This window comes from Dermochelys coriacea, chromosome 20, assembly GCF_009764565.3.
Source record: "Dermochelys coriacea isolate rDerCor1 chromosome 20, rDerCor1.pri.v4, whole genome shotgun sequence".
Lineage (NCBI taxonomy): Eukaryota > Metazoa > Chordata > Testudines > Dermochelyidae > Dermochelys > Dermochelys coriacea.
The window spans coordinates 18,469,042-18,732,930 of record NC_050087.2 but is presented as its reverse complement, the minus strand read 5'-3'; the positions used below and the strand labels follow the sequence as shown (position 1 = coordinate 18,732,930).

Sequence of the window (263,889 nt, the reverse complement as noted above, 5' to 3'; positions counted from 1 at the left end):
TCGCAGCAAGTCCATTCACAGTGGCACTCACTCCACAAGTGCAGAAGCCTGGCTCCAGTCACTTTATCTCACTGCCTAATAGCTCTTTGAATTCAAATAGCACTTACACTAAGTTGACTTGGTTGGACTAATCTCTTGTATGTGATAGTTGATGCTTGTTCTCTCCTTGCACCGACTAGATGTCTCTAATACTCTGTCACTACCTGGGAGATTTATTCTGGAGAAAGAGGAGACGTTCTAGAGCAGGGGTGGGCAAACTTTTTGACCCGAGGGCCACATCTGGTTATGGAAATTGTGTGGTGGGCCGCGAATGCTCACAAAATTGGGGGTTGGTGTGCAGGAGGGAGTGATAGCTCCAGCTGGGGGTGCAGGCTCTGGGGTGGGGCCAGAAATGAGGAGTTCAGGGTGTGGGAGGGGGCTCTGGGCTGGGGCAGGGGATTGGGGTATGGATGGGGGAGTGAGGGCTCCAGCTGGGGGTGCGAGCTCTGGGGTGCAGGAGGGTGGGACCGAGAGATTCGGAGGGCAGTGGGTTGGGGTGCAGGAGGGGGTCAGGGATGCAGGCTCCAGGCAGCACTTACCTCAAGCAGCTCCCAGAAGCAGCAGCATGTCCACCCCACCAGCTCCTTCGTGGAGGCGTGGCCAGGCGGCTTTGCGCACTGCCCTGTCCGCTGGCACGGGCCCTGCAGCTCCCAGTGGCTGCGGTTGCCGGCCAATGGGAGCTGTGGGGGCGGCACTTGGGGCAGGGGCAGCTTGAGGAGCCCCCTGGCTGCCCCTCTGCGTAGGAGCCGGAGGAGGGACATGCTGCTGCTTCTGGGAGCCGTGCAGAGCCACAGCACGTGTGGAGCGGGGCAAGCCCCAGACCCCGCTCCCCGGCAGGAGCTCAAGGACTGGATTAAAATGTCTGGAGGGCCAGATGCGGCCCCCAGCCCATAGTTTTCCCACCCGTTCTAGAGACATGGTACAAAAAGCCCTTTTATTGGGGGTCTCACATGCCCACCCATGCACCCAGCAACCCCCTTCCCAGAATCAGTTATTATTCTTACTTGTGTTATGGCAGCACCTCAGAGGTTCCCCATGAGATGGGAGCCCCGCGATGCTAGGTGCCACACTGACACACCACGGCAAGGGTTGGAGCCCCATTGTGCTATGTGCATGTGGGAGGCAGAGCTGTGTGGGATGGCTGAGCATGACTCCTAGTTTGTAAAACCTCCTGGAAAAGGGACGGTCTCTGTGACACACGTTTGTACAGAGCTGAGCTCAGTGGGGCCCTGGCCTCTAGGCGCTACCGCCATGCAAATAATCAATAATAATAAGCATCTTCCCACTTGTTCACTGCAGGACCATTTTGTGGATAGCGGCCCCTGCCCAGGGACTGCCTATTGCTTCCAGTAGTTCTGCAAACACAGCCTTAATTGGATCATCAACTGGATCTAATTTACAGAGCGTGTGTCTCCCTCCATGCCTCATTATGGTTTGGGCAACTGTGCACCAGGCATGGCACCACCAGCTGTGAAAAAGCGGCTGGCTGCTTTGGAGGACGGACTTTGGCGCATTTAGCTCTGCCATAATGAACTTTGCCGCTAATTGTTTGTGTGCACTGACTGGTTTAATCGGAGCCATCTCACGCTGTAAATCAGTCTGGCTGGGAGGTGTCAGGGAGCTGCGTTCTGTGCTGGGGTTCTTGGTGAGGGGCGGGTGGGTGGGTCCTAGACCTCCTGCTGCGGCCTGTCCAGGGGTACGAGGTTGGATGAGGCCTAGGGACTGATGCTGGACCCTGGATGAAATGGCCCCTTAGTGCCCAATCCTGGCCCATTTGGATCAGAAAGAGGGTTTTTGAGGGTGGGGAGACGATGCACAAAAGGACCCATTAACAAGGCTCATGCCTCATTCCTCTCAGCCTGGTTTCTCTGCCATGTAGGGGAACCCCACATCCAGACATGCTGAGCAGGGGGGGTGCTTCTGCTCCTGTGGTGGTGGTGGGAGGAAATGGGAAACTCAGCCTTGCTCTGCAGGGACAGAAATGCAAGAAAATCCCAGAATTATTCCCGGGCTGCCTCGTGCTCTCTTTGCCTTAGACCGAGGTTTCTGTAGCACCCAGTCACTGGCGTATGGAAATCCTGGAGGCTGAGTTTTTCATAGAGGGCTGCAAGGAAGGGGGGATAAAACTAATGGGAACTGGATTCCTTTGCTGGTTTTGCAGGTCCCAGCTGGGGAATCTACAGCCCTGCCTGCTCTGCAGAGGTACAACTGAATCAGTGCAAACTTCTTGCGTCGACACCGTTAGCAACTGGGGTAAACCACACTGGTACAATTCACTTTTTATCCCAGTGCAGCATGTCTAGACGAGTGGCTTGATTCTCCTTGAACACCGCAAGATGTAGCCTTGTAGTCCTCTTGCAGTTGTTGCACCACAGCAAAGAGGGTGAAAGTCAGAACAGCGGCATTTACACCCACTCAGCACTGACATAAACAACTGTGCATGGCGCCTGGAGATGGAGAATCAGGCCTTCAGCATCGACAAACCCTAAGTCAAGGTCACCGTCTCCTTTTCAGCCTCAATTCCTGTGGCAAACAAACTCCCAACAGGCTGCTCCAATCTGGGCTCCTTTTCACTCAGTATGAAGAATGAAGGAGAGTGGCAGCTCCCAGTGTCTGTCCTATCGATTCTGGCAGTGGCCCTGTCCGGCAACCAGTAATGGGGATAAATGAGCTTCTAATGTGCTGTGTCTGAGAGTGTTTGCTTTCAGGCTACTCTAGACACAGAGTTTATTTTTTGTACAAGGCAGCGCGTCATCTCTGGCACCATTTCCCCTCTCCAGGGCTGAGTCTGGGAGGCATCAGCTCCATCACTGTCCCCATGCGCTTTGCTCTTACTGCTCTTCAAGACAGCATGGTCCAGTGGGTAGGGCAGTGGACTGGGACTCAGAAGACTGGGGGGCTATTCCCAGTTCTGCCTGTGTCCTGCTGCAGTGTCATTTCCCTTATAGTTATGATGTACACACACAGAAAAGTTAGGTAAAAACATAAATACTCTGGCTGGAAGGTTGCAACCTAACACTGTAGTTTAGAATGCAGAACAATGACACACAAATCAAAAAAACAGAGAGAGATAAAGCAGGCTGCTCCCTAAAACAGAGGCATAATTCACCGTCCTTAGTTTAGGTGGGCTGCCTGCAAACTCACTGCTGCTAGGCCCAGCTCGAATGCTTCTCTGCAGAGCCCATTAGTCTGTAAGCAGGAAACCCCTGAAATTTAAAGTGACAACTTACAATTTGAATACAGTTTTAACACACCACAACTTCCTCTCTCTGTGCCTCTGTTTCCCCTCCCACTCTTTGTCCTATCTAATTTGGGGCATGGACAGTCTCTTACCATGTGTCTGTGCAGCACCATCACAATGGGGCCCTGATCTCGACTGTGACATTCATAATAATAATTAAGACAATGTCTGGAGATGGCCAGGTTTGGAACAAGAACCAGGAACACAAATTACCCTTCCATTAATACCACAGGACTGTGCTCTCTGTTCGGATGTTGCAATGGTTGTGGCCACAGAATTACCTGGGGAAATGCAAACATCTATTATTCTAAAAGGACTAAACCTCAGAGGAAGCTCCTAACCAGCAATATTCACTGGCTGATCCAGGGCAGGTAACGTCACGTGGGAGAGAATGTGATCTGCTCAATTACGGAACAATTACCTGTAATCATTATCATTGTCCTTTTGCAGACCCTTGTGTCTGAGTGTCTCAGACTCACCCAGCCTTACAGCCATCCCTTCCCCCAAGGAACAGGCAACATTTATTATTCTCATTTTACAGCTGGAGAAGCAAAGATACAGAATGTTGAAGTGACTCACCCAAGGTTGCATGGGGCAAAGCAGTGTCAGAGCCAGGAGATGGCTCAGGAGTCATTGCCCCTCGAGCCTGCCCCACCCTAAGCGACACCCCCTCTTCTTCTCGTCCTGACAGCTTCCCCCATGTATACAAACAGCAGCCTGAGATTCCCTGTTGCCCCTGTAAAACATGCCCATGGGGCTGCCCCGTGCCCCAAGGATGCCCAGATAGGTGCCCAGTGTCCCGTTGTCTTTCCCTGAGACATTGCTGGGGCTCTGGCAGTGCAGCAAGTGTGTTGGAAGCCTGGTACCAAGGGAGTTAAGCTTTTCCGCCAGTTGATATAAAGGTGGAGAGGCAGGTATCAGTGTCACAGTAAATTCTAAGTGATTGTGACTTCCCCAGGCTCCCGCATGGGCTGCCCTCCTTCTGCAGTCTCTAGCCACATGGCTGCAGTAGCAAAGTATGAGTGCACAGGTAAGTTGGGGGGAACTGCGGAGCGGGCTTTCACATGTCAGGATGCCTGAGCAGGGAAATAAACTTGGTCTTAAAAATGCTGCTAAAGGATCGTTCCCACAGACGTCCCCTGGCTCCAAACCCAGCCAGTGGTCCAGAATGGGCTGTGTGTCAGCGCTAGGGGAGACCACCTGAGCAGGGAAGGCTCAGCCATCCGTGCCTGCTGGTTCCTCCATAATAGAAGGGTGAACATGCTTTATGCATGTTGCTGGGGCAGGCTGGTATTTAGGTCACCATTGCTGTGAAAGGTCTCAAGCTTGGAGAATGTTTAAACGCGAGGCAGCGCCAGGGATTCTTCTGGGTTTCTCTCCGCCCGAGTAAGGGCCCTCTCCTCTCCACTGGGGTCTCTATCCCCTTGTTGCTATCCAGAGATGGGCGGGAGGGCAGGCAGAGCAGGTTGTCAGGCCTCATAAAGAGCTCTGAATGCAGCCTCTGGGGCCCGTTGTATTAGGAAGATGAGATCATTGGACCTGCCAATTTAGCTTTTAGATGGATTTTGAGCACCTGCTTTTCGCTCCCTGACACAAGGGTTTGAGTCTAAGCCACTTGCACCTCGTGTATTTCTGCTTCCAGGCATGAGGATTTGTCTTGTGGCTGCTTCCCCATCCATGCACTGGGGATGCAGGCAAGGAAACAGAATAGCTGGATACTCACATCTTTAATGCTCTTGCTGTCTCCGATGCCTGGCCTACTGGCCAGGTGTCTCCAGGCCAAGAAAAGTGAGAGGGTGGAAGGTGATAGAGTTGGCATTTAACTGCAGTTCTATTCCATTTAATTTCCTTAACACAGTAAGGAGCTCGCTGATTTATGTGTGTCACCACTGCCCTCTGCTGGATGGGATAGGAACTTCTCTGCTGTGTGACATAGGCTCTGTAGTGCTGATAGCCAGTGGAGATTCTGCTTTAGTGCATGTGGTAGGGATAGTATTATTGGAGCAGAAGTATCTGAGCTCTGGCCCATCTGTTGCTGTGAAGGTCTGAATAGCCCCTGTATGCAGCAAAGAGATAGCCAAAAAGTGCTCGGTAGGATCCAGGTTTGTTACAGAGCCTTCCCTGTGTAACTTGCAGAAGAGGAGATTTTAGGGGCTGGAGCTTTGCCCCGTGTGGGTTAGAAAGAAGGGAGCTGGCAGGCTGCATTAGTCCAGCCCAGTATCCTACCTGATGCTGCAGAGGAAAGCCAAAAAACCATAATGCACCTGGCCAGTTGGGCAATTCCCTCCTGCCCCTGAAGCTGAAGCTGTGATCCCCACCAGTGATTGGCCAGATGCAGATACTCTTGCCATGACGTTGTCCAAAGCGTGTTTACAAATCCAGTCCCACATCCAAACTGCATTCCGTGGAGAAGGGTTTCTCCGGGCTCTCTGTAACCAAACATGCCCAAGCTCAGCAGCATGGAGCAGGGCAGGCGCTGAGAAGGGCTGAGGTCTGGAATATAGCTTGTGTTGGCTAATTATAGAAAATTTACTTTAGATTAGTGCTGCTTGGCTGCCGCGCCAGTTCCGTAAGTGGCGGAGATCCAGGCCAGGCTTCAGGAGCGACATTCTTTTCATGACAGAATGAAGCATTGGATTAGAAACTGATATTAAAACCATCGCCTTGCTGTTAAAACATGACATGCTCCTTGCAAGGAGGGATGTCTTGTGCTTAAGACACCGGCCTAAGAGTCAGGCTTCCTGGGCTCTCCTCCTGGCTCTGCTGCTGACTGGCTCAGACCCTGTGGTGTAATGCCTGGGACTCCCAAGCTTTGGTCTATGCAGGTTACCCAGCAACAGCCGATTCATAACGGCAGCCAGGCAGAGCACGGTTTGAATTCCCTCCCTCCTCACATGTCAGGAGGCGGAGAACGAGACGTGCCTTGTTCATTACAGATAAATAAGTCATAAAGTTTTCCAGCTTCCAGCAGATTTGCCTGGCCAGCTGTTTTTTATTTATTTATCATTTCCAAAGTACTGACTGTGGTGATTAATCATCACTCACCCTGTATATTATACCTGCCTGTCAGCCCCTGTAAATTGATAAGAGTGATGGGTGATGCGGAACCTCCATCCTCAGAACTCTGGCTGTTTTACCTTTCACTCAGCCAATTAGTGCCTGTTTTTATGCTTTTCCATTGGCCCATTAAACCTGCTGCCTTCAAACAAATAATTCAGAGTCTGTGGCGATGAAAACGTACTGGGAAGGCTTGTTCCCTTCAGAGCGGATTGCAGCTTTGCTTGCCTGTCAGAGACGTGGTGAATCTGTGCTCTCTACCGCTGTCGCTGCATCCTCATGGAGAGCTTGCAGAACTCAAGAATGGGAGAAGCACACTGGGCTGGTATGAGAGGCTTGCCTGCCTTGTAGCTAATGAAGAGCTATGCTGGGTAATGAATGTAAAGGGAGGGAAACACGGGATTTTAGACACAGATCTGTACTGGCAGTTGTGCATAAACTCCATGCATGGTCATTCTCATCTGAGATCTTTGAATCTGGCACAGGCAGAAGGAGAGCTAATAGCTGGAGACAGAAGGGAGACAAACAGGAAATAAGAGGCAGGGTTTTTTACCCAGTGAGGCTGTTAATCATTGGAACAATTTACCAAAGAATTTGGTGGATTCCAAATCACGTCCTGTCTCTTTCTAAAAGATGTGCTCCAGCTCAGTGTTTCCCCACCTTTTCGGATCAGGACCCCCTTAGACTGGCTATAAAAGTCAGAGTAAGAAATGTGGTAATGAGAGTAACAATAAGCCAATATAATTTATTTGTGTGTGTGTGTTGTGAGTGGCTAACTGAGGGTACTTGAAGGGGAAGGTGTGCGGAGGGCAAGGGATCTTTGCTTTAGATTGTAATACATGTTCAATGTCTTGCAGCCCCTGTGTTGGGCGTTCACTCCACACCGACCCTGAAGGGGTAAAGGTGGCCAGATGGGCCAATTAGCCCTCGAGGCTGCACCTGGAGGAGGAGCAATGAGGACTAATTAAAAGATGAAACTCACCTGGACAGGAACAGGTGGGGCTTGTAGAGAGCCAGGTGGCTGAGGGCAGAAAGGCACTTCAGGGAGGAGGCTGTAGTCACTCTCCCTGAGGCTAGAGAGAGAAGGCAGCTTGGCCTGCAGGGCATACCATACCATACCATACCATACCTGGAGGAGGGTGGAGAAGGAGCCTGTCAGAGGCAGTTAGGAAGCAGACCAGGGAAACCAGCAGCAAGACATAGGACCGTGCAGATCTTAGCTGCTAGTTGTAAGGTCCCTGGACTGGAACCTGGAGAAGAGGGTGAGCCTGGGTTCCCCTACCAGCCCCTGGGGAAGTGGCACCATTGAGGGGTAGGGAATTGGAAGACACAGCCCCTTACCCCCATCCCAGAAGGGGAAAACTACAGTTACCTGGCCAGAGGGCCAAGCCACAAAGAGGGAGCTGTTGAGTCCCAAGAGAGTGATGGAGTAAGTACCTGCAGGAAAGGGCATCAGATTGGCAGAACTAACCCTGGGGGGCCCCAAGGAGCTGCTCCAGTGATGTGTACAGCACCCCATGACACACCTGTTTGCCTTTCATGACCACCGTGGGAAGCACTGTTCTAGAAGACAAAGGCAGAACAAGATTCTATGGTTAGAAGCTGAATCTAGACTGTAAATAAGGGGCAGTTTTGTTACAGAAGGGTTACTACCCAGGGGCGCAGCTTACCAAGGGTAGTGGTGGATTCTCCATCACTTGGTGCCTGTTGATAGAGAGCAGTTGTCTCTTTCTGAGAGGGACGCTCTAACTCAGCCAGAATATTGGGGCCTGATGCAGGAATCATTGGGTGAAACGCTTTGGTCTCTGTGATGCAGGAGGTTGGACTACAATGGTCTCTTCTGGCCTTAAAGTCTGTGGTTCTGCGAGACATCCATGGTTCTGTGCATAAGCAGGCCATTCGTCTGGTCTGTTTTTTCAAGGTTCATCCCCTGTCCAGTGCAGATATAAAACAGGATGTGGTATGTCCGGTATCACGCCACCTGGGATGGAGGATGCCATTTTGAAGAGCATGCCATTCTGTCCTTGCCAGCATGACCGGGTGAGTGAGTCATGCAGGTGGGGCAGGCCTACGCTATTCTCGTCCAGGGTTCTGGGGATGTCAGTGGCTACCCTATGTGTGCATGAGACAAAGAGCAGGAAGTTTCTGTGAGATGCTTTATAGAAATGAGAGGCCCCAGAAAACAATGTGATGTTGCTTTCTCTCAGGTCAACAATGCCTGAAGGATAAATAAGCCTGCTTCTGTACAAGGCTCTCTGCTCACTTGGCCTCCTGATACATGCCTCTGGTTTGGTCATTTTCTGCTTCTTCCCTCAATGGAAATTTGTCACTTCCTCAGTCCCCTTTAAAAAGAAAGCGAGCTTGGAGTCATTGTGGAGAGTTCTCTGAAATCATCCCCTCCATGTACAGCAGCAGTCAAAAAAGGCAACAGGATGTTAGGAACCATTAGCAAAGGGAGAGATAATAAGACATAAAATATCATATTGCCTCTATATAGATCCATGGGATGCCCACATCTTGAATACTGCATGCAGATATCTCAAAAAAGATATATTAGAATTGCAAAAGGTACAGAGAAGGACAACAAAAAATGATTAGGGTCTGGAACAGCTTCCGTACAAGGAGAGATTAAAAAGACGGGGACTTTTCAGCTTGAAAAAGAGACGACTAAGAGGGGATAGGATAGAAGTCTATAAAAGCTTGACTGTTGTGGAAAAAGTGAAGAAGGAAGTCTTACTTACTCCTTCTCATAACACAAGCACTAGGGGTCACCCAATGAAGTTAATAGGCAGCAGGTTGAAAACAAACAAAAGGAAGCATTTCTTCACACAACACACAGCCAGCCTGTGGAACTTGTTGCCAGAGGATGTTGTGAAGGCCAAGCCTAAGAACTAGATCAGTTCCTGGAGGACAGGTCCATCAATGGCTATTAGCCAGGATGGGCAGGGATGCAAACTCATGCTCTGAGTGTCCCCAGCCTCCATTTGCCAGAAGCTGGGAATGGGTGACGAAATGGATCACTTGATAATTGCCCTGTTCGGTTCATTCCCTCTGAAGCCCCTGGCATTGGGCACTGTTGGAAGACAGGATGCTGGGCTAGATGGACCATTGGTCTGCTCCAGTATGGCCATTCTTAGATTCTTGAAAAAAAGTCAAAGTGAATTTTAGTGCTTGTGAAAGTGTGGAGCTGAGTTAGCAACACCAGGTTGAGCCTGGTCTACAGAAGGCAGGTACTGGATACGTTTTACACACACCCTGTCACTCAATACGTCTTACTGGTCCAGCCTTGGTGTCCCCTCCCTGCTGATCTTCCTCAGTCTGGACTCACAGGCCTGGGCTCTGGCAGAGTTGGCGGGGGGGAGAATGGCTCAACCTGCAACAACTTTCTGCCTTAGTCTCTCCTCATAGATTAACCATCGAAACACTGCATTCCCCTGCTGAGTCATTAAAGGGTTTTATACCTATCATACCTCTCCATATATTCCCTCTCCTCCCCAAACACCCCAGGACAGGTGCCCTGCCCACAGCTGACCTGCTGGGAAGTGAACCTGGTCTGGTACCATCAGCAGTTTCCTATGCTGGCATCTCAGCACAGTCACCCAGGGATACAGGCAGCTATTAATACACTAAATGCAAACCCCGTGGAATCGGGCAATGAGCATTTCAGCCTAGGAAACAAACAAGAAATAAATAAACCCAGCAGGTGGGGAAAGTGCCATCCCAGCCTGAGCACAAGGCAGAGGCCACACAGATGGTGAGTGCCTTCGAACCATCTGATCAGCAGGAAAGGGACCCAGCTCTCCCCTCCTGGCAGCTTGCGTGTGGGTCAGGGCAGCAGAGAGCTGGGGGCTAGCACTGGGGTTGGCGTACGCATGTGCGAAACTGAATTGACTGGGTTACGCACCAGTGCAAACTGCCATGGAGAGCCACATAAACCAGTTCCAACCACACTCTGACTATGCCCACACAGCTGCTGGGAGCGGCTTCCCCCACGGGGTGGGTAGATGGACACGCACTAGCTCTGCTTGAGTTAGTGTGTGAGAAAAAGCCTTGTGGCCCCCAGCAGCATGGCAGCCACTCGGGCTGGCCATGCAGGGACGCACCCAGGAGGCCGGGCAGGTTAGTACTTGGATAGCGACCTCAAGCTGCTGGCCATGCCGCTGTGGTCACACTGCTGTTCTTAACACGCTAGCTGGAGCAGAGCTAATGCATGTCTTTCTACCTGTGCCAGGAGACACCCTCCCAGCTGCTGCATAGACACATGCTCAGACTGATTTAACTCAGCCCGGCCCAAGGCGCCGTCCTTCTCCAAAATCCTGACAGGCCCAGTGGTTTCCTTAGCAACTTCCATGGTGTCAATGGCCCTGACTCCTTCCCACTATATTCCCATTAGGATGCACGCGCCCTCTCCGGTTCACACTGGCTGTTCCAGCCTAATTGGAGACGATAGATGATCCGGAACGACCAGCCAGAGGAAATAGCAGGCAATTAGCTCAGAGAGAGAGTCTGCAACAAGGAGGCTGTGTCCTTTGTCACAAAGCTGTGAGGGAATGAGGACTTGGCAGCAAAAACTTTGAAGCAGCCACCTGGCTTCCGGTGCAGAGTCTGAGCCTCCTTCCTGCTGAGCGGCACTCAAAGGCAAATGACGACCATTATCCCAATCTGAGCTGCAAATGATATGATGCATTTCCAGCCCACCAACTGCAGCCATAATTAATCAGAGTCTATTTATGGCAGGCTATTCATCAAAAGGGAAGAAATCATCCACATTGTAATGGGAGCCTTTAATGTCCACACATTCAGAGGCAAATCTCAGCAAGCTGCTTCCCATCTGCATGAGCATCTCGCTGCCATGGAGCAGGAATACATTTCCATAGTAATGACTGGTGGGGCTATTATCATTGCCAGAGAGTGGACTGCCCATGCAGAATAAGAGTTCTAGATAAAGGCAGGATGTGGGCTCTGTATTCCAGGCTCTGCAGGCCAAAGCAGCATCCCTGTGAACTCGGGATTGTGTTTTCTTTTGTTACTCCGCTTGGCCTCTCTCATGGCTCAAAGGGAAAGGCTGCGATTTTGTGCCTTTTACACAAAGTCACGGACAAATTTTCAGCCTTGGGAATGGGATTATTGAACAATCTGATTGTATCAGCAAACACAGAGGCACAGACACTTTGCATGTGCAAAAAGTCATAACTATCTGGTCACAGCTTCAGGGTAAATGCACCTGTATCCACCACCCCTGCGTGGTCCCCTCCAGAGATCCCAATCAGGCCTCCAGCTGTCACCTGTCTTTGGGCAGGGTCCCTTGTCCCACTCTCTTCTCCTGGGGCTGGGGGGTGGGGGTTAAAATCTATACAGCTCCCTGCCTTAAACTATGATATCCCCAGCAAGCCAGTCTGCCTGATGGCCAGTGCTTTGCAGTCTCTCTGAGGTCTATGAACAGAGCATTGTCAGCAGTTACCAGTAACCACCCTGCTCCTTCTAAACAAGCACCTTTATTCTTCAGGCAAAAGCATCACAGAGGAAACATATAAAAACAATAAACAGATTCAAACACACCAGCAGTCGCCCATCCGTCTTATGGGGCCCTGGTAGACCAAAGCCTTTTCAACCCTTCTGCAAGTATTCTGCCTCTTGGACAGAGCGGCCTGTCTGCTTGCTGGATCAGAAAGAAGGCCCTGCATCAATTCCAGCTCATCCTTTTACACCAAAGGCCTTTTCTTTGTCCCTGGAAAACCCACTTAAACCAGTTTATGCAAACCACTCCAGGCACTGGTATGTCCAGAGCTGTGCAGTCTCAGTGATTCACCTTAATCGCCCCTTACATTTTTAGGTCTTATATGGGCTGCGATAACCTCCCTCCAAGGAGTAGAACATAATCATACATAAACCATTCGTAAATTGACTACAATGGCCCCCAAAGGTACTGCATGGGATAGCAATATTTGTCACACAGCTGTCTACAAAATCCAGTACAAATTCTACAGTACTGTCACTGTCTATCTACTGACTCCATGTGCATTCATCATCTAATTAATCAATTTATCTACCTGCTGAATTGAGCCTGCCTGGTGCTATTCTATTGTGTATAGATTCTTACATTATCCTAATCACTGTAATGAATCCAAGTGCCTTCCAGTCATGCATTAAGCATCGTAACATCTGTCACATGAAGTTTGTTTGGTCTCTCATCCTCCCCCAAAGATGTTCAGTGGAGTCTTTGTTTTGGAAGGGTTTTGTATTGGGGGATTTTTTTTTTAAATAAGTCCACACTGTTCTGTGTTTATGTTGGAGAAGGCAAGTGTGAAGAAGTGTGCCTGGCACTTGGAGCAGGACGTGGGGTGGTTTGTGACTGTCTAGCTACCATTTATATTGCATGTAAGTATCACCCCAGTAGTTCAGCACCATATTTGTGGTAAGACAAACTCACCGACACGCTCTGTTTTACCCTCCACTCGCCATAGTCCAGGTGGGTTTTTCTTACCTATATATTTGAATGGCAGGAAGCCTGGCTTACGAAAGGGTGGGTTCACATTTTGATGTGAAAAGTTTCTGAGCTTCGTGGCCAGTCTTGTTTCTCCTGGGAGTGAGTTCCAGCTGGTCACAGCACAAGTGCTGAGCAAAGGAGTCTCGCTCTGGTGGCTGATAGTTCTGTTGCCCTGGTGGGACATAGCTGCTGATTGTGGAGGGTAAGCCAGTTCCTCTGGCTGCTGGGGAGAAGTGCATGGGAAGCTGTGAGGGTGAGGAGCTAGACTGTGCATTCAGAGAGCCAAGTGCTGGGGCAGTGTGCTCTTGGCAGCTGCTTCTGCGCCTACCGCACACCACTGAGTACTCAGGCACGTGACAGCCTTTTGGATGTACAGTATAGCAGGTGTGCAAATACACCTGCTGAATATCTCACCTTCAGAGGCCATCATGCCATTAGCAGAGGAAGTATAGAGAATAGACCCACGCTCTAGCCCAGCCTCTGCTGCAGGTGACCTTGCACAATTCCCCTCCCTAAGTGTCAGCTCTTTGGGGCAGGGGCTGTTGTTTTGTTCTGTGTTTGTACAGCACCTAGGCCAGCGAGTTCCTGGTCCATGAACTTAGCTCCCAGTTGCTACCGTAACACACCTCATTAAAGAATAGAGCTCCCTTTCTCCCACCCTGTGTCTCTCTAGATTGTGAACTCTTTGAGCAGGGACAGGTCTGAGCAGCGCTCAGTGCAGCGGGAGCCTCTCTCTCGGTTTGGTGCCACTGTAACAATCAGAACAACGGGACACTGCCTGTTCGTTTTGCACCATTCCAGTGTATTGCAAGCATCCATCCAGAGTGAAGGGGTAAAATATGTCAGTCAATAAATAAGCAAGCTCCCAGCCAAAAGAAAGAGCCATCAGCAAAAGGACCCTCAGTGCATGGAGAACAAAATTAGCCAAACAACAAGGATTCCTAGCGGGAGGACTTGGCATAAAAGAAGCATTTTTATCCATCAGCAGCAGCTGTAAATCAGCAAAACTAGAGCCACATTGTGCTCCTTATGGGAAACCTTAATTTGAAGAAAACTGCTCTGGTATTTGGTGGGGGGGCGGAGGGGAATTTATGAATTATCTGAACTCTAGGGCCAGGCAATGTTCACCTCCTCCATGGAACACATGGTTAAAAATTAAACGGGGTAATGACAATGTAGCTGAGCAGGAGATCAGGTTTGCTCTAATTTAGCTCTGTAGAATGAATGAGTTTCCTTTTATTCCTCCCGTCCCCAGCTCTTGAGCATCTTCCTGGCACTGAAAGGTGTTTTCTGGGATTCCTGCTGCCTGCTCTCATTCCCTTTCATGCTTACAACACCATCTGGTCTCATTTTCAAGCCCTCTTGCAAACCTTGCAAGAGACCAGGGATCTCTTTCAGCAAAATACAGCAGATACGTGTTTCTCCCTTTCTCCCACCCCCATGTTGACATCAGGGCCTGACTGAGGAAAAGGCTATTGAAGTGGGAGGAGAGGCTCCCAGTAATTCAGGATGGGTTTTAATACTGGTGAAAGGTCCCATGCTGGCAGCACTGGAAAACACGGGCCTGGAGTTAGTCTCAACATAGAGAGCGGCAGACACGCACAGCATCCCCACCGCACTGGGATCCCGTCTTGGAGTGACAGGGGAGTCAGTCTGGACTGGCCAGGCAGCCCTGGGCCTCTCTGCCATGGCTGCCTAGCAGGGGCTGGTTAGTGCTGGGATGCCCATTCCCTTGGAATGGAACTGGGACCAATTAACTCTTTAACAGGCATCACTGAACAAATGTGCCAGCCTGCGCTAGCTATGCAGTGGAATTGAGAGGAAGGGTAGCCTTGTGGCTAAAGCAGGGGGATAGGACTCTGCATTCAGTTCCTGACTCCAATTTCCTGTGTAGCCTTGGGGGAGTCACTTCCTTTCACAGGCCTTCATTTCCCCATCTGTAAAACAGGGGTAATGATCCTTCCATTGGCTATTTTGACTCTCAGCTCTTTGGGGCAGGGACACTCTCCCTGTCTGTGCAGCACCGAGAGGCCTTTCTCTCAGCTGGGGGCTGGATGTGCTACTGTAATATCGGCAAAGACTCCTGTGGCACCTTATAGACTAACAGACATATTGGAGCATAAGCTTTTCTGGGTGAATACCAACTTCATTGGGGGTATTCACCCACAAAAGCTTATGCTCCAATACTTCTGTTAGTCTATAAGGTGCCACAGGACTCTTTGCCGCTTTTACAGATCCAAACTAACACGGCTACCCCTCTGATACTACTGTAATATATTATTCCCGAGGACACTATTGCACCATCACCATCCTTACAGAGCCATGCGCACAATACGTTTAGCTCAATCTGTGTCTAACACTAGTCATGGCATTGCTGAGTTTAAAGAAAGACGAGAGTTTGTTCCAAAGTCACTCGGTGTTGGCAAAGCCCGAACATGATGCATTTTCACTGAATGCTGAAATTCAAAGGTGATTAAAATGCAAGGGGGGCCGTCTGTAGAGTCATCGCAGTGCATGGGCAAACAGCAGATTTAGAGACAGAGGCAAATCCAGCTGTGAGCAAGCCCCACAGGGATTCTCACAAGCTTTGGCTAGTTATCACTCTGTTTTACAGTTTTCCGAACAGATCTGAAAGGAGAGTCCTGGTCTATATTACTCCAGACCCCCGCATCATCTGGGTTTGATCAGCCAGCATGTGAAATCTCACTCTCTGGCACCACATCCTCACTATCACACACTCCTGCCCTCCCACGCATTTATTCTTCACCCAAACAACTCTGCCATCTCATCTCTCATGCAGTATACATGGCGCCGTCTGTGCCATTCATTCTTTATACAGCTGTCTCAAGGAGTCCGTACAACACTTTCCCCCCCAAATTATTTTCCAGCATCTGGAGGCTGCAAGGTCTGTTTTGGATGTTTTCCCTTTGGAATACAGCAAGTGGTTTACTTTGCCAGGCACGGAGGGAGTTGTGGGGGATTGATAAGGTCTCTACTTGCTTTGCTCTCTGTACGGATGTGTCTATGCTAATGTCATATAACAGAGTCATCTGATCTAGAAACTAACAGCTAATTTCCAGTTTCTCACTTCTTCAAATGATCCAATTTGGCCTCTGCAAAAATCCTTGTCAGCTCCAGAGCCTGCTTCAAAATCTTAATCCAGGCCTGGGGGTCACTTCAATGCAGTCTCCTTCCTTTTGTGTCCTTTTCAGAACATTCTTTTACCCTCAGTTGTGGCTGGAAGGAGCACAATGGCCTCCAATTTATATCCTTTTAGGGAACTGAGAGATAAGAGCTGCACTTGCTCGCTCTCTCTCTCTCCTAGCAGGCTGAAGTGCTGAAACCAGCCCCATTACACTGGTCTCTGTCTGATTTTTCTTCCCTGCTGCATCCTGGCCTGGCTGGACGCTAGTCTCCATTCCTAGCATTATCATCTGCCTCACAGTAGTCCCCAGAGGCACCAAGCCCGGCCCTGCCTTGGCCCAGGCACTGCACAGATCCTGACTGAGATCAGGACCCAACTGGACTGGGCACTGCAGGGACAGAGAATAGGAGAGACCCTGCTTACAGTATAAATCAACAAGACAGACACAGGAAGGATTATTATCCCCAATTCACCAATGGAGAACTGAGTGGCAGAGAGCAGAAGGGAGGCTGTGGCGGAGCAGGGAACTGTGCCCTCTCTCAGCGGGTGAAACTCACCTGTGCAGTGAGGCAGCCACCGAAGTCCCAGAGAAACGTCCAGGGCTGGGAGGAGTGAAGGGCACGGTTTGTAAGGGATATCGCCATAGATATCTCAGCTACTGTGGCACGGATGGACAGGCAGACTTGCATCTCACAGTGCCTCTTTCTCTGGGCTCTAGCTCAGCTTCTTCCTTCCAAGTTTCATAGGTTTTGCAGAGTTTAAGGCCATGATAAAGTCTTGCCTGACCTCCCGCATATCACAGGCCTTTACACAGGCCCTAGTTTAAGCCCACTGACTGGAATTAAACCAAAATATTTCAGTCCTCAGGAGACTAAACTCTTGTGAGCCACAAGCAGAGAACAGGAGGGACCAAGGTGAGCCCAGTGCCTGAGCCCCGTCCACCGGCAGGGAATTGATTAGAGCAGGTGAGAAATGCCCAGATGATATCATTAGTTCACCCAAACACCATGCTGCAGAGGAAGGCACCCCCCCACCCCCATAAAGGCTCCTGCCAGTCTGACCAGGGGCAGAATTCCTTACAGACCCCAAATCTGGAGACCCCAAGCAAGACTCACCAGCCAGACATATTTTTCCAATTCCTCCTCCTACCTTTAATACATTTTCTTTCTTCCTTCCCTCTCTAGGTTTTATTACCATCTTTTGTCTGCTAATCCCCAGTGACCCACTGTAGTCCCTAGTCATTCATATCTAGCTCTTACTGGTCTGAGCAGTCCCATCTGCCCTTCTCCAAGGTAATTATTCTTGACAATTGTTGATTCCAGTCCATTTTCTGCGGCTTGCTTCTTATCCCTTCTGAGCTGGCCTTCGTCACGTTTGCTCTGCGCCTCTGTCTTTGGATGTGGATCCCTTTGGTGTATCCCAGATTTGATGATATTATGATGACTTGATCTTTGGCGTTCTCTGACTCCTCATTCATCCTCCCTGGTTCATTGCCTAGGACTCAGGATTGAAATAGCGTGTTATTCTTTACTGTTGTTGCTTCTAAACAAGTCGTAACAGAAATTGTAAGTTCTGCTCTGATTTGAGCAGCCAATTTGGAGAAGCAAAAGTCCTCCCCCCCCCAACAAACAAAAGAGAAAAAAAAACCCAAAACCACCTCCACTGTGAATGTTCAAGCAACCCTCCCCAACATAAATATTTTGGGTCAGATTTCCATAGGCCCCAGAGTGACCCCAGGCCATAGAATAAACCAAGCAATGGGCGAGCCCTGCAAACTGCAACACCCGGCATTGGTGTATGAACATTAGTGTTAAGTGTGTTAGCATTTCACTACTGTGAACAAGGCCAGCATTGTCTCCATTTTACAGACAGGAAAACTAGAGCACAGAAATTTACCAAAGGTCACACAATGAATCACTAGTAGTGCTGGAAACAGAATCCAGGCATCCTGACTCTTAGCCCCCTCCTGCTCTAACCACTAGACTCCACTCTCCTTCCAGAGCTGGGAATAAAAACTAGAAGTGCTGCTTCCCATTAACCTCTCCCCCTTCCCAGAGCTAGGGCTAGAACCCAGGAAGCCTGACTCCCAGCCCTCCCTGCTGTAACCCACCAGACCCCAGTACCCTCCACTAGTCATCTGTACATGTGGTGGTAAAAGAAAACTTCTGTGCCCCAAGTATCCTGGCCACGGTTCAGGTTGTAAGATGAGGCTGTACATGTTTGTAGATTGCAGTCCCTGTTGCAATCAATCATCACTCATCTGGGATTTCTGTCAGCCGCACATTAATGAGCTGGCACATACGTCTCTGAGCTCTAATACTTGCCTCCCTCCTGATGTGAAGGGTGGGCATGGGATCCATCTCTCCCAAGGCGAAGGCAATAATGTGGAGATAATTGGTTCTGAGATGAGTCCCTCCCATGAGGCGTGGGCCCTGCCAGGGCCAGTGCTAATCATTTAATCTTAAATATTTAAGGCTGTTATGTCTGTGGTGAGCAAGTCACCTGTTTGGTGAGTACAGGTGTGTTGGACAGTGGGTTTCCCGCATGTGGGAATTGCATCTAAGCTCCCAGGGTCTCCTGGAGGCATAAGCTGCAAAAGCCGGCTGCTAACACCTGAAAACCTGCAAAAATAGAATTAGCAGCATCATTAGCAGAGGGGCTGGGAAAGCTCCTCTTGGGCTGGAGTGTGGGAGAGAGAGAGAACTCATCTGATGTACAGGTCTTATCTGCTTTGAGCCTTCCAGCCCTGTCTGTCTTTCTTTCTTTTCTTTCCCTAGTGAATTTTTCCCATGCCTATCATCTTATTTCTCAGACAATACTTATAGTAGCAGCAAAATACAATGAATAAAATACCTCTCTCTCTCGTGTCCAAAGCCTTTATTTTGAAAGACAACCTGTCATTAATCATTAATAAAGCATTCAGAGATGATCTCGCATTCCGAGAAGGCTTCTGTTAACAATGAGCATCTATTAGAATAGTTCACCATGTTATCTTTGATGAAAGAATAACACATTGCACAGACAGTTCTTGGACTCCCTTCAGACAAGGGGCTCAGGTATTGCTGGAAAGGCAGGTCTAGGCCTGCTGTAGTCACTGTCATTTGGACACCAGCAGAGCCTCCTGCAGGAACAAAGAGGTGAGAAAAATCCTAGGCTGGGCAGGTGGGAAACAGAAGTGAAGCGAACTGACTCACACAAGAGGATTGTGGACTATTGCTCAGGGCCATCTCCACTGGACTGGACCCTGCTGCCTCCAATGAAACAGAGACATCCAGTCGGACTTCAATGTTGCCTTGATCTTGTGCGGGCCCCTTCCCAGGAGTCAGGGGAGGGTTGCCAGGCATCCAATTTTCGACCAGAACATCTGGTCGAAAAGGGACCCTGGCGGCTCTGGTCGGCACTGCCGACCGGGCCATTAATAGTCTGGTCAGCGGCTCCCTGCTTCCCTAGCTCCATGTGGCTTCTGGAAGCAGCTGCCGGGTGCCTGCAGCTCCTGCGCACATGTGCGGCCAGGAAGGCTCCCTGTGCTGCCCGTGCCCCAAGTGCGGCTTCGCAGCGCCCGTTGGCCGGGAACCACAACCAATGGAAGCTGCAGGAGGGTGGGGAGGCCGCTTGCACCCCTCCTGCACCGCCGGGACCCCGCACCCCGCCCTGCACCCCAACCCCCTGCCCCAGCCCAGAGTCCCCTCCCACACTCAAACTCCCTCCCAGAGTCTGCACCCTGCAAGCCCCCACCCCACCCCTCTGCCCCAGCCCTCAGCCCCTCCTGCACCCCAAGCCCCTCATCCCCGCCCCCACCCCAGAGCCCACACCCTCAGCCTGAGCCAACACTCTGAACCCCTCAGCCTCGGCCCCACCCCAGAGCCTGTACCCCAGCTGGAACCCTCACCCCCCTCCTGCACCCCGACCCCCTGCCCCAGCTGGGCGAAAGTGAGTGAGGGTGGGGGAGAGCAAGCAATGGAGGAAGGGGGGATGGAGCGAGTGAGGGGCATGGCCTCTGAGAAGGGGTGGGGCAGGGGCGGGGCCTTGGAGAAAGGGCAGGGGCGGGGCCTCAGGACAAGGGTAGGGCAGGGGTGTTCGGTTTTGTGCAATTAGAAAGTTGGCCACCCTAGGTGAGGGTAGGAGGTCCCCTAGGCTTCATGCAGGGCCTCGCCTAGGAGTGAGGGGCCAGGTTGTGGGCAACTAGGCCTTTTGCTGGACCCTGCCCAGGGTGAGAAACTCTCTTCCTATTTGCTCCTTGCACTGGTCATGCCATATGCAAGCCCTTTGGGGACAGGGCCTTGTCTTTCTCTTTATTCCACCCAGGGGTGCGCCACACACATGCCCTGGGGTGCTGTTAGATAAATGAATAAAACAAGGAAAGACACAGGCCCACCTGTCCTGTCCATTTCCGGCTGTCAGCCTCCTGGTCCTTTCTTGCCTGCTGGTGTAAGGAAGGCTGGGAGTGTAGCTAAGGCACTTCGGGCGCCTGGTGTCCCTTTCTGGCTCAGCGGTAGGCTCCCTTTTTGAAGGTTCTGGTCTCTGTGCTGTTAGATGAAGCCTTCCCTACCTGGCAGTAGAACCCAGGAGCCCGCCCCTACTAGACCCCACTCCACTCCCAGAGCCAGGGATAGAACCCAGGAGTCCTGACTCCCAGCCCCCGTGCTCTCACCACTCGACCCCACTCCCCCAGAATTCCTCCAGTCATCCTCCCATATGACTTTTAAGAAAACTTCTGTGCTGTGGGTCTGCTGACCAGGGTGTTGCCAGGATAAATACGTGGCTGTTTCCCAGGTGCTCAGACAGGAGTGCATGGTGAGCAGTGAAGTCGCAGACACACAGGGAAAGGAAGCTCCGTGCTGACAGGCAGTGTGCACCTCTACAGTCTCGCTGCCTGCATCTGTCCATCGGCTCCTCCTGTTCCCCCCTCCATCATTTAATTAAACCCCATTTTAATCAATCCTCTGGGACTTGGGGGTTTAGGAGTTTAAGGTGACAGTATGGAGCATTCTTCATTTGCATCTTACCTCTGCTGCTCCTGAGAGAGTGACAACCCCAGTAGCTCATTATCTGCAGATCCAGCATTAATTGCCTGATGGGAAGGAAGATGAGTCATTCCAGGCTGTTTATTACTCATTCGACCAGGGAGACGGGTTCCGAGCAAGGATGAGATGTCTTTGCTTTCAGGGATCAGGATGGATTTGGGGGGGACAGGCCCAGGAGATAAGGAGGAATTAGTGTATTGGCTGTCAAGGAGGTAAATGACTGCATGGTGTGTGTGTGCATGCATGTGCGAGTGCACATTCGTGTTCCCACACCGAATTCTCTCTATTCTGGGGGAGCCAGGCAGCAGCCTCCTCTCTCTATCTCTCTCTCTTGCTCACACACACTAGGAGACTAAGGGAGTGAGGCACTCAACACCCGCTGGATTTTAATGGGATTTCAGAAGCCCAGCTGGAATGTCTTTCTTCCCTGATGCTCTCTCCAGGGACTGAGCAAGAGCCATCATTTGCTCCAGCAGGACACTTGCCCCTGGCGTTCCGGTCTGAACTGTGTGTGTTGTTATGTTGGAGATGTGTGGCAGCCCAGGGAGTCGGGGTGGGGGTGCAGACTCTGTGGCTGCTTCAGACATCTCTGCCACAGGCTCCATGGCCATTCATGGCAAAGGTGAGGACACAGCTCAGACCTACCTGCTCCAAAAGTTCAGGCCCTGACCCCCTGAGCCAGAGGAGAATTTCCGTTAGCAGTCAGAAGTGCAGGGCATATGACACACAGCTGAGCAAGTCTGATTCCACCCAGTAGAGGGCATCGGTGTGTACGTTTACACACACATGCACACACGCTAATGGAGAAGTTGGCTCAAGGTCTGGATCTGGTCTGGCAATTCTTCTGTTCTCATTAATTATGGTAATTAATTGAACCTCGCAGAGTTTGGTTAATTAATAAAACTGTTTCTTAGGTGAGGAACACAAGGATTGCTAGACTGGGTCAGACCCAAGATATATTTTAGCTCTGTCTCCAGAGGTGGCTGGCACCCGGTTTTTCAGAGTTAGGTGTAGAACCCTGTAGGAGCAAATGTAGGATAATCTGCTCCCCACATAGGTTGCATCCTGGTCTCTAATAGCTAGCGATTGGTTTGAGCTCTGAAATATGAGTGCTAATATTCTTTCCAATCCTGTTTGTTGTCATTGGCTATTCTAGCTCTGGCTATTCTGGATAGCCATGCAAATGCCCAGACCTTTTAGAACAGGGGTGGGCAAACTTTTTGGACTGAGCACCATATCAGGTTTTGGAAATTGTATGGAGGGCTGGTTAGAGGAGGCTGTGCCTCCCCAAACAGCCAGGTGTGGCCCAGCCCCTGCCCCCACCCTGCTTCTCACCCCCTGATGGCCCTCCCGGGACTCCTGCCCCATCCAAACCCCTGTTCCCTGACAGCCTCCCTGGGACCCCTGCCCCATCCACCCCCCCGCTCCCTGACCGCCCCCTGCCACCCCATCCAACACCTCCTCTCATTCCTGCCTGCCCCCTGGGACCCCTGACCGATCCAATCACCCCTTCTCCCTGTCCCCTGACTGCCCCTAGAACCCCTGCCCCTGACTGCCCCCAGCCGCCCCATCCAACTGCCCCGTGGCGGTGCCCTCCCTAAGGCTTTATGAAAATATGCTTATGAATGTATATATGTCATAACTAGAATATGTTTTATGCTACATATGCCATGTAACATATCTCTGTAAAGGTTATGATCTACTGAATCTATTAATCCTATTTCTATGTATGTATCATTTTTGTATTTGAAGTTATGAATATTGGGTGTGTACTAGCCTGATTTTTAAGTAGCTTTTGTAAAGCATTTGGTCAGCTTCTTGAGAAAGGAATGTGCATATTAAATGCCCAGTCAAGAAACACTTAAGGGACAATGGATATTGGAATGCTCCAATCCACATAAGAAGTCTACTTGAGGACCTTCAAGGTAGCATGTGACCCATGGCTGCTACCTGTAAGTTCTGAGTCGTGCATTGACATGTGACTGGCCCATGTGATTCCAAAACTCCATTTTGTAGCTGGATTCTACACGGGGCAGGGGGAGGGAGGGAGAGGTGTCCACCCACAAGAGAAAGTCTGTTTAACCCCCTGGGAAACTCCTCCATTTTGTCTTCAGCTTGCTCAAGAGAGAGCCTCTGCACCCCCAAGGATACCTGAAAGAAACTGGAACAAAGGACAGTAACTACAGGGGGTGTGAGTGATTGCTGGACCCTGACTAGAAGGAGACTAGTCTGTAAAAGGAAGCTTACTGGGTGAGGTTTTTAATCTATATTCAGTTTTCTTAGACATAGACTTGCTTGTTCTGTTTTATTTTGCTTGGTAATTCACTTTGTTTTATCTGTTACTACTTGAAACCACTTAAATTCTACTTTCTGTATTTAATAAAATCATTTTTTACTTATTAATTAACCCAGAGTATGTATTAATACCTGGGGGGGCAAACAGCTGTGCATATCTCTCTATCAGTGTTATAGAGGGCAAACAATTTATGAGTTTACCCTGTATAAGCTTTATACAGGGTAACATGGATTTATTTGGGGTTTGGACCCCATCGGGAGTTGGGTATCTGAATGTTAAAGGCAGGAACACTTCTTAAGTTGCTTTTGGTTAAGTCTGCAGCTTTGGGGCACGTGGTTCAGACCCTGAGTCTGTGTTGGAGCAGACTGGCATGTCTGGCTCAGCAAGACAGGTTGCTGGAGTTCCAAGCTGGCAGGGAAAGCAGGGGCAGAAGTAGTCTTGGCACATCAGTTGGCAGCCCCTGGGGGTTTCTGTGATCCAACCCATCACACCCCCCTCCTTCCTGACTGCCCTCCCAGGACCCCTTCCCCCATTCAACCCCCCTGTTCCCTGCCCTCTGACCGCCCCGACCTCTATCCACACCCGCGCCCCCTGACCACCCCCTCCGAACTCCCCTACCCTCTATCCAACCCCCCCTGCTCCCTGCCCCCTTACCATGCTACCCGGCTGGAGCCAGCCACACACTGCACAGCACAGAGACCGGTCAGGCCGGGCTCTGCAGCTGCTCTGCCCCAGGAGTTTAGAGCCGTCCTGCCCCGAGCATCACGCTGGCAGCAGAGCAAGCTGAGGCTGTGGGGGAGGGAGGGCAGTGGGGAAGGGGCCGGGGGGCGAGCCTCCTGAGTCAGGGGCCCAGGGGCCGGGCAGAAGGGTCCTGCGGGCCGAATGTGGTCCGCGGGCCATAGTTTGCCCACCCCGATTTAGAACGTTGTTAAGTTCTTGGCCTCAGTAACTTCCTGTGGCTGTAAGTTCCATAGTCCAATCATGGGTTGTAGGAAGCATTTCCTTTTATCAGTTTTGAATTTCCCAATTTTTCACTGAATGAACTTCTGCCGTAGTTAACTAAACTGAGACGTCCGGCTCCTGGGTTCCCCGGGAGGCCCCCACCACGCCAGTTTTGCACGCAACTCACCTCAGATTGGAGCCCATCCCTGCTGTGGCAGCTGGGGATGCTCCCTGTTGACACCAGCCAGGATATCTCTTCAGATCTGCTCTGGAATGGCTCCAGCACACGCTCCGGATCTGTCAGCCAGAGCCAGCCGCTCCGCTAATTACTGTCACTTCGGGGGAGGGGGAGGGATGGCTAGATGCAGTATAACAGACTCCGAGCCCTGCCAAGGCACCTGCTGTTCCATAAAATGGGGTTATAAATAGTTTGAGAAGTGAGCATAGAGCAGCGAGAAGAGGAGAAATGGAAACCAGGAGCTAGCGCTGCTGGATCCACTGGGTTTCAGCTCTGAAATGAAATAGCCTTGGGGAATTCAAGTCTGAAAAGAAGTGAACAGGGGCTCCACAGACCAAGGTACAGGTCAGCTGTGGGCTCAGCACCATAACGCCAATCCAGGTTGGTCTGTCTGTCTATCAGTAAGACCAAGGCCCTTGAGCAGGTCGCAGCTGAGAGCCCTGCCTCTGAACTCACTTTGAAAACAAGGTGGACATTGACCTAAGAGGCAGGTAGCGGGAGCACCGAGCACACTGGCGTGATGGAAACGAGGGGGCCCCAAAGGGCCAGCAAAGGGGTTGCAGCAAGTTACACGCACATGCCTCCTGCGCAGTGAGAGACGGGCAGATGGGGGAGGAAAGACACGAGCCAAGGTGTGGGGATAAGGAGCGTGTGCATTGACCATGAAAACCTCGTTGGGGGGGGAAGGGTTTGATAACGAATAGAGGGAACAGAAGTGTAAGTGAAGAAGAGAAGTGGGCAAGACTGTTGTGTTTCTAGCTGCTGGGGTAGCTTCACTGGTGCAAGTCGTGCTCTCTGTACTGAGTGCAGCACCTCTCAGGAGAGGTTTAAGCTGGTGCGCAAGGGGGTTGCGCCGGAGCTGTGTGTCTGCGCCAGGGGGTTGCGCTGGTCTGGTGTGTCTGCGCTAGGGGGTTGCGCCGGAGCTGTGTGTCTGCGCCAGGGGGTTGCGCCGGAGCTGTGTGTCTGCGCCGGGGGTTGCGCTGGTCTGGTGTGTCTGCGTTAGGGGGTTGCGCCGGAGTTGTGTGTCTGCGCCAGGGGATTGTGCTGGTCTGGTGTGTCTGCGCCAGGGGGTTGCGCCGGAGACGTGTGTCTGCGCCAGGGGATTGCGCTGGTCTGGTGTGTCTGCGCTAGGGGGTTGCGCTGGTCTGGTGCGTCTGCGCTAGAGGTTTGCTCCGGAGCCGCACGTCTGCGTCAGGGGGTTGCGCTGATCCGATGTGTCTGAGGCAGGGGGTTGCGCTGGAGCCACGCATCTGCGTCAGGGGGTTGCGCTGGTCTGGTGTGTCTGCGCTAGGGGGTTGTGCCGGAGCCATGCGTCTGCGCCATGGAGTTGTGCTTGTCTGATGTGTCTGCACCAGGGGGTTGCGCTGGTCTGGTGTGTCTGCACCAGGGGTTGCGCTGGAGCCACACGTCTGCACCAGGGGATTGTGCTGGAGCCACGTGTCTGTGCCAGGGGGTTGCGCTGAAGCCGTGTGTCTGCACCAGGGGGTTGCGCTTGTCTGGCGTGTCTGCGCCAGGGGGTTGTGCCAGAGCCATGTGTCTGCGCCAGGGGGTTGCGCCAGAGCCACGCGTCTGCGGCAGGGGGTTGCGCTGGTCTGGTGTGTCTGCGCCAGGGTGTTGCGCTGGACCATGTGTCTGTGCTAGGGGGTTGCGCTGGTCTGGTGTGTCTGCGCCGGGGGTTGCGCTGGTCTGGTGTGTCTGCGCCAGGGGGTTGCGCCGGAGCCGTGTGTCTGCGGCAGGGGGTTGCGCTGGTCTGGTGCATCTGTGCCACGGGGTTGCGCTGGTCTGGTGTGTCTGCGCCAGGGGGTTGCACTGGAGCCGTGTGTCTGCGGCAGGGAGTTGCGCTGGAGCTGTGTTTCTGCGGCAGGGGGTTGCACCAGAGCCATGTATCTGCGCCAGGGGGTTGTGCCGGAGCCACACGTCTGCGCCAGGGGGTTGTGCCGGAGCCATGTGTCTGCGCCAGGGGGTTGTGCCGGAGCCATGTGTCTGCGCCAGGGGGTTGCGCCAGAGCCACACGTCTGTGCCAGGGGGTTGTGCCGGAGTCATGTGTCTGTGCCAGGGGGTTGCGCCGGAGCAGCGCGTTTGCGCTTGGGGGTTGCGCCGGAGCCATGTGTCTGCGCCAGGGGGTTGCGCTGGTCTGGTGTGTTTGTGCCAGGGGGTTGTGCCGGAGCCGCACGTCTGCGCCGGGGGTTGGGCCCATCTGACTTGTCTGCTCGACTGGGTTGCACCGGTGCATCCTCTTCAGGGCAGCAGTTCCTATGGGTATTAGGTGCAGTGGAGATGGATCAAAGTTACGGAGGGATAAACAGAGAGGTGAAACTGCAGCTGGGCCTGAACTCCAGACACCAGTGTATTCGAAAGCTGGGTGAGTTTGGAGCCAGGCCTCAGACTCGTCACAGGGCAATGGTCTAAACCTCCCCAGCTTTACAACGGCAGCATGGCCCTCTGCCAGCCATTGTCCCGGCCTCAGGGGGCCGGAGTTCTGAGCCCACTGAGCAGCCGCGTGACCTCAGGCAAGTCACTTCCTCACTCTGTGCCCTTGTCTCTTTGGAGTGGAAGCTCTGCATGTAGCACCCGGTGCAATGGGGTGCCACTGAACAATATCAACAATGAAGGATGCATCCGATGCAGAGAGCTGTAGCTGTAGCTCAAGAAAGCTTATGCTCAAATAAATGTGTTATTCTCTAAGGTGCCACAAGTACTCCTTTTCTTTTTGCGAATACAGACTAACACGGCTGCTACTCTGAAGGAAGCTCTGTCGTCTGGCCAGCACCTTTCCAGAAGGGTGGTAAATAGCTGCCTTGAATTGGCCCCTTGGGAGCCCTTGGGTACCTTAGAGGGAACCATCCTAGCGCCATGATAAGAACAAGGTGCAGAAAAATAGACAACTTTGCAGAGGAAGGTTTAAAGGGAAACTGTCAGTTTAAGACCATGCAGGACCTGAGGCAGTGGAACAGACAGTGGAAACTGTTTAGCTACCTGCTTAATCACATAAGATTCAAGTGATAATTACGAAGTCTCCAGGTGCAGCATTCTTGTGGCAGGAGCAAAAGGAAATGAAATGAAAGATGGACACTTCCCATGACAAGCCCCAGGCTATTCAATAGGGGGAAAGCAGCGGTGTGGGGGGGGATTAAGTGGAGGGTTTAATCACCTCAATCTGGAGAAGGATTCATTATTGTGGTTCTCATGGAAAACAGCTATTCAAGAGCTAGACAAAAGGAACTGAATAGAATCAGGAGCCAATGTGTTGAGCAGTGTTCAGACACAAACAGCCTCTTCCAAGATGAAAGAACAATTTACAAAACACAGATACATCCATTCTTCCATCTGATAAGAGCCCAAACAATAGCTATTTACCCTCTAATGAAGACACAAAACAGCTGCGAAGTGCATCAGGGTGAGGAGCAAAAGGTAAAATCCAGCCCACCAGCTCTTGTGTGCTAAACACAGCCGGCAATGCCCACTGAAGGAAGCTGACACCTTTGTACCTCTGTTCACAATCCAGGACGGACCCATTTGTGCTTTTCCAAAGCTGAAAAATATCTAGTGTAGCGTTCACAGCTGGAGCGGGAAGCAGCACAAATGTCAGGGCTGGGGGGTATGGCAGAACTGTGGGGTCAAAATCACCTTGCTCAATAACTGTGGGAAAGGGTCACATGCACACACTGGGTGTGGGCTGCTGGCAGCGGGAAGTCAGAAACAGAAAGCTAGACCAAAACAACTCAGGGTTATACAGTTTTTAAAAAACTCATGATTTTTCGGAGGTCTGAGTCAGGAGTTTTGAACATTGGGGGTTGGCAGTTTTGAGACATGTACTGTTTCTGGCTTAACCATAGGCAACACCGAGCCCGCATGCAGTGACTGAAACAGTGCAGGTGTTTGCTCAATTCTGGGGCCCTACCTGGGACTGGGAGGAAGATGGGGGCAATGGGGAAGCAGGGACAGGTCCAGGGAAGCAGGGTGTGACTTCCCCCAGAGCCTATGTCCCATCCCTGCTTCCCTCTGCCCATACCTGGTTCCTGCTCCCAGCTAGGGGCTCTGCTGCCCGGGTGGCCTTGCTGCTTAGCTCTGGGTCTGCCCTAGGCTCCCAGCAGCTCTGGCTCCGGCACTCCCCTGCCCAGGCCCAGCACCGACACCTGCCAGGTCGGAGGATGCTCTGCAGAGGAGGGAAAAGGGCCCCTTGACAAGGGAACACAGGAGCTGGAGTTGCCAGCAAGGGCCTTCCACTTGCCAACTGGCATCAGCTGTTCCTTCCTGCTCCATACTGGGGGCACTGCTGTACAGGAGCCTCGCTACCTGGGTCCAGCTGGCCTCAGGCTCCCGGCAGCTCCAGCCCTTGCAGTCGCCTGCTGCCCCTTTCCCTCCTGGCTGCAGAGCATCCTCCGAGCTGGTGGGGGCACTCAGAGGCGTGTCCGTGTAGGAAAGCGGCAGCGGGGACCGGGCAGGGGAGTGGAGGTGCCAGAGCTGGAGCAGGGTAACAGGGTGCTCACACCCTATGTGCTGGGGGCCACAGAAGTGAGGCGGCCAACGAGTATCTGTGGGGGGAGCAAGGAGAGCTCTGTAATCCAGCTGGCAAGGGCAGCCTGAGATCCAGGGGCCGGCAGCTGGCGTGAGACAAGTTCAGGCTGGAAATAAGGCGCAGGAAGAGTCATTAACTGGAGGGTCAGATCAAGGCCAGGGCCTCCCTTGTGAGCAGGGCGCTTACACAGACACAGACCCGACTCCGGCCTCAGCAGTTTTCAGTCTAAGCAGAGAAGCACAGAATTTAGCCTCCTTTCACAGAGGTTGTGTCCCAGCCCAGATGCTAGCCGCCAGGCTAGCCTCCCTCTCCTTTCCTGCTCTTCTCAGAGTCCCAGCCTGCCTCAGACAGAGTCCCTCTCCCAGCACTGGCATTCCAAAGTCCGCGGCTCAGACCTAGAAGCGATCCTGCTTTACAGCTCTGCATTCCTGCCACATGCAGCCGAGTTTCCTTGGCAAAGAGCCTGAGCGGTGCTAAATCTCATCTTCCCCTTCACTTTGCAGTCTGTGGTCGCCCTTTGATTTCCCAGCCTTGCTGCCTGTGCTGTGTCTCTGCCTACCAGCTGCCCTGGATCAATCGCAGATTCCTTCTCCCCTTCCCAGCAAGGGAAAAGCAGGCTTGCCACTGAGCCAACAGTAACTGGGTGGGAAAAGATACAGCAAAATGTCAGCATCAGCATTACAAAGGACAAGGTTTGCATCTCCCCAGAGACCAGGGTCTTGCCTGGGCCGAGAAGGGGCACTTGTGCTAACTCTTCGGGGACCTGTGCTGCGCTGGGATAAAAAAATCAACTTCTGGTTGAGTTTTTTGTTGAAAACAATAGAAAATGTAGAAACATGTGGGGTTATTTTTTAATTTCACACACACACACACACACACACACACACACACACGCACACACACCTTTTCTCCCAGCCCTCTATGTTACAAATTCTTATATGCCATGAGCCCTTCCCCGGGTGGGCTGGAAGAGACAGCGTGAGACCTTGACCCCACTTAAGACCAGAATGCCCGAGACTTGTGCTGTCTCCTTTGCACCAGGCTGGTGGTGAGCCCATGTTTCATTTCACGTAGCTTTAGGAAATAAAGTAATAAAGTAATAGGACAATATTGTGCGACACATTAAAATAATGGGATACAATAGTGCTCGGAATTAGAGTTGGCACTAATGAAAAATATTGTGGGCTCCCACTGAACAAATGAGTTGCCTTATAATTAACTCAGAATTATACTGGCAATAAATTTGTAATTATATTTGCACTAATACAGGTGGCTCGCATCTACAAATGCCATTTAGCAAAATAAATGAAGCAGCAAAAAGCCCATAAACAGGCCCGTTTCCTGTCCACTGACATTTTTTATTAATTTACCATATTAAATAAAACATGTGGATACATTCTTCAAGCCTCCTTGCTGCTGCACCTGGGGAGATTGTGACTGGGCCGTGCAGAGGTTTTCAGTGCATTGTATGTTTCCAGCACATGGCAAGGTACCGTCTAAATCCAAAAGGGACACACTGGTGCACCAGGTCGACGTTCACAGTAGGATTGTTCCGGGGTTCAAGTAACAACTAAGAATTAATTCACAAAACCAATTCTTGCGGTTCATTATGGTTAGTATTAAGGCAGTGTCTGCCACCTGTCTCTCACTATGTGGGTGTTACAACTCCCAGCACAACAGTGCCTCGAAGAGCTTACAACCTAAATCAGGGCAGAATTGCTATTCCCATTTTACAGACACGTGAGCTGAGGCCCAGGAAGAGGCAGTGACTTACGTAAGGTCACAGAGGGAGTCTGTGGCATAGTCAGGAACTGAACTGAGATTTTTTCCCAATGCAGGGCCTCGCCCACAAGCCCAGCCTGCCTCTGAGGCTGGCAGCTCCTGCTACAGGAGCATTATTATGCGTTATTTTTATGAGTGTATTTCTTTGTCCCACAACCAAAGGTCAGCTTTAGAGCCAGCACTGAGAAGGATGAGGCCCAGCCCTTGTCAGTGTGCAATGTAAGACCCCAGTTGTGTAAACACTTGCAGGAACAATCCCACCTAGCTGCCTTTCTGTGTCTCTGTGTGTTAGAGAACGAGATCATGGAGCATGTCAGGGAATCTGCATCAACCCATCTCAATTCACTTGGAAAAATATTTTTGACCGGTAGAGGTCACCCAAACCAGGGAAAACACACTCCAAGTGTTGTCTGCAGAAGAATTCAGTTTCCACAGCATCTCTCTTTGTGGCTCGCAGAGAGTCCTGGCCAGGTTCTCCAGTCTACATCACCTGACACCTCTTGCAGCCACTTGCATCAATGGAAAGTGTGTATCAAATGCTCCTAAACGAGACTGGGTGCACGCACAGGCATCAAGGACAACACCAGGTGCAGGGCAGCAGAAAATCCATCAATCAGCCTCTTTCTTCTCCTCTGCAAACATGCTGCATAAGAATCTCAGCACGTCCAGTGATTAAGGACCAAATCAGACCCTCCCCCTGGAAAACTTTGCTTTCTGGGAGGGAGAATCTCCCCAGCCATCTTCCCACAGGGATTTGTATTTTTAATCAGTGCCGGTGTTTGTTTTTCATATTCCCTAAGCTTGTTCTATCCTTCCTTGGGATCTTGCATATATCTGCAAGATAAACAATAACTTTTCCTTAATCCTGCTTTGATGATGCTGTGAGAAGTAACTCCTGAAAAGGTGCTGATACTTTGTGAACTTCCTCTCCTATTTAGATTGAGAGGAAAGTTGGAACAGTTTTGCTTTTTAAGAGATATTTTATAAAGAGTGAAAATACCAGGCAGGTGAGGTGGGATGGTCCAATGGCTAAGGCAGCAGGCCGGGACTCAACAGACATAGGCTCAATTGCTGGCTCTGCCACTGGTTGGCAATAGGCAAGTCATTTAGAGGAGAATTTTCTGAGATGGGAATTGGGCACATGAGTGTCCATTGTGCCTTTGCAAGTGTCCCCCTTGATTCCTCTGGGCCTCAGGTCCCTGGCTGTAAAATGGGAATAAGCAGCCTTCCTGTCTTTCTCTCGCCCGTTTAGACAGCGAGGTCTTTGGGGTGTTTCTGTGTGTGCAGCACCTGGCACAGTGGGGCCCTGATCTCAGTTGGGGTCTAGGCAGCGCCTTCGACAACGCAGCCCTGATCTCGGTTTGGAGGAGCCATTAATATAATTAATAATGATGCATGTCCACTTTCATAACATCCTCTTATGTCCCTGAACTTCATCTGGGAGCATTAATGACCTTGATTTGACCAAGGTCTGATCTGTCTTTCTAATCACGCAGAGCTGTGATCTATGGCTCCCCTGCTTCCTCCTCCCCTGCGAGCTTCTCCACCTCCTCTCGGTGCTTCTGATGGCTTGACTGTACCGGATGGGCCTGGCGTCAGCCTCTGAGGTACTGGAACAGTGATACAATGGGAGCCAGAGAGGATGCCTCCCCATCCCAGGCCTGATTCCAGGCAGAGCTGTCTGGATAGGGAGAGGGAACTGAGTAACTGGATAAGCAGAGATAAGAAGGACAAAGTGGCTAGTGCTCTGGGGAGGTTTGGCTCAGTATCTGCACGGCTGCTTGGGTCCATGTATCATCTGGAAATGCGTGTGCATCTCTAATGCACCCTCCTTCCGAAAGGGGTGATGTGCCAGTGGGGACCCTTTAAATCCAGCTTCCTGGATGTTCTCAGTTCCATCAGCATCCTCTGTCCCTCTCGACAGGAGTGCAGGAGCCCCGGACAATGTTAGCTGCCTACAGCAAGCTGCCTCCTGCCCTGTGTTTCACGCTGAGCGTCCTCCTGCCCTGTGTTTCAGCTGTGGCGCAGAAAGAGTGAGGCAGGCAGGGGGACTGTCCTCTCTCCTCACGTGAACCAGGCACCCCCTTCCCGCCCGAGCAGGGAGCTGCACTGAATTGCATGAGGCCACTGGAGACTGTGCAGAAAATTAAACCATCAGCAAGTTTATAACAGAAATGTCAGCAGAGGTCGGGGTCAGGAATACGAATGGAATAACGAATCTGGAGGCCTCACAGGCTGGATCCTGGGGCCACAGGAGAATGAAGATGGGGCTGGTGGAAGGCACGGAGTCTCGGATTAGTCTAGGGGAGGGAGCTGTGATTTCAGGCAGTTTCTGTTGTTAAAGTGCCCTTTAATTTAAAGATGAAACGTCTCTCCCATCTGGTTCCATCCAAACTGTCCATCTGTTTCCAGACCCAAGGACAGAAGGGCTAATGGGGCCATAAACTCCTTTTAATGAGCTTCTCATTGCAGGCTAAGCACGTCCATGCTGCTCCCATCCAGTCCCATCCCTCCCTCCTGAATCAAAACTGGGAGACTGGGCTGCGTTGTGGCAGGCGGAGAGCACCCAGCCTGGAACGTGTCAGGATGATGGTGCTGTGAGACCTGTAATCCACACTGAAAAGTCATGTGTGGGGCCAGATCCCCAGATGGTCTAACTCAATGTAGGTGCATTGGAGTCAGTGGGGCCAGATCCCTACCTGGTGTGAATCCATCATAGCTCTATTGGACTCAGTGGGCCAGATCCCCAGCTGGTGTCAACTGGTCAGAATGACACTGGAGTCAATGGAGCCAAGTGCTGTGAACTGTTGCTGCTCCATTGACTTCAGTGCTCATTCACACCAGCTGGGAATCTGTCCCCATTGACTCTGACGGAGCGACGCCCATCGACACCAGCTGGGGATCTGGCCCCATGACACCGATGGAGTGAAGCCCATTGACACCAGCCGGGGATATGGCCCCATGACTCTGATGGGGTGACGCTCATCGACACCAGCTGGGGATCTGTTCCCATTGACTCTGATGGAGCGACGCCCATTGAAACCAGCTGGGGATCTGGCCCCATGACTCTGGTGGGGTGATGCTCATTGACACCAGCTGGGGATCTGTCCCCATTGACTCTGACGGAGCGACGCCCATTGACACTAGCCGGGGATCTGTCCCCATTAACTCTGATGGAGCGACGCCCATTGACACTAGCCGGGGATCTGTCCCCATTAACTCTGATGGAGCGACGCCCATTGACACCAGCCGGGGATCTGCCCCCATGACACCAATGGAGCGATGCCCATTGACACCAGCTGGGGATCTGTCCCCATTGACTCTGACGGAGCAACTCCCATTGACAGTAGCTGGGGATCTGGCCCCATGACTCTGATGGAGCGATGCCCATTGACACCAGCCAGGGATCTGTCCCTATTGACTCTGATGGAGTGATGGCTAAGGCTGTTTTAGTCATGAGTATTTTTAGTAAGTCATGGATAGATCACAGGCCATAAACAAAAATTCACGTGCCTGTGAGCTGTCCATGACTTTTACTAAAAATACCTGCTGTGACTAAAACTTGGGCCGGGGGCCGTAGGTGCTCTGGGGAGGGGGCGGGGTGGTCTGAGAGTGTCATTTTTCCTGTGGGGGCGTATAAAACCCCCACAATAAATTATGTTTTCACAAACAGCTGCATTTGATGACAGGACATTTCCAGGAGCCTGGTGCTTCCCCTAATGAAGTGGGGACACTTACACATTTACTCAGTCACTCTCCTGTCATGCAGCCTGTGTACCGGCACTTTAATTCATTACTCCCCTTCTGGAAGGGCTGCATGGCTCTAAACAATCATGAGCTTCAAACTAAACTCTGCAGGCCTGTTCTGGCTGCCTGTATAATCAGTATCTGAGGGCACTCGGCTCCTTTCCCCACTGAGGCATCAAATGTTCCAAAGGCCACTGCACCACCTGCCCTGGGTAGGAATCCCAGCAGAATTAGCAAGAGGCCTGCAATGGTGTTAGGTGCTTAACTAATGACACTCACTAGAAGCTCTTTGCAGCTTGTCACTCAGCACAACAGGCCCCTGATCCAATGGGAGCCAAATATAATTATATTATTATAATATAATAATAATAATAATAATAATACTTCAAAACACTTAATATTCTGTCATCAATTAAACATAACATGAGTGGGTAAACTGAGGTGCCGAGAAATGATGCGGCTTGCCCAAGGTCACACAAAAAGTAAATGACAGAACTTGGAGCAGAACCCAGGAGTCCTGGCTCCCAGTCCCCCCTGCTCTAACCACTCAATCCCTCTCCCCTCCCAGAGCTGGGGAGAGAACCCCGGAATCCTAGCTCCCAGCACTCCCTGCTCTAACCCACTAGCCCGCCCTGCCTTCCCAGAACTGTTTCTTGTCTATCTCCTTCTAACCACACTGACTCTTCTACGGGGACTGACAATCTTTTGGAATGATGACAGGAAGTGTCTGGTACTGATGGCCTCAGGTGCTCCCTGGGGAGAGTACTGCACTTTGCAAGAAGGAAATGAAATCCAGCCAACACAAGTCCCTGGACACATTCCCAGGAAGGACTGACCTGACAGCACCTTGTGTAAATTGGTGGTTTGCCATAAGTAAGAGGATACAGACGCTACTCCACTTCCTGGCTGAGCGCAGCAAATACGGACAGAGGCAATTATGGAGAGCAGAGGGGGGTGTATGGGAGTGCGGAGTGGAGCGAGCTGATGGTGGACGATGGCCCTTGTCATGTGCTGTCTGCCAGGCAGTGTGCTGGGGAGCTGCCTTGGGCTGCCACAGAACCAGTCCAGGTGAGTTCCTGAGCCTAGACGTGACATTCCTGTGGCTACAACATGCGAACCAGGCACTAAATGACCCTGCATGGTGGCTTACCTAAGGCTGGTGACTCCAGCACTTCCAGCTTCTCAGGCAACTCTGCAGCCTCCCAGCAACATTTAGAAATGGCAGCACCTGCTGGGACAGAAAAGGGACCCTAGGGCACGAGCACCAAGACACATCACAAGCCAAGGCCATCTCTGAACCTGCAGCTCAAGAGACCTGATTCCCTCTGCTCTTCCACCCTGCAGCCATTTACACCAGTGCAAAGTGCATAGGTTCCCGCTTGGAAACGTGTTTCCTGCACTTTCTGTGGGTGCAAATGGCTGCAGGGTGATGGGGAATTGTGCTCCGTAGCTCCTGGCTGTGCGAAGCTGCCAGTAGGTGACTGCCTGCATTTACAGCTCTTTGGTGTTTAGTGGGCGGCTGGCAGATCCTGCCCTGACCCAGGGAGCTGGAATATTTTACCACGCTCTGCTGCATCCGTCCCTGCCAGGCTGTGCTGGGAAAGCCTGGCATGACACAAGTCTGCAGGTGTGGCTGGCTGGCAGCTCAGCCTTGGCCTCCGGTAACAGTTCAGCTTTCAGGCAACACCCTGCCGAAGCCTCTAGCTCCAAGCCAGAGCACCAGACAGGACCCTGCCTTGTGGGATCCCTGCTGGGGAGTAACCTCAATTCCTACCGATTACAACCACATGTTCCTTAGATTGCAGAGCCCCCAAAATGCTCTGGGTGTTTTCCAAGTAGAGAGGGAGTCCTGTGCCCTCTCTGTGATTAGCCAGGGCCAAAGCCTCGGCAGAGCAATCACACAAGGGGAAGGAGTTCACTGTGACGTCTTAATGCTGCACCGGGCACACTGGGCCACCTGTGTTGCTTTCAGGGGACCCCCACACCTCCCCTTTTGGCAAGGATGCAAACTCGGCTGTTGCTGTGATGTGGAGAGGTGGGGACTGGGGGAAGCAAAGATAAGTCCAACCACAGCCAATACGGTCCAGGAGGTAGGATAGTAAGTTAGGAGTCAAGAAGCCGGGATTCTCTCCTTTTTCTGCTGCTGAGCTACTGGGGGACTTGGGGAAGGTGCTTCCTTCTTCAGCTGGCTTGTCTGTCGTAGGCTCTCTACGGTACTCAGCACAATGGGGCCTGCTCTCTGCTGGGGCCCTTATGGCTGTGATACTCTGGAGGAGAACGCAGTCAGGGGCTCACACTCTGGCTCAGCCACAAGCTGTCTTTTTGGAGGACATACAGTCCTGCGGTAAAGACGTAAAGATGCCAACTGGTGGAGAATCCACCCTGCCCCTCAGGCAGCTGTTCCAGTGGTGAATGAGCCGGGCCATTAAAAAGTTGCATCTTGCTTCTAACACGAGTTTTTCTAACTTCCTGCTCCCAACCCCAGGATCTTGTCATGCCATTGTCTGCCATTGTCAGGCCAGTGTCTTTTCCTGGCTAGCTGAATGAAGGAGCCTGAGGAGAACAGGGACAAAGACACAGCATTACATTTTCTCTCAGCCTCTGCCTTTGCAGGGCATCTGGGGAATAGCATGACAGGGTCTGCAGGGGTCTTGGTCTTTTGCACTCTCACGTCGTACTGAACTGCAGCAGGAGCAGAGTGTTGCCACTCACTCCTGAGGGAGGCGGGAACACGGCATGACCAGACTGGAGCAGAGCTGCCCGAGGCACATCCCGCCCAGCATTCTGTCTATAGCAGTGGCCAGCACCAGATACTGCAGAAGAAGGAGGAAAGAGCCCTGCAGTGGGCAGGTGTGAGATGTTTTGTCCCCAGGAAGGTCTCAGCTTTGTTTGTTCAGTGCTTAAATGATGGGGGGAGGAAGTGTGTGTATGTGTGCGTGTGTGGGGGGGTGCTTAATGAAAGCAGATAAGTATTTAAGAAAAAGGAAAAGCCTTATCCCCCTCGCTCCCCTGGCACTGTGAATACGACAGAAGTGAGGTAGCCTCTAAAAGTGGTAAGGGGACCCGGCCCTTTCAAACTGCCCCTGTAATTTGAACACTGGGTTTGATGCCTTCCCACTGGCTGAACGACAGCTGTGGACAGAAATCTGGGGTGCCTCAAGCCAGACCTGGTCTGCTTTAATGTCCACCCATATGCCTAGCAAGGACAGATAGGTTCCCCCACAATCCACTGAGAAAAAAAATCATGGAGTGGCTCGGCTTTGCTGCAGCACTAAGAACCATGGAGGGAGGGAGGGTCCAGAACTCTCAGCACCTCTCCTGAGTGAGTCTAACACCCACGGGGACGCAGGGCATTGCAGCTACTTGTGTGTTATTTTGCAGGATGGCCGCATGCACTAACTCGACACAAGTTGCTCTAGTGCAGATAACTTCAGCTAACTCTGCAGGGAAGATGCACTTTTCAGTAGACAGAAATCAGCCTGAAGCATGATGGGGGAGCATCTCAATGTTTTTTTTTTTTTCCTTTGGACTTCTTGATGTACAGGCACAAGTGAATTGCAAATAGCAAGGAGTGGGTAGGGATGGAAGGAGACAAGCATGAGCAGCAGGTGCTGGAGGAAGGATTTGAAACATGTGGAGAACAAATGAACCACTCTGGAAATTCATAAAGGCAAATTTGAGATGAGGGGCTGACTTGAACAGGCACCCCCACTAGCCCCCGTTGCCTCCTAGATGATTTCCCACTGCAAATTCATTGAGGATCCAACTTGCTTGGAATGGATGAATAGCCACTTCTTGAGGCAACCAAACAGCATTATTCAACCTCTGATTGAGACTTCTTGCAGGCACCGGAAGGAACCCCATCCTTCTTCCATGGATGGGTGTGGGATGCACAAAGGAAAGGCTAGGATCCGCAGGTGAGCAGCGCTTAAGGAGAAAGCAGAAGCTGGACTCCTCCTCGCTTTTGACAGCTTCCTTGAGACATAGAAGCTTTATGGTAAATGTGTTTTGCTGGCCCTGTGAATGGCTCATGAAGAATATGCTTTCATCTATTAAATGCCAGCTCCATTTATCCTCCCCCTCCTCAGCTGTATGAGTGGGGAGAGGGAGTAGATCGATGGATTGCAATTTCCCCGCTGCCTGCAGTGCTCGGCCCTTTCATTCATGGCCAGGCGCCCTCAGAACGCTTCCCAGGTTCACCCTGGGAAGAATAAATCACAGTGTGTGAGAATGGTCGGGTTTGTGGGTGAATGGAGAGAGCAGTGCAAAGGCCCACGGGGGTGGGCCAGTGGGTGAAGCAAAGACCTTGATTAATTGTATGTACCCAGGAAGTCCAGAAAGGAGCAGCCCGCCAACTGGAACTCAGCTAAGCTGCAGAAAAGCAGGGTTCAGTTCCTGATTCTGCTGCAGATGCCCTGAGTGACTCCAGGCAAGTCACTTAGACCTGGACCCTGTACGGGCTGTGTAGATGGAGGGGTTTGACGTGCAGAGTTGGAGCCCTTGTCTCAGCAGACCAGCAGCGCCTGTGCGATGGTGTGACCTCCTGCATTGGTGCTGGTCAGATTATCCCACACCTTGACTTCTGCGTGGAGCCCAGGCACTTGCAGCTGGACACGAAGAGAGATCCCATTTCCATGTAAAGACTGCAAGTGAGCGAGGACCCACATTGTCTCTGGGGAAGCTGCCCTAGTCCTTACGGCTCAAAGTCAGTGCCTTATTCCCAGCTTGAGTTCTTCTGGCTTCAGCTCCCCAGCTCTTGGTCTTGTTATGCCTTTGCCTGCTAGAGTAAGGAAACCTAACACCAGGGAGCCTGTTCGGGGGCTCATGGTAGCAATAGGGCTTCTTCCATACTGCCGCTACACGCTGCCTAGGGGACACAAATCTGCTGTGATACCTCCTTCTGCACAGCTATTTTTCCCTCCTGCCACTAGCTCAGTGACTGTACTGAGAAACACTCCACCTCACAGGCCAGTGACTTTTCTCCTTGAGCAGGAAAGCCCCATTTAACTTTCCCCTGCATTTTACACTGGAGACAGAACCTCCCTGTGCCTGCTTTAACAGCTTACACTACAGGCTAATTTGCTAGAGTAATATTTATGAATGTTTTTAACATTGAAGGACATGGAATATTTATCCAATGGAAAAATTAAAGAGTTGAGACATGTCATGGTACCACAGTCAGCTCAGGAAACATTTATATCCGACTCAACACAGCTCTAAAATTTAGTGTAGCCAGTCTGTGCTGCAAGTTTAGTTACATGCACTCAGTGTAGCCTGGCAGGGGCAGGACACACATCATCTTCTGCCTTAGCTCTGGTGAGTTTCTCTTCCAGTAGAGGTTCAGGGAAATACTCCAGTTCCCTGCCTCCCTTTGACACTGTTTCACCTTTTTAGACTAGGCACCAACTCCCCCTCCCTCTGCAAAGATGGGCACCAGCTGTGTCTCCTCTCACACAGCCTAGAGGGCACTGCCATTGTCCTGCCCCCCTGCAATCAGAGACTAGGGCAGAGTGGGCACTGGCTGCTGCTCTAATCTGTTAAGGGTTTTATGCCCACTTTCACAGAGAACCTAGTACATGCTGCACACGGAGGCAACAGTTACACGGTGGGTAGGAGTACTTGTGGCACCTTGGAGACTAACTCACTTCATCGGAGTGAGCTGTAGCTCACGAAAGCTTATGCTCAAATAGAGACTAACAAATTTATTTGAGCATAAGCTTTCGTGAGCTACAGCTCACTCTGATGAAGTGAGTTAGTCTCTAAGGTGCTACAAGTCCTCCTTTTCTTTTTTGCGAATACAGACTAACACGGCTGCTACTCTGAAAACTGTGGGTAGGCAGCAGAGTCCAGCTGGTAGACCTCAGGACTCTATGCCCAGCTCTGTCACTGACCTGTGTGTGGCTTTGGGCAAGTCCCTTCCCTTCTTTGGGGGTCACCAGGCAAAGGAGGGGGAGGGGAAACAAGTACACTTAGCCCAGATTGCAGTTTGATTAGGCACATTACAGCCCCTAGCATAGTGGGACCATAATGGGCTACTAGGTTATCAACCCAGCCCTGCTGCCCCCCTGCCCCGATCTTTGGGAAGAGTCCCATTAAGTGATCAGAGTAAATTACATTTTGATTGCTTTATTCAAAGGACTCAAACTTAAAAAATAGGAGAAGTTACAGATAATTGAGGTGAAGCTTAAAAATCCCATCTGCAGAACCTTGGTACACCAATCCCTGTTACAGGAGCAGATTTGCTAAAAACCTAACTTAAGTTTCCAGTGCCGCTAACCAGAACAAAGTCCAGCAGTGAAGTCCATTAAAAAAGAAGAATAGGCCTGTTGAGAATAACCTTGCAGCAGATCAGAGTAAGATTCAATAAGATGTGGTTCTGGCATTAAAAACACCACCACTTTAGTCACAAGTTCTTCTACTAACAGGCATCTGTTCAGAGAGACTCAAGTCCCCTGCGCTGTTGCAGGAGAGTGATCCTGCTAGTAGCTCCTGGACTTTCATGCTTTCCTCCTCTATCCCCACACAGCAGTTTAATTAAAAATTCAGGTTAAAAAAAGAGGTTTTCAGCCCCTGCAGTTGTTTGCATCACAAGATAAACCAATGACAGAGACCAGCTGGCAACAGGCAGGTTCATGACTGAGTCACTGCAGGGCCACCTGAGCAGCCGCCGCACATCTCCTGGGAAGCATAGGTTATAGGTTACGTAGAGGAAGCCGTCCCTATTCTTGTAGTCACGGTACAACTCCCCCATGGTCAGGCTCATGCTGGGCAGACCTTTGTTGTTTACTAGCAGGTAGGCGGCCTGGGTCACAGTCAGGGACATGCGAGTTCTGGGGGTTTAAGGAGATTTTCAGAAACCGTTAGATAAGGAGACTCACAATGGCTCCGAGGAATGTGAATTGCAGCATTTGGCATCTGGAGGTATTGATGTCAGTGATTGGCACCAGTTGCTGTACAGACAGGATGGACTCTGCCAGAGAGACCTTGGCATCTGAGAACAAGATGGAACAGGTGGATGCAGCAGCTAAAGTTCTCAATCACTGTGTGAGGTCTCTGGCTCTCCCCACAGTCACCAAGCCTCAACATTGAATGCATGTGAGGGAGAAGAATCTCCGTGAGACAGGGAGCTGAGGTCCTGAGAGGCTAAGTCTGTGGCAGAGCAGGGAGTTGACCCTCCAGCTCTCCCAAGTCCCAGGCTAGCACCCATAACCCCTGCTCTGCCATTTCGCTGCATGTTCTTAGAGTTGTCACAGAGCATGGAGCATTGTTCAAAGAGGTATTCATCACTCCCTTGCACACATTCTGTGCTGTTATTGTAGGGTTGGCTTGCATGCATGCTGTTTGTGTTGGTTAATCCTACTGGAGCGTTTGTGATTAACAAGGTACTTGTGACACACAAGCCCAGTGGTGGTTCACTAGTCTGCATCCACAGCTCTTCCCAGAAGGTGTGTTGGACCTGATGCCAGAGCGTTAGGTGCAGCATCACATACTAAACAGGTAACACCCCACCCAATTACTTTTGGAACCATCATACATACAGAGTTATAAATAGGTGCTAGAATTGCTCTCAAAGTCTTTCTGGCAAGACATGCCTCATCCCAGTCTGCCTATACAATGGAATGTGTATTTGCTTGTTGGACCTGCTGGGTCACCAGGCAGAGGCAAGGAAGGCATGTTTATATCCCAGGTAAACAAAAGCATCAACCTAGCAAATGGGGTAGATGGGCCTCAGAGAAGCATCATGGTGGTGGAAACTGCAGAAATTAGTGTGGTGTCAGTCCTTGGTGGGAACAGCAAGCTGGGACTTCCAGGAGGGCTTCCTGTCTCTTGAAGCAGGGTCAGTGACCTTTGGGAAGTGAGGAAAGGTCATTTGGCCTCCTTCACTGGAGCAGACCAAAGGAACCAAGCACTTGCCACTTGGTTTTTATCCTTTATACTTAGCCTCACTTAATCCCCTGTCCTTTTTGTTTAAGGGACTTGTTTTACTTTTGCTATAATCCAATTCAGTGCTTTGATGAGAGCAGCGTGTTTGTTAACCCCAGCTAAGTTAATGAACTGCTGGATACTGTCTCTTCAGGGAAGTCACAAACTTAGTGACTCCTTTAAGAGTTCAGCCAGGGGGCTGGTGGACACTACAGGGCAGGTGGTTTTTGGGGAAACACCAGGAGAATGTTGGGACCACCCTGCCCAGAGCAACTGGGCAGTCAAAGCCAGGATGCTGCTTGTGTGCGAGCGGTTTGCCACAGCATTTAAGGCAGCATCACAGCACGACACAGCCATGTTGTCCTGGGCGCAGGCCAGGGAAACATTCTGCCTCCGACAGCCTCAGTGGTGCTGCTTTGAGCGGGAAAGCGGAAATGCCAGCCCCAAACACATGGAGTAGCACAGTGAGCTGCTGCCCCTAGCCTGTGCATGTTGCGGTGGGGGGGGGGAAATGTGCTGCCATTTTCCATTAGCCCCCCCCCCCCCCCCACCTTTTGTTATTCTAGTTATCCATCCCTTCTCACTGAGGCATCTGTAATAAGCCAGCTTGGGGAAAAAAGTTATATTTGTCATCTCAGATGAGTCTGCAGGGCCAGGATCCAGGAGGACTGTCTGTTTTATTAAGCCTTGCAAGTTCGGCATTTCTGGTCTCTAGATAAAGGGGGTTTCTTTGATCAGGTGTAATGCTGCTGATTAGTACTCTGAGCCTCTCTCAGACATCACTAACCACTGTTGGCACCAGCTACAGCTTGTTTGCATCACTGCTAATTGCTTGCCTCTAATCAGCTATTCACCTGTGCCTGTTTGCAACTTCAAATAGATCATTCAAATAATACAGCGGACAAGCCAAGTAGCAAGTGTGCCACTGCAGGCCTTAGCAATAAGGCCATTCTCCACCTCCCATCCCAGCAAACAGCAGGGAATGCTTTACAGCAGCAGCCCCTCCCAGTCAGGGGAAGAGGTGCCTGGTCTTTGTTACCCCAGTTGCCCTGGTGGAATTGTAAAGCTTGTCTGGTTTCACCTGTGAAACCCTTAACACAGATGCACTTGAGTTTAAGCCTCACTCACCTATGGTTGCCAATTGACTGAAGCGATTCCAGGAGACCCCACCCCCATGACAAGGTAATTTCCTTAAAATATCTATTAAAATCTCCTTGCTTTCAATAGTCACCAGGAGATCGATGCTGATTCTGGGAGACTCCAGGCCAATCCTGGAGGGTTGGCAACCCCAAAGTCACCCTGGTTCCCAAATTAAGCCAGACAGGTTTAAGGTGCAACTATACTTAAGCCTATTTAGTTAGATTGATGAAGCTTTTCTAGTGTGAACAAGCCCCTTTATATTTTAAAAAGCATGTGAGGGGGGGGAAAAAAAAAAAAAAAAAAAAAAAAAGAGATGGGACTTGCCCTTTCCCAGATTCGGATCACATGAAAGATCAAGCCCTCCCCTCTCCCCCTTGGTACTCATTCCTTACCACAGGGTGATCACAAACTGAGACATGGACGAGTCCTGGGAAACCAGAAACTTGGTCCTGTCAAACTGGGGCAGCTGCTTCTCCTTCTGGTAACATTCCACCACCACCTGGAGCCAGAGACAGGTCAGAGCAGGACCTAGGGAGTTTGCAGACCAGCTTTCCCTGTCCTGGAGAGAGGCACTAGACTCAGGAGAAGCAGAGAGCCCACAGGGCCCAACCTGAGGTTAGAAATGCCTTTTCTGAGGGTCTCATTTGCACCATTACGCAGCCCTACCATCCAAATCAGGCCCCAGACAGCCATGGTATTTATAAAGTAAGGTTGACATGGTTTTTGTTTGCTAGATGGTTTGAGCCTTTAAAGGTCTCATTTTCAGGCTCCCCCAAGCCACCAGGCTTAGAAGATTGAACAAACACAGCTTCCCCATGAGCCCAGGAAAAAAGCTATCACACAACCCACAACTCACTCATGGGAGTCAGCCACGCTGCCTTCGCCGTGCAGAATTTGTCCTGCATGCTCACCTGCAGGTCTCACAGGATGTCAGTCACTTCATCCACTCAATTTCCCTGCTCATGTCTCCTGTGCTGGCCTGAGGCTACCATGTCTGGTGTGCAGATACCAGGGTATGTTTGTTTAGTGGCAGGAAATGGGAGTGGGGCAGGAGGGGAGAACCACCCATAGCTGGGGGGCTTTAAGTTCTGTTAGTGAAGCTCAAGAAAAGTTAAACTCCCACAGGGCAGACAGAGTGAGAGGAACTTTACCGGGATCTTGGTGGGGGTACTTTGCCCAGATTTCCGCTGCTTCCCACATCCTACTGGCTGCGACAAGAGAAACAGACACCCATGTACAGGGGCCATGTCTGGGTCTCCGCACCGGCTCTCCTCCCCCCTTCACATTTCTCCCCAGGAATTTACCCAGTCCTCTTCCTCTGCTTGAAAGAGCAACTGTAGCTATTGCTTTGCTGGCACCACATCTTCTGGAGGAAGAAGGTTCCCACTGCCCTCAGGACTCATCCTACAGATCCATGTAGCTGGTCATGAGAGTAGAGGCCACCTGGGCCCCTGATATAGCCCTGCCCCGCCCATGTGCTCAGGTGTGGGCGGAGCCAGCCCTGAGGCCACTGGCTGTCCTGTTAGTCTCCCTCCAGGGTGTCGGAGCTGGCGCTAGGCAGAAGCAGACTAAGCAATTGCTTAGGGCCCCACCCAGCTCAGGGGGGGCCATTTGATTTTTATGACGTGTTGTGGGGGCGGCCCATGGGCCAGCACAGCCTCTGGCTGTGCCATGCCGGTGCAGGATGAGGGTGAGACACTCACTGCAAGCCCCACTGTACACCCATGCCGTGTCTGCATTAGGGGTAGCTGCTCCATCCGGGTTGTCACACCAATGCACATTTCCCTTGTCCAGCTGGGGCCAGATGGAGAAGGCCAGGGATGGTTTTGGGGCTCTGCAGCTGGTCTTCTGGCCGTGGGCATCGCTGGGCTTCCCAACAAAGCTGCCCCTGCTCCAGCATCCCAGCCCCACAGGCTGCCACTCCACAAAATACCATGAGGAGCTTGCAGATGGAAACCATCCAAGGGCAGGTTTCAGGAAGCCTCAGCCCAGCTGCAGCAGTGCTCACCCCCACTCCAGACAGAGCAAAGCGTGACCCTCTGCGAGATGCGCTGGGGCAAAGCCAGGCTGCCCCAGTGCAAACAGTGGCTCTGCTTGTCAGTGCTTAGGGTCTGGCGCAGAATGAGGATGCCAGTGGCTGAATTCAAGGTCAATTCCCGGAGAGGCTTCAGAGCTAGATGTATGTCAGCTGCCAGACAGAGCCCAGCTCAGCGCTGACACAAGGAAGGGTGGCTGTGGGGTTCAGGTCCCCTGCTGCAGTGAATGTGAGGTCAATTCCTGGCTCTGCCACAGACACCTTGTTCGACCTTGGGCCAGTCACTAGATGCCCTGGGATAACAGTCCTTCTGGTGCGTGTTCAGGCTCTTCGCAGCAGGGGCTCCCCCTCATTGTGTGTCTGGGCAGCACCTGGCACCGGGAGGCTTGCTGGCTGCTACTGGCATGAAACCCAAAGCTGCAGCGGTTTTGGGAGGGTCTGGCCAGCCCATGTGAGGCCCTGTCCCCTGAGACCTCTGGAACTTGATTCTTTTCAAGGTAATGACACAGGGGCCGTTGTGCTTGGAAGTGTAGTGGGCAGCCAGGCACTCGTCACTGACTCCCCATGGAGTCACAGCAGCCCAGCAAGGTTATTTCCCAGCGTCCCCACTCGAGGGCGGGCTGCCGTGTTCAAAGCCCCAGCTCCTCTTGCTGGAGCGCGACTGGCCTCATCCTTCTCCCTTGTTTGCATCTTTTATTCTTTGCATTTCACGAGTCCCGTCCTCCATGGCCTCTGCACGCTGTCATTGCCACCATCAAACCAACACGTGCATCCACCAGCGCCGCGGGTGCCCGGCTACGCCAGAGCATGGCCCATGGCTTGGCTTTCAACACCTCTGAGTGGTGCATGGGCAGCGGGGACACAGAGAAATGCCCCGATGCAGCGAGAGGCAGCATCGGGTCTGGGTGGGAACAAGGGGCTGAGGCGGAGGGATGGGTGAACTGTGAATGTGGTTTGTCTTTTCTGGCATAAGAAACACAATGGGAGCTTTGATTGGGCTTTGGCTGTGTGATTAAAGAGACCCCCCAGGGCCAGCAACGTTCCAGCAGAGCCGTGCAAGGAGTGGCTGTGGATAGCAAGGGCTTAGGCAGGGTCACATCTCACAGGAGCAGTGGGGAGCAGCAACAGATGCTGTAGCAGGGGACCTCCGCCAGAGCAGGAGTTCCCCACCCGTGACTGTCTATGAGGCGCTGCGGGGCCGTGCCCACCCTGCAGGGCACTATGTGCAGACATTTGCATGTGTACAAAGTGGGGGCATTCGTTACAGGCCCGATTCTTCGCTCCGTCACCAGGGCTTTACCCTGCCAACCATGTGGCAGCTCTGGGTTTATGCTGACATGAGCACACACACCGCTCTGCCCTGACTGGCAACAGCCTGCACCATTAATGTGGACCTATACTCTCCCTGAAATTCTAGTCCTGAGCTTGAGGGGCACCAGCAGAGCTGTGGGGGAGGGAGGAGCTCGGGGCTGGGATAACAGGGGGCTGCGGGTCAGGAGTGAGGGGCACTAGCTGGGCTGAGCAGGAGAGAAAGTCCAGGGCTGGGAGAGCAGAGAGCTCAGGGAGGGGTTGGACTAACTGTGTCTAACATCCAATGTTACTTCACTGTGTGTTGGCATCTGTCCAGCGTGATGCCGACCATATCGCTTATTGACCGAGAGAGAATGCGAACGTGAGGGTCTCCCGGGGATCGTGCATTCAATAATTTAAAGCATTCTATAAAACAATTTGTCCCCAAATCGATCAAAAGAGAGAGAGAGAGTTCGGACAATGACATCCCTCCAACAACACACATTCATTAAAAGAGAGGATAAAAAATTGATAGAAAATACAAAGTGAAAAGTCAGCCCCAGAGAAAGCAGAGGAGAGGAGGATCCATCTGACACAATCTCCAGCAGAGATTCCCTCCCTGGGAACTTTATGCTTTGTGCAGGCGTGTGGACGGACAAAGTGCAGGCCCCCTGCCAAAGATGCCCTCCAGGGGCCCCTGGGCAGAGACGCCCTCTGGGGGGGCCCTGCATGACATGCTGCAGGTTAATGCCCAGTCTTAAGAGATGTGCAAAGTTGTTATTGTGGGGGTGTCTGGAGTCCCATTGCCTGGGCACTGCATGGAAACAGCCCAAGGGCTCAGGTTCACTGCAGAGTTAATTTGAGCGTTGGCCCTAACTGGAGTCCTGTCCATACGCAAACACCCGGGACTTGAGTGTGGTGGTGCTTTTACTGCAAGTTGGCTGGCTGGCCCCTGGCGGGCTGTAGGCTACGGCTCATCAGCTGTGTACACACCCACGCTGTTCAGGTCTGGTTTTATTTCATAGTGTGACTGCTCTCATCCAAGCTTGCCTTCTCCTCAGGCATGAGACAGCCTGTGAGACAGTGCCTGCCCCAAAGACTTTACAGCCTAAACAGGCAAAGGGGCAGGGGAGGTACTTGGTCAACATCACCCCCGGGGTTAGTAGCAGAGATGGGAATAGAACCCAGGTCTGCAAGCTGGATTAACACCCCCCACCCCCAGGCCTCACTCTTGCTTCCATCCTCCAGAAAGCAGTTTTAGGGGCACCCCAGAGCATTCGTGCTGAGGGTGGTGGTGTTTCCAATCCCCATTCCGAGCTCCTGGCCACATCATGAAACGCTAATGCTGCCTTTGTCCCAAACACATTAACACCTCCCCAGCCCCATCTAATCTGCTTGTGCACCAGAGTTATTGCTTTTGAAGCTGTTACATTCCCCGTTTAATTTGAAGGACTTTTGCCCCATGCAGAACCCATGAGAGCAGCACAAATGACATTGGTAATGAAACCGCACAGCAGATTAGATAATAATTGATGGTTAGAGGCAGTTATTACAGCCGGCATGCCGCATGGCAATCACTCTCCGTGGGAGTCGCCGCTTGGCAGGTGGGGTGAGATCACTGATTGAGTTCATGTGTGCAGAGGAAGCTGGAGTTTGGTGACTTTCCCTTCCTTTGCTGGGGTTTCACATTTACCTGCCTGGAATTTCCTCTGGCCAACGCAGCCCCCTCCTTCTTGGCCTTGGGGAGATGGCCGCAGAGACGGGTGATGAGACGTTATTTCTGCAGTGCCCAGAGATCTGTGAGGCACCTCCTGGAAAGCAGTTGTCACGGAGTCCCCGGGCGATGCTCTGGAACTGCTCCCTACGAAGCCAGTCAGGACTCTGGGGAAGTCTCCTCTCTGGGAGCAGCCTGTCTGCAGGGCAAGAAGCTCACATGGCTTCCACCTTCCTGGATCTGACCTTGGAGCATTCAGCATCCTCTGCCCCTCCGGGCACTTCCCACAGCGAGTCCGCCCAGGAGGCATCCTGGGGAAGCCAGAGGGTCCTGCCCCCCAACTCCGCAGACAGACGCGACTCTCAGCCAGCCAGTAAAACAGAAGGTTTATTAGACGACAGGAACATGGTCTAACACAGAGCTTGTAGGTGCAGAGAACAGGACCCCTCAACCGGGTCCATTTTGGGGGGCAATGAGCCAGACAACCCCGTCTGCATCTCGCTCCATGCCCCCAGCCAGCCCCAAATTGAAACTCTCTCTCGCCCCCCCTCCTCTGGGCTTTGTCCCTTTCCCGGGCCAGAAGGTCACCGGATTCCTTTGTTCTCCAATCCTTTAGCTCTCACCTTGCAGGGGGGAAGGGCCAGGCCATCAGTGGCCAGGAAACAGGGAGTTGGCCATTCTCTGTGTCCTGACCCCTGCACACACCTGCCCTCTGGGGCTCTGCAACAATCATACACCCTTATCCCACCACCTAGAGACTTAAGAACTGCCTAGGGGAAACTGAGGCACCCCCACACTATTCAGAGAAAACATTAAGAACAGTCCCGCTTCATCACAGCAGTTAAGCGACAAGGGCCCAATTATGGGGCCCGGCCGCTTGTGCCGTTGTTAAAACCAGAGCCAAGCGGCCGGAGACGCTCCCGGCTCAGAACAGGAGCATTGTGCGCTCACAGGGTACAGGTGAGGGCAGCAGACAGGGAGTCAGTCCCGAGCTCCCTATTCCTCCGTCACTGGCCATCTGAGGCCCTGATCCTGCAGTCGGATCTATGCAGATTCCAAATCACTTATTGTCTAGGGCCTGTACCCTGCTATTGGACTGTCTTCCAATCTTGCTGAAAGCTATTGGTCTGTGCAGTCCCAGGACGAGTATCTAATTCTGGACACGATGCAACAAGAAGGCAAGAAGTCATACAGGGGCGATGGGTGGCAGGGCATGAGAGAAAAGTCTCTCCGGGACAAGAACCCTTGGAGCTTGGTGACTGAGCTTGGGCAAATGAATCACTCACCTGCACAGCCCAGCTTCCAAGCAGGGGGCACCTGCCGTAGCCGCCTAGCTCTGCTTGGCAGGCTTGTCGCTAGCAACGGAGGCCAGTGGTGTTACAGTTGCCTCCCTGGTGAGATGGCAGGTCAATGGGTAGTGTGAGTGCTATTAGTTATAGACATTTGGGTAGTGCCTAGAAACCGCCGTTGGGGGCTGGGGTCCCATTGGGCCAGGTGCTGTCTGCAAAGGTGGCCCCCAGCCCACAGAGCTCACAGACTTAAATAGCGGCTCAGGTAAAGAGTGACCCAGGAGATTCCTCACTAACTAAACGAGGAAGGGAATGGAGACAGGGGGCTGCACTGGGCTTGCAGGGAGGTAGGGTCTTGTCTCACCTCTGCCTCCAAGCCCGAGCCAGTCCCCTGCCTCCCCCCACCCCTTGTTTGGTTAGTCTGTGAGCCCTTTAGGGCAGTGGCTGTCTCCCGCTGGGCATCTGTGCAGCGTCCTGCACTATGGGACCTGGGTCTCTGCGTGTCTTAGTAGCCAAGGCAGGGTGGGGGAGGTGCTCTCTCTTGTATGTTGCAGATTATTATGGGGCACACAAGCATCCTCTGACTGCTCCCCCTCTTGTAGGAGAGGAAGCAAAACTGATGTTTCCGTGGGTTTGGTGAATAATTCTGGCAGCTGGGGCTCACAGCTCTGGACTGATGCCTGCCTTTGCCAAGGTGGGGGCGGAGGGACACCATCCTGGTGGCGCGGGGATATGGGCTGGGTCCACACACCAGAATGCTCTAGCTCCTGCTGACTGGCAAAAACCAATAAACGTGCATTATCTTGACACTTTAATTCTTTCACTATCTTTGGTTTGATTTAAAGAGAGGCCTTTGTTGAGCTGGATCCATAAACTTGCTGAGGGAGCCTCCTCATTCACATGCTGCAGGTATATTTCACGCCATGCCAATTCCCTGAGTCAGGAGAGAAGAGGCTTTTGAAAACAAATTAAACCCCATTACGCAAATTAGATCCCCATTTGTCTCTTTTTTCTCTCTCCTGGAGTCACTTGTGCGCGGTTTGAACAGTACCCCCCCCCACTTGTCCCCCCTTCAAAACAGGGAGGAAACAGCAGCAGCCTGCGTAATTTAGGCACTCCAGAGATTCAGCCTCATTTAAATAAACTCTTTGGAGTAACAGGCAGTTTCGGGTGGCAGCTGTGGAGCGTCGAGAGGGCTTTGCCGGGCAGCTGCTGCCGCTAGGGGCTGTTTGCTGTAGTGAGGGGCAAGAGTGGCAGACAAGAGCAGGAAAGGGACGGAGAAGATAGATCCCTGCCAACGGGCACTGGAGCGCAGGGCCCTGGGTTGCTGCTAGATGGTGCGGCTGGGAGGTGTTTCCCCTGCCCCATTCTGCATGCTGAAGGATGCTTTCCAGAAAGGCAAATTAATTCCCTCTCCCTCCTGCACAGTCTGTGTGGCTCTCTCCGGGCCCCTCTCCTCCCTGCTCCCCTGAGGCACGTGGGGCTGGCAGGGCTGGGGCCTTTTCAACCAGCCATGGGCAATCCCCGAACTTGGGCGACTCACAGACATTAGAAACAGAAGCCTGGATTCTGCTTCCAATTGTGCCAGCTTTAGACCAGAGTAATCCTGTTGACTGAAGTGGAATCACTCCTGATTTGCACCAGTGTAACCCCATTTTCCTCAGTGGAGTCACACCTGAACAGAACCCAGGAGTCCTGGCTCCCACCCCCCTGCTCTAAGCCCTAGAGAGAATCCTGGATCCTTGGCAAATATTAATGCAAATCAGGAAAAAGAAGAGGAAAGAATCCAATCTTTGAGGGGAGAGGAGCATTGGGGTGCAGGGGAGCGGTTATAGGGGGCCACCTGGGAACAGATAGTTAAGGGGAGGTTTCCTTGGCTTCCTCGTCTATTTGCTATGGGGAGCTGTTAAAAATTTAGGCTCGTTCACATTATTTCTGAGCCATTTCACTCGTCCTCTTACACTACTCAGCATATCAACTCAGAAATGGGATTTGTAAAAGAAAAAAAAATTTGAACCCCCTTTGGGCCCTCCCCCCCGATTCCTACTGTCACTTTGTTATTAATATTCTGAGCTGTTTGCATTACAGTGGTAACTAGAGGCTTCGACTGAGACCTGGCCCAATTGTTCTGGGTGATACACAGACCCCAACCGAGATCAGGGCCCCGTTGTGCCGGGCACTGCCCAGACCCTGACTGAGATCAGGGCCCCGTCGTGCCAGGCGCTGCCCAGACCCTGACTGAGATCAGGGCCCCATCGTGCCAGGTGATGCCCAGACCCTGACTGAGATCAGGGCCCCTATCGTGCCAGGTAATGCCCAGACCCTGACTGAGATCAGGGCCCCGTTGTGCCAGGCGCTGCCCAGACCCTGACTGAGATCAGGGCCCCCATCGTGCCTGGCACTGCACAGACCCCGACCGAGATCAGGGCCCCTGTCATGCCGGGCGCTGCCCAGACCCCGACCGAGATCAGGGCCCCGTCGTGCCAGGCGCTGCACAGACCCTGACCGAGATCAGGGTCCCGTCATGCCAGGTGATGCCCAGACCCTGACTGAGATCAGGGCCCCCATCGTGCTGGGCGCTGCACAGACCCCAACCGAGATCAGGGCTCCATCATGCCAGGTGCCAGAGCTGTGCCTGGAACAAGTGGTTTGACTCTACAGACTTCTGACTGGCCTGGAAAGGAAAGCGCGAGCTCTCAGACCTGTCTGCTTCTCCCAGCTAGTGCTTGTACTTGGAGGTCATGCGAATGGCGTCCTTGCAGGAAATGGGGCCTATGACTAGGTGACAGCGTGTGAGTGTGAATGTGCATGCATCAGACTGAACCACAGCGATGCGCTGCTCACAGGCGTCTGAACTAAGTAACTTTCTCTTTGATGGATTGGAATATTCCCCTACTGCCACCTCTACCCCAGTGCTGCAGGATATACTGGAGCAAAGGACAATCTGTCATCCTATTTTCTGATGTGTTTCATATACATATTTAATATATTTTGCTGTTCTGCAATATATTAGACTGAATTACTTTGCCATAAAAAATTCCTCAGACGTGCTCATCACTGGTTTGGAAAATTACATTAGCAATATATATTCCATCTGTGTAGCAAGTTAGGCTATTATAAATTTATCCCCCTAATAAATTTAATTCTTGAAACTTTGAGTGGGATTCAAAGTGGAGGTTTCACACGGGAAAGGGTCATTTTAATTCCAGCTGAACTCTGAACAATAAGCTGATAAATTTTAAAAGGCCTCTCAATTTGCTAATAAAGGGAATCGATTACTATTCACTGGCTTAATTCTATATCCAAGTGGAAACTAATTGCTTTCCTCAGAGCAAAAAAAAGTTTTGAAGGATTTTTATCTCCATTTTAAATTTGTTCATTAAAAGCCAACATTTATTATTTATTGGTTTAATTTCCAAATATTGCTGTGATATCAGGCTGGACAAAGGAATCCCAGGTCCGCGTGGAAATGTGATGATTTTATTAACCCAAAGTAATTAATTAAAAATGAAGAGAACTTGTTTTTCCTGATTGGAGGATGGCTTTTTAAGGCAGCATCAGTAAAAGTCTTTATGACTCAGCGGAGTCACTTCTCCAGCATTCCCTGTGAAAGGCTGGACCTTCTCCCTATTTCGAAGCCTCTGTTGAGCTCTGGAGCCTGATGTGAGATGCCTTGGATGTGATTTTCAGACGTGCTGACGTAGCGAAGTCTCAAGTTTCCCGCTAGGGCCAGCTCATCTAGAGGGGAATCTCTCCGGGGCAGGGGTGTCTTTGTCGCTGCAGCCAAAGCAGCTGCCTGCTCGCCGGGGCCCTGACCCTTGGCTGGGGACCCCTGCTATTACCATCCTGACACTAATAATGAGAGTGCTAATGAGGGGGTAGCACGGCCCTAGCCTAAGAGTCTGGACAGCTGGCTTCTGTCCCCAGCTCTGCCTGTGTCCTTATGGGAAATAGGGTTAGCCTGGGATCGCGGCATGTGGAGAGGGAAGATCTATGTGTCTCTCTTACTACTGCACCCAGCGGAGAGCCCGGAGCTGTGCTAACAAGAGAGCCCGCGATGGACCAGGCTGCTGCACTTCACCTGAGTGGGTTGCGGGCTGGTATCCTGATCATGCGCAGCCTACGGCCCAGCCAGCTCGCGCTTGTCTAGAAGTTGGGCCCTGCCAGATTCACAGTCCATTTTGGTCAAGTTCACAGTCCTAGGATTTTAAAAATGGCAAATTTATTGATTTCAGCCATTTAAATCTGAAGTTTCACGGTGTTGTAATTGATGGGGTCCTGACCCAAAAAGGAGTTGTGGGGGATGCGGGGGGGGGTCTCAAGAACATAAGAGCAGCCAGGCTGGGTCAGACCAAAGGTCCATCCAGCCCAGTATCCTGTCCACCAACAGTGGCCAATGGCAGGTGAGGTTATTGTAGTGGGGTTGTGGTACTGCTACAACTTCCGTCTGTGCTGCTGCTGGTGGCGACGCTGCCTTCAGAGTGGGCGGCAGGAGAGTGGCGGCTGCTGGCCGGGAGCCCAGCTCTGAAGGCACAGCCGCTACCAGCACCAATGCAGAAGGAAGGAAGGCAAGGTCTGGTATCGCCATCCTTACTTCTGGGCTGCGACCTGCAGAGCTGGGCCCTCAGTCAGCAGCTGCCGACACTCTCCGAAGGCAACAGGGGTGCTGAGCTCTGGACAGAAGGGGTTTGGCAGGGTTTGTGGGGCTCTCCCACATGCGCTTTAGAAGCCAGGTGCCGGTGCAGGCAGCCCGGTCTCCAGAGGCTTTCCTCAGGCAGCCGGCATTCCCGGGGATGTAGATATTATAACCCAGCTCCTTCCCTTCTCCCCAAAGGATCGAATGGTGGGTTGCTGAGATGCAGGCTTTATTATCAGCAGCTTCCCTGCCTGTGATTGATGGGGTGGTGACGGCTCCCAGGCTGGGCCTGCTCTTCAAGGAGGCTGCGCTTTTGTTGACGCAGCTCATTGCAAAGGAGACGCAGGAGCCACCTGGCGGGATAGAGGCCTGAGCTTGCCCTGTCCCCACCTGGCCTTTCCCTGTGTCAACCAGCCGAGAGGCGCCTTTGGAACAGGGTGCTGAGAGCAGCTGATTGGGAGTGACAAACCGCTCAGTGCCCAGATGGAAATGGGAGGGACTGAGGATGAGGAAATTGGAAAAAAAGGGGGGGGATTATCCGCACTGCTCCCACCGCCATTCTCCCTGCAGCTCCGAGGCCGCACCTCTCTGCTGGGAGGTGTCAGCTGAACTGCCCCCCGAGAGCTCACACAGGGCTCTGGAATAGAGCGTGGACTTGCACCCCCATTTCCTGAATCCCAGGGCCTCAATCACAAACCCACTTTTGTTAGACCTTCCTGGGGCTCTGAAAACTTTGTCATTGGATCAGGACAGAATTAAGGGCGGCATCAAATGGACTCTCAGAGAAACTGTTACAAGGCCTGTTGTTTCCACAGCTCTGCTCCAGAGATTCGTGGATTTGTAGGACTGAGCCGGGTCTGGGAGCTCCAGGACATGACGCCTGGTGCGACAGCATCAGCTGTGGTCCCTCTGGCTGGCGCAATAGCCCTCAGCAGACTGCGCGTCTCATAAGGATGGTAACATCCCCAGTCAGCAACACACATGGACACACATGTAACTTTCTGCACACGAAACCCTAGCAATGTCGGGCTGGAAGAGACCTGGAGAGGCCAGATCATCTAGGCTTTCCCACTTGCTGAGGCAGAACCAAGTAAACCTGGATCATCCCTGACAGGTGTTTATCCAGCCTGTTCCTAAAATCCTTCAGTGACAGGGCACCACAACCCCCTAGATAACCAATTCTGGTGCTTAGTTAGCCTTAGAATTTGAATGTTTCTCCTAGTATCTACCCTAAATCTTGCTCACTGCCAACTAAGTCAAGTTTGTCTTCTCCTAGCCTTGCTGGATGTGAAGAGCGATCGATCACCATCCTGTTTATAACAATCTTGTCCACCTTTGAAGACTGATGTGATGTCCCCCTTTCAGCCTCCTCTTTTCTAGACTAAAAATGACCTAGCCTTTTAATATTTCCTCATAGGTCAGGTTTTCTAAACCGCTGATCAGTTTTGTTTCTCTCCTCTGACTCTCCAATTATCCCCGTCTATCTTACAGCACAGTGCCCAGAAGTGGACACAGGTCTCCAGTGCCAAGCAGAGTGGGACAATTACTTCCCATGTCTTAGATATAACGTTCCTGCCCCTATTGCAGCACTTGGGTCCTGCTGGTTTCAGTGGGACACACGGTCCCGAATGCTTTGCTGAACCGGGGCCTCAGAGATCCAACCCACATCTGTGTGGGATTCCACCTCAGGTGCGTAATACCAGGCAGCTACGGTGTGTCAGGACAGCTAGTGGAGGTCTCTTTCTCTGCCAATGTACTCGGCGTGTTTTATGAGTCCAGTGCGCTGCGGGGAGCTCCTTGCGAGGCTGGAGGGAGACTGGCAGAGAAATCTCTTGGGAAGTAGCCCATGTCTCATACGCCGTCCCCTCCATTGTATATTTACTGACTAGCCCCTCAGGAACCGGAAGTTCTCACATGGACCAGGACAGTCTGAGAGAAGCCCCAGAGGCTCCAGGAATGTTAATTTCCTTGGAGAGCAAACATCCCAGGCATTATTCAAATAAACTAAAATAAAAAATGCAGACCCCAGAGCCAGGCCTGGTGCAAGGGAGTGAGTTATAATTTATATCCCCAGCTCTGCCAGCACCATGCCGGGGTAGACTTGGAATAAGTGACTCATCTGTATTCTGGGCTGTGCCCTGCTGGGCCCTCACGGAGCAAATTCCAGCTGAAACTCATGAATAAACCCTCTTTGGCACAAGGTAAAGTTTTATTCATAGCTCACTTCATGAGCCACCGAAATGAAAAAAAAACAACCCTAGATTTATTGTTAATCTCAACTGTTAAAGATGAGAGGCTGTGGGTGAATTTCAGCCATAGTTAAGCTCCCAAGACGGGGGGGATGGGGGAGCACCCAAAGTGCATCTCTTTAGCTTCATGCTCCCCACCGAGGGCTGAGATTTCGCCCAGGACCTGCCCCTCTCTGCAGTCGCTGGCTGAAGGCAGGTGAAGGAGGGTGAAGGGGCCCCCAGGACCCAAGGCGCCCAGATGCATTTCAACCTGACTTTACAGGCACAGTCAGGCCCCGTGTCACAGACCAGGAAGTCCAAGGGGGGCAAGAAGCGGTCTCTAGTCTCAGGTGGGGAGGGAGAAGGTGCTTCCTGAATTGTTTTCTTGTGGGTGAGGCCCTGAATTGTGACCCAGGATAGCTGGATTCTATTCCTGCCTCTACTGCCGATGGCCTGTGTCTCTTTGGGCCTCCGGTCTGTGCTGTGGAGTGGGGGTGATGATCCTTCTGGCAGGGTTTTCTGCTCTCGCGCTGCGTCTTTGTGCCCCTGCTTCTCTGATCCATTCGCAGATACCTGGCCTGCAAACCCAGCCAGGTTCATTCATTCACTTCTGTTGCCGTGAGCATTGTCTGGTGCACAACACAGGGAGTGACTTTCGTGCGAAAGGCAGCAGAGGGCCCGCCTGGGGCCTGCCTTCTGGTTCTTTTCCCACGTGCAAAGAGGGAGCAAAGTGAACATGCTTTGTTCAGCAATGAGGACGTCCCTTTTCTGCAGCCTGAAATGTTCCTGGGCTGTAATGGGACCCCTTTTCCTCAGGGCAAGGAGCCAAGGTGCTGCAGCGTGGCAGCCTGACATCCTTCGGCTTGTCAGGAACAACAGCCTGAGCTGCAAATCTTCCCCTGTGCTTTACAAAGGATGCAATTTCCTTCCTTCTCTGCAGGGCACTGAAGTTCATACTCGCCAGGCGCATGTTACAAGCAATGGCCAAAGTGGTCAAGGGACGAGTGACTGTGGGGGCCTGATTTAGGACACCTTAATGGGGCTTGAGTTCCGTAAAACACTGTAGCTAGCGAAAGCTTATGCTCAAATAAATTTGTTAGTCTCTAAGGTGCCACAAGTACTCCTTTTCTTTTTGCGGATATAGACTAATATGGCTGCTACTCTGAAATAAAACACTGAGTGCCCGTCCTTTGGAAATCAGCCTCCTTCAAGGTGTCTGAGAGCTGGCTTCTGTTCCCAACTCTCCTCCTGACTCAACGCTTTATCCTTGGGGCTGCCTCCGGGACTCTGGCAGGGATTCCTCACTTCACCTGTTGCCAGCCCTCCGGTGTCACCACAAGAGGAGATCTGGGAAGAGCAGAAGATTCTGACATGAGCCAGGAACAAGCTTTGTTTGCGTGTGTCCATTTCCCCCCCACTTCACTTTGACAGGGCTCTATCTATGTATAAAGCCTGACCCGTTAGTTCTCCTTTGAGTTGCTTGCAGCCCACGTTTGTGTGCCCTGCATTTAAAGGGATCAGTAGAGGTCTGGTTATGCTAATCTGCCCAGCAGCACTCTGGATCCTAAACACTGCACCCGGATAGAAATGTCACACTTAGCATTCTGCATCCCCCCTGTCAAAAATATAAAGGGAAGGGTAACCACCTTTCTGTATTCAGAGCTGTAAAATCCCTCCCGGCCAGAGGCAAAACCCTTTCACCTGTAAAGGGTTAAGAAGTTAAGATAACCTCGCTGGCACCTGACCCAAATGACCAATGAAAGGACAAGATACTTTCAAATCTGGAGGAGGGGGAGGAACAAAGGGTTTATCTGACTGTGTGATGCTTTTACCAGGAACAGATCAGGAATGCAGCCTTACAACTCCTGTTAGTTAGTAACAGGTTTCAGAGTAGCAGCCGTGTTAGTCTGTATTCGCAAAAAGAAAAGGAGTACTTGTGGCACCTTAGAGACTAACAAATTTATTAGAGCATAAGCTTTCGTGAGCTACAGCTCACTTCATCGGATCCGATGAAGTGAGCTGTAGCTCACGAAAGCTTATGCTCTAATAAATTTGTTAGTCTCTAAGGTGCCACAAGTACTCCTTTTCTTTTTGTTAGTTAGTAAGTAATCTAGCTAGAAATGCCTTAATTTCCTTTAGGTTAATGGCTGGTAAAATAGCTGTGCTGGATGGAATGTATATTCCTGTTTTTGTGTCTTTTTGTAATGTAAGGTTTTGCCCAGAGGGATTCTCTATGTTTTGAATCTGATTACTCTACAAGGTATTTACCATCCTGATTTTACAGAGGTGATTCTTTTACATTTTCTTTAATTAAAATTCTTCTTTTAAGAACCTGATTGATTTTTCATTGTTCTTAAGTCCAAGGGTTTGGGTCTTTGTTCACCTGTACAAATTGGTGAGGATTCTTATCAAGCCTTCCCCAGGAAAGGGGGTGTAGGGCTTGGGGGGATATTTTGGGGGAAGATGTTTCCAAGTGGGATCTTTCCCTGGTCTTGTGTAAGACGCAGCATAAGGTTCAAGGACAAGGCAAAGTTAGTACCTTGGGAAGTTTTAACCTAAGCTGGTAAGAATAAGCTTAGGGGGTCTTTCACGCTGGTCCCCACATCTGTCAAGGAACCTTGACACCCCCCCAGCCACACACACACTCTCACTCTCACTCTCACTCTCTGAGGCTATAGGTAACCTTGCAAACTCTGCACTTTGTTCTGGTTTCCAGGACTCCCCAGATGAAAACCAACAGCTGTTAACAGTCAGGGAAGCAGCAGGTTCTTCTCACTGCAGATGCAGGTGTCACGGAGTCCCGGGGCGATGCTCTGGAGCTGCTGCCTATGAAGCCAGGCAGGACTCTGGGGGAGTCTCCTCTCTGGGAGCAGCCTGTCTGCGGGACACACAGCTCATCCGGCTTCCCCCTTCCTGGGTCTGACCTCGGAGCATCCTCTGCCCCCCCTGTGCTTCCCACAGCAAGTCCACCCAAGCGGGGTCCTGGGGAAGCCAGAGGGTCCTGCCCCCCAACTCCGCAATCAGACGTGACTCTCAGCCAAACAGTAAAACAGAAGGTTTATTAGACGACAGGAACATGGTCTAACACAGAGCTTGTAGGTGCAGAGAACAGGACCCCTCAGTTGGGTCCATTTTGGGGGGGGGGCAGTGAGCCAGACAACCCCGTCTGCACTTCACTCCATGTCCCCAGCCAGCCCCAAACTGAAACTCTCTCCCGCTTCCCCCCACCCCCGGGCTTTGTCCCTTTCCCGGGCCAGGAGGTCACCGGATTCCTTTGTTCTCCAACCTTTTAGCTTTCACCTTGCAGGGGGAAGGTCCAGGCCACCAGTTGCCAGGAAACAGGGTGTCGGCCTTTCTCTGTGTCCAGACCCCTGCACACACCTGCCCTCTAGGGCTCTGCAACAATCATACACCCTTATCCCACCACCTAGATACTTAAGAATGCCATGGGGAAACTGAGGCACCCCCACAATATTCAGAGGAAACATTAAGAACAGTCCCGCTTCGTCACAGCAGGCATGACTGGAGTGGCTCATCCTTTCCGAAGGAAACCTGATCCGTCAGTCTTTTCAGGAAAGAGAAGCCACTTGGATGTTGCTAAGGTGGAGTGGCTGGTTCCCTTCCCCTCCCCCTGCCTTGGTTAAATCTCATAGACACAGACAGACAATTATAAAGTTAGCAAAACAGTGATTTGTAGCTCAGTGGCCCTTGCAGAGGGTTTTGTATCTGAATTCACCAGGAACAGCAGGTCCTCTGGGGCCGCTCCTTTAATCTTCATTTTCTGCACAATTAAGTCTAAGTGCAGACAACATTACAGCCTTCTCAATGGCCTGTCGTGCCTGCTTCACAGAGAGATTCCCCCCACACACACGAAGTCACACGTTATCTTGGAACTAAAAGAAAAGGAGGACTTGTGGCACCTTAGGGACTAACAAATTTATTAGTCTCTAAGGTGCCACAAGTCCTCCTTTTCCTTTTGCGGATACAGATTCACAGGGCTGCTACTCTGTATCCTGGAACTGTGTGTCTGGTTTCTCACCAAGGAGGTGGAAGATGGTTGGAGAAGAGCCAGCCAGGGAAGTGGGTGGCAGGACAGCAATGCCACATTCCACCATTTTTATGGCAGCACCTAGGGAACCTAATGGAGATCTGGGCCCCTGTGGCCGGGTACTGCATAACCGCAATCAGAGATGCTGCTTTCCCCAAAAAGCTTCCGGTCTAAATATCAATCCAAAGGGAGGGGAAAAGAGCTGTGAATGATCCTCAATTATTCCCCTGTTACAAATGGAGAACTGAGGCCCTAGACTAAGGTCTAGGTTTGCCGAAAAGCTGTGGAGTCCGAGCATGTGAACAACCTGGACCTAAGTGACTTGCCTCAGGTCACACAGCAAGTCTGTGGCAGAGTCGGGCGTTGCAGCCTACTCTCCTAAGTCCCAGCCCAGGCCCTTCCCCACAAGCCAGGCCTCCATCGCTGCTTGACCAGCCGTTAACCCAGGAGAGTAACATTCTGCGGAGCTCAGGCACGCTTTCAGGCACGTATCTGTGATGCAAGCGCCTCTGTCCCATTTTCCAAGGGGACCAAGGTGCTGAGCTGCCCTGCATTACACTGAAAGGCAGGGGGAGTTGAGTTGCCGAGGGGCAGATTTTCTAAAATATTTAGGCACCTAACGCTGCAGTGAGGTGCCAGGGGGGTTGTGAGACCGGCCCGAGCACTTAAATTTATGGGAGTCAGCCACCCCCATCGGCTTCAGTGATTTGAAAACCAAAAGGCGTGGGTGTATCTCTTTAAGCACCTAAAAGCTATTGAAAGTCTGACCCTTTGGCACCTAAACCTCCCTGACTTTCAACGAGACTGAGGCTCCTAAATCACATCTCAGCTCCTAAATCCCATAGGCATTTTGGGAAACATTCCCTGCCCCTGAACAGCCTGGCTGGGCTGTTGGGATAATGATGCACATTCTGGTTCTGCTCTTTGCAAACCTAACAACAATTATGCCATTCGGGGCAAAGAGCACCAGCTCTGTCTTCTGGTGCCCTGGCCCCAGATCAGCCACCAGCCTACTTTGAGAATGAAGCTAACCCCTTCCTTTGCCTGGTGTGGCTACATTACCCCCTCCTCTGGTGCTGTCCCGGGGCACCCTGGGAAGGCAGGAGAACATGATTGCCTTCCCCAGCATGTAGATTGAAAAGCATTCAATTTTTTAGTCTTCCCCTAACCAATCTCCCAGCCCAGACAGCTGGCTACAGAGCCTGCATCCTGAGCAGCTCCTCACACCTACAAACCATCAGGGGAGAGGCTGGCAATAAAGTGGCTGCAGATCTGTTTGCTTAGCTATTCCAGTAGCATCCTGGGGGGGTGTAGGGGGAGAAGCTCGGGAATTGTCTCTGAAAGCCAGGGGCCGACCACCCTGACTCTGCTCACATGTCCTTGTGTCTCCAGCGGGGCTCTGTGCACACCAGACTGGGTCACAACACTCCAGCTCTCTGCAGCCTCACAGACTAGAAGCAGAAGGGGGAGAGAAGAGAAGGGTCTGGGTGTGCAAAGGAGCTGAAATGTCCGACTCTCACTGAATTTCCATGGCACTGGCTTGCCAGGCCTGTTGGGAAAGCCTCACCTGAGTCAGGCACGGGGTGAGCCCGGGGTGGTGTGCTGGTGTTGGGATATCTATCTATCTGTCTGTCAATGCACAGTGCGATTCATGTGTCCATGTAATATGTTATCAGGCACTGAGGCCTGGTATGACTGACGCATGCTTGGCATGAATGTGTGCGTTGCAAGTTAGCAACCGAAGCAAGGACTTAAGGTCAAGGACTATTAGAACTCTGTGCAAAAACAATCTTATGTTCAGAGAAAAATACAGAAAATCATCAGAAAAGGAAATAACACCAGCTGGACTGATATAAAATTCCTGTTAGACCCGCAATAGCGGTCTCCCTGTGGGATGGGGAGCAAGCAGATACCAGACACAGTGTTGGTATATAATAATCTAAATGCTCTTTATTGATTACTCACTCCACATTCGCACCCCAAACATACTATACCAGAGTCCAAATGTCAGAATGGTCCCAATGGCCAGTCGAGGTTCCTTCCGTGAGGATAAGATCATAAGATACGGGGAGCCGGTGAAAACCACATCTATATCCACATGGGACTCTGGATCAATAAACGACTCCAATTTACAGAAATCGTAGGCACCCATTTATAGTCCATTCCTTTGCGTCATCAGTTCTTTGCCTTTGTTCAATAGGCTTTCACCTGCACAATTCCAAAGAGACAATCCTGGGTGGGCTGCCATGATCCCAGGCGTGACATTTCCTGAAATTCTTATACGATTTTATATCCCACCCTCTACCTCTTTGTGCTTTGTCCTCTGCCAGGGCCTCTTCCTCTCTCATGGTGTATCCTGATCTGTCAGCAGCTCCCATCTGAATATGTTATTGCTTCAACAAAAGGTACTTTGGGTTTCAATCCTTCCACCTGGATTCCCCATATCTTCGTTCGTTGGCCCATTCTCCAGTGCTCCAGTGCATCCATAGCCGTTAACCCCCCGTCCTGGTCTGCTTGGTTACCAGATTAGTAGACATCGCGAATAAATTTCTGTCCAATCCTTCAAACACATTGTCACAGAGTGTGGGGGAGTCACGGCCCTGCACCACCCACTTCCTGCGATTCACCCTGACTCTCAGCCAGTAACACAGAAGGTTTATTAGACGACAGGAACACAGTCTAAAACAGAGCTTGTAGGTACAGAGAACAGGATCCCTCAGTCAGGTCCCTCTTGGGGGGCAGGGAGCCCAGACCCAGGTTCTGGGCCTCCCCCCGTCTCCCCAGCCAGCTCCAAACTGCAACTCCCTCCAGCCGTCTCACCCAGCCACACACCCCCGCTCCTCCTCCAACCTTTGTCCAGCTTCCGGGCAGAAGGTGTCACCTGGCCCCAGCCCCCTCCTGGTCTCAGGTTATGTGCTGGCCATCAAGTATCATCCCTCAGTGAAGTCACACCCTGATATCCAGTGGTGAGCTGGAGCCGGTTCGCGCAAACCAGTTGTTAAATTTTGAAGCAGTTTTAGAACTGGTTGTTAACAATTGTTAGGGCTCCCTGAGCTCCCGGCTGGGGAGGCTCCCCCGGCCCCTCCTCCACCTTCCCCCCTCTCAGTGTGCCGTGTGCCTCAGTGTGCCATGCTGCCAGAGCCAGGGGACGGGGAATGGGTGGGGGGGTTTGGGTAGGCATGGGAGTTCCGGGGGTCTGTTGGGGTGGTGGTGGATGGGGTCGGGGCAGTCAGGGGACAGGAAGCGGGGCAAGTTGGGTAGGGGATAGTCGGGGGGGTGGGGACAGGCTGTTTGGGGGGGCACAGCCTTCCCTACTTGGCCCCCGATACAATTTTGCAACCCGGATGTGGCCCTCGGGCCAAAAAGTTTGCCCACCTCTGGTCTAGTTTATTATTTTATTAACAGGGGTCGCACTTGCCTCATTCATTATGTTGATATGCGTTTAATAAAGCAATACTTTGTTTCTATTGTAATAAACATGTAAAAATGTTTTTTATTTTTTTTATTGTTATGTATGACTCCCAATGACTCAATGCATTGCCACTTCTTATGGGGAAATCTACAAAAAATACGTACTGTGGCACATCCCTTAAATCAGGACTTTTTATAGGGAACCGGTGGTTAAGATTTTGGCAGCTCATCACTGCTGATATCCCACCACCATCTAGTAGCTATGCAGACAGTAAACTAGTAAAACTCCCATGCAACATCACCAGGTTAAAACTCCCTGCTCCGTCACATCCATCATTCCAATTCCCCCTGATTCAAACCACCTGCCATCAAAGAATCAGATGTGACATGTCTAACGACCTCCACCCTGGGATTAGTCACTAGTTGTTTTTCTCCAGCCAATAATCCCAATGTTACTCTCTTTAACAGGTAATCCCTGGATGAATCTCCAGGCTTCATGTAATCTGCACTGGATAACACCTTCATGGGTCTTTGACCTCTCTCTTTTCCTAACAGCATAATAAATCGTGGTATCAGCTGGTGTGCTTCTGGCTGCCTGTCCAAAGTATTTTTCACTCGATCTACTGCCTGTCTAATCTCTCCAGTGGTAGCTGCCCTGATTAACTGATAAGATTCACTCATATTTAAATTCTCTGTTCCTCCTAATTCTGCCCACTGTACTAGACAAGTAGCTAAATTTTTCATATTCACTGGGCCTAATGACTTTACCATCAACTGTAAATCTGATGAACTCGCAAGAATTATTAGTGTTTGCTCTGACTGTATCTCCCCCATTGCATCCTTAATGGTTGATTTCCGTTCTATCACTGCTGCAGACTTTTCTGGTTTAGGTTCTCCTGGCCAGTTTCTTATTTCTTCCATCAACTTAGTATAAAGCCCCTCTCAAGGTTGCCCAAATTTCCTTTTCTCTTGACCCCCTCGCAGATCCTCTCCATACCAAACATCACTGGAATCCAAATCCAAATCTCTCTCTTTTTGACACGTAGCCGTAAGTCGCAGGTCCTGTATTTTCACTTGCTTTTTCAATGCTGCTACAGTTTTCTAGCACCATGTGTGAGCATCGCTTGTGATTTCCTCTTCCTTTTCCTTAATCAAATCTCGAATTAACTGTTTCATTCCTATCACTTGATGGTCTAATTTATCTTTGTCTGCTTTAATCTTTTCCTAGTCCATCATTCTTTTCTCCAATTCCCTATTTTGTTTCCCCATTTGTTCTAACTGAGTTTGCATTATCTGTGCCTGCCTCACTTCCCGTTCCAAATTTTCCTGGCAAGTTTTAAAATTCTCTTGTAATGTTTTGTGATACAGCATGGCCAGAGGGCAGCAGGAGAGTGTTAGAAGGGAGCCTTATTCCCTGTAGAAGGAATAAAGTTTGCTATAGATTAATTAAAGCACCTGAAGCCAATTAGAGCACCTAAAACCAGTCACCTGATAAAAACCGCCTGCTTCAATCAGACAAGAGAAGGAGTTGAAGCAGAGTGGTTTGGTGTTGGAGCAAAGAGCGGTTTGGAGGAGTTGAAACAGAGTGGATTGATGTTGGAATAGAGAGCAGTTTGGAGGAGTTGAAGCAGAGTGGATTGATGTTGGAGCAGAGAGCAGTTTGGAAGAGTTGAAGCAGAGTGGATTGGTGTTGGAGCAGAGAGCAGTTTGGAGGGAAGCAGAGGAGACTTTGGAGAAGTGCTGCGGTGGGCTAAGAAGACCAGGACCCTAGGTAAAGGGACACCTGGTTTGTGCAGAGGGAGGGCAGGAAGTCCCACAAGTTGAAGGGCAGGAGAGGGAAGCAGCTCAGGGGAAGGAACAGCTAGTTCAAGTGGTTTACCGCTATCCCTAGGGCCCCTGGGCTGGAACCTGGAGTACAGGGCAGCCCCGGATCCCTCCCTCTCCACTCCCCTCCTCTAGGACACTAGTGGGACAGTTAATACCCCAGTTCAGAGGAAAGAAATAGTGCCCTGAACCCCTCCAAGAAGAGAAAGCGCAAGACCCCTCATACTAGTGTGGGCAATTTGCCACCATTTGTAACTCTCAGAACATACGATTGTTTTTGCACAAAGCGTTCTAATAGTCCTTGACCTTAAGTCCTTGCTTTGGTTGCTAACTTGCTACGAACACATTCATGTCAAGTGCACGTCATTCATAGCAGGCCTCAGTGACCTATAACATATTAAAAGGATACATGAATCACAATGTATATTGAGATATATATCCCAACACTGGAGGTGGGGTAACACACTTGTTCTGGGGCAGCAGAAAGAGTTCCTTCTCTTATCAATCAAAATAAACAAAAATGAACCAACATGCAGGGCAGCTGCTAGTGCAAAGGGATGTGAAACGCTGCCATTCCTGCTAGGTAGCATTTTACACTCACTTTGCAGGAGACAGAGGGCAACCTAGAGAGCAGGTGTACAAGCCCCAAAGAGCTTACAGAGTTAGTAGCTTGTTCACACTGTGCAACGTGCGGCGCATAAATCCCTGCCCTGGGATCAGAAACGTCCTGTCACGGGGTGGATTCCACTGGACTTTTTTTGGGGCAATCAAGCTCTGCTCGGACACAGCCCCCCCTCCCCCCCAATCGCTTGTTATGGGGATTTGTTCACATAGACCACGCTTTACTGCAGCTGTCGTGTCCTGAGAATGTCCCTGCGACAGAGAGTCTCAATGACTCCACTCAGTTTGCATATGTCCCGCAGCGGGGCAGCCACCCTAGCCAGTGCTGACATGCAAACAAAGGCTTTTCAATGGCCGAAGGAGCCCAACGTGAGATCAGCTGCATCAGTGAAGAATGTCTCAGTTAATACGCTGAACCATAGGCAGGTGTGTGACTCTGTGTTTGTGTGTGCTTTTGGGCATAGGTGCATGCACGTGTATGTGTGTGTGCAACACACGACTGCCATCTGAAAAATGAGTTGTTGCCATAGAAGTGAGTTGCAGTGGAGAGTGCTGAAGACAGGAGCAATAGTGATGACACAGAAACTCTGTGTGTGTGTGTGTGTGCGCGCGTGCGTGCAAGTGAGCAACACATGGCTGCAAACAAAAATAAGTGCTGGCTCTCCGTACAGCAGTGAAGGCGGCGGTAGTGCTGGTGACATATAAACGTTCGGGTGGCCGTGATCATTCATTTAGCCAGCGCAAAAACCCGCAGCTGGAGAGAGAACCGCTGCTCAGCCTGACGTACGGGGGCAGAATGAGCAAGGAGGGTCTGGAAGCAGCCAGGCCCCAGCCCTCCCAGCATGGAACTAATTGCTAGGTTTCTCTAACTGCGGCCATTCAGCCTAGGTGGGGATCCATAGCTATCAATTACCTCCGACGTGCGCAACCCCCAGGGCTGCTCAGTCCTTTCGGCTGAACATTCCCTGCTTCTGATGGATGATAAAGGCCTCACAGCGGATGGGACTGATGGTGGCCTTGGAAACACAAGGGGGGTCCCTAAAGGGGCAAACAGATACTGGAAGGCAGCATGAAAAGCGATTTACAGTCCAGCCGAGGACAATTGCTTGAGGTTCAGTGCTTTCCTTTACGGGGACTTTTTTAAAGGTGACAGTTATAAGCGCCTGCTGCGAACCGCTTCCCTTCCATAAATAAGCCTCAGTTATCGTGCTCACGCTGCATTTTGTTAGGGGAAGGTCCCTGGCGGGCTGTGAAGGGAGCAGCAGCTGCAAACACAACAATAAGTCTCTGCTGTAAACATGATTAGTGTGTATCCCCGTGCAGGCAGGAGTGGCGGCAGATCTCTAGCTGCTTAATGATGAAGCAGGTTATTAATGGGGAACTCAGTGTTCCATGAGCTGCTTTCCCTTCTGGCTGGGATTCCAGCCAGTCTCGGAGCAGGCATCACACAAGAGTTGTTTGGAGTTTGCAAAGTTAACATCCAGGGTCTCCCAGGCGTCTGAGCCACAGCAGAGCATGTGGGGAAAACGGTGCTTGCAGTTGTGAGCCTAAGAGATCTGGCTTCAGGTCCTGGATCTGCCATGGACGCCCTTGGGCAACCCACTGCATCTCTCTGTACCTCAGCTGTGCCTAGTGATCCTTCCTTTCTTCTGTCCCGTTGTCCAGTTAGACTACGAGCTGCTTGGGCCAGGGACTCTCTCACGCTGAGTCCGTGCTGCACTGGGCACAATGGGGGCTGCTGAGCTAACAGGCCTCCAGGCATGGCTAGACTATAATAATGGGCTGAAATAACGTCGCACCGCTGTCTTTTGTGAGGGGTTTCCAAAGGAATCGAGGTCACCTAACGGCACAACACTGAGGGCAATGGGCTGATGAATCCAGAGGGGTGTTTGTGTGTGGACACGCACACGTGCACATGCACAAGCCCTGACACGTTTGGTGGTAACAAGAAGGAGCAGGGCTCTTTGCAGCGTCTGCCGATTCTTCCCAGGGCATGGGAGTTGTCAGCTGTCCAGGCAGCTGCGTGGATTCTTCACTCAGCCGCAGGCATTTTGGAAATCCCTTCGTCTCACTTGGGCTCTTCAATCAAGAAGCCCGAGTTTCCGAACTGCTCCGTCGCAGCTCAGCCAGGAAAATTCCGTGGCTCCTGCAGCACGTTTCCATACTGAGCTCGCTAGCTTCCCCTGCCCTGTCCCCAGCTGTCATTTTACATGAATGACCAGCTCGGCTCCTGTTAGGTCTGATCCTTTGCAAGTCTGACAACAAGTTGCAAAGCCCTGTGCGCAGAACAAGTGACTGAGGGACGAGGCCAGGGAGGGAGGCTGTTTCTAGAAGAATTTCTACATGTGCAAGGCTATTACAGCCTTGTCTTTCTGGTCAGTAAGGCCCAGTCTAATAAATAACAGGACAAAAAAGGAGGAGGTTTCCATCTTAACAGAAATCTCAGCTGTAGGGAGGAGTTGAGCACCGGAGCAGCCGCTGGACTGTACCATTCCCGGTGAGTGGGTCACTAAATCGTAGCCACGTTGACTGGTGGTAGTAGTCATAGCACCATCAGTGGAGACTGGGGACCCCGTCGGGCCAGGTGCTGTGCAGACACAGAGTGAGAGACCATCGCTGCCCTAGAGTGCACTGTAGACCAACACAAGAAGGATCAATAGCCCCACTTTACAGATGGGGAAACTGAGAAGCAGAGAGGCGAAGGCTGGGGCTGGGAACTAGGGGCTCCATTCCATGGATTTGACCCCTGCAGGGTCCTTTAGGAACCACTGGCCAGCTCACAGAGGCACTGTGGGACCTTACAAGAGTGGAGGAAGCCCAGGACGTAGCCTGGATCCTGGAGACTGTGAAATGGAGCAGGTTGTGGGGATAAACCCACTGGGGATGGGGCTGTGCACGTACCTAAGAGAGCTGCTGCCCATTGGCGAATACTGTAACAGTGTGAACAGCAGGAGGGGAAGGGATTCTTAAAGATTTACCTCCTGCGGGGAACTTCTCTCTCTTCTTGGGCCTGCAGCTGTGGTAGTGGCGAAGTGCTGAAGTGCTGAAGACACAATTCCACCAGTAAAGCAATTCTGGCCAAGTGCGTTCCCCCGGGGCACTGTGCCAATGCAGTGTCTGTCTGGCTATTTTGGCAAAAGGCCTGTTGCATTGTGGGTAGGCATCCCAGCATCTTCTGCACCACCATAGGACTTGGCACGGAGTACCCAGGGCAGCTGCTGTGCATTGTGGGATGCCTGCACGTCTCACAGGGAATTGTGGGAGCTTGGGGGTCACCCCCCCCAACGTTCCTCCTTGTCCCACGCTCACTGGCTCTTGCCTGCGCCTTTGCAACTAGCCATGGCAGCCAGGGAACGTGGCGCCTGGCTCCACTGTAGGGTCCCCATCACTTCCTATCAGCGAGTGGCAGGTTCCCAGGTGGCGGCTCCATGCTTGCTGGGCTTGGGCATCTGGGAGGCATTTCCCAGCAAACACAATTTCATTGACTCATCCTGGGGCTTTGAGCCTTGGGCTGTTATGTGCAGCCACAGCCAGGCAGATTACTTCTGTTCTGATCGGGTAACGCTTCACACACACTCCTTGCACTGGTGTGATGTGACCGACGGCTTAGTGTGCTGGGCCACCAAGAGTCAGGCCCCTGAACTGTAAAGCCAGAAAGGAGCATAGGGACCCTCCATCGCCTTGCCCAGGGACTCCTGTATCAGGCAATAGCTTGTGGATATGCCGGACTGGTTAGACAGAAGCATCAAAGAGCTTTTCCAGGGATGTTCCAGTTAGAGTCTTGCTGACTCCAACTTCCAGTCACTGGATTTAGTTATGGGAGAACCCAGGAGTCCTGGCTCCCAGCCCCGACTCGTGCAGGGGAAAGGTTTGTGTTCTGTGCTGCGCGCATTTCCCTCTGACTGCTTTAAAAATCCCACCAGCCATTTCCAGAGCCGCCCCATCCCCCTGAGTGGACTCCTGCATCCTGCTGGTTGTGAATTTGGCCCAGTGCCAATTTCTCCGGGTGCCCTGTGTCGCCTTTCTCCTTGGCATGCCCCCTCCAGTTCACGCCTCTGAAACCAGGGCTATTCCCCACGTGGCAGCAGCTACGCTTGAGAGAGCTGGGCTCACTGCATTGACTGGCTCCCTCTGACGCCGCCTGTGTTGTTATTAATCAGAAATACAGTAGCTGCAATGGACATCAGGGTCCCCCTTGTGCCGGGCGCTACCCAGACCCCGGCCGAGATCAGGGCCCCATCGCACCGGGCACTGCCCAGACCCCGACCGAGATCAGGGCCCCGTCGCGCCGGGCGCTGCCCAGACCCCAATGGAGATCAGGGCCCCGTCGCGCCGGGCGCTGCCCAGACCCCAACCGAGATCAGGGCCCACATTGTGCTGGGCGCTGTACAGATGCCATCTGAGATCGGAGCCACATTGTTCCAAAGACTGCCCAGAGGCAGAGTGAGAGGCAGGTGCTGCCCCAAAGCCATCCCAGGCTGTACAGACAAAGGATGGGAGAACAGAAGGATCGTGAGTCCTGTTTACAGGCTGCAGGAGAAGAGGCCCAGGGAAACCTGGGGACTTGCCTGGGTCACACAGGGTGTCTGCGGCAAAGCCAGGAAGTGAATTCTGGTTCCCAAGTTCCGTTTTAGGGTCTGAACAACAGGACCAGCATGTCCAAAGGAACCCTGCTCCCACCCCGGAGCCGGCAGCTACCCCGCCCCGCCTGGCTGAGAGGAGGTTCAGCAGGGCAGCTGGAGTCTGAACCGGCAGGCGTGGGAGCTGACCGTTACTCCCAGGCATCTGTGCCTGGATAATTTATTGTGGCTCGTAAGATGCCATGGAGGGAATTACGACATACAGGGGCATTACGCAGGAACCAGCGGAGTGTGTTACAGCCAGAGCTGGAATAGAGACATCGCTGTCACATCCTCTGGCTCCTTTCCCTGCCCCACCACTCGTCCCTGATTTAACACGTGTGGTGAGTCTTTGGGCGTGGTGAAGTGCCTGGCCCCATTGCTATGGATCCAGCCTCACCAGCCCATGTGGTTAGCAAGATGGGGAAATATTCCGTCTGGCTGCACCAGGCTCTGCAGGGTGGGAGGGCGATTTGTCTTCATGCAAACAGTGGGACAGCCCAACCCCTGCCTGGGCTGCTTTTAAAGTCATTACAGGGTTAGAAAAATTTAGGGGTTCCCCCTTTTCCCCCACACAGCTCGGGGCTGGTCTAATGTTGTATATTATGGTAGCAACTAGGAGTCCAGTCATAGACCAGGTGCTAGGTGCTGTACATTGTTTATTAGGTGTATTACAGTAGTGCTTAGGTGCTCCAGCCACAGACCAGGACCCTGCTGTGCTAGGCTCTGTACATTGTTTATTAGGTGTATTACGGTAGGGCCTGGGAGCCCCAGCCACGACCCAGGACCCTGCTGTGCTAGGGGCTGTACATTGTTTATTAGGTGTATTACAGTGATGCCTCGGCGCCCCAGCCACGGCCCAGGCCCCTGCTGCGATAGGTGCTGTACATTGTTTGTTAGGTGTATTACAGTAGGATCTGGGAGCCACAGCCCAGGCCCCTGCTGTGCTAGGTGCTGTACAAATGCAAAGCAAAGGCCCTGCCCTGATCTAAGTCTAGGACAAGAGACAACAGGTGCAGCCAGAGAACGGGGCGCACAATGAGACAACAGCCGCTACTAGGCAGTGTTACGGGGCGCAGGCTCCACCCACAAGCTGACCCTGGATCACAAACTCCGTTTTCAGTCTCACCGTGTGTTCTTGGGGGTGGCTGCGCCTGCCCACTCAGCTGGTCTAATCACAGTGATTTGACTTCAGTAGCGGCTGATGCAACAGTAAATGGAAAGACCCCGCGCGTGCCCGGCCGCGGCTGTGCCAGGCCTGTAATACTTGTGGGGAGGAGGCACTGAGCTCGGCAAGCCGGGCAGACTCCAGGGTTTCCATCCCCCACAATGGGCAGGGGCGGGGGGGCAGTGGCCAGAACAGAGGCCGTGTTCGCTCCAGATGCTAATTCCCTTCCCTCCGGCGACAGCACAAATTATTCCCCAGCATCAGGCCGTGAAGGTGCCATAAATCACCGGGCGCTACCGCTGCAGAGCTGAGCGGTTAAAGGCGCTTGTGCGATCCAAGCCCCACGGAAGCCATCGCGCAGCGAGCATCGGGGGCAGACAGGCTGTGGGAGGGAGGGCACGTCACAGGGAGATGCTGGAGGGAACGGTGTGGGCCAGGCGGCAGAAGACTGAGGGGCATCGGCAGAGCTAGGCATGGGGGGAGCCCAGGGCTGGGATAGCAGGGGTTTTGTGCGTCAGGATTGAGGGGCAGCAGCAGAGCTGTGTGCATGTTGTGGGGAGAACTCCCCAGCTTTGCCAGTGCCCCTCAGTCCCAACCCGCAGCCCCCTGCTGTCCCAGCCCTGGGTTCCTTCAGTCTTCCCCGCCTAGACCTCCACCATGGCTTCAGCCTCTTCCTGCCAGTTCTTCCCTCACAGGAAACACGTCATTAGGATTCACGGACCTTTACAGGCCCCTGGGAATTCGTCTCCCATTTCTTACAGTGCTTTGTATTCCCAGCTCCCTGGGTGAGAGCAGGTGGCCTGTGCCCCTCTGCAGAGCGGGGACAAAAGACCTGGGACACATCCCAGCAAGTCTGTATTAAACCCTATGGGTGGACGGGGGTGTGACGTTCTCCGGGCTCTCCGCCTAGGAGAAGCTGGGCCACACCCTGCCTGCTAATGCACACGTGTCTGGGGGGGCTGGCACGTCGTTCCACACAGGGCAGCCACTCTCTGAGCACAGCTGGAGCCTGGCGGACCGATGGCCTCCACCGACCCCCTATGAAACACCCTGCGCATGACCCGAGTAAGGCCCCGGCTGCTGCTGGGGTGGGAGGTGGCCATGAGGTCTCCCTGTCTGGCTCTGCCCTGTGTCCCGTGGCGAGGGCTGTGGCTGGCAGAGCTGGGGGGCTGGAATTTTCACAAGAGGAGGGGCGAAAGGGCTGCAGCTGGGGGAAGCCGCTCCTCTTGCACGCAGCTCCCAGCAGAGGAGAAGGACTGCGAGGGTGGGCGTGTTATGGCTTGTATGGCGGGGACCACAGGCTGTGGCCCAGGGTCCTGTCTCTGTCCCTCACTCTCCATCGGAGCCTCTAGGTGCATCTGTGATCCAGACATGAGCCCCTAGCCATGGTATGGCTCATGCCTGGTGCAGATTCAGCTGCAGCTCTGCAGCTTTGCTCAGCCCCATCCTGCTAATGTGATATATTTAGACCCTGATCCCGGCTCCCCAAACGTTCCCTGCATGATGAACCCCATTGGCCCCATGTGGTACCTGCTCACTCTCAGCATCCCCCTTCCTCTCACCGCCAGCTGCTGCGAATCACAGACTCCTCCGGCAGCCCATAACGCCGGCGCGGCCAGGAGAGATCCGGCAGCGGGGGTGGATGGCGTGATCGTGGATGCTCTGCCACAGATGGCTGGCTAAACGCTGTCCATTAGCGCCAGGGAGGGGGAGACGTGCTCAGAGACAACAGTTCTGCTCCACGGAGCAGGCAGCAGCAAATACAGAGAGCGATGGGCTGGCTGCATTCAAAGCCACTTAAATGTGGGAAAACCCTCTGTGTCCCCAGCTTATGCACACGCTGCAGCAGCTCCTCAGCATCGAGCCTCTCCGAGGGGTGAGGGACCCTGCCCTGACCCACGCCAGAAGCCCAGCGTAGGAGCTGCGATGACATAGACTCGCTTGGGCAATAAGGTTCTATTGCAGCCCAGGTGTCCTGGGAAAGACACCTCCTTCCCCATGCTGCTTCCTGGCAGTGGGCAGAGGATGCCAGGACTAGGTACGTGTTGACAAGGAGGCCCAGAGGTCAGAGTTCCTGTGTAACAAGGCCCACGGTGGGTATCGAACCCAGGACCACTGGCTCCTGTTTGCGCGAAGCACGCAGCTCAGCCGCAGCAGCCGCGAGTGGGCAACACTGAGTCCCTGCGCCGGCCAGGGGGATGGGTGCACTCTGCCGTGGGGAAAGCAGGGCGTCAGGAGATGACCTAGTCCACAGGGGCCCTGGTTTCCAAAGTGCTCAGCTCCCTGCATGCTCCTGCCAGGACACGCTTTGGAAATCCAGCCTGCTGTGGGTGCTGAGACAGGCTGGGACTCCAGCCTGAGCTTGGTGTTCCAGGCCAAACCAGTGAGCTGCCCACACCACAACACTCGCAGGTTACAGAGCTGTGCCTGGCTGGGGGGGCTGCCACCCCTTTGCTAGCACAGCCCCAGGGGTGGAAATCCAGAAACACACTTTGTCCCAGGTGCAGTGAGATGAGGCGTGTGCAGTACGCGGCTTGCACTGGGCCTTGGCTGTGGTAAATCTCCTGGCTGAGGAGTCCTCTGCGTCTCTGTCCTTCACGTTCGCCCAGCGCTGCGCTCTCTCCACCCTGCCTGCCCTGCACAACACAGACGAACCAACAGAGCTAACGAACCCCTCGCTCGCCCCCCCCTTCCCGGCAGAGCCTTTCCAAAGTCTCAGCCCAATCAATCCTCATTACATAGGCTCAGGATCTCGGCACGGCCAGAAAAAGCGTGGCAGAGGGCTCCGTCCTTGTGCTGAAGGTCAGCCAAAGGAAGCCGGCAGCGGGAAAGGCAGAGCGGCACCGGCAGGCAGACTCGGGCTGGGTGCTCGGGCGATGGGCAGACAGCAGAGTCCTGAGCGAGGCTGGGGGTGACTTTGATCGGCAGGGTGTGTGGGCTGCTACCCTGCAGTGCAGGGGCTAGCTGGCAGCACAGGGACCTTTTCTGTCCACTCAGCAGCTGCTAGAGGCCAAGCCAGAAGGGCCCATTAGCTCCAGGCCACGATGCGGCTCCCAGGGACTCCTGCACTGTGTGAGAGACACGCTCAGCCCCCATCACCTGTGGTCAAGGACTTGCTGCTGACTGTTCGTGTGACCTTGAGTTGGGGCCCCACGCACGGGCCTATGGGGTATCTGGATTAAGGGGGGGAGCCTTTCTAGGTACCTAGAGAGACAGAAGCAGAAACACCCCCCCACACACACACACTCACTGTCTGTAGCGCTGCACTTTCCCAGCTATCCTCTGTCAGGACCCCCATTGTTGCACTAGCCGAGCCTCACACTCTGTCGTGCATTCGTCCCCCGGAGGCCCGGGAAGCGTCCCCTGCATGTTTCAGCTGGGCTCGGAGACTGGGCAGACACAGTGACTCCCCCAAGGTCACACGAACAGTCAGCAGCAGCGTATTGAACCCAGGTGTCCTGGTCCCCAGGATTGATGTTGCTCCCCCTTCAGCAAGGACTGGTTAATAAAATTGGTGGAGCCAGGCCACCCTAATCCACGGGCTGCCTTCCCTGCCCCTTTTCCCACCCCCAAGGGCAGAGGGAGGAGGCCAGGGCAGTGTTTCCTCGGTACCCTGCCAAACGCTGCCTGGAGCATGTTCTCCAAATCGATACCTACGAAGAGCAGCTTTAGCCCTTCTCATGTCGCTGTTGCTATAGTGACGCGAAGATCCCTCCGCGCAGACGGGCCTGTGCTGACATCTCCAGCCGCAAGACGGAGAACAAACTTTATAGTAAACATGGAGCCTGGGAGAGCCCCCCCAGTCCCCCAGTGACTGAGCAGGGACATGACCCCTGGGCTCCCTCGGCAGGGGGTGCTCCGGGCTCTCCAGCACTCAGCACCTTGCACCAGCACCTGCAAACTAGGTGCGAAATGCTGCTGAGCCAGCATCACTGGTGTCAAGGGCTGCACGACCGACCGTCTGTCTGGGTCTCTTGCAAAGCCCCAGCCCCCTGCACCCAGCCCACATTCGCAACTCAGCTTGAGAGTGAAAAACAAACTGGGGGCTGCAGAGGAAAGTGCGGGAACGTGGCCCCGGCAGGCTCAGGAAGCGGACAGTGAGTGGGAGGAACCCACCACTGCTGATCTGTTTTATGATTTCATGATGTGGGGGCCTGGCTCCTGCCTGTTGAATGCCCGGGGCTGGTGATGAGGGCACCAGGCACAGAGCAATACAGAACCAGGCCCTGCCTGCAATCTTACCCCAGAGCTCCCAGTCCTTTATCTTCCCCCGGCCCTCCCACCCTCTCTGCTAATCTGGGAACACCGGCCTCCGGCATGACCCCGCCACACTGTGAGGAGCTCACTGGCTCTGCAGCGCTTGGTGCTAAAGCAAATGACGGCTGGAAAGCCGGGGTCATTCAGCGCCATGGCCAGCACCTGTGTGTAGCCAGCCAGAGTTTGTGTCTTTCGCCAGCAGCACCGAGCCAGCTTGGGAACCCCTGGACTCATGGAGCCCAATTCCCGCCTACCCAGTACCACCCACAGCCATTGCACTAGGACAGGGTGGTCTCGAAGTGCCACTGGTCGAACCCAGGGTCATGCCCTGCCCCCTTTGGCTGGGTCCAGGGCAGCAGTCAGCCCGTTACACGCACTTGGCATCTCTGTGAAACACAGGTGGCTGTAGCAGAGCCCAGCCCAGGCAGCAAACGCGGGGCCGGGGGCTTGGAGAACCAGCCCGCGCTGACTCCACCAGAGCAGGCTGTAGCCACCAACTTTCTGCAGAGATGCTACGCCCAGGAGCCCTGCCCCTTGGGCCCATGGCAAAGTGTGAGCGTGTGCATACGTAAAGGTGTGAGCGTGTGCATATTGTGTTAGTGACTGCACACAGGGGTGCGCGGGGGCTGTGCATTGTATCCTGGGGAGGAGAGGCCTGGCATTTCTAACTACCCCAGGCTGATGCGAGGCGTGCTGGTGAGGGGTTTGTCGGCGTTGTGCCTGCACTGTCCCTCATTCCCTCCGGGGAGATTCCTGCGAGTTTAACGCGCTCGTTTGTCACGGGGAAACATAACCAGGCAGCCACGCTTTGCCAGGCCCCCGGGAACTGCAGAGGGGGAGCACCCGAAGGCAGGAGCCATTCAAAAGCCGAGCCTGAAGGGGGCTACCATAAGCCAGGCTCCCCGGAGACGCCAGGCTATGGCACAGCAGCAGCCGGGGGGATTCACCCCTGTGCAAAGGCCCCAGTGCAGTCCCCATGCAGCCCTGGCCCATTTTGCACAGGGAAGGGAGCGGCAGGGCTGAGACGCCAGCAGCTGGGGCATTGTGCATGCTGAGTGCGTCCGGGCTTGCAGGTCGGGTGTCGATCGATAGCGCTGCCAGCGTCCTCATTTGGAAAACAAGGGCCTTGCAGCAGGAGCGTGCAGGGAAATTGATTGGCAGGGGCTGCAATGATAGGGTGGCCTGTCAGGGTAGCGTGGGAGTGTCACCCCCATTGACCGGCACCGGCTGGAAGGAGCCACAGGGCCCAAACCCCTGCAGCCGTCTGGCACCGCTCGGCTGCCTTGCCAGAGAGGAGGTGGCCCTACCAGCTGCTCCAGAAGGCTGGGCTCTGAGCTCCCATGGGCGCCTGGGGCCGTCGTGCAGGGCTGGGCTCTAGGACACACAGGCAGAGAAATGCAGCCGCACCTCCCCATGCTCAGACCCTGCCCTGGGTCCCAACTCAGTTCCAAACAGCCACCCTGGGCAGCCTCGGCTGCCCCTGCTGCATGGGCCCGCTCCAGCCCCCTCCCAACCACATCCCTGGCATCCAGGTCTGGAGCGTCCTTGTTAGCACCTGCCCAAAGCAAGCATGAAGCCCTACTCTGCTGGGCTTTGGTGCAGCGTCCCCAGCGGTGCTGGGAGAACCGATGCCCTCAGCCCCTGGCCAATGCTGCTCGCCCTGCAATGCCACCACTGATAGGGCACAGCCTGCCCCTGCCCCTTCATCATCCTGCCCCCGCCTCTCTCCAGTGCCTTCGGGGTGCGAGGGGAATCTGTGAACTAGCCCCCAGGCACTCAGGCTGGGGGCATTGCTACAAGCGTTCCTAGCAGAGCCGGCTGCACAGAGCTCAGCAGGTGGCAACTGGGAACTACCATCTGTCTGGGCCCCATGCATGAGGTGTGGGGAAGGGGTGTTAGAGCCCCTGAGGCCCAGATGGGACGCTCCACAGCACCCCCAGCTAATGGGCCGGTTTGCTTGGCCTAGCACTGCTTTGCCCCTTGGAGGAGAAGTTCATGAACTCAACTTACCTGCAAACGCTCCCTGGCTCATTCCCTCCCCACCCAGCCCCCCACTAATAATGCTGGGCACACTCACATGCATGAGTTCACGCACTGTGCACACCCGCCCCCCCCACATGTGCACACACAGACCACAGCACCCCCCCACACAGGGGGGCACACACACACACACACACTGGGGACACATACCCACACACGCATTGTGTGTGCACACAGGACACACTGTGCACACACAGGGCATGCACACACACACACACACACACTGTACACACAGGACACAAGGGGCATGCACACACACACACACACACACACACACACACACACACGACATACACTTTGCACACAAGGACACACACAGGCACACACACACACATTCCAGCATGGTGCTTTGCAATCACCATTTAATCTCTCCTAGCAACCAATAGATAACAAATAAAAGTTCTTTGTAGGGCGGTGGCTCCCTGGAACTCAAGAGCAGCAGCTGCTGCTGCTCCAGCCCAGAGCCAGATTAATATTCATGCCCACAGCTTGTTTAGTTCCCGCAATTACCGAGCCAGGGAGTTTCGGCTGGGCCCTAATTGCTAAACAACTGTCTGGGGGCGTCTTGTTTACTGTGCGCTGCCCGGGAGCAAGAGCGGATTGCCACGCCGCTGATTACATTTTGAATTTGCCCTTTTACAAGAATGCTGTCCCGGCTCACAGGGAGCGAGGGGGAGCTGGGAACGGTGCTGTACAGCTCAGAGCGGGGATTGCCCTGCATATGCCACAATCTGTCAATGTTTGGAGACCCTTCCCTTGCAGGAACAGGAGTCATTATAGGAAAGCAGCCTTCGTGGCTACAGGGCACTTGCCCCGCTGCTCTGAACTTCCTGGTGAGTGCCCCATTCCCTGGTTTCTTGCCTCCCCCTGGTGTTCCTCCCTCAGGTGCTCAGCCCATCCCCTGGATCCTCTGTCCATAGAGAGCCACTTCTGCTCCCTTATGTCCTGGCTGGATAACCAGCCACCTGCCCCAGCGAGTCAGCAGAGCCCACGTGCCCCTCTCCCAGCAGGAGTGGTGCCAGCTGACAGGCACTGAGGGGCCTTGGGGAAATGCAGCCAGCTTGGTACCGCACACAGCAGGGACACTGACAATTGCCCAGACGGTCTAGTACTGGCATGACTGTGACGCCCAGACACCCTGCTGTGCTGGGTACTGCCTCAAAGAGCTCCCAGCTGCGCCAGACCCATTTCACACATGGGGACGGAGGCCTGGAGAGATCCAGGGTGGAGTTTCAGAGGCACTTGGGCCATTCTCTGACCCTCAGTGACCTCTCCAAGGTCACCGCCAGAGTCTGTGGCACCGTCAGGAATCAAACCCAGAAGACCCGAGAATCCATCCAGTCTCATAGCCCCACGACTGTTCTTCCCCAAGGCCGTCAAGTAGCCAGCCCGGGCCATTTTCCAACTGTAGAGTTCTCTGCAGGAGGCTGAGTGGGGCTGGGCAGGTGTTTCATGGCCTGTCCCCATCCTGGTGAGATTCCAGGCAAGGCGGGCGATTCAACTGACCCCGGGCCAAGATTTCATGGGATTCAGAGGGCAAAGCAGCAGCAGAAAGGCCAGTGACCTGCAGCGTCCCATGACTGCAGCTGACCCTGGGGGCAGCCCGGCTAGGCAGAGTTTGCTCCGGTCTTTCCTGACTGGGTGGGAAGCTTCACAGGCAAAAAGAGCAATAAAGAAGCGACAGACACACTGGCTGGCTCTGGGCAAAGTGCTCCCCGCCTCCGCCCGGCTGTGTTTAATAACGGTTTCCCCAAGACGTGAGGAGTTGGCTGGTGTTTCTCTCGCTCACTGTCTCCAGCAGCCCACGCATTCCTGGCAGCAAATTAAACTCCCTGCCTGCCCAGGGAGCCCCAGCCCCAGTGGGAACTGGAGCCAGCAGGGAGCCCAGCTTCCCTGCTAACAGGTGGGGGGCAGGCAGAGAGCCGCAGGGGCTGGGCTGAGCTGCAGAGTGGGAAAGGCATTGCTCCAGCGGCAGAGTGAGTAGGGTGACCAGATGTCCCAATTTTATAGGGACAGTCCCAATTTTGGGGTCTTTTTCTTATATAGGTTCCTATTACCCCCCACCCCCGTCCCGATTTTTCACACTTGCTGTCTGGTCACCCTAAGAGTGAGGTCATCCTGCAGGGCAAAGTCAGGAAGGGCCCCAGCTCTACTGGGCTCAGCTCACTGCTGTGTCCTGTGCACAGGGGGCAACTTCCACCCTCTGGGACCAAGCGCCAGCAGTGGGGGACGCGCAGCCGGTTTGCACTCTGCTCCCACTGCAGCTGCCAGGCGGGAGCCAGCCCCTGGAAATGGAGTCGATTGGACAGGCCCAGGGTGGCTGGGGAGGGAGGGGGGAAGCCAGGTGCCTGGGGAATTTTCAGGTCCCCACGGGCTCCCGGCCCCCTGCCCAGAGGGGAAGGGTAACGTGGGGGACACAGGCTCTGGTGGGACTGAGCTGAGAGTCTGGGATTCCCTTCCAGCAAGTGCACTTTAACCCTATCCTGTCCTGGCTGCATGACTCAGCATCACCGGTGCTCACGGCCCACGGAAACCTGCCTTTCCAGGTCTTCCCAAGTGCTCAGTGCCTGCCGGGGAGGGCGGGTGCTGGAGGGAGCAGCAGTTTTAAGAGCCCACACGATTCTGCAGGGCGCTCCCTGTCCTGCAGCTGTGGTGTCAGCATACGCCTTGGCCCAGCTCTCTGCACAGGGACCAAGGCCACCGTCCTGCTGGAATTAGGCAGGCTTCATGGGTCAGATCCTGAGTTGCTGGACATCAGCACTGCTGACTTCCGAGAAGGGCTGGATGGTGGCTGGTGGACGCCCCCATGCGTGGCACCTGGGCAGGAATTCTGTGCTGAAAGCCCCACTCCAGGCTGGTGCCTAGCAGCTGCCAACAGGGATACATGCAAAGTAATGCACTTTGGAAAACATCATCCCAACTATACATATAAAATGATGGGGTCTAAATTGGCTGTTACCACTCACAAGAAAGATCTTGGCGTCATTGTGGATATTTCTCTGAAAACATCCACTCAATGTGCAGCCACAGTCAAAAAAGCGAACAGAATGTTGGGGATCATTAGCAAAGGGAGAGATAATAAGAGAAAATATCATATTACCTCTATATAAATCCACGGTATGCCCGCATCTTGAATACCGTGTGCAGATGTGGTTGCCCCATCTCACAAAAGATATATTGGAATTGGAAAAGGTTCAGAAAAGGGCAACAAAAATTATTAGAGGTATGGAACAGCTGCCGTATGAGGAGAGATTAATAAGACTGTGACTTTTCACCTTGGAAAAGAGATGACTAAGCGGGGATATGATAAAGGTCTATAAAATCATGACTGGTGTGGAGAAAGTATATAAGGAAGTGTTATTTACTCCGTGTCATAACACAAGAACTAGAGGGTCACCAAATGAAATTAATAGGCAGCAGGTTTAAAACAAACAAAAGGAAGTATTTCTTCACACAACACACAGTCAACCTGTGTAACTCCTTGCCAGCGGATGTTGCGAAGACCAAGACTATAACAGGGCTCAAAAAAAACTCGATAAATTCATGGGCGATAGATCCATCAATGGCTATTAGCCAGGATGGACAGAGATGGTGTCCCTAGCCTCTGTTTGCCAGAAGCTGGGAATGGGCGATAGGGGGTGGATGACTGGATGATTCCCAGTTCTGTGGCCTGCGTTGTGCAGGAGGTCAGACTAGATGATCATAATGGTCCCTTCTGACCTTAATGTGTATGAGTCTATGTTCATTCTCTCTGGGGCGCCTGGCATTGGCCACTGTCAGAGGACAGGATACAAGGCTAGATGGGAATGTTCTCATGGGAATTCTGCAGTGCTCTGTGCTCCAGAACTGCCCCCATTCTGTGAGGTGGTCACATCCCCCCCCTACCCAGGGCCTCCTCAGTGGGTCTGGAGGAGGTGGCAAACAAGCTGTGAGAAAGGAAGATTTGAAAGGTCCTGCAGGACTGGCATTGCCGCGAGGCCCAGCCAGATATTGGAGTTGCAGAGAGACTCCTGGGAGAGAAGGCTGTTCCTCTGAGTGCCAATCAATAGCAGTCGAGCTCCTTGCTACTTTACCTGTCACCAGCGGAAAAGGAAATAACAAAGAGGCTGGCGAGGGCACGAGCGCGCCCTAGGGAGGCGCAGACCTAGCAGCTGTCCGCCAGGTGACTGCAATGGTGCTGGACTGCAAGGCTGATTCAGGCTCAGGCCACCTCATCTCCCCCTCTGGCGGTGTAATGGAACCAGAAGGGAGTTATGCCCCATTAAAAGGTGTTCTTGTCCCTGTGCGATTCAGCCACTGCAGTGTAGGGACCACCACTGCATGGATGCTGCTGCGACATATCATTGCCATAGTTAGCACGGCTAGCCAGTAAAAGTGCAGTGATTTATAGTCACACTTGGAAGCAATTTACACTCCTCTCCTGGCACGTTAGACCGGTGGGAAGCAGAGGGCTCGTTAAAAGGAAATTGATTAATCCCCTAGCCTGCAGTGTCTTTGCTCCAGAGAGCAGCCGCGCAGGTGACACCAAGCTCACAGGGGTCACTTCTACTTTATGTCTTATATTTCAGCAGCATCTACCTAGCACCCCCCATTCAAGACCAGGCTGAACCATGCGGGGAGCTTGCCCAGCCAGAGGATGGAATGGGCCCTGCCCTGAAGAGGCTGCAGTCTAAGCAGCCAGAGGAAGGATTAGCCCCGGAGAACCGAGCCCCAGAGAGTCATTAGAGAAGCCTAGAACTGAACCCAGCTCTCTGGAATCTCAGCCCAGTTCCTGAGCTGCCAGCAGGCCAGTCTTCCTCTCTTTGCAGCCACAGCTCAGCCTCCCCTTTCATGCGCTGTGCAGTGGGGCACACAGGCCAGCGAGGTACTGAAGCTCTTCCACCACGTTAAATGCAAACTTTGCAAACAGTCTCTCTCTGGCTGCAGTTATACTCAGTCAGGGCTCAGCACAATTATTTCCTTCCCTTGTGCATGAAGCTGGAAGATTAATAACCAGAGACGAAGCGTGGCCCTGGTGTCACGCTGGGCGATAATGATTAGTGGGACCACCTGGGGAGCCCGTGATTAAAACCCAGAGTGGCTGTGGAGGTGTGCGAGAATCATGGGCTGAGCTGTGGCCGGGCTCCAAACATCAGGAGAACCTCGGTATCACGAGGGGAATTTCAGCAGTAGCAGGGGTCTGAAAGCAGCCACCTCACTGCCCAGGGAAAGGACAGTGCCCACCGAGAGCCACCAAACCAAACTGTAAGACCTGGAGACGATAGAAACCACTGCAGCCAAGGGGTGCAGCCACCCCCCCGTCCCAGCACCGAGGCACTGGACAGGATCGGCTGTGAGGGGGCAGAAGTCTCTGGCCAGACTAGACGGACAGCAGGGACAGCAGCATTGAGCTGGTAGGCACCCACAGCTGGGGCTTTGCTGCAGCGACAGACCCTCCCTGGCATGGGGTTAATGGCTTTCCACAGTCACAGTCCTGTTGGGCGGAGAGAACATCACCCCCACCCCCCCAGGCACTACAACCAGAAACTGGCTCCGACAGCTGCCCCCCGAAAGGAGAACCAGGCCAATTCTGGGTACAGCCTTGTGCCCCGAGTGCTGCTTGCTACGGCTGGGACTCACGCTGGCATGAGGCCAAGTCACCCCCCTTGAGCGCTGATACTTCCTCCCTGGGCACCTCCAGCATGGCCTGGTCGTCTGCAATAAGTGGCAGGAAGGGACAGGAGTGGCCCCTGGGGGGTTCTCCCCCTCCAGTCTGGAACTATGGGGAACTTGGGTGCTTTGCTGTTCTCAGCCTGGAAGTTGGGGTGATTAATTCTGCCCCCCCTGCCCTCCAGCCTGCACCTCGGCCCTGCACTAACTACGCTAGCTGCGCCCTGCCGGCTTCTGTGGAGGAAGGCAGGAGTCCCAGCCCGCTGGCCCCTCTCCCCCGTTCCTCTGTGCCCGGCATTGATGGCCATTATCCCACCTGCTATAACAATGCAGAATCACACGCGCCCCCGACTGATTCCTGCCCTCCTGTCTGCACTTCGATGCCATCTCCAGTACAATCCCCAGGGCTGCTCTTCTGGGCTTGCACGGGTGGGATTCCTAAGAGAGGCAGACACCCAGTTCAGGGACCATGCTTGGTGTGTGTGCGTTTGCACTTCTTGCTCACACACCTTGAGTGCAGCCGCACCCTCTTTATTGCACATGCATGCATACCTCCCTCTGCACTTCTCCCCACGCTGGCCCTCGCTGCTCACACTACAGCGGAATTAGCAGCCGGCTGGAGCCACGCTCCCGATCGAAATGCCTCCTCCAGTTTGGGAGTGAGTCCCAATGCCCAGCTGGGCTCTGTGTGCAAACGGCCACTGGGGCAAGCCCAAATCTCGGTCCCTACAACCATCAGGCTGTTGGAAAGTGGCAGCCTAGTGCCAAGGCATGTGCCCACCATCAGAGTTGCCATCCTGGGGCAAAGGAGACAGAGGGGGTTTCACCCATTTCCCCAGTGTACTCCTGGCTGGGATGAGTAACAACAAACACCAAGTACCTGGTTTCCATCAGCAGCACCCTCACGATACAAATTGTTCCTGCCTCCCTGCACTCAGCCCCCCCCCCCCACAGCCAGAACTGCCCCCCTGCTTCAGCAAGTGCTGCTGGCCTAGCACATTGCACTGCGACTGAAGCCAGGGCTGGGAGCGGGACAAGGAGCGCTTGGTAGGACTCGCTCACAGATTGCATGGCCACAAGGGACCACTGTGATCAGCTGGTCGGTTCTCCTGCATCGCACCGGCCAAAGACCTGCCCAGAATCGTTCCATCCCAACCCTGAATAAGTTGTTCCAATGGTTCATTTCTCTCACCGTTAAAAATTAACACCCGATTTCCAGTCAGAATTTGTCTGACTTCCACTTCCAGCCGTTGGCTCATGTTAGATCTTCCCTGGCTAGACTGACCCATTGACATAGTTAGCGATTTATAGAATGGCATCTAGTCACCCCTGAACCTTCTCATTAGATGAAGTATCTTGAGACTGTCACTACTAATAATTTAATTCTTCTCGTGGCTCTTCAATCGCTCAGCCTCTGTCACCCCAGAACTGGACACACTATTCCAGCAGGGATCACACCAGCACTGCAGACCCATCTGCTCTCGCTTGCCTGGCTTTCTGCCACTCCCTGCCTCTGGGCTCCACCTTCGATCAGTGCTTCTTCATCAGGCCTAGGGCTCCCCCCAGGTGCAGCCTAGCAGGTTACTTTGCCCCTTCTGAGCCACCGTAAATTACCCCTTTGGGGGTGGGGTGAGCACACTGTCACACGGCCAGAAGTGGGACTGGATGACAGGCGAGGATCACTTGGTAATTGCCCTGGTCTATTCGTTCCCTCTGGGGCACCCGGCATTGGCCGCTGTCAGCCACAGGAGACTGGGCTAGATGGACCCTTGGTCTGACCCAGTCTGGCCCTTTAATAGAACTGGCCCAGGCTGGAACCGCACGTGAGGATTCCCTGTGCGACGTTACACTCCATAATGTTTTACGAAATATGCTTATGCGTGTGAATATGAGGTGACTGGAATATGCGTCCTGCAAAAGGTTTCTTGTAAGGCACCATTACAAAGCGTGTGATCTACCGAGTGTGGTCACCCCAGTTGTTTGCGTGTGTCGTTTCTGTGTCTGGCATCAGGAGAATAAGAGATAAACGTGTATAACTGATGCAAACATATTAAGTGGAGGCCATTAAGGGCGCTTCAGAAACCGTGACCTGTGAGTGGCTGTTTACTTCCAAACCTGCCCGGGTACGTGCAGGCCAGCCCGGGAAGAACGGAGGCTGGGGTCTCACAGGACGTGCGACCATGTCACCTGAACTGGAATTCATCTTAAACCTGGTGCTTTTCCATTGAGAAGGAGGGGTGGGAACCCAGAGAGAGACAAAGGATTCCTGCCTTGTGCCAAAGATATAAAAGGGGGTGGAACAGAACAAAGGGAGGTCCCAGTCATGAGAAAGCCCCTGCTTACCACCTGAGATGTCTGCTGGAACTAACAAGCACTGTACCGGGGAAAGGATTGGGCCCAGACTAGGAAGGAGTCTAGTCTGTGAAAGAAGATTATTGGAACATCTCTGAGGGTGAGATATTATCTGTAATCAGTTTCTTAATGTATTAGGCTTAGACTTGCATGTTTTGTTTTATTTTGCTTAGTAACTTACTTTGGTCTGTCTGTTATTACTTGGAACCACTTAAATCCTACCTTTTACACTTAATAAAATCACTTTTGTTTATTAATAAACCCAGAGTAAGTGATTAATACCTGGCGGAGCAAGCAGCTGTGCATCTCTCTCTATCAGTGTTATAGAGGATGGACAATTTATGAGTTTACCCTGTATAAGCTTTATACCGAGTAAAACGGATTGACTTGGGGGTTGAATCCCATTGGGAGCTGGGTGTCTGGATGCTGAAGACAGGTGACCTGCTGAGCAGATTTTGGGTAAAGTCTGCAGCTTTGGGGGCGTGGACCAGAGCTGGGTCTGGGTTGCGGCAGGCTGGCGTGTCTGGCTCAACAAGGCAGGGTTCTGGAGTCCCAAGCTGGCAGGTAAAATTGGCTCAGAGGTAAATTCAGCATGTCAGGTGACAGTCCCAAGGGGGTCTCTGTGACCAAACCCGTCACACCCTGTGGGCAGTTACTTTAGGCCACCTGTCAGTTAGCTGTGCTGGCTTTTAACCATTCAATGTCTGCCATGTGTCTGGTGGGTTTTTTTAATCAAAATATTGTGCGTCCCAAGACAAATGCCCTATGGAAACCTAAGTGTATTGTGTCAACACTGTTACCTTTAACAACCAAACTTGAGATCTCATCCAAGGAAGCCAGCCAGTTAGCCTGACAGGCACGATTGTCCACAGACCCACAATGATCCGCTTAATTCTATTCTCCTCCTTTACTTCTCCAAGAAGGCTGAGTAAAAGGCCCAGCTCCTGGCAACTCCTCTTCTGTGTGACCAGTACGGGTACTGCACACTCCAGAGCCAGAGGATGAAGAAGAAACAAAGCCAAGCCTCTCTATGGCTGCTAAAAAATGCCTAGCTTGACCAGACTCTAAATACAGACTCTGAAATTTCTCTGCCTTCTAATGGGGCTGTGAGATGAGGCATTTCCTGCCCGGGGATGCTAGGCTGGCTACAGGTCAGAGCACTGCGCTCCCTGCTCGGGCAGATCTTTTCCCAGCCTCTGTGAGAATTGCCGGGAGTCCCCCAGGTGCTGAGAGACAAGGGCAGCCGGAGCCCTGATGGAGGGTCCCCGGTCAGGCTGGAGCAAGCCAGACTTGAGGAAGAGGAAGCTCTCCTCTTGCTGCCAAGTAGGGAAAGCCCTGGCCCCAGTGTAGCACTTTGATTTGAGGGAGGAGAGGGGTGTGCTGGGTTGCTTCCTTCAACACCCGCCTAGACCATGTCCCTGCTCCTGGGCCTTGCCTGCATCCGCACCCTTTCACCCACCACTGGCCTGACAGAGCCAAGCCACTGCAGAATTCTCTCCAGGGAACCCCCCGGGGCCCGAGCCCAAAGACAGCTGGGAGGGTCATTCCCAAACACACCCACACTAGCCCTGCTGCTACGGGCACCTAAAATCACAGCACGGCTGCAGCAGCTCAGGGCCCTGCGTGCATACCCAGCTATTTTTAGGTGCTAGCAGAGGTCTTTGCAGGCTGGAAATTGTGCCTCCCAGCTGCGGGGCAGACACGTCCTCAGAGACATGAATTTAGCTTCGCTTGTGGAAGGAGCATGGTCCCCATTTTGGGGACCAGGCCCAGAGAGAGAGTCTCCCGCTGCAGCTGAGCCAGGAATTGAACCGAAATCTCCCGAGTGCCAGCCCACAGCTTTGCGCACAGTATCTGCGAGCTCATGCATGCTTTAACCTATGGCTCTTGGTGCGCATTACAAATGCTTGTTAGCAGACATACCAACACTCAGGAAAGGAGTCCCTAGTTCTCATGGGTGGAACCTGAGCGGCAGATGGGTAGGTGATATAGTCAAGGTCACAGAGAGAGTTGGTGGCAGAGATAAAAAGCTCTCTGCCTGCAACTCGAGTAGCTGGATTTCTGTCCCTGTACATGGCCCTGCAGCACATGGACAGCTGGGCATTGCTCAGGCATCCCAAGGATTCCTTCCTCTGTCCCGGCTTGCCACTTCCTTGTCAATTGGATTAAATTTTGCATTTAAAGGAGGCCGTGGCAAATACAACCCAGCACAGCACAGAGGCAGGAAGAGCCGATCTCTCACCAGGGTGGAAACATGCATCTGAGCAGAGTGCCCAGGTCTCCAGTCTCCAAAACCCTCTCAGCTGCTTCTCCAGCACATAAGCACATAATGGGATTAGCAGGGGATTAGTCGCTTTCTCCCGGCTCAAGTGGGGATAAACATGCCATGGACCAGCCAGCCTCTCCTTGCTTCAGTCCAAATGCAGTAAACTTTGCTCCTGTCTCCTGCGGCCAGGCAGCAGGGTAAGGGAGGGGTCCAGAATTCAGCCCACAAGCAGCTGGCAGTACCAGGAGCCCGAGGCATTCTAGGAAAGCCAGGGAAAAGTGTTCTCAATAAATACAAGGGCCAGATTCACCACTGACCTGCACCTCATTGTGCCACCATTTTCACCAGTGCAAAGTGCGTGCCAAGCACACCCAGAGCAGAACAGCAGGGCCTGATGTCCCTCTGGCTCTGGTGCAAATGGGGGCACAAGTTGCAAGGAAGTGACAAATTAGGCTCTAAAAAAAGAGGGAGGGGCAGCCCTGGAGCATAGACCGTAGGGACCCCCCCAGCCCTGGGGCCGGGAGGCACTAGAAGAGGCCAGGAGTTGAACTGGGGGTGCTCTCCTCGGCCCCACCAAAGGATAAGTTCTGCCTGCCCAGCTGTGGTGCTGCTCACTGTCGATTGTGCAGACATTTCAATACTGTTCTGCGGTGCCAGTGGTGCCATCAGGCTTTGATCCAGAGATTGTCACAGTCAGACCTATGCCTTGCACACTCCTGCAGGCTCTGAAAGGAGCCATTCCAGCCCCTTTCGGTTGCCCAAAGCAACAGGCTGCATGGCTGCTCAGAGATAAGCCAGGTGGACTGAGGGGTTTTCCCTCCTTGCAAACAAGGGGTTAGGAGATCGGTGGCAACCACTGAGTGTTGGTGAGAGAAAGCCGGAGGAATGGTGAGCAGGCATCTGGAGGAGCTGATCCAGGGAGAGGGGGACCTGGGGTTGGTTCTGCTGCAGGATGTCTCCCCGCTGATGACATAGGAGGCAGGTGAAACTGGGCTGAGATTCCAGGCCCCGGAAGCAGGTTTCCCTCAGCTTGGAGGAATCCCTCCTACCTCACAGCCCTGAGCACACTCCACCTTGCGGAAATCATTCACAGGCCCCATTCCTCACACCTCTGCAGCGGCGCTGGGGGGTAGCCGCACTCCCTGGCTTGCAGCGGTTCCCATCACCTCCAAGGGTTACAGTTTGGTTCAGTGGCTCTCGGCACCTTCCCTGCACAAACTGTTCCACATCCCTGCCTCTTGGGGTATCACTGCACGGCAAGCAGCCAGTGCAGGCTCCACAGCTGGGAAGGGAACCCGGCCTCCCCCACCTCTCACCTCATGCCTGGCACCCGCCCCATCGCCCCAGAGTCTGGGCCAGGCTGGCTATTCCCCAGCTGCTCCTCCACTGCTAATTGTTTTGTAAATAATTAAACTTTTATCTTGAATTATTTACAGCCTCCTGAATATCAGTGCCCCTCTCTGTGGGAAGAATCCATCATCTCTGCCAAGCCGGGCCACTGCTGCTGACTCCCTGTGCTGGCTGAGGGGGCTCCATTCCCTTTCCCATGGGCCCCCCCCCAGTCGGCGCTAGCGAAAGGTTCTGGATTCTCAGCCCTAGAGGCTGGATCCTGCTGGCCACATCGATTGGGCAAGCTCCCCCTGTCTGCCCCTGCAACAAGAGCCCCACAACCGGGGGCAGCCACCCTGGCCTATTCACCCTTTGCTGCAAAGGCCAAGTGCATTTAGGTGCTGGGGCTCACCCAGCTCCATTCACATGGGGGCCATCTCTGTGACTGGCCTTAGCAGTGCCGGAGAGGTGAAGGGCGGCCCCTGCTGTCAGCGACCCCCAGAACCACCTGCCCCCCCGTGCACCTGACGCACAAGCCAGTCACTGACTGAAGGTGCCTTGAATCTCCCTTTAAGCGGCCAGAGGGACAGCTGTGACCTGTAGCCTGATGTGGCCCCTCGAACGTCCCCAAAATAATCCCAGCTGGCACCAGAGCAGATCTGGCAGGAGTCCAGCATCCACTCCCTGGCTCCAGCTCTGACAGGAGCCTTGAACAAACTCTAACCCACCCCCTCGGCCCAGTGCGACACCCCTCAGTATGTGGCTACTGTGTTGTCCTTGATAACCGGCCTCGCGCTGCATGCCTTGCAAGAGCTGGTGTTGGAAGAATTACCTTCTGCAGACCCCCAATCCCTCCGGCCCATGTGAGCTGCCACTTGACCCCAGCCTGTTCCTGTCACTGTGCTGCTGGGCCAATACTTTCGCTGGAGCCCCGGCCAGCCGCCCAGAATGGCAGCGACCCCATTTGGTGACATGCAGGTGCGGTAGTTGCCGTATCAAAACCAGCTGAACCCAAAGCTGAATCTTACATTAAATAGCAATAAAAGCCACCAATGGATTTGAAAGGACCCATTTACGTTTTGTTCAGTCCAACAGGAGCCACGGAGCCGAGACCTGCCAGAGATTTTATCATGGGAGACTGAACCGTCAGAGATGACGACAGCTGGTTATTCCCTCAGCCGCCGGGCAGCGCTTGCAGACACCTGAGCAGGACGATACTTAGTGTGTGTCTGCTCCAGTGGGTAGGGAACTGGGCTGGAAGCCAGGACACCTGGGTTCTAGTCCCAGTGCTGCTGCATGTGCCTCTGGCCTCTGTCCCGCCAAGTTAGGGTGTATGATCTCTGAGGCCGGGACTGTCTCTTGCCAGGGTGCGTGCAGCGCCTGGTGTAATGGGGGGCTGATTTTGGGTGTACTGCCGTAGTGTGAATGACAACAATTTGCACGGTCAAAGCACTGTGTGGGCATTAGTTAGATGATCTCCACCAGCCCACTCCTGTGAGATGTCACTATTGCGTTTGCTCCTAGAGGAGACTGGGGACCCACTGCACCGTCCTGTGGGGCAGGGACTGTTTGTTCATTCTCTGTGCGTACAGCACCTGGCACAGTGGAGCCCGAGTCTTTGATTAGGGCCCCTAGGTGCTATTGCACTGTTAATATCCCACAGTACAGCCTAGGAAACTGAGTCACGGAACAGCGGCAGGTTAGGAACTCAAAGCCACCTGCCTCCTGACCCTGTGCCCATTCCTCCACAGCATGCTGCCCGAGACAGGGCAGCCTCCCGGGGAGAAACAGCTGCCTCTTTGGATGGGGTGTGTAGAGAGTTTCTGCCTCCCATGTCAGATCTCTCCCACTGCAGAGATGAGCAAAACCAGACTTTTCTCTCGCTGTGTGAGAAGGAAACAATCCTCAGGGTGGACTTCCTATCAAGAACCCCACTGCGATATCCCCCCGAGAGCTGAGTATCGCAGCCACTGGAAACTTGACCCCGTGGTGCTCTAAAGCCAGTGGGCATCAAGTCTCTTGGAGCAGAGCCGCTCTCAGCTCAGTCACGGCTGGCGAGCCTGTACAGGAAACCCTTCTGCCAAGGGGTCTGGCAGCCACGAGGGGCCCTTTAACGACACTGGCTGGAGCCGCTAGCCAGAGTCTCCCTGGTATTCCTGCTCTGAGAATGAAATAAACACAACCAAGTGTTCTGGTCACCTGCCCCATTCTGCCCAGAGAACAGAGGGGAAAGGAAACCCCCCTTCCGTCATCACTGCTATGTCACCTCCTCGAGGAGTTGGCTTGGCAGGTCCGCCCAGGGCCTCTCAGATCAGCTCAGCATGGCTCCTACCACCTGCAAGATCTCTGCATTGCACCCATCACCACAGCACCCACACACCTTGCAATGTTTGTTCAACGTCACTGCTCTGCGTGAGCCAGGCCAGGCTGCTATCCCTGCTATATAAGCAGGAACTAAGCTACAGAGGGGCTCAACTCAGAGCTTTAAGCAAGATCATGCAAAGTCTACAATGCAGAAAAGGGGACACCAATTTCTAAGTCCTGAACTAGTGTCTCTAACCACTCCACCAGCCTCCCTCTGACCCCAGCTAACTCATTCAGACAAGTCAACCCAATAAACCTCTGAGCACCAGGAATGAACACTCACATCCTAGCCCTTTTCTGTTTTACTGCTAGCCACACACCATGGCCCAGCTGTGCGTGACTGGAATTACCGTTAGGGCGACCCCTCACTCAGGGTATATTTCATACTGTTCTTTGGCCCCTTTGCTGCACAATCAAGAGAACTGAATTCCATTACCTCACCACTCCAAACTTAAATGAATTTTTACCAAAATGACCAAAAATTTCACAGTGGAATGGCGGGTAACAAAAATGCAAATGAAGTCTGAGCCCACACCGCTTTTTCCCTTGGACACCAGCAGGGGCGGGATAGAGACAGCTGAGGTCCAGATCCTCCCATTGGTTTTCCTGCGAGCTGAGCAACCTAAATACCTGTAGCCCTCAGAGCCCTGGCAATGGGGCTTGCATCTGTCTTTGGCTAATGGCCATGCTCCCATGCCAGGGGTGCGCATGGGTCAGGATAGTGTCTCTGTGCATCCCTGATATAAGAGGGGAGTGTTTCCTCTGCACAGAGAGATTCTCTGGTACCACTAGCTGAAATCCACTAGCAACATCAGGGCTAGCAGCCGGAGCAAATGTCTCCTTCACGGTTAAACACCAAGGAGAGAGGCCCACGCACAGAGAGGGGAGGAGGGGGACAGTGGTCGCTGAGGTGTAGCAGCAGCAAGGTCTGGCTGGGTGTTTATCACCAGGTAATAACATAGTCTCTGGCCCATGCAGTCCAATCAGCCCTCACTCCTCACCCCAGCAGCTATTGCTCCACAACAGGACGACTGGATGGGAAGCAGCGGCGGTCTCAAACTTGACTCCTGGGAACGTGTGTAAATGTGCATGTGTGCACTGAACATAAGTGTGCACATGCATGCATGAGTGTGTGCACATGCATGTGAACATGAGTGTGTGCACATGTATGTGAACATGAGTGTGTTTGCATTTGCACGCAGGCGAGTGTGTGTGAGAGGGCGAGAGCCTGCGTGCATTTGCAAGTGTGACAGTATGTGTGCACACAGACATGCATGGATGTGTATATGGGAACAGGTGTGGATGTGGATGTGTGAGGGCGAGTGTCTGTTGTCATGAGGATCCCCCTTGACTGTCACTCGGCTGGGGAGGCAGCAAGTCAGAAATGAGCCATCCGCCCCTAGAGATGGGCCCTGAAATCCCCCTTATTCATTGGCTGTCCCCGAGTTCCTGACAGCCTGGGTAATTGTTTCCTGCAGATCTTACCCTTCACCAAAATCAATTAAAAAAAAAAACAATCCTGCTCCGACAGTGCCCAGTACCAGACAGCGTCCTCCTTAACTGAGCTGAGCCAATTTTACTACCAGAGAGCCTTGAGGCCCCAGCTGAGACTAGAGCCCCGTCGCGCCGGGAGCTGCCCAGACATACAGCGACTGAGATGGGGGCCCCCTTGCACCAGGTACTGCCCAGACACACAGCAACCAAGATTGGGGCCCCCTCGCGCCGGGCGCTGCCCAGACACACAGTGACTGAGCTTGGGGGCCCCATCACGCCGGGGGCTGCCCAGACACACAGCAACCGGGATTGGGGCCCTGTCGTGCCGGGTGCCGCCCAGACACACAGCGACTGAGATGGGGGCCCTGTCACGCCGGGCACTGCCCAGACATACAGCGACTGAGATGGGGGCCCCGTCGCACCGGGCGCTGCCCTGACACACAGCAACCGGGATCGGGGCCTCCTCGCGCCAGGTGCTGCCCAGACACACATTGACCAAGCTTGGGGGCCCCATCGCGCTGGGCACTGCCCAGGACCCCAACCTCCTACATACAGCACCAGAGCATTTCTCTGCGCACTTCTCCCAGCAGCTCTGCCTTCCCCTGATCACTGGGGAAATTTCCTGTTTCATGGGGTACAAGACCAGACGCTGAACTGGTCTGAGCTCCTGCACAGGGCAGGCCAGAGACTGGCACCCAGTCCCCATGCATAGCGCCCTGTGTTGGCTGCACAGTGGCAGGGTTAACACATTTTGGTTAGCTGGTGCGGAGCGGCCCCTGGCTCCACCTGAGGTGAAACGTGGAACAACTGGCCCGCTTGGCCGACACTTCAGCGAACCCCTGCTTTTTGCCTTGGCACACCTTGTTTGTCAGCTCAGCCTTTTGCCAGCAGGGCATGTGCGCCGAGCACCGGGAAGGGGTGGGGGGCTCATCCCTGAGTCAGCATGTGCACCGAGCTGGCACCGTGTCAGCAGGCGACATTTGACCCCCTGGGCCCGGGCTGAACCCACAGGGGCTTTTGCAGGGGCTGGGCCGTTTTCAGCCAGTGCCAGGGGGCAGTGCCCAGGCTAACAAGGGAGGGTGAGATGAGGCTGATACAGCACTTAGCCCTGGAGCCTCTGGAACGCTGCAGGCACTGGGACGCCGGGAGAACCAGCCCCATCCCCGAGCACAGATGTGACCCAAATCCCCGTGACAACAGGGTGCTTACGGACTCCGGGGCAGGCAGGGCAACCCAAGCGAGCAGCTTGAGCCTGTGCCCTGCCAGCAGCCTCAGCGACTCCTTGTGTGGGACCCAGGAGGCTCCACCCTCCTGCAGGGAGGCTTTGGCTGAGGCCCATGGCGAGAGGCCGGGTCCTAGAACAGAACGCAGCCTCACGCCCGACAAGACGCGGTGCAGGTGAGGTGTCGGTCCGGGCAGTCCTGTAATGCCAGGCTTCAGCTGAGAGTGCCGCGGCCCCAGCTCCGTGGCTCAGCAGGGAGGGCGCAGGGCTGCAGCCATTCCCCCATTGCACTCCAGCAGCCCAGCACCCTTCCACCAGCTGCCCAGGGCTCGCACAGACGCCGGTGTGACGAAGCAGGACTGTTCTTAATGTTTCCTCTGAATATTGTGGGGGTGCCTCAGTTTCCCCTAGGCAGTTCTTAAGTATCTAGGGGGTGGGATAAGGGTGCGTGATCCTTGCAGAGACCTAGAGGGCAGGTGTGGGCAGAGGTCTGGACACAGAGAATGGCCGACACCCTGTTTCCTGGCACCTGATGGCCTGGGCCCTTCCTCCCTGCAAGGTGAGACCTTGGAGAACAAAGGAATCCGGTGACCTCCTGGCCCGGGAAAAGGACAAAGCCCAGAGGAGGAGGAGCAGGAAGGAGTTTTAGTCTGGGGATGGGTGGGGACATGGAGTGAAGGGCAGACGGGGTTGTCTGGCTCACTGCCCCCCAAAATGGACCCAGCTGAGGGGTGCTGTTCTCTGCACCTACAAGCTCTGTGTTAGACCATGTTCCTGTCGTCTAATAAACCTTCTGTTTTACTGGCTGGCTGAGAGTCACATCTGACTGCGGAGTTTGTGGGGCAGGACCCTCTGGCTTCCCCAGGATGCCTCCTGGGCGGACTCGCTGTGGGAAGCGCCCGGAGGGGCATGGGATGCTGAATGCTCCGAGGTCAGACCCAGGAAGGGGGAAGCCGGGTGAGCTGTGTGTCCTGTAGACAGGCTGCTCACAGAAAGGAGACTTCCCCAGAGTCCTGACTGGCTTCGCAGGGAGCAGTTCCATAGCATCGCCCGGGGACTCCGTGACAGCCGGTGCCCGCTCAGAGGGTGCAAGAGGCAATGAAAGCAGCCTGGCAGCAGCTCACACCTGCTGGGTGTGGGGGTAAATGTCTGCACCAGCATCTGGCACAGCATGGGAGGGGCGACTGGGAGGGCAGGGCATCGACCAGCACCTGCTGGAACTGGGCCTGGTGCACTCTCACGTGGGGCAGGACTAGAGAATCCACTGGCGGGCAGACACGTTACATGCACGGGGGGCAGCTGGAGATCTAGACAACACGTATGCCCTGGGTGTGTTATTAGCTGTACAGGGCTACCACCAGGGAGCCTCAGTCCTGGAGCAGGACCCCATTGCGCTAGATGCAGTATGGCATTTATTAGGTGTATTACTGAAGTGCCTGGAAGCCCCAGTCATGGGCCAGACCCCATTGTGCTGGTCCCTCTGCAGAGAACTACTACAAAAGAACGGAAATGTTACAATCTATACTGTAGCAAGCCCAACGCAGCCACAACAAGGGCTCTGGGTAATACTGGAATAAATAAATAACAAGGTGCTAGTTCTGTTCTTGTATGTCTAGGGTTTCATACTGACCAGTAGTTTACCCATATAGCATTTTAAAATCCGTCCTTTCGAACACTTGCCAGTATTTTACTTGCATGTATCGTTTTTAACATTTATCATTTTAGTTGTATACATTTTATCTCTATCATTTTTAACATTTACCATTATTCTAGCTGGGTGCTTCGGAGCTCAGCTGTGATGACTGCTGTTAATTCAATATTTAACTTTGGCTGTCGAATTTTTACATTTCTCACCCCTCTGGTTCTATACACTGGATGTATAATGTACTTTTTAAACGTTTGCCATTGTTCTGTGTGCGACTCTCACATATTTCTGTATTTACAGGGGTGAATTCCCCACAGGAATTAGAAACCTGTGTCCCCTGCACAGAAGCAGAGAGACAGGGCCAAAATCGGAAAGAAAAGACACAAGCTCCATCAAATGTCAAAGAGATCATTTTTATTTGCCACCAAAAATAAAAAATAAAATAAAATAAAATAAAATAAAATAAAATAAAATAATTGACCTTGCCTCCAACGAAAGCAGACGAGATCCATGCGTCATGTGAACCACAGGAAGAAAGAAAAAAAACAGCAAAGAAGAACCTCTTGGCTTTGCTTCATGAAAAGAACAGTCGATCCCGAGGTGTAAAAAAAAAAAGAGCGAAGAACCGAGTCCGGCAGCGGTTTCACAACTCGCCCGAAGTCTTTATGACATGGAAGAGCGTGACGTTGTACACGACCTGGTGGCCATTGTTCCACGTGTACAGCACCCTCTCCCGCGGGTTGTAGTCCAGCATGGAGATGTGGGAGTACTGGTTGTGGAACGGGATGTCCGTGTACTCGTAGCTAGAAGTGTTTGTGTAGTAGGCAAAATAGATCTTGGCCCCGGCCAGGTGGGAGTTTGTGACGTAGAGGGTGCCGCAGATCATGAAGGACTCGCCGGCGCTCCGCTTGGGGTAGCCGGTGTCCCAGCTGCGCAGGATCTCCAGCGTCTGCGGGTCCACCTTGCTCACCACGATGTTGCCGGCGTTCTGGTTGGTGGTGTAGACCGCCCACAGCCCGTTTTCGTCCACCATGAAGTCGATGTCGGAGAAGCCCCCCCAGGAGTAGGGGAAGGTGTTGTTGTAGCCGGCACTGTGGAGGCTGCGTTGCACCAGCACGCTGCGCGAGCGGAAGTGGTACTTCACCACGATGTTGCTCTGGTACTTGTTGTAGTAGAGGGAGCCGTTGAAGACCACGTGGCCCGTCCCGGCCCAGGGGTGCGGCAGCAGGTGCTGCACGAAGTTCTGGCCCGTGATGAAGTCATTCAGGGTGCGGAACTCCAGCACGCGGCGCCCCTTGTAGTAACCGTCCATGTACCAGACCTGGGCGGGAGGGAACAGCCGCGCGGTTAGATGGGAGCAGTGGTTCCTGGGGGAAATTCACCCCTGTTTGGGGCCCAGGCCCCTCTCCAGCCCCCAACCCCTGAGCAGGGCCCAGCACGAAAGCAAGTGCCCCCCCTTGCCCCCAGCAGGGTACTGACTGGTGACACGAGGCGCCCAGGGCAGCAGAGAACGGAGCCCCGTGCGCTCATGCCCCCAGTCTTAGCACAATTCTACATTGTGGCTGGAAATGCCACTTACCTCCAGCTGGCCCAGCCAGCCCTGCTCCCCCAGGGCCAGCGCTGGGCTGAGCCTTATTCTTAGGGCAGAGGAGTCCAGGCACAAAGGACACCCATCCCCACTGGATGCTTGGAAGAGTCACTGGGGCTTGGGGGCTGGTTTGGTCCTTTGAGACGCCCCCAGGCCTCTGCCCATCTGGTTTGAAAATGCAAACCCCACAATCAAAAAGGCCGATTCTGAATCAGTGGCTCCTTCCTCTGTCGCATGTTAGAAATCCATTTTCTCCCAGTGGCCATCCATCAGCCCCTGCCGCTCACCCGAGCCATACATAAAAATGTGCCATTTGCAGTGACACGCAGCTCTCCCATCCATCCTGAGCCCTTGTTAATGAGCCAGGCCGCTCAGAGCTGCCAGCACCGGCCAAGCTCCCACGCAGCACCAGAGCTATGGAGGGCCTGAACTCTGGCCTCATGGAAGCCTCTCTTCTTTCCTTAATTCAAATGATCAGCAGCATCGGTTACGTCTCCACTTGTTACCAGCCACGCCGGGTGTGCTTTCGCTCTGCTTTGTGTAGATGCTGGGAAGTGCTGCTGTACTGCGACACACCCACTAAGCAATTCTTGGGGTCACCCCTGTAGTATTGCCAGCATTGGGCTCTGATGTGCTGGGCGCTGCCGACACAGAGCAACAAAGGAATGATGCTTGTCCTGAGGCCCAGAGAAAAGTGACTTGCCCAAGTGCTGGGAACAGAATCCAAGAGTTTCCTGCTCTAAACCCAGACCCCGCTCCCCAAGTCAGGGCCGGAGCCCAGGAGTCCTGGCTTCCTTCCCCCACTTCCTCGATGCAGGAATAGAACCCAGGAGTCCTGGCTTCCTTCCCTCCCTCCCTTCCTCCCTCGATGCAGGAATAGAACCCAGGAGTCCTGGCTCCAAGTTTCACTTCCTGAAGCAGTAGGTTCAGTCCCTCTCTTTGACAGCTTATCGCCTTTGGAGCTGGTGGGGGTCACCGAGGAGTCCTGCAAGCCCGGTGGCTCTGGGCTCCAAGGCTCACTGATTAACACTAAAAATCTGATGAGCAGCGGGCGGGGAGCAGTGCTCACGTGTGGGCAGCAACGTAACACTGCGCCAACTCTGGCAAGAATCCGCCACTGACTTGAGTCTGGAGGGCCTGGTCTAGTGCAGTCCCACAGCTGCCTGGATGCAGCCTCTGCTCTCCTCTGGGGCACAGGGTGGAGCTGTGCATGGCAGGGGGTGGGTGTGCAGGGCTGGCCTTCTGCCCCAGCTGGCACAATCCCTACACAAACAGCCCGGGCTGAGAGTGTCTCGCCTGGAGGGGCCAGGGCAGTGAAGCACCGTCGCATGGAACGGAGAGCAAACACCCTCTGCAAAATGCCAGCTCCCCAGGAATGTGGGGCCGGGTGCATTGCCACCGGCACAGAGGACTCTGGGACATGCACAGAACCATGCGCACCATCTGGGTAACTTACCCCCTCCCCCAATCCTGCATCCGAGGCCGGTTCCATCACTAGCGGACACGTGACACAAAGCGTCCCCAGGTGCAATGCACAGCCCCATAGAACCCCACCCCCTGCAGCCGGCTATAGGTCAGCCTGCTACAACTGGAACAGCTCTGCCACCGGCTCCAGCATGGCTCTGGCTGCGTTTACAAGGCCCTGGCTACAGGCCTGCATGGCCAGCAGGGGCTTCCCCCAGGTTCATATAACCGAGGTCCAGTTTTTGTATTGACGGACGCACAGAGAAATAAGGCCCCAATTCCCCCTGCACACGGCCACACGTACGCCTGCACTGAAGTAACCCACAGCATGAGCTGCAGCCATTGGCATTAGTCTGGCTCCAGTTTCCAAGTCGACAAGGCCTAGGATATCTTTAGGCTTCAAGATACCATCTCCGTGGTGCATGCAGCATGCTTCCCTGCCCCCATCCCCTTTCTAGTACGCTTTATCCCAACTCCCAAGACCTGTTCCCGGTCGTTCCCAGCCCCTCAGCCGGGGCAAGGTGAAGCCAGGGGAGTCATGCCAGATTACACCAGCTGAGGGTCTAACCCCCTTTGTACCAACGTGTGGCCAGAGGTTACTCCAGGCAGCAGGCTCACTCTCCGGCTACGCACGTGTGACATGCTGCTAGGGGGCACTCAACACTGTTTGCAGGATATGCAACAGAAAGACAATTAATGAGAGAGCTGTGGAATTAGAAACAGGATCCTCTGCTTCTGCTCCAAATTGTTAATATCCTCCAGCGTGCGGCTCTGGCACGCCTGGCAGAAAAGCTGGAGTGCATGGCTGCAGAAACGGGCTGGTGTCTCTCACGGGGACTGGGATGTCTTTACAATAGTAATTGCCTCTCCCGAGCTCTGCTGGGCTCGCTGTGCCGAGAAGCTGAGCTCTGCGGAATGAAGACGCTGCACCTTTATGCGTGTTTCACCGCCACCCCCCATTACTCTACTACATTACACATGTTTTTGCTCTTTCTGCAGATCGAACACTTGATGCTGTTTCAAGAGCTAAAGCGGCATCGTGAGAGAAAAGCCAGGTGTGCCTGATTTCAGAGCTGTCTGAGCGTCACTCCCACCCCGCTGGCCTCCATCTCCTATGTCCATGGTTACAGGCGTTTTGTAAGGGGTGCGTGTTTCCCAATGCCTGGATTAAATGCTGGACTGGCCCTGGGCATGTAAATACACAGAGGGGGGCTGGAATTTTCACAAGGGCTCCTTGTCCAGGATCGGGGCCAGCAATCCTTTAGGCCAGGGTTTTCAAACTGGGGGTTGTGACCCCTCAGGGGGTCATAAATGATCTGGAGGATGGTGTTCATAAATGATCTGGAGGATGGTGTGGATTGCACTCTCAGCAAATTTGCGGATGATACTAAACTGGGAGGAGTGGTAGATACGCTGGAGGGGAGGGATAGGATACAGAAGGACCTAGACAAATTGGAGGATTGGGCCAAAAGAAATCTAATGAGGTTCAATAAGGATAAATGCAGGGTCCTGCACTTAGGATGGAAGAATCCAATGCACCGCTACAGACTAGGGACCGAATGGCTCGGCAGCAGTTCTGCGGAAAAGGACCTAGGGGTGACAGTGGACGAGAAGCTGGATATGAGTCAGCAGTGTGCCCTTGTTGCCAAGAAGGCCAATGGCATTTTGGGTTGTATAAGTAGGGGCATAGCGAGCAGATCGAGGGACGTGATCGTTCCCCTCTATTCGACACTGGTGAGGCCTCATCTGGAGTACTGTGTCCAGTTTTGGGCCCCACACTACAGGAAGGATGTGGATAAATTGGAAAGAGTACAACGAAGGGCAACGAAAATGATTAGGGGTCTAGAGCACATGACTTATGAGGAGAGGCTGAGGGAGCTGGGATTGTTTAGTCTGCAGAAGAGAAGAATGAGGGGGGATTTGATAGCTGCTTTCAACTACCTGAAAGGGGGTTTCAAAGAGGATGACTCTAGACTGTTCTCAATGGTAGCAGATGACAGAACGAGGAGTAATGGTCTCAAGTTGCTATGGGGGAGGTTTAGATTGGATATTAGGAAAAACTTTTTCACTAAGAGGGTGGTGAAACACTGGAATGCGTTACCTAGGGAGGTGGTAGAATCTCCTTCCTTAGAGGTTTTTAAGGTCAGGCTTGACAAAGCCCTGGCTGGGATGATTTAACTGGGACTTGGTCCTGCTTTGAGCAGGGGGTTGGACTAGATGACCTTCTGGGGTCCCTTCCAACCCTGATATTCTATGATTCTATGATTCTATGAGGTTATTACATGCGAGGGTCACGAGCTGTCAGCCTCCACCTCCAGCATTTATAATAGAGTTAAATTTAAAAAAAAATGTTTTTAATTCATAAGCGGGGTTGCACACACAGGCTGGCTGTGTGAAAGGGTTCACCAGTACAGGAATTTGAGAACCGCTGCTTTTAGGCACCTGCATAAGTGGCCAGATTGTCTGAAGCACCCAGCACAGCAGATCCACGCTGGATGCTGAGCTCCTGGGAAAACCTGCCTTGAGTGGCGCATCAGGAGCTGCTGGGAGTGGAGAGATCCGGTCCCGACTGCGGGTGCTGCGCCCTTCTTGGGGGCTGGAGATCAGACCCCTTCCTCCACTTGTGCACCCAAAACAGCCCTGGAAGCCTTGGCCTGCAGCCATCTGAGGCTTTGCAGAGTGAGGCAAGCCAAGTGGGTGGATTGCAAGAGGAGAGGAGCCATGGAAAGGCGAGGCAGCCCCCGGACTCCTCCACTCACATGCCAGCGCAAGCCCTCGGCACTCACCCTGCTGTCGGCGCTGGGAGCCATGGTGTCGGTCATCCACGAGCCAAACCGGGATCCCGACGCCCGGATGGTGATAGGGTTACTGACACCCGTCAGCTTCCCGCAGCCTGCAGCAGGACAGAGAGAATGGTTACAGGAGAGAAACCTGCCCAACCGCTGCAATGCAGGGATGGAGGAAAGGGGGGCAGGGATCAGTGGGGGGCAGAGCAGGGTGCATGGGAGGGGGCTAGAACTGCAGTGACAGAGACCCCTCCACGCTCGGCAGCCTCCTGTCCAGGCTGTGCAGTGCTTGGGGAACGTCCCCTACCGACAGCCAGCCGGTTGGTGCCTCCCTGAGCCAGGTAAATGCTGCTCCTGTCCCTGTCTTCATCCTTCACCAGACACCGGCAGCAAAGAACTGCGTGCGTCTGTAGCACTGAATCCCTTTAAACCCCGATTTCTGCTAAAGCAGTGTGACTTTGGGGGGAAGGCACCCCCACATCTCCATGAGGACCCCCAATCCCAGGTCAGAGCTAGACAGGAACTGGCTCAAGTCAGCCCCCACTTCAGTAGGTGTAAATTACTGCAGCCCTGGTGCCTTCGAGGGGGCACTGTTAATTCTGGCCAGTGGAGTTTGATGTCTTTACAAGGCTCCTTGCCCTCCCACAGTCGATCCGGACCCCTGGGATTCACATCCAAGCAAAGCAGTGACCTTCCGGGGGTTGTAGCCCCAAGCCTGATCTCAGTTAATCCAGTGTAGATCTGGAGTAACTGGGTTCACACGGGCGTAATTCCAGTCCGGGTCCCTCTCCATTGTCACTGACCCAGCTGAGAGCTGGGTCCCAGATTTTGTTCTGCCTGGTGAAATCAAACCCGAAAACCGCAGCTCAGAAGGGAACAGGCCCAAGAGCCTCAACAGGTGATGCACAAAACCTCCACAAAACACCAGCAAGATCGGGCTGAAAATCCGACATGCAAATATCACTTTGCTTCGGGAGAATTCGTCCACCCCTGGAGCCTTGTGCCCTGGGCACAGCTCCTCACCGGCCGCCCCGGTGAGGGAGTGGCAGGGTCTGAGCCGAGAGGACAGGGTGCAATGGTCAGGGCATGCCCCTAGGCCTTGGGGGCCCTAGGTTTAAGCCCCTGCTCTGCCACACGCTCCCTATGTGACCTGGGGCAAGTCACTTAGTCCCTCTGTGCCTCAGTCACTGTCTGTGCAATGGGGACACCAGCTCTGCCCTGCCTCACAAGGGAGCAGAACCGCCACCAACCCCCTATCTATCATCCGCTCATATTGCCAGGGGTCAGAGCCGCCCGCACCCAGGCTGCCTTGTATACGACAGCCTTCATTTGACACTCCCCCCACCCTACCGTCCCTGTGCAACGCCGGTAGCCAGCGAGCCAGAGCAGGGCTGGGAGAAAGCGGCTGAGTCCTGCCTACCCTGGGTATTACAATATTAAGCAGAGACTGGAGCCCTGCTGTGCCTGGCGCAGCCCAGACCCTGACCGAGATCGGGCACCAACTGTGCCAAGCGCCACGACTGGGTCCTCCACTGCACCAGGTGCTGCACGGATGGAGAGCGAGAGACAGCCCCAGCCCCAGCCCCACAGGGCTCACAGACTAAGCAGGCATCAGGTGGGAGGGGAAAGGGGCCCAGAGAGTGAAGTGTCAGGACTAGAACCCAGCTCTCCCGCTTTCCAGCCCAGCACCATGCTGGCTCATCACACACACAGGTTAACTAGGGGAAGCACAGCCTGGGAGAGGCCAGGGGAATGGGGGAGTTTTAAGGAAAACGGCCTGATTCCCTCTGGTTCTGCATGGGGGCAGCGGTTCCCGCCAGCGCAGAGTGGGCACAGAACAATCCCATTCCACTCCTGCTCTGCACGGGCGCAGGGGAATCGGGCCCCAGGGTCTAAACATTAGCACTCAAAAGGGATCAGCAGAGTGGCAAACCAGCCACGTGGATGCCTGGGTGCACTGGGACAGCTCCCAGCATTTGTTGCCTGCATACAGACAAGGGGTTGGCACCGGAGAGCAAGCACGGCAGCGGCCCGGAGAGGTGGCGGAGTCCTACCCGCAAACTGCCTCTGTCTCAAGAACCAGGCCTCAGGGCAGCATCCCAAGGCCAGCCCAGCCCAACCGAAGCACCTGCAGCCCTTGGCTACTGATGTATTTGGATTTCTGGATTTGTAGCAGCAAAGCCCGTGGCCTGGGGTCCTGGACAGCGAGACACAGGTGAAAAGCAGCCGTTCCCAGCCCGCATCGGAGGGCAAGCAGGGACCCAAGCTGAGAGGGAAAAGCCAGGCAGCCCGGCAGAGCTGGGGAGTCATATGCTCATCATAGCTCCATGCAAGGGCTGCCCCTGCTTCACAGGGAACATGGCACCCCCTTCTCCCCCCCGCCACTCCTCCTGTCTCTCATCTCAGGCTGGTCTTGCCCAGGGAAAACACTCAGGGGACATGAGACCTGCGTTTCTTGTCTGCTGGGTGACCTGGAGCCAATCACTTCCACTCTCTGTGCCTGCCCCCTGCCACGCCCATTGAATGCTCAGACAGGAAGGGATGGTCTCGCGCTGTGCCTAGCATGGTGGACTGCTAAAGGCTGCTGTAATGGTGATGCAAATAACACTGTAGGAATAAATGCTGGGCTGCTCTCAGCATGGGCCAACCCCGTACAATAGAGTCGTCTTCCAGGCCAAGGCTCAGCTGGATCTTCTGGTCTCCCTATCTCATAGCAAAGGGACACTCAGTGAAACAAGAAAGTGGCAAGTTCAAAGATAGTGAGAAGGAAACACATTTTCTGTTAGCCAGTGGAACTCTCTGCCACAAGGTGTCGCTGACACAGAGTTCAGCAGTGTTCACAAAAGGGTTCGACATTCATACGATACAGAGACTATCTAAACAAGCAGGTGTTCTGGAAGGCTAGAAATCTTCCTGCTTCAGAGTATAACTACTGGGGGTCAGGAGGGGTTTTCCCTGAGGGCAGATTATCCCATTCCTGCCTCCTGCAGGGCTCCATACAACTTCTGACACTGCTGGAGACGGGTCTGTGACAAAGTGGGAATGTTCATAATGTTTTCTCTGACTACTTTGTGTGTGCCTCAGTTTCCCCTAGGCATTTCTTAAGTATCCAGGTGGTGGGATCAGGAGGTGTGATTGTCCCAGAGCCCGAGAGGGTCAGTGGGATGCAGTCTGCACAGAGAATGGCTGACACCCTGTCTCCTCGCAACTGATGGCCTGGACCCCTCCCCTCCAAAGGGGCCAACTGAAGGGGTTGGAGAACAAAGAGACCAGGTGGCCTCCTGGGCCGGGAAGGAGACAAAGGCCAGAGGAGGGGCAGGAGAGTTTCAGTTTGGGGCTGGCTGGAGAAATGGAGGGAGGCCCAGTTGGGGCTCTGGCCTCCCTGCCCCCCAAAATGGACCCAGCTGAGGGTCCAGTTCTCTGTACCTACAAGCTCTGTGTTAGATCATGTTCCTGTCGTCTAATAAACCTTCTGTTTTACTGGCTGGCTGGGAGTCCTGTCTGACTGCAGAGTTGGGGGGCAGGACCCTTTGGCTTCCCCAGGAGCCCGCCCGGGTGGACTCGCTGCGGGAAGGGGCAGAGGATTCTGAATGCTCCGAGGTCAGACCCAGGAAGGTGGAAGCCGTGTGAGCTTTTTGCCCTGAAGACAGGCTGCTCACAGAGAGGAGACTCCCCCAGAGTCCTGCCTGGCTTCATAGGGAGCAGTTCCAGAGTATCGCCCGGGGACCCCGTGACAGGGACACTGGGCTGGATGGGCCCCAGTCTGCTCCGGGCTGGTGCTTCCTGCTCCTCACTCTGCATGTGCCCTCTGCGGAGTCTAACCCGGCTGTCTGGCATCAGGCCCCTAGCACTGCCTTCTCTCCAGCGTGCAGCGGTGAGCCCACCGCCTTAGCCTCGCAGATGTCTTCCCCCAGGACCCCAGCTGGGGCTGAGCCTGGGAGCATGTGGGAACGAAGCAGCCACAATAAAGATGGCATGAGGGTGACACCGTCCCAGGTGCTTTGCAATGGGAGCTGGCCCTCCCAAACCCTTTGCTGTGGGAGCCCAGGGGAATTCCCGTCACCCTCCTAATCTGGCCCGGGCATCCAAAAGTGAGAGAGGACCGTGGGCGTCCCCAGACTCGGGCCACTGGGGTTGAGCTCCTGAAACCAGACTCAGAAACCTGCATCACCTTCCTCAGCAGCAGGCGACACCTCTGCCTACTCTAACACCTCAGCCCCTGCTTCCCTCCCACAGCTGGGATAGAACCCAGGAGTCCTGGCTCCACCCCCTGCTCTAACCTCCCAGAGCTAGGCAGAGAACCCAGGAGTCCTGGCTCCCAGCCTCCCTGCGCTAACCTCCCAGACCCTGCTTCCCTCCCAGAGCCAGGGATGGAACCCAGGAGTCCAGGCTCCCAGCCCCACTGCGCTAACCCCTAGAGCCCATTCCCCTCTGTGTAGAAACAACACAGGGAGTGAGTCGAAAGAATAGTAAATATGGCAGGCGACCAGCTTGGCTTAATGGTGAAATCCTAGCGGATCTTAAACATAAAAAAGAAGCTTACAAGAAGTGGAAGGTTGGACATATGACCAGGGAAGAGTATAAAAATATTGCTCGGGCATGTAGGAAAGATATCAGGAGGGCCAAATCGCACCTGGAGCTGCAGCTAGCAAGAGATGTCAAGAGTAACAAGAAGGGTTTCTTCAGGTATGTTGGCAACAAGAAGAAAGCCAAGGAAAGTGTGGGCCCCTTACTGAATGAGGGAGGCAAGCTAGTGACAGAGGATGTGGAAAAAGCTAATGTACTCAATGCTTTTTTTGCCTCTGTTTTCACTAACAAGGTCAGCTCCCAGACTGCTGTGCTGGGCATCACAAAATGGGGAAGAGATGGCCAGCCCTCTGTAGAGATAGAGGTGGTTAGGGACTATTTAGAAAAGCTGGACGTGCACAAGTCCATGGGGCCGGACGAATTGCATCCGAGAGTGCTGAAGGAATTGGCGGCTGTGATTGCAGAGCCCTTGGCCATTATCTTTGAAAACTCGTGGCGAACGGGGGAAGTCCCGGATGACTGGAAAAAGGCTAATGTAGTGCCCATCTTTAAAAAAGGGAAGAAGGAGGATCCTGGGAACTACAGGCCGGTCAGCCTCACCTCAGTCCCTGGAAAAATCATGGAGCAGGTCCTCAAAGAATCAATCCTGAAGCACTTAGAGGAGAGGAAAGTGATCAGGAACAGTCAGCATGGATTCACCAAGGGAAGGTCATGCCTGACTAATCTAATCGCCTTTTATGATGAGATTACTGGTTCTGTGGATGAAGGGAAAGCAGTGGATGTATTGTTTCTTGACTTTAGCAAAGCTTTTGACACGGTCTCCCACAGCATTCTTGTCAGCAAGTTAAGGAAGTATGGGCTGGATGAATGCACTATAAGGTGGGTAGAAAGCTGGCTAGATTGTCGGGCTCAACGGGTAGTGATCAATGGCTCCATGTCTAGTTGGCAGCCGGTGTCAAGTGGAGTGCCACAGGGGTCGGTCCTGGGGCCCGTTTTGTTCAATATCTTCATAAATGATCTGGAGGATGGTGTGGATTGCACTCTCAGCAAATTTGCGGATGATACTAAACTGGGAGGAGTGGTAGATACGCTGGAGGGGAGGGATAGGATACAGAAGGACCTAGACAAATTGGAGGATTGGGCCAAAAGAAATCTAATGAGGTTCAATAAGGATAAATGCAGGGTCCTGCACTTAGGATGGAAGAATCCAATGCACCGCTACAGACTAGGGACCGAATGGCTCGGCAGCAGTTCTGCGGAAAAGGACCTAGGGGTGACAGTGGACGAGAAGCTGGATATGAGTCAGCAGTGTGCCCTTGTTGCCAAGAAGGCCAATGGCATTTTGGGTTGTATAAGTAGGGGCATAGCGAGCAGATCGAGGGACGTGATCGTTCCCCTCTATTCGACACTGGTGAGGCCTCATCTGGAGTACTGTGTCCAGTTTTGGGCCCCACACTACAGGAAGGATGTGGATAAATTGGAAAGAGTACAACGAAGGGCAACAAAAATGATTAGGGGTCTAGAGCACATGACTTATGAGGAGAGGCTGAGGGAGCTGGGATTGTTTAGTCTGCAGAAGAGAAGAATGAGGGGGGATTTGATAGCTGCTTTCAACTACCTGAAAGGGGGTTTCAAAGAGGATGGCTCTAGACTGTTCTCAATGGTAGCAGATGACAGAACGAGGAGTAATGGTCTCAAGTTGCAATGGGGGAGGTTTAGATTGGATATTAGGAAAAACTTTTTCACTAAGAGGGTGGTGAAACACTGGAATGCGTTACCTAGGGAGGTGGTAGAATCTCCTTCCTTAGAGGTTTTTAAGGTCAGGCTTGACAAAGCCCTGGCTGGGATGATTTAACTGGGACTTGGTCCTGCTTTGAGCAGGGGGTTGGACTAGATGACCTTCTGGGGTCCCTTCCAACCCTGATATTCTATGATTCTATGATTCTATGATTAGCCAGACCCTGGCAGGGAACCCCGTGCTCATCAGCAAGCGGAAGCCACACCCAATGGACGTGAAAGAGGCACTTTCATTCCACCACCCAGAGCCCTCCCTCTTGGCCCTTTGCGAAGCAGAGAGGGGAGCCCCTGGGTGCTGTCCCAGGCATGCGAGAGAGAGAGGAAGGAAAGGGGAGGGAAAGGTGGCTGGTTCCATACCCAGTTTCTGCATACAGGCATGTAACCGCGCCTCCAGGACCAGCACCCTCTGCTGCAGCTCCTCATAGTCATACGCGCCCATCTCCTCCTGGATTGCCAGTAAGCTCCCCGAGACGTTCCTCACCTCCTCCTTCAGCTGCACGATCATTTTCGTGTCCGCTTTGTATTGATCTAGGACGGGGATCAGAGGCAGCAGCTCCGTCATTTTGTCCTTCAGCTCCTGTCAACATGGCCAGAGGAATCGGTGAAGGGAAAAATGCAACCTCCTGACAGCAGCCAGGTTCCTCTCCCTGTGCCCCCTTTGGACAGGCAAGTATCAGTCACCCCCCCACCCCAGACACTCCCCCTACCTACCCGCCCGCCCGGGTGCCTCCGCTTCCCAGGCAACGCCAGCACCAAGGGCTTCCAACATCCCTTATTAGCCTTCATGTTTTAGCCTCCAGACTAGACTTAAATTTTGTGTATGTCTCTAGTGCCTGGTCACCCCACATCCCAGCTCCACTGTGCTGGGTGCTGCCCAGACACACAGCAACTGAGATCAGGGCCCTGTCACACCGGGCACTGCCCAGACACACAGCGACTGAGATGGGGGCCCCGTCGCGCCAGGCACTGCCCGGACACACAGCGACCGAGATCAGGGCCAACTCGTGCTGCACAGACACACAGTGATCAGGATTGGGGCCCCATTGCACTGGGAGCTGCAGACAGTCCCTGCCCTGAAAAGTTCACAGTCTAAGAGCTTGTGTACATGAGAAAATTGCACCAGTTTCACATTCAGTGAGATTCTGAACTGATTTGGTTAAATTGACACAAAAGGCTGCGTGGATGCGTGTCCTTTGGTTTAAACCAGGCTGAGGCTGGCTTTAAGGTAAGTCAATCAGGAATCGGTTCCAGCTAAGGGGAAGTAAGATGCTTATGAAATAAGACTCTTCTGGCCAGATGAAGAGCTCAGCTCCACAGACGCTGACCTCCTTTGCAGTGCTGGCCAGATGGGCTTAGGCCTTAACCTTTCTCAGGGGTGAAACTCACACCGAGCGGATGGGATCAGGACAAGGCTGGATGCCCCCTGCCAGGCCCTGGCACATCTTAAGTCTCCTCAGGGCTGAAGTGGGCTTTAAGTGGTGCCCAGACCTCCCATGGGGCCTCTGCCCAGGGCCAACGTCAGGCTCAGCACAGAGGGAGGGTTTCCATGGCCTCAAGTCCCCCCAATCCCTCCCCTCTCTGGACGACTCCCTCTTTGAACCCCCCAGCCTCCCTGGGTGGCTGCCCTTCACTCCTGGCTCACAGGAAGGCAACTCCGGTAACACAGAACCTCTGCAGCTCTCCCGTGCTCTGGGAGACGACGGCAGTCTCTGTCTCATCTCCCCCTAATGAAGATCAAGAGGCTTGTGCGCTGTTTACCTCAGACATGATAATGATGACAGACCTGCCTCTGGCACCATCGTTAAGGGCTCATTAATATGCCAGAGGCAGGTTCCGGCCCCTGGGTTAGAAATTAATAATCATTACAATACTTAGCACTTTGCATCTTCCAAGGAGTCGGTGAATATGAGCTAATTAATATTTTGCAATCTGTGTTGTTGACTCTGTGTTACAGGGGAGAAGGGGCTCACCCAAGGTCACAAAGGGAGTCAGTGTCGGAACCCACTCAGCCTGGATGGCTCTTTCGGAAAAATCCACGCTAGCTCAATCACAAGATATGGGCTGGGTACATACATCACACAGTGAAATTCTACATCCTGCATTCCACAGGAGCTCTGACTAGGTGATCTGAATGGTCCTTTCCGGCCCTAAAAAGCAATGAAACTCAGCACCTCCCAGAGCACATGGCTGGTGAACAGCAAACCCCCAGCAGTGTTGGCCAAGATTTGGAAGACAGCTTACAACGAGAGACAAGCTGCTCACTTTAGGTGGTTTCTCAAAGAGAGACAGTGAAGAGGTGACTTGTCCCCATCTGGAGAAGATTCCCCGTAGCACAGGGCTCTGGAACCCAGCAGACAAAGACAGACCAGAATCCTGGAGCTAGATGCTGAGGCCCGACAGCAATGGACATAGCGGGGAGGAATTAACCCCGGCAGAGTTTTACTAACAGATGTGGTAAATCCATGGACGCTTTTTTTGGCTCACTTGCACCTGTATTTCCAGTGACACTGCTCTCAGGGGACATCTGCCTGGCAGCTGGAGGGGAGCAATGGCCGGCTCAGGGAGACCCCCGGACACTAGTTTTGATTGAGCTAGAGCCCTAAAAACAGCAGGGCTGGCTGCGCGAGCACGACCTCACCCACGACCCTCGCTACGTTCACAGTGAGGAGCCCAGGCTGCCACCTGCACCACTGTCACCGCATGACGGCTTTTAGTGTGCTCCAAGCTGAGTGGGTGCGGGAAACGCTGCGCCTCCAGTGGCAGAACCGGCTGCGTCGTCACACAGGCCAGGCTTTCACGTCAGACTGAGGGGGCCAGGCTGGTTGCTGCCCTTCCCCGTTTACACCAGTGCAAAGCAGATCAGAGCAGCAATGATCTGGACTCAATCGGTGCTGGTATAAGATGCCAGGCACCGGAGAATCTGGCCTTTGGTAGCTGGCTACAGGATCTGTGCTAGCCCCTGGGAGGGGAGCTCTGGCCTGCGCTACGCAGCCAGCCAAGGTGCTCCCATGGGCCCGTCTGCACTCGGGGGCTGGTCCTCCCCCTCCTGACAACCACAGGAGAACGGTGGTGTTACCAGGGGTGAGAGGGAGGAGAATCGGGCCCCAGGGCCACGGGCTTGCTAGTCCCCACTGCTTCTCTGAGTCCAGTTGCTGCTTTGTGCTCTCCTCCCCCTGCCCACGCCTGTGGCGAGACACAGTGCAGGTCCTGCCTGCTGTTGGCCTCTATTATTCCCCTGGCATTTCCTCTGCCCTCCCCAGTTCCCTGCACCTTGCAGACCTGCACTGAGTTCTGGGCAAGGTTGGCTGCACAGAGAGACACACGCCAAGCCCTGGAAAGCCGGCACAGTAATTGCTGCTGCATTTTTTATGACGGCTGCTGGAGTGCAGAGTGTGAAAGAGAAGGCCCTGGAACGAGCTGAGTTGCCAGGATCCAGCTTCAGGGACAGGCAGGGGGAGGGCAGTGCCAGCGGGGCGGGGGTGTAGGCGTGCAGTGAGGAGGGGGCAACACAATAGCACTGGGTGTGTGCATGCGGCTGTGACCTGGATGCACAACGATGCCTGACTTAAAATCACAGAAAAATACCCTTCGACTTGGGGAGACCAAAGCCAGTGACCAAAATCACCATCCAGATGGACGGGACCGAATCCACCCTGGAGCTAAATCCAGACGGCTGCAGTTGAGCAGTGCTTAGCACTGGAGATGGGAATGAGTCAGACTCACAGCCGAAAGTCCCTCTGTGAGCGAAAAAACCCAGGCTGGGCTCTGCAGGCAGCCAGCAGCCCTGAGAATTAATTGCCACCCCGTGGGAGTCAACATTCCCAGCAAGAGCTGGGGTGGGGGGAGGGAGCGAGTGAGGGACCCCATCCTGCGGATTAACTCCTTGGCACTCCACCCCCACGCGGCCAAACCCGGAGACCCTGCATCCGAGAAACAGACACAACCCCCATTGAAACCAATGGGAACCGTGCGTCCAGACCCCCAGGTGGCTTTGACAATCCTGGCCCATGGGGACAGGCGCTTCCAGAACATGCTGAGCTCTCAAGGGGACAGCCCGAGCTGTGGACTCTGTGGTGCTGCACGGACACCTCAGCCGAGATCAGGGCCCCACTGTGCCAGGCGCTGCGCTGATGGAGAATAAGAGACAGTCCCTATGCCAAAGAGCTCTCAGTCTAAACAGACAAAGAGTGGGAGGGGAAACTGAGGCATGGAGGGAGGCAGTGACTCATCCAAGGTCACCAGCAGAGCCAGGAATAGAACCCAGAAGTCCTGAGTCCCTTTGCAGGGCCCCACCCAAGGGAACACGCTGCCTCCTGCAATGCCAGGAGCCCGTGGATGGCAGCAGAGATGGTTTAACTGCTGCAGACCCGGGGAGCCGCTGGGAACTCCGGGGCTGGAGAAAGGCTTTGTGGCATATGCTGGTGCTTCAGGAAGCAGCCGAGCAAAGCTCCCACCAGGCACGAAGCTGGGGGGGAAGGGGGAGGACTTGTCATTGAGCTCCCCACTGACAGTCCAGAAGCTGCGATTCCAGGCCATTGCCCAAGGTTCATGTCACTCGCCCTGGACTGCTCCATAGAGGCCCTCTTGTGCCTGAGTGCTGTGCACAGAAGCACAGACACCCCCCTCCATCCATGCCAGTCTCATGTGCCATCTCCGGGCTTGCCAGAGCACGGGTTTGTCCTGGACTCAGTACCACAGGGTAGGCGACTGTTGCTGCATCAGCTGCCTCCCCCTCACCTCACATGCCTGCCTCTGCCCAGTGAGTTACCGCGGCTGGACGCACGTCTCATTGGAGATGCCATGGGCTCCCCAGGAACAACGCCCTGCTCATGCCATGCACCGGAGGCACTGTGTGTGACTCGCCTTCTGTCCTGGGGCCTGGAGACTCATGCCCCTGGAGCGCTGCTCTTAGAAACCGGGTGAAAAACCTGCCAGCCAAGAGCACAACCAAGATGCAGGGGTGAGGGGAAAAACAAACAAGTGACTCCCCGGCGGGAACCAGCTGCTCTGCTCAAGGCAGTTCTCCAGCCTGAGCACAGCACCTGCATACGTCTATACTGCAATTACAAACCCATGGCTGGCCGGTGCCAGCTGACTCAGGTTCAAGGGGCTGTTTAACGGCGGTGTGGCTGTCTGGGCTCTGGGACCCTCCTCGCACTCCTTGACCCTGCAAGGTCAAGTGTTCCCCATCAACATCCCGACTCACACGCACAAACCGATTCGCTTGGCACAGCCTCCTCTGGTTTTATTGCATATGTGAGGGGAGGGGGCTCGGCAGGGATCTCTGCCTGCGAAGCAGGGTCACCTTGGGGGAACATGGAGAATCACTGAGCAAGAGGAAATGCTCTCGTTTGTCAATTTCAGGTTCTTGGTGGAGCCCTGGGAGGTAAGAAGGACATACTGGCGAAAAGCTGGCGATTTCACTGCCAAGAAGGAACCCTTGTGATTATAGAGCCTGCCCTGAACCACCCAGGCCAGAGAACTCACCCCGAGAGGCCGGCACTCAGCCCCAAACGTCCCTAGTAAGAGCAGTTGTTATTTACTCCTTTTCATAACACCCAATGAAACTAATAGGCAGCAGGTTTAAAACAAACAAAAGGAAATATTTCTTCACACAACGCACAGTCAACCTGTGGAACTCCTTGCCAGAGAATGTTGTGAAGGCCAAGACTACAACAGGGTTCAAAAAAGAACTAGATAAGTTCCTGGAGGACAGGTCCATCAATGGCTATTAGCCAGGATGGCAGGGATGGTGTCCCTAGCCTCTGTTTGCCAGAAGCTGGGAATGGGCAACAGGGGATGGATCACTTGATGATTCCCTGTTCTGTTCATTCCCTCTGGGGCACTGTCGGCAGAAGGGACGCTGGGCTAGGTGGACCTTTGGTCTGACCCAGTCTGGCCGCTCTCACGTTTTGAGCTACAGCCTTGAGCACAGGTTTCCTCTTCCACACCCGCCACCAGCCGCTCTGGTTAATAGCAAACGCTGCCCGCCTATCCTGGGGCGCTGGGTTTGCTGAGGGCAGGTCTGCACTTCAAACGCTGCATCAGCACCGCAGCAGCACTTCGCAGAAGACATGGAAAGTAGGAAGGACATACTGGTGTTGGAAGACGTCTTGCCGCTGCCAGAGCGCTGTGCACACCAGGGGTAGGTCGGTATAACGATGCTGCTCGTTTCTCATCCCCCTGCGTGGCCCAGTTGTACCAATGTACGTCCATAGCGCAGACCCGGTCTGAGAGTCACTTCCCCTGGGCTGAGGCAGGAGGGGTTGCGCTGAGCAGATCTTGACCTTGGCTCCCCCTGGGCCACGCTGACCTGCGCCTGGCTGGAAATCGCTCTCCAAGTCACCTTCACTCAAGGACTCCATAAATCCACCTGCCTTTCAGCGAGTGTCTCCTCGCCCTCAGCAGCCGCACGAGGCCAGGCGACGACAGTGATTCCCCTTTTCTTTCCTGCATGTTACTGCATTTCTGCGGTCCCTAACAGTGAGTGAGCCGAGGCCCACGGCTCTCACCTCCCGCGGCTGCAAAGCAAGCTGGAGGGACGTCTCTCCTGGCCACGCTTGGCTCCTAGACCTGCCAGAGCCTCTTCCCTTGATTTGTGCTTTGACCGCTGGCCCTGGACGTGACCATCAGCCCAGGAGGGTGGTGAGGTTTAGCCAACACCATGCCATGCTCCCTCTGGAGCTGGGTAGGAGGAATTGCTCAGAGGAATGGCCTGGATCCCGTCTCCACCAGGGGCCAGCACCAGCTGCTCTAGAGACAGGTGCATGAAGCCCCATGGAGGCAGCACTGGGATTATCTGCCCCCTGGGGAAGTTCCCTCATGACCCCTGGTTGTTAGAGGTTGGAAGCAGGAGAGTTCAAGGCCATTCCCAAGTGCCTGTTTCCACCATTCCTGCCGGCCTACGAGATGTACCCCCTTTGGGAATAGCCACAGGAATCTCCATTTGGTTCCTCTGTCCCTGCAGCCGGAACAGACACGGCTGGCTTCAGGCTCTGGGCATCTGCCTACAGGGACGCATGCACTGACCCAACTCAGCCACTTGCCGGGTACCAACCTGCCTGCCTCACCCTGCCCGCTGCCCCTCACGCCCCCACCCTCCCCATCCCTCCACATCTCACCCTCTGCCCAAGGCGAGGCAGGGACCCAAAATGAGAGACATGTAAGAATAGGTGTCTGCATGTGGCACCTCGTTAGCACAGGGATGGGCGCATCCATATCTAATGGGACAGACAGATAGCAGGGGTGGCAGGGCATGTGCGTGGGGACAGACAGACAGCTAAAGAGGTGTGAATGGGGATGGACAGCCAGACGATAGCTGTACCCAGCTGAGGCTCCTTTGCCAGTGAATTGACGGATCTGTACAACCCACTACGCTGGGCTCCCTCCTGCAGACAGCTGGTGCTGGGCCCTGGGGGCTGTGTCCTGCCAGGTGGCCGTGGGTTTGTCCTGACCCCTGCCCTCCCTGCAGCCTGGCAGACTCGCTTCAGTGAAGCAGGAAGGGATCCCAGAGAGCAGGGAGATCTTTCCTAACCAAAGCTTGCAGGCTTTGCTGGGAGAATGGCTCTGGCTCCTCTCTCTCCCATTAACGCAGGCAGCCTGTGTGAATCCCAGCCCCACCTTGCTCAGCACCATCTGCAGAACGGCTGGTCTCCCCCGCCCCAGCTCCTGGCAACGCCAGTGCCAATAACCACGAGGCAGCAGCAGGGGGCGGTCGCGCTTGCAGTCCCACGGCTGCTTGGTGGCAAGCAGCAGACACCTGAGCCCCGGCATCAGCTGGGAAGAGTTTCATCCATTCCACTGCGCCTGGCAACATGCAGCCTTCCTCAGGGCCTGACCCACCAGGACTGGGAGCAGTGGGCCCTGTGGGTAATTAGCAGCTCTTCACGTGCCCCGGGAGGAGGGCCAGAGTCCCTATCCCCACCCTACAGGGGGAAACTGAGGCACCGAGCAGTGATGTTATTTATCCACAGTCACATGGGAAGAGAGTGGAAAAGAACCCAGGAGTCCTGACTCCAAGCGCCTTGCTCTTGTCCACTACAACACGGTCCCCACCGGAGCAGAATTAGAGCCCAGAAGCCTCCCATTCCTGGTCCCTGCTCTAGCCACTAGGCGCACGGGACCCATCCCCCTCACGGCCCCCATACCTCCCACCCTTCACAGGCTGGGCAGGCGGCTGGGGGGTTACTGGTGCGGCTTGATGCAGATCTGGGAGGCCCAGACGACAGACAGATGGATAGATGGGTGTGTAAGGGCTGGACAGACGGACACTGGCCTGGGGAATGGGACTTGCCAGAGCACCCTGTGGGGAAAGCTATTTAGGGTTTTGGACTTTAGGACAAAACTCCAGCTGCAGAGGGGCCCAGCAGGCTCTGACCCTACTCAGCCCCAGGCTCATCCCTGGGGCTTGGGGCACCCCCCAGCGCCCATATCAGCACAGGGTGCACCTCACATGGGGTCAGTTGGGCTCAGGTGCCTGGGTCACTGGTGAGTTACCTCCAGAGACCCCCATGCTCCCATCCCAGCTGCAGTGGGGAGATTGCAGCTCTTGGCAGCTCTGCTGCCCGGTGGCTCTGGCTGGGTTACAGTTCCTCTCCCATCTGCTGCAGAAATCAACAGCCATTACTCCCAGCAAATGGTTTCTAATCACAGCGGCTTCGGAGCACCTGAAAAATGACTGGGGGAAGTGACTGAATGGAGAAGAGGCTGGGGAGGAGGCCAGGCTGCTGTCATTTATCAGCACAGATTCCTCCCCAGGGGCTGCAGGGAAAAGCATTTGTTTGTTTACTTATTGTTAATTGCAAATGCCGGGCCTTTCTCCTGGTGTCAGCCTGGCGCTGGCCCATGGCCCTCCTCCCCCGCTGACTCCTGAGCGGAGCTGGTGGAGGCAGGACCAAAGGGCTCCTGGCAAGAGCTGAGCGGCAGGGGCTTGCCTGTTAAGGTGCAGCATTAACTCTGGCCCCAGAGGTACCAGTCTAGTGTGACCTCCTGCGGGCCAGAAACCCCCCCCACGAGCCCGGCATCCTGCCCAGTGGCCTGCGGTCTGATGAGACCACGTCATCCAGAATCCCCTGCACCTGAGGGTCAGCTGTTCCAATGGTCAGTCCCCTCACTGGTATCAACGCGTGCCTTTGTTCTACACTGAATTCGTCTAGCACCGGGCAGCTGTTGCCTCTTGCTCTGCCTTTATCTGGGATCGGAAATCTCCTCCCCACGTATGCACTTCTAGGCCGTGATCAAGCCGCGCTGTAACCTTCTCTGCCGTAAACCCAGCAGATTATCCTTTCGCTGTCAGGCAGGTTTCTCAGACCTCGAGTCCGTCTCTTGAGCTTATGCTCAAATAAATTTTTTAGTCTCTAAGGTGCCTCAAGTCCTCCTGTTCTTTCTGCAGATACAGACTCACGTGTCTGCTACTCTGAAACCTGGCTCTCCTCTGAATGCTCTCCAACTTTGCAGCTCCCTTTGCCCACGGTATGACGCCAGCAGTGGATGCTGTTTTTTGCAGTTGGGATTTGCAGTGCTGGGGAAGGCTCTCGGCAATGCAGAAGATGCTAGAGACACAGAGGCCACAGACCATGGGAGAATAAGCAGCCGGGAACAAGCCCATATTGGCCAGCAGAAATGGGACGAGGTAGCCCGGCAGGGTCTTTCCATCTGTAATGTCCATGGTCCTCCACAGGCATCACTGCAGACTTCCCAAGGGAAGGGCTGTTTGTGTGGAGACCTCACCTTGCCGCCTCCCATGTGAAATCTGTTCCATGCCCGGGGCTGCCAAGCCAGCACCTTTCACCAGACCCCACCATGCCAGGCTCCATGGCACCATCTCCAGAACCATCAGTGATCCACATGAACCCAGCAGGGGCTTTGTCCCTCTTCAGCAGACATGGGAGGTTAACAGCTTACTATAGATACTAGCCGGAGGAGCTGCTCCCTTGGCTTGTGTGGCAGCTCAACAACTGACATTTTCAGATGCAACTAGTAGTTTGGGGTGGCCCCATTTGAGGCACCTTAAAGAGGCCTGATCTCCAGGGACACATACTTACCACATAGTCCCTTTAAGGCAGCTCACTGCTCGGGGTCCCAAACCGTGACCTTTACAATCAGGCATCGCTTTTGAAAACATGGCATGCTGAAGGCTGTGGCTTCAGACTCTGCTAATGATGCCGGCTGAAGTTTGCCAGGTCGGGGGGGTGGGAAGTTCTGAATGTACGTATCAGCTGTCGGAGCATCTCTAGCTGAGCTGTAAAATGCTGCTGAATCCCCAGGCATCCCCTGCTTGCAGAATAGACACCCACCTCTGCTGCAGAGAGGAATCGCGGGCTCCTGAAGAGTCTGTCTGTACCTGCTATGCTTTGATTCCACCAAGCAGGACTGTTCAAAGCACCATCGGGGGAGAAAACAAGATGAAATATTCATGTGTGCAGCTCGCTAACAGACAGGTGGCAGCTCTGGGTAAGGATGCCACAAGCTCTCTCATTAGGGAGGAAGAGATGTGAAAACTTTCCAGCCAGCATCTCCCTCTTGGCAGCTCCTGCCCGTTTTGCGGGAGACACCTCCTCCACCTAGCAAGCCCGACAGCACTACACTTTCCTGGCAGGGGCACAAAGGACACAGGGATGGCCAGACCGGAGCAGCTCCGGGTGCCATCTACCCTGTATCCCATCATCTAGAGTGACCAGCTCTAGCTGCTTCACAACTAGGTGTGACCCCCCCCTTGCAGTCGGCAGAGATGGGGGGCAGCAGGCAGGGGTGTGCCTAGAGCAGGCCAGCCACGGAGGGTGCAGGGAGCTTGTCTTTGGGGCGTGGGCGATGGGAACGGGCCCACGGCCAGGGAAGCCACATTACAGGTCGACTGAGATCTGTGGGCCTCCCAACTCAAGGGCACGTGAAGACACTTCACTCTGCAGCATTCACCACCTGTTGCTTCTGCTCGTATGGGGTGAAATTGACCCCAGGCAGTGGGCCAGCCAAAGGCCTTAAACCCAGCAGGACTTAAGTGATGCCTGGGTCTGGAGCTGGGCCCTGCCCCGGGGTGAGGAGCTGTGGGGGGAATAAGGCCTCATGCCAGGGCCTGCCCGGGGTTTGTGGGGGTGCATGCTGGTACTTCTGGAACGGCATGGGCCCAGCCCCGGTGCATGCGCAGTCCTGCAAAACAGCATCCCCCAGAACCCGACAAGGACAAACTCCTCCAGAAACAGGCCTGGCCGGTTTAAACCTGGGTAATTGGCCTGCCTATGGGGACACTGGACCATCACTGCTGTACCAGCGAGGACTCCAAACGGACACGTCTGAGATCCTGCTTCGTCTTCCCCTCCCTCGGGTGGCCCTTTCCAACCCGCCAGCCCAACACATCCCTCCGTGACGAAGCAGCTGCCCTGCATTTGGAGAACAACAAAAGCCATATTTCCCCATCTGTACTGGCCTAGCGCTGCTCCCCCTCCTGGGACCGGTTAGTCAAAAGTGGGCAGGTGCCCATTGCTCCCAGCCCAGAACCAACCATTGCTTCCTTCCCCACCACCGAGGGCTGGACAGCACGAGATGCTCACCGATATCCAGTCTCTGAAGAGAGACAGCGATAGGCTGGGCTTACGTTTGCTTTCAGTCCTCACTCAGTTCAATTTCAACCGGTCTTTTGTTTGGGTTTCATTCCTTGCCCCAGCACATTTGCCATGGCGCTGAGCAGGCTGAGGTCTCTGTGCCAACCCCGAACCCTGGACAGCAACAGGGTCGTGTTAACACCTTCCCTCTTTGGACCTTTATTCCACTCAAATTAATACAACAGGCTCAGGCCCGGTGCTGGCCCATCCCCGGGGTGAATTTCACACACCAGGTGCAAGGCCCCACCCTACCTCTTGTCCTCCTTCGAGGCATTTTTTGGTGCCTGCAGCCACCCCTCAGGAGCTCCCCCGCTAGCCAGGGTCTCCTGGAAGCGGCTGACCTAGACCAATCCTCAGCCTCCAGCTCCCATCAACTGATGCTTTTCTCTCCGTTTCTCGCCAGGGCCATGATTCCCAGCCGGCGTCCTTGGGCCACCACTCCTGCCTCTTGACAGGATCGTATTCCAGTCCTAGGGGCCTGGCACCTGCCGCTGTGATTAAACCCACTAAGACATTTGCTACAGCTCAGATGTTTGATCAATGTCTCACCTCTGCGACTGTCAGCTCCTGTCCCCGCTCCCCCTGCGCTTCCTTTGGCCAGGTTTCAGCATTTGGCACTGGCCGCTCCCGAGACACAAACACACTTTGTCTCTCAGGGCTCATGCTGACAGCTTCAGAAAGAACCCCATTCCCTTGAGGGAAGATCCCTGTGTGTAGGGATCAGCCTGTTGCTTACTCGGTGTTTGGTCACAGAGTGCACCCATTATGGCACATGGTGGCTGGTTGTCACTTGCTGGGTAGCAATTGCACATTTGCTGGACAGAGCCCTATTTCATTGACTCATGCATTTATTTAGGGACACCTAAATGTGGCTAAGGCTCTGGACTGGGAATAGAGACCTGGGCACGGTCATTCCACTCCCTGCACCCTCTCGGTTAGGTGTGATTGGGTAGTGATCAATGGCTCCATGTCTAGTTGGCAGCCGGTGTCAAGTGGAGTGCCCCAGGGGTCGGTCCTGGGGCCCGTTTTGTTCAATATCTTCATAAATGATCTGGAGGATGGTGTGGATTGCACTCTCAGCAAATTTGCGGATGATACTAAACTGGGAGGAGTGGTAGATACGCTGGAGGGGAGGGATAGGATACAGAAGGACCTAGACAAATTGGAGGATTGGGCCAAAAGAAATCTAATGAGGTTCAATAAGGATAAGTGCAGGGTCCTGCACTTAGGATGGAAGAATCCAATGCACCGCTACAGACTAGGGACCGAATGGCTCGGCAGCAGTTCTGCGGAAAAGGACCTAGGGGTGACAGTGGACGAGAAGCTGGATATGAGTCAGCAGTGTGCCCTTGTTGCCAAGAAGGCCAATGGCATTTTGGGATGTATAAGTAGGGGCATAGCGAGCAGATCGAGGGACGTGATCGTTCCCCTCTATTCGACACTGGTGAGGCCTCATCTGGAGTACTGTGTCCAGTTTTGGGCCCCACACTACAAGAAGGATGTGGATAAATTGGAAAGAGTACAGCGAAGGGCAACAAAATGATTAGGGGTCTAGAGCACATGACTTATGAGGAGAGGCTGAGGGAGCTGGGATTGTTTAGTCTGCAGAAGAGAAGAATGAGGGGGGATTTGATAGCTGCTTTCAACTACCTGAAAGGGGGTTTCAAAGAGGATGGTTCTAGACTGTTCTCAATGGTAGCAGATGACAGAACGAGGAGTAATGGTCTCAAGTTGCAATGGGGGAGGTTTAGATTGGATATTAGGAAAAACTTTTTCACTAAGAGGGTGGTGAAACACTGGAATGCGTTACCTAGGGAGGTGGTAGAATCTCCTTCCTTAGAGGTTTTTAAGGTCAGGCTTGACAAAGCCCTGGCTAGGATGATTTAACTGGGACTTGGTCCTGCTTTGAGCAGGGGGTTGGACTAGATGACCTTCTGGGGTCCCTTCCAACCCTGATATTCTATGATTCTATGATTCTATGATTTTCCCCCCAACATCTCTCTGCTGGGAGAAGCTCCAGTGTAGAAACAATTCTGCCACCATGAACGCACATAACCCAGCACAGACCAGAATAAGCGACACTAGCGTAAGTGCTTTTAGCCCCGACAGAACTGCCTACGATGATGTGCTGTGGCATTTGAAGATGTTACCTTCGGCCAAAGGGCGGGTCTCCCACAGGCCCAGGCACTCCCCTCCCTGAGAGGCAGTAGCAAGGCTGACAGGAGAATTCAGTCTACCCCAGGGGCTAGGTCGGTTTCACTACGTTGCTTGTGGGAGATGAGGGCGGTAGTGGATTTTTCACGCCCCTGAGCGACGCAGTTATTCTGCCCTACATTCCTAGTGCCGACCAGGCCTAGGGCAGGTTTTTGGCTGGCATGTCACAGCAGCAGGACATGAGCACAGATGTGGCCTTGGCCTCATCCATTTAGGCTCTGAGCTCGCTGGGCAGGACTGTCTGTGCAGCACCCGGCGCCAAGCGGTGCCGCGCGCACTTGGTGCCTCTGGGCACTCCTAGCAGACGCAGAATGGGATTTGCAAAGCCACCTCAATGCCAAAATCCCACCAAGGCCTGGGCATCACTTATGCCTCCCTGCCTCTTGCCTCAGTCCCATATCCCATCCACGTAACAGCAGCACCCATCCCTATGCTCCAGGCACTCCTGGCATAGCTCAGAACCATAGCACTGATAGCACCCAAGGGCAGCAGTACCAGACAGCTAGACCACTGGCAAACGGGAATCTGCAAAGGGTTTACCTGGAAGCTTTTAGTATTCAGGCTTTTCTGGCTTTCGGTGGCCACCTTCAGCCTGGAATCCAGCCCCTTCATGAGGGACTCGGTGTTGCGCACGTACTGCAGGTCGCGGTAGGTTCTCAGGTCCAACACCTCCATGGACTGGGAGATGTTCTGTACCTGGAAAAGCAAAACAAAGCGGTGAGAGCAGGTGCTCTCTTGAGGGTACGGCCCCTCCTTCCCAGAGCAGCACTGGGGACTGGTACAGGCAAGAGCACACGGTGTATTTGTGGGACACGCGCTCTCTTTCTAGGTACATTCGTCACCTTTATTGCTGTTCCCGGGGGATTTCCCTCCTGCATGAACTCAAGTTCTGCAGAAGTTCAGCAATATTTCTCCTTCCCAAAGCCCAGAGCTCAGGACCCGCAGGATTGTCCAGCTCCTTCCCCAACATGCAAAACAACCCAGCTCCAAGCAATATAGATCCCGAAATCAGAACTCAGCACTGATGAGAACAGAGGAAGAGTTGGCCACCAGAGTTGTTCTGAGTGTTATTAATAAGGACCCGGGAACAGAACGAAGCTCTGATTTAATACCAGTGCTCCAGGGAGATGCCTCATTAGCACCGCACTCCTCTGCCTTCCCTGGGAAGGCTGCAGGTAACTTTCCCATTTGGATTCTGCAAAGAGTTGGCCAGAATTGATTTGATACGCCCTGCTCCCTTCCCTGATCTCTGTTTAATTAATGAGGCCCTCTCCCAGCTCTGCAGCTCCTGCCCATAATGAAAAGATGATTGTGCAAAATGAATTACAGGCATGCAAGCAGAAAGCATCTTCGCTCTGCACCAGAGAGATGGGGAAGCGAGCAGGCAGCTGACCTGGCAGCATCAGCAGCCATTAGTTACTCATTCGAGCATATTCACTGCATCCAGCTCCCCTCCTCCTTTTGATCACACTCAGTGTGGGAGCAGATTCTCACTTACAACCTGGCCCTTTTGTGCTGCCAACACCAAGTAAAGGGGTTACCGGGGGAGTGACAATGAGGCCCATTATATGCCGAGCCACAGGGCACCAGGAGCGGTGTGCACGGGGGTTTGTTTCAATCCATTCATATCCACGAGTGGATGGCAATTGGGTTACAGCCAGAAGCTTTGTGATTATTTTTTTTTCAAATCAACGTTTAGATTCTGGGCACCGCATTGGAACCTGCTGGCGAGCCTTGTGCCCGAGGAGGGAGCGTGAATTAGCGGGGAGGGCGCTGGATTGAGACTCAGCAGATCTGCTTTCTATTCCCAGCCTCTCTGGGCCCGTTTCTCTTTTGTCCGTCTTATCTAGCCACCCTGCATGTTTGCTACGGCAAGGAACCATCTCTCCCTACCAGGGCTCGGCACATTGCTGCCTGGAACAGCCATGGAACTGACCAAAGAAAAAAAACGTTTCACTTTGGGTCAAATGGAATCGGAATTTTTGGTGACTTTGGGTCTGTTCCAGAATGAGAATTTCAATCTGCGTCTCCCACCTCCCAGGTGAGCACCCTAACCCCCTGGAAACCGTGAGCCTAGTGGGTTAGGGTGCAAGCCCCCGCCCCCATCTCCTCCTCCTGCAGCCCTTTCACGAGTGGCCAAAACTATTCATGTCAGATTCGCAAATCAGTTCAAGTCGACCACAACTGCATTTTTCGCTGAATAAAATATTTGTCTGACAAATTTCACCCAGGTCTACTCTGTGCGTGTGAGCAGGCCCCAGTGCACGGGGCTGGTGTAGCTACTGGTGAACGGATTGCAGAGGAGCGATCCCGCCCTGGGACAGCTGGCACCACACCGCACTGCTGACTCCTAACATACACGTCACATAGCACGGGTGTGTCCAGGCTACAGAGGGAGCGGGCGGGCTGGGGAGAAGAAACGAAGCAGCACAGGGTACATCACCGGTTCCCAGTTCATCACCCCACACCGGCCCAGTCTCAATGCTGGCTCTTTAATTCCCAGTATGGCAGTGATGTCTCCGGGATGCCTCTGCCCCAGTGCCCTGGTCCCACCCTGCACCCCGTGGGAGGAGAAAGGGACAGCGGCAATTCTCGCCACTACCGCCTGGGCTGGAGAACGAACAATTCCCACTGCTCAGCGTTATGGTCATGTAAACCCTGCGACAAGTGGCTCCAAACCCCAGGCATGGCACGGCAGGCTTCCTCAGCACCTGGGTAGACACTGACATGCCCCCAGCAATGGTGACGCTGAAACTGCAAGGCCCAGCGTTCCGGCAGAGGAAAGTTTGCCATAATCACACAGCAGTAGAACACAGGTGCTGGCCACGGATCTCCAGCTCTGCATCCTGTGAGAAAGGGTCAAGATACAGCCTGATTTCCCTAAGCTCTGCCTGCCCTGGGCTCTCTCTTTTCCTGCTTTCCTCTGCCAGCATCCGCTCCCCCGTCACACGCTGCAGTACAGTGTCCGTAGCCTGGGGTGCACACGAGACATGTGTGAAGATCTTTGCATATGCAATTTGCTTGCTCACTTGGCTGCGCGTGGTGTCTCGGCCTGGCTGGTGCATCACCCCCGGGCACCGGTTCTGGATAGACAAACTGCCTGCTGAACGAGAGGTAGCTCTGAGGGGACTGCTCACCGCAGAGAGCAGCACTGAGGTCACTAGCAAAGCCCATCCAGCAGCGGGTATTTAACAAACACCCAGCTTACCTCCCAAAGGCCAGGACAGAGCAGCTATAGGAGGTTAAATAAATACAGCACTGAATTATTACACAGTACGGTCGCACCTTCAGGATCCCTGGGAGACCAGAGGCTATTGTGCCGGGCGCTGCGCAGACACAGAGATGGACAGAAATTCCACCCGAGCCAGAGGGACTGAATTCTTCTGAAGGTCTGTCTAAGGCGCCACCCACAGCCAGGCAGAGCAGCTCTCCAGCTCAGGCAAAACAGAAGGATCACAATCCCGGCCTTGGACTCTGCAGCCCAGGTGTCCCGATTCCTGGTCTAGCACCTGGCCCCCGGGGAAGATCCCTTCTCTGCTAATTCGGGTGCATAGTTAGGCCACTTACGTAAATGCTGCTGAGAACACTCCTCTTCCTGCAGCTTTCATGTATAAAATCCTGTCTTTTGTTCAGGGGCTGCAGCTGTTCTTTGGTTCTTAAACCACCCAAGTGAACATTTCTTGTGGGCTTTGGTTCTTTCATTTCATCTGCCGCCACCACTAAAATTAGTTTATTTCAGCGCCTTAATGAGACGAGAACGCAGCCACGTTCCGTCAGTGGTTATTTATTTATTAACAGGGGCTCTGTTAGTGTTTACAGCTAAGGCTGCAGCCTTGGAAGGCTTCAGAGCCGTTTTGCAGAAAGTTATAATAAAAGTTTAATCATTTTTTTGTGTGTGAATGTATAAAAAGCAGAGAGGAAATAAAAGAAAAGCTGCCTGCTTGTGGACTCTGCCCACCGCAGACGGGGGAATTGAGAGCAGTTCGAAAACTTAATAGCTTTTATTAACATTTACCGCAGTAAAGTGACCCAGGGGGCGATTCCTACGTGGGGAGAGAGGGCAGGTCTCTCTGCAGCACCTCACAGAGAAGCAACGCAATCTCCAGAGACTGCATCTGCCTGTGGAGCATTGCCACGCACCCCAGGATTCCAACCTTTGGGCAAAGCCCCCCCGACCTCCCATGCTAAGCAGGATGGGAGACCTCCAAAGGCAGCGAAAGTCTTGGCGGCACAGCCAACGTGTAGAGCTTAGCAGGCAGGGGGCAGGTGGGCAGGTCTGCACTGCAATCAGCGGCATGAATGCAGCACAGATAGCCATAGCGCAGTGAGCTCGGAGCCAGCCAGCTCCGGGAACAGCAGCTGGGCAGGGTGACTGCTCCAGTGCGGCCCAGGGTCCCAGGCGGGGCTATGCGCTCATGCTGCACGCTCGTGCTGCTATTGGTTTCTATGCTAGCTAAGCCCAGGTCTGCATGTGCTGCGGTCACAGCTCACACGGCAGTGGAGACAAACCCTGTGTCTCTGCTGGAAGTCCAGGGCGAGCAGGTCATTAGAGCCAGGTCCTAGGGGGCACCCCAACCCTTCCACACCCCTTCCCCTAGAAACGTCAGCTCTGTGTGCACCCTGGGGTCCCCCTTCCCAGCTCACCTCTGCTGGAATGCTACACAGAGCTGCCGTCAGCGAGCGCTGGGCTGCGGTCACAGCTCCAGACTGGGAATCCTGCACATCCTGCTAGCTTTGGGACCTCGTCCCTCCCACCCCGGCCAGGTCTCGTCTTTGGGACTGTAGTTCAGTACATGTTTGTACAGCTCCTAGCGCAGCGGGGCACCATCGTGGCTAGTCTCTGGCACGACTGCAATGTGGACATTAAACAACCACCACCAACACCCTCACAGTGATGTGACCGCTGCCACGCCAGGGACTGAACTGGGGGCCTCCAGAGCTAAGCACATTAGCTGCTACAGCTGTAACAGACTCTCATACTCTGAAGAACAGGCACACGGGGGGACCCGTAACACCCGCTCACCAGTGGCTTACACTCACCATTGCTTCTGCTACAGCCTTCCTCTTCCTCCAAAACCCACTCACGCTGATGCAGCCCCAGGCAGGACGGAGAGCTGTGTTCATAATTCATCAGGGGTCCCCCGCCCCCAAGCTGGATCTGACCTGCTGCTTCAGCATGCTGCTAGGGGGCCTTTCAGGCCCACTGTCAAACTGAGCCCGTCATCCACTTTCCACAAGCGCTCACGGGACTAACGCTAATGTCTTCTCTTCTTAATCCTTAGCCAACCAGGGGCAAGAGTCACACCTTGCCAGGAACAGGTTACAGGACCCTGGATGCGTCTCGGCTGGTGGGATCCTACTTCTCCTGTAGCACATTCCGAATGCCGGAGTTCCCTCTGCGCCCTGCCCTGATGCCCGGCTGTTAAACTGACACTGCTACTCACCCTAGAAGTAGCTGCATGTTAGCGGTGGGTGAAGTGCCCCTTGTGTGTGTCTGGGAGGCTCCACCTGACTGGCCTGGGTGCTGTGCACGTTGCCCAGAGTTTACAATCTAAGCAGACAAAGGCAAGATTATGGGTGGCCCCATGTTTAGACCTGGGGGAGCTGAGACCCACAGATTTCCCCACCGTCACATACACAGTCAGCGCAAAGCTGGGAGCCGAGACCGGATCTCATGCATCCCCGCCCACTGCTTCAATCCGCCAGGCCAGCCGGCTCCTCAGCTGAGGTGCTGCCTGGAAAGAGCCCACATGGTGAGCGGCGCTGTTAATGTACACGAGCATCTTACAACGGAGGCTGCACTAGCAGCAGGATCTCTCGTTCGTCTCCCCTCCCTGCACATGGAACACAGGTCCTTCCTTTCGCAGCTCTCCCATCTCCTGCCCTCCCAGTGCCGCTGAGAGGAACAGACGGCTGGCAAAATGGGCAGCGCAGCTGCGAAGAAACTTCCCCTTCCAAGACGCTGGGAGGAGATGCTTATCCCCAGCCCCCTCTGTCTGGCTGCAGGGAGGCCGCTCGCTGGGCATGTTGCATCACGCAGCCAGGGCTTTGCACACACGCAAATGGGCGGTTCGGGTGACAGCCTCTGATCGATAGTGGTGCTTAGCCGGGATGTTACTGACGGAGCTGTGCAGAGGCCAGCTCTCTCACTCACTCACTGCTTCCAAGCTATTTTAATTCCTGCCAAGGTCAGGGGCTGACTTCCCTTCACCACCACCTGAGCCCTCCTGCCACTCAGGGAAGATTTAGGGGTCTTTATTATTTATTTTTGGCTGGGAGCATTTATCTGGGTCTGTGCAGACATGGGAGCTCATCTCCCTGCCAGATCTCCTGCTGTTAGCGTCTGCAGCCCCTCACGTGAGCAACAGGCACCCAAGGAGCAGAGCTGACTAAGGAAAACCACGTCCCTACGTTCCACTCTGGACTTGCCGTCCAAAGCCTGGAACACGAGGCCCAGGCTCTCAGTGGGTGAGGGCAGAACAGATCCAGGCACTCGGTCACTCGATCTTCTCTCCATGCAACGTGGAGTCGGGCTGGATGGCTCAGCAGGGGATCGCCACTTGTGGCATCCAGGAATCCGCGCTGCCCAGGGCTGTCCTGAGCTGGGTGAAATGAGGACGTTGGGGGGTAAGGAACAGTTTGCTGCACACAGTGGTGAGATCTAGCGTCCTGGGACTCCAGACCCCCCAATTCTTTCCCAGCTCTGTGACCGTAGGCCAGTGCTCCCCTTCTTTGGAGCGGAGCCTGTCTCTTCTCGGAGTCTGGGCAGCTGTGGGCACAACGGGGCTCAGATCCCAGCTGAGGCCACTGGGTTTGTTGTAATGCAGATGTGCTAAAATCTCCGAGCACATGGCGATGTGGGACAAGGCTTTCACACGTGGCTGCGTGACGATGAACACGTTAAAGTAAGCATGTCCCAGATTCCAGGGGAGTGGCGTGCTCACACCTCCAGTGAGGGCAGTGGCAGCTCAGAGAACTAGGACACGCGTCCAGCCAGGCACCTGCGTTTGGAAAGGGTTGACCCTGTCCCTCAGGCAGAATCTGCTTTCCATGAAGCAAATATAGCTTAACACACGAAAGCCAGTCGAGATTACAGCCTGCATTGCAATCAACAACAAATGACAACGCTCGGCCCTCCACCAGAGCCACAAAGGATTTAAACCCGCTTAAAAATACCCATGCCCAGGCCCCTGCTAGTCACCCATCGTGGGAGAAGCAGTCATGACCCTGCACAGGGCCCAACTATGGAGTCATCCCATCCCGACCATCCCGCAGGGGAAGGAAAACTGCCCTATTCTCCTCACTCCAAACCAAACCCACTGACTCCATCCAGACAGGGCTTGTTTCCCTGCTCAGTGCCTGGGACGCACTCCACGGTGGGACTGCAGGCACCACTTCTGACTTTGGGCAAGGTCATCTGGAGAAACATCACTCCACTGATCTGGAGGAGCTCCGAGGCTGCGAGACCAAGGGGGCCCTGCATCTCTGAGAGCAGCACTCCCTCCACCTCATCCATGGTGCACAAAATGATAGTGTCTCCACGGTGGGGAGCAGCCATTCCAGAAACCATGAAGGATCCCTCCCCACAACCCACCCAACCTGGCAGCAGGGATCAGAGCCACCCTCTCCCAAGACATTCAGCACGTGACACTCCAGGCTAGAGGGCTCTTCAGCTCCCTGGTTCTCACACCGAAGGATAAGGTTAACGGGATGTTCTACCCAGCACTACTGAATGTCTTATCTGGAGCCACACACAGCAAGATGCAGCGCACTACCAAGGCATCTCTGCAGCAGGTGCAGCCCCACCCATCCGCATTGCTATACGCCTTACGTGAGCGTCTGAGAGTCCCCAGGTGAGCTCCGAGCCCTAGCCAGAGGGAGAACCAGCCCTGCCCTGAAGAGATGATGGTCTAAGGGTGCGAGGGACAGAGAGGTGCAAAGAGGAGAAGTGACTTCCCTCGGGTCACCCAGCAGGTCAATGGAGAGCTCAGCTCTGCTGTACCCACCGGACTGCCATGCCTGCAAGCGTTGCACCCAAGAGAATGACAGGGTGCATGGCGGGGACGTCACACGTCTCTCTGGGCTAGCGGCAGGCATCATGGGCAAGAGCAGGACCCCAGGGTAGCCGGCACACGTATGAAAACCTTGTCCTGCAACACCGGGTTCTCGGAGATCTTCACACATCTGCATTACAACACGCCCAGCAGCCTCAGCTGGGATCTGGGCCCCGCTGTGTCCCTAGATAAGACTCCCTCTGTGGCGGTGCCTCTCCACCATCTGCGAAGCCCGGGGTGGCGGGGGCACTGCAGAGACGCAGCAGAGTCTTGTGGGTCAAACACGGCCCATGTGTGGAGGTGGTGCGGGAGCAACTCCCAGCTCTGGGGCGGACTCCCTGGGGGACATGAGCTGAGCTCCCGCATCTCTCTGGTCGTCCGTCCCCCACTGTAACAGAGGGGCAGCGGCGTGGCCATGTCTCTTCAGGCTGAAGCTCCTTGGGGCAGGGGCTCTCTTGCCATGTAGCTGCGCAGCGCTGGGTGCCAGGGGTCCAGGACACTGCCAGGGCGCAGATGTTCAGTGCTCAGCACCGGGCTGGGCTGCAGGGGCAGCTGCTCGGAAGCAGCGTGTGGCCCCTTAATAAACCACGTGTCCCGCCAGCCTCGGTCCTTCTCTGTCCCCCCTTCCCCCTTTTTCCCCTGCCCCACGGCAGTGACAGGGAAGGCTCTGCACCTCTTCCACAGGCTTTGGGCTCCTGCTGCTGCTTCCGTCCATGGAGGCTAAGCAGGAACACGCCCTGCGCGGGGGGGACCGGAGCGTGGCACTCGGATGCTCTGTGAGTGGCAGGTGACCTTTGCCAACTCCTCTGGTGTTACAGGCCAGGGGCTGAGCATTGCTCCTTAGCTAAGGGTCTGGGCGAAGCAAGGCAGGGGAAGGCAAGCGACGTTCCACCTTCCCTGGAGACACTGGGGCTGCCGGAGCCGCTGCTTTCCAGAGAGATTCAGCTCGCCCCCTCGGCTGTCCGCTGCCCTGGGTGCCAGCAGCCAGCCGCATCTCTGTAACGTGCAGGGACAGAAGCAGATGCTCATCTCTGCAGGCTGGGTGGGCGGGCGGACGATCCTCCACGGCAGGAGGCTCTTAACCCTTCAGCCGTAGGGGGCTTCACTCTCCCACCCCGACGCATCCCTCAATGAACATCTCCAACATTCCCAGGCTCTGCCACCCCCTCCGAGAGACAGCGGGCAATGAAATGTCAAGTGCGTCTAAGCACCAGGCTCCTGCGGCTGGAGAGGCAACATCTGTCCAGGTAGGGGCCCAAAGGATGTTTATAAAGCCTGGAGCAAAACTCCCCCAAGCCTGTTTTATCGGTGTATCTGGACGCCTCGCCATCGCCAGTGCATTCATCCTCACAACCCCCCGGGAGGCAGGGCAGAGCTGTTGGCCACACTGTGCAGATAGAGAAACTGAGGCACGGGGAGACGTTGGGTTTGTCTACACTATACTCAGAGGTGTGACTGCATACCACACTACCTTTCATCCAGCCACCCCGGGAATAGGAAACAGGGGATGGATCGCTTGGTGATTGCCTGTTCTCGTCATTCCCTCTGGGGCACTTGGCATTGGCCACTGTCAGTAGACAGGAGACTGGGCTAGGTGGACTTTTGGTCTGACCCAGTCTGGCCGCTCTTATGTTCTTAATGTAAAAATAGCAGGGAAGACGCTCCACATAACACCAACTAACCCAGCCTCGTGGGGTCCTTGTGCCCCCCCCCGTCTGTTCATATCCATCACACCGACTAACCCGGCCTCGCAGGGTCCTTGTGCCCCCTCCCCAGTCTGTCTATACCCATCACGCTGACCAATACGGCCTCGCTGGTTCCCCATGCTTCCCCGTCTGTCCGCACCCATCACGCGGACTAACCCGGCCTCGTGGAGTCCTTCTGCCCCCCGGTCTGTTCATACCCATCATACCAACTAACCCAGCCTCGCAGGGTCCTTGTGCCCCCTCTCCAGTCTGTCTGCACCCATCACGCTGACCAATACGGCCTCGCTGGTTCCCTGTGCTCCCTCATCTGTCCGCACCCATCACACCGACCAACCCAGCCTCGCAGGGTCCTTGCGCCCCCCCATCTGTTCATACCCATCACGACGACCAACGTGGCCTTGCGGGGTCTTTGTGCCCCCCCGTCTGTTCATACCCATCACACCGACCAACCCGGCCTCACGGGGTCCTTGTGCCCCCCCATCTGTCAGTACCCATCATGCCGACCAACCTGGCCTCGCGGGGTCCTTGTGCCCCCCCATCTGTCAGTACCCATCATGCTGACCAACCTGGCCTCACGGGGTCCTTGTGCCCCCCCCATCAGTCAGTACCCATCACGCCGACCAACCTGGCCTCGCGGGGTCCTTGTGCTCCCCCCATCTGTCAGTACCCATCACGCCGACCAACCCAGCCTCATGGGGTCCTTGTACTCCACCGTCTGTCCACACCCATCACGCCGACCAACCCGGCCTCGTGGGGTCCTTGTGCCCCCCCATCTGTCCGCATCTACCCTTTTTCTCTAGGGCTCGAAGCTCTTTGGGGCAGGCATGTCTTGTTGTTCTGTGCCTGTGCCATGCCGAACACAGCAGGGTTGTGGTCTGTGCCCGGGGCTCCTATACGCTACTGTAGCTCACCTAATAAATAATGTACAGGGCCAAGTCCGGGGGGCCCTGGGCCATGACTAGAGCTCCTAGGCACCTTCCCCCATGGCCCCCTGCCCCCCCACGTGGGGGTGCAGTACAGGGGCCGTGAGATACACTTACTACATAATTATAGAGATGCAGGGACATCGGCTTCATCATGGGTGGCACAAGCCAGCCCAAGAGAGCCAGCGCCCATCATAAGCAGCGTAAGCAATTTCTTAGGACCCTGAGGAGCTCAAGGGGCCCCCTGTTAATTATTAGTGTATGTTTTGGGGGGTGGGGGGGCAAATACATTCCTGCTTCGGTCCCCAGGGGCCGAGCCTCGGCTCTGCAGCCCAGAACACTGGGCATGTGCTCGCGGTGCCGCGTCTTTGCCGCTAGCTTTAGCTGGGCTCCTTGGATTAAAGCTGGCAGGGATGGGCCAAGCCGCGCTGCACCCCACCTCTAACAGCAGTGGAGACACCGCTGAGGGACTCAGCCAGAGCAACTGTGACCCTGGGGCTCCCGAACCTTGGCACTGGCCTTTGACACCGTGCTCTGTGCTTGTCTGCCCTGGCCCCCCCCCGGTGCAAAGTCATTCCTATTCTCACTGCCATTTAGCAGCCGGGAAAGGCCAGGAACAGAGAGGAGCCATTCCCTATTCCCGTCCCACTTCTCCTGTTGTTATTAGGCGTTATTTGCCTTCATTTAGCAGCTGGGGCCCTGCCTGAGATCTGCCCTGCCAGGCACTGCACGGACACAAAGCAAGAGACAGTTCCTGCCCCACGAAGCTCAGAGCCTAAATTTGTTAGTCTCTAAGGTGCCACAAGTACTCCTTTTCTTTGAACAGAAGAGGAGGAGAGGGGAAACAGAGGCAGAGATTTCCAGAGCTGCTGAGCACCCACAAATCTTAAGGGACGGGAGCTGCGTGTGCTCAGAAATTGGCTGCTATTACCGAGGGGGCAGAATGTGGACTTAGGAGTCTGAGGCTCCAGTGGGGCTCCTGGAATCGGTTTTGGAGACCGGGCCCCAGGCTGGGAAAGCTTGATCCAGGCTCTCTTTTCCCCTGAGTAGCCACAGAGGCAGGGTGTCTTCATTCAGTCGCCACGCGATGGGAGGCGGTGGGGTGCAGCCGATAGGGGTGTGAACCTAGATTCTACACCCAGCTCTGACGCCCACCCACTGGGCGAGCTTGGGTAAGACACGTCCCCTCTGTGTACCCCCCTCTCTTCCCACCCTTCGTCTGCCTCGTGAGCATCTTGCCCCGGGGTCTGCCAGCATCTCGCATAACGAGGCCTCTGGAAATTGTGTGCTCTTGTGCTGAAATAATTTTTTCCTGGAACTAGCTGAACTGATGCTCTTTTATTGCAAATGATCAGTCGTGATTTGACTCTAATCTCCCTCTTAGCTGGAAATGTATCTGTGTAGCTGGCCTGAGAGTCTCAGTCTTGAAGGCAGATGACAAAAATCAGCGGCTGCCTTGTTCAAAAAACAAACCACTTTCCTGTAAGGGGCCCCTACCTGGTCACCATGAGGGAGTGCATTTGCCTTATGGGACTGCAGCTTGAAAGCCGTTTAGGGTTAACTTTCTGTCAGGTTTAACCTTTATAACAACACTGCGGGCTCATTACGCACAGAGCTTCTGAACAGTGTTTTATTGCTTTGCCCACCAACCTTTTCACTCCCATGTTCCCAAACACACCATGACCCGTGCTGGTGGTAATAACAACTCACTGCAGTCATGTTACACCTCTGATAGCAGCTCTTCATCATTTGAATGGCTACGGAGAACCAGGACATTCCCATCTCCACATCTCAGACAGAATGTAAAGGCATTAAAGATGCCAATGCTGGCAAATAGCCACTTTTCCCACAGATGGGGGGGAGGGGGGTAGAGATAGAGAGCACTGCCATCAGTTTTAGCATTGAAAAGTGCTCAGCTATAGTGAGGAAGGGGCCACACAAAAACAACAGCCAGCTAGCTAGAGGGTCTGAGGCTAGGTGGACAAATCAAAGAGAGGGGTGCATATAGGTAGGTAGAGAGTGAATTGGAGAACTGGTCTGAATTCAACAAGGTGAAATTCAATAAAGAGAAGTACAAAGTATCGCATCTGGGAAGGAAAAATCAGATGCACGATTACAGCGTGGGGATGCCTGCCCAGTACTGCTGCAAAGAGCTGGGAGTTCTAGTGGATCCCACACTGAAGGAGTCAACAACATGATGCAGTTGCAAAAAAGGCAAATGTCATTCTGGGCCGTATAAACAGACGTATCGTCTACAACACATGGGAAGTCACTGTCCTGCCCTCAGCTGGAGCCCTGCACCCATGTCTGGGCCGCAGGCTGCAGGAAAGCTGTGAACAAACTGCAGAGCATCTAGCAGCAAAGAGGATCCAAGATTTAGAAAACCTGACCCATGAGACAAGGTACAAAACCCCGGGCACATTTAGTCTTGAGAAAAGAAGGTTCAGCAGGGATCTGATAAGTCTTCAAATCTGTGACGGGCTTTTACAGAGAGGACAGTGATCAGTTTCTCCATGGCTACTGGAGGTAGGACAAGAATCTGCAGCCAGGGAGATGTAGGCTCGATATTCGGAAAACCTGCCTAACTCCCTAGGGTGTGAAGCTCTGCGAGAGGTTTCCAAGAGGGCTGGGGAATCCCCATCACTGGAGGGTTTTAATTACAGGTGGACAAACCCGTGTCAGGGCAGCTCTGGGTTTTCTTGGTCCTGCCTCAATGCTGGGGATTGGATGCGACTTCTAGAGGTCCCTCCCTGCCCCACATTTCCAGGATTCGGCGGGAGCTCGCTCACCCTGTGAGCAGGGGCTGTCTCTCGCTCTGGGTCTGCCCAATGCCCAGCACCACAGGGCCCTGATTGCTGACTGGTGCCACCAACTGCTACTGCAACAGCAGTCACAAGGGTGAATATCTGGCCCCTGGGACTAAGTGGGGCATGGGCCTTTACCTGCACTCTGCGGGGGGCTGCTTCTCACCCCCATCAGACCTGGCTCTAGTGTGGAGGAGGCCGCTCCCCACTGTTTCACCACATCATGCTGACAGAGGGACTTACGCCCACCCCAAGCGCCACCCATCCCTCTGCTCCCCACCAGCTGCTCCCCTGCGCTGGCACTGACATTAATAGCTCCAGGCACAGCCATAAATCCGGGGACCCGCCCCTCCCTGATCTGACTAATAAATACATTATTTGCAGGTTCAGAGTCAATAACAAGTTGGCTTCCCTGGCAGGAAGCGACGGGATTAATTGCATTCAAATCAACTAGGATGGATTTGCTTCTCACCCTCCATTAGAAGCAACACAGACCCCATTTGAATGTCACTAGTGGAGGGAAGAGAACTCCCGCCTGGCTTCCCCCCCCCTCCATCCGTGGCTGCACTGGGCTTTCGGCTCAAAGCAGCCTGCTGCCAACATTTGCACGGGGCTGGAGAAAAAACATTGCAATTAGGTGTTGGGGAAGCGGGTGCTAAGCACTTCCAGGGATGTGAGCATTTCCCAGGACAGGGAAAAACCAAGCTGCTGCTCCACACCCATTCCTATTAGTGCAGAGGGGAAGAGGCATGCCACGGCACACGGCTGCAAGGGGCAGCTGGGACAGGCTCAACACCACCCTGAAGGCCGGGGGATTCGGATAGCCAGTCCGTCCAGAGGCAGTGTAACCCCAGGTCTGCGTGCAGGAGCAAAGCCGAGTCTCTTACCTTTTCCATCAGTTGCCGGAGCTGTCGGCTGCGCAGGTCTCGGGAGCAGGTGCCCTGCACTGGGATGACTGCTGTGCAGAGGCATTTACCATCGGGGGCTTGAGCGGAGGTGTAAACTTGCCAACCATCATCGGGGCTTTGGAAGAGAGTCTGCAACAGAGAGGGAGGAGACTCATCAGCCTGACTTATTCCATGGCTGCTACTTGGCTTCAGAGCCTTTGGGGAGGGACCCTGTCAAAAGCTCTCTTGAAGTCCAAGGATACTCTGTGCACTGGATCCCCCTGGGCCACCCCTTTTGGCGACCCCCTCAGAGAATTCGAATAGATTGGTGAGGCGCGATTTCCCTTTTACAAAAGCTGGGGTGACTCTTCCCCACCACACTGCAGCTACCTACGCCTCTGATCATTCTGACCTTTACTACAGTGTCAATCGATTGGCCTGGTACTGAAGTCAGGCTCCCAGCCTGGGATTGCCAGGATCCCCTCTGGAACCTTTGTAAAAATCAGTGTTACATTAGCTAGTCTCCAGTCATCGGGAACAGAGGCTGATTTACACACCACTGTTAGTAGCTCTGCAGCCTCAGATCTGAGTTCATAGAATCATAGAATATCAGGGTTGGAAGGGACCTCAGGAGGTCATCTAGTCAGAACTCTTGCTTAAATACTATCTGTTCCTCATGACTTCCTACTTCAGGTTGTTCTAAAATCTCCTTTACTGACACCTCAGTCTGGGACAGTTCCTCAGATCTGTCACCTAAACAGAATGGCTCAGATGTGAGAGTCTCCCTCCCATCAATCTTCTGCAGTGAATACTGATGCAAAGAATTCATGTAGCTTCTCTGCAACAGCCTGGTCTTTCTTGAGGGCTCCTTTAGCACCTCGATTGTCCAGGGGCCTCACTGATTGTTTGGAAGCTTCCTGCTGCTGATGCACTTAACAAGTTGCCCTTCAAATTCTTTTTTGGCCTGTCTGATTATCCTTTTACACTTGACTTGCCTGAGTTCATGCTCCTTTCTATTTTTAATTTGACTTACAATTTTTAAAGGATGCCTTTTTGCCTCTAACTGCCTCTCCTACTGTGTTGTTTAGCCATGGTGGTATTTTTTGGTCTTTTCTTTTTAATTTGGAATATGCATTTAGTTTGAATCTCTATTATGGTGTTTTTAAGATGTTTCCATTCAGCTTTCAAGAATTTCACTCTTGGGACTGTTCCTTTTAATTTCCCTTTAACTAGCTTCTTCATTTTTGTAGTTCCCCTTTTTGAAGTTAAATGTTACTGTGATAGGTATCGTTGGTATTTCCCCGAGTACAAGGGATGTTAAATTTAATTACAGCATGGTTACTAGTACTGAGCAGTTCAGCTACGTTCACCTCTTGGACCAGATCCTGTGCGCCACTTAGAACTAAATCAAGAATTGCCCCTCCTCTGGTGGGTTCCAGGACGAGCTGCTCCAAGAAACAGTCATTAATGGGGTCTAGAAATTTTATCTCTGTATCCCATCCTGAGGTGACATTCCCAGTCCATATGGGGATAGCTAAAATCCCTCATTATTACTGAGTTTTCTATTTCTGTAGCCTCTCTACTCTCCTTGGGCATTTCACAATCACCGTGGCCATGCTGATCAGGGGGTCGGTAGTACATTCCTACTGCTAGACTCTTATTTTTCAAGCAGGCAATTTTCTATGGTACCATTAGATTAATTTAAGATTTTTGTTACATTTCACTCTATGCTTTCATTTGCACACAGTGCACCACCCCACCAGCACAACCTCCTCTGTCACTCCTGTACATTTGGTATCCTGGCATTCCCATGTCCCACTGATTATCATTGTTCCATCAAGTGTCTGTGACGCCTGTTATATCAGTATCCTCATTTAGTAGCAGGCACTTGGGTTCACCCAGCTTCATCTTTAGACTTCTAGCACTTGTACACAAGCACTAATAAAATGTGTCATTATTTCAGTGTCTGCCTTCATGGGATGTAACTGAATGGGACTGGTTTTCATTTGACTGTTTCTCTTCAGTTCCTACCAGTTCTCTATCAACTTCTATCCCCTCCTCGTTACTAGGAAATAGAGAATCTCCTTCAATAAATCCTCCCCATGGGACGGCTCTGTCCAAACTGTGTGCGCCCCTGCGCCTGTCGGCTTTTCCCCAGCCCTTCAGTCAAAAACTCCTCTTGGGCCTTTTTACTTTTCCAGGCCATCCATCTGGGTTCTGGTTTGGTTTAGGTGGAGCCCATCGTGCCTGTGGAGGCTCCTCCTTTGCCAAAAGATTCCCCAGTTCCGAATAAACCTAGACCTCTTCTCCCTACACCATCACCTCACCCGCACATTAAGACCCTGCAGCTCTGCCTGTCTGCCCGGCCCTGCACATGGAACTGGAAACATCACCAGGTACTTGCTACCTGCAAGTTCCTAATTCTAGGGGTGACACATGGGCAAAGCCCTCATGGAGTCTGTCCCACGACTGCAGGCTTTTGGCTAGAGCTGGCATCCAACACCTTGGATCTCGGCACTCCATGGACACCTTGTGGTCTTTGACGTCCCACTAAGACACATCACTGACCCGAAGTGACACTGCGGGTTGACACAGGGATTGGCAGCAGGGAGGAAGAAGAAGGGGAGGGTAGAGTTACGCGGTGTGGGTGTGGGTGACAGAGGTGTGGTTGGCAACCTAATGCGTCATAAATCCCCTGGCAGCAACGCAAACTTCCAATGCAGACTTCACTCCGTCTCTCTGTGCCTCTGCGGAAACCAGCCCTGCCCTGCCCCAGGGATGGCAGGGTAAATACGGTAGAGGTGGTGAGGCTCAGACAGCAGAGAAGTGGGGGCCAGAGATAAAGTTAGGGGCTCAGCTTCTGAAAGAATTCTCAGGTAAGCTGGATTCTTCATTAGGAACCTTTTAAATCCCTCCCACCCCCACCAATGTATTGTTTTTCTGTGTGTGTCAGATCCACATGCCTCCATCCTCCCTTATCGGCAAGGAGCAAGGTGCAAATTAACACCGGTTGCTCCTGCAGGGCCAAGCGCACGGAGAGCCTGGCACAGATGCAGGAATGGGGCACGCTGGTGAAACTGGCAACATCTGTTGTGATGGGTACATCCCCCCGCCTGGCAGATGCCCGCGTGACAGCTGTGAACACATGGCGTCTGTGTAAATATTTATCAGTGCAAGTGCAAAGAGATCTGTGATGTGTGTACCCGCCCACTCTCGGTGCGGTACAATAAATGGGAACGTGACGCAGGAGCGAACGGTGGGATAACATCCATGGAGCGGGCAACAAACATCATACAGGGCCCGCGCGATGATGGGCTCACACAGAGCGAGAGGTGTCCCCTGCCCCGAGAAGCCTGAGTAGCCAAGGGAAGGATCAGTTTCCCATTTTACAGAAGGGGCTCAGAGAGATGCAAAAAGGTCCCAGCCACGAATCAAACCAGTTGCCTGCATCCTGATCCAGCTCCTTCTCCTCACACCAGCCAGGAAGCCAGTGGGAGCATTTGCCCGGACTCCTGCGAGGTTTGGCCCAGGGCTGAAGGACAGGAACAAGAAGCGACGGCCCCATAGCACTGACCCTGCGGGATTTATTGTAGTTCCCACCAGGCTCTTTGGCTCTCCAAACCCCGGTGCTGCACTACGCTCTGTTACTCAACCTTTGGGCGGGGGGTCAGCCTTGGGCTGGGTGAAGGACAGGCATTATTTGCCACCCAAAGTTCTAAACGAAGAATAAATTCATTTGCTTTGAAGTTTTTCATGTAACATTTCCATTTTTCAAAGAAATGCTGGTTTAGCGTCAAGGACTGAACAGTCGTTTTGGTTCGGTTTTTTGCATCTCCCGCCCCGGCGGGGACAAAAGGGAAAGAAAGAAGGGGGAGAAAAACAAAAAAACAAAATGAAAAATGAAACTTTTCCAGTTTTCAAAAACTAAATATTTGATTTGAAACAAGAGAAAATGAAAGTTTTCATTTTGCTTTTAACTTGTATTGAAAAAATGCAAAGAACATGATTTTTTGGTCAGAATTTACACTTTGTCCTAAAAGCCTTTTTCTGCCCCAAAAACCACCCCAAAAGATTGGGGCAAATGCTATGCAGCATCACAGGACCAGCACCCCCCTTCCAGAGCTTCCACCAGCCTATGACTGGGGAGACCTGGGTTAGACCCTGCTCCACCATCAACCCCGCATGGCTTTGGGAAAGTCACTTGCCTTTCTCTGGGTCTCAGCTCCCTGCCTGTGAGAAGGGGAAATCGTACTGCCTTAGCTGACAGTGCAGAGAAACACATTACAAGGTTGTGAGGTGCTCAGATTGGCGGTCACGGGGCCTGATAAGTACCCACAACACCGAGGCTGCAAACACCATGGTTTAGCTCATTGGCAGGACCAGACCCACGTGATGCCCCCTCTGTGTTTTAAACATTCCCACCTCTATTCCCCTGCTTGGGACCCGGTTCCCATTCGGCTTGGATGGATTATCACTTTCCTGTTCTCAAGACCTGTTCCCATTCGGCCGGGACACCGGGGCGGATTATCACTTTCCCTTCCCTGGGACCGGTTCCCATTCAGCCAGGACGCCGGGGCTGATTATCACTTTCCCCTCCCTGGGATTGGTTACCATTCGGCCAGTACGCCAGGGCGGATTATCACTTTCCTGTCCCCGGGACCAGTTCCCATTCGGCTGTGACGTGGGGGCTGATTATCACTTTCCCGTGCCCGGGACCGGTTCCCACTTGGCCGGGCAGCGTGGTGGATTATCACTTTCCTGTCCCTGGGACCGGTTCCCATGTGGCCGGGACTGATTATCACTTTCCCATCCATAGGACCAGTTCCCACTCGGCCGGGACGGATTATCACTTTCCCGTCCCCGGGACCAGTTCCCATGCAGCTAGGATGCCAGGGTGGATTATCACTTTCCTGTCCCCGGGACCGGTTCCCATGCGGCTGGGACGCTGGGGCGGATTATCACTTTCCCGTCCCCGGGACCGGTTCCCATGAAGCCAGGACGCCGGGACTGATTATCACTTTCCCATCCCTGGGACTGGTTCCCATTCAGCCAGGACAGATTATCACTTTCTAACAAATGCCAACATGTGGAATACAAGGGGGGCTGGAGATCTCCTTCCAGGCCAGCTCTGACAGAGCTGCAAACTGGGGCCTGACCTACTTTGTATGTCCCAGCCCCCGCCGTGCTAAATGCTGCAGCTTCCATCTCTCTGCTTCTTGGGCCCCAACCCAGGGCCTTTCGCAGGCCCCTGGAGGACGAGCTGGGGGTCGGGGAACGGCCAGCCCATCTACCGGAGGACGCGCCATTGTGAAGAAGCACGGCCCTTTATTTCATTAGCTCTAGTCACTTCCACAGCAAATATCTGGGGGGAACCACCAAGCCAGGGCATGGGGCAGGAGAGGCGCTGAATGGGCAACAGAGTTGCACTGACCGGGAGAGGACAGAATAGGTCACGTCACAACTCATTACACGAGGGCAGCGTGTCCCAGAGCAGCAGCAGCTAAAAATAGAGGAGGCTCCGTGAACAGCGGGATTCCAGTTATGGATCAGCAAAACCCCCGACCGCTGCCGCTTGCACAAGGCTGGCCCCTGCGGCTCTCTCGGTCCGGCCATCCCCCTCCCAGCGCAAACGCCCCTCAGCTGCACGTCCCGGCGTGCTACGGCTCCCCCCAAGCAGGCCAGGGCCAACAGAGCAGCTCCCCCACGCGGCCTGGCTCCCGGGGCACCGGGGCCGACACAGCAGCTCCCCAAGCAGCAGGGCCTTTATCACTATGCCAGAGGCAGGCTTGTTACCGAGGCAGCAGGAAGGTCAGATACCTGTGTTTCAAGTCCAGCATTCCCGGCTCGGAGCAGGGCTGCCAACACCAAGCACTCAAAAGCCGTGAGCCAGCTCCCTCCCAAAATCATGAGATTGGTTCTGCACGCTCGCCATGTCGTTTCAAGCCTCTATGCCCACACCCGGGTCACGTTTCCTGGTGTTCCTCCCCAGATTCTCCTGTACTCGGGTCACATTTCCGGGCGTTCCTCCCCAGATTCTCCTGTACCCGGGTCACGTTTCTGGGCGTTCCTCCCCAGATTTGCCCAATTTTTGTTTTGCCAGTTCAGTTTAAACAAGGACCAGGGGCTGGGAGGGAAATATAACGGATGGTTTTTAATATGAAAGGTGGATCTGTCCTTCATCCTTATGACTCCGCATTATCGGCTGGCCACAGCCCCCCACTAACTGAACAACAACTTTCCATACAAGGCTTCTGCCGTTGCTCTGCTGCCAGCCGGCTCCGGGAAGGCAGCCAAAAGTTGTCCTGTACTCCAGGAAGTCCTGGAGAATTCACGGCTTGGAATTCCTCATGGAAGAGCAGTTAGGTGAAGCTGCTTTACCCCACCTGCCTTTGCATAAAGTCACTAGGGCAGACAGAAAACAGCCTTATTCCTGGAATCTCTCAAGCCTGGCCGTGAGCTCCCTTTCTTCTTGCCGGGGCTGGGCAGACAGCTGTCGTTGTGAAGTAAGGGAACGCTGCCCTTTGCCAGTACATGACAGACACAGCTATGGCGTCAGCGCAGTGCTAAGAAGAGTCGCTCTCCCACTGTGCCTGCGGCTTTTGGGGGGGTAGCTCCGGCAGCACCTACAGTCACAGAGACGCAGGGCTGCAAAGGACCTCAAGGGGCCACGCACCCCCCCACACACACTGCAGCAGGTTCAGGGAGCAGGTCGCCCCAGTTCAGCAGCGCAGCACAAGGGGTGAAGATCACCCTCCTTTGATGCACGCTCCTGCCCAGGACGCCGGATGAGAGCTACAGGAGAAGCCTGGGAACTCTGTGCTGCGTGGCTTGCTGAGTGTTTGGGTTGCACCTTCCAGAGCAGAGGGTGTGTGCGGTTTTCTTCCCTTTGCTCAATTGTGGGGACTCCCCCCTGCATGGCCTGGGGCGAGTCGCTGCAGCTCTCGGTTCTCCACCTGTACCACACGGATGATCGTTCTGCCTTGTCCACATAGGTCGCAAACTCCCTGAGGGCCAGGGCTCTTTTGGAGACGCAGATCTCCACTGGGATCACAGGGCTGCTGCTACCACCACCTCAGGGATGTGTTTCTGGGCCAGTTTCCCAACTGGTGTAACTGCACTGACTCGAAGGGAATCTGGCCCTGTGTTTCCCTGGTGGCGACCGTCTGCACCTGGTAGAGAAACGAGACAATTTCCCCACAGCCCCGAAGCATCCGTGTCTCATGCTGACACATGAACGACATACGGTGCCTTAGGGGGAGAGGCACTGAGCAAGCCCTCTATCAAACTGCAAAACTCAGACCCTTTTATCTAACAGGCATGGGATTGATGTTTCAGTAATGCCCTATGCTGAAGTAACTCTCCCCACAGGGGAGAAAAGATATACGAACAAATTGCTAATTTACTTCCTCTAATTTCAGGACCCTTTGCACATGCTTGACGAGTCCGCCACGCCCAACGTGACACAGAGCCCTGCTCATCACAGACCGGCGGAGAGGTGAACAGACGCCACCCGGGAGCCTGGGCAAAGGCTTCCCTGCCTGCACGGAGGCCACAAGCAGTGAGAAAGAACTGACGAGGGAATGGCAATTAGGATGGAGCCTTTTAGGAGGAGGCAGGGGACCAATCAGCTGTTTCAGCCTCTGCTCCTCGAGGGTGAGTTCAGGGCCTGGCCCCCCAAGGTCCCTCACCCCTGGGCAGGGCCCAGCAGGAGCTGCAGCAGGGCTCAAGTGGGGCCAGACCCTGCCCATGGGTGAAGGGCTGGGTGGGCTGAGGCTTTGTGCTGGACCCTGCCCCGGGTGTGAATTTCTGCCCTACAGGGACCCATCCTATTGCATTATATCGGCTGGGGGTGCTGCCCACAGGTCACAGCGGGGTGACCAGACCCCTGCTGCCACGCACTCGCTGCGAGATGCCCACAACAGGGAGCCAGGTAGTGCGAACAGGATCATGAAAACGCAGCTCCCTCCCCACCCACACACTCAGATTTCTCTCATTCACCCCCCACCTCCACACTCCCTGTCCCCCAACCCTCCCCCCCGCCCCCTGATTTCTAGGCACAGACACACCAGACTCTCCTGCAGCAGGGAGCAGCCGGGTCCCCCATCACGTTGGTCAGGACAATGCTTCTGCCCCACCCAGCACTACTGCAGGCCTTGAGCCCGGGCCCTCGGGGGCTGTCTGCACGACCGGCGCACCCGCTCGTCACACTCTTGCCCATCAAGGTGGAGTCCTCCCCAGGTCACACATATGGCCTGGCTCAGCTGCCCTGCCTAGCCGCAGCTTGTCCCGGCAGTCTGCCCTGGGGGTCAGGCAGGCAATCTTGGACTAGGGAGATGGTTCAGTTCCTGGCTCTGCCACTGATTCCCTGTATGACCTTGAGCAAATCATTTAATAGCTCTGTGCCTCCGTCCCCTTGTCAGGAAAAAGGGGTAATTCCACTTCCCATGCAGTGTAATCAAGGCGAAAGCACCTGGCACTGGGACCAGAGAGTGGCTCTGTGGGAGTGCGAGCTACAGCCTCAGACTGGCGCCATGTCCCCTGCTCATGCAGAACGACATCGGAGGCTCTCACTGGGCAGAATTTTCCAAAGCACCTTTGGTGCCTAAGTCCCATACAATCAGGCTCCTTAATCCCTTAGGCACATGCAAAAATGTTCCCTGTTCCCCATGGAAAGAGCAGAACCTCCCCATGCTGAGCGGAGGACTGAACAGCCTGCAGCAAGGGTCTCCGACACCAGTCCCTGCTCAGCGGGCACCAGCAGAGACGAGAAGTTTCGTCGGAAGGAGAATGTCCAGAGTTACCCCAAAGTGCGTCAAAACAACAGGACACACAGTAGTCCTGGCTAGGCTGCTGCTCTGGGATGCAGGCTGACCTCTAACCACTAGGCTGGGGGGGAACTTCCACCAGGCCCAGGTTACCCCAGGCCCTTTCCTCAGCAGCCGGAGAGCACAGACTAGGCTGGATGGCCCCTGCTCTGAGCCAATCTGGCAAATCTCTGCTCCCGTCTCGAGGCTCCCATGGGGCTGCCTCTTCCCCCCCCCCCCCCCATCTCCCTGTTCAGGGCACCAGGCCAATCCCAGCATGTTTTCTTTGCTGATGGCTGCAACTGAGCCGCTGAGCAGGCCCCGCTGGGCCAGCAGGGGCTACTCCCCGTGGCAGCGTGCATGCCAGGAGATGCCTCTTCCTTCCCCACCTGCCTGATTCATTCATGCCATAAGCCGGCATTTATGCGCTGGGTCGTTTAACATTTCCTGGGCAATTCATAATGATTAATTATGAAAATCAACAGCAAACTCGTCTCTCTCGGCTGCCACTGCACTGGGCTGGGCAGAGACAAATGACCCAGTGCCTGTAATGAGCCGGGGACGATACTTTGCTCTGCACACAATGGTTTTAACATCGTATTTCACGTGGGAAGGGACTGATTGGACACGGCACAGGATAAAACTGCTCTCAAATCTCCAGCCCAGTGGGTAGAAATTAGCAGGCAGTAGGGCAACACGCTCCCTAATGATACTGAATCCCGGAGTCATTGCAGGGGGAGCGAACGCCCAAAGATAGGAGCAGAGCGACTGCCCATGCTCCTCCAGCCCAGGCCTGCCTTGGCAGCACACGGGAAACAACGCCTCTGAGACCTCGTCCAGGCTGGGAACGAGCCCCGCTTTCCTCACTTGACGTCAGGCATCAGTGGAGTTCAGCCCCGGGCTAAGTCTGACTGATGCAAATCATACTTTCCTGGCCCCGGCGGCATCACTGCTGGGCTGATGTCAGGGCAAACCTCCCATGAGAGCTGCCAGGAGGCTGGACGGTTCAAGCACTAGGCTGGGGCACAGGAGATCTGGGTTCAAGTGGGGCAGAGCCCTCTCTGCTTTGTCTGTGAGCTCATGAGGGCAGGGGCTGTCTGTCCCCCGGGCCGGGCAGCGCCCAGCCCGATGTGGCCCCGATCTCAGCTGGGGTTTCGAGGTGCGACCATCAGTGAATAACGGGCTTTGAGCTCTAACCCTGCCTGTCCCCTTCTCCAGCCAGGGGCTCCTGCAGAAACAAGCGAACGAGATTGAGTCTTCTCTCCAGGGGTCTCTTCGCTTCAAGCTGCCGTCTGAATGGTCACAAGGTTCAGTGCATGAACAAGGACGGGGTGGATTTCACAATGAACCTTTGGGGGAAAATTGAGATTTCAAACCCAGGGCGCTTCTGTTCTCCACCCCACCAAACCTTCTCCTATCTATAGCCCCTTACCCTGGGGCATCACCTCACGTCTGGCTGCACCATCAGTGCCTGCAAACAGATGGGTTCAGAGTCAGGCACCGCATTGTGCAATTCTGCCTGGGATCAGCATTTGCTCCCGGAGAAGGGGGTCACAGCTGTGGGGGCAAGGCCCTGTCCACACAAACACAGTGGTGGAGCTGACCAGCACCAACCCCCTGTGAGGATACCCCTACTTCAACTCAAAGCAGGCTTCTTGTCCACCGAATGCATCCAATGAAGTGAGCTGTAGCTCACGAAAGCTTATGATCAAATAAATTTGTTTCTAAGGTGCCACAAGTCCTCCTTTTCTTTTTGCGAATACAGACTAACACGGCTGCTACTCTGAAACCTGTCCTGTGATTGTCTAGCACCTGGCACTGCTGGGCTGAAGCCTCTGATTGCTGCCACAGTAGAGAAATAATTAAAAGCTATGCCTGCAATTGAAGGACCGTTTCGCAGGGCTGAGCAGGAACAGCAACCAAGGGCAAGTGGCTTCCTGCAGCAGCCTCCCACCAAGTTATTCCTCCTCCCTGTCCTCTCTCCACCCAGTTGTGATGAGTTGTGTCAGGCAGGGAAAGGGAGGGAGGGACTGGGTTGCTGGTGCTGGGGTGCGTTTGTGCACACGCATTGTGCATGCGTACAGCAATCCATGCAGAAATAACTCTGCCCAAGTCCTCCCCGCAATCTCTGCGCAGCGCTGTCAAGCTGGGGAGCCACGTCTCCGGATAATGGCCGTTTAGGAAGGAGGCAGATCTCCTGAACAGCGATGTTCACTTACTGCTATGACAGATGAATTAATATGATGCATGATTATCAGATGTACTTGTCAGGAAAGACTTAATGCCGACAGCGCTCTGCCTGTCATCGCCCGGGGGCTGGAGAACAGTGCTGTGCCCTTTCTCGTCGGTGCTGACGCATGACACAATTCTTCTGACTGATAAGCTGCCATGTCTTACGGAAGGTATTAACCAACACGGCAAACAGGGAAATATTGCCCAGGCCCACTGAGCCTCGCTGCCCAGCGTGCGGGCTGATGCTCAGGAGAAGCGCTGGCAGGCTGGTGATGCACTTGGAGAGAAAAGTGGCACCAACTTTTCCCGAGCTCCATGTGTGCATGTTTGCACGCACCCTAGGGACGCAAGACGGGTCCTGAACTGGCTGCAGGGAGTTCACCACACAGCAAACTGGGCACCATTCGCATCTACACCAAGATCCGCCTCCCAGAGCTGGGAGCAGAACCCAGGAGCCCTGCTCCAGGCATTACAGCACATGGGTCCCCAGTGTGGTACAACAGACAAATTGATTTGCCATGCAGCAAGAATCAGCACCTGGGGCCCCAAAAGTCCTTTGATCCAGACTCGCTTGGATAGGGGTTCCCCCATGCCTGTCTCATCCTGGTATCAGCTACCCCAGAGCCCAAGTAGCCAGAGGGCTGCAGGGCTTTCCCGTCCTCAGACCAAAGCCTGTGAGTTCCCTGTGCCCCGAGCTCCAGCCAGGGCCAGCTCACCCAGCCACCCCTCCAGAATAGAACACAACCGCCCCCATTCACAGCCATCCCCACCTTGCACTTGGGGCAGGTGTAAAAGGCTTTAAGCCTGCCCTTGGTGCTTCATGTCTGGGACCAGCAATATAAAGCGGAGCAGCCTCAGGGCTGCTGTAAATCCAGCTCTGCTCCCACTGGAGGCGCTGGGGAGCGGAGAAGACCTGTAGACTCTGAATCTGGGCCCAGCATTTTAAGAAGGTGCTGAAGCGACCACACTGCCATGCTTTGCTGAATCAGCTGCCCCTTGTGCTGTGGGGTGGGGCCTTTCAGACAGCTCCATGAGGGAGGGTTCTCGGGGGCCGTGTCCACTCCCCAGAGTGGGGCCTTTAGCGTCACTGACATTTGGTCCTGGTGATTCCCTTTTAACCCCCGTCGGGGGGTTCCCAGCACACGAAGGTCTGATACCAGCGGGAGACGCGGGGCCAGGGGGAGCGGCTCGTCGCCCTCCGCCCAGGTCCCAGCCTCTGCACAGAGCTAGAAATTCCTCCACCGCGCAGCAGGGGGGACTGGGCCCCAGCACACAGGTCCTGCAGCCCGTCGGGCCTATCTGGTCCCTGGGTCGGCTCCCCTCCGACCGCCGGGGCCCCAGGAGCTGTCGGTGCGGTTCGGATCTAGCCAGTTGCCTACGGCTCATCTCGTTCGCTGCTCTCTGGACGAGGCGGGGGAAGGGACCACGGCAGGAGCAAGAGCTCAGTGCCCAGGGGGCGGCACCATGTGCCGAACAGCGACAGCCCCCAGCACAACGCCGCCCCCCAAGCCTCCCGCCGGCAGCCTCGCGCCCTCCGAGGCCACGGTCCTGTCTGATGTCTCCTCCACTCCTCACGTGCTCAGGGTGCGTCTGTGCAGCAAACCAACCCGAGATGCCGAGTTTCAGAGCCCAGAGTCACTGGCTGGGTTGAAGGGCTAACGGGGGCCGCGGGGCCATTGCCACTCGGGCAGGGCTCTGAATCTCAGATGCCAGGCTCCAGCCCAAGCAGCACTGTGCACTGGCTTTCAGCCCTGCAAGCCCCAGTCGATCGACCCAGGCTCAGTCTTCCTGCCCCAGCTTCCCTTTGCAGCATAGACGGGCCCTGAGGTGACGTTATTGACATAATCTGGGACCGTATCAATCATTGTTGCAACCAAGGTCCTGTAGTGGCACCAAATCATGTGTGAAGGGGGTCAAAGAAGATGTCTAAGACAAGGTTATGGGTTGCTGGTTATGATTATGCTGTCTGTGTGTATCATTTTTGTAGTTAAAGTTATGAATAGTGGCTCTACACTGTCTGTATTTCAAACTTATGCTGTGCTTCTGGGTGACACCCCAGACAAGTTGATGTCAGCTCTGCCTAGCCTGCTGGATGGCCCATTAAGGACCATCAGCGATACAACTGACCCATTGAGAGACGGCAGACATGCCTGGGGACTCAGCCAGGTATGCAGGGACCTGCCTATGGACAAAACTTTGAGGTTTTCCAGGCCATGTGATGGACAGCTTGTCTTTGGGACAAAGAAAGCAGAGACCACATGGCAAGAGAATACAAAAGCTGCTGCAGTTCCTCTATCTTGTCTTCAATCCTGCTTCATACCTCTGGAGGGACTTTGCTACACTGAAGCTTTGAACCAAGGACTGAAAGACCCATTCCAGCTGTGGATGTTCTCCAGAGACTTGATTTGAATCTGCAGTTTATTCTATCATTGCTACAAGCCTGAGCCAAGAACTTTGCCATTACTGTATGGAATTGATTCCATTTAAGTGATTCTAGCTCTCATCTATATCTTTTTCCTATTATGAGTAAACCTTTAGATTCTAAAGGATTGGCAACAGCATGATTTGTGGGTAAGATCTGATTCATATATTGACCTGGGTCTGGGGCTTGGTCCTTTGGGATCGAGAGAACCTTTTTTCTTTTACTGGGGTATTGGTTTTCATAACCATTTGTCCCCATAACGAGTGGCACTGGTGGTGATACTGGAAAACTGGAGTGTCTAAGGGAATTGCTTGTGTAACTTGTGGTTAGCCAGTGGGGTAAAACCAAAGTACTCTCTGGCTGGCTGGTTTGGTTTGCCTTAGAGGTGGAAAAACCCCAGCCTTGGGCTGTTACTGCCCTGCTTTAAGCAATTTGTCCTGAATTGGCACTCTCAGTTGGGTCCCACCAGAACCAGCATCGTTACAGTATCCTGCCAACTACACCGCTGTAATGATGCTGGTTCTGATGGGACCCAACTATCATAATAGGAAAAAGATACAGATGAGAGCTAGAATCACTTAAATGGAATCAATTCCATACAGTAATGGCAAAGTTCTTGATTCAGGCTTGCAGCAATGATGGAATAAATTGCAGGTTCAAATCAAGTCTCTGGAGAACATCCACAGCTGGGATGGGTCTTTCAGTTCTTGGTTCAAAGCTTCAGTGTAGCAAAGTCCATCACATGGCCTGGAAAAACCTCGGAGTTCTGTCCATAGGCAGGTCCCTGCACACCTTGCTGAGTCCCAATTGTATAGCTGATGGTCCTTAATGGGCCATCCAGCAGGCTAGGCAGAGCTGACACCAACTTGTCTGGGGTTTCACCCAGAAGCATAGCATCCGTTTGAAAATGATACACGTATATAGACAGCATAATCATAACCAGCAACCCATAACCTTGTTTTAGACACCTTCTTTGACCCGCTTTATACATGATTTGTGCCACTACAGGACCTTGGTTGCAACAATGATCGATACAGTCACAGATTATGTCAATAACATCACACCTGAGTGATGCTCACCACTGCTGCAGCAAGAGGGGGCCGTGGTGCCAGGCCCTGCCCAGAAGAAATTACAAACCAATGAGACAAAGGGCACAAGGTGAAACTGAGGCACAGGGAGGGGAAGGGACATGCTCCAAGTTGCCCAGCAGGTCAGTGGCAGGGCCAGGAATAGAACCCAGGTGTCCTAGCTCAATCTCCCATACCCCCTGCCCTGCAGCAGGCTACATAACTTGCCCAAGGTCACCCAAGGCCACCCAAGGCAGAGCAAAGAACCAATCTCAGGCCCACGCTCCTAACCCCTGCCCCATCCTGCTGCTCAACTGGCTCACGTCCAATTCCTGGCTCTGCCAGTGATGCCCTGAGCGGCCTTAGGCAAGTCCCTGTGTCTCTCTGTGGCTCAGCTCCCCCCATGCACAATGCATGTAACAATCCTGCCTTTGTAGACAGGGAGCTCTTCAGGGTAGGGACCATCTCCTGCTCCTGCTCGGGCCCCCGCTCTGGGCACTGCTGGACACTCAGCACCTCTCTCCTCATTATCACCAGCAGCCCCATTGGGGTGAAAGCTGCAATCGTTACCCTCAGAACGAGAGGCCCCAGCAGCTCATGGCCTGCGCTGGGCAGGCAGACCCGGGCAGCAAGAGGATGAGAGGCATGGAGGCTGGGTGCGGCAGACCCAGAGCCAAACCCAGAGCGCCAGCCCCACTCGGCCACACAGCTGCTCTCGGGGGTATCTGCTGCACAAACAGCATGCGGCAGCTCCTACCATCACCCCACCATCACAAGTGACTTGTGCTGTGTGTGGTACCCCGATATCTGGAGCGGGGGGAGGCCCAGCCTTGCCTCCACCACATGCTGAGTCTTCCCCAGCCACAGGCTCCCCCCACCCTCTGCTGCCTGTCATTCCACTCCCGCATCTCACCTTGCGGGGAGCAATTTAACCTTGTTCTCGGTAAACAGGGCAGTTTTCTACGGCAATGTTCCTCCCACCTACCAACGGGCTGGGAATTATTCTGGTTCCTTGGCTGCGGTAGCCGCAGGCAGAGGCGCTGAGAGTGCTGGGTGAACTCGAGAAGAGGAGGAAGCAGTTCCTCTGCCCTCGCCAGACGTACGGACACCGAAAGGCCCCGCGCCCCCCCTGGCCCCGCGCCCCCCCCGCTGCAGAGGCAGCTGGGAAGCGACAACGAACTGCTTTGCGGGAACTCGTTTCTGGCTGCAACACCTGCCAATAGCCCGGGCGAGTCCCTGCCGCGGGCTGGGGTGGGCAGCTGCCACCTGCTGCTGTGCCAGGCCACGGTGCTGCCCAAGCCCAAGGCGTTGGCTGGCTGCAGGAACCCTGGGAACTCCACAGGCTGAACCACGCAGGACATCAGGCCAGTGCGAGTCTCGCACAATCGGTGAGCTTCCCCCACCAGCTTCAGCTCCCGCATCAGGGGCTCACCCGCCACCGGCAACCGACTCCCAGCCCTCTGGGGAATGGTCCTGCACAGCCCACTTGGCCCCAAGGAGGCAGGACAGCTGGGCAGGGCAGGCTCTGGGCCAGGACCCTGGATGCCTGGGTTCTATGCCAGACTCCCCACGTGACCTTGGGTGAGTTCCCGAAGGCCAGGGTCTCGAGAATTCAGCTCCCAAGCAGAGGTCGGGTTTCCCTCTCAGGAGCTTCGGGAAGCCTGGCCTTTTTACTGACTGGGAGCTGAGCTTGCGGGGTGGGCGCCGAACCCCTGGTAACCCAGCCTGGGGGCTCTGGAGATGCTGCGGGGGAAGCTCATCCGGGAGCACTGGGGCGACCAGAGCCAGCGCAGCACAGACAGACTGAGCTTTGCAATACAAACGCCCGGCCAGAGCCAGCCACAGAGGGCACTTCGGGCTCAGCCCACTGGTTCTGCCCACTTTCGCAGGGGAACGGAGCGTATGGGACGTAGTATTTATCCCCCTAAACCCCTACCCCTTCTGCCCGCGCTCTGCTCTGCCGCAGCACAAGGGCCCTGCAACAGCGACTTGTCACATTACCGGGACAGGGGGTATCAATTAGCAGCAGCCAATGGACGGGAAATTAATCCGGGACGGAGCTGCACGCAGGCCCTTTCTCAGCCAGGCTATTGGCAGCCAGGCCAGAGAGATGAACCCGCTGCTACATTCATCAGCGTGGGAGAGCCAGGAACGTTCACTCCTGCGCATGGTGGCAGGGCTGGAAGGAAGGAGCCAGGCGGCTGCTGTGCAATTGCTCATACGGATTTTCCCTGCAGGCGAGCTGCAGCCAGGGCCCCTCTATTGGCTAATTGCCTCCAGAGCGGCATCAAAGCACAGGCACGAGACACCCCATGCCTGGAGTCACATCATCAGGGCACGGTTGCAGCTTTCCTCCTAAAACGTCAGTCCCATGTGCTTGAGATCGTGAGACTGAAAAACATAAACTGAGTGTCACTAATGCAGTGACGCTGCCTGGGTCTGCAAAGAGCCTGACCCCATTGCTCTGAAAGGGAGAGCTGCCCCCAGTGTGACCACCGTAGAAATTATTCTAGCCCTGGTCTGATCCAGTCCAGCGAGTCCTACCCCCCGTGTCTGTATTACATGCTCCCAACACAGCCCTGGTTAGCCGTGCTGTGCGTACAGCAACAAAATAATCACATCCCAGTTGACAAGTCCCAGGGCACCACATCCTGGCAGGCCATTTCCTGTCACATCCCTTCACACCAAGCGCCAGGCTGGGGTGTGACAGGAGCCTGTAACGTGATGCGACAACATGGCAAAGAGATGGGCAGAGACAAGGGCTTGCTAAGAAATCCAGCTGCTAGGCAAGAGATGTCTTGGGGAGTCTGCTGCCTGTCAAGCATCTCCGTGACGACTCATCATGATGGGGGCGGGGGGGCAGCTGCAGAGAATTAAGGACTCTCGGTGCTCCACAATCCGGGGCATCAGCTGGGATGGGGTGAAAAATTTCCCTGTAGGAAATTTCAGGGGGGGAAAATGGTTTCCCCCCCTAAAATTTCCAGCATTTTCCCCCTTTTTTGGATGAAAACCCCCAAACTGAAAACTTAGATTATGAAACCAGAAAAATTCAATGGAGGGTTAGAGGGGGGCTGTTTTGTTTTCCCCTCCTCCCCCATTTCTTTCTAATTTTTGGAAACAAAAAGATTCAGTTCAAACAGAATGGAACTTCTCTGATCATTTTCTTTCCTTTCAGCCATGAACCAAAATATCCAGAAAGACGCAAATCTTGCCACAGAAATGTTCCTTTCTTCCAGAAAGCCATTTCACGCTCTAACCCAGGCTCAGCGAGCAGCAGCTCTGGCACCAAGGAGATATTTGCTTTGGGACTCCTTCAGGTGCATGCCGGAGAAGAAAGGCCATTCCTCGGCACGCGGGAACCGTTCCGCTGTTGCAGGGGGGGACTCATTGTAAGGGACCCATATGCAGATCGCTTACCGAGGGGTAAGAAATGCCGAGAGCTGTTGGAAGCACATTGCAGTTGGGGCAGCCCGTGTCCGGAGAGGGTTCCATAGGAACACAGGACTAGAAGGGGCCCTCTAGGGTCACTGAGCCCTGCACCCGCAGGCAGCCCCATTGCAGCAGCCCGGTCAGAACCTCAGCAAGCTCCATCCTCCTGGAGTCACGGATTGCCCAGGCACTCTCCAGTCCGACTCCCTGGGTAGTGCAGGCCAGAGAATCTCAGCCAGCACCCCGGCACCGAGCCCAATACCCAGAAAATAGCATCATTTGTATTAATCAGCTGTACGGTGGAAGCACCCAGGAGCCCCAGCCATGGTCAGGCCCCCCATTGTGCCAGGCGCTGTACATTATGTATTAGGTGTATTACAGTAGCACCCAGTAGCCCGTTATAGACCAGGCCCCTCATTGTGCAGGGCACTGTACGTTAGTTATTAGGTGCATTATGGTAGTGCCCGGGAGTACCAGCCATGGCCCAGGCCCCATTGTACTGGGCACTGCCCAGAAAATAACTGGCACCTCCTGGCCCCATTGCGCTTGGCAATCAGAGGTTTATGGTCATCCCCAGCATGTGGCTGCATCCCTGACCTGGCTAGCAGCCACTAATGGACTCATCCATGATGAACTTATCTCCTCTTTCAAACCCAGTTATGCTTTTGGCCTTCAGAGCATCCCCTGGCAAGGAGTTCCACAGGCTAACCATGTGTTGTGTGAAGAAATACTTCCTTTTTTTGTATTAAAACTTCCTGCCTGTCCATTTCCTTGAGTGATCCCAGTTCTTGTATTTTTGTTTCTAGTGCCATGATACCCTTTCTGAGATGAGGTGGAGGGGTGGGGGATCAGAACTGGGCATAGTATGCAGGCTGCAGGCGAACCAGGGATTTATACAGTGGCATGATATTTCTCTCTTGTCTAAGAGTTCCTACTGAGATTTTCTGACCACTGCTGGACACTGCACGGCCACTCCCCCAGAACAATCCACGTTGAGTCCAAGACCTTTCACGTGTGTGCAACCAGCTAATTTAGAATTCAGCTCTGTCCTCTTCAGAGCTACCCTTTGCACAACGGTCAACTCTGACCAGCCCCTTCCTGATGCCTCCTCGAGACTGGACGGGCCCAGTTCTCGGGCTTTCCTCACAGGTCGTGTTTTCTAAATCGCTGCTCCCTGGAGCCTTCCAAAGGGCACTGGACACCGAACGCCCCTTACTCCAGTGGGTCAGAGAATCAGCGTCTTCCAGGGGCCAGGACCCACCATTCACAGCACCAGTCCTAGAGACGCACAAATTAAGATCGGGTCCCCGTCATGCTGGGCACTGCACAGACACTGCAGGGTCTCAATGTGTGGATGAGATGACTGTGTAAGCAGGAGGGGTTCCAATTTATTAGGAACTGGGAAAACTTTTGGGAAAGGAGGTGCCTATACAGGAAGGAAGAGAGTAGCACTATATGTGAAAGAAAGCGTAGAATCAAATGAAGTAAAAATCTTAAACGAACCAAACTGTACCATGTGTTATGGGGTAGTCATGTCAGTTTGTATCCACAAAAACAACGAGGAGTCCAGTGGCTCCTTAAAGATTAACAGATTTATTTGGGCATAAGCTTTCGTGGGCTAGAACCCACTTCATCGGATGCAATTACAGATGCAGGCATTATTACACTGATACATGAAGAGAAGGGAGTTACCTCAAGTGGAGAACCAGTGTTGACTGTACCATAGAATCTCTATGGATAGCAATTCCATGCTCGAGTAATAAGAATATAGCAGTAGGGATATATTACCGGCCATCTGACCAGGATGGTGATAGTGACTGTGAAATGCTCAGGGAGATTAGAGAGGCTATTAAAATAAAAAAATTTAATAAATAATGGGGGATTTCAACTATCCCCATATTGGTTGGGTACATATCACCTCAGGATGGGATGCAGAGATAAAGTTTCTTGACACCTTAAATGACTGCTTCTTTGAGCAGTTAGTCCTGGAACCCACCAGAGGAGAGGCAATTCTTGATTTAACCCTAAATGGAGCACAGGATCTAGTCCAAGAGGTGAATATAGCTGGACCGCTTGGTAATAGTGACCATAATATAATTAAATTTAACATCCCTGTGTTGGGGAAAACACCCCAGCAGCCCAACACTGTAGCATTTAATTTCAGAAAGGGGAACTCCACAAAAATGAGGAGGTTAGTGAAACAAATTAAAAGGTAGAGCGCCAAAAGTGAAATCCCTGCTACTGGCATGGAAACTTTTTAAAGACATCATAATAGAGGCTCAACTTAAACGTGTACCCCAAATTAAAAAACATAGTAAGAGAACCAAAAAAGTGCCACCGTGGCTAAACAACAAAGTAAAAGAATCAATGAGAGGCAAAAAGCTGTCCTTTAAAAAGTGGAAGTTAAATCCTAGTGAGGAAAATAGAAAGGAGCATAAACACTGGCAAATGAAGTGTAAAAACACAATTAGGAAGGCCAAAAAAGAATCTGAAGAACAGCTAGACAAAGACTCAAAGTAATAGCAAAAAAAAATTTAAGTAGATCAGAAGCAGGAAGCCTGCTAAACAACCAGTGGGTCCACTGGACGATTGAGATGCTAAAGGAGCACTCAAGGACAATAAGGTCATTGCAAAGAAACTAAATGAATTCTTTGCATTGGCCTTCATGGCTGAGGATGTGAGGGAGATTCCCAAACCTGAGCCATTCTTTTTGGGTGACAAATCTGAGGAACTGTTCCAGATTGAGGTGTCATTAAAGGAGGTTTTGGAACAAATTGATAAATTAAACAGAAATAAGTCACCAGGACCAGATGGCATTCACCCAAGAGTTCTGAGGGAACTCAAATGTGAAATTGCAGAACTAACAACTGTGGTCTGTAACCTAACATTTAAATCAGCTTTTGTACCAAATGACTGGAGGGTAGCTAATGTGATACCAATTTTTAAAAAGGGCTCCAAAGGAGACCCTGGCAATTACAGGCCAGTAAGCTTGACTTCAGTACCAGGCAAACTGATTAAAACTATAATAAAGAGCAATATTGTCAGACACATAGATTAACATAATTTGTTGGGGAAGAGTCAACATGGTTTTTGTTAAGGGAAATCATGCCTCACCAATCTACTTGAATTATTTGAGGGGGTCAACAAGCATGTGGACAAGGGGATCCAGTGGATACAATGTACTTAGATTTTCAGAAAGCCTTTGACAAGGTCCCACAACAAAAGCTTTTAAGCAAAGTAAGCAGTCATGGGATAAGAGGAAAGGTCCTCTCATGGATCGGTAACTGGTTAAAAGACAGGAAATAAAGGGTAGGAATAAATGGTCAGTTTTCAGAATGGAGAGCGGTAAACAGTGGTGTCCCCCAGGGGTCTGCCCTGGGCCCAGCCCTATTCAATGTAATAATAAATGATCTGGAAAAAGGGGTGAACAGTGAGTAAAAATTTGCAGATGATACAAAACTACTCAAGATAGTTAAGTCCCAGCAGACTGCGAAGAGCTACAAAAGGATCCCACAAAACTGGGTGACTGGGCAACAAAATGGCAGATGAAATTCAAAATTGATAAATGTCAAGTAATGCGCATTGGAAAACATTATCCCAACTATACATATACAATATTGGGGTCTAAATTAGCTGTTAACACTCGAGAAAGAGATCTTGGCATCATTGTGGATAGTTCTCTGAAAACATCTGCTCAATATGCAGCAGCAGTCAAAAAAGCAAACAGAATATTGGGAATATTAAGAAAGGGATAGATAAAAAGACAGAAAACGTCACATTGCCTCTATATAAATCCATGGTACGCCCGCATCTTGAATACTGACAGGTTTCAGAGTAGTAGCCATGTTAGTCTGTATTCGCAAAAAGAAAAGGAGTACTTGTGGCACCTGTGACGAAGCGGGACTGTTCTTAATGTTTCCTCTGAATAGTGTGGGGGTGCCTCAGTTTCCCCATGGCAGTTCTTAAGTATCTAGGGGGTGGGATAAGGGTGTATGATCATTGCAGAGCCCTAGAGGGCAGGTGTGGGCAGGGGTCTGGACACAGAGAATGGCCAACACCCTGTTTCCTGGCAGCTAACGGCCTGGGCCCTTCCCCCCCTGCAAGGTGAGAGCTAAAGGGTAGAAGAACAAAGGGATCTGGTGACCTCCTGGCCCGGGAAAGAGACAAAGCCCAGAGGAGCAGGGGGGCTGGAGACAGTTTCAGTTTGGGGCTGGCTGGGGACATGGAGTGAAGTGCAGACGGGGTTGTCTGGCTCACTGCCCCCCAAAATGGACCCAGCTGAGGGTCCTGTTCTCCGCACCTACAAGCTCTGTGTTAGACCATGTTCCTGTCGTCTAATAAACCTTCTGTTTTACTGGCTGGCTGAGAGTCGCGTCTGTCTGCGGAGTTGGGGGGCAGGACCCTCTGGCTTCCCCAGGACCCCGCCTGGGCGGACTGGCTGTGGGAAGCGCAGGGAGGGGCAGAGGATGCTGAATGCTCTGAGGTCAGACCCAGGAAGGGGGAAGTTGTGTGAGCTGTGTCCCCTGAAGACAGTCTATTTCCAGAAAGGAGACTTCCCCAGAGTCCTGACTGGCTTCATAGGGAGCAGTTCCAGAGCATCGCCTGCTGAAGTGAAGAAACAGATTGACAGAGCGAGACGGGTACCCAGAAGTCACCTACTACAGGACAGGTCCAACAAAGAAAACAACAGAACGCCACTAGCCATCACCTTCAGCCCCCAACTAAAACCTCTCCAACGCATCATCAAGGATCTACAACCCATCCTGAAGGACGACCCATCACTCTCACAGATCTTAGGAGACAGGCCAGTCCTTTCTTACAGACAGCCCCCCTAAACACCATCATAGGGCCTAATCACATCAGCCACACTATCAGAGGTTCGTTCACCTGCGCATCTACCAATGTGATATATGCCATCATGTGCCAGCAATGCCCCTCTGCCATGTACATTGGCCAAACTGGACAGACAAAAGAATAAATGGACACAAATCAGACGTCAAGAATTCTAACATTCAAAAACCAGTTGGAGAACACTTCAATCTCTCTGGTCACTCGATTACAGACCTGAGGGTGGCTATCCTTCAACAAAAAAACTTCAAAAACAGACTCCAACCAGAGACTGCTGAATTGGAATTAATTTGCAAACGGGATACAATTAACTTAGGCTTGAACAGAGACTGGGAGTGGATGGGTCATTACACAAAGTAAAACTATGTCCCCTTGTTTATTCCCCCTCCCCACCCCCACTGTTCCTCAGACATTCTTGTCAACTGCTAGAAATGGCCCACCTTGATTCCGCTCTCCTGCTGGTAATAGCTCACCTTAAGTGATCACTCTCGTTACAGTGTGTATGGTAACACTCATTGTTTCATGTTCTCTATGTATTTAAATCTCCCCACTGTATTTTCCACTGAATGCATCCGATGAAGTGAGCTGTAGCTCACAAAAGCTTATGCTCAAATAAATTTGTTAGTCTCTAAGGTGCCACAAGTCCTCCTTTTATCTTGAATTCTGCATACAGATATGGTTGCCCCATCTCACAAAAGAAATATTGGAATTGGAAAAGGTTCAGAAAAGGGCAACAAAAATGATGAGGGGGATGGAACGACTTCTGTATGAGGAGAGATTTGCAAACTGAAAAGTCCCAGTTTTATTAAAGAGACGACTGGGGGGGGGGGATACAACTGAGGTCTATAAAACCATGACTGGTGTGGAGAAAGCGAATAAGGAAGTGTTATTTACTCCTTCTCATAACACATGAACTAGGGGTCACCAAATGAAATTCATAGGCAGCAGGTTTAAAACAAATAAAAGGAAGTATTTTTTCACACAACGCACAGTCAAACTGTGGAACTCCTTGCCAGAGGATGTTATGAAGTACAAGACTATAACAGGGTTGAAAAAAGAACTAGATAAGTTCCTGGAGGACAGGTCCATCAATGGCTATTAGCCAGGATGGGCAGGGATGGTGTCCCTAGCCTCTGTTTGCCAGAGGCTGGGAATGGGCAACAGGGGATGGATCACTTCGGAGCCCCCAAAGCCAGGAGAACCGAGAGGCTACCAGGGGTACGACTGTGCTGGCCCCATGTGCCCAGTCAGAGGGAGAGCCAGCGGGCCGTGATCCCCCCGGCGTTTGACCGGAGGGCCGAGTGCGAGCGGAGGAATCCAAAGACAATCCCAGCTGGAGCCGCAGCTGGAGCTGCGTTGGCTCCTGGAAGTTGGAATTACACAACGCAGACGGCTTTGAAGACAAGTCTGATCATCTGGAGAAGAACCATCCAACAAGCCCAACGCATGGCCATGGAGGCCACCTATTTCCCCAGCGTAGCTCTCTACCTGTGGCGGCGCAAGCAGGGGACCCGGAGGTCAGGACTCCTGGGTTCTTCCATGCTCTGCCAATAACTCCATCTGTGCTCACGGGCAAGTCACTTAATCTCTCCATGGAGAGAACGGGCTGATCCAGCTTTGAGGGCTCTGGATGAAGGCTGCCAAGCAATCAGGGGCACCCAAAACTCCTCCTCAGGCCCGCTTGGAAACTCCAGCCCCCAGCTGTGTGGGGGTCTCAGGCCATTTCTGCTGTAATGGGACAGCCGGCAACACAGAGCTCAGCAGAGCCGCTAGCCAGGGATCCAGGCCGGCCTGCATTACCTTACTGGACCCATAAATACCAGTGGGTTGTGGCTACATGGTCTAGACAAGGACTGAGACCCAGGACACCTGAGTCAATTCCTGGGTCTGCCACAGGCTTATTTACATTGCAACAGCATCTAGACAACCGAGAAGGGGGCCCCGTCGCGCCGGGCCCTGCCCGGACGCACAGCGACCGAGAAGGGGGCCCCGTCGCGCCGGGCCCTGCCCGGACATGCAACCACCACGAAGTCTCTCTCTCTGTTTTGCCACAGTGGGGCACTGATCCCCAGTTATGGCTGCTGCAGGAACACAGATAAGGGAAGCACCGAAGGGTGTTTGCATGAGAGCTGCGTTTACATGGCCCATCCTGCGGCATGCTGGCTTCTGGCCCAGAGGTGCATTCCGCACCCCAGGCTGTCCTGCGCCTGGCTCCTGCGGCCCGAGCAGGGAGATAAGAGGAGCTGTCCAGAGCATGGCGGTCCTGAAATGCTGAGTTAGCACCACCAGCCGGAGCCGCCCACGTGTGCCAATGCCAGGGCAGGCGGGACCCGGCTGAGCCCAAGCCAACAAGAGGGTGTTTGATGGGCCCGAGGGGGCCTGGGGAGGTGGGGGAATCTAGCTCTGCCCCCGCAGGGCACCCCATTGGGAAACATGCCAACTCCACTGGCATCACCCCATCAAACAACTTCGAGCCGCCGGCCAAGTCAAACCGCAGGTGCCCTGACTGGGGGGGGGAGGGGGTGGTTTCCCAAATGTCGGCGGACACAGGTCCCCCCAACAGAGTGCTGCAGGCAGCCTCGGGGGGGTCCAGACCCAGAGCCCAGCAAGGCATTTCTGGCTGAGCTCGCAGCAGGCCAGCAGACATGGGAACAACCTGGGAACACACCCAAGGGCTCGTGTGCACGCCCCGGTCTGTGTGCACCACGTGTGCACACACGTGCGTGTCCACGACCCACTCCTGCTGCCCCGTCTCCCCCTCACACCACAGCAATTGCCATGGAAACCTGCCACAGGCAGAGGGCAGCACACTCAGCGAGAGGGGCTGCCCCACACCCAACAACTGCGGGGGGCCGCCACAGTAAGCACAGAGTGGAGGGACTGTGAGCAAAATGCCTGATCCGGAGGCTTCCCATTACAGTGAGAGATTTTACGATGGACGGACGGGGTGGACAGACAGCAAGCAGAGCCCCGCTTGCCCCCCAGCTCTGCTGGCAGGGAACGGCAGCAAAGCTGGGCACAGGGGGGTCTGAGCACACAGCATGGTGCCCTCCAGGCCCCGGCGGCTGCTGCCCTGCTCTGCATGGCCATGGCTGGTGCCCAGTCACTGTCCGGGTGAAGAGCAGGGCTCAGGATACTGCCTCCTGGGGCCCCGCACTCCAGCCCCGGCCATCAGGTGCATTAACACAAACTCACTCACGGCAGACAGCCCCCAGCACCGGGGAAGGAACCCAGGCATCCTGCAGGCAGGCAAGTGGATCATTATTCCCTACGCAGCCCCAGCGCTAAGGCAGCCCGCGCTACAGGGTGCTGCCAACCACCAAACCTGTGAACCAAACTGCGCCCACGGAGCCGGGGCTTCAAACCAGCCTGGGCTAAACATGACGACCCCCACCCCAAGCGCTTCCCCTCAGTGCCGATGCCCCAGGAAGCTGCAGCCCCAGGAAGCCGCCTGCCGCCTGCCATGTGTGACACCCCCCCGCCCCCGGCAGAGCCAAGGGAGTGGTGCCCATTCACACCAGTGCAGCCCCTAGCCCCCGCCGGACTAGGCAGCTTGCACAGGAGACGCAAATCAGCAATTTAGGGCTTGGGTGAGGGCTGGGTGGGGCCTTAGCTGCCTGGGGCGGGACACGGGGGAGCAGTTACAATCACTCTCCCCCCAGCCAGCCCCAGGGTACTTTGCTCTCCAGGCTGTGCTCTGGGGCAGGGAAAATTCCCCCCACAGTCGCTGCCCCAACCCTTCCACAGGGCCAGCCCCCACACAGCCCAGCTCCTGGGGGGGGGGGGTAGCAACCTCTACCACACCCTCCACACTCATTAGCGCCGTAGCTGGGGTTAACGAGGATCTGAGCAAGACCAGCTACTTCCCCTGAGCTGCTCCCGATCCACACAGAATCGGGGCCATTTCCTCCTCTCCAGCAGCGGCACCAGGTCCCCCTGCAAATGCCACATGGGACCCACATCAGGCCCAGAGTCCAGCCCCCACCTCCCTAGCCTCCTGCAGCCCCCTCACCCCCAGCTCCTCCAACTCCCTGCAGTCCCCCATCCCAGCTCCTCCAACCCCCCCAGATCCCCAAACCCCCTGCAGGCCCCCCCCAGCTCCTCCAACCCCAGATCTCGCAGTCCCCTCACCCCCAGCTCCTCCAACCCCCTACAGCCCCCTCACCCCCAGCTCCTCCAACCCCCCCCAGATCCCCAAACCCCCTGCAGCCCCCCCAGCTCCTCCAACCCCAGATCTCGCAGCCCCCTCACCCCCAGCTCCTCCAACTCCCCCCAGATCCGAAAAACCCCTGAAGTCCCTTCACCCCCAGCTCCTCCAACCCCAGATCTCGCAGCCCCCTCACCTCCAGCTCCTCCAACTCCCCCCAGATCCCCAAACCCCCTGAAGTCCCTTCACCCCCAGCTCCTCCAACCCCAGATCTCGCAGCCCCCTCACCTCCAGCTCCTCCAACTCCCTGCAGCCCCCTCACACCCAGCTCCTCCAACCCCCCTGATCCCCAAATCCCCTGCAGTCCCCTCACCCCCAGCTCCTCCAACTCCCTGCAGTCCCCCCTCCCAGCTCCTTCAACCTCCTGCAGATCCCCAAACCTCCCCAGACCCTCCACAGCTCCTGCAACCCCCCCAGGCTCCCCCCAACTCCTGCAACCCCGGATCTCCCAGCCCCCTGCAGCCCCCTCACCCCCAGCTCCTCCAACTCCCTGCAGTCTCCCCCAGCTCCTCCAACCCCCCCCAGCTTCTCCAACCCCGGATCTTCCAGCACCCTGCAGCCCCCTCATCCACAGCTCCCCATCCCTGACTCCCCCAGCCAACTGCAGCCCCCCCTCAGCTCCCACAACCCCCTCCCCCAGCCCCCTGCAGGCCTCCCCCAGCTCCTCCAACCCCGGATCTCCCAGTCCCCTGCAGCCCCCTCACCCACAGCTCTCCCAGCCCCTTGCAGTCCCCCCTGCAGCCCCCTCACCCACAGCTCTCCCAGCCCCTTGCAGTCCCCCCTGCAGCCCCCTCACCCACAGCTCTCCCAGCCCCTTGCAGTCCCCCCTGCAGCTCCTCCAACCCCAGATCTCCCAACCCCCTGCAGTTCCCCCCCCCAGCTCCTCCAACCCCGGATCTCCCAGTCCCCTGCAGCCCCCTCACCCACAGCTCTCCCAGCCCCCCGCAGTCCCCCCCAGCTCATCCAGTCCGGGATCCCCCAGCCCCCTGCAGTCCCCACCCCCCCCAGCTCATCCAGTCCGGGATCCCCCAGCCCCCTGCAGTCCCCCCCCCAGCTCGTCCAGTCCGGGATCCCCCAGCCCCCTGCAGTCCCCCCCCAGCTCGTCCAGTCCGGGATCCCCCAGCCCCCTGCCCCAAGTGTGTTGAGTTGGTTTGAAGCAGACATGTCTCAGATGCCGTATCTGAGCGGTCGCGGGAGGACCTGACACCCGGCTCGGGGAAGGACACACGAGCCAAGACGGCTCCAGTCCACGAGCGAGCAATTCGCCCCAACAAGGCCCCAAGGCACACAGGAGAGAGGCAGGGGGTGCGTCCCATCGCAAAGCCTGGATCACATCCCCAGCCTGTGGCTGCCCTGAGGAGCCCGGCTGCTGGCTCTCTGGCTGGCAGAGCCGGGACCCCCTGGGACGGAGCCCACAATTCAAGCCAGAGAAAGCGCAAAGTCTCTGGCACATCCAGTGGGTGCAGAATCCACTCGGGCAGGCACGAGGTTGCCAGTGCGAGGGGCTGGGGGGCACGGACGGCAGTCCTCCTCTTTTTGGGGGAGGCTTTTTCAAGCAATTAAGGAGCCCCAAGCGGGCCCCGCCCAGCACTGCCCCGCTCCAAGCCAGCTGCCAAGAGCGGCAAGCGGCCGGTCGAGCCTGGGGGAGCTCTGGGCGCCTCCAGACCTGCTCTGGCTCCTCAGGAGACGGGGCTGCTCAGCCCAGCGGGAGTCACTTAACGAATTGGGGGGGGGCACACACTATAGTTTGTTCAGTGCCTGCAGCATCTGCCTCCCAGAGGGGCCAGCTGGCAGGGTCACTTGCACTGCCCCATCGGCTCCCCTGCAGCAGCCGGGAGGCCACCAGCCCCTCGCCTGGTCTCCCGCCGGGGCCAGCGCTGGCTGCCTTGAGGGGGGGAACCACAGCAGGGACATGTCTCTCTCCACCATGCCATGGGTGAAGGAGGGTCTGAAAATCCCACCCCACCCCACCAAGGGAACCGGAGCCAAAGGGGTCTGGAAACGCAGAAGTGTGACCGCCGGGGCCCCAGCTGGGCTCAGCACCGCGCTCAGACAGATGGGAGCGAACGCTGCAGCCAATAAATCTGTAATAACCAGCCCCCACCCCACACAATGATGGGGACCCGCAGCACAGAGCAGCCGCTCGTCTGTTCTCCCCCCAGGGGTCCCACCCTGCTCAGCCACAGCACACTGCTCTCCTGGGGGGCTCTCCAGGCAAAGGGGGGGGCAGGGAGCAGAGACCAGGGCATTCCCCGCCAGGCTGGAGCTGGGGCGAAACGCAGAGACGGCCCCATTAGGGTCCCTGCACAGGCAGCTGGACACAGACAGACCCGGATTCCCCCGTCAGCTGCCCTGCAGCGTGCGGGGCACCTGAACAGATAGACACCCCTGCCCCACAGCAGCTCACGTGGGCACCTGGCCACAGGGACTCACGATTTTCTCTGAGGTGCCAGCCCGGGAGATCGTGGTGCCGTTGAGCCCCACGAGGGAGGGCAGCGTCTGCGACATCCAGTTGGTGACCATGGCCATGGTGCTAAGCACAGCTCCGATCTTCAGCAGCGGCACGGTCATGTCGGCCCCTGCCTCATCCCCCCTCGGTGGGGCGGCAGCCTGCTTCCCGACCCTCGGCCCCTGGCCTGGGGAGCCCCCGCGCACCCCCCGCTCACCAGCCGGCCCCCCAGCCTCCTCCGGGGCTGAGAGCGAGCCGGAGAGAGCCGCGAAGCTCCGCTCCCGTCCTTATAAAGCGCCCGGCTGGAGCGAACCCCCGCTCCGCTCCCCATCACTTCCAGCCGAGTGACGTCAGCTGGCACTGGCCACGGGCCGGCTGGGCAGGGGGGGGCCTGAGCAGACGTGGCACCGGGAAGCCCCGGCCATCTGGCCCGGTCTCAGCCGAGCCCCCGGTCGGGGAGGAAGGGGGCTCCTCTCTGAGCCTCTAGCACCAGCCGGGAGCTTAGGGGGTTGTCGAGGAAACGGGGAGGAATCCAGGGAGGGAGGTTACGACAGCTAAGCCCTGTCAGGGGGGGGAGGGGGCCGGACACATCAGAGCAGTGAGATGTGGGGGGCTGGTCACTGGGAGAGTGTCGCACGGGGGGCCTGTCAGTCACCTCGCCAATCCTCAGCAGGCTGCAGGGAGAGGCCCTGGGCCCATGTGGGGTCTCTGGGGATGGGGGCAAGGCCCCGGCCCCGCATGGGGTAGCGAGAGGCCGGCAGGATGGGAATGGCCCGGCCTGGGATGCCCCCAGAGCAGGAGGGAGGGAGAATGGCAGACAAGGCCGGGACTCCAGGGCTTTGCAGCCCCCATAGCCCTGCTGCCCCCTCCCTGGAGGGAACCCGATCCTGCTATTACTGCTGACTCCCCACCCCCCATGCAGGGGAGAGGCAGCGGCTTCAGAAAGTGCCCAGACACCATGGTGGTGAGCACCATATAAACCCCAGACAGGGGAGAACCGAACAGGCCACCTGACCAGGGGAAGCAGGGGCTGCTGCCAGAGACCTGCCAAGCCCTCCAGAAAGAGGGGGGAGGTTTGCTTCGTTTGTAAACTCCCCCCCCCAGCTCTGCTGGTGCCCTTCACTCCTGAACCCACAGCCCCTGCTAGGCCAGCCCTGGGTTCCCCCCCAATACAGTTCTGCCTGGCTCTGCCCCAGACAGTGGCCCCGGGGCTCGCACGTGCCCCATCCCTGTCATTAGCAGGACTGGCCCCTTTGCCCCTGGGCTGCGGCTGCTGTGACTGCAAGAGCCAGTTCAGAGGCTACGCGATCGTCCCCCCCAGCCCCTGGTTCCCCTGCACCGGCCTCAGCCCAGCCCAGCCCCTCGCCTCCGCTACCCCCCCCCAGCAGATTAGTTCCCAAACCCGGCATCTCCACCTGCTGGCCACACAGACATCTCGCTACCTCACCTTCCTACAGAACTGGCCACAATTAGAGAGACTCCTGCCAGGGCCCAGCAGCGACTGGGGCCAGAGAGCAGCTCCCTCTTCATGCTGGGCAGAACCCAGGAGTCCTGGCTCCCAGCCCCCTGCTCCAACCACTCGATCCCACTCCCCTCCCAGAGCTACAGCTAGAACCCAGGAGTCCGGGACCCTGCATCCACAGAAAGGAGTGTTTCCTTTGTTCACATGAACGTAATTTCTATGATGGGAGCACTTGGAGGCCCCGTCGCCGCCGAGCCCTGCCCAGACACACAGCAACTGGGATCGGGGGCCCTGTCACGCCAGGTGCTGCCCAGACACACAGTGACCGAGATCGGGGGCCTGCCACACCGAGTGCTGCCCACACACAGCAACCAACAGTCCCTGCCCTGAAGAGGTGTCAGTTGTGAGACTTAGGGCCCTGGTTCAGCACAATGTAATGCTCGGTGCCTCTGTCCTGAGCCAAGAATCCGCATTGCCAGTGCCCGGAGCGCCGCTGTGGCCCTTCTCTCGGGCAGAGGGGCTGGGCTCCGGCACCGTTCCCCATCCCCAGGGGCTGCGACTCTGCTCTCCGAGGTGGGGCCCCTTGGGGCTGAGGGCGCTTTGGACATGGTGCGAATGCCCTGGCCAGGTAGGCACCTCCGTGCAGCCTAGCGCCGGAACCCGAACCGGAGCGGACCGGACAGTCCTGCAGTGCCACCTTGTGGGGACTACCAGTCACTGCTTGCACGCCCGCACGCACACGCACGCCCAGCCCAGCATCCTGGCTCCGACAGCACCACTGCCGTGGAGAAATGCGCCTGGAGCCCTGCAGGCGGCAGCAATGGGATTCCCGGCACCGGGGAAGCCCCCTGCTGATCCCTGGGAACTAGACGTCATGATGCAGGGGGTCTCTGGCCCAGCCAGGCCTCTTGGACCCGTTCTCCCCCTCGCTGCTCTAAATAGGAATGTTCTTGTTAGCCACAGAAATGGCCGGGCCCTTTTCTCAACCCTGCCCAGCTCTAGGCTGCATGGAGATTGTCAGTTCTTCGGGGCAGGGCCTCTCTTCATTCAGTACCTGCGCCGTGCCCTCACCCTGGGGCCCTGGCCGGGGCTCCTGGGCACTGCCGTAACACCAGTAAACAACTCCTCAGCCTGGGTGAGCCCTTGTGGCAGAGAGTTCCACCGGCCCAGCGCATGGTGACGAGGCCACACCACTTCCTCTGACGAGACAGTCACACCCCCCCCCCCAGCATTTATTCCTCACACAAATCCCTGCACCAGGCGCCAGCACCAGCTGCTTGGGCTCCGGCTCCCCACATTGGTGGGGTGAGTGGAGATGGGCCCCAGGCCAGGCTGGCTGCAGGGATGGGGGCTCTTCTGAGTGCCGGGGGGGGCGGGATGCAGCATGGAGATGGGATAAACCCGGGGGGGGAGGAGGGGAAGACTCCAGTGGGCAGAAAAACAGAGCACAGGGGAGCAGCAGGGTGTAGGAGCAGTTCGTAGGAACTGCTCCCTACGAAGCCAGGCAGGACTCTGGGGGAGTCTCCTCTGTGGGAGCAGCCTGTCCCCAGGACACACAGCTCACCTGGCTTCCCCCTTCCTGGGTCTGACCTCAGAGCATCCAGCATCCTCTGCCCCTCCGTGCGCTTCCCACAGCCAGTCCGCCCGGGTGGGGTCCTGGGGAAGCCAGAGGGTCCTGCCCCCCAACTCCGCAGTCAGACGGGACTCTCAGCCAGTCAGTAAAACAGAAGGTTTATTAGATGACAGGAACATGGTCTAACACAGAGCTTGTAGGTGCAGAGAACAGGACTCCTCAGCCGGGTCCATTTTGGGGGGCAGTGAGCCAGACAACCCCGTCTGCCCTTCACTCCATGTCCCCAGCCAGCCCCAAACTGAAACTCTCTCCCGCCCCTCCTCCTCTGGGCTTTGTCCCTTTCCCGGGCCAGGGGGTCACCGGATTCCTTTGTTCTCCAACCCTTTAGCTCTCACTTTGCAGGGGGGAAGGGCCCAGGCCATCAGTGGCCAGGAAACAGGGTGTCGGCCATTCTCTGTGTCCAGACCCCTGCCCACACCTGCCCTCTAGGGCTCTGCAACGATCATACCCCCTTATCCCACCCCCTAGATACTTAAGAACTGCCATGGGGAAACTGAGGCACCCCCACACTATTCAGAGGAAACATTAAGAACAGTCCCGCTTTGTCACATCTCTTCCCCTCTTTGAGACCGAACTGAGCAGGGTCACTTTAGCAGGTGACCTGGGGAAGTTCGAAGCCACCAACGTTCCCATGGATGCCCCAGCATCTCTCCCATCCCTTGATGGGAGTTACACCAGGCCCTTCCAGTTTCACACCCTCCCTAAGGTCGGGGGTGGTCAATAGCACTTGCATGCCGCATGTGGGAAGGTTTATGTGGCCCGTGCCCTTTTGCCACCCCAAAACCCCCAGGGGTCAAACTGGGATCAGGTCTTCTCCCAGCGCTCCAGTCTGGAGGGCTGCAATTCGGGCTCTCTTGGTTAAGAGCCCCCATCTTGACCTGGGCCACATACTGTTCATGTACCGAACTAGCATGGAGACATCCCTTTCTCAACAACCTTGTCTCCCCAACAAGCTGGCCAAACACAGCCACTTGGTTTAGGACTGTTTAACTTTCTTAACAGTTTTCACTTCATCTGAGACCTTTTTCAAAGCTATCCACACTGGATCCTTCAACAGGAAAGTCAGTGGATCCATTCACAACAGAAAATTTCTGGCTTTTAGGAACTGAAACTTTCTTAATTAAATCACTTTCACACCCTGCAGTGGCAGTAAACTGCTTGCAAAGACTCCATGAGGATTCCTTTCCCCAGGGGCTTTTCTATGCAACAGTTCACCCTTCACAGAAATTCTGCCCTTACCCTCTTCATCTAGGGCTTGCTCTAGAGAAACACTTTCCTGAGCAACAACAGACTCTTTCTGGGTCTCACTTACATCCAGAATTACCTCTGGCCCATCAGGCGGATTCCTACACAATCCCACTTCAGGCAAACTCATAGACTTCCTAGACAAAAGGCTAGAAGCCTTCTCCTTCCCTTTGCCACACACAAGTTCAGGAATCTTTTCCTTCTTGATACAGGTTTCCACACCCTCAGTAGGTAACACAATCAAATCACCTTTCTGCTCTCCTTGTGCCCTGGTTAGGATCTCACCCTGATTAGACAGAGTTGCTACACCCTTTCCCAACAACACACTAGCAACAGGCAAAATACAAGCACCACAGTTGTCTGGGCTCTGGGATTTTGCTAGGACACTAACTGAATGTGACCTAGTTACAGGGCCATCCTCCCCAGCAGACACAAACTTAGGGCCATTCCCTTCCTGGGCTTTAGCTGAATCCAGAACCAACTCTGAGACAACTGCACTATTCTCCAACCTCACAGGCTGAAAGGCCCCTTCTGTCTGCTCCACAGACAAAGAAGAGCCGGACACACTTTCTCCTTTCCCAGACACACAGCTCGGGATCATTCCCCTGGTCCCAGCACACAGGGCTGTTCACAGACGACTGCTTGGAGACCAGGGTAGCTCCCTCCACAGGCAAGTCAATACCCCTGACAGACACAGGCACGTTTCCTTCCCTGTCCCAATTCTCCACCCAGCTAACAGGTAAGGTGCAGGGACACTCACCTTCCACTCTCCTCACCTTCCCACCCTGCTGACTAGACAAAGCCATCAGCTCACAAGGCTGCCTAGGCTCATCCAGACTTTCCTTACTAAGCACCTTGCCACTCCTGACAGATCCCCTGCCCTGCCTGTGTCTCCCCCCCAGTTGGGGTCTCAGCTCCCCCTGTGCTCAGCGCTGCCCTTGCTGTCCCAGTGGGGGTAGGCAGTGAGCTTGCTGCTTTCCTCACTGCATCAGAGCCAGCCTGAGCCCCCTCTCCGGTGTGCAGGGGGCAGGGAGCATCTCTCTGTCCCACCCAGCCCCAGGGGTCTGGTTACAGGCAGGCAGGTAGCCTGAGCCTAGCAGCTCCTCCCCGCTGCCAGCCAGGTCATCTGCATTTTCACTGACCATTTCCCTCTCCGCCGATTGGGTCCCTGGATTCAAATTCAAACCTTTGGCTGTTACAGGAGCAGGGCCTGGATCCTGTCCCAAAGAGAGACAGTCACCCCACAACAGGGTCTCGCAGCTGGTACCTTGGAAAACCCCAACAGCCAGCCAGCCCCACCCCTCCTGGGTCTGCACAGGGATCTGGGCCATAGGCAGGGCAGGGGCTTCATCCCTGGGACCCTCACCCAGCCCCTCAGCATCTGATGCTGCACCACCCAGGGCCTGACAACAGCTCTCTCTGTCCCAGGATCTCGCCACCCCACGAACGTCTCCCCATTAACCATCACCTTCCGCTCCCACTGGGGGTCAGAGGGGCCTGAGCCCAGGAGACTCCTCACAGACATAGGTTGGGACCAGGAGTGGGAGCCTGTCCACCTCCCCACCCATCTGGCTCACAGAGTCTATGGCCTTGGGACCCAGCAAGGGAGCTAGACACTGGGGCTTTTCCGCAGGGTCCCCCTCATTCAAATCACCAGCCTGCTCAAAGGCAGTGAGGGGGCATCCACATCCCGCCCCCCCAACCAGGGGCAGCAATTTAGTCTCGAGGTTCCCTGCGGAACTGGCACCCTGGGGTCTATCCCCACTCACCCCTGGGAGGTCCCCTCTGCCTCTCTGCTCCACCATCGCCAGTTCATGCTGCTGCTGCTCCTGCAGCTCTTTCTCGGGCTCTCACTGTCTCTCCCAGTCCTCTTGGTCTCTCAGACTCAGCTCCAATCCCGTCCATCTCTGATCCCCCGATGGGGAACCCGATCGTTAAGACCCCCATCTGGTCGGGGACAGGAGTCTTGGGGATGCCTGGCTACCACTCCAGCTGCTCCCAGATCCTGCTATAGCCCCATTTGGGGTCAGGAATCTGTTCCTTAGAGCGATCATCCTCCTCCAGCTGCAGGATTAACTGTGCCTTGGTGAACTATCCAATGCTCAACCCTCTCTTTTTGCACAGGGTTACAATGTCCTTCTTAAGGAGACGGTGACAGGCCCTCACTCCGCTCTTCCCAAGTTGTTGTGGACTCACAGGGCTGTGTGCTCTGAGCTCCCCACAATTTCCAGGGAGAACCCCTAGTGTGCCAGCTCTTCTCGAGGTCACCATCTCTTTGCCAGGGTTGAGCTGCAGACTCCTCCGCCCCTAGGACCGCTCGCTGCAATCCCCAGGGGATCCCTGTTACTGCAAAAGTCCTTCTGTCTCTCAGAACCAAGCCACAGGCTCCTCCGCCCTGAGACTGCTCACCGCTGTCCCCAGGGGGACCCCATTACTGCACACTCCCAGGGGTTAACCGCCCCTCGAAACCGCTCCTCTCTGAGCCTTCAGCACGCCTGGTCCTCGTCAATCGCCCTTCGTTTTACTGCTCCCCAGTCACTTACTGCAGGAAGTGCTATCCATGGGGTGCAGTACATCCCACCGCTGCCACCAGTTGTCATGGAGTCCCCAGGCGATACTCTGGAACTGCTCCCTACGAAGTTAGTCAGGACTCTGATGAGGTCTCCTCTCTGGGAGCAGCCTGTCTGCAGGACACACAGCTCACCCGGCTTCCCCCTTCCTGGGTCTGACCTCGGAGCATTCAGCATCCTCTGCCCCTCCGTGCGCTTCCCACAGCGAGTCCGCCCAGGTGGGGTCCTGGGGAAGCCAGAGGGTCCTGCCCCCCAACTCCGCAGTCAGACGGGACTCTCAGCCAGCCAGGAAAACAGAAGGTTTATTAGATGACAGGAACATGGTCTAACACAGAGCTTGTAGATGCAGAGAACAGGACCCCTCAGCTGGGTCCATTTTGGGGGGCAGTGAGCCAGACAACCCCGTCTGCCCTTTACTCCTCGTCCCCAGCTAGCCCCAAACTGAAACTCTCTCCCGCCCCCCCTCCTCTGGGCTTTGTCCCTTTCCAGGGCCAGGAGGTCACCGGATTCCTTTGTTCTCCAACCCTTTAGCTCTCACCTTGCAGGGGGGAAGGGCCAGGCCATCAGGTGCCAGGAAACAGGGTGTCGGCCATTCTCTGTGTCCAGACCCCAGCACACACCTGCGCTCTAGGGCTCTGCAACGATCATACGTGCCTCACACGCGTCCCCACGGGCGACAGGCAGGGGCTCAGCAGGCACCGAGCGCGGGCAGCACCGGGAGACCATGCCGCTCAGCCCTGCCCCCGCCCCGCCCTCAGCCCCGCCGCCAGCTCCCTCCCCGCCTTCAGCCCCGCCCCTGACCCCGCCCCTCTGCCGGCTCCCTCCCAGCCCCTGCCCTGCCCCTGCCCCTCTGCCGGCTCCCTCCCAGCCCCTGCCCTGGACCTGACCCTGGCCTCGGCCCCGCCCCTGACCCCGCCCCTCTGCCGGCTCCCTCCCAGCCCCTGCCCTGACCCCAGCCTCGGCCCCGCCCCTGACCCCGCCCTCTGCCGGCTCCCTCCCAGCCCCGCCCCTGCACTGACCCCGGCCTCAGCCCCGCCCCTGACCCCGCCCCTCTGCCAGCTCCCTCCCAGCCCCTGCCCCTCTGCCGGCTCCCTCCCAGCCCCTGCCCTGCCCCTGCCCCTCTGCCGGCTCCCTCCCAGCCCCTGCCCCGACCCCGGCCTCGGCCCCGCCCCTGACCCCGCCCCTCTGCCGGCTCCCTCCCAGCCCCTGCCCCTGCCCTGACCCCGGCCTCGGCCCCGCCCCTGACCCTCTGCCGGCTCCCTCCCAGCCCCTGCCCTGACCCCAGCCTCGGCCCCGCCCCTGACCTCGCCCCTCTGCCGGCTCCCTCCCAGCCCCGCCCCTGCACTGACCCCGGCCTCAGCCCCGCCCCTGACCCCGCCCCTCTGCCAGCTCCCTCCCAGCCCCTGCCCCTGCCCCTCTGCCGGCTCCCTCCCAGCCCCTGCCCTGCCCCTGCCCCTCTGCCGGCTCCCTCCCAGCCCCTGCCCCGACCCCGGCCCCGCCCCTGACCCCGCCCCTCTGCCGGCTCCCTCCCAGCCCCTGCCCCTGCCCTGACCCCGGCCTCGGCCCCGCCCCTGACCCTCTGCCGGCTCCCTCCCAGCCCCTGCCCCTGCCCCTGCCCCTGGCCCCGCCCCTGACCCCGCCCCTCTGCCGGCTCCCTCCCAGCCCCTGCCCTGGACCTGACCCTGGCCTCGGCCCCGCCCCTGACCCCGCCCCTCTGCCGGCTCCCTCCCAGCCCCTGCCCTGACCCCAGCCTCGGCCCTGCCCCTGACCCCGCCCCTCTGCCGGCTCCCTCCCAGCCCCGCCCCTGCACTGACCCCGGCCTCAGCCCCGCCCCTGACCCCGCCCCTCTGCCAGCTCCCTCCCAGCCCCTGCCCCTGCCCCTCTGCCGGCTCCCTCCCAGCCCCTGCCCTGCCCCTGCCCCTCTGCCGGCTCCCTCCCAGCCCCTGCCCCGACCCTGGCCTCGGCCCCGCCCCTGACCCCGCCCCTCTGCCGGCTCCCTCCCAGCCCCTGCCCCTGCCCTGACCCCGGCCTCGGCCCCGCCCCTGACCCTCTGCCGGCTCCCTCCCAGCCCCTGCCCTGACCCCAGCCTCGGCCCCGCCCCTGACCTCGCCCCTCTGCCGGCTCCCTCCCAGCCCCGCCCCTGCACTGACCCCGGCCTCAGCCCCGCCCCTGACCCCGCCCCTCTGCCAGCTCCCTCCCAGCCCCTGCCCCTGCCCCTCTGCCGGCTCCCTCCCAGCCCCTGCCCCTGCCCTGACCCCGGCCTCGGCCCCGCCCCTGACCCTCTGCCGGCTCCCTCCCAGCCCCTGCCCCGACCCCGGCCTCGGCCCCGCCCCTGACCCCGCCCCTCTGCCGGCTCCCTCCCAGCCCCTGCCCCTGCCCTGACCCCGGCCTCGGCCCCGCCCCTGACCCTCTGCCGGCTCCCTCCCAGCCCCTGCCCCTGCCCCTGACCCTGCCCCTCTGCCAGTTCCCTCCCAGCTCATCCTCTTCTAATTTGCCCAACCATAGTGTAGTCACTGGGAATCTGCATGTAAATTGCTCATTAATTCAGGCTCGTTATGTGGCATTTAGCTCTGTGCTGGAGAATGAAACGCGGTCATAAGGAGAGAATGAGCAGGGAGGCAGTGCAGCTCCTGGGGTAGAGGAGAGTCAGACACATGCACACCCCCAAACGTGTCCATGGGCACCAGAGCCAGAGTGGGGCAAAGGCGCCCTCAGGAGACGGAGGTAGACCCTGGTGGCCCAGCAGCTGTTCTCACTAGAACGCAGGGGTAACAAGGACACATTTGCTGCATGGTTCACAAAGAGCTGGTGGAAATCTCTGCCACAAGATCTCTCTGAGGCCAAGAGCACCACAGGGTTCAGGAAAGGGCCAGACGTCACTATAACTAAAATACCCAGAGTTAGCTCATGCACCCTCCTGCTTGAGGGCCCCAGCCTCTCCCAAGGGCAAGTCACCCCATCACTGCCTCCTGGTGCTGCTCCTCTCAGAGATGAGATACCACAGTAGAGGGGCCCTGGGCTGCCCCATCTCACACACACCCCCCGCCCTCGAAATTCCTGAATTCTGACCCTGTCTCCCAAGAGTTCTGCAGCAATCCGCAGGTGCAAGGCCATGGGAGTGGGGCATTGGGGTATTATGCACTGTGATAGCACCTACAGACCCTGACTGGGGCCCCCCCATGGCACCGGGCATCGCATAGACCCAGGCCAGGACCAGGGCCCCCCGTGGCACCAGACGACGCACAGACCCGGACCAGGGTCCCCCAGTGGTGCTAGGCACTGCCTAAACCCCTGAACCAAGCAGAAAATTTCTGTACTATGCCTATGAACCATGTGTGCCTCAGTTTCCCCTATATTTTCAATGGCTCCCTGTGGTGGTGAAGGACTGTTTGTGCTCAGGTCGCCCGGCTGGCGGAGCCCGAAGGGGTTACCGAAATGGACTGGCTGAGACAAACCCATGTCACTGGAGAAACGGAGCAGCCAATGGCCACAAACACTCAGCGACCCAGGGGGAGACTGAGCAACATCCCTGGTGAGAACAAAGGATGGAGTGGCAAGGGGGGGTGGGGCTCCCCCCGGGAACTGGCCAGCAAGGTCAGATGGAGACAGATGGATGGAGTTGGAACACGGGGTGGTTGCAGCATGGACAGGTCTGCCCTACGGACACCGCGCTGTGTCCGGGTGACTGACTGGGCGAGCATCCCTGCACACTCACTTTGCACACCAGGCCCACCTGGTCCTCGTGCACCATACCCAACCACTGCACACTCACTTTGCACACCAGGCCCACCCAGCAGCGAGTGACAGGCTCACTTTGCACAGGGGTGCGAGCCACAGCAGAACGAGGTGAAATCAGAGCACAGCACTAACTCCCCTCCCCTCAGGGCAGAGAGGGGGGCAGGGTGGGCTGAGCAGCGGCTGTCTAGCCAACCAGAGCCCTGGTTGGATCATGCATATTCAGCAGGCAGAGCCGGCCAGTGGTGAGGGAGCCTGCCCTGGTGAATATTCAGCAGGCCCAGCTGTCTAACCAGGAGCCCGGGAGCAGCTGCAGCCTCCATGCCCCAGGACAGGGCTTGCAGGTGCCAGCTCTGCCAGGCTGACTCAGCCACCGCTCGGGTGGGGGCCAGGGCTGAGGCTGGGGGACCAGAGTCTGCAACGAGCAGCTCAGGGACCCCCCACCCACAGGGAGTTGAGCCCTGCAGGCAGCTGAGCCTGAGCCCAAAGGGCCACCGCAGGCGCCCACTGCAGATCCTAGTTCTCCGCCAGCTGCTCCCCAACAGAGCCCTGCCAGCCCCAGGCCAGGGGCGTCCCCTCCTCCCTGACCACAGCCCCTCTCAAGGGGCTCTGGGCCTAGGCAGCACCCGGATTCCCCACGGGGTTTACAGCCTGGCTTCCCGCGTGGCCGTCTGCACCGGCGCAGCCTGGGCACCCAGTGCCAGCAACTCGGGGGGATGGGGGGGGAATTCCACTGCAGCGCCGTGGGCGGAGACCCAGGGGGAGGAGTCGCTCGTGTTTAGAGCCAGGATCCCCCTTTCCTGGCAGCTCCTCTGGCCCAGGGACCCCCAGGCAGTGGGGCTGGGAGGGAAAGAGACTGGAGGAGTGGGGGCACGGAGGCTCAGGGCGGGAAGAGCAGGGGAGGTTGGCTGTCAGCAGAGACGGGTGTCACGGAGTGAGGGGCAGTCAGGGCCCTGCACCTCCCACTTCCTGCAATTCCCCATGACTCTCAGCCAGCCAGTAACACAGAAGGTTTATTAAAACGACAGGAACATGGTCTAACACAGAGCTTGTAGGTACAGACACCAGGACCCCTCAGTCAGGTCCATCTTGGGGGGTGGGGAGCCCAGACCCCGGCTCTGAGCCTCCCTCCATTTCCCCAGCCAGCTCCAAACTGAAACTCTCCCGCCCCTCCTCTGGCCTGTGTCTCCTACCCAGGCCAGGAGGCCACCTGGTCTCTTTGTTCTCCAACCCCTTCGGTTGACACCTTTGCAGGGGAGGGGCCCAGGCCATCAGTGGCCAGGAGACAGGGTGTCGGCCATTCTCTGTGCAGACACCATCCCACTGGCCCTCCCGGGCTCTGGGACAATCACACCTCCTGATCCCCCCACCTGGGCCAGTGGTCCCCAACCTTTCAGTGGGAATAGCACATTCCTATTTCCAGAAGACTCCAGAATTTCCGGGCGCCAGACACCCCACCGCCAACATGCCACCAAGAAACGGCAACACTTCTCGGCGGCATTTCGGCCGGCGGTTCTCTGGTGGCCACACTCGGCAGTGGCTTTTCGACGGCGTGGTGTCCTGCAGGCGCACACAACTTCCCCAGCGGGCGCAAACACCACGTTGGGGACCCCTGATCTAGAGACTTAAGAACTGCCTAGGGAAAACTGAGGCACCCACCCAGCATTCAGAGAAAACATTAAGAACATTCCCACTTCGTCACATCAGGCCTCTGGGGTCACGGCTCCCCCTGGGTGGACTCCACCCTGCCCGACCTCCCCCCAGCTGACTCCCCAGGCAACTGACAGACGCTGCCCCACTGGGCGGCCTAGTCACTGCAGACGCTCAGCTGGACTCACCCCAGGGCCAGAGCCCTGGAGGCTGCGCGCTCTGCCTGCCTGGCCTCTGGGATCAGGGACGCAGCTGCTGCACCCAGGCCCCATTTCCTCCCTCGCCAGCCCCCATCGTGAGCCGGGCCCACCCATCACTGACACAGCCTGGGAGCATCTCCCACCCAGGGTCATACGGGTGGAAGCTGGCCCCCAGGGGAACCCGTGGCACCTCCAGCCCTGACCCCTTCCCCTTGCAGCGTGCGAGCACAGGGCCAGGCTGCAGAGACCCCCACACAGCGGTATGCATGGGGGCCATGGGCTCAGCCCAGCTGGGGAGGGGCCGCTGCACCCACTGGGGGGCACACGGGAGCAGAAGCCTGTGGGCAGAGCAATGGTGGCTGGGACAGGACGGGGGATGGGATTAGAGGAGGTGGGGGAGGGGGAAGGGAGATGGGGAAGGGGCTCCTGCACAGGGGCTAGCCCCCTGTTTCAGACATTGCAGCCGCGCAGAGCATCCACCCCCAAAACTCTGGTTTCCCTCTCCCCAGAGAATCCCTCCTCCCCTTACAGCTGGGGCACCGAGAGACTGGGCCTGGCACACCCCCTGGCTCCTGGGGACAGAGACACCCCCATCATCAGCCCAGTATTGAGACCCTGCTCTCACCCTGGCATGGCCATTTCCACACGGAGGGAACAGATGCCCCTTGCTCTCAGCCGGGATCCTGCAGCCTTGGGAAGCTGGAGAGAGGAACCGTGGGGCAGTGCTACCAACTCCCTCCACCCCGAGCCCAGGGTCCTAGAGGATGGGCACGGATTTCCTCCTTCGCGGACGGAACAAGGTGGAAATTTTCTGTAATACTGTTATGAAGCGAATGTGTGCCTCAGTTTCTCTCTGTACTGCTACCCAGCAGGTGCAGCAGGGTTAAAGCTGTTCTTGGGGCAGAGCAGGAGATGGGAGGGACAATGGGATCACACACACACACACCCAGGCTCCTGCCCCCGAACTGAACGATTAACCCTATTAAGGGATTTCCAGAAGGCAGCACATGGGAATAGGGCCCGGACGATGGCCTGGGAGGTGTCAGGAGGCCGGGGTGAGGACGGGCCTGCAGAGGGACTCAGCAGCTCTCACCGGGACTGACAGAGCCGGAGATCCAGCCCAGAAGGACCCCACGGCGGCTTGGCCGGGTGGAGCCCTGGCTCTGCCGCACGGACCATGTGTCTGATCCTTCGCTGCTCTGCGCCAACCTGGGGCCTTCCCGGGGCTGGGGGCTAATGAGCCCGTCGCTGCTTGGGGGCCACGGCCGGGGGTCGCTGCCAGTCCTGGCTGAGCCGCGCTGGTCCTGGCAGAGGGGCCAGGTCTGTGCCCAGGCATTTGGCTCAGCCGGACCCGCCGGGCAGAGCTCACGGCGGGCAGCAGGAGGGCTGGGGCCCAGAGACTCAGCCTCAGAGGCCGTGGGGCCGCGGTGGCCAGGCCAGCAGGAAGAGCAGGTCCCCTGGGGGCTCTGGCACGCCAAGGGGCTCCTGCCCGGGACGGCTGGAAGCCGGGGCTCAGCACAGAACCTGTACGTCCTTGACCCTGGCGGCCTTTTGCCATCGGGTGCCATGGGTTACTGACTCTCCTGTGGGAACAGGAACTTCTGCCAGCCCCAGGGTGGGGTGGGAGGAGGAGGCAGGGAACCGAGATAGGGCCTGGCCTGGGGGGCAGCAGGTGCCATATGGCCCGGGACAAGGCACAGGTGCCAGGGACAGGCCAGCGGGACAGTGACAGCCTGCCGAGCCCTCTGCAAGCTGGAGGAACCCAGGAGTCCTGGCACCTTTCTGCTGCTCTGCCTGACCTCACGCCCCGTCCCCCTCAGTCCGCTCCGGGGGCCAGCACCCCAGGGCATTCACCAGCCCGGCTGAGAACAGGCACCAGAGGGGCCCCAAGCGCCGGTGGGAGCTGAGCTCCCCTGGGAGCCACCCGGCACCCTGGGGCCAAGCCCCCCACCTCGGCCCGGCCGGGGCAGGGCTCCAGGGGCCCAGCAGGTGAACACCTGGGCAGGGGCGAACGGGGGGGGCGGCTGAGAGCCACTGACCCGAACTGTCACCTGGGGTGACAGGGCTGCGCCCCCGGCACCCCTAGTTCCAAGGGGAGCCCCCGTAGGGAGCTGGGGGCCCAGCGCCCTGGAGCCACACCCCGCCCCCCCGGGCCATTCGCCCCCCAGCGCCTACCTGGGCTGCCCGCGACCCGGCCGCCAGCAGCAGGCAGAGGCTGGGGAGAAGGCGCATGGTGCAGGCGCGGAGCGCGGCGAGGCCCGGCCCGGCCAGGGGGGCGGCGGCGGCGGCTCCGGCTCCGGCTCCGGCTCCCCGCGGCCCCGACTCCCCCGGCGGGGACCCTCCGCCCCACGCGGCTCCGCCTCGCGCGGGGCCCCGGCCGGGCTCGCTGCGCGCCCCTTGCGCCGCGCACCGCGGGGCTGCGCCGAGCAGGGAGCGTGCGCGCGGGGGGCGGGGCGGGGCCGGGGGGGAGGGGGCGAGGCCCCGCCTCAAACAGGTGCGGGGGGGTCGCTGCCCGGCTAGTGCTTAGCGGGGCTGGGCGCCGGACTCCTGGGTTCTCTCCTGGCTCTGGGGGGGAGGGAGGTCTAGTGGTTAGAGGGGGGCCGAGAGTTTCACGGGGGGGGGGGTTGAGACCCCTCTCCCTCCCACCACTGTTGTTGTGGCCTGGGCTGGGGGGGCCCTGTTCTGCTACCCAGCTCCTTGTGCCCATCATTGTGGCCTTTGGGTGCCCCCTGCTGGGGCTGCACAGCGGGACCTGGCCTAGAGTCCAGCCCCCCACGAGGATTGTGCCCTAACCAGGTCCGTCCCGCCTCCCAGGTGGCCGCGAGGGGTGAGCCAGGCAGATGCCCCTCCACACCCCGGGGGAGCCAAGGGAGCTGGAGCCGGCAGGGAGGGTGCAGCTGGCCCGGGGGCGTGTGGGGGGAGATGCTGTGGGGTGCAGCTGGCTCCGGGGCTGCTGCAGGCACTGACGGGCCTGGGAGAGGCTGCCACCCAATGACAGGACGCACCCTGCAGGGCTCTGAATCCGGGGCCGGTGTGTTGCCGGTATCAGAGGCCCGGCACCTCCATGTGACCACACGGCGCCCCGCCACGGAGAGGCCGTCTGTGTGCCTGGGGTTGCTCAAGCTGGGGGGCAGGGGAAAGGCCTGGGGATGGGGGGGCTGCTGGGGGGCAGGTGGGTTGTCCTGGGAGCAGGTTATCCCATCGCTGCCTCCTGCAGGGCTCCATCCACCTTGCTCCAGAGCCGTGGGGGCTGTTGGAGACAGGATGCCGGAGTAGATGGGCCCCTGGGCTGCGCAATTCCTGCGCTCCTCAGAGGAGTGGGAGCTTTGTGCCCCAGGATTCCCCGCGCTGCTCGGGGCGTTCTTCACCGCTCTGAACAACCCCAGCCTGTAATTAAGCTGCATGGCGCAGGCTGCTGTTAACTGCGGGGGAGCCTCATGGCACATGGGTGTCTCTGCAGAAGTGCCAGCAACTTCCCTGTCAATCAGCCACCCCCACCCTGGGTTCCTCACCCTGAATAAATTAGCTCCTTGTTTTTAAGAGTTGCCTGGCAGCCCCTTAACAGTTCGCCTCCCCCCCGCAGGCTCTGACAGCTCTTGGCAGGGCTGTAATTCCTTAATTATCCTCCTTCTCTGCAGCTCTGTCCCCAGGCTCCCTCCCCGGTCACTGGGGGCAGCAAAGAGCCACGGGGAGGTAACTGACTTTGGGCCGGTGCTCGGCCCTTTCAGCCACAACCCAGGCTGCTCCCTTCCCCAAAGCGAAGGACACTGCCAAGGCCAGGGGGTGGCAGCTGCTCCTCATTCACTATTCCTGGGCACGGTGGGACCAGGGTCTAAGGGGCCGTGCATGGGGGCTGCTGCCCACCATTGGCCTGGGGCACAGTGGAAGCCGGCCCGTCGAGCCGAGGGGTCTGTGTCCTCCCCTTTCTTGGTGCAAGGGGGAGACTCCCACCCCTGCTAACAGGGAAAAGGGAAGACCCCACTTCGCCAGTGCCTGGTGCGCTCGTTCACACTCGTGCAAAGCAGGTGTGAGACATGGAGACAGCAGCGTCTTACACCCCCCACATGCTGGTGCACAAGGCTCAGGTGATGGGAAACAAGGTCCCTTCTTTTTAACCACCACGTCATTTGGGGGGTTGTATTAGAGCCAGGCCAGCGCCCCCCCCCACTGAGTCCCTGCAGCCTGGGGTCCTGCCAGCTGAGCCTCAGTCCCCATGGTTTTCACATCCCCACGAATTCTGACACCCGATGTGGGGGGCAAGGGTAACCCGGTGGCTTTTGGGATGCAGGGAGGGATGAAGGAACTTCCCCCACCAGCCTCTCTTGCCCCGAGCCCAACAAGCGAAGCCTGTTCAAAGCACGGCTTTGGTCTGGCCCAGGAAGCGGAAATGGCTGGTTTCATGCCAGGCCCGGCTGCCTGGAGCCAGGGGAGCTGCTGGGGGGGCTGATTCCCTAAACCCGGGCCTACGCTGTGGGGCTGCCAACCTCTCTGCACCATCAGCGTACCAACAGCATGAGTCTTTGGGGCAGAGGCTCTGCTGTGTGGCATCTGCGCAGTGTCCGGCCCATGGGGCTCTGGGCAGCTCTCGCTGTGCTATAGCGCCGAGGGGGATTTTCACTCTCTTGCTCCCTTCTCCCTTTCCTTGAAAATCTCTCCCGTTAACGACCCCCAAAGCAAGCGACTTGCTGATCGCTCTAAGGACACTCCCAGCATCCTCGTCAGATCTCTGCTGCTGATTGCTGGCCAGGCTGGCCCAGGGAGCAAGAGACTCAGGGAGCAGCACTCAGGCGTGTGGCGACTGCTGGCTGCTCCCAGCTGCAACGGGCAGGGCCTGGGGGCAGGAGAGAACCATGCCCAGGGCTGAGGCCTGGACTGAGCCACGCGTGGGGGCCTGGGCGACCTCTGAACTCTTCCTGTAGGAATAGTAGCCACGGGTCACACATGAGCATGGACGCACGCACGCGGACACACACACGGACACCTGCACAGACGCACACACACGGACGCATGCACAGATGCACACACACATGGATGCACATGCATGGACACACGGATGCACGCACACGGACGCACACATGGACACGGGCACACACATGAAAGCACTCATGGACACAGACGCATACGTGTGGGTACATCCCCCCCCACACACACACCACCACCATTCTGTATGGGGTCCTTGCTGGTTTCTCTTCTGCCATTCCCGGCTCTCCAGCTGGGGCCTGGCAGAGATTGTTGGCAGATCCCCTGGCTGGGCACTCAGTTCTGAGCGGCTGGGGGAGCAGGAGGCTACCTGGGGAAGGGTCTCCTGGCTAGGTCACTTGCCAGCCAACGGCCCTGGGTGCAGGGAGTAGCTGAGCCACCTGGCAGCCCCTGGCTCCATTTCCATTTCTTCATCCCTCGTTTACCAGACAGTTAATTACACAATACAAGAGCCTGGTCATGGGCTGGGCTAGAAGCAGCCGAGTGCTTCAGCCCTGGGATGGAGCCTCCCGGCTGCAGGAACATATTGAACCCTGGCACTGGGAGAGATTCCACCCACCCCACATGCACCCCCTGCTTCCCGCCACCTCTCCCCTTCCCCCGCAGTCCTGGCTTCCAGCACCGCTCTAGCCACTGCAACACGCCCCTCCCAGAGACAGGGACAGAACCCAGGAGTTCTGGCTCCCAGCCCCTCTCCCCTCCCCAACCACTAGACCCCCCTCCCCTCCCTGAGCCAGAGACAGAACTCAGGTGTCCTGGCTCTCAGCCCCCTGCTAACCACTAGACTAGACCCACCTCCCCTCCCTGAGCCAGAGACAGAACCCAGGTGTCCTGGCTCCCAGCCTCCGCTCCCCGCTCTCTCCCCCCCCCACCCCCGACACTAGGCCCAGCAACAGCAGATGGGCGAAGGTGGAACATTAAAAGGGACCAAAGACTTGTTTCCTCTGCCCCCCCCCATTAAGACGAGACTGGCGAGTGGCTCCCTCCCGGCAGCTGAGTTTGCAGCGGGGGGAGGGACTCAGACCCCCAACACGAAGGAACGGGCTCACTGGGCTGCTTGGCCAAGGGATCAAGGGCTCAGAGGAAGAGCCGGGGGGCTTTGCCGGGTTAGCCCTGACACACACATGGAACCGGCTGATGACAGATGCGCCTGTTACCTTTTGGAACAGGGGGTGGGGTGGGGGGGTGTTTTCGGTCTCCCCACGTTAACCGGGTAACTAACGCTCCTGGTTCAGCCAGCCGTAGCTGGGTCTCGCAGGATTGGTGGCAAGCGATGACTTTGGGTGAGCGCTCAGGTGTGATTGCCCTTGGGTCAGTGGCGGGACCTTTGGGACAGTTGCTGTGATCCCTGGTGAGAGGAACTGTCTGTCTGGGCAGCTCACCGGGGTGGCGAGACAGAGCCGGGCACCCACGGAGACTCCCCAGTGTGGCTGTTGTGATGCCCAAGGCGTTTACAGGTGAGGTTTGGTTGGGGAAATTTCAGCCCAGATCTCACAGCCAATTTGGAGTTTGTGGCCTGGTTCCTCCTGGCCTGCCCTGAGCCTGGCGCTCGCTCTTGGGCCACGGCACGACAGCCAGGCGCTGGCAGAGCCGTGGCAGGGCTCACATCGCACAGGTCAGCTGAGGGCATAGCCCAAAACCCCGGTGCCGGTAACGGTCAGCCCGATCGTGCCCAGACCCGGCAAGTGGCCCGTCCAAGGAGGGTCCTGGCAGAGCTGGCCTGGAATGGCAGGTGCCAGAGAGGAACGTCTGCCAGAGGGAAACCCTAGCTCGAGAGAGAGAGCTCGGCTCTGACCAGGTGCCGAGGGGAGACGAGGGGAGGGACCCCAAGGACCCCCTGCCCCAGGCACCACAGAGGAGACCACTGCAATGGGACTGGCCCGACCGCAGCACCCCGGTGCCCAGGCAAGCAGCTTGGCTGACGCTGGAATAGCAGATCTGGGGGACTGAGGTCAGGCCCCGCGCCGCAGGAGCCGCCACGGGAGCCACCGAAGCCACATGGAACAAACAGCAGGCAGCCAAAGCCAACGAGGAAACTGAGCTGGGTCCTCAGGCTCCTGAACCTCTGTGGGATCATCTCTGAATTCGCAGGTGTGAGCAGGGGCTGGAGGAGTTCGCCCCTGAGCGCTAGCTGGGAGGGGGAGAGACTTCAGGAGCAACCTGACTTTACACGAAGACGCCTAGTCTGCCTAGATCTCCAGGGCAGAGCGAGCTGGCGCTGGGTTACAAATCACCGCTGGGGAGTGAAATGCTGTTGGCAATGCTGGGATGATGGTGACTAAAGGGGAGCAGAACCGGGCCCAAAGGAGGGGGTCACTCTCAGCTGAAAGGACCCGGGTGGCTGGCAGAGCAGGGCAGCGGCCGAGTGCCCGAGCCGTGGAGAGGGGCGAGTAAGGTGCCGCCTGACCTCCACCCACAGAGGGAGGTGAACTCTGGGTCTGCACTGACCAAGGACAGCACCTGTGAGTGGGGTGCAGAGAGGGACAGGCAGCACATGTGGGGTGCTGAGTGGGGTGCAGAGAGGGATGGGCATGCTAAAGGGACTTTTGGGTCACTGCACATAAGACCCTGAGGGGAAAAGGACACTGGCCGACTTACTTGGGGGTGGGACTTTTGCTCATGGTTTATGTTTATGAACCGTGTTTCCCCAAATTAATGCCGAGTTACTTCCCTCCTTTTATTAAAAGTTCCTTTTCTACACTGGGACTCTGGCCTTGCGAGGAGGAAATATTGCCTCTCAGAGGCGCCCGGGGTGGTATGTAATTTCCCCGGGTTACGGGCTGGGGGCTCGAGCCAGGTCTGTGTTGTATCGATGGAAAGGAACCCCCAGATACGGAACCCGGCCCTGGCTGCTGCCGGCTGCGCCTGGCAGGGGTCAGATCGGCGTTTTCCTCGGGGGTCGGAGTCAGCAGGGAGCAGCCGCCCGCGTCTGGCAGGGTCTCTGCCCCGCCGCCCTGCTAGACCCAGCTCCGCAGCCTGTCGTGCTGGGCTGCGCATGGCACCTGTATTCACCTCGCCCCACATTCGCCAGCCTGCCATGGGGCAGAACTGCTGCCCGTGGGGCTGGGATGGAGGAGTAAGGCCTTGGGCCCCAGGAGCCCCGCCACAGCCTCCAGCTTCTCGCAGCAAATTCAAACCTCTCGGGGACAGACCCGCAGCAGGTGTGAACAGCCCCAGGGCATGGCCCTTGCTGCTGAGCCGGAGAAATGTACCCCTTGGAGCGTGACCCTTCTGCCAGGGGCTGGCAGCAGCGCAAAGGGCTAGGGTCAGTTCCCCCCCATGCACGCAGGCCGCCCCCCCACTGCCCCACAGACATGGGCCATTACCCCCCAACTGCCCCACAGATGCGGGCCATTACTCCCCTGCGCTGCCCCATGGACGCAGGCTGTTCCCCCCCCACTGCCCCACAGATGCGGGCCATTCCCCAACACACTGCCCCACAGACAGGGGCCATTACTGCCCCCCACTGCCCCACAGATGCGGGCTGTTCCCCCACAAACTGCCCCACAGATGTGGGCCATTCCCCCCGACTGCCCCACAGGTGTGGGCTGTTCCCTCACACACTGCCCCACAGATGCGGGCCATTCCCCCCCCCACTGCCCCACAGATGTGGGCCGTTACCCCCCTGCGCTGCCCCACGGACAGTGGGTGGAGATCTCCCTGCCCTATGGAGCCTCTGTCCACACAGATCTCACCCTGGGATACTCCCCCATATCCACCAATGGGGAAATAGTGACCCCCCCCCACCGGGCCCTCAGGCCTCAGTACAAGGCCCCCCCCAGCCCCTCCCTGCAGGCAAGGCTTCCCCCCACCTGGTCACTCAAGAAGCAGCGACTGATGGCAGCGCTGCCCCCCCTCAGGGAGCAACCTCCTGCCCCCCTCATCCCCTCAGCATGGGGTGCGGGTGGGGCAGGCTGGCACCAAGCCAAGCGAGGGCGTAGCGCGATCGACATGCCAGGCAATTAGTGTTAATTACAGCGTGTCGCTTCGCTCCCAGTGTCTCCCCATTGCCCATCAAACGCTGCGTGACTTGCGGGGGGCAGCTCGCGGGGGGGCGGTGACCAGACAGCACCAGGCCCTTCCCGATGTGGGGGGGGCTCAGGTTCATGGCCCAGAAGCACCAGTGTCTCCTCCCAGCCTCCCTGGGCCTGGCCCCCTCGCTGAGCCGGGTCCATCCCTGCGCCAGGGCGAACCCGGGCATCAGCTGCCAGCAGCCAGCCACTTGTTAGGGTATTGGAGCTGCGGGTCAGGAGTGAGGGGCACCGGCAGCGCTGGGGTATTGGGGGGCTGCGGGTCGGGAGTGAGGGGCACCGGCAGCGCTGGGGTATCGGGGGGCTGTGGGTCGGGAGTGAGGGGCACCGGCAGGGCTGGGGTACTGGGGCTGCGGGTCAGGAGTGAGGGGCACCGGCAGGGCTGGGGTACTGGGGCTGCGGGTCAGGAGTGAGGGGCACCGGCAGGGCTGGGGTACTGGGGCTGCGGGTCACGAGTGAGGGGCACCGGCAGGGCTGGGGTATCGGGGGGCTGCGGGTCAGGAGTGAGGGGCACCGGCAGAGCTGGGGTATCAGGGGGGCAGGGGGGGACACACACACAGCTGGGCAGGCCTCTCGTTCAGCAGGCCAGCGATGGTTGCCATGGCTACAGGGGCTGCCGGTCCCCGTTGCCATGGGCGATAAGAGGAGCTCCCTGCATCCCAGGGCAGCAGGGCCTGGTGGGATGGGGGAGGAAGGTCACCGGAGTCCCCCCCACGCCGAGGAAGTCAGGAAAGCAGTGGGAGGGGGTTCACCAGCCCAGATTTACCTGCTGGGGAAGCCCCAGGGTGGGACCAGCCTCAGAGACAGGCCAGGGGCTGGCGGCCCCCGCTCCCTCCCCTGCCAGTATCAGGCCAGGCAGCTCCCAGCTGTGTGCACCCCCCATTGCCCCACCCATTATGAAGAAACCCCTCCAGCCTCCCCCCATTCACAGGCTGTGACGAAGTGGGGGGGGGTCTTAGTTTTTCCAGTGGTTTGAATGCCGAGGGGGTGGGACACATTTTCCTGGGTGTTGCTGGTTTAAGGAGGGGACGGGAGAGGGAGTTTGTGGGGACACAGGGCTGGCGAGGGAATTGGGACCCCGGCCAATGGCCTGGAGAACGGACACGACTGATGACTCAGTGACCGGGAGGCCCAGCTCGGGAGACCCAGCAGGGTCTGGCCAGTGGGGGGACAATGGGCTGCGGGGAGGGGACCCCGATGACCTGACCAGCCGGTCCCAGCCAGAGGGGCCAGAGGACAGAAGAGGGGAGTGGGGGCCCAGGCGACCCTGTTTACCTGGAGAGAAGACAATGGACAGAGGGGAGGCTTGGGGCTGGGGATCTCAGAGGCCCAGCAGGGAAGCAGGGGGGCTCGGGGCTGGAGGGAGGGAGCAGGCAGAGCCCCCCCCGGCTGCAGGGGAGACTGGGATGTGCTGGGCTGAGGGAGGCCAGGCCTGAGGCTGGAGAGTTTCCTGTGCTGGGTTCAGACACTCACTAAACCCTCCCGTGTTACCCTGGCTGAGCGTCGCTCCAGTCTAGAGATCGGAGGGTGGGGGCATTATTCCCTTCGGAGACCCCGGGGGTCCAGAGCGAGGGGATTCCCTGAGGGGGCCCACGGCAAAGACAGGCAGGCTAAGGCTCAGAGAGGTGCGGCTCCAGGAGGTGGAGGGGCTGAACCCCGAGAGATAATGGATCCCCGGGAGAAGGGCTGTCACACTGAAAGGGGGTTCCCCCCACGGACCGCATGGGGCCAAGAGTGGGCATGATCTGTGAGTCCGTGACAACACCACAAGGCACTGGGTGAATTCTGGGGAGACATGGGGGGGCAGGACGTTCAGGCGCACAGAGGCGTGGGGCAGGCCTGGGGCGGAGGGGGTACAGAGGTGTGGGGCAGTGGTGGGAGGTTTGGGGGGCTCAGAGGCGTGGGGCAGGCCTGGGGCGGAGGGGGTACAGAGGTGTGGGGCAGTGGTGGGAGGTTCGGGGGGCTCAGAGGCATGGGGCAGGCCTGGGGCGGAGGGGGTACAGAGGTGTGGGGCAGTGGTGGGAGGTTCGGGGGGCTCAGAGGCGTGGGGCAGGCCTGGGGCGGAGGGGGGCGCAGGGGCAGAGAGAGGTGCTGGGCGCTGCTGTTTCATACAGGTTGGTTTATCGTACAGTATCCGCGCTGGCACCGCATGGCCAAGATGCAGCGACGTGGCCAAGAACAGACGTGGGGGCCCAGCGAGCGGGGGGGGTGAGGTCTGGGTCTCTCATCCCCCCCAGCGCTGCCCTCGGGTTCAACCCCGAGGTGTCTTGTGCGGGAGGTGCTGGATACTTGCCCCCATTACGCACCCCACTGCCAGCCGAGGGGCCCATCGGGGTGGGTCCTTGGTGTCATGGCTCCGGGGGCTCCAGCTTCACCCTTAGGCCGAGGGGCCAGGATCGACACCTCCATGGGGGAAGGAGCCCGGCAGGAGGCGGGGGTCAAGGGGGGTGTCCAGCGCTCCACCCTGAGTTACAGGCGTCTCAGGGGGGTGTCAGCTCTCGGCCCCTCCCAGCCCTGGGAGACACCGGACGGATGGATGGACGCTTTTCGGCAGCTTCTTGCAGGGGCGCTGGGGGGCACCTGCGCTGGTCTGTTCATTGGGGTAGGGCCTGGATTCCCCAATCGGGCCCCTTGCCTGGGCGTCATGGAGTTCGGGGGGGGCTGCTTTGCCCGCAGGGCCCATCCTGCCCCAGCTGGGCATTGTGGGGGGGCTGCTTGGCTAGAGACATGTCCAGTGCGTTGCTAACAGGCTCCTGGGGGTATCATAGTACCATGGGGGGGTCAGTCCATGCCCTGCTCCCCGTTCAGGCCACAGAGGGGCACCCGCCCGCCTGCCCCACAGCACCGGCCCTGGGGGGGGCCTGCAGCGTTAATAGGGCTGGGTATCCCGCGGGGCTCCCTGGGCTCGGGCTGGGGGCTGGTGGGGCCAGCGGCAGGGTCCGGGGCACTGGGCTGAGTCCTGAGTGCGCCCTGGGGACAGTGAGGAAGGGGCACCCATGGGGGGGCAGCATGGCCCTGGGAGCCGCCCCCCCCCGCAGTCTGGAGCAGGTCCCAGGGATCTCTGCCCAGTGGCAGGCAGCCTGGCCTCGGGAGCGTCCCTGGGGGGCTCCATGTGGCCCTCAGCCCATGAAGCAGACGGGGCCCAGCTCAAAGCCGAATTTCTGGTTGGCGCCTCCGAAGTCCGGGACAGCCACGTCGGCCAGGGGCAGCTGCTCCAGGCGGGACGATCTCACCTCCAGCACCATGCGCGCCTGGCCCTGGCGCAGCTGCGGAGAGACGGGCAGTTTCAGGGCTGGGGAGGGGCCACAGCCCGGGGGAGGGGCAGCCTTGCCCTGGGGGGAGAGGCCAGCAGCCAGGAGGAGGAGCCTGCAGCTCGGGGGCAGGGCAGCCTTGCCCCAGGGCTAGCCATGGCCACAGGGACCATCCAAAAATTACTGCGGCCCCTTGAGAGCAGTCCCAGTGTAAGGCCTGGCTCCATGGGTGAGGGTGCAGGAGTCCCTGGGCCCAGGCTGGAGAGGCCCCCCCACGGGAACGGCACGGCCGGGTTTGATCCGGTTCCTGGCAGACCTGGAGAAGATGCCCTGCCAGGTCACCCAGACCCGATCCCAGGGCTGTGGGGCAGGAGCAGCGGGGTGGGAGTTGTGGGGCTGGACTGTGGGGCGGGAGCTGAGGGGAAGGCAGGGGGTGAGAGCTGTGGGATGGGAGCTGTGGGGTGGGAACTATGGGGTGGGGGGCCATGCCCAGCTCACCTGGCAGCTGTCGTGCAGGTCATGGACAGGTGCCGCGGGGCAGGCCAGGGTCAGGAGCTGTGGGGCCAGGCTGTGGGGCAGGATCTCTGGGGCAGGAGCTGTGGCGTGGGGACCCGGCTCACCTGGCAGCCATCGTGCAGGGCGTGGACGGGCACCCTGGTGCTGTGGGGCAAGCCGGGGGCAGGAGCTGTGGGGCGGGGCTGTGGGACGGGAGCTGTGACAAAGTGGGGGAGATTCCTGGTTTCCTTGTTTCCTGTGGGGTTTTTTTCCCTTGGTTTTCCTATGGTTTCATGCAGAGGGCTTGCGACTCAGTTTCCCTGGGGGTTACCAGTTTAACGAGGGGATGGGAGAGGGGTTGGTTGTTCCAGAGGACCCGCGAGGGAAGGTGGGACCCCGGCCGATGGCCTGGTGACCTGGAGGCCCAACTCAGGAGTCATCAGTGGGGAAACAATGGGCTGCGAGGACCCCCGGCGACCCAACCATCCGGTTCCAGCCAGAGGACCCTGATTACGACCCTATTCACCTGGAGAGAAGACAAGGGATGGGGGGGAGGGGCTTGGGGCCAGGGATCTCAGAGGCCCGGCTGGGAAGCAGGGGGGCTCGGGGCTGGAGGGAGGGGGCAGGCAGAGCCCCCCGGGTGCAGGGGAGACTGGGATGTGCTGGGCTGGGGGGGGACAGGCCTGAGGCCCGGAGAGTTTCCAATGCTGGGTTCAACGCTCAATAAACCCTCCTGTGTTACCCTGGCCGAGAGTCGCTCTGGTCTAGAGAACAGGGGGCGTCATCCCCTTCGGGGGGTGGAGGCCCCGGGGGTCCAGAGCGAGGGGACTTCCTGCGGGGCCCACAGCAGAGACAGGTGGGCTAAGGCTCAGAGAGGTGCAGTTCCAGGAGGTGGAGGGGCTGAACCCCGAGAGAGAGAGGACCCCCAAGAAGGTCTGTCACACTGAAGGGGGTTCCCCCCACGGACTGCACGGGGCCAAGAGTGGGCAAGACCTGTGAGTCCATGACAGGAGCTGTGGGGCAGGAGCTGTGGGGCAGGCGGGGGCAGCAGCTGTGGGGCGGGAGCTATGGGGCAGACCGTAGCTGTGGGCCGGGAGCTGTGGGGCAGGCGGGGGTGGGAGCTGTGGGGCAGACCGGAGCTGTGGCGTAGGAGCGTGGGGCAGACAGGAACTGTGGGGCGGGAGCTGTGGGGCAGATTGAAGCTGCGGGGCGGGAGCTGTGGGGCAGGCGGGGGCGGGAGCTGTGGGGCAGACCGGAGCTGTGGCGTGGGAGCTGTGGGGCAGACAGGAACTGTGGGGTGGGAGCTGTGGGGCAGATTGGAGCTGCGGGGTGGGAGCTGTGGGGCAGATGGGGGTGGGAGCTGTGGGGCGGGAGCTGTGGAGCAGGCGGGGGTGGGAGCTGCGGGGCAGATCGGAGCTGGGGGCGGGAGCTGTGGGGCAGGGCGGGGGCGGGGTTGGGGGCGGGAGCTATGGAGCAGACCGGCCCTGTGGGGCGGGAGCTATGGGGCAGACCGGAGCTTTGGGACGGGAGCTGTGGGGCAGGGCGGCGCTGGGGGCGGGGCTGGGGGCGGGAGCTGTGGGGCAGAGCGGGGCTGGGGGCGGGGGCTGTGGGGAGAGCGGCGCTGGGGGCGGGGCTGGGGCTGTGGGGCAGGCGGGGGCGGGAGCTGGGGGCGGGGGCTGTGGGGCAGGGCGGCGCTGGGGGCCGTGGGGCAGGCTCACCTGGCAGCCGTCGTGCAGGGCGAGGACGGGGCTCGTGCGCCGGTTGGGGCCCAGCTCCCGCCCGTCGGCGCCCCGGAAGCGCAGGGCCCGGGCGTAGCCGGCGGCTCCGCGCGGGTGCCAGGCGGCCGCATCCTGGCAGCTGAGCGCGAAGCTCTGGCGGGCGCCGGCGCTCAGCAGCCGCAGGAAGGTCAGTTGGGTCACGCCCAGCGGGTTCCCGTCCGCGTCCACGTAGGAGAACTGGGGGGGCAGAACCGGGCCGCGGCCTTAGGAACCCCCGCCCCGCCCCGCCCCTCGCCCCCCTCCCCAGCTCCCCAGCACCGCCCCCGTCTCCCCACGCCCCCTCCCCTCCGACCCCCCCGAGCCCCCCGAGCCCCACCGCCTACGCCGGGCCCGGCCCCCCGGCCCTGCCCTACCTTCCTGCCCCTCCTGAAGGTGCTGTACCAGCTCCCCGGCTTCTCCTTGCTCCAGGCAGACAGTCGGACCTGGGGGGCGAGAGGGGACGGAGCGGATGGGGGAGGAGCAGACAGCTCTGCCGGTGCCCCCCACTCCCGACCCACAGTCCCGTTATCCCAGCCCTGGGCCCTCACCCCCCCAGCTCTGCCAGTGCCCCCCACTCCTGACCCACAGCCCCGTTATCCCAGCCCTGCCCCCCACCCTCAGCTCTGCCGGTGCCCCCCCACTCCCGACCTGCAGCCCCTGCTAGCCCAGCTCTGCCCGTGCCCCCCACTCCTGACCCACAGCCCCGTTATCCCAGCCCTGCCCCCACCCTCAGCTCTGCTGGTGCCCCCCACTCCCGACCTGCAGCCCCTGCTAGCCCAGACCTGCCCCCCCAGCTCTGCCGGTGCCCCTCATTCCCGACCTGCAGCCCCTGCTAGCCCAGCCCTGGGCCCTCACCCCCCCAACTCTGCCGGTGCCCCTCACTCCCGACCTGCAGCCCCGTTATCCCAGCCCTGCCCCCCACCCCCCCACTCACACTCTCGAATCTCTTGTCTGGGAACAGGCAGGTCTCCCCGCCTGCCGTGAAGTTGCAGAAAACCTTGAAGGCGTCTCGAGTGCAGCCCTGGTTGGGGTCGATCCAGTACTCGCCTGGAGGAAGGGAGAGGTTGGGGGGCAGCCACAGAGGCCTTCCCTGGGCCGGTCCAACGCCCAGCCTGCCCCCCACACCCGCTCCTGAGGGGTGCCCCCGTCTCACCCTCTGGCATGGGCATGGCACAGATGTGCCCCCAGACCCAGCCCGGACCCCCCGATCCCCAGCACCCACATCAGACAGTAGAGCCTTGGGCCCACCCTCCCCCCAGACTCCGAGGTCCCAGCGCCCCCTCCCCCAGCTCTGGGGTCCCCAGCACCAGCTCCTCTCCCCAGAATCCCCAGCACCCCCCAGAGTCCCAGGGCCCCCTTCCCCCAGACTCCAGGCTCCCAGCACCCCCTCCCCGGACTCCAGGGTCCCAAGCGCCCTCCAGGGTCCCAGCGCCCCCTCCCCGGACTCCGGGGTCCCCAGTGCCCTCCAGGGTCCCAGCGCCCCCTCCCCCCCAGACTCCAGGCTCCCAGGACCCCTCCCCGGACTCCAGGGTCCCCAGCGCCCCCCTGGGTCCCGGCACCCCTTCCCCCCAGACTCCAGGCTCCCAGCACCCCCTCCCCGGACTCTGGGGTCCCCAGCGCCCCCCAAGGTCCTGGCACCCCTTCCCCCCAGACTCCACGCTCCCAGCACCCCCTCCCCGGACTCCGGGGTCCCAAGCGCCTTCCAGGGTCCCAGCGCCCCCTCCCCCCAGACTCCAGGCTCCCAGCACCCCCTCCCTGGACTCCGGGGTCCCCAGTGCCCTCCAGGGTCCCAGCGCCCCCTCCCCCCCGACTCCAGGCTCCCAGGACCCCTCCCTGACTCCTGGGTCCCCAGCGCCCCCCTGGGTCCCGGCACCCCTTCCCCCCAGACTCCAGGCTCCCAGCACCCCCTCCCCGGACTCTGGGGTCCCCAGCGCCCCCCAAGGTCCTGGCTCACCGTCGGGGAAGTGGGGGTGACACAGCTGCAGCTCCTTGCAGATGCGGGCTGGGCTCTCAGGGGTGCCCCGGGGGCGTCTCAACTGCTCGACCTCGGTGCGCAGGGAGCTGAGCGAGGCGTACACCTCCTCCAGCCCCTCGGGCGCGTACTCCAGGGGCCACGCCTGGTCCCCCTGCTCCCCCTCCGCCTCTCGGCGCCTCTTCCGGACCCGCTCCATGGGCAGGGGCTCCAGCAGCTCTGCTGGGCGGCCCTGGGGGCGAGATGCGGGTGTGAGGGGTGCGGGGCAGCACCCCGGGGCCTCTGGGAAGGGAATCCCAGCCAGGGGCATTGACCCACCCCCATGCCCAGGCTCGGGGGCCTCCACCCCTGCTGACCCCCAGCAGCCCCCCTGCTGCCCCCCAGCACTCACCGGTGGCCCTGGGGGTCCAGGGGGTCCTGTGTCTCCTCTGGGGCCCAGGGCTCCCTGCAGAGGAAGAGCAGAGGGTCAGAGCATGGAGTCGCCCAGCCAGAAACTCCTGCAGCCCCCTCCCCTCCTCCACAACATCCCTATCGCCCCCCTCCTCCCCATTGCCCCCCTGCAGCCCCCTCCCCTCCCCCACAGCCTCTCCATCGCCCCCTGCAGCCCCCTCCCCTCCCCCACAGCCTCCCCATTGCCCCCCCTGAAGCCCCCTCCCCTCCCCCACAGCCTCCCATCGTCTCCTTGGAGCAGGGCTCGCACCAGCAGGCCCCAGGGACCAACGGACTCTGGCTGCGAAAGAGCTCTCGTGGGTCAGGAGCCAGGACTCCTGGGTTCCCTCCCTGGCTCTGTGGGGAGGGGGGTCTGGTGGCTCGCCTCCCATGCAGGTTTCCTGGGATCCTTTCCTGGCTCTGGTCTGGGGGCTGTCCCCCCCTTGCTCCCCACCCCTCCTGGAGCCCCAATCCCTGCCCTGGGTACTCACCGGCGACCCTTTGGAGCCCTTCTGACCCAGCGGCCCCTGTGGAGAGAATGGGAGGGGTGAGCAATGGGGAGGTGCTGGGGGTCCCGGAGCCAGGGCATGGGTGGGGGCCACTCTCCAGGGGTCCCTGGGTGGCACTGGGGGTCTCCAGCCCAGCTCCCGCCCCATCCCTGGGACAGACAGATGGACAGACCGGGTTGTACAGCACCGAGGGGGGGGGCCTGTGAGAGCAGGATGTGTGTCCAGGCCTGGCGTGCAGAGGGGGCAGGCGAGGGGCCCTGGGGCACGGAGGGGGCAGGCGAGGGGCCTGGAGCGGGCGAGGGGCGCGGAGGGGTCAGGCCCAGCGGCTGTGTGATACTCACCACAAGCCCAGGGGATCCAGGGGGGCCCGTGGGGCCAATGGGGCCAGCCAAGCCCTGTGGGGGAAGGGACATGTCAGCTCCGCTCCCTCCGACCAGACGCTGACCGGCAGCCATGGGGGACCCCACTGCTGATGGTGCAGACCCAGATGTGTTTCCCCAGTGCTGGGAGATGTGGGGGGCACATGCAGCCTCCCCATCCTGCCTGACCCCCCACCCCACACACAGTCTCCCCTTCCTGCCTGAGCCCCCTGCCACATGCAGCCCCCATCGTGCCTGAACCCTCCACCCCACACGCAGCCCCCACACCCCTCATGCAGCCCCCATATTGTGCCTGAGATCCCCACCCCCGCACAGCCCCCATCCTGCCTAAGCCCCCACTCCCATGCAGCCCCACATACTCACAGGGTCTCCTTTGGGCCCTGGGGCCCCCTGGTTGCCAGGCAGCCCCTGGTCGCCCTTCTCCCCCATCTCCCCCGGGGGGCCGATGAGCCCGATGAGCCCTGCATGACCCTGGGGTGGGCAGAGGGTTTAGCTGCAGGGGCGTGTGTGCCATGGAGCTGGGGGGGTCTGTCCCACAGAGCTGGGGGGGTCTGTCCCGTAGGACTCCACTCTGGGCAGTTGTGTAGATAAATCTCTGCATTAAGCATCTTCACGTAACTTTCATATGATTTTGTATCATGCCTCTGTTTTCATACAACTTTGTGTCAGATCCTGCTGTAGAAAACTTTGTATTGAGGCTTAGTATAAAGTTAAAAAAATGTCTTTTCACTAGGAGTAGAATAAGATCTTCCCCCTTTTAATCAATTGCCCTGTGACTGAAGGAGCTGGGAACGAGTAAAGGCCTGGAAGGCCAGGGCCTCCAGACAGCTGCAATAGTTGGAGAGGGGATGGAAACCACATGGAAGCCACATGGAAGCCACACCCAAGAGTACAAAGAAAAGGAGTACTTGTGGCACCTTAGAGACTAACAAATTTATTAGAGCATAAGCTTTCATGAGCTACAGCTCACTTCATCGGATGCCATGAAGTGAGCTGTAGCTCACGAAAGCTTATGCTCTAATAAATTTGTTAGTCTCTAAGGTGCCACAAGTACTCCTTTTCTTTTTGCGAATACAGACTAACACGGCTGCTACTCTGACACCCAAGAGTGTAAAACTTGTCAAGTGGGCTCACTAAAGATCAGGTTTCTGTATCTGCAAAAAGAACAGGAGGCCTTGTGGCACCTTAGAGACTAACAAATTTATTTGAGCATAAGCTTTCGTGAGCTACAGCTCACTTCATCGGATGCATAGAATGGAACATATAGTAAGAAAATATATATCTACATACAGAGAAGTTGGAAGTTGCCATACAAACTGTGAGAGGCTAATTAATTAAGGTTTCAGAGTAGCAGCCGTGTTAGTCTGTATTTGCAAAAAGAAAAGCAGTACTTGTGGCACCTTAGAGACTAACAAATTTGTTAGTCTCTAAGGTGCCACAAGTACTGCTTTTTTTTTTAATTAATTAAGATGAGCCATTATCAGCAGGAGAAAAAACCTTTTGTAGTGATAATCAAGATGGCCCATATATCATGGCATATATCACAGTGGTATGCCATCCTGTGCCAGTAATGCCCCTCTGCCATGTACATTGGCCAAACCGGACAGTCTCTATGCAAAAGAATAAATGGCCACAAATCTGACATCAGGAATCAGACCATTCAAAAACCGGTAGGAGAACACTTCAACCTCTCTGGCCACTCAGTAAAAGAGTTAAGGGTGGCAATTTTGCGACAGAAAAGCTTCAAAAACAGATTCCAACGAAAAAAGAAAAGGAGACTAAAACGGCTGCTACTCTGAGACTCCAACAAGAAACTGCTGAGCTTGAATTAATATGCAAACTAGATACCATTAACTTGGGTTTGAATAGAGACTGGGAGTGGCTGGGTCATTACACATATTGAATCTATTTCCCCATGTTCAGTATCCTCACACCTTCTAGTCAACTGTCTAAATGGGCCATCTTGATTATCACTACAAAAGTTTTTTTTTCTATGCATCCGATGAAGTGGGCTAGGAAAGCTTATGCTCAAATAAATTTGTTAGTCTCTAAGGTGCCACAAGGCCTCCTGTTCTTTTTAAAGAAGATCAGACGTACTGATGGCCTTGAGGGTTAGAAGCCAGCACCTTCTTTGAAAACACCCTCTTCGAACAGCATTGGGACAACACCCAGAAGGAAGCAGCACAAAGGACCAATGGACACAGATACAGATTTTGAATCTGATACAGATTTGCATGAGAGGGAAGCTGCTATAAATGCGAGGTGTCTTGCAGAGGACCCTGGTTCTTGTCTTGTCAACATGGGAGCATTGATCCGGATCAGCAGAAGCCTGGCTCCACCCCTCCCCCATCTATCTTACCTGGCTAGGGAAGTTACGGGGAGCAACTAGTTGGTAACCTCAACAAGAGGGAGTGTGCGTGTGTGTGTGAGCGCAGGAGTGTAATATCGATCATATGCGTATGATACAGCGTTGGTTGATACATGTATGACTAATAAATGTGGCGCTTTAACTTATTCCCCCAAAAAGATTCTGGGCAGAACTTTAAGTATAACAGAGGTGTAAACATGCGGTGCCAAAGTGGGAATGTTCTTGATGTTCTCTGAACACTGTGTGTGCCTCGGTTTCCCCATGTATTGCTGGGGGGCTATGGGTATGTGACCCTGCAGAGACCCCCAGAAGGCAGGTGTAAGTACCCTCGGCACAGGCAGTGGGGGGCAGACTGTAACCTAGCAACCCCCTGATGCATGGGCAACACATTAAAACAAATGAAGGGCCACAGCTGGACGCACCCCCGCACGTGTGACAAGAACCCAGGAGTCCGGTCCCAGCTATACCCCCCTCCCCCAGGGTGCTGGCAGCTCCCGTCCCCCACCCCACAGCTGCTCAGGGCTGGACGCTGGGTTAAGGCCCCCTGTGTCGAAGTGGGACTGTTCTTAATGGTTTCTCTGAATACTGTCGGGGTGCCTCAGTTTCCCCAGGCATTTCTTAAGTCTCTAGGTGGTGGGATAAGGGGGTGTAATTGTTGCAGAGCAAAGGGCCAGGTACATAAATGGCCGACACTCTGTCTCCTGGCAGCTGATGGCCTGGGCCCTTCCTCCCTGCAAGGTGAGAGCTAAAGGGTTGGAGAACAAAGGAATCCGGTGACCTCCTGGCCCGGGAAAAGGACAAAGCCCAGAGGAGGGGGGGCTGGAGCGGGAGTCAGTTGGGGGCTGGCTGGGGACATGGAGTGAAGTGCAGACGGGGTTGTCTGGCTCACTGCCCCCCAAAATGGACCCAGCTGAGGGGTCCTGTTCTCTGCACCTACAAGCTCTGTGTTAGACCATGTTTCTGTCGTCTAATAAACCTTCTGTTTTACTGGCTGGCTGAGAGTCACGTCTGACTGTGGAGTTGGGGGGCAGGACCCTCTGGCTTCCCCAGGACCCCGCCTGGGCGGACTCGCTGTGGGAAGCGCACGGAGGGGCAGGGGAGGCTGGATGCTCCGAGGTCAGACCCAGGAAGGGGGGAGCCGGGGGAGCTGTGTGTCCCGCAGACAGGCTGCGCCCAGAGAGGAGGCTCCCCCAGAGTCCTGCCTGGCTTCGTGGGGAGCAGCTCCGAGCGTCGCCCGGGGACGCCGTGACAGCCCCCAGCGAGGGCAGCACTGGCTGTGATGGGGCCTGGCACAGGGCAGCTGTGGGGCTGGCAGCAGTGGCCCCAGCATTGGGTGGGAGCTCACATCTGGGGCAGATCCCAGGAGCAAGGGGTGGGAGGGCTCCGAGTGGGGGGTGCAATTCCTGGGCCTGCAGCAGACTGGGGGGAGTGGTGATGCCAGGACAGCAAGGGGAGGGGGAGGGGAGATGGCTGAGTAGGGTGGGGGGGAGGCCCCCCGTTGGGGCCCCACTCACCTTGTCACCCTTGTAGCCGGGGTCTCCCTTGAGGCCAGGCAACCCTGTGGGGCCCTGTGAGAGACGAGAGGCCATTACCCTCAGTGCCCCAGCCCTGCCCCCCAGCCCTCCAGCCGCCCAGCCCTGTCCCCTAGCCCTCCAGCCCTCCCCCCCGCTGCCCAGCCCTGCCCCCATCCCCAGCCCTGCCCCCCTGTCCCCAGCCACCCAGCCCTGCCCCCCCAGCCCTCCCCCCAGCCATCCAGCCCTGCCCCTGGAGCTCACTTACCATGGGGCCCGGTGGCCCTGCCTGCCCTGGGGCCCCCAGCAGGCCCTGCTCCCCCTGGGGAGGAAACACAGAGTTATGAGAGTACAATGTGGGGGGGAGACACGGCTCCTCCAAACCGAGGCCCCCAGCCACAGGGCAAGTCCCTGACTCCCCGCCAGCTCCAGGCATCGCCAGAGCCAGATGGGGTCACCCCACAATACAAACGGCCCTCAATTCTCTCATCCAGCCCTCCTGCTCTGCTCCCTCTGCTCACCCCCACCCGCCCAGCCAGCCGCCACCCCCTGCCCAGCTGCCCCCTCGCCCACCCCACCCCCACCCGCATTGTGCCCCACCCCCGGCTGGCACTTACAGCTGGACCGGGGATCCCGCGCAGACCTTCGGAGCCAGGCCGGCCAGGGGGTCCCTGCACCCCCACAGGGCCCATCTTCCCGGGAGGCCCCTCGGTGCCAGGCTCACCCTGGGCAGGGGGAGAAATGCCACGTCAGAGCCCGGCACCAGGCAGGGATCCCCGTCTCACCGGCTCCCGGGCAGGGAGTGAATCGAGTTGGGTGGGTCTCAGCCCAGCCCTGGGGCAGGTGTCCCAAGCACACACCCCCCGCAGCCCACGGGCCCCTGGCTGCCAGCTCAGCACAGACGGGGGGCTGCCCAGGCCCCAGGGGCGGCTCCGCTCTAGCCCGGGGGGGGCAGGGCCTGGCAGCACCCACGACGAGGCACCAGAAGCACTGGGGGGCTGGGGGGGGTCCCCTTACCTTGGCACCCTTCTCGCCCAGCCGACCCTCACGCCCGGCTGGCCCCACTGCACCCTGCACAGAGACAGGGCGAGTGAGTCACCTGCACCCCCCAGGCAGCCCCAAACCCCATGGGGGCTTGGGGGGGAGTGAGCCCCCCAATCCTCCCATCCCTGACCGCATTGGGCCCCTTCCCCCATATCCTGACCCCATTAGCCTGTCCCCCAATCCCCGCATCCCTGGCCCCATTGGGCCCCTTCCCCCAGATCCTGACCCCCTTAGCCTATCCCCCAATCCCCCCATCCCTGACCCCATTGGGCCCCTTCCACCAGATCCTAACCCCAATGTGCCCATTCCCCCAGATCCTGACCCCATTAGCCTGTCCCCCAATCCCCCCATCCCTGACCCCATTGGGCCCCTTCCCCAGATCCTGACCCCATTAGCCTGTCCCTCAATCCTCCCATCCCTAACCCCATTGGGCCCCTTCCACCAGATCCCCGACCCCAATGCGCCCCTTCCCCCAGATCCTGATCCCATTAGCCTGTCCCCCAATCCCTGACCCCATTGGGCCCCTTCCCCCAGATCCTGACCCCATTAGCCTGTCCCCCAATCCCCCCATCCCTGACCCTATTGGGCCCCTTCCACCAGATTCTGACCCCATTAGCCTGTCGCCCGGTCCCCCCATCCCTGACCTCACTGGGCCCCTCCCCCCAGATCCTGACCCCATTGGGCTCCCCCCAATCCCCTCCTCCCTGACCCCACTGGGCCCCTCTCCCCACATCCCCAACCCCACTGGCAGCCCCTACTCACCCTCTTCCCTGGGGCACCGGGAGGACCTGGTTCCCCAGACGCGCCCGCTGGGCCCTGCACACAAACCACATGGTCAGTAAGAGCCCAGGGGTTAAGAACATGGGAGCGGCCAGTCTGGGTCAGAGCAATGGTCCCTCCAGCCCAGTGTCCTGTCTGCCGACAGTGGCCAGTGCCAGGGGGCCCTGAGGGAGCGAACCCATCCATCTTATAGGCACAACACCATCCCCCATTGCCCAGGGGTGTCTCTGTTAGGGGTGCTGGAGCACCCAGGGATCCCCCCACATTGCCCAGTGTCTCTCTGTTACTGTGCTGGGCACGCAGAGGTCCCCCCATTGCCCCGGGGTCTCTCTGTTAGGGGTGCTGGGGCATCCAGGGGTCCCCCCACATCACCCAGGTGTCTCTCTGTTATGGGTGCTGGGCATGCAGAGCTCCCCCCCCATTGCCCAGGGGTCTCTCTGTTACAGGTGCTGGGCACGCAGGGGTCCCCCTCATTGGGACAGTGTCTGTGATGAAGTGGAAATTTTCTGTAACATTTTTATAATTCCTAGGCGAGCCTCAGTTTCCCTCTGGACTTTGCGCTGTGATGGGGGGAGGAAAGGGTTACGCAGTGCAGGCGAGGGAGGTGCGCGCGTCTGGACAGACATAGACCCCTTGCAGCCACAGCCCAGGGAGGTTCCTGGCCTTGCGCAGGGATGCTGAGGCTCAGCTCACACGCCTAGCATGGCAGGTGTCAGGCTGGGGCCTAACGGACCCCAAGGCACCACTGTGCCCGTCTCGTCCAACTCCAGCCCAGCCAGAGACCTGCAGACACCCAGCGCTGGAGGAGCCGCCCGGCCCCTGGGAATGGGCCCAGGGGCTAATCCCGCTCCCGGGTGAATGTGTCTGGCTGCCCCCGCCAGCCCTGAGCGCGTTCAATGGGAGAGCCCCGTGCAAATATCCACCCCCTATGGCGCTGATCCTCACCCCTCACCCTTCTGGTCAGCTGCGTCAGCAGCTGGTTGCCACATGGTCACGGGCCAGCCCAGGCTCGGGGCAACTCGGGCATATCCCTGTTCTGTACATGGCCCCGAGGACGTGGACCGGCCACTGCCAGAGCCAGGGTGCTGGGCTGGATGGGCCATTGCTCGGCCCCAGCCTGGCTTCCTGGTGCTCACAAATACATCGAGCTCTTGGCATCTCTCACTCTACGGCAGCTTTTCTGACCCTTCGGGGCTCTTCTCCGACCCCCTCCAATTGATCCGCCTCCCGCCTGAACAATCCAGGAGCGTCTCAATCAGAAAAGATCCGCAACCAACGCCTACGACACGAGCTGTCTGTTCGAGCCACTCTGGAGACGCTAAGAGCGTCTCTCGGCAGATCCTTATTTCATCAGCTACAGAAAACACCTGCCCTTGGCCATCACAAGCAGCCCCTTTCCGGCCCTTTCCTAACGGCCAGCGGGCCACTGGGCCACACAACCCATCACTGACAACACACTGCAGGCCAGCTACAGTTCAGCTCCTTCCTAACGTGAGAACGGCCAGACTGGGTCAGAGCAATGGTCCATCCAGCCCAGTGTCCTGTCTGCCGACAGTGGCCAGTGCCAGGTGCCCCAGAGGGAATGAACAGAACAGGGAATCGCCCAGTGATCCATCCCCTGTCGCCCATCCCCAGCTTCTGGCAAACAGAGGCTAGGGACACCATCCCTGCCCATCCTGGCTAATAGTCATTGATGGACCTGTCCTCCATGAACTTTTCTAGTTCTTTTTTGAACCCTGTCTTGGCCTTCACAACATCCTCTGGCAAGGAGTTCCAAAGGTTGACTGTGTTGTGTGAATAAATACTTCCTTTTGTTTGTGTTAACCTGCTGCCTATTAACTTCGTTGGATGACCCCTAGTTCTTGTGTTGAGAAGGGGTAAATAACACTTCCTGATTCACTTTCTCCACACCTGTCATGAGTTTATAGACCTCAGTCATATCCCCCTGTAGTCGCCTCTTTGCCATGCTGAACAGTGCCAGTCATTTTAATCTCTCCTCATCCACACCGGGGCGACCAGATCTGCCCGCAGTGTTCAAGGTGTGGGCGTCCCAGGGGTTTATACAGAGGCAATAGGATATTTTCTGTCTTATTATCTCTCCCTTTTTTAATGGTTCCCAACATCCGGTTAGTTTCTGTGCCTGATGCGGCACATTGCATGGTGTTTTCAGAGAACTCTCCACCATGGCTCCCGGATCTCGCCTAGGGGTAGCTGACATTCACCCTGAATATAAAGAAACTCCAAGGTGTGGTGGGCCCACAGCTCAGCCAATCGGGGGGTGGGGGAGCTGAGTGACCATGGGCAGGTGACTGGTTTGTTTCCTTCAGGCTGGCTGGAGCAGGGACCCAGACAGGACATGGTGAAGCAGGCTGAATACCAGGGTTCAGAAGACACCCAACCTTCAGTCTCCAGCTGACCACTTACCCAGCCTCCCCTGCCCTGGTTTGTCCCTGCGGGCGTGGCTGGGTTTGTATTTCCTTTCCCTGCTTTCCGCCCTGGCCTCGCAAACAGCACAAGGTCCGGCCTCGCACGGGCCGAGCTACAGTTTAGAGCGGCTGAGATGCTCGATACAATTCATGTCCCAAACGTACATGTGTTGCATCTTCTCTGCTCTCCGCCCCAGCAGCCAGCCTGTGCTCGTCCCTCCAAGACAAGCTCACGGGCTGCGCCCTCGCTGTGCGCTCCAGTGCTGGCTTTTGGGACGGCCTGGCAGCTCTCACCCCAGACTGACAAAGAGCCAGAGATCCAGCCCAGGTGGGCTCCACAGCAGCTCGGCTGGGCGGAGCCCTGGTGTGATGAAGCGAGCAATTTTCTTTATGGTTGCATGAACACTCTGCGTGCCTCAGTTTCCCTGTACGCTGCGTGTGTAAGGAGGGGTGGGAGGGGGAGTTCATTGCTGCAGGGGACCAGGTGTGACCTCGCCTAGCAGCTGGGACCCCGGACAGACACTGGCCTGGAGATTGGGGACCCAGCGACTAGTGACTGGGAGGCCCCCCCAGCTCGGGAGGCAGCTGGTTCTGGCCAGCGGGGGGGCCAAAGGACAGAAGAAAGAGGCTGCGGGGCCGGAGGGCCTGACCCAGTGAGAGAGAGAGCCACCCTCGCAGGGGCACTGAGGGGGGTTCCTCCCGGGGCCATTCGGAGCCTGGGAGTCTGTGACACCTCGCTCGGCCGCATGGCCCATGTCGGAGCCTTCGCTGCTCTGCGCCAACCTGGGGCCTTCCCGGGGCTGGGGGCTAACGAGCCCGTCGCTGCTTGGGGAACGCGGCCGGGGGTCGCTGCCAGTCCTGGCTGAGCCGTGCTGGTCCCGGCAGAGGGGCCAGGTCTGTGCCCAGGCGTCTGGCTCAGCCGGACCTGCAAGGCAGAGCTCACGGCGGGCAGCAGGAGGGCTGGGGCCCAGAGACTCAGCCTCGGAGGCCGTGGGGCCGCGTGGCCAGGCCTGCAGGAAGAGCGGGTCCCCTGGGGGCTCTAGCACGCCGAGGGGCTCCTGCCCGGGACAGCTGGAAGCCGGGGCTCAGCGCAGATCTGTGGATCTGTGACACCATCCCCACACATCATTTGTTGGCCCCTCTGTTAGGGGGCCCGGGGCCTCTCCCTCAGGCGCTCTGGGTGCTGCTTCCAGCCCATGGCAGGAGACGGTGCCCATGCTGCGTGTCCCCCACCCCACATTGCTGCCATCACTCACCGGCATGCCGGGGTCCCCACCGTCACCCTTCTCCCCGGGGGCTCCGTCCAGGCCCTGCGCACATGGGACGGGTTAGTGCCCTGCCCCAGCCAGCACCACCTCACCACTTCCACTTTCTGGCACCCAAGGGGCTGCCCTGAGCTCAGCACTGCCCCCATCCTGGGAACAGAGCCATGGATAGAACCCAGGAGTCCAGGCTCCCAGCTCCCCCGCAACCACTAGACTCCCCTCCCCACCCAGAGCCGGGGATAGAACCCAGGAATCCTGGCTCCCAGCACCCCCTGCTCTAACCACTAGACTCCCCTCCCTTCCCAGAGCTGGGGAGAGAACCCAGGAGTCCTGGCTCCCAGCCCCCCTGCTCTAATCACTAGACTCCCCTCCCCTCCCAGAGCCGTGGATAGAACCCAGGAATCCTGGCTCCCAGCACCCCCTGCTCTAACCACTAGATTCCCCTCCCTTCCCAGAGCTGGGGAGAGAACCTAGGAGTCCTGGACAGATCCCTCCCCCCACAGGGCCTGTCAGGATGGGCTGGAGCCACGTGGGGCAAGCAGGAGTACTCACCGGCACCCCGGGGTCTCCAGGGGGGCCTGGTTCGCCCGGGAAGCCGATGGGGCCCTGCAGGAAAAAAGGTCCGTGAGCACAAGGCAGAGCCCGAGACCCTCCCAAGGCCTGGACACTGGGGGAGTGGGAGCAACTGGGAGCTGGGCGGGTGTGAGAGGGTTGGGTGCTGGGTGTTTGGGGGGAGCTGGGTGTGTCACGAGGGGGGTGGGTGTGTTGGGATGTGGACTGAGGGTGGGAGGTGCAGGATGAGGGCAGGTGCCAGCAATGAAGTCACAACCCCTGTTCCCCTTATCCTCCTTTCCCCCTGTTGTGCCACCCCAGCCCTGCTGGCCCCATGCTGTGCCCCCCTGCTGTGCCCCCCCCAGCCCCGCTGGCCCCATACAGAGCCCTCCCAGCCCCATGCTGTGCCCCCCCATCCCCACTGGCCCCATGCGGTACTCCCCAGCCCCATGTGGTACCTCCAGCTGTGCGCCCCCCAGCCCTGCTGCACTCACCAGGTTGCCTTTGGCTCCATCCTCTCCTGGGGGCCCCCTCTTGCCCGGGGCCCCAGCAGCACCCGACGGACCGGAATCTCCCTTCTCCCCCAGTTCCCCATTGATGCCCTGCAGGGAGACACGGGTGTCAGGGCTGGCGCTGGGAGGGCAGCATCCCATGGAGCTTGCCCCCCCAGCACTGCTTCCCCCACGCCATGGTGGCCCCAGCATGGGGCTGGTGGACACAGGACAGCGAGGCGTTAACCTGTGAGACTAGCTGCTGCAGGAGGGCGCTGGGCCGGGCCCCCTCAATTCGCTTCCAGCCCCCAGACATCTCAGCACACTGCCGGGGGGCCCCTGGTCCCCACTGCATGTCCTGGGCATAGACAGAGACCCCCTGTCTCACTGTGCCCCAGAACTTACCGGCCGGCCTGGCTCCCCTGGGGCCCCGGGGTCTCCCGCCTCACCCGGCTCCCCCTGCGCAAGGAGAGAAGAGCAGAGTGAGCCCCACGCTAGCCCAGCTGATGGGCACAGCCCCGCCGGGCTGGGGGACCCAGAGGGCAAGGCCGGGGGCAGGATGGAGAAGGGGAGGATTTCTGTAATATTTATACGGAAACTATGAGTGACTCAGTTTCCCCACTCGCACTGTACTGCTCTCCCCCCTGAGTGTTCATTTTCCTTCTGGGGGGGGGGAGAGGGAAGGGGGGCTGTGTGGGCTGGCAAGGTACACTCTGCAGAGCTGCCCTGGAGAGACCAGAGCTGGACGGGGAGGGGGCCCTGTCCTGAGGAGGGGGGCTGGGATGGGGCCCCAGGGAGGGGCATGGGGTCAGGGGTGGAGGCCCAGCCCCAGGAAGGGGGCTGGCACTGGGGCTGGGGCCCTAGGGAGGGGGCTAGGACAGGGGAGGGGGCAGGTGTGCGGGGACATTGCTGGGAGGGGGGCACGTAGCTGGCTCTGGGGGGTGGAAGGTTCCCATACACCCTTCCCAGCTGGGGTCCCCAGTGCCCTGACTGGGGGCAGGGGGGCAGGACACAGCATCAGATCCAGTGCTGCTCCCCCACACTCACCTTGTCCCCGACGGCGCCCGGCTGACCCGTTCCACCTGGCATCCCCTGGGGGCCCTAGGGACAGGGAGGATGCGGGGGTGACGTGAGGAGGGTAATATAATGTCTCATGGAAAGGGGACAGGCCCAGCGCGAGTTAATGAGCTCCCAGACTGACCTGACGCAGGGCAGCACTTTGACGAGGGTGAGGAAGGGCGGGCAATGCAGAGAGCTGTGAAATGGGCGTTGCGAGGGAGAGAAGGGGTCTGGGCGGTCAGCAAACAAGTCTTGTCTGTTGCTAGGGCTTTGAGTGAAATAGTATGATCGTCTAGGTCTCTTTGACGGTTGTGGTAACCAGAATTTATTTAATGTCTATTTAATGGATAAATGACCCTGGGCTAATTGCCAGGATGTTTGGGAGACAGAAAGTCAAGGCTGTTGTCTGCTCAGGCCAAAAGGCTGCTGGAAATGTATAAAGACCCTGGGACACGATCCTTCCTCATCTCCGATCTGCTTTGGGTTTCAAGAAGGGGAAACGCTGAGCCATAAGGATTGAGATCCCCAGTCACTGACTAGAGTCACCCTGGACATGGACGTTGGACTATGACTTCTGGACTTCTTAGCAACTACAAACTCACCATCTCTGCTCTGGATCTGGACCTCAAGAATTGAACTCAAGTCTGTCTGAATATTGATCTTTCAACCAACTCTCTCTTTTATTTTTTAATAAATTTTAGTTTAGTTAATAAGAATTGGCTAGAAGCGTGTATTTTGGGTAAGATCTAAGTTATCATTTGACCTGGGTCTGGGGCTTGGTCCTTTGGGATCAAGAGAACCTTTTTTCTTTTACTGGGGTATTGGTTTTCATAACCATTCGTCCCCATAACGAGTGGCACTGGTGGTGATATGGGAAACGGGAGTGTCTAAGGGAATTGCTTGGGTAACTTCTGGATAGCCAGTGGGGTGAGACCGAAGTCCTCTCTGCCTGGCTGGTTTGATGCCTTAGAGGGGGAGAAACCCCAGCTGTAACTGCCCTGCTCTAAGCAATTTGTCCTGAATTGATATTCTCAGTTGTATCCTGCCAAAGGCAGCATCATTACAGGGGGGGCAGACGACTCACTGCTCAGCCCCCCGGGAGCCCTGCCCCACTCCTTCCCCCCACTGGGGCTGTGCCCTCCCAGGCAGTGAGGCTCACAGTGCCTGCCCCACAGCAGCCTCTGCCCCCCAGGTACCCTCTGCCCCTGGAATTCCCCCCTTGCCGCCCCATGGCACACGGCAGCCCCCACTCCCGCCCCGGAAAGGACGGGGAACTCACATCACCACCGGCAGGTCCCTGCGCCCCACGTGGCCCCGCAGCGCCAGGGAGGCCCTGCAGAGAAGGGATAGGACAGGCAGTTCGAGCCAGTGAGTACGGGCACTGAACGGGCACAGTCACTTGAGGAGGGGCAGGGGGGGAGTTAAGGGGAGGCGGGGGGGCAGGGGGATGTCTTCACATAATGTACAGTCAACCTGTGGAACTCCTTGCCAGAGGATGTTGTGAAGGCCAAGACTATAACAGGGTTCAAAAAAGAACTAGGTACTGGAGGACAGGTCCATCAAGGGCTATTAGCCAGGATGGGCAGGGACGGTGTCTCTAGCCTCTGACTGCCAGAAGCCAGGAACGAGCGACAGGGGATGGATCACTGGATGATTCCGTTCCGTTCATTGCCTCTGGGGCACCTGGTGTTGGCCACTGTCAGAGACAGGACACTGAGCTGGAGGGACCTTGGGTCTGACCCAGTCTGGCCGCTCGTATGTTCTTATTGGAGGTGAGAGGAGAAGGGGGGCAAGAGGGGAAGGGTGGGGGGGATCTCCGTGGAGCTCATACCATGGGGCCAACATCTCCACTCTCGCCCTTCTCGCCCTGCGGGCCCGGCATGCCCTGCGGAGAACCACATGGGGGGTTAACCGGGGGCACAGGGGCTGCCCGACCCCTCCTGGAGCATGTAGGCCTGCCCCCAAACTGCTCTGCCAGCGCCAACCCGCAGCCCCTGCAAGCCCAGCCCTGGGCTCCCCCCAACAGTGCTACCAGTGCCTCTCACTCCCGACCCGCATCCCCTGCCAGCCCAGCCCAGCTCCCACCGACGCCCGTCCCTACCTGCAATCCGACAGGGCCACTCAAGCCAGGGAATCCCCGAGCCCCCTCATCTCCCTTCTGGCCAAACATCCCTTGCTGCCCACGGCGTCCGGGCTCCCCGTCCACTCCCTGCAGGGCCAGAGGGGTTGGGGTCAGTGCCCCCCCTCGGTGCAGAGACCCCCCCCGGTGTCCCCCCGGTGCAGTGCCCCTCCTCGGGGGCAGAGCTGGGGGTTGTGCAGCTCGGAGAGGTCTTGCAGTTCGGAGTGGGGGTAGCACAGCTCCGGGGGGGTCACACAGCAGCAGTGAAGGGCCAGGCACAGAGCCTGCAATGGACACTGGGGCAGGAGGGGTCTCCCGGGAGTGTCAGACGCAGCCCCAGTCACTAGTGGGGCACGGAGGGCGGGGCTGTGTGTGACTCCCTGGCGGGGCAGGGCGGTCAGAGGGGAGCAGTTGAGGGGTGACCTAGGGGGCCAGCTGGGTGCTCCCTAGATACTCACCGTGGAGCCGGGGTGCCCGATGGGTCCCTGGATACCGGTTGGTCCTGGTGGGCCCTGGGTGGGGGAAGCGCAAAGTTAGAGCTGGGGCAAAAGCAGACCCTAAACCAGGCCCCTGCCCCCCTACCTGCCTCACTGTTCACCCCACCAGCATCTCCAGCCCCTTCCGAGCCCTCCACTACACCCCTCCCGTCTCCACCTGCATCCTCCTCAGATCCTCCCACACCACCCTACACCCCTGGCTCATGCTGGGCCGGAGCTGGGTGTGAGGAGCCCGGCTGCGGGGCCCAGTCAGGGCCCTACAGTGACCCCCAGTGCTGCCCCCGGTACTTACCGCCTCGCCCTTGTCCCCCTTGCTCCCTTTCTGTCCGGGGCCCCCCAGCTCGCCCTGCAAAGGCAAAGTGTGACGAAGTGGGACTGTTCTTAATGTTTCCTCTGAATACTGTCAGGGTGCCTCAGTTTCCCCAGGCATTTCTTAAGTCTCTAGGTGGTGGGATAAGGGGGTGTAATTGTTGCAGAGCAAAGAGCCAGGGTACATAAATGGCCGACACTCTGTCTCCTGGCAGCTGATGGCCTGGGCCCTTCCCCCTGCAAGGTGAGAGCTAAAGGGTTGAAGAACAAAGGAATCCAGTGACCTCCTGGCCCGGGAAAGGGACAAAGCCCAGAGGAGGGGGGGCTGGGGAGAGTTTCAGTTTGGGGCTGGCTGGGGACATGGAGTGAAGTGCAGACGGGGTTGTCTGGCTCACTGCCCCCCAAAATGGACCCGACTGAGGGGTCCTGTTCTCTGCACCTACAAGCTCTGTGTTAGACCATGTTCCTGTCGTCTAATAAACCTTCTGTTTTACTGGCTGGCTGAGAGTCACGTCTGACTGCGGAGTTGGGGGGCAGGACCCTCTGGCTTCCCCAGGACCCCACCTGGGCGGACTCGCTGTGGGAAGCGCACGGAGGGCAGAGGATGCTGGATGCTCTGAGGTCAGACCCAGGAAGGGGGGAGCCGGGTGAGCTGTGTGTCCTGCAGACAGGCTGCGCCCAGAGAGGAGACTCCCCCAGAGTCCTGCCTGGCTTCGAAGGGAGCAGATCCCGAGCATCGCCCAGGGACTCCGTGACACAAAGAGACCTCGATGAGACCTTCTGAGGACCCCGCGCCAGGGGAACTGTCTCCAGGGAACCCGCCATCCCCGGGGGAACCGTCCCCCACAAACCAGCCATCACCACAGGAACCGGCCCCAGGGAACCCGCCATCGCTGGGGAACCGTCGCTGGAGACCCCAGCTCGGCGCAATGATCCATCCCACCTACCTTGTCTCCATCCTCGCCCGCAGGGCCCGGGGGTCCGGCTGGGCCTGGCAGGCCCCCGGGCCCCTGGATCCCATCATGCCCGGCAGGGCCCATTGGGCCCCTCTCGCCCTGTGGGGCAGGAAAGGGAGCAACCAAAAGCAGAGTCAGTAGGGGCCACACGGGGCATAGACAAACCCCCTCCCCCTAGGGTCCCCCCACACCCCACGGGGCACAGACCAAGCCCCTTCCCCCAGGGTCCCCCCCCCGGGTAGAGACTGACCCCCCAGAAAGGTGAAGCCCCCCACTGCACTCACACTGCTCCCCTCCAAGAGCCCCACAAGGGGAGTCAGGGTCCAAGAGTGGCCCCAACAAAAGTAGCCAGCACTTACCGGGGCACCCTTCTCCCCAGCGGGGCCGGGGGGGCCCTGCTCCCCCCCATGGCCTGGCAGCCCGATGCCTCCAGCTGCCCCTGAGGGGCCTCGTTCACCGGGGGAGCCCTGGGGAGAATTGCACATTGGTTGGGGTGTGCCATGCTCCCAATTCCTCCATGGATGACCCCCCTACCAAACACCACTGAGACCCTGCCCTGAGAGCCCTCAGAGCCCACCACACTGCACCCCCTCTGACAGCCCCCCAAGTCCCCCATTGACCCTCCCACAGACAGCCCCCCAGAACCCCATTCCCCCAACCCCGCAAGCCTCCCAAAGGCCCCCCCAAGAGTCTCCAAACCTCCTTCCCTCCCCCCCAGAAATCCCCTGTGGGCCCCCACCCCAGCACTGGCCTCCCCCAGGAGAGGGGATGGGGTCACGGGGCCAGCTACTCACTGTGGGGCCCGGGGCCCCGGGAGGCCCCTCCCTGCCCTTCAGGCCGGCCGGTCCCTGTGGAGGAGACAAGACAGGACCGTTACACCCTGCGAGTGTCCCACCCCAGTACCAGCCCTCACAGCCCCCCGCCTGGGTAGCACTCACCGTCTCGCCGGGCACGGCCCTGGCGCCGGGAAAGCCAGGGATTCCCAGGGGTCCGTTCTTCCCAGGCAGGCCGGCCGGGCCAGGGTCGCCCTAGGGGACAGAGACAGTTAGCAGTCAGGGGGGACCCCTTCCACACCCCCACCGCAGGCAGATGCCCCTCACCCTACCAGAGCCAAGGGGGCAGGGCCTGCAGCAGGGCACAGCCCCCCATTCCCCACGCCCCGGGGCAGGGGAAGAGCTGGCTGGGGCAGCTGAGCCCTCGGTCCCTACGGGGAGCAGCGAGGGGCACCAGGGGCTGGTGCTGGGCATGTGCAGAGCAGGAAGAAGGTGCCAGTGTTTGCCAGGGGGCCCTGAGCAGCTGACCCCAGGCTCAGGGTGTCCGGCCTGTGACGAAGTGGGGTTTTATTCATCTTGTTACATTGCAGGTGAGTCTTACTGTCCTCCACTAATACTGTACTGTGTGTACCTCAGTTTCCCTGTGTACTGCACTGAGGTGGTCGGAATTGGGGGTTTGATTTTGCTGAGGCTCTCAGGACAGGTGAGGCTGCCCAGCTTTTTGTGACCTGAGACCCAGGAGGGGGGTGCGACCAGATGACACCTTTGACCTGGGTAGTGAGACAAAGAAAAGGAGGAGGGAGCATCAAGGGGGGTGTCGGAGGTGGGGGTCTGCATGGGGGGACTGGAAGGGGGGAATCCAAGGTGACTGGCCCAGGACTCCCAAGATGGACTTGGCTGAAAGTCACTGATGTCTGGAATAACAAGCTCTGTTTTGGGTCGTGTTCCTGTCGTCTAAGAAACCTGGCTTTGTAGGGAGCAGTTCCAGAGCATTGCCTGGGGACCCCGTGACAACTTGGTGTGTGTTGGACCCCACACTTCTCCCACAAGCACCAGAGCAGAGCTGACATGAAATTGGAGCCCTGGTCTATAAGGACCTCCTCAGGGAACCCCACTGCCAGGCAGTCCCTGGGCGATGCTCTGGAACGGCTCCCTACGAAGCCTGGCAGGACTCTGCGGGAGTCTCCTCTCCCCAGGGCAAGCTCACACAACTTCGACCTTCCTGGGTCTGACCTCGGAGCATTCAGCATCCTCTGCCCCTCGGGGTGCTTCCCACGGCGAGTCCGCCCAGGCGGGGTCCTAGGGAAGCCAGAGGGTCCTGCCCCCCAACTCTGCAGTCAGACGGGACTCTCAGCCAGCCAGTAAAACAGAAGGTTTATTAGACGACAGGAACATGGTTTAACACAGAGCTTGTAGGTATAGAGAACAGGACCCCTTAGTCGGGGGGGCAGGGAGGCCAGAGCCCCCATCTGAGCCTCCCTCCATTTCCCCAGCCAGCTCCAAACCCCCTCCAGATGACTTCCCCAGCCTCCCCCCCGGCCCCTCCTCCAGCCTTTGTCCAGCTTCCCAGGCAAAAGGTGTCACCTGGCCCCAACCCCCCTCCTGGCTCAGGTGACAGGCTCAGGTATCATCACTCCAGTGAAGCCCCCCCATCCCATCCACAGTGCCGACAATCCCAGTAAAACTCCCTTGCGACATCCCCAGGTCAATCTGTCCCGCTCCCTGCTTTGCTACACCCACTCCGCTGAAAACGGGGTCCCCGAGGGACCACCCCCTGGGACAGCAGATAGCGAAATCTACCACCAGTACAAGTTGCCTTGCTGAGGAGTCCCCAAGATGAATAAAACCCCACTTCGTCACATGGCCCCTCTGCATTTACAAGGGTTGGGGGTTCTGAGACCTTCTCTAGCGCAAACAGAGGGGGCTGTCCTCAGGCCGAGGGCACAGCAGACTGGACGGGATGATCACAGTGGGTCCTCCTGGCCTTAAACCTTACTAATCTCTGCCCCAGGCATGCAGCCAGCCTGGGCAGAGCTAAGGGTAGGACCCAGGAGTCCAGGCTCCACCCCGGCTCTAATCACTAGACCACACTGTGACAAAGTAGATTTTTCCTCCTATTATGTTGTGCACAAGACTATGTGAGTCTTACTGTTTTGCATGAATCCTGGGTGCCTCAGTTTCCCTGTGTGTTGCACCAACGCCTAGGTAGTGGGAATTGGGTGTCTGACTTTTGCTGAGACCCTCGGGGGCAGGTGAGGTGGCTCCAGCTGCCTGCACATGTGCGATGGACGGTGCCCTTCGTAACCTGAGACCCAGGAGGGGGGATGCGACCAGGGTGACACTTTGCCCCGGGGAAGTGAGACAAAGACCAGGAGGAGGAACAACAGGTGTGTCGGGGGGTCGGGTCGCTGGAAGCTGGGCAGTTTCGGAGGCATCTGGCCCGGGGTCCCCCCAAAAGTCACTGATCTCTGTTCTACGCTGTGTTCCCGTCAACTGGCTGAGAGTCACGGCTGACTGCGGAGTGGGGGGGGCCGGGCCCTCTGGCTTCCCCAGGGGTCCCGTCCAGCTGCACCCGCCAAGGGAAGTGTGAGGTGCGAACAGGGCTGCTGGACGCGCCGAGGCCAGACCAGAAAGGCTGTCGCTGAGGAGGCTCCTTGCCCTGGTGACAGGAGTCGCGCCACCCCAGACCTGGCTGGCTTCATACAGAGCCGTTCCGGAGCATCTGACCCACCCACTCCCCTCCCAGAGAACCCAGGCGTCCGGGCTCCCAGCCCTGGTCAGGCCTGCTTGCAGTGCTGCCCATGCAGGAACTGGGGGGCACGTGAGCACATCCCCTCCATTCCTCAGCATGGCACTTACCTTAGCCCCTTCCCGGCCGGCAGCCCCTGGTAGCCCCTGCTCCCCAGGTGGGCCAGGGGAGCCCGGATGACCCCGCTCTCCAATGGGGCCCGTCTCGCCCGAGTTACCCTGAGGGGCAGAGAAGGGGCACCAGTGAGGTGGGGCAGGGTGGTATGGATCCAATGGGGGGCTTGCTGGGCCCTGTAAGAGAAGGGGCGTCCCCACCCCCACAGCAGCCGGTGGAGGGGGGATCCATCACAGGCCATTGACAGGGAGACGGGCCCAGGCTCCCGAGGGCACGGGGCCAGGGCAGGCATGGGGCCGGGGGACGCGGGGCTCACTCACCTGGGGTCCCACCACTCCTGTGGGGCCCGGGGGGGCCGGTCTTGCCGTGGTATCCCTGCAGAGAGACGGGGGTGAGCGTTGGACAGCCCCAGCAGCCCCAGCAGCCGGGCCCCACTGGGGCAGCGACAAGGGTATGGGGGGGCCACTCACCGGCTCCCCGCGCTGTCCTGGGTGTCCGGGCAACCCATCCTTCCCAGCTGGGCCCTGCCAAGGCACAGAGTCAGGGGCTGCGGGCGCCAACCGGCTGGATCCCCCCCAGGGCCGCCCCAGATGCCTCCCCCCAGGGCCGTCCCACACGCCTCCCCCCAGGGCTGCCCCACACACCAACAGGCCGGATCCCCCCAGTGCTGCCTCACGTGCCCCCCCCCAGGCCACCCCACTCGCTCCACATCTCCTCCCATAATGGCCCTCCCTGAACCCCAGCCCTGCAGGAGGGACCCCCAGGAGGGTTCGTTCCTCTGTAAGAAGCCCCCGTAGCCAGCAGCGGGGAGGGGGGATCCCAGCCCAGGCATCCCCAGGGGCGCTGAGCCCCCTGCACCAGTTGGGAGGGGAGAGTTGTACTTACAGGTGGACCCTTCGGGCCTCGGAAACCGTTGGGACCCTGCGGCCCCTGGGGGCCCTGGGAAAGCAGGAGAACAGCTGTGAGCACAAGGGGGACAGCACCCAGACCCCCCTCAATTCCCCTACCCCACCCACTCCCACAGTCCTCCAGAGCCCCTGTATTCCCTCCCCCACCCCTCCAGGACCCCTGTACTTCTCTGCCTCCCCTTAGCCCCCCAGGAGCTCTGTACCCCCCTTCCCCCAAGCCCCACAGAGGCCCTGCTCCCCCTGGGTGGCTGTCCTGCCCCAGGGCAGGGGGTCGGTGGGGGATCCCTCATGCCCAGACACTGGCCAGCCCGTGGGGTCCCTGCTTAGACTCACCTTCTCCCCCACTGCTCCGGGGGCCCCGTCATGGCTGGTGTCGCCCTGGGGACAGAGAACCAGGCTGAGGGCAGCAGCCGCCCCCTCGGGAATGGGGACCCTGCACCAGGTCACGCGCCAGCCGGGGCATGGGCAGCAGGGATGGGCGCTGGGTTGGGGTGAGTCGAGGGGACAGGGGCAAGGCAGGGCCTGTGTGGGGGACGGACCAGGGGGCGGGATGCCTGGCAGGGGTGCCAGCTGAGGAAGATGGGGGGCACTGGGGGCCACCAGGCACTGTGGAGGCGCTGGGCAGAGGGAGGGCACTGAGTATGGGGAGCAGAGGTCAATGGGGGGATGGCAGGGAGCTGGGCTGGGTCCCCAGCGCCCCATGGAGTGGGGCCAGGGTGCTGTTCCCACGGCGGGGGGGGGGGAAGATTGTGCAAGGGGGGTCTGGGTAATACCCAGAGGGTGGACATGGATGGACGGACGGACAGAGCGGGTGGGTCTGGCGCAGCCCAGCCAGACCCCGAGATACCTTCGGTCCCGGCTTCCCCGTCGGCCCCGTCTGGCCTCGCTCCCCTGGCAGGCCCTGGGCAGAGAGAGGATGAGTGGGATGAGCGGGCGCAGGGCGGGGCGGGCTGCCCGAGACCAGGACCTGGCGGATGGGGGGCACCAGGGCCTGCTCAGCACTGGCTGGGGGGAGCTCTGGGGCCCAGCCGGGGCCGATCACTGTGGGGATGGGGGGAGCTCTGGGGCCCAGCCGGGGCCGGCCACTGTGGGGGTGGGGGAGCTCTGGGGCCCAGCCGGGGCCGGTCACTGTGGGGGTGGGGGAGCTCGAGTCACTAGAATATGGGGGGGAATCAGGGCTGGTAGCTGGGGAACATGGCAGCTGTCACTGGGGGACAGAGCCGGCTCCTTGGCCTTTCCCCCTAGGCGCTGTGGGGGTCTGGGGGGTGTCTGGGGTCTCTCACCGGAGGTCCACGCTGTCCCGCCTGCCCGGCCTGGCCAGCCTTGCCCTGCGAGGGGAGAACAAAACGGTAGCGTGGGAGAAGTACTGTGCGTGGTGCTGCCCTGCCCCACGGGTACACACGCCACGTGCCCCACGCATGCGGGCCCTGCACATGCAGAAGGACCGGCTGCCCCCCTGCAATCACCTATGAGACTCTTGTAATATTTAGGTCAAGCCAGCGCATGCCTCAGTTTCCCTGGTGCGGCTGGCACAGGGCTGCTGGCTCACAGGGTGGTGCCTGCCACGCTGGGTGAGGGGCATCAGTCCCTGGACGAGTCTCCCTGGATCACGCTGCCCGGAGGTCGCAGGGGCCTGCAGGCCCAGAGCTCCGGCCGAAGGGATGTGGGTTTCCCCCAGAGGAAGCGGGGGACCCGGGGGCTTGGCTCAGGGACAGGGCCTCCCCGAGGCTGTTCCATCCCGTGGGTCCGTGACACGCCCCGGCTGACACGCTGGTGACGGCGCCAGGACACAGCACACGCGAGGCGTCTCTCCCAGCACCCGCTGGCCAGGGACCCGGACCCTAGGGGGGCACGCACACACCCAGGCCGTGGGCGCCCGGCTGGGAGGGCCAGGGAGGCTGGCCGAGCGTAGGGCCCACGGGGCGGGGACTCAGGGCTCCAGGCTTCCATCCCTGGCCCTGCCGCCCACTCCCTGCGTGGCCTCGGGCCACTCGCCTCAGTGTCCCCAGCTGCTGCTGCCCGCCTGCCAGGGGCGCGTGGGGCAGGGGCCACGCTGGGCACAGGGGCCCGGCTCACTCACCCTCTTTCCTTTCTCCCCTGCGAACCCCAGGGGGCCCGGGAAGCCGGCAGAGCCCTGTGGGAGAGAGCACGGGTTAGGGGGGCGAAGCCGGGGGGCCTGGGGCCCCCCTCCCAGGATGATGTGGGCTGCGAGGTCTCAGACTCCTGCCCCCCACTTACCTTGGGGCCCTGGCGCCCAGGGTAGCCCGGCAGGCCTGGCACGCCCAGCTTGCCCTAGAGGGAGAGAGAGCGGAGCTGAGAGGCGGCAGGGCCCCGAGCCGGACGCGGGGGCGGGGGGACGGGGACGCACTCACCTTCTCCCCCGCCGGGCCGGAGGCGCCTGCCTCCCCCACGGGGCCCAGCTGGCCCTTCAGCCCCTCGGGGCCATCCTCCCCCCGCGGCCCCAGCGGCCCCACGTTGCCCTGCAACGGAGAGAGAGACCCCCCCCGGGCAAGGGATAGGGCGGCATTAGGGGGTGGGACTGCCTGCGCTGCCCCCTTCACCCCCTGGTCCGGAGCCCCCCTCCTGCCCCTCCCTCCTCCCACCCCACACCCACAGCCCAACCCTCTCCCCCGGGTCCCTGCCCCGTTGCCCAGCTCTGCCAGGCCCAGCCGACAGGCAGTGTCCAACAATTTACGGTGAAATGTGCAGTCAGCCCCCCCAGCCCCCCACAGGAGGGGCCCCGCTCACCCTGTCACCCTTGTGGCCCATGTCACCCTTGAAGCCGGGGAATCCGTCTTCTCCCTGGACAGAGACATGGGTCAGGCCCGGCAGGGATAACCCCGAAACCTGGGGGGGTCCCCTTCTCGTAGCGAACTGGGAGCTCGGCCCCCTGAACGATCAACAGAGGGGATGCCCAAAGGTCTCCAGCACCCTCTCCCAGCCCTGCCGGTGCCCCCACTCCCGACCCACAGCCCCTGCCACCCCAGCCCTGCCCCCAGCCCTGCCGGTGCCCCTCACTCCCGACCCACAGCCCCTGCCAGCCCAGCCCTGCCCCCCAGCCCTGCCCGTGCCCCTCACTCCCGACCCACAGCCCCTGCCACCCCAGCCCTGCCCCCAGCCCTGCCCGTACCCCTCACTCCTGACCCACAGCCCCTGCCAGCCCAGCCCTGCCCCCCAGCCCTGCCGGTGCCCCTCACTCCCGACCCACAGCCCCTGCCAGCCCAGCCCTGCCCCCCAGCCCTGCCGTACCCCTCACTCCCGACCCACAGCCCCTGCCAGCCCAGCCCTGCCCCCCAGCCCTGCCCGTGCCCCTCACTCCCGACCCACAGCCCCTGCCAGCCCAGCCCTGCCCCCCAGCCCTGCCCGTACCCCTCACTCCCGACCCACAGCCCCTGCCAGCCCAGCCCTGCCCCCAGCCCTGCCGGTGCCCCCACTCCCGACCCACAGCCCCTGCCAGCCCAGCCCTGCCCCCCAGCCCTGCCGGTGCCCCTCACTCCCGACCCACAGCCCCTGCCAGCCCAGCCCTGCCCCCCAGCCCTGCCCGTGCCCCTCACTCCCGACCCACAGCCCCTGCCAGCCCAGCCCTGCCCCCAGCCCTGCCGGTGCCCCCACTCCCGACCCACAGCCCCTGCCAGCCCAGCCCTGCCCCCCCAGCCCTGCCGGTGCCCCTCACTCCCGACCCACAGCCCCTGCCACCCCAGCCCTGCCCCCAGCCCTGCCCGTACCCCTCACTCCTGACCCACAGCCCCTGCCAGCCCAGCCCTGCCCCCAGCCCTGCAGGTGCCCCTCACTCCCGACCCACAGCCCCTGCCAGCCCAGCCCTGCCCCCAGCCCTGCAGGTGCCCCTCACTCCCGACCCACAGCCCCTGCCAGCCCAGCCCTGCCCCCCAGCCCTGCCCGTACCCCTCACTCCTGACCCACAGCCCCTGCCACCCCAGCCCTGCCCCCAGCCCTGCCGGGGCCCCTCACTCCCGACCCACAGCCCCTGCCAGCCCAGCCCTGCCCCCCAGCCCTGCCGGTGCCCCCACTCCCGACCCACAGCCCCTGCCACCCAGCCCTGCCCCAGCCCTGCCGGTGCCCCTCACTCCCGACCCACAGCCCCTGCCAGCCCAGCCCTGCCCCCCAGCCCTGCCCGTGCCCCTCACTCCCGACCCACAGCCCCCGCCAGCCCAGCCATGCCCCCCAGCCCTGCCGGTGCCCCTCACTCCCGACCCACAGCCCCTGCCACCCCAGCCCTGCCCCCCAGCCCTGCCGGTGCCCCCACTCCCGACCCACAGCCCCTGCCACCCCAGCCCTGCCCCCAGCCCTGCCGGTGCCCCTCACTCCCGACCCACAGCCCCCTGCCAGCCCAGCCCTGCCCCCCAGCCCTGCCCGTGCCCCTCACTCCCGACCCACAGCCCCCGCCAGCCCAGCCCTGCCCCCCAGCCCTGCCGGTGCCCCTCACTCCCGACCCACAGCCCCTGCCACCCCAGCCCTGCCCCCCAGCCCTGCCGGTGCCCCTCACTCCCGACCCACAGCCCCTGCCAGCCCAGCCCTGCCCCCCAGCCCTGCCCGTACCCCTCACTCCCGACCCACAGCCCCTGCCAGCCCAGCCCTGCCCCCCAGCCCTGCCGGTGCCCCTCACTCCCGACCCACAGCCCCTGCCAGCCCAGCCCTGCCCCCCAGCCCTGCCCGTACCCCTCACTCCTGACCCACAGCCCCCGCCAGCCCAGCCCTGCCCCCCAGCCCTGCCGGTGCCCCTCACTCCCGACCCACAGCCCCTGCCAGCCCAGCCCTGCCCCCCAGTCCTGCCCGTACCCCTCACTCCCGACCCACAGCCCCTGCCAGCCCAGCCCTGCCCCCCAGCCCTGCCCGTACCCCTCACTCCCGACCCACAGCCCCTGCCAGCCCAGCCCTGCCCCCCAGCCCTGCCCGTGCCCCTCACTCCCGACCCACAGCCCCTGCCAGCCCAGCCCCGCCCCCAGCCCTGCCCGTACCCCTCACTCCTGACCCACAGCCCCCGCCAGCCCAGCCCTGCCCCCCAGCCCTGCCGGTGCCCCTCACTCCCGACCCACAGCCCCTGCCAGCCCAGCCCTGCCCCCCAGCCCTGCCGGTGCCCCTCACTCCCGACCCACAGCCCCTGCCACCCCAGCCCTGCCCCCCAGCCCTGCCGGTGCCCCTCACTCCCGACCCACAGCCCCCTGCCAGCCCAGCCCTGCCCCCCAGCCCTGCCCGTACCCCTCACTCCTGACCCACAGCCCCTGCCAGCCCAGCCCTGCCCCCCAGCCCTGCCGGTGCCCCTCACTCCCGACCCACAGCCCCTGCCAGCCCAGCCCTGCCCCCCAGCCCTGCCCGTACCCCTCACTCCCGACCCACAGCCCCTGCCACCCCAGCCCTGCCCCCAGCCCTGCCGGTGCCCCTCACTCCCGACCCACAGCCCCTGCCAGCCCAGCCCTGCCCCCCAGCCCTGCCGGTGCCCCTCACTCCCGACCCACAGCCCCTGCCAGCCTGGCCGTACCCCCCCAGCCCTGCCAGTGCTCCTCACTCCTGACCCACAGCCCCTGCCAGCCCAGCCCTGCCCCCCAGCCCTGCCGGTGCCCCTCACTCCCGACCCACAGCCCCTGCCAGCCCAGCCCTGCCCGTACCCCTCACTCCTGACCCACAGCCCCCGCCAGCCCAGCCCTGCCCCCCAGCCCTGCCGGTGCCCCTCACTCCCGACCCACAGCCCCTGCCAGCCCAGCCCTGCCCCCCAGCCCTGCCCGTACCCCTCACTCCTGACCCACAGCCCCTGCCACCCCAGCCCTGCCCCCAGCCCTGCCGGTGCCCCCACTCCCGACCCACAGCCCCTGCCAGCCCAGCCCTGCCTCCAGCCCTGCCGGTGCCCCTCACTCCCGACCCACAGCCCCTGCCAGCCCAGCCCTGCCCCCCAGCCCTGCCCGTACCCCTCACTCCTGACCCACAGCCCCTGCCAGCCCAGCCCTGCCCCCCAGCCCTGCCGGTGCCCCTCACTCCCGACCCACAGCCCCTGCCACCCCAGCCCTGCCCCCAGCCCTGCCGGTGCCCCTCACTCCCGACCCACAGCCCCTGCCAGCCCAGCCCTGCCCCCCAGCCCTGCCCGTGCCCCTCACTCCCGACCCACAGCCCCTGCCAGCCCAGCCCTGCCCCCCAGCCCTGCCGGTGCCCCTCACTCCCGACCCACAGCCCCTGCCACCCCAGCCCTGCCCCCAGCCCTGCCCGTACCCCTCACTCCCGACCCACAGCCCCTGCCAGCCCAGCCCTGCCCCCAGCCCTGCAGGTGCCCCTCACTCCCGACCCACAGCCCCTGCCAGCCCAGCCCTGCCCCCCAGCCCTGCCCGTACCCCTCACTCCCGACCCACAGCCCCTGCCAGCCCAGCCCTGCCCCCCGCCCCTGCCGGTGCCCCTCACTCCCGACCCACAGCCCCTGCCACCCCAGCCCTGCCCCCCAGCCCTGCCGGTGCCCCTCACTCCCGACCCACAGCCCCTGCCAGCCCAGCCCTGCCCCCCAGCCCTGCCGGTGCCCCTCACTCCCGACCCACAGCCCCTGCCACCCCCGCCCTGCCCCCAGCCCTGCCGGTGCCCCTCACTCCCGACCCACAGCCCCTGCCAGCCCAGCCCTGCCCCCCAGCCCTGCCGGTGCCCCTCACTCCCGACCCACAGCCCCTGCCAGCCCAGCCCGGCCCCCCAGCCCTGCCCGTACCCCTCACTCCTGACCCACAGCCCCTGCCAGCCCAGCCCTGCCCCCCAGCCCTGCCGGTGCCCCTCACTCCCGACCCACAGCCCCTGCCACCCCAGCCCTGCCCCCCAGCCCTGCCGGTGCCCCTCACTCCTGACCCACAGCCCCTGCCACCCCAGCCCTGCCCCCCAGCCCTGCCGGTGCCCCTCACTCCCGACCCACAGCCCCCGCCAGCCCAGCCCTGCCCCCCAGCCCTGCCGGTGGCCCTCACTCCCGACCCACAGCCCCCGCCAGCCCAGCCCTGCCCCCCAGCCCTGCCGGTGCCCCTCACTCCCGACCTGCAGCTCCCTGCCAGCCCAGCCCTGCCCCCCAGCCCTGCCGGTGCCCCTCACTCCCGACCCACAGCCCCCGCCAGCCCAGCCCTGCCCCCCCGCCCTGCCGGTGCCCCTCACTCCCGACCCACAGCCCCCGCCAGCCCAGCCCTGCCCCCCAGCCCTGCCGGTGCCCCTCACTCCCGACCCACAGCTCCCGCCAGCCCAGCCCTGCCCCCCAGCCCTGCCGGTGCCCCTCACTCCCGACCCACAGCCCCCGCCACCCCAGCCCTGCCCCCAGCCCTGCCGGTGCCCCTCACTCCCGACCCACAGCCCCTGCACCCCAGCCCTGCCCCCCAGCCTGCCGGTGCCCCTCACTCCCGACCCACAGCCCCCGCCAGCCCAGCCCTGCCCCCCAGCCTGCCGGTGCCCCTCACTCCCGACCCACAGCCCCCGCCAGCCCAGCCCTGCCCCCCAGCCCTGCCGGTGCCCCTCACTCCCGACCCACAGCTCCCGCCAGCCCAGCCCTGCCCCCCAGCCCTGCCGGTGCCCCTCACTCCCGACCCACAGCTCCCGCCAGCCCAGCCCTGCCCCCCAGCCCTGCCGGTGCCCCTCACTCCCGACCCACAGCCCCCGCCAGCCCAGCCCTGCCCCCCCGCCCTGCCGGTGCCCCTCACTCCCGACCCACAGCCCCCGCCAGCCCAGCCCTGCCCCCCAGCCCTGCCGGTGCCCCTCACTCCCGACCCACAGCTCCCGCCAGCCCAGCCCTGCCCCCCAGCCCTGCCGGTGCCCCTCACTCCCGACCCACAGCCCCTGCCAGCCCAGCCCTGCCCCCCAGCCCTGCCGGTGCCCCTCACTCCCGACCCACAGCCCCCGCCAGCCCAGCCCTGCCCCCAGCCCTGCCGGTGCCCCTCACTCCCGACCCACAGCCCCTGCCAGCCCAGCCCTGCCCCCCAGCCCTGCCGGTGCCCCTCACTCCCGACCCACAGCCCCTGCCAGCCTGGCCCCAGCCCATGATTCCCCCCTGCAGGCCCCACTCCAGCAGTGAGACTTGTCACCTGGCAGGTCCCAGCTGGTATGTTCCCCACCGACCCCCCACTCGTCCTTACCTTCTCCCCTTTGCTTCCCTTCAGGCCCCTGGCTCCGAAGGCCCCCTGCAGAGAGACGGGGGGAGGGGGTCAGAGCAGGACTCTGGGCCCCAGACACTGTGGAGGCAGCCAGCACCCCCCGTGCACCCTGCTGGTGTCGGGCTGGAGGCCCTGGGGCACGTGGGGGGAGCGGCCCTCGGGGGGTTGCCAGAGTCACAGGTGGAGGTGCTGGCATGGCAGGGGGCAGCTCCTGTCAGGGCTCTGACCCTGCCGTGGGGCTGGCCTGGCTGACGGCCCAGGCTCGGGGAAGGGAGGCCTTCGCTGAGCATTGGGGGCAGGACCCACCTTGACCCCCCGGGGGCCTGGGTAGCCAACGGGTCCCACGGCGCCGGCTGGGCCCTAGGAAGAGAGAGCGTCAGACACCCTAGCCCTGCTCTCCATGGGCCCCGCCCCCTACGGAAACGATCCCCCCACGAACCCTCCCCACAGGCCCCACCTCCAGTACGACCCCCCACAGCCCCCACGCCCTGCATGACCCCCTCATGGGCTCCACGGGCCCTGCCCCCAAGGGAACCACCAGGATGGGGCTGTGGCCCTGGGGCGTGTGGCTGCTTTGCCTGCTCCCCTTGTGCCCCTGATGGGGGGCAGCCAGGCCCCAGGGGCTCTGTACCTGGAGCCCTTTCTCCCCCGCCGGCCCCTCTCTGCCCAGGTGACCCTGCAAGGAAGCACAAGAGACACGGGCAGGTTAGCGCCAGGCTGGGCTCCGGGGCCCGCAGCAGCCCCACCCCAGCCGCTATCCAGCTCACTGGCTGCAGGGGATAGAAGAGGAGGGGATGGGGGGTTCCCGGGGGGATGGCGGGTGCTGGGGGGCGTGTGCCTGGGGGGATGTGCCGGGGGGAGCACATGCTGTGGTCTGCCTGTGTGTTTGCACCTGGGGGGGCATGCTGGGGGGAGGTGTCCCGGGGGGGACATGTACAAGCGGGGGGATGCATGTGTGCCTGGGGGGGGACATGCTGTGGTCTGTCTGTGTGTTTGTTCCCGGGGGGTGGGGGGAACGTGCCAGGCAAAGCCCAGGCCTGTGTCTGAGCCCCCAGCCCCTCCGCCACCCCCTGCCCTCCGGAGCCTGGTGTCCCCAGTACTTACGGGGGGCCCGTCAGCACCGGCTACGCCCTGTATGCCCCGCTTCCCCAGCGGGCCCTGTGTGGAGAAAGGACACGTTACGGGGGCGCCTACCTCAGAGCCTGCCACCTCCACTCGCAGCCGCCGTGGGGCCTGGCCGTGGGGCACAGCCCCCCGGGGCCCCATCAGCCCTGGCCTCCCACATCAGCCCTGCAACGGGCACCCCACTGAGCCATCGCTCCATGCCCCCAACCCTGCCGTGGGGATCCCAGAGGCCAGAAGCTCAACCCCACACATGCTCCAGAGCAGCCCCATGCCCTCCCCACACTCACCTTCTCCCCCGGCATCCCGACGGGCCCCTGGGGGCCAGGCAGGCCCTGGCGGAGAGAACAGAGATGGGTCACAGGAGGATGGTGTACGGCCCCCCTGCGCACACCCCAGACCCCCCCTGCCACACCCCGGGCCCCAACCCCCCCAGCATCCCCACCCCCCAAGCCCACACCCCTACCTCAGTCCCACTCCCCAGCCCGTCCCCTGACCCCACCCCATCACATGCGCCACCACGGACCCCAGTCCCCCCTGCGGCCTCATCCACCAGGCCAGGCCCCCATCCCTGGCCCACACCTCTAGTGGGACTGGCTGTGGGGGGTGGGAAGCACTGGCCGACCGCCCCCACTATTAGCAAAGGGGGACGGGGGAGGAATCCGCCCTCGCCCCATTGGCCCACATTTGGCCCCCGTGCAGGCGACGGACATACCTGGGGTCCCGGGGTTCCCTGCTGCCCGGGGGGGCCCGGCTCCCCCTGGATCCCCTGGGGAGAGAGCAGCATCCGTGAGACGTGGGCACAGGCCGCTCCCACCCCCACCCTGCCCAGCCGCCTGGGCAAGGGGCTTCAATTCCAGCTGGGGGGGCCCCCCACAACCACCCCCAGCCCCTTCTACCGCCCAGAGCCCCCCACCATCCCACAGCCCCCGGCACCTCTAGGGTCGGCCCCGCCCGCTCTCACCACGTTGCCCTTGGGCCCAGGCACGCCGTCCATGCCGCTCACGCCCTGCGGGGGGAGGGGAGAGCGTCAGTGGGGGGCAGCAAACATGGGGGGGGGACACATAGACAGGACTCGTACCGGCTGTCCTGGGGGGCCAGGGAAGCCACGGGAGCCGACCAAGCCGCGCACGCCCTATGGCCAAAGAAAGAGATGTCAGACTGCCTGAGAATACCAGCCCCCCAACCCCCTGCTCAACCCCACCAGAGCCTACTCCCCTCCTACAGCCAGAGAGGGAACCAAGGAGTCCGGGCTCCCAGCTTCCCCTGCTCTAATCACTAGCCCCCACCTGCTCCCACAGCAAGGGAGAGAACCCAGGAGTCCTGGCTCCCAGCCCCCTGCTCTAACCACTAGCCCCCACCCCTTCCCACAGCAAGGGAGAGAACCCAGGAGTCCTGGCTCCCAGCCCCCTGCTCTAACCACTAGCCCCCACCCCCTCCCACAGCAAGGGAGAGAACCCAGGGGTCCTGGCTCCCAGCCCACCCTGCTCAACCCCACCAGAGCCCACCCCCTCCCACAGCCAGGGAGCGAACCCAGGAGTCCTGCCCCCAGCCCCGCCGGTGCCAGTGTGGGGTACTCACGGGCTCCCCAGGCTGCCCCCTGGGTCCTGCCGGGCCGCCCGAGCCCTAGGAGAGAGAGAGCAGAGCTGAGGGGGGCCATGCTGGGTCTGGCAGCGCCCGTGCCCCCTTCCCCGCCTGGGGCCCTTACCTTGGCTCCGTTCTCTCCTGGAGGGCCCGCTGGCCCTGGCTTCCCCACGTCCCCCTGCGGGAGAGAGTGAGAGGTGAGGCCTGTGGGGCCAGGTGGGGGGCGCTCACAGCTGCCCCGTGGGGCCAAGAACAGGGGTCGGGGCCCTGTGGGGCCAGGCGGGGGGCTCACACTTACCTTGTGACCCTTCTCACCCGGCAGCCCCGGCAGCCCATCAAAGCCCCTGTCGCCCTATGGGTGCGGGGGAGGGAGGTCATTAGCCTTGCATGCCCAGTGAGGAGTGGGGCAGGGACCAGGCCCAGCACATGGAGCATGCGTGGGGCCACAGACACCCCTTGCCCCACCCCAGAGGGCTCCGCTCCCTCCATGATCCCCAGCCCCTTATCTCCCCACTTGCCCCCTTCCCACCCTTCCTCCTTCCCTCCCCCACATCATCCCCCCGCCCCATCATCCCCTGCCAGACTGAGCTCCAGCTGCAAAGCCCTCGGAAGTGAAGCCGCGCAGGACCCGGGGGCCGCAGAGTTGCCTCTTCATGTCAGAGCGGGGGAAACTGAGGCACCAGAGGGGAAGGGACTCACCAGCCACACAGCAAGGGGGTTTGTGGCAAGGCTGGGAACAGAACCAGGGCTCCTGGCCCCACCTCCCACAACCCACCAGTTGCTCCCTTCCAGAAGCTGGAGATAGAACCCAGGAGTCCTGACTCCCAGCCCCCCCAATCCCCTCGCCAGGGACCTCAATCCAGCCACAGACCTTGGGTCCGGTGTCCCCCGGGAGGCCCCGGGCACCGTCCGCCCCAGAGCGACCCTGCAAAACATGTCAAGGGTGTGAGAAGCCGGCTCTGGCGCTCTGCGGGCCGGACCGGCTAAAGGGGGCCGGTTTGGGGCCGGCTGTGGGGGCATTGGGAGGCTCTCGGGGGGGGTGTCTGGGACTAATGCAGCCTCGGGGCCGGGCCACCAGAGCCCGTGGAACAAAGCACCGGCTGGGCTGAGCTCTCGGGGGACCAGGGGGGCTGCGAACCCCCAGTGTGGGACTCAGCCCCTGACGCGGCCCCCTGGCACCTGAGGACAGTTCAAAGCCCCCAGCGGGGTCCCTGGGCCCAACTCAGACACGACCAGTCCTAGTGAATAACCAGCCGGGCCGGGGCACTGTGCCAGCAAAGGGACGGGCCCCCGGGGCCCCATCCTTAGGGGAGGGCTGGCAGAACAGAGGCCCCGGGAGCCTGGTGCTTGTTTGGAGCCCGGGCCGGGGGGTGCAAGGCTGTGGGCTTCCCTTGTCGGTGACATGTTTACCCCCAGAGCCCGAGGGCTGGTCGGGACCCGGGGGTCCCCAGAGGGCAAAGCAAAGCCAGGTGGCCGGGGCAGAGCCTGCTCCAGAGGGCCAGGGCCGTGTCTCGGCGGGACCCCAGTGGGGGAGCACGGCCCCGCTGCTCTGAGCTGTGACCAGGCCGTGGGGGACCCGCCAGGCCGCCCTTGCTTGGCCAGGGGGGGATCGGGTCCCCACCGCGAGTCGCAGCACCGACGGGCAGGAGCCGGGGGCAGGGACGGGGTCACTGAGGAGGGTGACGGGGGCGCACGAGGCAGGCTGGGGGGTGAGGGGCACAGAGCAGAGGTGCCGGGGCAGGAACTCTGTCGTTTTACTGCCCCAGGGGAGAGTGCTGCATTGCCAGGTACCCCGGACCGGGCAGGAGGGGGGCAGCCCCCCAGGGTACCCCCCAGACTGTGCCCCCAGCGGCTCGTCCCCACAGGCAGCGGCACTCACCCGTTTGCCCCCTTTCCCCGGCGGGCCAGGTGGGCCTTGCATCCCCCGCGGACCCTGCAGGAGAAGAAGGGCTGACGGCTCCACTGGACACCCCCAACTGGGCCCCCCCCAGATCTTGTGCCACCTGCACCCCCCATCAGGCCCCACCCCCAACCCCCCCCCACTGGGCCCCACTTTTCCCCACTGAGCTGGGCCCCTGACCTCCTTCCATCCAGACTCTGCACCCCACGGGGCCCCACACTGCTCCCCAGCCCACTCCCCCCACCCCTGCCAGCTGGCCCTGGCACTGACCACCCCCCACCTAAAACAACCCCAAACCCTGTCCCCCCAGTGCCAATCGGGGAAGGTTCCAGCCGGCTGGGCACAGCGGCCATGCGCTGCTTAGCACCCCCACCCCACAGCACAGGGAGCCCCCTGGCCTCCCTGCGGTCCCCCGGCTCACCTGAGGCCCCATGTCTCCCGAGTCCCCTTTCAGGCCGGGATTTCCAGGGAGACCCTACAAAAAACAAAGGAGAAAATCCACAGTGTGCGGGGGGGGAGGAATGGGGGGGCAGGGGGGAGAAGGTGACAGTCCCCAGGTCAGAGTCACTGGCAGAGGAAAGGCCATGTCCTGGCTCAGCCCCCCCGCTGGCCCCCCACATCCCATTCCCTGCCCCCCGAGCTGCCTCCTCCCCACGTCCCATTCCCTGCCTCCCAGGCCGGACCACCCAGCCCTTGGGGGTCACTTTACATCCTGAAAATAAACCCCAAGACACCCCACTACCCCATGCTGCCTCCCTTCCCCTGGTGCCCCCCCAGCCGCACCACTCACCAGGGGGCCCGGCCAGCCGGTCAAGCCCATGGGGCCCGGGGGTCCCTTCATGGAGAGCTGGAAGAGAAGGAGCCAGGTGAGGTGGGCAGAGGTGGGGCCCGGCGAGCGGGAGGGAGCCTGGGTGTGGATCCCGGCGCGGGCGCAAGGCCCGGCCTTACCTTGACTTGCTGCAGGACAACCTGCGCCTGCACCTCCTGGAAGGAGACGGTGGGGCCCTTGGGCGAGTCGCCGCCGAACTGGAACTGGGGGGCACAGGGCAGCGCCCGGGTCAGAGACAGGGCTGGGACCAGCTGGGCCCCCCCGCTGGGACACCAACCCCCTGCCCCCCCACGGAGCAGGGAACAGCCCTGCCCTCCCGCCTGCACACCAGCCCCCCCAGAGACAGCGGGGAATGGCCCGCTTCCCCCCACCTGGGCACCAGCCCCCCCAGCCCTACCCAAAAAGTGGGGACCAGACTGCCCCCCTCAATGGACACCAGCCCCCCAGCCAGTCTCAGCACCCCACAACCCCCCCGGCCCGTCCTGCCCGCGCAGCCCACAGCGACCCCCCCCACCTACCGGCAGCATGATCATGGTCCCTGGAGGCCCCCGTCCCCCGTCAGCTCCCGGCAGCCCCGGCCGCCCCGTAGGGCCCTGTGGGGGAGGGAAGGAGCCCCCCGTCAATCAGCGGGCGGTGCAGGCAGGGACTCGCAGCCCCCGCAGCGGGGAGCATGCCGGCCATTCCTGAGTCCCCCCCCCCCCCGCAGCCTCAGACAGGCCCCCTCCCCCGGCGCCGCGGCAGCTTACCTGCTCGCCAGGGTCCCCTGGCAGCCCTGCCGGCCCCGCCGGCCCTGGGGGGCCCATCTCGCCCTGCCAGAGACACAGAGGAACCTCAGCCACTGCAGAGACCCAGCGAGTCCCCTCGCTCCCGCCTAGCCCCCCACCCGCCAGCCCCTGCTCCCCCCGGTTCCCACTCCCCGCAGTGCGGGGTCCTTACCACTGGGCCCGGGGCTCCCGGCGGCCCTTCGAATCGCCGGCCCTAGGAGGAGAAGAACCAATTAGGGCAGCGCGTCCCGACCCCCCGACCGGGGATCCGGCCCCTTGCACAGCCTCAGCGCCCGGCAGGATTGAACCCATGGTCCCCGGAGCTGGGCGAGCCCGCAGCCCCTTTGCTGCCCCCACCCAGTGCCCCCTGCCCTGTCGCTCGCTCCCCAGGGCCGGTCAGCCGGATGGGGCCCGTTGGGGGCCTCATGGGAGGGGCTGAGCCCCCCACAGCCTGTTTCCCTTTGGCCAGGGCCCCCCCTCCGACAGCCCAACCTGGCCAGGGGCCAGTCCCGTCCCACCCCCTGGCCCAGCTGGCTTCGCTGCAGGATGAGGGACTGTGGGGGGGTCCCCCCAGGACGGCTCTGCCAGGGGCTGTGGCACCACCGACTGCACCAGTACTCACAGGCTCGATGGTGGCCGGCTCCCCCTTCTCCCCCTTCTCTCCCTTCCGGCCGGCTTCCTGCAAGGGACACATGGGGCAGGGTGACACAGGTGGCAAACAGCCCCAGCCCCCCACGCCCGGCCACTGCAACCCCTCACCCCCACTGCCCAGCCTCCCAAGCCTGCACCACACGGGGAGGGCGCCACCCCCCTGCCTCCTGCAGGCCTAGCTCTAGGCTAGCGGCTGGTTACAGGAGGCCCCAAGGAGAAGCCCAGATGGCCAGCCCTCCATGCCCCCCAGCGCTTTGTCCCCCAGTGCCTCGTCCTCCCCGGTGCCCCATCCCCCGATTCCCGTCCACGCCCTGTCCCCACTGGCACCCCATCCCCTGATTCCCACCCACACGCTGGCACACCCCGGCACCCTGTCGACACCAGCACCCTGTCCCCCCCGGCCTCCCGTCCCCCCATTCCCGCCCGTGCCCCATCCCATTCATACCCGGGCAGCCTGGCCCAGGGCTCCCCGTCGCTCGGCAGGGCCGTAGCGCTCTAGGCTGGTGTCTTGGCCCAGGGGCTCCCCGTCATCGTACCCCTCATACTCCCTCAGGGCATAGTCGGGGGGCTCGATGCTGTTGGCCCCAGGGTCCCCGTCTGCCCCGATCCTGTGCTCCTCTCCCAGATCCTGCAGGCGAGGGGGGGAAGCCGGGGTCACTGGCATTTGCCGGGGGTGAGAGCTGCCTGCCCCACGGCATCCCTCCAGCCCCTTCCCCGGCCACAGTACCTCATAGGCCTCGGGCAGGTTCGGGCTGATGGTCACGGTGCTGGCAGGGGTGGTCCTGGGCAGTGGGGTGACATGCTCTTCCCCAGATGGGATCGCCTCCAGGGCAGGGGCTGCTTGGGTCAGGGCCTCCTCAAAGGGCAGTGGAGAGAAAACAGGGCATTAGAAGAGAAAGGTCAGTGGCCAGGACGGCCCCACCCTGGGCATGGCCCACCGGGGGGAGAGGCACTGGCAGGGTGGTGGCAAGGGGAGGCAGCCAAGGGAGTAGCTGGGGGGGCAGTGGCACCTCCTGCTGTGAGGAGCGTTGTACCCTCCCAGGCGCCGTGGGGGCTTGGTGCCAGCTGACCCCTGCACCGAGTCCGGTGCTGGCAGCGAGTGCCAGGTGCAGGATACAACCGGGGGTTGCAACAGCCAACGGCTCCGGGAGCCAGGGAGGGAATCGCCCTCCCTGGCCCCCCCGCCCTCCCAGCCAGGAGTGACTCACGGCTCCACTCCTGCCCTGACCCACATCTGCCAGCTGCAGCCTTGGCCCCAGTCCGGGGGGGAGGGGGGGTCGTTCCCTGTCCCAGCCCTCAGCCCTCCCGTTCCTGGGGACGCAGCTCAGACACTGCTCTGCCCAGAAGGGTCTGAGGCGTGTGGAGAGAGTGCTCCCCTGGCCCCCGCCCCCCAGCTCTCCACCCCAGCACCCGGCTCCCCTGCCCCACCCCCCAGCCTGGGAGCTGGGCTGCCCAGCTGGCTCTATCCCCAGCCGGTCTTTAGGGAAGCCAGGAGCAAGCCGGTGATGGAGGGGGGAGCAGGGGTGGGTCTGTCCCAGGACCCCTGGCTACCCTGACTCCCCACGTTACCCCCTGGCTGAGTCTCCCCCTGCCCAGGGCTCGGCCGGGGGCTCAGGGCCCGAGTGCAGGTCCAGGGGGCAGAGAGGCTGAATCGTCTCCGAGGAGGGGCTGGGCCTAGAGGTGGCTGCGGTGCCTAGCGGGAGGGGGAGGTGGAGCGGGGGGCGGGGGGCAGGTGGCTAAAGTGTTGGGGGGTGGGGAGAGGGGGTGGATGGACACTCGGACGGACACACAGACAGAGCTCTCTCCTCTCACCCACCCCCTCGCCCCAGCCTGTGGCCTGGCTCTGGGTTCCCCCGGGGCGGGGACAGCGAATAGGCGGCTGGGCTGGGCCCGGGGCGTGTGTGGGGCCCGGGAGGCAGAGCTGGGTTAGCCGGCGGCAGGATTAGGCACAGGCAGTGGCGGGTTAGTTGCTCTCTCTACCTGGCCCGGCCCCGTGGTGGGCACGGTGTCCCGCTGCTCCGCCAGCTCCTTGTTCCTCTTCTTCTTGCCCTTGCCCCTGCGTTTGCCCTTCCCTTTGCCCTTCCTGCCCTTGCTGCGGGCGGGGGTGGGCAGGGGCTCCGGCCCGCTCTGCGCGGGGCAGGACGGGGGCGACCGGAGAACGGGGGAGAGACAGAGAGGGGCGTGAGAGACCTGCAGGTGCACACCGCCCCCCCCGGCTGGCGTGGGCAACCCCCGTGCTGGCGGGGGGGGGGCGAGGGCCCGGGCGTCTGGGGGCTCCCAGGCTCTGGCACCGCCCGTCCCCGTCCGGCTACGCCCGAGCGCTCGCGGGGGCCGGCCGTGGGGCCTGGTCATTGCCGGCCCCTCCCCAGCTTGGCAGCGCTGGGGGCAGGGGGCTCCCACGCCGAGCCGGGCAGCGGGCAGCAGAGGACTTGTCTCACAACGGCGCAAGCCGCGTGGGGTGAAGGACCCTGCTTCCCAAGACACGCAGGGCTGCTCTGTCAGGGTGGGGCCGGCTGCCCCAGGGGCGCGTTCCCAGGCCCTGGCCGTGACTCATCCCGAGCCCGGATCGAGACCCCCCCAGCCGCTGACGCAGGCTCTGGCCATGCCAAGCCCAGCTGGGCATATCCTGGCAGCCGCGGGCGCACATGGTCTCCTGGTGCTGGGCCGAGCAGCTCAGCGGGGTGAGGGAGGCAGGGGGCACCTACCTCCTCGGGGTCCAGGCCCTGCAGGGCGTAGGGCAGCGGCACGTCGCACCCGGGCATGTAGGTCTCGCAGTAGTGCAGGGCTGCCCGTGGGTCCGGGGAGATCAGCAGCTGCTGGATGTCGCCCTGGGGGAGGGGGGAGACGAAACGGGCTGAGTGGGGGCTGAGGCACTGTGGGCTGAGCCCGCTGGGGGGGCCCCACGTGCGCCAGGCATGGTCAGCGTCCTGGGGCCTGGCCCCTGCCCCCCTCCAGCTGGCACCCATGTCCGAGGCCTGCCCCCCAGCCCAGCTCACCGGCCCCTCCTGGGCCTGGGCCAGCCCTGCAGCCGCAGCTGTGAGGAGCTGGCTGGGACCCGGCCCAGCCGGGGCGGGCAGGTGTTTCCGAACGCGCAGCGTGACAGGACTGGCGTGGGGCCCGGGCGCTGCTGGCATCGGCACAAGCCAAGAGCCGCATCCCATAGGTCCTCCCTGTCGGCTCATTAGCGCCTCATGGGGGGGGGAGCTGCTGGGGACAGGGGGAAGACAGGACGCCAGGGGGATGGGCACGGCCTGCCAGGCGGGGATCTGTGAGAACTGCACAGGTGTGTGTAACCACTACCGACGCCCCCTCATAATCCCAAGTACCCAGACACCCCCACCCCCCCGGCCCCTCCCCCCACAACCCCTTTGCTCCTGGCCACGGGCCCCACAGCCCCGGGGAGAGATGCACGCCTCACACATACAGCCCTGGGGGGACCTGTCTGACCCGCTGGGACCCACTGGCTTGGGGCAGCCCCCCAACCTCTCCCGGCTTCCACCGCTCAGCTCCCCATGGAGCCGCCGGTCACCTGTGAGGCTCGGACACAGCCCTGGGGCAGCCCCGCCGGGACTGGGGAGCTGAGCGCACATTCCTGGTGGGGGCGTGGGAATGGGACCAGATGGGCCTGGCCTCCCCCAGCAGGCGGATGGGGGGCGCCCTGGGGGAACATTCCTCCCAGCCCAGCCGCCCCCACGTTCCCGTTCCCAGGGAGATCGGCTTCACCGGCCGGGCACAGCCAGCAGCCAGCAGCCAGTGCGCACCAGCCAGCACGGGGCATCTGGGACTAGACAGAGGGGGACCCCCGGGGTCAGCCCAGGTCACCCTGCTCCCCAGCCCCTCTGTCCCGCTGCAGCTGCCAGAAAAGAGGGGCCCCACACAGGGCCAGGCCCTGCCTTTGTCTCCCCCAGCCTCTCCCTGGGCCAGCTCCTTGGGGGCAGTGCTGGGGGTCCAGTGGGGGTGCAGGGCTGCGGGTGGCCCTGGGGCAGAGCTGTGAGCTGTGGCCTGGCCCAGCCCCTCTCCAGCCCTGCCCTGGGGAGCCCCCAGGGGCCCGGCTCCAGGACAAGCGCGGCCTTGTTCCCAGCCGCCCCCAGCCCGGCTCCCCGGCATCAATGGGGGCCTTCTCCGCAACCCCTGACATTTGCCGCTGGCAGCTGCAGCCGGCAGGAATGTGGGGGGTGGCAGGGCCTGGGGGCAGCTCTCGGCCCTGCTGCCACAGATCCCGGCTCCTCGGGGTGCAGCCCCCACCCAGCTCCAAGGCCCTGGCCCCCGCACAGGGGGGCCTGGATAAGCCCCCCCCCCCGCACTGGGGTGAACCCCCCGAGGGGGGCAGACTGCAGACACAGCCAGTGGGGGTGGTTCCTTAGCAGGGTGCCAGGACCTGGCATAGCAAGGGGGGCTCCAGGCTCCCACCACAGCAGGCCCAGCCTGACCCACAACACGCAGCCCCCCGGCACCAGGACAAAGGGCCGGTACGCAGGGCAGGGGCTCCCCACCGCCCCCCACACCCCAGCCTGCCCCTGACTCGCCCCGGACCCGACTGGGAGCTGCCAGGCTGCGCGAAGCACTCAGCCCCCCCCACGAGCCGCGCCCCCCCCTTCACGCCCCCCCCCGGTGCAGCCCCACCTGGAAAACCTCCTTGTCCAGCAGCCGGGCCCCCAGCAGGGTGAGGCCTGCAGTGCTGACGACGGGCTGTGGCCCACGCTCCAGGGGCAGCGTCACGGGCGCCTCGCAATCCACCAGCAGCGACACGCTGGTGCCCTCCACGCTCAGCGCCACCCGGTGCCACCTGCGGGGGCGTTAGCGTCACAAGGACAGGCTGGGAGCCCGGACGCCTGGGTTCTCTCCCCAGCTCTGGGAGGGGAGTGGGACCCTGTGGTTAGAGCGGGGGGGGGGGCGGGGAGCCCGGATGCCTGGGTTCTCTCCCCGGCTCTGGGAGGGGAGTGGGACCCTGTGATTGAAGCGAGGGGGGCTGGGAGCCCGGTCACGTGAGTTCTCTCCCCGGCTCTGGGAGGGGAGTGGGACCCTGTGGTTAGAGCGGGGGAGGTGGGGAGCCCGGACACCTGGGTTCTATCTCCAGCTCTACCCTGAGTTGCACAGGGAGCACGTGGCTGCTCGCCCCCAGCTGGCAGCAGGGACAGCGGGCGTCCCTCCCAGCCGTACCCGTCTTGCCAGCGCCTTGGCTGGGGGCAGCTCGCCCAGCCCTGTCCCTGCACCCGCCCAGCTGGCCAGGAGGGGCTGCCCAGCCCCGGTCCCGGCACTCACTTGCCGTCGGCCAGGCTGACCCTGCTGAAGAGCGGGTATTGCTCCGGCGCCGGCTGCCCGGCCTGGTCCTCGTACAGAAAGACGGGCGAGCGGCCGATCTCCACACCCAGCTGCTGCACCCCGCGCTCGTCGTACAGCGACAGCAGGAAGGCCTGGCTGCCCCGCCGGGCCCGCAGCGTTGCCAGGATGGAGAAATCCTCGGGGAAGGGGTCATCTGGGGTAGAGACCAGGCGTCGGGCTGAGCCCTGGCCCCATGCCCACGGCACCCCTGGACCCAGAGCCTCCCTGCCTGGAGCCTCCCCACAGCCAGCACACCTGGGCCCGTGTCTGCCCCACAGAACAGCCCCACAGCCAGCGCCCCTCAGCCCCTGTGCCAATAGCCAGCACCCCTCAGCCCCGCCCCACAACCCCACCCCGCAGGCCCTGTGCCCACAGCCAGCACCCCTCAGCCCCGCCCCACAGCCCCACCCCGCAGGCCCTGTGCCCACAGCCAGCACCCCTCAGCCCCGCCCCTCAGCCCCACCCCGCAGGCCCTGTGCCCACAGCCAGCACCCCTCAGCCCCGCCCCGCAGGCCCTGTGCCCACAGCCAGCACCCCTCAGCCCCGCCCCTCAGCCCCACCCCGCAGGCCCTGTGCCCACAGCCAGCACCCCTCAGCCCCGCCCCACAGGCCCTGTGCCCACAGCCAGCACTCCTCAGCCCCGCCCCACAGCCCCACCCCGCAGGCCCTGTGCCCACAGCCAGCACCCCTCAGCCCCGCCCCACAACCCCACCCCACAGGCCCTGTGCCCACAGCCAGCACCCCTCGGCCCCGCCCCACAGCCCCGCCCCGCAGGCCCTGTGCCCACAGCCAGCGCCCCTCTGCCCCACCCCGGCGCTCCTACCTGGAAAGAGCTGACGGGTGGGGGCGCTGAGCTGGGTGCTGTTCTCCAGGCGGAAGGCGAAGTCGCTCTCCTCGGCCCCGCGCCGCTGGGTGCAGATCCCGGCCGTGATGGAGATACCGTCCCTGCCGACCTGCACCCCCAGCGCCCGCAGCACATCCACCGGCTCGGCTATGGAACAAGGGGGAGGTAGGGTCACCATCCAGGGTCCCCCCCTGCCTCTGGGCTCCCCCCCCGGCACCAGGGTCGCCCCCAGGTCATGCCCCCCCTCCACACCAGGGTCACCCCCCCACACTGGGGTCACCCCAGACATTCAGCCACTCTCAGTCTGGACTCATGTCAGGACCTGCACAATCAGCTCTCAGAATGCCTTGCTCATCCAGCCTGGGGTGAGTCCCCTCGCCCAGTGCCTCAGTTTCCCCCATCCTGGGGGTGCTGCCAAGGCAGGACCTGCCTGGAGCCAGGCAGCTGTGTGGCCCCGACACCCCGTACACACCCTATGGCCATGATTCCTTCCCTTCATTCCTCCGCACCCACCTGGCAGGCACCACTGGGGCCTGTTTCCCCATGGGGCATGGAGCTGCCCTGCCCCCATTTCCCGGGGGGCCATGGCTGCTCTGAGGCAGAGTGGGGCAGTGAGGGGGCAAGTGACACCTGGGGACGCCCTCCCTGCCCCCTTCCCAGTCCCACTCCCCCCACAGGACGGAGCAGAGGGGCTGGGTGAGAGGAGCCACCCTCCCTCCCATTTCCCACAGACTCTTGGGGCAGGGACAGGGACCCCACTCCCAACAATGAGATCATGGCCAGCCCCCCCAGCATTCACCTGCAGAACTGGCACCTCAGGGGTTAATAGCGGAGTGGGGGGGAGACACTGTAATGGGGGGGGTTGGATTTGCATCAGAGACAGTGGCCCCCTCTGCCCTGGGGCAGCCCCACCCCACCCCACCCGCCTGGTGGAGGGGCCTGTCTGGACAGGCTGGGGGAGGGAGGGAAGCTGGGGGAGGGACGCCTGCTGCGGGGGGGGGGGCAATGGGGGGAGGGGTGCCTGCTGCAGTGGCGGGGGAGGGGTGGGCCATGTCCTCCGCTAAGGAACCAGCCTGGTGCAGAGCCGACCGGCCAGACAGACAGGGCTGGGACGCCTGGCTCGTGGGTCAGACCCACCGAATGGGGCCGGGGTGGTTCTGTGCCCTGCTGGCTGTGAGCAAGGGGAGCCAGCGCCCCACGTCTGCCCAACCCAGGCGGCTCCGTCTCCCAGGCTCTATTGACCCCGATGCTCGGTTCCCATTTCCTGCCGGGAGCTCCCAGAGGAGCTGCCCTCAATCTCCAGACCCCAGCAAGGGGGGCTGCGTCCCCCCCCCAGCTCGGATCATGGGCTACAGCAAGCCGGTGCAGCAAGCCGGTGCTGTAAGGGGCTGCACCTCAGCTGTCACCTCCTGGTGCCATGTGAGCCTCCCAGCATCCCCAAGAGACCCTGGCCCAGCCACAGGCCCCCACCATCCGGGTCAACAGATCTGGGGGGGCAGAGACTCCCCCCCAACCCAGGGACAGGCACAGGGCTGGGGTAGCAGGGGGCTGCAGGTCGGGAGTGAGGGGCACCGGCAGAGCTGGGGGGAGCCCAGGGCTGGGCTAGCAGGGGCTGCGGGTCAGGACTGGGGGGCACTGGCAGAGCTGAGGGCGAGGGGGAGCCCAGGGCTGGGCTGGCAGGGGCTGCGGGTCAGGACTGGGGGGCACGGGCAGAGCTGGGGGGAGCCGTGGCCAGGAGGCGACTCGGGGTACGAGCAGGCCCTGGGTAGGAGCAGGGCTGGTCGCTTGGCCTTGGAGGGTACACTCTGGGTGGTCTCCGGCTGTGGGTCCAGCCCTGTCCCTCTCCACCCCACAGGCTGCACAGAGCCCAGGCCTTGCCTCCTTCGACCCCAATCCCAGCCCTGCTCTCCAGCCCCCCCGCCAGCACCAGCAGCCGGGGTGCAATGGGGCGGGGGGCGGCAGAACCCAGGAGCAGCTGCACGTGACCCTGGCGGCTCCCGCTTGGCATCAGCCCCCAGCTCTGCACCCCAGGAGCCGCAGGGGTCCCTGGCCCAAGCCCAGCAGCACGGAGCGTCCAGGGACCCTGGCAGGATGCAGCCAACTCAGACCCCCCCCCCATGCCCAACCGGAGGCTCCTGCTCCTGCCCTGCCAGCCTGGGCCCTGGCCAGGAACTCACAGGAAGGAGCCGCCCAGCCCTGCCCAGCTCCTGCGATGCCGGTGCCCGGCCCCTCCCACCCCACGGCCATGGTGGGATCAGTTCTCTGGCTCACAGGGGGCCTGGCCCAGCTGGCACCGCTGGGGTTAGCCACGCGGCCCGGCACCAGCTCGGCTGGCCCAGCTGGGGTGGGGGCACTGGGACTCTGACCCCTCCGCATTCCCCAGCCACGGCCCCAGGGCGTCACCGTCCCAGCTGCCCCAGCGCGCCGGGTGCGGCAAGGCCCCGCTTGCCAGAGAGCTGGACCCCTGGGGCGCGGCACCAGGGCAGCCAGCAACGTGCCTGCCCCCCGCCTGGTACAGATCTGCACGGCTGGGAAACGGCACCATCTGGGGGGTTCCCGGCCTGGCCCCGTGTGTCTCGCACCCCAGCCCCCAGGCCAGAAATCAAGCCTTGTCCCTGGGGGTGGGCGGACGGACGGGGGGGCGGGCGCCCAGGCCAGCCATGGGGTGACCGTGCCGTCCACGGGCCATCCCAGCTCAGCTCCCCCTGCTGCTGGGGGCTGCCATGGGGGCATGGCTCCAGCTGTCTCTGCCGTGGGTCCCAGCCAAGCCCCAGGTGCCAGCTGACTCACCCGGACTCATCGTGGCACCTGTCAGGCCCCCCCATTCCCTCCAGCTGGGGGCGCCAGTGAGAGAATCTGGGCAGAGAAGTTCCCGCCCGTCCCTGCCGGGAGCCCCCCTTGCCGGGCAGTGCCAACGGGCCGAGGCCAGAGGCACTGGCTGGCCCCATGCCCAGGCTGGTCACACTCCCTGCCAGATACTGCTAAGGCCCCCAACAAGGGCCTGCCCCTGCCAGCCAGGCTGCCCCCCACAGCCTGGGGCCACTCCCTCCCCCAGGTGTGGGGGGTGGAGCCCTCCTTGGTGCTCTGTCCATGGTGCTGAACGTGGCCTGGCAGGCTAGGCCCCACTCCCCCCAGGGCCAGGGGGAGGACCCAGGAGTCCTGGCTCCCAGCCCTCCTTCCCGCCCGCTCCAACCCTCATCCCCTCCCCGAGCCATGGGGCAGTGGGTAAACGGGCCTGGGCCCATCTCTAGGGCTTCTGTGGCTCCAGCACAGGGCCAGGCCCCCAGCAGGGCCCCTCCCACAGCCCCCCAGCACCTTGAGCCCAGGGGTGAGGGCAGAGCCAGCCCAGTAGGGCCCCCCAGCCTGTACCTCTCGCTCAGCCCGGTTGCTGCTCCCCACCAGAGCCCAGGAGGTAGCCCAGGGACACGGTGTGGGGGCAGGAGGAGAGGGGGCAGAGCCCTGGGGGTTGGACCCCTGGGGCAGTCTGGCTTCTGCTGGGGGAGACAAAGGTGGTGGGGCCATGACACTCCCGCGGCCCTGAGGTGCTTGACTGAGGCGAGCTGGGGCTTAGGGGTCTGGAGTCTGGCTCGGGGAGAGCTGGGGTCTGGCTAGGGGCCTGGGGCACAGGGATGGGAGTGGGGAGCTGGCTTGGGGGGAGAGTGGGGGCTGGGCCTGCCCCAATCTCTCCCCCACACGCCCACCCACTGCACACTCCCCCCAGTTGTTTTCAATCAAAGCACGTTTTCCCCCGAGTCTCCCGGGCGAAGCCTCAGCCAGAATTGTCCCTGGGCGGCGGGGGCAGCCCCACAATGGGGCAGGGGGCGGGAGGCCCATGCATGTGTCTGGGGCATAGTGCAATGTGTCTGTGTCACAGTGTGCGACTGGCCCAGGCAGGCATGTTTTGCCTCCTGCTTTTCAGTGGCGGGGGGGCGGGGGGAACGACAGAGTGTGCAGCTGGGGGGGGTGTTTGCACAGCGTGTGGGTGGGAGACATCAGCTTGTGTAAATGTGTGCATGGAGGGGATAAACGTGTGTAACTATGAACAGCCGTGGGGGGTGCCAGCATGTGTGGGGAGAACCCCCAGCCCCCTCCCAGCCTGCCTCAGCGCCCCCCATCTCAGAGCTCCCTCCCAGGCCCAGTGGGTGTGGCTCTGCCCCCTTGGTGGCCTGCCTGCCGCGCTCCCAGCTGGGGCATCCTGCACCCCCTCTCTTGGTGACGCTGGCTGGCCTGGCCCCTGAGCCCCACTGCCCTGGGACCCCCACCTCCGAGCTCCACTGCCCTGGGACACACATCCCTGAGCCCCACTTCCCTGGGACATGCCCCTCCCGAGCCCTGCTGCCCTGGGACCCCGCCCGAGCCCCACTGCTCTGGGACTCGCCCCTCCCGAGCCCCACTGCCCTGGGACCCCCCCGAGCCCCATTGCCCTGGGACACCCCCTTCCCGAGACCCGCTGCCCTGGGACCCCCCCGAGCCCCACTGCCCTAGGACCCCCCAAACCCCGCTGCCCTGGAACCCCCCCAAGCCCCACTGCCCTGGGACGCCCCCCCCGAGCCCTGCTGCCCTGGGACCCCCGTACCCACCATTACCTGCCTGCGCCCGGGGCGGGCTGTGCAGCAGGGCCAGCAGGAGCAGGAGTGCGACCCTCGAGGGACCCTGTGCACCCAGGTGGCTTTTCTCCATCCTCAGCGCTGGTTCGGCCCAGCTCCCCGGCCGCTCGGGGCTCCAATCCCAGCCGGGCGGCTCCGTGTGCAGACTTGCCCCAGCCCCTCGGAGAGACTGGGAGCGAGAGCCCTGCCCTGCCCTGCTCGGTCCTATTCCCCTCCCCTGTTCCCTCCTCCCCTATTCCCCGCCCCTGCCCTGCTCGGTCCTATTCCCCTCCCCTGTTCCCTCCTCCCCTGTTCCCCTCCTGTCCTGCCCTGTTCCCCTCCCCTCCTCTGTTCCCTCCTCCCCTGCTCCCCTCCCCTCCCCTGTTCCCGCCCCTGCACTGCCCTGTTCCCCTCCCTTCCCTCTGGGTCCCCAGGGCACCCCCTCCCGCTCAGCTCCCCATGAGGGCTGGGCATGGCTGGGGGATGCTGCCCCACTTGCTGGCCAGGCCTGGCACCCTGGAGACATGGGGTGAACGGCTGCACCCCCTGACGGGGCCCCCTCCCCGCTGGTTTCCCCAGACAGGGCGGCTCAAAGCAGGGGGAGGAGCGGCGAGCCAGTTCCAAGCACCCTGCTGAGCACAGCCTGGGCCAGGCTGGGCCAAATGGGGATGCCAGGCTGGGCCAGGCCGAACGGGGATGCTGGGCCAAGCCGGGCCGAACGGGGACGCTGTGCCAGGCTGGGCTGGTTGAAGGCACACAGTGGGGCCCGGAGCAGCGCCGAGGGGCTGGGGACGAGAGTGACGTGGCCGTGCAGGCCTGGTATCCGGTGAATGGCGGTCCAAGGAGGCTGGGACAGAGGCAGGGATGGAACCCAGGTGTCCTGTGCCCCACTCCTGGCATCTCCCTTGCCTGAGCCCCCAACATGGCACCTGGGAGCCAGGCCACAAAGGAGCCACGTGGGCCCCGACCAGCCCAGCTCTGGCAGTGCCATGACCCCAGGACTGGTGGGGGCTGGGGTGTTAGACCCCCCAGCTCTGCGAGGTGGGCGCCTTGTGTCCATCTGCCACTCCGGGGCCAGGCAACGTCACCAGCCCTAGGGCCTGAGACTCCCTCTCCCAACAACCCACACACCCCTCCCCCCCCAGGCCAACCCCAGCTGGGACCAGGCTGCTGAACCCCCCCAACACCATCAGGGACCAGCGCCTCCCCACTGACCCCCTTGGAGGGGGGGCTCCCACACAGCTGCCCTCTGGTGGCCAAGGGGGGGATTGCTTGTCCCCCACAGCCCCAAGGCCAGGTGCAGATGGAGCCTGCAACCTCCCTCCCCCCATGCCCTCCAACACCCCTGCCTCCCCCATACAACCTGTGTCACCCGCCTCCCCCCACACCCCCTGACTCCCCCCCACACCACTGGCCCCAACACCTCCCGTTATAGCCCCATCCCCCCACTTCCCCTCATACAGCCTGAGCCACACACCTCCCCCCAAATGCTGTGCTAACCCCCCAGAAACCCCCTGCCCTTCCCCCTCCAAACCTTGCCCCCCTGCCCCACCCCCTACCTGTCAGGGTCTCCCCCAAGCTCAGTTGGGCCCAATGAGCCGCGGGTGGTGCTGGTTCTCCTGGCTGGACAGACCAGCCTAGGGAAACCCCTCGCCACCCCTCACTCCCCTCTGTCCTGTGGGTCTGCTCTGACCACTAGGTCACGCTGCCCCCCTGGTCTCCCGCAGCCCAGACCCCAGTGGTGCCCCCAATGCCATCCCCATTCCCACGGCCCATGGCTGGCTGGCTGTCCGGCGCCTGTCTGGCCCCGTCTCTGCGCCTGGCACGTTTTCCCAGCCCATCCTGTGGCCTGTGGGACCTCGGGGTTATTTATGTCACTGTCTCTCCCTCTTCAGGAACCAGATGTGTGGTGCCCCTCACTCCCGACCCTGAGCCCCCCACTCTGCCGGTGCCCCTCACTCCCGACCCGCAGCCCCTGCTAGCCCAGCCCGGGGTCCCGCCCCCGGCCATGCAGCTGCTGTTGCTCGCCCCCCCCATTGCCTCACTGCATGAGTCACCAGCTCGGCTCCGAACCCATTTACCCCCCTCCGCTTCCTGGCAAATATTTACAGCGTCTCTGCAGTAACGGGGTCCCCTGGGCCAGGCTGGGCTGTGGGTTCCCACCGGCCCTGCGCCCCCCCAACCGCGGGCACCCGCCCCCGGCCGCTCTGCTAGGGGGACACAACGGGGAGCCAAACACAGCCTGGGGCCAGTTGGGAAAATCCCATCCCCCTCCGGGGGGGCTGCCGTGGCCGGAGCACCAACCCCCCCCCCCGCATGACCCAGCAAATCGGGGAGCTGGGGCTCAATCCGAGGAGGGAGCTGGAGGAGCAGGGGGAGTTACAGAGCCCCCCACCCCACCCAGAAGGTCCCGCTCTTCCACCCCCTTGTGAGAGCTTCCCCGTGCGGGGGGGCAGGGCTGGGATAACAGGGGGCTGCAGGTCAGGAGTGAGGGGCACCGGCAGGCCTGGGGGGAGCCCAGGGCTGGGCTAGCAGGGGGCTGCAGGTCAGGAGTGAGGCCCCCCACTCTGGCCCTGCATGGGTATTCCCCCCCGCCCCATGGGTGCCACGTCCCACATTCCTGGCGGGGGGGGCAGTCTCCCCTGCTCACCTGGCCAGTCACCCCCAGGGCTCCCACGTCAGGGGCTGACAGGAGCGGCGGGGGGGATCCCACCGCACAGAGCGACTGGCCTCCCTGCCCCCCACCCCGTGCACTGGGAGGGGAAGGGACCCCCTGGAGGTCACAGCCAGGCAGGGATGGAACCCAGGAGTCCTGGCCCCCTCCCCTGCCATTGCCCCCCATGAGCCTGGCCCCTGCAGCCAGCCCCAGATGCCCCTTTGCTGCCCCCCTGGCCTGGTCCTGTGGGGGCAGGGAGTCCCGGGGGTCCCACCCACATGCCCCAGAGCTCTGCCCCTCCCAGCCCCATGGGGAGTGGGACAGAGCAGAGGGCGAGGTGGGGGGCTCAGCTCAGCACAGCTGGGCAGCCAGGCCCAAGGAGGAGGCAGGACCGAGGGGTCCCAAACACCAGGCCCAGGGTCACAGGGGGGGCGGGGCTGGACGTTCAGCACCAGAGCTGAGCTGGGGGGACGGGGTCAGCACATGGCGGGGGGGGCTGGTGTCCTCACTTGCTCTAGTGGGCAGCATCTGAGCCAGTGGGGTGCAGAGGGGGGCAACATCTTAGCCCCACACACATTGCCATGGCACCAGGCTCAGGAAACATGGCTCCCCCCTTCTCTGGGTGCTCATGGCCCTTGGCTGCCCCATGGGGGACTGGACAGGTAGAAGTGCAGGGGAGGGGGGAGGGGGGACAGAGGGCACAGTGGGAGGGGCTCAAAAGTCATGGCCGGGAAGTGGGAGGGGTGCAAGGGGGCTGGAGGAGGGGTGAGGGGGCCAGGGAAGGGGTGAGGGGGCTGGGGCAGGGGTATGGGAGCCAGGGGGTGGCAGGAGCTAGGGGTCCAGGGGCAGGGGAGAGGGGGCCAGGCTTCAGCCCGCCCACCCCTGCCCCGCTGGGCTCAGGGCTGTCAGGGGACTGACCGATCCCTGGGGCCACGTGACGCCGGGTCTGATCCCATAAGAGCCTTTGGGTGCCGTTGGGTGGTGCAGCCATGGGCAGCACGGAGCCGAGGACGGTGCTCATCACGGGCTGCTCCTCGGGCATCGGACTCCGCCTGGCCGTGCAGCTGGCACAGGACCCTGGCCAGCGCTTCCAGGGTGAGGGGCTGCGGGGCGCGGGGGGCTGTGGGGAGCTGCAGGGGGCACAGGGGTCAGGGCTGCAGAATGGGGTGCGTGGGGGGGTGCAGGGCCTTTCTGGCTCATTCCCTGCTCCAGCTGCACCCCCCCCCGCTACACTAGGGATCCCGGCAGGGAGAGTCTGGGCGGGCTTTTCCAGCCCTGGGGGGCCAGCAGTAGCCTCTGTGCACATCATCGCCCCGCGCTCCCAGCACGGCCTTGCACTGGGGGCTGCAGTGAGGCCCACGGGGGTGGCCTGGTGCCCCCCAGCCAGCGCCCCACCCTCACCCAGTGCCCCCCTCCAGGCTGACCCTGCCCCGTACCCTCCCTGGCACCATCCCCCAGGGATTATCCCGGAGAGCAGATTGTGGGGCCGCCGGGAGGGCACTTGCATAACACCTTCCCCCCCCACCCCATGCAGCTGAGCTGCCAGCCCCAGCCAGGGCGTGACCCCTCCCCCCACCCCCATCCCGCTCGCTAACACGGGTCCTGCCCCTAGCAAATGCCAGCTGGGTGGAAGCAGCTGCCTCGCACCGGGGCTGCCCCCCCGTTCCTGTGCCCCCGTGCCGGGCAATGGGGCTGGGCAGAGTCAGGTGCATGGGTCAGGCCCCGCTGCTCCCACCCCCGCAGACATGCCAGGGCTCAGCAACGTGGGGATTAGGCACCGTGACACCAAAGCCTCTTAGGGATCGAGAATCCTGGCTTGACCCCTTGACCCCGCCACTCTGAGCCAGCCCTTCCCCCATCTGGTGCCAGGCTGGGGGGGCAGGGCAGGGGGAGTGCCCGGCTGGGGGCAGAATGGGGGAGTGCCAGGCTGGTGGGCTGGGCAACAGGAGGGGCCATGCCAGGCTGGAGAGTAAGGTGGGGGGTGCCAGGCTGGGGGGGCAGGGCAGAGGGGCTGTGTCAGGCTGGGGGGGTAAGGTGGGGGGGCTGTGCCAGGCTGGAGAGTAGGTCGGGGGATGCCAGGTGGGGGGGCAGGGTAGGGGGGCTGTGCCAGGCTGAGGGGGCAGGGCAAGGGGTTGCCAGGTTGGGGGGGCAGGCTGGGGGGGTGCCAGGCTGGAGGGGCAGGGCAGGAGGAGGGGCCATGCCAGGCTGGGGGGCAGGGGGGCCGCACCAGGCTGGGGGGCCAGGGCAGGGGGGCCATGCCAGGCTGGAGAGTAAGGTGGGGGGTGCCAGGCTGGGGGGGCAGGGCAGAGGGGCTGTGTCAGGCTGGGGGGGTAAGGTGGGGGGGCTGTGCCAGGCTGGAGAGTAGGTCGGGGGATGCCAGGTGGGGGGGCAGGGTAGGGGGGCTGTGCCAGGCTGAGGGGGCAGGGCAAGGGGTTGCCAGGTTGGGGGGGCAGGCTGGGGGGGTGCCAGGCTGGAGGGGCAGGGCAGGAGGAGGGGCCATGCCAGGCTGGGGGGCAGGGGGGCCGCACCAGGCTGGGGGGCCAGGGCAGGGGGCCATGCCAGGCTGGGGGGCAGGGCCAGGGGGGCCATGCCAGGCTGGGGCCAGGGCAGGGGGGCCATGCCAGGCTGGGGGCAGGGCCAGGGGGGCCATGCCAGGCTGGGGCCAGGGCAGGGGGGCCATGCCAGGCTAGGGGGCTGGGCAAGAGGAGGGCCATGCCAGGCTGGGGGGCAGGGGGGCAGGAGGCGCCCAGGGGCCTGGCTGGGCCCTGTGTCGCCCCCTCCCCTCAGACCCGCTGCGCCCTCCAGTCATCGCCACCATGCGGAACCTGCAGAAGAAGGAGAAGCTGGAGCAGGCGGCGGGCGCGGCCCTGGGCAGGACCCTCAGCATCCGGCGCCTGGACGTCTGCAGCGAGACCTCGGTGGCCGAGTGCCTGGGCAGCATCCCCGAGCGCCGGGTGGACGTGCTGGGTGAGGCGCCGCCGGGGGGCAGCAGGGGGCGCTGGGCTGCAGGGGGCGGGGGGGGCTCAGCAGGGGGTTGGGGGGATGGTATGTGGGTGGATGGGGCGCTGGGCTGTGGGGAGCTGGGGGGATAGTGGGGGGAGCTGGGGGAACAGTGGGAGGGCTGTGCTTTGGGGAGCTAGGGGGACAATGGGGGAGCTGGGCTGTGAGTAGGGGAGACAGTGGGGGGCTGTGGGGAGCTGGGGGGACAGTGGGGAGGGGGGACAGCAGGGGGGCTGTGGGGAGCTGGGGGACAGTGGGGGTGCTGGGCTGTGGGGAGGGGGACAGCAGGGGGGCTGTTCTTTGGGGAGCTGGGGGGACAGCGAGGGGGCTGTGCTGTGGGGAGCTGCGGGGGGAGTTGCCGTGGGCTCAACAGGGCTCTCTCTGCCCATGTGGGGCTGGGGGAGTCAGGGGCTCTGAGTGTCTCCCCCCCAGTGAACAATGCGGGCGTGGGGCACATCGGGCCCATTGAGAGCATCAGCATCGCGGAGATGAAACGCGTCTTCGAGACCAACTTTTTCGGCGCCGTGCGCATGGTGCAGGCCGTGCTGCCCGACATGAAGCGGCGCCGGAGCGGCCACATCGTGGTCATGAGCAGTGTGATGGGGCTGCAGGGTGAGGGGCTGGCAGCACCCGGGGGGCCGGCACAGGGGGGGTTCGGCGAGGGTGTGTCGGGGAGGCGGCAGTGGGGGAACAGGGGGTGATGGGGGGCATGCAGGGGGCAGTGTGGGGGGCAGGGGGCCGTGGGGGGGGTGCAGTGGGTTAATGGACCCCAATGGCCACCCCTGGCACACTGCCCCCCGCCCAAGTTCACCCCCCTCTCCCCAGGCATCGTGTTCAACGACGTCTACGCCGCCTCCAAGTTCGCCATGGAGGGTTTCTGCGAGAGCCTGGCCGTGCAGCTGCTCCAGTTCCACGTCTTGTGAGTGCCGGGGGGCCTGGGGGGGCTTCCAGGGGAGTCCAGGGGGGAGGGTGCCCAGAGTGGGGCTGGGGGCCCTCAGTTGCTCCCCAGGCCAGGCCAGAGCACAGGGCTCAGGCCCCAGCCCCCGGGCCAGGCCTGCTGCTGCCATGTGCCTCGGGGGCTCGGTGTGGGCCTCAGGCTGCCCACATACAGGGAGCCCCTCACTCCGGAGGCCCCCCCAGCCCCCCGCTCTGGAGCCGAGCGCCCACAGCCCCTGAGGCTCTGCTCCCTGCAGCGTGTCCCTGGTGGAGCCAGGCCCGGTGAACACGGACTTCGAGCTGAAGCTGATGGAGGACGTGTCCCGCTCTGACTTCCCCGGCACCGACCCGGCCACGCTGCGCTACTTCCAGGAGGTGTATCTGCCGGCCTCCCGCGAGATCTTCTCCACCATGGGCCAGAGCCCCGAGGCCGTGGCCAAGGTGGGTTCCCCTCCCCTGGCCTGCGGCTTCCGCCCCACAGCCGGCCCCATGGACCTGGGGAACTCCCTGCCTGGGGCTGGCCTCCCACAGCCACCCAGGCTCCCTGGCCAGCCCCACGCCCATCAGCAGGAGCAGGGGCTACCACGCCTCATCCCCCCAGTGTCTGCCACGCCCAGCCCCAGCCTCCCACTGCTGGCCTCACCCGGCCTAGAGAATCAGCTGAAGCACCAAGTGCTGGGGAGGTGGGACTCTCCTGGACAGACACACGGATGGGTACTGGGGGGACAGATCGACGCAGGTCAAGGGGTACGAGTGGGGGATGGCTGGAGGGGATGTACGAGGAGGGCAGACAGACAGAAATGGGGTGTGAGTGGGGAGCAGGCAGATGGGGCCGTGCATGGGCCTGGGCTGGAAAGGGTTAACCAGCGGCCTGAGGCTGGTGCCAGTGGTGGGAGCTGGTGAGAGGTGGGGTTGAAGGGGGAACGTCCCACTGTGGGGAGCAAGGGGCCGGATCACCCTGGGTGGGGGACGCGTGCTGGCCCCTGGGGGGGGATGGGGAAGCCCAGTAGCTGGGCTCGGGGCAGGGACAGCCCGGGGCGGCCGGGGGGCTGCCTGCAGCGGCCGGGTGGGCAGCTGAGCCGGGTGGGTGGGAGAGTCGGTCGCGGCTCAGTGTCGAGCTCCGGGCTCTGCCGTGGCCTGGCAGCAGGGCCCCGAAGCTCCTACAGCCTGAATAAGCTGGAGAAGACACTGGGGAAAGTGAGGCACGACTATTGCAATACCGCTTCCAGCCACTGGGGACACGCGAGGGTGGGACATCTGGGGTGTGGGTGGGCAGGGGCGGACGGGACGGGCGAGCCGTGCAGACGGACAGACGGACGGGGTGAGTGAGCCGTCAGGACAGACAGACGGACAGACGGGGCAGGCGAGCCGTGCAGACGGACGGGGCAGGCGAGCCGTGTGGATGGACAGACGGACAGGGTGGGTGGGCTGTGCAGACGGACGGATGGACGGACGGGGCGAGAGAGCCGTGCGGACGGACAGACGGACGGGGCGAGCCAGCCGTGCGGACAGACAGACGGAGAGGGCGGCGAGCCGTGCGGATGGACAGACAGACGGAGTGGGCGGGCTGTGCAGATGGATGGACAGACGGACAGGGCGAGCCAGCCATGCGGACAGACAGACGGATGGGACAAGCGAGCTGTGCGGACGGACAGACGGGGCAGGCGAGCTGTGCAGACGGACAGGGCGGGCGAGCTGTGTGGACGGACAGACGGACGGGGTGGCCAAGCCATGCGGACAGACAGACGGACGAGGCGGGCGAGCCGTGCAGACAGGCAGACGGACAGACGGGGCAGGCGAGCTGTGCAGACGGACAGGGCAGGCGAACCGTGTGGATGGACAGATGGACGGGGTGAGCGAGCCGTGCGGATGGACAGACGGATGGACAGACGGATGGGGCGGCGAGCCGTGCGGACGGACAGACGGACGGAGTGGGCAGGCTGTGCAGACGGATGGACAGACGGACGGGGCGAGCCAGCCATGCGGACAGGGCGGGCGAGCCGTGCGGACAGGCAGATGGACAGACGGGGCAGGCGAGCTGGACAGACGGACGGAGTGGGCGGGCTGTGCAGACAGATGGACAGACGGACGGGGCGAGCCAGCCATGCGGACAGGCAGACAGATGGGGCGAGCGAGCCATGCGGACGGACAGACGGATGGAGTGGCTGGGTCGTGCAGACGGATGGACAGATGGACGGGGCGAGCCAGCCATCTGGACAGACAGACGGACAGACGGGGCAGGCGAGCCGTGCAGACGGACGGGGCGAGCGGGCCGTGCGGACGGACAGACGGACGGGGCGGCGAGCCATGCGGATGGACGGGGCGCTGACCCCCCTCTCCCGGCAGGCCGTGGTGCAGGTGATCGGTGCGGCTCGCCCCCCGTTCCACACGCTGACCAACCCGCTGTACACGCCGCTGACGGCGCTGAAGTACGCCGACCCCTCGGGGGAGCTGTCCGTGCGCACCTACCACAACCTGCTTTTCAACTACGGCGCGCTCTTCCACCTCAGCGTGCGGGCCCTGAGCTGCCTGACCTGCCAGTGCTGCCGCCGCAGGGTTGCCCCGGCCTGAGCCCGCTTCCCAGCTCCCGCACGCGTCCCACGAGCGCCCCAAACCGGCCAGGGCCATGTGCATCGCTGGGGTGGCGAATCCCCCCGAACCCCGGCGGCTTCCCTTCGCCGCTCACAGCGTTCCCTGTACTTTCGGCTGAATTTCTCTGGGCTCTATTTCCAGCCGCTGGATCTTGCTCGACCAATGTCTGCTGGACCGAGGAGCTGGTTATTAAAGCTCTGGTCCCCACGTAGGTACTGCCAGCCTGGGACCGGCTCCCCCCTGCACCGTCTCTGCACTCCATTAAATCGAGAGGAGCACGTGGAGTCTGTCCCTCCAGGGCAGGGTTTCTAACCCTAAAATCCTTCTCGCCACTCTTCTCTGAGCCCGCCGATTTATCAGCCTCCTTCTGGAGTTATGGGCCCCAGAACTGGGCACAGGATTCCAGCAGCAGTGGCACCAGTGCCAAATCCAGAGGGAAAATAGCTGCTTGGCTCCTACCCGAGATTTCTCTGGTCATGCACCCCAGGATCTCATTAGCCCTTTTGACCCCAGCGTCGCACAGGGAGCTCACGTTCTGATGATTCTCCACCATGACCCCCAACGATTTTCAGAGTCCTTGCACCCGGGATAGAGCCCCCCAGCCTGTAAGAGCAACCTGAATGCTTTGCTCCTAGATGTAGACATTTCCATTTAGCTGCATTAAAACACGTCGTTTGCTTGCACTTTGCAAGTGGTCTGGATCGCTTTGGATCAGTGACTGGTCCTCCCCCAGTATTTACCACACTTCCATTTTTATGTGTTCTGCAAACTCAATCAGTGATTTTGTTTTCTTCCAGGTCATGACACAGCTGTTAATTAGTGTAGGGCCAAGAACCGCTCCCTGCGGGAAGCCCTGGAAACACCCACTGGCTGACGATCCCTCATTTACAGTTACCTTTGGAAACCTTTCAGTTAGCCAGTTTGTAATGCAGTTCATGTGGGCCATCGGTCCCTTTTTAATCAAAATGCCATGTGACAGCAAGTCAAACGCCTTAATATTAGGTCAACACTGTTACCTTCACATGCATCCGACAAAGTGGGTATTCACCCACGAAAGCTTATGCGCCAATATGTCTGTTAGTCTATCAGGTACCACAGGACTCTTTGCCCCTTTTACAGATCCAGACTAGCACGGCTACCCCTCTGATACTATTACCTTTGTCAGCCAAACTTGTAATCGAATCAAAAAAGGCATCAAGTTAGTTTGACAGGATCTATTTTCCATAAACCCATGGTCATTGGCCCTAATTCATTAATTCTTTATTAATCCAGTCCCAGATCAGCCACACAATAATTTTGCCCAGGATCAATGTCATGCTGACATGCCTATAAATATCCCGATTGTCCCATTTACACTTGTTAAACATTGGCCCAACATTTGCTTCCTTTCCGTCTTCTGGAACTTCCCCAGTGCTCCAGGACTTACTGAAAATCAACATTAATGATCCAGCAACCTCCTCAGCCAACTCTTTGAAAACTCTTGGCCCTGTCTACACTATGTGGGGGGGTGTCAACCTAAGATACGCAACTTCAGTTACATGAATAGTGTAGCTGAAGTTGGCATATCTTAGGTCGACTTACATGGCTATGAGGACGGCGGCGAGTCGACCGCTGCTGCTCCTCGGTCAACTCTGCTTCCGCCTCTTGGGAGCTGGAGTTCCGGAGTCGAGGGGGAGCGCATTCGGGGATCAATTTATAGCGTCTAGAGGAGACTTAATAAATTGATCCCTGATAGATTGACCACTACTCACCAAAGACCTGCCCTTGGATGCAAGTTATCTTGACCTGCTGATTTTAAAATGTCTGATCTTAGTAGCTGGTATTTAACATCCTCTTGAGTTACTGTTGGAATGGGAAGTGTTTTATCCTATGATATGACTATATCTTCTGGCTTTTTTCCAACTTTAGAACGGAAATTTTTAGTGAACACTTCTGCCTTTTCTACATTATTATTGACAGTTTACTCCTGGTGGAATTCTGCACTAAGAACATTAAAAATCTGCACACAGTATTTTAAAATTCTGCATGTTTCATTTGTCAAAATAATACACAATAATCACACCAGTTTCCATTATTTTTGGCCATTTATTTTAGAATACCTGCCAGCAAGTATGGCGGTAACAATATACAGACAACAAAAAAAGAGTCAAGAAATACTTTTTGACAAATAGATTCCTTACTACGCATATTAATACAGAGCTCTGAGTAATAATTCATTGAAACTACAATCCAGATCCGTATTTCCCGCACCCCTCAGAAGCAATGCAAAGGCTTGGGGGAGTCAGGGGTAACGGAGGAGCTGAGGGAGTGGGAAGTAAATTGCAGTGAAGGAGTCTGGGAGTGAACTTGGAGGGCTGGTGGGTGTGGGTGGGAAAAGTAAGGAACAGGTTTTTTGTGGGGCAGGGAGGGATTATTAGAGAACTTCCCCCATGCAGACCCTGGCTGACCCCTAGCCTCTCCCATTCAGTCAGGCATATCTGCCCCATTCCCATGAGTCTCTGTGCCCCCACTCAGCACCCCCATCACCATGTGTCTGTGAGCCCCCACCAACCACCCCCTGTCCGTGTGTGCCTCTCCCCCGTCATATTTCTCTGCACCTCCCTCCCCCTGTGGCCCTGTGCGCCACTCCCATTCAGCCCGTGCCCCAGTCTGTCCTCCCACACTAGCCCTTAGGAGCCCCTGTCTGACACCCACCCCACCCCAGCACCCCACGCTGTCGGTCTCTCCATAGCCCCTATCTCCTGACCCGACCCGCTGGCTGGCTGGGAGCGGCTGCTGTGTTCTACTGCCACAGCGGCCTCTCGTGGGCAAAAGGCGGAACTGCAGAAATTATTTTCTGCTGGAAGCTGCTGCTGTTCTTGCGACACTGCACCCTTTGGTGGGCAAAAGGCAAAACTGCGGCAACATGTTGGCAGAAGCTTTTTACTGCGCAAAAAAATAGAACTGGGGGGGCTCGTTAGATGTGCATGGGCAGTAGCGCAGAACCCCCCAGGGTATGTTCCACCCTTTCTATTGAGGAACTTCAGAGCCACAGCCAGGCGGGGTCAGAGCAAAGGTCCACCTAGCCCAGTGTGGACTGCCGACAGCGGCCAGGGCCAGGGGCCCCCGAGGGAATGAACAGAACAGGGCATCGCCCAGTGATCCCTCCCCTGTCACTTGTTCCCAGCCTCTGGAGAGAGGAGGGGGGATGCCCAGAGGCAGAGAGAGGCCGTGTGCTGGGCAGAGCCCCCCCCCACAGTCACCCCGACATGAGGTCCCCTCACCCGGAAGCAGCACCAGGGGATCTCAGAATCAGCATGGCGCCGGCCCTGGCACCGTGGGCCTGGCCCCAGCCCAGGGAGGCTGACCCAGCCTGGCACTTCCGGGAAACCTCTGTCCTTCCTGACAGTCCGTCTCACTGTGTTGGCCATTAACTCACCACCCCCTGCCAGGGCAGCCCTGTTGACTCAGCCAGATAAAGAGGCCGTGCCCAGCGCTGCCCTCTACTCCAGCCCCCCGGCTCGCAGCCTGGGCACCTGGGCTCTGTGCCTTCTCAGTGCACTGCTGCTGCTGGGCCCAGGGCTGGGCCCATGTGAGTGCCGGGGGCTGGGGCGCATGGGGCAGGTCGGGGCTGGGGCAGCAGGACACAGAACAGGGGGAGGCTCCAGGCTGCCAGACCTACCGCGCAGCTGCTGCTCGCCCGGGGCCCAGAGCCACGGGCTGGTCCTGGGGCGTCTGAGCGGGGGCCCAGTTCCCCCCACCCCAGCCGGTGTCCCGCTCCCTCCTGAGCCAGCCTGGGAGAACGGGGGGAGGGGGGGCCAAGGGTTCGGTACCGCTCCCCCAGCAGAGTACCTGGCCACCCCCAAACCCGCCCCAGGGCCACATCTCCCCTGGCAGGCGGCTCAGGCTCCGCAGTGGAGCTACCCAGCGACCCTGCTCTGCCCGTGGGTGATGGGGCAGGGACCAGCTACCACAGGCCGGGAGGCGCGGGGAAGCAAGTTTCCCTTCAGTGCGTGCCCCGTGCCTGTGATGTCCAGGGTCCCCAGGGAGCGACAGAGGGTCGGGCAGGGCCAGGTGGGGCCGGGCAGGGTTGGGTCTCCGGTGTGGCAGCCTGGTGCCCTCCCCTGGAAGGTACTTCCTGGCGGCCCCCAACATCCTGCGTGTGGGGAACGAGGAGAACATGGTGCTCCAGGCCCAGGGCCAGGAGGGGAGCCTCTCGCAGGACATCCGCGTGCGGATCCGGCTCTTCGACTTCCCGAAGAGGGCAACGGTGCTGCAAGAAAAAGTCGTCTGGCTGGGCCCGGCCAACAGCTCCCTGGCCATGACCACAGTGCAGGTGGGCGACGGAAGAGGCTGGGGGGAGCAGGGAGCACCACCCGTAGCCACAAGACGTCCTGCTGCAGCCCCCGCAGTGCATGGCACTAGGGGGCGCTGTGCTGTGGGAGTGGGATCGGTGTGGGGTGGTGGGGGATCGGTGGGCGGGGGACGCTGTGCTATGGGGAGTGGGGTGGGGGATCGGTGGGGGATCAGTGGTGGGCAGTGGGGGATCAGTGGGGGTGCTGTGCTGTGGGGAGTGGAATCAGTGGGGGGCAGTGGGGGGGCGGTGCGGGGGCACTGTGCTGTGGGGAATGGGTGGGGGAACGGTGGGGGCAGTGGGGATCGGTGGGGGCGGTGGGGGATTGGTGGGGCGGTGCGGTGCTGTGGGGAGTAGGATGGGGGGCAGTGGGGGATTGGTGGGGGGGCGCTGTGCTAAGGGGAGTGGGGTGGGGGGGTCAGCAGGGGGCACTCCCCTGACAGTCAGCATTGGTCCCAGGAGGTTGCTGCTGAGTTTTTTGCAAGACGTATGTCACAGTATATGGGGGAGTCAGGGCCCTGCACCCCCCACTTCCTGTGTTTCCCCGGGACTCTCAGCCAGACAGTAACACAGAGGATTTATTGGACAACAGGAACACAGCTCAAAACAGAGCTTGTAGGTACAGAGACCAGGACCCCTCAGTCAGATCCATCTCGGGGGGTAGAGAGGCCAGACTCCAGTGCTGGCCCCCCCCCGTCTCCCCAGCCAGCTCCAAACTGAAACCCCCTCCAGCCGTCTCACCCAGCCACACACCCCGGCCCCTCCTCCAGCCTTTGTCCAGCTTCGGGACAGAAGGTGTCACCCGGCCCTAGCCCCCTCCTGGGCTCAGGTTACGTGATCACCTATCGACCCTCAAGTGAAGCCCCCTCGCCCCGCTCCGATATCCCACCACCAGCCAGCACCAATGCAGCCAGTCCCAGTAAAACTCCCATGCGACATTCCCAGGTTAATACTCCCCACTCCCTCACAATGTGAAACTCCATCCCGCCCCCCCCATTGCTAAGGCCCCCCCTTGCCCTTTCCATGAGAATCGGGGCATTGACGCTGGAGTCCAGGCCCCCTTCCCCCACCTCACTCCCCTCTGCCAGGCTGCGCGGCTGTTAAACACCTGCCCTGGTCCTCTCCAGAGGTGGCCGCCTCTCACTGGGGGGTGACCCGGTCTCTGGTGCTCCCTTGGCAGGAGGGGGAAGTGAGTGGTTGGCCAAGCCCTGTAGCACCTCAGATGGGGGGGGCTCCTTACTGGGAGTTTCTTCTCCGTGGTACTGGGTGGGTGGGGTGGGGGTGTCCCCAGCTGCCCTCGTGCACACGGGAGCCTGGGTGCTAGCACTGGTCTGTCCCTCGCAGTGCACGGACCCAGGTGCCCTGACCCGAGAGCCGGCTGGGGCTGGGTGCCGCATGCTCCCCAGAGATGTGAGAGCGGAAGCGGGGCTGCATCCGAGGCTCTGGCATGGATCATTCATGCCCTCCAGGTCCCAGAGCAGTACGTCTCCAAGGGCACCGAGAAGCAGTACGTGGTGGTCCAGGCCATGTTTGGAGCTATCCCCTTGGAGAAATACATCCTGATTTCCCCATGCACCGGCTACACCTTTGTCCAGACCGACAAGCCCATCTACACCCCCCCGCCAGAATGGTGAGGCATGTTGCTGGGGGAGGGGCGGGGGAAGGCTCCTGCCTGCAGGCGAGTGGGGTGGGGGGGTGCAGCCACTGACTTCAGCACTCAGGTTAGATACCCAACCAGCCCAACGTCTCCCATCTCTCCAGTGAACTACAGGGTCTTCGCCATCAACCACTGGATGGACCCACTGGAGGCTAACTGCATCATCGTCATTCAGGTATTACAGCCAATCCCAGAAGGGGGTGGGGCTAACCCATCAGAAGGGGTGGGGCTAATGATCCCACTGCTCCCACCAGAATGGTGCAGCCAGAGCACAGTAACATCCCAGGCCCCCAACGTCCAGTATCCCCCTCACCCACCATCCAGCCAATCCCTTGCTGAGGGCCTGGGGAGGTTATGTCATTGTCATGGAGTCCCCGGGCGATGCTCTGGATCTGCTCCCCATGAAGCCAGGCAGGACCCTGGGGGAGCCTCCTCTCTGGGAGCAGCCTGTCTGCAGGACACACAGCTCACCCGGCTCCCCCCTTCCTGGTCTGACCTCGGAGCATCCAGCATCCTCTGCCCCCCCTGCGCTTCCCACAGCCAGTCCGCCCAGGTGGGGTCCTGGGGAAGCCAGAGGGTCCTGCCCCCCAACTCCGCAGTCAGACAGGACTCTCAGCCAGCTAGGAAAACAGAAGGTTTATCAGTTGACAGGAACACAGTGTAGGGCAGAGCTTATCAGCACAGGAATCGGTGACTTTCAGCCAAGTCCACCAGGGCTCTGGTCCTCCCCCTGCGCCCCAAGCCAGCCGAGACTGACTCGCTTCCAGCTGCCTGGCTCCTGCCCTGCCCCTTGCTCCTCCTCCGGCCTTTGTCTCCCTTCTGGGGCCAGAGTCACCTGGTCGCATTCCCCTCCTGGGTCTCAGGTGACGAAGGGGCGGCCACAGCATCCATGCAGGCAGCTGGAGCAGCCTCCGCAAAAGTCACTCACAGCATCCATGCAAAGCAATAAGACTCACATACAACATAACAAGGGAAAATCCCCACTAGTGTGTAAAGTCCCCTGCAGAGACCGGCCTGTGGGAGCCCCGATAACATTGCCACCCCCCAGGGCACTGCCCTGCAACGACACTCGCCCCAAGGGATGTGACGAAGCAGGACTGTTCTTAATGTTTCCTCTGAATAGTGTGGGGGTGCCTCAGTTTCCCCTATGCAGTTCTTAAGTATCTAGGTGGTGGGATAAGGGTGCGTGATCTTTGCAGAGCCCTAGAGGGCAGATGAAATGCCCAGAGGCGTGCAGGTCCCCCCTGCTCCCGGGTAGTGTTCGCAGGGCATCCCCTGTCCCGAGTCCCCTGACCCGTCGCCCCCAGCGCCCAGCCTGCTCCTGGTGCACACGGCCCTTCTCAGAGCCAGAAACAGCAGCTTGTTACCCGCGGGCTGGGCCAGACGGAGTAACACGGGGCGAGGGGTACGCTCAGCAGGGCGCAGCCAACGGGGTGGGTCAGAGACAAACAAGGGACAAAGGTGCTTTCCAATGGCTCAGGCCTAACTGCCCCAGTGACCCTCCTCGGGCAAGGTGGGCTCCTCACCCGGCTGCCTTGTGTGACGAAGCGGGACTGTTAATGTTTCCTCTGAATATTGTGGGGATGCCTCAGTTTCCCCTAGGCAGTTCTTAAGTATCTAGGTGGTGGGATAAGGGTGGATGATCGTGGCAGGGCCCTGGAGGGCAGGTGTGTGCTGGGGTCTGGACACAGAGAATGGCCGACACCCTGTTTCCTGGCCACTGATGGCCTGGACCCTTCCCCCCTGCAAGGTGAGAGCTAAAGGGTTGGAGAACAAAGGAATCCGGTGACCTCCTGGCCCTGGAAAGGGACAAAGCCCAGAGGAGGGGGGGCGGGAGAGAGTTTCAGTTTGGGGCTGGCTGGGGACGAGGAGTGAAGGGCAGACGGGGTTGTCTGGCTCACTGCCCCCCAAAATGGACCCAGCTGAGGGGTCCTGTTCTCTGCCCCTACAAGCTCTGTGTTAGACCATGTTCCTGTCATCTAATAAACCTTCTGTTTTACTGGCTGGCTGAGAGTCGCATCTGTCTGCAGAGTTGGGGGGCAGGACCCTCTGGCTTCCCCAGGACCCCGCCTGGGCGGACTGGCTGTGGGAAGCGCAGGGAGGGGCAGAGGATGCTGAATGCTCCGAGGTCAGACCCAGGAAGAGGGAAGCCGGGTGAGCTGTGGGTCCTGCAGACAGGCTGCTCCCAGAAAGGAGGCTCCCCCAGAGTCCTGCCTGGCTTCGTGGGGAACAGATCCAGAGCATCGCCCGGGGACGCCGTGACACCTTGTCCAGCAACAGCCAGCAGGCTCTTTGCCAGGGTCCCCGGGGCTGGTTTCCCGTGTCTCCTGAGGGTGGAGAGCTCCTGGCTCCCAGCCCCTCTCGGCATGGCCCAGCCACTCTCTGAACGGGCTCTCCAGAGCCTGGAGCTGCCCCAGGACGATTGCCAGGTACTCGCTTGCTACCCAGTCTGGGACACGGCCTGGCCTGCCAAAGTGCGTCCCATGGCACGGCCTGGCGCACAGGATGGGCAGATGCCGGTTCCTTGGCCTAGGTCGGGCCGGTGCAGGGTTTGCCAGACACGCTGAGAGCGGAGTCCGGCAGCACCTTGGCACAAGGCCCGTCCAGACCGTGCTGGGCCTCCACCCGCGGGTACATGTCCTGGCAACGGCGCAGTGGATGTAGTGAGTCTGGCAGGCCTCAGGCCGAGCAGGGACCCACCAATGGCCTCTGCCTGCCAGAGGCTCACGAGCCAGGTTCGCACCCTGCCAAGCCCCCCATGGCACCCCGGGGAGACCTGCATGCGCCTCACTGACCTGAACTCCCCCTCCCACCCCAGAGTCCCGAGGGCATCACAGTCAGCAGCACCATCCGGAAACTGGACAAGGGCCTGTACGCTGGCACCTTCCATATCCCTGAGCACATCAGGTAGGCAACAGAGCCACGGGCCGCACAACCCCTGGGGGGCACAGCCCCATGGACACCCGGATATTGGGGGTGGCACAGCTCCATGGGCACCCAGGCAGTGGGGGGGCACAGCTCCATGGGCACCTGGGCAGTGGGGAGGGCTCAGCCCCATAGGCACCTGGGCAGCGGGGGGGCTCACTGAGCATGGGCATGTCCTGCTGCAGGGGGCTATTGTGGCTCGTGCCCCTGCTGGACTCAGGCAGGAGTCCCCCTCCTCCGGGTCAAGGTGCGGGGGGGCTGCCTGGTGCCCCACACTGGGTTTTGTTTCCCTCCAGCCTGGGCTCCTGGCGGATCGTGACGCGGTTCCAGAGCAGCCCCTGGCAGCCGCACAGCACCGAGTTCGAGGTGAAGGAGTACGGTGAGTGCCGGCTGGAACGGGGGCCCAAGGGGCATCTGGCTCAGCCACTCCCTCCCTGCCCAGCCTGGGCAAGGCCCTGCCCGCCTGGCCCACGGAGCCCCCTGCCGCCCCGTGGGGAAGCTAACCAGCTCCCTCCCCCCACCTCCACAGCCTGTCTGAGCCCCGGCCCCCTGTCCCCCCAGAGCTGCCCAGCTTCGATGTGCTGCTCACACCCACCAAGAAGTTCTTCTATCTCAGCGACGACAGCCTGACCGTGACCATCGAATCCAGGTGAGCCGGGGCCCATCAGCCCTGCCTGGGGCGTCTCGCGGGGGGCAGCACAGGCTGTGGGGCAGGGCACCATCTCCTGGGCCTGTGGCCCTCACAAGCCCAAAGCACCAGCTTCTGCTGCGCTTACACCGGGGCAATTCTAGCCGGGGAGCAGAATTTGGCCCTGTCCGCACTGCCATACAGCCACTTCATGGGGGGGAACCGGCAGCTACACAGCACTTTGAGGGGGAAGCACAGGGGCATCCCTGCGAGATGCCAGCGGCCAAACGCTCCCTCTTCTTTCCTGGTGACTCAGGTACGTGTTCAATGAGCCCGTGGACGGCTACACCCTGGTGATCTTCGGGGTCAAGACAGAGACTCAGAAAATCACCCTCCAGAGAGTAGAGGTGAGTTATTACATGGATTATGGCAGCACCTACAGGCCCTGCCTGATTTCAGGGCCCCATCGTGCCGGGAGCTGGCCAGACCCCAACCGAGTTCAGGGCCCCGTCAGGCAGGACGGCCAAGTCTGTGTTCTGCCTCAGCCTTGCTACGGCCCTGGGCCCCGCACGACCCCTTTGCGGGCAGGGCAGCACCACGCTCGCCCTGTGACAGGGGGTGGGCGGAGGACAGGCTGTGGCCCAAGAAGCAGCCACATGGCTCATTAGAGCCGGGGAAAGATAAATCTCATCGCCCCTGCGCTGCTCCACATCACCGTCTGCCGCTCTGCTCCCCTGCACCAGGTTTATGTCACCAACCCAGGCAGGTCGCCGGCCACCGACGTCCCTGTTTGTAGCAGGGACCAGAAGCGCACGACCAAGGAGGGCCTGGCCGCCATGGTCCCCAACCTAGCAGTAAAACCCTGGAGGTCCAGGTACCTGCTGCTCTGGGGTGTCTGGGAGCAAGTGCAGAGCCCCACTGGTGCCCCTCACTCCCGACCTGCAGCCCCCTGCTATCTCAGCCCTGCCCCCCACCACCTCTGCCGGTGCCCCTCACTCCTGACCTGCAGCCCCTGCTAGCCCAGCCCTAGCCTGCCCCCAGCTCTGCCGATGCCCCTCACTCCCGACCCGCAGCCCCCTGCTAACCCAGCCCTGGGCTCCCCACAGCTCTGCCAGTGCCCCTCACTCCTGACCCACAGCCCCCTGCTAGCCCAGCCCTGCCCCCCACAGCTCTGCCGGTGCCCCTGTGATGAAACGGGACTGTTCTTAATGTTTCCTCTGAATATTGTGGGGGTGCCTCAGTTTCCCCATGGCAGTTCTTAAGTATCTAGGTGGTGGGATAAGGGTGCATGATCCTTGCAGAGCCCTAGAGGGCAGGTGTGGGCAGGGGTCTGGACACAGAGAAGGGCTGACACCCTGTTTCCTGGCAGCTGATGGCCTGGGCCCTTCCCCCCTGCAAGGTGAGAGCTAAAGGGTTGGAGAACAAAGGAATCCGGTGCCCTCCTGGTCCGGGAAAGGGACAAAGCCCGGTGGGGGGGAGCTGGAGACAGTTTCAGTTTGGGGCTGGCTGGGGACATGGAGTGAAGTGTAGACGGGGTTGTCTGGCTCACTGCCCCCCAAAATGGACCCAGCTGAGGGGTCCTGTTCTCTGCACCTACAAGCTCTGTGTTAGACCATGTTCCTGTCGTCTAATAAACCTCTGTTTGACTGGCTGGCTGAGAGTCCCGTCTGACTGCAGAGTTGGGGGGCAGGACCCTCTGGCTTCCCAGGACCCCACCTGGGCTAACTCGCTGTGGGAAGCGCAGGGGGGGCAGAGGATGCTGGATGCTCCGAGGTCAGACCCAGGAAGGGGGGAGCCGGGTGAGCTGTGTGTCCCGCAGACAGGCTGCTCCCAGAGAGGAGACTCCCCAGAGTCCTGCCTGGCTTCGCAGGGAGCAGATCCAGAGCATCGCCCGGGGACACCGTGACAGCCCCTCACTCCCGACCCACAGCCCCCTGATATTCCAGCCCTGGGCTCCCCTCCCCTGAGTTTTTCCAATGCACCCTGATTAATCCTCACCTCCGACTCCCCCTCTCTTGCACAGTGGGGCTGTGGCAGGCTGCTCCCCGTGGCAGGGAGGCCCGACTGCCCCAGGCTGGCTGGCTGCCGACTGTCCGCCTCCACGACCCCCCACGCTGCAAGTGAACACACCCCTCCGCGCACCGCAAGCCTGTGTCCACCAGACCCAGACCCAGAGGTCTCCCCTGGGGAGACTCAGCGCTGGTGGCATGTCCCTAGCAGTCCCTGTGGGAGTGGGGTGGGGAGGCGCTGGCCAGGGGGTCGAGATCCCAGGCAGGCCCTGCCCGCACTGCCCCTTGGGGTGGCAACGGGAGGGAGCCAGTCCCAGTGCGCCCAGGCAGCAGC

The 263,889-nt window shown here is 58.6% G+C and overlaps 3 protein-coding genes across 5 annotated transcripts; 1 reads left to right on the top strand and 2 right to left on the bottom strand.

Moving 5' to 3' along the window:
• Positions 1-97,478: 97,478 nt before the first annotated feature.
• On the bottom strand, positions 97,479-181,668 carry OLFM2 (olfactomedin 2). 3 transcript variants are annotated; one of them, XM_038379431.2, is made up of 6 exons: positions 181,557-181,668; positions 137,429-137,578; positions 123,595-123,750; positions 109,601-109,820; positions 102,920-103,026; positions 97,479-98,402 (listed from the first exon to the last, which is right to left on the bottom strand). In XM_038379431.2, exons 1-6 carry the CDS (start codon positions 181,611-181,613, stop codon positions 97,725-97,727), a joined length of 1,368 nt encoding a protein of 455 aa, XP_038235359.1. In that variant the 5' UTR covers positions 181,614-181,668; the 3' UTR covers positions 97,479-97,724. The 3 variants fall into 3 exon arrangements, with proteins under 3 accessions (XP_038235359.1, XP_038235358.1, XP_043362889.1); XM_038379430.2 differs by lacking the exon at positions 181,557-181,668 and adding an exon at positions 166,871-167,080; XM_043506954.1 differs by lacking the exons at positions 137,429-137,578; positions 181,557-181,668 and adding an exon at positions 128,843-129,013.
• Positions 181,669-190,496: 8,828 nt separating this feature from the next.
• COL5A3 (collagen type V alpha 3 chain) lies at positions 190,497-243,039 on the bottom strand. Its single transcript, XM_038379054.2, is given in 68 exon segments — positions 190,497-191,658; positions 193,857-194,093; positions 194,270-194,338; positions 194,830-194,942; positions 195,850-196,099; positions 196,259-196,312; positions 196,788-196,823; positions 197,147-197,200; positions 197,549-197,656; positions 201,068-201,121; positions 201,333-201,386; positions 201,682-201,789; positions 202,082-202,135; positions 202,871-202,924; positions 206,571-206,624; positions 207,132-207,185; positions 207,626-207,733; positions 208,028-208,081; positions 208,670-208,723; positions 209,961-210,014; positions 210,513-210,566; positions 210,783-210,890; positions 211,259-211,312; positions 211,590-211,643; positions 212,554-212,661; positions 212,922-213,029; positions 213,357-213,410; positions 213,501-213,590; positions 216,195-216,302; positions 216,519-216,551; positions 216,553-216,573; positions 216,669-216,722; positions 217,084-217,137; positions 217,440-217,484; positions 217,954-218,007; positions 218,390-218,434; positions 219,187-219,240; positions 219,345-219,398; positions 219,479-219,586; positions 219,855-219,908; positions 225,200-225,244; positions 225,524-225,577; positions 225,849-225,893; positions 226,322-226,375; positions 226,630-226,674; positions 227,055-227,108; positions 227,304-227,348; positions 227,421-227,474; positions 227,921-227,965; positions 228,048-228,101; positions 228,222-228,275; positions 228,795-228,848; positions 229,803-229,856; positions 230,245-230,298; positions 230,614-230,670; positions 230,772-230,855; positions 231,171-231,245; positions 231,399-231,461; positions 231,589-231,630; positions 232,039-232,095; positions 232,513-232,695; positions 232,795-232,923; positions 234,048-234,194; positions 234,773-234,895; positions 236,691-236,853; positions 237,330-237,543; positions 238,213-238,380; positions 242,820-243,039. Coding segments are annotated over 68 exon segments (5,394 nt in total). The 5' UTR covers positions 242,914-243,039; the 3' UTR covers positions 190,497-191,511.
• A 3,425-nt stretch (positions 243,040-246,464) lies between these two features.
• Positions 246,465-254,162, top strand: RDH8 (retinol dehydrogenase 8). The gene is made up of 6 exons (XM_038378945.2): positions 246,465-246,570; positions 248,281-248,442; positions 248,908-249,087; positions 249,301-249,394; positions 249,669-249,852; positions 251,758-254,162. Exons 1-6 carry the CDS (start codon positions 246,465-246,467, stop codon positions 251,980-251,982), a joined length of 951 nt encoding a protein of 316 aa, XP_038234873.1. The 3' UTR covers positions 251,983-254,162.
• The last annotated feature ends 9,727 nt before the right edge of the window (positions 254,163-263,889 follow it).

What these genes read in the sequence shown, in the direction of transcription:
- OLFM2 (XM_038379430.2), bottom strand. Translation starts at nt 167,008, where the DNA reads ATGACCGTGCCGCTGCTGAAGATCGGAGCTGTGCTTAGCACCATGGCC. An exon ending in CTGGCACCTCAGAGAAAATC is followed by an intron (nt 137,579 to 166,870) that starts GTGAGTCCCTGT and finishes TCTCTGTTGCAG; the next exon opens with ACTCTCTTCCAAAGCCCCGA. An exon ending in TCCGGCAACTGATGGAAAAG is followed by an intron (nt 123,751 to 137,428) that starts GTAAGAGACTCG and finishes TTGCTTTTCCAG; the next exon opens with GTACAGAACATCTCCCAGTC.
- RDH8 (XM_038378945.2), top strand. Translation starts at nt 246,465, where the DNA reads ATGGGCAGCACGGAGCCGAGGACGGTGCTCATCACGGGCTGCTCCTCG. An exon ending in CCCTGGCCAGCGCTTCCAGG is followed by an intron (nt 246,571 to 248,280) that starts GTGAGGGGCTGC and finishes TGCGCCCTCCAG; the next exon opens with TCATCGCCACCATGCGGAAC. An exon ending in CTGCTCCAGTTCCACGTCTT is followed by an intron (nt 249,395 to 249,668) that starts GTGAGTGCCGGG and finishes TGCTCCCTGCAG; the next exon opens with CGTGTCCCTGGTGGAGCCAG.